This window comes from Colias eurytheme, chromosome 15, assembly GCF_061535395.1.
Source record: "Colias eurytheme isolate Ceu_HAF_F1 chromosome 15, ilColEury1 Martin Lab GWU primary, whole genome shotgun sequence".
NCBI lineage: Eukaryota > Metazoa > Arthropoda > Insecta > Lepidoptera > Pieridae > Colias > Colias eurytheme.
Window position 1 is genome coordinate 3,432,979 of NC_142994.1, and position 288,358 is coordinate 3,721,336.

The 288,358-nt window shown below is 33.9% G+C and overlaps 2 protein-coding genes across 2 annotated transcripts; both read right to left on the reverse strand.

The window, feature by feature from the left end:
* Positions 1–7,682: 7,682 nt before the first annotated feature.
* On the reverse strand, positions 7,683–161,446 carry Tmtc3 (Transmembrane O-mannosyltransferase targeting cadherins 3). The gene is made up of 12 exons (XM_090110446.1): positions 160,783–161,446; positions 38,827–38,963; positions 26,656–26,737; positions 20,517–20,616; positions 15,977–16,092; positions 15,397–15,602; positions 12,833–13,037; positions 12,063–12,326; positions 11,089–11,574; positions 10,429–10,615; positions 9,257–9,537; positions 7,683–8,742 (listed from the first exon to the last, which is right to left on the reverse strand). Exons 1-12 carry the CDS (start codon positions 161,083–161,085, stop codon positions 8,449–8,451), a joined length of 2,661 nt encoding a protein of 886 aa, XP_089966572.1. The 5' UTR covers positions 161,086–161,446; the 3' UTR covers positions 7,683–8,448.
* Positions 161,447–184,999: 23,553 nt separating this feature from the next.
* Positions 185,000–194,344, reverse strand: Tsp2A (tetraspanin 2A). Its single transcript, XM_090110101.1, has 5 exons — positions 194,172–194,344; positions 188,450–188,647; positions 187,908–188,084; positions 185,765–185,950; positions 185,000–185,209 (listed from the first exon to the last, which is right to left on the reverse strand). Exons 1-5 carry the CDS (start codon positions 194,277–194,279, stop codon positions 185,129–185,131), a joined length of 750 nt encoding a protein of 249 aa, XP_089966227.1. The 5' UTR covers positions 194,280–194,344; the 3' UTR covers positions 185,000–185,128.
* Between the last annotated feature and the right edge of the window lie 94,014 nt (positions 194,345–288,358).

The following is a 288,358-nucleotide window of genomic DNA, read 5'->3' on the forward strand; positions in this document are numbered from 1 at the left end:
ATGGAAAATATTTCTATAATAAAATGCACAATTTATGCTTACAGAACAGAACAGAAATTAACAGAAAAATGCTAGATGACAGAAATCTTATCCGCCTTTTTTACAATTATCATCAGAAAATTCTATTTATATTAACACAAGGTTTCCGCCCGCGGCTTCGCCCGCACAGTCAAAGAAAAACCCGCATAGTTCCCGTTCCCGTGGGATTTCCGGGATTGCGTCATTTTCCGAGGATAAAAAGTAGCCTATGTCCTTTCTCGGGCATCAAAATATCTCCATACCAAATTTCATGAAAATTGGTTCAGTAGTTTAGGCGTGATTGAGTAACAGACAGACAGACAGAGTTACTTTCGCATTTATAATATTAGTATGGATTAATCAGAAAAACTCGAACTTTCTCGAACATTGTGTACAGGCCCTAATCTTTTAACTTATTGTTACGACTTACAGCGACTATTAACTATAAAACATGAACATGAGTTCTTGCAAATAAAAAAATGAAATAATCTCTTTTTTTGAGTCGAGTAATTTTATATGACCAAGTCGAAAAGTCGCTATTGAAGGCAATACAAACGGATGTAACATTTATATTAATTTCTTAGATTATTTAACACTTGTTTTATTTTGTTTTATATAAAAAATATAAATCTCTAATAAAAAAAATGTTGAAATTATAGTTTTTATATTATATGTACTATCCATGATACGGATAGGCGTTTACAAACGCGTATATGTAACAAAAATAAAAAATAAAGTGATTTAATGAGCAACGATTTATTTTTGTATTGTTGTTATAATATCTGAATCGCGTAGGGAATTGTAAATGATTTTTTATCACTTAACTGTAAATTCATGACATTTTCACGAGTCGCTTCATGTAAAATAACATTTCATGCAGCCATCTACAAAAGCTGCAATAAATTGATATTTTTATTTATTTTACTTTACTGTAAAGGTTCATTTATATTGATGTTTTTTAATCAAATAAAACAATGTTTTATCTTTTTACAAAGGAATCCTTTTAAAAGGAATTCTAACGTATGAAAAGGAAGTCATATATTGTATACCACATGAGTAATATAACGGAATAGAGACAAGGCTAAGACGTATAACATTTTTATCCCTTGCTAACTATGCAAGCAAAAGAATAGGCTAGGGTACCGCAATCTTCTGTTTCTTTCGAGGGACATTTTTTAACTCTGATGCCTGCACTATTTATAAGCAGGCGTTACTACTACCAGGGGCCGTATTATGACCTCGTATTTACAGAAAAATTACGCTGTGATTTGAACTGACTGGCAAATGCATATTATGATCGCAATAACCAGCCATGGTTAATTATAGTATTATATGAATTTGGAATAAGAGGTCATAATACGGTCCCAGTTGGCCTTAACTCGGACATAATCAAAATAGAAATGTCTTTGAATCTTTGTTTCTGTTCCCTTTCAAATGTGATGTTATAAATCAAATAATGAACTGTATTACAAAACGTAATGATTCAACAGTAAAACAATTTCTTGTTTCATCTAGTTTAAAGTATCGAAGCAGTGTTTCGTCTTAACTTTTAAATTGTTTCAAATATGCGGTTGAATATTATTTTATATGGCTGTTATTTTTGTTGTAACTTTTATTGATTCATCAGTAATTTCTAGTTGAAATTAGTCTTGTTAAGCAATACTGTCTTTGGGCAACATAACGCGACGGTGTTCTCTTTAGTTCAATTATTTAGTGCTAACACAATGTTTTTTTATTATTCGTAATTTAAAAAATATAGGTATATGTCAGTCACAAGATATATCTCGATGGTTGTCTTCAACAAAGACGGGACAATGTAAAAAAAATATTAAAATGTAAGATTTTGAAGTACAAGTAACGTCTCTAAAAAAGTATTAGGCCAAATTTTTTTTTGATAACATTTTTTACCTCTTTCGGTTTTAAAATTACTAATGGACCAATATCCAACTGTTACCAACGCGCGACGTTAAAAAGCATAAATATGGTTGCCTAAAGAACACTCCGCTTGAGTGTTTATACTAATAATTAATACTTATGAAAATGGGTAATAATAAATAAATAAAGCTATAAAATTCAAGAACAATACTTTTTGGCATTCACAAAGAGAATAAATAATACTATATGACAAACTTCTCTGAACCAATCCATTAAGGATTCATATTATTGTCTCAAAGACTGAGGTAACTTTTGTTTAGCATCGTTTAGCAGTAATGCCCATATTGATACTATAACATCTTAAAACACTGTGATAATTACGTATGTTAAATTACATTTAAGGTGCTATGTGTTTATATGGACAGGTTTATATTCTTTCGCATTATATTGCCTTAAGACCTACGCAGCAGTAGCTACTTTAGAGGTTACGAAGATAAGAAGTCATTACTATGTTATTTAAGACGTGTAAGTTAGGTGTAAGCGATAAACGGATAAATATTTTAATACTTATCGAAATTGTAAATAGTAAAATAGTCTGTCTAGTTAAATTATATTTCTGTAAGGTCTTCATAGATTGTTATGTTTTCAGTTTAGTTGTCTTTATAAATGATACTGAAATCTCATCGCTATTTTATATATCCGTCAATGATTAGAACAAATAGATAACAATGTAAATCTACTTGAACAAAGTTCTTTCAATGTATTCGAAAGTTTTTCTATTTTTTCTAATCAAGGGTTACCATAATATCAAGTACCAAAATGTGGTATTGAATATAAAAAATATACTTTTCGTATGGAATGTCTAATGGACTGCAGACGTGATAGTACTTAATAAAAAAAAAAAAACTGTACATACTTTGTCCTACCGTTTTGATCGAATATATACATAAAACATTGCAATGACAATTTTATTTCACCCTTTCCTTCCCTATAATGCTAGTATAGCTATAGAGTAATTTCAAACTCAAACATTAAAACAAACTCAAACATTTATTTATTCAATTAGACTTCTTCTAGAAGCACTTTTGAATGGCCAGAACATATTTTTAACCACAGAACAGTAAAAACATATAGAAGTGCTGTAATGTCTAATTAGTATGAAAACCAGTGTCGCCAAACCCACACATTTAAACCGATAGTTATACAGTACACTACAAGTAAACTATGCCTTTGATTGGACAGCTTAATTTGAGTAAAAACTGACTTAGGTTATAAATTCAGCATTTCAATATGTACCCTAACGCACCATGTTACGGTTTATTTTAGTATAACATCCCTAGGTATATTAGCTGTTTTGTTTCTCATTGCACAGAAATTCCAAATTCGAAAACATTCAGCTACTCCACAACAGAGGGCGTTAGTTTTCGATAGATATAAATTTGAAACGCAACACATAGAGATAAGGTTGAAATTTGTGTCACTCAACATTAATGACATTAACTTGATATTTATCTGATGCTATGCTCTGAGGGATGTCAGCCTTGTTATCGATAATTCACAAATAAATATTTTTTGTGTATTTTTTTTTCTTTCTTTTATATGAGTATAGTATAATGCGTCACATTTTGGAGTATGTTTATTACTACTAAGTACGTCTTTTCATATTATTATTATTAAATAAAAAAAGGACTAGAATAGTATAAATCTATATTTACAAAATACAAACAGAAAATATGCAATATTTTAAATCTTGGAACTGCTGTAGGTTTGATGTATCGGTGGCCTTTGTTAGACCGCTTAGTACTGTTCGGCATCCAGTTAACTCGTCACGTTGCATTTATCCATTTCTCTTTTCAATTAGCCTCTTTGGGAAATCTATAAATAAATTAGACAAATGAAAGCTAAGGAAAAATAAAATAAAATTTAATATTTATAATGTTTGTCTTTTCTAAAGTATCGATACTGTCGATATGCACCACAAGCATCACTAAAGCGACATTCGTTTGTTTATTGCAATAATATTCCAGAAAGTCTTGTTTGCTGTTCAATCTATAATAGTACTAATTTCTTATGGATTAAGGTTCATTTTGACTAGATATTTGTATACAATTTTGACAAATTACGACAAGCGAAGTTATAACATAAAATATAATTAAAATAAATTAAAATAAGACTTACCGACGGTATGAAATGCCTTCATTGCTGATATTATTTCGTCTGCTATCATTTTTGCACTCTTTATACCGAACAACACGTCCTAATTAATAAATAAATATGGAAAAAAGGTTTGACAGCTGACAACCGACTCGAATATTTTTCTGCGCACAACTGAGAGCAAGTTAGGTGATCTAAACTTATCATTGACACGTGGCGTCTTTCCAAACTATACAAGGCCAGTACGCAACGGTGTGAAACTAATCACGTATAGTTTGGAAATAACTTTTTCACAAAGTTCTTCCAATCTATACAACAGCAGTACGCAAGTACTCGCGTATACTTTGTAGTGAAGTAAGTAAGAATAGCGCTCCAAAATATACAGCGCCAGTACGCATGCGGACTAATCGTGTACTAATATGTTTCGGAGTAAGCGCGGCGTCTTTCCATTGCTCGCGCTTATATTATTGTATTGCTGTTTTGAAATCTATTATTAAAATGCATACTGTATTGTGTATGTAATGTTGCGTACTGATCGTATATTTTTTGTATCGAGGATGCTTGTGTCTTCGTTCCCGACTATACTGCACGACTTACAATTGACAATAGTGCTAAAATGTAAGAATCTAATAAGTCCAGAAGAAGACGGTTGCGAGACGACGGCTATTTTTGTGTAGTTAAAAAAACACGAACCTAACCTAACTCATAGGTAACCCTTATATCTGTTACCTATTTATTTTTCTAAGCTCACCTAATAATATTTTTATTCCATATTTTACTGAATCAATCAAGAAGAATAAAAGTAGATAGATATAGCTTTACAAGTCTTTGATTGCCTACGCCTATTTATTATTTCGCTCAAGCGTAACTGGTGTAGTAGTAGGTATATTTAGTTATATTTTGCGTACTGATCGTGTATAGTTTGGAACGAAGAAGCAAGCATCCGCGTTACAAAGTATACACGATCAGTACGCAAACTTCGTGTATATTTTGTAATAACAAATTTAAAAACAGCATTACAAAGTATACACGAGCAGTTTCCTATGGTTGCGTTCTGGCTATGTATAGTTTGTAAATACGCTGACACGTGGGCCACGCCCACATCACACTTCTATCTACTTTACTGTTCTGTGTTTTTAACATTTACCACCGATTCGGAAAGCATCTATGGAGAAGAACTGGCAAGAAACTTCATAGTTGCTATTTTGATTACTTATTAAATTATTTAATATACAAACTAGAAAGAACAGACAATAATATGATACCAATGCACAAAACGCTAGCTGAATATTGGTCTGACAGCTTTCTGATAATAATAAATCTGATAACACAAAGCGAGATTTACACTACCTATTTTTTTTCAAATCACGGACATAAATGTGAAACTTGCCAACCAAGAACCAAGTTAAGAATGAATAAAGCCTTGGACAGAAGACCAAATTTTGACAAAATAGAGTGCCTAACCAATCTTATTTCAACACTGTTAACGTTAAACAATTATCCTGGCTTTGAGACTTTTCAGATTTCGCTTGTCAAAAGGGATGCATGTAATTCTAACAGCGCAATAATGCAATATCGCAGAAATGTTATTTTTATTTGTTCAACTCTACGCTCATATTTTATTGTCATGATTTACGGGAACATTTTTTAAGGCATGATATGATTTTTTGGAACGAAGTTCCTTTCACGCGTTGCGAAAGGGGGCTAGACAATATTAAAGGGGTGACAGACGTACGAGTAAGTACGCGAACTTGTGGCTCGACGACCTTTTTCGCTCGTGTGTCACCCCAAGTACGCGTATTTAAAAACCGTCGAGTAAGTTCGTTGACGATCCAACATGTTTGAAATTTTACTCGTAGCCCGCCTTCGCTCGCACGTCTGTCACTAAGTGCAAAAGTTCAATTAATTTCGTCTTCTTCTTTTAGTTTTATGAAAATAATTTAATATAATTAATATGAATGAATATAATATAATTGAATATTGGTGAAGGTATCTTTGAATCACGCCAAGGAAGTTTCACTCCTGACGCGTGGGCTCGGCGCACACGCTCTTTTTTTGTAAAGTACCCTCAAAATATAATAGTAAAAACGAAAATATGTCCTTCAATTTTTGAACATTTATTTTGTTAGAATGCTATTTACTTAAAAATAAGTGCTGGTTATTAAATTAAAAATGTCTATATTTAATTCCTGAATAACATAAAATTCCCTCTGTTGATGACATAGAGACATTCGATATCGGTGACACGCGAGAAGCTACTGACCAAGCTCTACGTGTGTCACCGACGTCGAGCCGAGTAAGTACGCGAACTTTAAAACCGCGATTTTAAAGTTTGTACGTCTATCAGCCCTTTAAGACCAAAAGTTGTAAGGACACTATTAGCTGTTGCAAGTGTGCGTGCGCGTGTTTCTCTGCCTCTTTCTCTCTCATAGAAAGCGAGCCAGTTATTTAAGTAACTTATTATCTTTGTTCATTCATCATTGCCTTGGTTCTAAAAAGTATGTTCATTAAATACCAATTTCATTTTAATAAGATCGGGCAGGGGTTTATAAAGAAAACAAGCGTTCAATTTGAAACATCATTTATTTTATAAAAATAAATGTTTTGACGACAAATATAATATTCGGGGTCCTTACGAATCCTACTCCCGTCGGAGTTCCCACCGGAAATGTTTCAAGACATTGTAAAAAATTTCAGTTTTTACAAAAGTACTTTGTATCTTAAAACATTAACAACATTACATTTTCACATCTACATATTCTAATAACGGTCGATCACCTTAATTTTACATAACATTGGCGTTTTATGAAAATAACACTATCAAGTATGTTTAAACTTTAAACTATACACAGTCACAATAGGAAGGCCTTTTAGATTTACAAATGTTATGATTGCAATGTTTATTTTTTGGATGCTCCAAATAAAGGGGATGGGTATAAATTGTTATCAAGGAAAAACGTTAAGCGGACTTATTAATAGAATGTTTTCAAGTTTTTTTTTATAATTTTCGCATCATTACTTCATAACCGTTGTAAATTTGCACGAGCAGTCTAGGCCGGTTAATAAAATGTCAAGTTATGTTAGTTCTCATATAAATTTGATTTGGGGTTGAGAATTTTATAAATTTTTAGGTAGTACATAATATTTGTTTTTAAAGTTTGATCATTTTATAAAATGGGGACTAGTTAATATCACACATCAAAGTTAACACTACATTTTAGAAGAAATCTGATCGTAAAAATTTACACAAAAATAAAAAATATATAGTTAGCATGGTGACCGTAAAGTTCAAAGAACTGCATTTACTTTTAAATATATTATTTTGCGGTTGCAAATGAAAGAAAAGTAGTATACATAAACAGCTAAATTTCATCAAATCTTAAAACAGGGTATAAATATAACTTAGAATTAACGTACATTATATTGTCATACTTATGTAGTCAGTACCTATAAATGCATCTTAAATCAGTTAATTGTTCACAAACGGAAGTAATATCTTCTAATGCTTGGTCAAAATAAATATACATATCGTTTAAATAAGGTGCAAGAATGAAAGCTATAAATTATTTTGCTCCATGCACATGTAAGTTAAAAATTTAAAATTAATTTTAATGTTGATTAATTATTTATCCTTACAGAATTTACATTTAACATAACAATCAAATGCACTGAATGTTCTATGCATACGGATAAGCTTTATAAAATAAAATTATACAATTTCTCTCTTGCACCCTATAAAATAATTTAGAACGAAATAATAACAGTCGAATATAAAATAGACAATTTTTAATATTTACCTTGAGGTATCTAGAAACTAACGAAGCTATAAACTATCACCATAATATTTAAAGTAAATTTCGAGTATAAATGGCCAAATAAAGTTGGTGACTAGACAAAATACATTATAATATGATTACATTTTCCATGTTATATACATCGTACCGTATACACTTATACAGGCTAACGAAGAAAGCTCCTTTCAATATCTACATAATATACGATACTATACAAAATCTAAATGCAGAAAAATATCATTAAATGCAAATTATGGAACGTTAGAGATCAAAACATTGTTCCATTTTCAAATGTTTTATTTTTAAATGTCGCCAGCATCAATAAAAAATAACAAGATGGCCGCTCGTACGCCATGAGCGAATAAGTAATCGATAAAGTTCTATCGCTATCTCTTTCGCAACTCAAATAATTTATTGACGCCGGTAATGGTCATTTTGGAACAACGCAGTAATATAAAAAACGCGTAGCTCAGAAAATCAATGCGTATACCCTGATGAAATGCAAATCAGACATCGGCACGAACATTGACATTAGAAACTAGAAACCGCGTTCTATACAAACGTAAATGGCAAAAGAATTCGAATATCAATGTTAGTCGCGAAGGTGCTATGAAGGGTCAGTTTCGTGAGGGTCGGGGGGTTGTTGAGGGATGTAGTTCCATCTCGCTTTCACTTCAGCGGGGGGTGCGGTGGGTTTGGCGTGTGGGAGGGAGACAGCTGCTATTCTGGCGCGTACGACCGCTAGATGGCGCTGTATGTAGTGTTCGTGCGGGGCGAGTGCTGCGGCTCGAGTGAGACACTCTTCGGCTACGGCGAGCTTGCCGCGCTCTACGGCAACTACGCATAGATTGTGGAGCGCTTGCACGTTGTCCGCTTCTAGCTCGAGGATCCGGCGGTAGCACTGTAATGTTAGTTAGTGTTTAGAACATTGAGGTATTATTATAGAGAGGACACCACGAACAAAATCTGTGCGACAAGTGCGGCGGCGCGGGGCGGCTAGTGAGTCATACAATTTTCAAATATTCTGCCTATTATTACTTAAAAATTAAAACCAATGTAACAAATAAATATTGTTTATCGTATTAAAAAAAAAATAAAGTTATCAATTAAAACCAATCAATGTGACAAAAAAATGGTTTGAGACGATTGACTCTAACTAGTGTTAGAAAAAGTGTAGTAGCGATGGCCTCTCTAGTACGTAGTATATATAGTAACTCAATGGTTTTTGGATTCAATTTAAGGATGAAGTCGAATTGGGATCATTTAGATATTTTTGTTAATATATCTGGAAGCATTTATTTTAAGCTAGCGTTTTAACATGGTCTGGATGTAAAAATACTGTCGAAATAGTTGTTTCAAAAATGCTGCGGCCAGTCAGTAGAGCGAGGTTAAATAGCACAGCTAAAAATACTTACACTTTCCGCTGCATCGAGGTCTTTCACCGAGTTAATATAAATGTCTCCCAGTAGAACCAAGGCTTTCACATGATCCGGGTGGTGTCGGACCAATTGCTTCAAAAACGGTGCAGCTTCTAAAGGCCTGCGTCTATCAGCCAGTAGTAAAGCCAGGTTAAATAGCGCAGATCGGAAATCTGGTTTGAGATGTACTGCGGCTCGGAACCATCGTTCCGCACATTCTGCGTCACCTTCGTCCATACAGACCATGCCGAGGTTGAAATGGACGCGCTCGTTTGTTGCTGGAAGGGATAATAATAAATTTACTTGCTCATCCATACTAATATGCGAAAGTAACTCTGTCTGTCTGTCTGTTACTCAATCACGCCTAAACTACTGAACCAATTTGCTTGAAATTTAGTATAGAGATATTTTGATACCCGAGAAAGGACATAGGCTACTTTTTATCCCGGGAAAATGACGCAATCCCGGAAATCCCACGGCAACGGGAACTATGCGGGTTTTTCTTTGACTGCGCGGGCGAAGCCGCGGGCGGAAATCTAGTATTATTATAAATGCGAAATTTTATGATATATTTTGTATATCGAGATAGTTAGGAGGCCACAGTGACATAGGCTACTCTGACCAGGTGGAACATATCATTCCCATGGGAATTTCTTTAGAATACGCGAGTGAAAAGCTAGTAATAAATAAAAATGCTTCGATATTTTTTTATGGAATTATCATTGGACACGTTTAATTTTTGCACCCAAAAATTCAGTATAAAATATAATAGAATTCCGTGAACTCGTTTGTTGCAAGAACGGGTTCGAATAGATGGAAATTAAGTTTTTCAAACTTTCCTCTAAAACTATCCTTGTTGAAAACACAATATTTGCCAGCCCAAGTAAGGATAAAACATTTTGAAAATACAGACTATTATTATGTAAAAAAAAGACGGTTTGCACTCCGGGAGTGCCGGCAGAAGTGAAAACTTGATTATTAACGTTGAGCATGTTTGATATTTTGGAATGGTATCCGTCTTACGCATGGAATATAAGGGCTAAAAAAACATCCGTCTTACGCATTTTCGATCACGCCACGTGTCCAGACGCGAGTTTAAGATTTTATACCCAACGCCGCTAAAGAAGTTTTCACTTCAAAAATCAACAATATTTAAGTCAATGTCTTACCATCCTTATCAAGTAGTTTCAATAATCTCTGTCTAGCCAAATGCCGCAGGTCAGCGGCTCCCAACTCTTGCAACAGTATCGCAGAGTTCAGTAACGCTTGTTCGTGTTCTGGTTCCAGTTCCAGGGCTTTGTCCAGGTACGCTAGGGCTTGGGATGCCTTGCCTTGCTCTAAGAGCACTACGCCCAACTGAAAAGAGATATTGATAAATTAGGAAATTGGTGATAGATACAGGTAAAATCGAATTGAATCGAACTAATTGTGATGTGATGAAATTTTGTTTTTGGTAATTGTTATTTACACTAGTAACTTTTTATAATATTCGCTATACAACACATCTTAATATATATAAATCACGTGTCACAATGTTTGTCCTCAATGGACTCCTAAACCACTTAACCGATTATAATAAAATTCGCACACCATGTGCAGGTCGATCCAACTTGAGAGATAGGATAGTTTAAACATGTAGGTACCACGGGCGAAGCCGGGGCCGCTAGTTAACTTAAAAAAGTTTCAACATCAATTTAAAAATAAGTCTTGTCGCTTATTTCTGAAAGTCTTGAGTCTACACAATCGATGTCGATCGCTATTGTAAAGAGCAAAACATTGGAATTTGAACATTAAAGTCAATGCAATAAATACAAAAGAACAATACTCACATTATAATAAATATCCGGGTTCCCGCTATCATACAATAAAGCTCTCTCGTATACTTCCTGCGCTTCCTTAGTCCTATTCAACTTAATTAAAATATCCCCTCTATTTATGTAGGCTTGTGTGTAATCAGCCCGCATGCTGATCGCTTGTCTATATAACATATCCGCTTCTTCCAATCTCGTGGCATTTTTGGATATTAAATTTGCCAAGTTCAGGAATACGTTCAAATGGTTTGGAGCTATTCTGGCTTGGTAGGATTCTCCTGGTTTTGCTTTTGGAAGGAGGGATTTGGCTTGAACGTAAGCGTCTTCGGCTTCTTGGTATCTTCCTAGATGATTGAATGTTCTGCCCACATTGATGTGAGCTCCGACGTCATCAGGTTGGACGTTAACTGCTGTTTTGAAGAATTCTAACGCTTCTCCATAGCGACCGTCCGCTTCGAGCGCGTGGCCCACGTTGTTATATAGTTTTGCGTTGTTACGGTTAACCTAGAATGACAGAAATAAATATTAATTTCTGTCATATCCAAACTATAATATTATAAATGCGAAAGTAACTCTGTCTGTCTGTTACTCAATCACGCCTAAACTACTGAACCAATTTTCATGAAATTTGGTATGTAGATATTTTGATACCCGAGAAAGGACATAGGCTACTTTTTATCCCGGGAAAATGACGCAATCCCGGAAATCCCACGGGAACGGGAACTATGCGGGTTTTTCTTAGACTGCGCGGGCGAAGCCGCGGGCGGAAACCTAGTAAATTTATAAATAATTGTTTAAACTCCGTCCATTATAGACTCAACTATTCTATTTTTACTATTCATTTTCAGAAGTATAGATCTTTGTTTTGCTTGACCATAAAATTAAACTTAAGAAAAAAAGGATGAACATTCTTAACATACAGGACTTATTAATTATGTATCTCCTAAAAAAAATTGACTTCTGAGAAAAAATAGCAAGAAAATATTAATTACCTTAAGACCCGACGCAAAAATCGAGTATTCAGTCTTCCAATCCCAATTCCTGACATAAGTTTTGGCACTGAAAGCTAGGAGTAGGAATATAAGAGTAGATGCAGCAAGCTTGGCTCTCTTCTTGGCTAGAAGCCTCCATCCATGAGCTACTAACAGGCACCAGCCCATTGAAGGCATGTATAATACTCTCTCTGCTACTACAAAACCCACTGGGAAGAATAGGTTGGACGCTGGTAAGAACGGAAGGACGAGTAAGGCTAGACCCTGAAAGAAAATGGTACAATGAATTAGTATTTGGCTCAAATAAGTTAAGTAAACAAAATAAAAATAAACAAAAGTTCATTTAACGTAACTCATTTTTGGAAAAGCAAGCAAAATGTATAAAGAAACGACCCATAAAAACGTATGTAGTATAATTTTCATGAATGTGTTTTTGATAACAATCAATCATGAAACACAATTAAATTTGCCGTAGGCACGTCACATAATTTTTAGAAAATATCATAATAATCTTAGTATTAACTTAGTGTAGAAGCCTAAATTACAGTTCAGGTATAATAACATGAAGTTATCTTTCCTCTAAACATTAATTATTTATTTATTTATTTATTTATTTACATCACATAGAACTTACTATCATTACAGGATTCTAACATGATTCTAACCTAATTCGTCAGTGTTCTTTTATAAATTAACATGCACGAATATACAACGAAAATACATTAAGATCAATTTGCTACACAATAAAACTATTGCGCAATAAATCTTACCATAGACAGTGCAGATGATCTCGTCCTCAGCGCATGTATAGCTCCCGCTACCAACGAGGTGGCCAGAGCTAAAGTGGCCAAGTTCCTCGGATCTCGCCAGGACCGTAACAGAGCGACTGTGCCCATGGTCCAGTCGCAGCAAAGGGCTTCTGGTAATGTTAGTAGCCAGGCATTTAGAGCTGGTAAGTAGGCGAAGGTTAGGTGTCTGGAAATGAAAACAGGGTTATTTTACCTATATTTGGAAGAAAAGGAATTGCTTAAGGAGTTGGTATGCATAAACTGCAGAATAGTGAATTCACAATTTATATAGTTAGTTCTTTTTAGTAAGAGCGGTGTTGAAATTGAAATTTTTTTGGTTTTATGGCATTCAAATGCTTTTTTGCTTTGCAAAATTTAAATTTATAAGAGCGGTGTTATTAAATGGGAATGTAGGACGAAAAATGTTACCTGACTCTAACGTTACTTATTCAAATTCTTAAACCAAAAATATATTTAAGGAATGTTGTCTAGTGGAATTATATTGAGAGTACGTAAATGCGTAGTTTCATAACAATTAGCGCAAACATCTATTTCCATATAGACAAAACAATCCTAACACCTACACTTGAAAAGGAACACCGTTATTTATTTAGGTATTTTTAAAAGTAAAGTTATTTATAACTAGCTACAGCATTAATCTCGTGCATTGTTACCGTCACAAAGGGTCAGTTCGCCCCAGTTACTAGTTCAAGTAAAAATTAATTCCACTTGTAATGAATAGTCTTAACTTTCAGCTCTTGAACAATCTAGACTTCAATTCACTGGCTATTGAAACAACCTCTATATTTTTACGTGAAAACAAAAGTTAGAAATTTCATTTCAATGCTGTGAATGTTTAACGTTTTTTAGCGCATTTATGAGTATGTAAGCTTGCATGTAAGTTAAAATTAGTAGTTACTTCGTTTTTCCGGGTTTACGTGGATTTTAGTATTCAACTTACGTATTACTTGTATAACAAGATTAGTATAAATCCGTTGAGCCATTTGTTCGTGATATGTGAACAAATTAATAGATAGATTAATAAAAATATTGAGCATCTTGTGTGAAATGTTTGAAAAAATGTAAAGTACTTAGTGACAGAACTTTTTGATTGAGAGGATATCTTATAAATCGTTTGAGGTTTTTGTGAAGTCTGAAATATGGCTTACAATAATCTCCCTGAAAATGGACGCGTGTTTATTACGTGTAGAATGTACTTATATCGGCAAACATCAGTAGCTTTAAGGTAACATTATCGTGAACAATGAAAAGTGTACATTCAATTCGATTTGTTGTACACAGAAATATTATTTGAAAGTTACTTTTTTCCATCGTAGTTTAAAAATAAAAATATGTATTACTAAAACACGCGATGTTATTAATTGTAATACGAAATGGTAAGTATGTTAATGAAAATTCGTGATTTCATTTAAAATGAAAACGAATATTCGTCATTTTTACTGTAACAGATAGGCAGATACTAAGTATACATATTATAATTATTAGTTATTTATAATTTACAACGCTATTAAAAATATTAGTCCATTGAATAAAAAGTTCTAGAGTGCGTGAGTTAGTAACGTAAGATGTTTCTTCGGAAACATGTCAAGAGTCCCTAGGTAATAAACATACTAAAACCCCGGGACACTAGGAGGAGCCCCGGAGTGGGGGGAGGGGGGAAATGGGTTCATTTTTTCATTTTTCACTTAAATCTCAAAAACGGTACATGTTAGAGAAAAACTTTCAAGAAAAAGTTGAAAGGCCATAAAATTATCTACAAGTTGTACCTAAATCATTTTTTCCTATATCCTACCGTTTCTGAGTTATAGGCAGTAAAAAATGATATTGGCTCAAACAATTTCCCCATACTACACATCAATCGATCAAAAAATATTTATTTCTTCCAAAAAACTCAAATGTGCAACTTGTGGCCGGTACTGTTAGATTGCTCTTAATTAGGTCTATAATTGGTAAAATAAACACATTCCTCCATGGAAGCCTTTAGGAGGAATCGATTGTCAAAATGTTATATTAGGGCAGTTTGAGTTACTGAACTTGATATTTTTATTTTTTTCTTCCAAAAAGACTCAAAAGTGCAACTTGTGACCGGTACAGATAGATTGCTCATAATTAGGTCTATCATTGATTAAAATACCAGATTCCTTGGCCTTTCAACTTTTCCTTGAAAGTTTTTCTCTAACATGTACCGTTTTTGAGATTTAAGCGAAAAATGAAAAAATGGACTCATTTCCCCCCTCCCCCCACTCCGGGGCTCCTCCTAGTGTCCCGGGGTTTTAGTATGTTTATTACCTAGGGACTCTTGACATGTTTCCGAAGAAACATCTTACGTTACTAACTCACGCACTCTAGACCCCCCTTGGAGGGACTCATTCAATGGACTATATGATCACAGCTAAGACATAAAAATTGCGTAGTGGCAACCCTACCCCCAGTTTCTATTAGAAAACGAATTATATAAAATCGCTGAACTAAATTTATTACAAACAAAACACAATTTGTGTTTAATATTAGTTTGAGATGCTCACCTAGCGGGCGGAGGCGCTGCCCCAGCAGGGTTGTCAAACCTCGTAAACACGGGTAGTTGAGCGCCCATCACGTGCAGTCTGGCAGCGAGTAAGGCCAGGGTTGCACAACACACGGTGGTGACCCTGCGCGCCGCTTCGCCGCACGCGCAGCCCCACCCGCCCTTACCCCAGATCTCTAGCCAGGAACGACCTGGGGTTAACCGCCGCTGAAAGAAGATACAATAAATATATTCATACCTTAAAACATTTCGCACATCAATCCTGTTTACTTATTTGTTTTGTATGTTTACTGTTTACATGTATGAGGAAATAAGTAGTAACGATTTATTTCACTCTTTAAAAAACAGGGTCATTTATTATGAGCTTTCATGATAATATGTTTATTAGTTTAGTTTTTGTGACGTGATGCTCACAATCAAAGTGTTATTATTTTTTGTATTAAACATATAAAATACATATAAATGTATAATAGATATATGTTCGATATCTGCATTCCAGACCACACAATTATTTCATGATGAATTGATTATTATTATAATCGAAACTTAAAAAATTAGTAAAATTTGCCAATATAACTTACCTTTTGGGCAACAAACAGTTCATATACAACGCACACTGCAGTAACAGTGATGCCTTGCTCCTTGCATAGCATCGCGACTCCCACGCAAACTGTGCAAGCTGCTACATAGCGCCAATCTGAAATAAATCGATTGCTTTTGTAAAAAAAAAAGAATAAACGTTAAAATTTAGAAAAAGTTTATTTAAAAATACATTACACATACAGTTTCTTAATATGTATTTGCATATTCTATATATCTAACATACAAACGTTAAGTCAGTTCGAGTCTGTACTATGTATCTACGCTAATTATTAGGAAGAATAAAATTGTATATTGACATTCAACGTCCTAGGCAAAGGCAAGAAAGATTCTAAAATAACTTAAACATAATTATTTAATTTATGCATAACAATACATTATCCTGTAGAGACTAGAGAGTGGGCTAATTGGGTGATTTACCTACGTAAGTACCATAAATATTATTTCATAGTACTTGAACTGGGCTTGAGTTTGTTTTGATAAATTTGATTCGATTAAAGAAGGATTTATGAGCCTTGGATACCATTTCTATTTTCTCCTTTACAAAAACACCCATAACAATTGATTTAACTAAAGTTCAAAACTGGTTATTCGATATTACATAGCATTTGAAATTCGCTTGACATTTGTATGTAACACCCCGATAATGTCACAGTTAAATGTGTTCTCATAAATCATTTCAGTTTATTCGTACTAATTCAAGTCGCTTTTTCCCTTGAGCCGCGACGCAAAGTGGCATATTGAGTCAGAGAATAAAGAACTTAGTAGCACCTAGGCCGGCCCAGATTCAAATGAATAGAGAAAAACGTAGTCATTAAAACATTTGGAACAATGAGAGTAAAAACAATGAATTTTAATAAAAAAGCATAATTTTACTTTTACGAAAAGATCGAGAAAGCAATGAAGTCATCCTATTTTTGAGGCTATTTTACTAAGAAAGAGAATTGTGAAATTTAACTTAAAATTCTACGACTGAGAATTATGAAAAATATTTCTTCTTATACAATAGAATGTTAATCATTCGTTATTTCTGAAAGTATTGTATTTTAGTATTGCTTTACTTTGTAACAATTATAAGTATCTATTGACTGTATCGATGGCCTATTAACTATTTCATGAAATATATATAATATGTATGTTGTTTCATCAAATCAATATTTTCAACTTGGTATCGGAGTCCAATGAAATGGTAACTAGGCCACATCTGACTTATCGAACAACGGGATGTTTTAATAAAACTAGTTTTATACCGCTGGGGTTTGAAATTCAACATACGCAATAAAAATGATCACAGAATTTCCCCCGAGGATTGCGTTGAAATACTCGCTCTTTAATAAGGGGAGATAAAAAGTAGGTATGGGAACGCCGTTTTGAGTTGGGAAAATGTTTGTATTAAATTGTTTGGATTGGGTAGTTAGAACAAGATTTGATATAAACTTTATCGTTACGTGAACATCATCGCTATCTGAAATACTCTAGCATTTAAGTCCAACATCGTAGATAGGCACAGGTTAATCCAAAACTATCATGTTATACCATAAAACTGTTCGAGCACCTTCTTACATAGCTGACAAAGAATCGAAAAATGTAGGCCAAAGTCGTTTCTTTGAACCTGCGAATAATTTGGTTCAAAGTTCTTAGAGATAGCGCTTATCACCCATTTAACCGCAGGTCATAGTAGCGATGTAGCCAAACGACACAAAACGGGCCTTAGCCTGTACTTTATTTAACGGTAAGCGGGCCACAGGGTACATAAAATACAAGCACAGAGTCGCCTTCCTTTGTGTGAATTTCATTAGGCTGCGCAAAATAACAAATTACTTTAGTAAGTGTTTAATAAATTTTTAACGATTAGAAAGACTGACAAGTACTAAAAATAAAATATTAACCATAATATGGGTATTATACATTTAACTGCAACATCTGGGGATGTTGCAGTTAAATGTTTTTACTAGAAAAATCAAAGTATGTATTTAAAAGCTAGCTGCTAAAATTATTTATTAATGTCTATTCGCATATATAAGTAGGTACTTAATTATATGTATTAGGAAACACATTATTCAGATGGTAGAAATGAAAAATAAATTTCAGATCTAATCAGCACCAATTTAGGAAGTAGAACACCAATTATTCAGGTCTTTTGAACGAATTAAGACAGTAATTAAAGAATTTTATAAAGAAACCTGATACACAGCGGTAGAAACCATGTCGAGTGCGTCATTTAATAAAAAGTGGACATCGTATAAAGCCTAGCTCATTAGGAGATGCAAGTAGTTTGAATTTAAAAAAGAAACAAGGATACCTAATTGGATAGGTACGTAATGCTCAGGACATCTTTAAGGTGGTATACGTATGAAAAAAGTTATATTTCATAAATTTTGCAGAGTAGAGTAATGTAGAGTCATCTACAAGAGCACTACGGCAATCACACCTAATAATCAGAATATGAATTTAAACGATAAGTACTTTTGTTTTTCAAATCTAATTTAAAAATCTATAGAATATAAATTTCGAGATCAATGTTTCATAATACACAAATTATTTAAAGCAATAATTAATACTATTGTATTGTTACGATGTAAATGTTTATGATTTTGTAATACAGTTGAGTTCAGAACGAAGCTCATTCACGCGGCACAAATTAGTTACTTATTTTCGTTCAAACTATTAAAATATAGGTATGTACACTGTTTCTCTTTATGCAGTATAAATATTAATATGCGGTAATACAAGTTTGGCAAAGTAAGTTGACGTTTTCTACGAGATAAGCAACATATATATAGTTTCTTGTCAAGTTTTCAGTGGGATCATATTATATACTCTAAGCTTTTAGCACGAGCCATTTTGATTATGAATAAATAGTTAGTGCGAATGATCCTGTATGAAGACACTTTTGCGCTTAAAGACTTGGTGATGGTGTAAGTGAATATTTAATAAGAGATTATATATGAAAAAGTTATCATAAAAATAAACAAATATGTGTATTTTGGGTTGCTAAGGAAGAATTTATAAAGGCTTTTCTTTATACAGATAGTGGATAAAAACTCAAAAGAATTTTCGGAAATTGATAGAGATATTTTTGGACAAAAATAACTTTACTCGCAGTTGATCAGTGGCCTCGTATTAATCTTCACAATTTTCAGCTTAGAACATTTTTATTCACAAATGGTTGTAAGTATTCTTTTAAAATGTTCCTTTTTAATAATATCGTATTACTTATATTTAGTCATCCTTTTCATTTTATTTTCGGTAAAAACAACCATTTTAAGTTGAAAAACTATATTCTCAGCATGTTTATCAGAGCTCCGTGTGAAATAAATTATGAAGGTTTTTGAACCCGTGAAGTTGATACAAAAAGAGGTTATATTTCAAGCCCCAAAACATTTGCACGTGTAAGCTTAATAAATTAACATGCCTATATAAGCTAGGGTTGCTCAGATTACGCTAATGTTTTAAATGTTATACACCCTCTCGACTAAACACATTATTAACACAACAAAGATAAAAATATTCTTGTCTTGTCTTTTTTTTACTGATTTTAATTCTTACTTATTTGCACTATTTTAGTAGAAGGTAGTAGCTATTTTACACATATTTTAGTATTTTCTTTTCTATCTGAATAGATAGTTTCACTCCAAGTGATTCTCTGATAAACAAACATCCACGCCGTAAACTTTCGCATTTATATGAGTAGTATATTTTGAAATTACATTAACTGGTAACCCTGGTTCAAGCGCCCTTGCCAGTCGCAGAATTTCGTAAAGTTTGCTACTCCACAATCTAGAACTGAATTATTTTCCGAGCACTACCGAGCGAAGTTCCGACATTCATTCATATGTACACTGGATATGTTTAATTCATACATGAGTTATTTGACGTTTCCCTACTTGTTTTAACGGATTTTCCCTACTTGTTTTAACGGATTTTTGCGGTGAGAATGGATGTGCGAGTGGCAATGTTATGACGATTCGTTTGATATACTTACTTGTTTTTGGAATAAAAAAATTATCCTAAGAATAACATGAATTATTGTACTTTTTTTAGATTATAAGCATGATCATAACCTACTTGGCAGGTATATACTATTTATTTAAATTCCACCTTTACCACGAAATAACTTCTCATGAATATGCACGTTTGAATACAGTGTGTTCAGATATCTTTGTTTTAAAAATTACAATAGTGCGATTTATTCCTCGTACTTTGACTGACCGGTTGGCTAAGTTGGTAGTGACCCTGCCTTCCAAGCCAGAGGTCGTGGGATCGATTCCCACCCAGGGCAAACATTTGTGTGATGAACATCGATGTTTGCTTTGTGTCTGGGTGTTAATTATCTATATAAGTATACATTTAAAATTATAGATGTATTATTCAGCCATCAGCCATCTGGTTATCATAACACAAGCGAAAGCTTAATATGGGATCAGATCGTGCCGTGTGTGAAAAATTGTTCTGAAATATTTATTTATTTATGTACAGTTCCACATGTAAACAACTTAATAAAATATTTGTCCACTTTACCTGTATATCGTCGTCTGCTGGCAGCCCTTGCATAGCACAGGAGCGCGCCTAAGAAAAACACCGACGACAACATTTCAGCTCGCCCTACCACACCCGTCACCTGGACAAACAGAAAAAAAAAAATTTATAAATAAAACTTACACAGACAAAACATGATTGTATTTAATCAAGTATAGCATTGTTTATTCGTTTTGCAGTTTAATATGATATTGTATTTATTTTTCGAGTTATGTAAATGTTTCAATTTGTCAAATATATTGAAGATATTTTTATCGTACACTTGACATGCAAATTGAATTGCTTTTGAGTTGATTGAAATTTTGAGTAATTGTTTTTGTAGAGGAAAATTATTTTATTTGTAGGATACGAATAGGAAATAGGGAATATACGAATAGGAAATAGGGAATATAATATATTACGTTAATACAAGACGTAGAAATTCTTGTTTGTCTCGAATAATAATATATACTTTAAACGTATTCCTAGAATAACGAATTCTCTATTCTCGGAATACGAACGTTTTTTGTTTGAGACTAGAAAATGTTGTTATATTTTCCCACTTCGATTAAATACGAGTAATGCTGCAGCATTACTCGTATTTAATTAAATTATTAAAGTTAAATTATTGTAAAAAATAAAAATGTATAGTTTTCATTTTTATTGTATTAATACGCAATGAATGTGTCACAGGTGAAATTTGGTGGTTATTATAATATCACAAACCACATAATATATATCACGATGTTAAAATATCGCAATTTAAATTCAATTTATTATTAATTATATGGCTTTTTAATGAACTACGTATAACGTGACTGTGGTGAAGCGCTAACCGCAATTGTTATGGTGTCAGATACATTATATTTGTGTTGTTTTGAAATAAACGGCTCATATTGATTAAGTAGTCCCGAGTAACTGTATTGTATTTGTATTTAAAATATGGATGAACTATGGGTGCTTTGAAGACGTGGAAGTATTCTTTTCTGTACACTAAAGTCTACGCTATCATCTTATAATAAACACATGACAATACGTAGGTATAAGAAGTTCGTAAGTTCTAGGTTTAAATCACTACATGTTTGCTGAAAAAGAACTTAACATTGATATAAGAATAGTATGCTTCTATTTGATAAATATTAAAAACCATCTTTATAAAATAAGACAATCAGAACAGTTATATTATAATCCAGAACATAACGATCCATAGTTTTAATGATGTTAATTAACGGTCCTTGAATAAAAGTTAAAAGGATATTCCAAGAATAAGCGTAAATAAAAAGCAAACTGCTAAGTTCCTTGTTATAGGAAATAATCGAGAAAATATTGAAAGCGCCGTTCTACTAAGAAAATAAAGGTGACCGCCATTTAATAGTAAGGCTGTGGTCCCTCTGTTAGCGACGGGATCGAAAAAGTGAAATGTAATTGAAACTATTATGGGAAATATTATATTATATTATAATGGAGCTTCGTAAATAGGACCACCTTTGTGCTGTCCGAGACTGTTTATATTTAGAATGAAGCATAATTATCGATACTTAGACTTTATAATAACGTTTTTGCTCTACCTTGTTGATATATTTTGCAATTTTTTATTAATTTAAAAATTGCATGAAGTGAATAACGACTAGATATGCTCGTATATTATCTATGTATTTTAGTATTCGTTTGTTACGTTATATTCGACCACAATGTATACGAATGGTGTAAATCAATTTAATTTATTCCACTTAGTTAATGAGATTAGCTTCAATTTGATGATATAAATAACTTTGCTTTACTGTATCAAAGTTTTCATGTAGCTTTATGTAGATTACGTAGAATGCTTAAAAATAGGCGTAGAACGAGTTTTTCTCACGATATTGATGTTGTGCTGATGTTCATCCTACATCGTGAAATTGAATTTTATTCTCTATAATATACTATGTATAGAAATAATATTTTAAATATGTTACGGTTAATATTAACTTTTCAATTAAAATATGTACATGAGAAATAATTATTTTCTTGTGCTGAAATAAAGAAAAATATATGCTGCATATATTATTTGATTGAAATAATCTATGTCTGATATTTGCAACTGCGAGACAAGTAATTGTTAGCTTGAAGCAAAATATATTGAATATTCATGACAAGAATGAAATCCCAGAACTCCCAGAAGTAATACAGATTCCGAGGTTTCTTGAAAACATTAAAAGTTATATAATAGTTGGAAATATATTTTTCTACTAACATGTAATTTGAACGAACATATATACTGTATCGGGTCTTCATCTGTCTTTAAATTAAACTTTGGGCAATAAAAAGCCCTTTCCTATATTGTGAGCAAATGTATCGACTTTTTAAATCCCTATAAGAAAAGTAAAACTCTATAAGTGCAGCCACACACAGGCTAGTAAGATAGCAAACATAGTTAGTGCCCGGAGTGGCGTCAGAAAGGCCCAGGCATGTCCCACGACTTCATTACAAACAGTTTTGTTGGAACAAGTTACACATTCGACGCCCGGAATTTACTCTAGTATTTGTATCTACAGAGGAAAACATCCCTGGATAAGATCGCTGTTTTTCTTAGCTTTTCATTAACTACCTTCAGTAAACACGGATATTTTCCCGCTTTTCGCAGTCAAAATAAAATGTACATGATTTACGAATTAGTGTTTGTATAGAGATGTTTTACGGCAACATTCAGCGAATTTTGTATGTAATCTAACTTCCACTTTGCATGTTGCCGTTCTAAATAATATTTATACTTTATTTTCGAAAAAACGAAATGGTACGATTTCATACGTTTTCGGTTTTATTTACATTTTTTAAATAAGGTATAAATTGAAAATGTGAATATATTTATTTGTTTTATTTACTTTAAAAGCAGATCAACGCTTTGACGTAACTTTTTAGATTTGTATTGGGAATGAAAATGTAAATACTTATTTCGTTCTGTTGTTCATATAAAGTAGGTACGAGTATATTGATTGTTACAAGAACAATAAATACTGTATTATTCATAGTTCTACAGTTTATAGAACATTTTCAAAGCGAGTATGTTTTTGTTTTGTTAACTTCCAATATATTCCTTGTTCAGTAGCACACAAGCTGTGTGGGAGACTGGCCTTTGTTATTTTAACACTGTTCTGTAGAAACCTTTCATTTTGCTTTAAAACTATATTTAAAAAAGGTAAATCGTTGCCTTTTGAATAGATTAGTAAGAAATCAGTAGGCAAGAAATTAATGAAATAAAGTAAAATGTTTTAAACATAAGTATAATGTTGTCATATTCACATACACACACTACACATCCTAATTTGAATAAAATTCTAGATATGCCTTTATATTTTACAGAAAACCGTAGAAGACAAGAAATCACTTCCAAGTATTTCATTCAATGTGAATTAATCCGTAATTGGTAATTGCATTCATCAAATTACCACAAAGAACTAGCCATAAATAACGTATATTATATAATCAGAATTTCATTACACCCTTAGAACTGGCCACCAAACGATCTAGAAAAAGGAATTCCAAGAACAACATATAATATTGCATTAACCCACAATTGTACTGAATCTTCGCTAGTAAGAACCGGCTATAATTCAATATGGCTGGTGTTAAATCTACATGAAGCCAGGTAAAAGAGTGCTGACGAAGCTAGTTATGCGATTAGGTTTATCTCATTAAACGTGTCATTCGGCTTACCGACGAGATTTGTAGCGTTTCAAAGAGGATTAGAACTTAATTATTATCCTATTAAACGGCCAGAGGCATTTTGTATTCCTACAATATAGAAATATAATGAAAGCTTATATTGACAGATAGAGAAGTGTATTGAAAATATGATTGTAGTAAAATTAACAAAAGTTTTAAAGGTAAAAACGTCTTGCAACTGTTAGTATCTGCTAATATGTGTTAATTGTGTCTATTTAATTGAATATTATACTGAAAACAATTTTCAGGTAGGTAGGTATTTTGATTGAAAAGTTCTTGTTTTATTTTTTTTATACAAGCTGTAGCATGAGTTTGTTAGCGTAAACTGATAAAATGTAGCTTCGTTTCTTTTTATACGTGCGCTTCAGCTTATGTAAGAATTTCTTTTTAATTTGTTTCATTTTTAAGTCTAATATAATGATTTTCACTAGTCACTACACTTCCTTTTAAATGTACCATACGGAACGATACTCAAGTAAATAGTCCTGCAACTAACATTCGCCGAAAGTTCAATGTAATTGTTACTCACGCCCCAGAAAGCAATAGAAGCAAAGAGCATTCGGCCAACAATGTCTCTCTCGGCCTTAATTACTCCCGCTGTAAGTGGAAGACGTCAGCCCCTAATCGGCTAGATCCGTCATAAAAGGCCCAATTAATTAGAAATGTGGGTATCAATACCGGCTGGCACACTTCAAAGGATCTGGACAACATACAGTCGTTAATTACAGCGTAGATTACTGATCTGTCTCCGTCGTTTATAGAAATGGATTAGATGGGTTTCCTTACGGATGAGGCGGTTACAATTACATAAATGGTTAGCGAGCTAATATGAATTAAACATATCATTTCGTCCAATATTTGCGATTGGAACGGTAGATTTGCGTTTCTCGTCCTACTTTGCTTTGATAGTAGAATCTGGAAATTAATTGGATACTAAGTGAATAAACTTACCTAGTCTTTCTGTATTGCACGCCTCATAAGCGAAGCGTTGAGGTGGGTACTACTGTCACTTCGCGCAAAACATCTGATTTTTCAAACTTAAAATGTCTTTATGTATCATACATTGCACTTGTAAGATAATACATACACACACATATTAAGAAAAAACACTATTTTTAACGTTCATGATATTTTTGATGTCATTTTTGTTATTTAGACTAGTTAAAAAACAGTTTAAAAAAGTTCTGTCTTGGACGTCCGTGTGTCTGTATGTGCGAATCCTTTTTCTTGTTAACACGATAGCGACCGAAATACTTTACTAATCGAGTCTTTTTTTTTTCTCTTACGCTTGAGTATGCTCAGGAATAGAACCCTTTCATTTTTCAGGGTCTGATTCGATGTGGTTTAATTGTTATTAAATAAACAAAAATAATAATTAATAAATATTTATTAAAAAAAATTATGAGGCGTGCACTTTTGGATTTTCCAAATTATATTTCAATTTTATTGTAATGAGCAGCAACACATCAACACAGCATGCATTATATGCAGTTTTTACTTATATTTTTGTACTAGATCTATTGAGCGTTATCGTGCGTTACATAAATGAAAAAAAAAAATACCATAGCAAAAACATTCAAATTTAGAATATCACAGATTATATCATGTGATAGAAAGCTCGCGATTTTGCAAACGCCCGCGGGTTTTTTCAATACAGATAAAAAATATGGGCAAAAGCGTATTTTTCAAAGATAAACAATGTTACCAGCCAGTTATAACGTGTCCGAGCTATTACTCAGTTTAAACAGTCATTGGCGGTGACAAACGATTCGCCAAAACGTAAATGACAATGTCGAACAAAATTGGAAGTGAGATAAAAACTCTCCCGGGAATGAGTGTGTTTTATTTGGATATTGTTAAGTATAATTTCATCTACGTAAACAAATTAAATAGCTTTTGTTTGCAGTTATTATTGTTTGTAACTGGCGAAGGGAAATGAGGACTTTTTCATCGTCATTTCATGTCATCTCATTCTATATCTGTTTGTTAAAGTCTTAACGAATTCAATCTAGCTGTTAAGGAGATGAGCCGTGACAAGGGACAAACATGTTTTCTTATAACAGCTGTTAGTTTGTACATACTACAATAACACAAACGTGAAAATTAAAAAAAAACAACACTTTATCTACCTTATTTAAAAGATAGCGAAAAGGAATGGATATAACAGATTTTATCAGCAATTTTGTAAACGTGCCAGACATCTTCCCTATACATTTTATAAAACAACTATCTGTTGTCCCGGGTCCTCCCGGTAAAAATGCATATATACATTTTTATAAGTTTATCATTTTTTTAATCAGTTCAGCCGTTCGTATGTTAAAAGTGGTGTAACTAACACGACATTCTTTTATTTTTATGTATATGTAGGTATTATCATAGCTGATGCTTACACAAGGCGCGACAACTTGCGGCATATAGTTGTAGTAATAATTAAACTTACCGCTTCCGTGTGTATGGGGTGCACTGCGAACAAGATGGCTGCCACGAAACTTGCGAATTCTGGCAGGAACATCGCGCAAACTCTGGAACAAACGCGGCATTAGCTGAATTGGGTCATTGTTTAAGTAATATTGTTGCTTGTTTCAATTCTTTGATCCCTTTTTTAGTTTGGTTGATGAGATTAAATTTATAGAATGTTGTTTATGCGTAAAATGGGGATCAGTGTCTTGTAATTTAGGAGTAAGTCGTGATAATGGTATGAAATAAACATTATGTTTATGTTTAGGAAAGTTATCTATCCAGTTGTAATTTCATTAAAATCTAAAACACAAGTTTAAAAGACATAATATATGTATTTCAATGACTTCAGTTTAGAAAACAATAAGAATATCTTATAAATTAAACATAGGTAAATATGTCTACATGCATAAGGTAAACAGAAAATTGTTTAGCTAAGCAAATGTAAACTGACATTAACCACGACCAAAGGTCGAAGTACTCTACATGGATCGCAGCCTAACATCACCCAACATTCTCTAGACATTCTAATAAAGACCTTTTACATTTGACTGCGCACAGGAATATGTCAGTGACATAGCAACTACGGCTAAAGGAGTGGTTAGGTCAAAGTCATTAGATTGTTAAGCCACTGCTCGGCCGGCGCTCTAATCTTACTACCTAAGCACCTTACAACACCTATGCAATATGCATATCCTACACCTATTTTATGGGTGTTCCTGTCGACCTGCACCTGTCCGTATTGATTGTGCGAACGGTATTTGTTCCTGGCCGTTTGAGATGTTACTGTGTCGTCGAATTGGAATTGTTTTTGATGGATAAACGGATTTTGTGTTTCATGATTGTTTGTGTGATGGATTACGGTTGCAACTTTTAATGCAATAAAAATTTGTTGTTTCTGTTTAAGCATTCAATAGGATAAATAGGTTAAGACAAAAGCTTAACATGATGCTTATTTCATGTTATATTGTAAAATATCATTCAACCTGATTCGAACATTTAACTTAGCAATCATGGGTTCCTTGATAAGCATTGAAATAATTCTGAAATTGTTAAAATAAAACCTCAAAATTGTTATAAACCAAGAAAAATAATAATGTTCAGTGCTTCAAGATTGCCACTTCTCATAAGTCAAAGCAAAAGATAAATCGGCATACATCAGCAACCCGTACTTCAGCCAATATATTTACGAATTCGGAGCCAAAAATCAGTGAACTTTAAATTCTCGGCTTGAATAATACTCCCTCTACACATAAGCGGTACAGCATAATTAGAGCTCACTTACAAAGCGAACAACACATCCGGCAAAGCTTAAATTAAAATCTTTGTGACGTCACAGTTTAACATGACGTACTAGATACTCACTGGAATTTTAATACAACATGCATTATTTCCAACTGAAAATGAAACACATCTATCTAGACAAATTTATTATGTATCTATGTCCAGTGAAGTAGTTACAATAAGCTATTAGCTTAGAAAAGAAGGATAATTATTTAAGCTTTCAAATGATCAGTGCAAAGATTGCATCTACTGTTTAGAATATCCCACATAAAGACTCGAGTTTCAATATTAATCCCTCAATATAAAAATAAATCCCTACAGAAATATTGCTTCCATTAAACAAAAGTCAGCCTTATGATATTTTTACATGAGTACCCAAGTAATGTTTGATAATTTAATTTGGGTTAGAGCCCAACGTTTGATGCTTTAATATGGGTTTAATTAGGAATATACAATATTGACGTAGACCCAAATCGTCCTTACACGCCTTTTTGTATGTTATAATAAAACGGTTGAAAGGCAATTTGAAAGTTTTGCGGGTTTCCTCTTCACGATACCCGGGAGTGCTTTCATTCCGAATAAATACTTTTAATGTGCTTATTAGTTTTATATCTGACCCAGTTTTTAACTTTCAGCGGTCGAAATAGACTAAACTGAAGATTAACTCTGCCATTTAGGGATTGAGAATTGATTGATTGTTTAGAAAATGAAAGGCTGTAGGTTTTCAAATGTTAACGTTCTGTTTATTTAAGTTGGCGAAGTGGCTTTGTAATTAAATCGTGATGAGTTATTAATAGAAATACTAGATTTGTTATTGTGCCCTTTATAGCTGTTATTTAACTAATTAGTTGATATCTTGTTTCTAATGGGTCATGCAATGAAGTCTCCCTGATTCGAACTACTGCCCAATACAATAGTGTCGTTACGGAGCGTCTGCAGACGTGAAGACGTCCGCCCGCCACTCGCGCTAGGAGTCGAGTGACAATAATTGTGTAAGTTTGTACACCTCGCGGCCACAGGTCTGAACACCAACTAATTGAGAGCGCACCGTCCAACTTCGGCCGGAATTAAGGCACTCGTTAGTGACTTTTTGTGTAACTGCCAGAATCTCTATCGGAGTTTGCGAAACATTTATACGTAGGTACTCGTAGTTTGTTTTCGACGGGCTTGTACGTAATGAGTTCCTCGATTGGATACGATCCTCGCTCGGTACGAAGGGATTTCAGCGAAAGTTTTCAAAACGTTCATTGTTTTTTTCGACGAACTTTGTTAATACGTCACTCGGGTACCTGCCTTTATTATATGATGGAAACCTATTAGGGGAGTAAATAACAGGGTACGGACGAGGGGCTAAATTGATACTTTTATGTCGATGGTCAAATTCAGTTTCAGTTGAGTTAGGAATAAAAGCCTTGGAATTGTAATGCTTTTTTATAGATCTTATAGACATAACAAAGATAAAACAACAGTGGCCAGCTAATCCTATAAAGTAATCAACACTTAACAAAATATTTGAAATTATGTAGGTACTTATTGTTATTAATACTACCTATTCAATTATTTTGAAAAGATTTCAAGCTCACATTGAATTTTTTACACTGAAATTTTTTAACCCTAACTCCGCAATACCGCTACACAGCGCTTCTTAATTCCAACCAGTTTTGATACTTTAGCAATAATAATAACAAGTTTTAAAATAACGTCAACAAAAACGATTGCAAGTTCGCAGAGCGCCTTGTTTGATACAATTACGTTAGAAAGTTGGTGGTTTCTGCAGAAAGAACTTAAAAGTGGTTAAAGTTAAATTTTTGCACGTGAATAACGCGGGACACAAGTTGCCTGTCTAGCGTTTTGATAAATAATATTTTGTTAGTGTTACCTCTTGTTTCTTTTTTCAATTTTTTTTATTTGAAAATTGATTTATGGATATTTACTATATGTGAAAAGATTTTAATTTATTGACAACAGCATATGTATCTTTTAAATGCTATCCTTAACTAGTGTATTACAGAACTCTAATAAACATAGAAACTCAGCTATCAGCTGTGCCATATAAAATAAAAATGACGATAATATTATGAATTCATATAAATATTCCCAATAAAGACTCTGGTATGTACGTGAGATATGCACAATATTTATTGGTGTATTATATTTGTCGTGTGTAACGAAGTATGCTTGGTATCTTCCTCTTTGAACCTTAGTATTCTCCCGTTACCATGGCAACCAGATATCGTGATTAATGGGGAGAAAGTACGGTACGCAGTGTATTCGCTTTGTGCCAGTCAAATAAAAGGAATTCAAGTACGCACTTGAGTAAGAAGTACATCACTTGAGATGAAAGAAAATATAGGATATCGTTATCACTTGATTTTAAGGTTAAGATACGATGGGGATATATAATAATTAGGAGATTTTGTTTTATTTTGTATTGCTTTGAACAAAAGGCATTTATACATATATCATATATAATTATTATAGCTTTGCCATGCCGTTTCACTCGCGGACAAAACTCAGGGCAATTTTATTTATTCATTATTTTTAGGCAAATTCTAGTATTTAAAGTTTTATCTAAAACTACAGTCTACAATGGTTTTGGCCATAAAATCATAACAAATAGATTGACGTACAGAATTTTGCATTCGTTATACTTTTGTATACCTACTATATTAGTATGGATTATAAATATTTTCATATGAAAGTTAAGCAATGTTAAATTGCAAATTTTATAACTACGTGGCTCGTTGGTTACATGAATTCGTAGCTTATGAGCTTAAAAGGGATTCACTTTAAAGTAATACTTTTTGAATGAATGAATGAATGAAAAATTCTTTAATGCACACAAAAATACAAGATTACAAAAAAGAATAATACAAATTATAATATTATGTACAGAGGGCGGTCTTATCGCTGTAAGCGATTTCTGCCAGACAACCCGAAAAACCATAAGGATTACATATTTTATGGTGGTGGTGCATTACATTTTGGATACATAGTACCTATGCTTAAAATTGAATAAAATTAATAATAAATAAATATAAATAATTATGTCATAAATAATAAATATATAAATAAATAGATACATAATAACAAATATATACATACATACATACATAATACATATATAAATACGTAAATAAATACATACATTAATATATATTATACTTACACAAATACACATACGAACTTAAAGAAGAACATCAACATACATGTGAAACTATATAAATTATAGGCAAGGAATAAATTCAAATAAATAAAATAGATATCTTATAATATGTTACGAAGCTGGTTGCGATAAATATTGCTTTAATGCATTCTTGAATACATTTATTGACTGAGCACGTCTTATCGATTCTGGAATAGAGTTCCAGAGGTTGATTGCAGACACAGTGAAGGAAGAATGGAAGAAATTGGATCTATGGGAAGGGATGCTTAAGGTGAGTAGATTAGAGGAACGGAGAGTAAGGCTATTTTCACCCAGGAATTTGAAATTTTGTTTAAGGTAAAAAGGGGTTTTGGGATCAAATAGAATTTTGTACAATAAATGCAGAATATGAGCATTCCGGCGGACGCGGATGGGAGGCCACTTGAGCTTGGCTCGGAATTCGGACACATGGTCATATTTGCGCAGTCCAAATACGTAACGTATACATACGTTTTGGAGTCGCTCAAGGGAGTCAAGTTGTTGTTCGGAGAGGTCAGGGTAGGAAATGTCAGCATAATCCAGGATAGGAAGGAGTAAAGTCTCAGCAAGCGTTACTCTTGTAGGAATGGGCAGAAAATTGCGCAATCGACGAATGGAACCTACAGCGCCATACATTTTTTTCCGTAATGTCTCTATTTGCACATTCCAAGACAAGTTCTTATCAAGATGGAGCCCGAGATTTTTGACAGACTCGCTGAACGGAATGTGCGATCCACCAAGAATAAGCTTTGGTAAGCTGTCCCAATCTAGCTTGGCAGTCATTTTACGGCTACCAATAATGATAGCTTGAGTCTTAGACGGGTTAACAGTGAGACCGAAATTGTGGGACCAGGTAGAGATAGTGTCTAAATCAGCATTTGTTTGATGTATAGCTTCTGAAATTCCCGAGATGGCTGTATGTGAGTAAATTTGCAAATCATCTGCATACATATGGTAGGGAGAAGTTAAATTTGAGGAAATTGAGTCAATAAATATTGAGAAAAGGATTGGTGACAACACGCTACCTTGAGGGACACCGACCCTTAAGTCACACCACGACGACAGAACGTCATCAACTTTAATACGTTGCCGGCGTCCCTGAAAAAAGCTACGGAACCATTCAATAGCTGCTGATGAAATGTTAAGAGAAGCAAGCAAACCCAGCATAATATCATGATCGACCGAGTTAAAAGCGTTACTGAAATCTAAAGGAGGAGGATGGATGGAGGTGGTAGAGAAAACGTAAATATGTACCACGGGCGAAGCCGGGGCGGACCGCTAGTCAATAATAAATATTTCGGGACAATTTTTACACACGGCACGATCTGATCCCATACTAAGCTCCCACTTGTGTTATGGAAACCAGATGGCTGATAAACATACATATATCATTTTAAATAAATAATTAGGTATATAGATAATTAACACCCTGACACAGCGCAAACATTCATCACACAAGTTTTCATCACACAGTTCATCACACAAATATTTGCCCCGGGTGGGAATCGAACCCACGACCTCTGGCTTGGAAGGCAGGGCCACTACCAACCAAGCCAACCAGCCAGTCAATATATCAAAATATGCTTTAATTTTATACTTATAAGTTACAATAATATTTAGTTATAATAATATAGAATTCCAACATTGCTAAACAGATCCAATCTCGATGTTTTAATAATTCCTTGCATGTATCACATTTGTGTAGTTCCAGAAATCGAACAGTCCCAATCAAATATGTAACGTTTTTGAATAGAACATGTATTGAATATTTAATAAGTCGTACCACAAATTGCGGCCATATTATGTGATAATATTGTGTGTTCCAATGTCACGGTTGACGGTCCATTCGACCACAACCATCAATCACGTCGATACGCTCTCTTCGTCATTCTAATTATATATTAACTAGCTGAACACCGCGGTTTGGCCCGCAAAACGCAATGGAAATACAATTTAGCTTCCTATATTTCACAGTTTTAAAATAGCGCTAACTATTGGAAACATAACAAACAAAATATTGGATAAAAAAACAAACCACTGCGAAGTGCGAATACTATTTTAATAGACTTTAGTTTTTAAAAGGTAGATCTTGATATTATGACCTTCGAACAACAGCAAAGATACATACTCTGTAACTATTTAAAAGCTATAGAATTTAGACGGAACCGAACATAATACTCATAGTTTCAGTCCTAAACATTATGTACCACATTTTATTTGATCATAACCCGTGTTTGATACCTACATACATACCATTATGCAAATTAAAAGATAATATTATCCATGTATAATAACAAATACATGGATATTTAGATTATAATATTTTATTTATTGCAGATAAATAATATTTAAAGGAATTGTAAGTTTTCGTCTCGATAAATATTGTTTTATTTAAATGTCCTTTGATGAAAGCGTAACGAAATCGTTTTGAAGTTTTATTCAGAAGGAAAAACAACTTGTGTCTGATAATCATTTCATTTATTTAAATACGCAAGAAGTATTAAAAATTAATCACGAAGCCGAATAAAACTATAATCAGAGGATAAATATTCTGTGTTATTGCGGTAAAAAATCGATGTAAGCTGATATCGGATTTATAATGTAAATTTTAATTTAACACAAACGTTGAATGATTTCGAACAATTATAAGCTTCGTTATTATACATAATATTACTGCGTTACACAATTAATTACTGACACACAGTCTAGAAATAAGACAAAGGGTAGGTATAATTAAGAGCGTAATGGCGTCCGAGGCGGTATTTTGAGCAATGAAAAACTAATTCAACTTGGTTAAAACTCTCTTGAAACGCAAATAAATACGCCACGATAAAATAAACTTTATTACGCTCCGGTAAATATCAAATTACATTATGATACCAGTTTTTAGTGGGTCAGGGCAGCCATATTTAGGTAAAATTTAATGCTTGTCAAAAAATTAAAATGCTTTTTTTACCTGTGTAGTCTGTACACATAAAATTGAGGTGTTTGTCTGTGATTTCAAAATATGTAGCCTCAACTAATTATAGATGTAAACAAACCTTTTTAAAATAACTATGTATGTCTTTTTATTTGGAATAATCTCTGAAATGGTTGAAACAGTTTTAAATACTACTCTCCATCTCGTTATTCGCAACAAGCAATTATACAACTAGCGTACATACGTCATATAAATTCAAAACCAATTATAATAGCTCGAAATTCTCAAAACATACATTCGTTCGTCTTCATTTAATCTGTTTACAAAGCTCTCATCCCAGTCTAAGAAACCTTTCAAGTAAGATACACACAATATCCGAATATACGAGTACTAGCTGTTCCCCGCGGTTTTACTGGCATTGCTCCGCTTCTTTTGGTCTTAGTATGATGATAGAGTCTTATAGCCTTCCTCGATGAATGGCCAATCTAATACTGAAATAAATTTTCAAATCAGATCAATAGTTCCTGGGATGAGCAACCAATAAAACAAAAAAAGCTTTAAAATATAAGTAGGTAAGGATTCACATTTAGAACAAATTAATATTTGTTTTATTCCGAGTTGACAGCCCTATCCACAGCAACTGTTACTGCATTGCGCGGTTCTTTTGATTTTTTTCGGTTCATTAAGCTATGAATGATCCACCACTCTCTTGTTTTGGGTAACAAATTTCCTTATTTGCGCAATCTCGAAGATGGAAGAGGTTTTTAAAGCTTTTTTAAGGATAATTTTTGTATAATTCACTTTTCTAACTTGCTCTCCTCCATTTTATTCCTTCTGTGAATAATTTTAATGAAAATCAAGAATCCTTTGAACAGTTCTTTATGATTTTAAATTGCGCTATTGTTATGTTCATTACTTATGGACGTGGAATAGAAAAAGAGAATCGGATTTTTTTAACTTTTAATATCATTCAATGGCTTACAAAAGAAAATTATTTTAAATTTAGTATTGTGTGCTTTCAAAAGTTCCTAATTTAAAAAAGAATAAAGATGATTTCAGGCGAGGCGTTTCAAATCTAGAATTAACGACGGACACGACATGATTTTCAAGTAATTCATTTAAATATTTTTTTCAAACATCGTAATAATATTATCTTACAATGATTTTCATTAAAGCGCAAATACATAGGTAGGCGATACATAAATCTTTAATTTGCCACCGGTTAATATAATTTAACATGTTATCGTTTGAAGCTTATTCCCGGTCTAATTGGCAAGTAATAGAAATGCAATATTCCATAAGGGAATAACGTGAATTGTACAGAGGCCTGTATTCTTAATGGGGATCAGGTAGATGAGGGATTCCACATGCAAGCGGCAGTCATGAATTTAAAAGTAATTCCATTATAACTTTGAAGTTGTGAAAATGTTGCCGGGTTGCAAATAATATGAAGCTAAAAGTTGCGAGTGATACTCTAATGTGATTGGAGTGTTCTAAACATGTTATAACTTTTAAGTGGCGTGTACACATCGCTGGGACAGAGGATATTTTTTAATTTCCTAGGTTAGATGTTTATAATTTCATGTACGTTTTTATTTAAGACTGAACTATAAACTGGATTTGATAATTCGTTCCTTTCCTTGCTATTTTTAGAAGCATTTTAAATTCAGTTTTTTTCTGTAAGTTGTATTGTTGTATAATAATAGTATGGAAGAATTACACATTACAAAAGAAAAAAATAGGCTGCAAACATAGTCCGCCAACCTTTAGACGCGTTATTTCAATTCCCAACAAACATAAACAAACTAAATGCTTTTAATGAAACTAATAAAATTATCCTAATATACTTCAAGAAAATAAATTTTCTAAATCGAATAATAATATACAGTAATATCTACAAACTCTCACTCAACTTTTATTCACGTAAACTTTTACAAGTGCTTATGAATTATTAAGCTATCCAGGTTTCAGAATCACTTTATATTTTATCGAATTATGTACCATAAAAATACAAATTCTGTCCTTTAATATACCTAACTTTTATCGATACATGTACAAAAGTATACAATTATATATTACTGCTATACTATAGTACCTAGTAAATATACTTGTCTTGTTTTCTTGTATAGCTAGTAATGTATAAAATACATTGGACTGAAAGTACGGTGCGGTTAACCGGTAACCAGAGCATTTTGCATATCTAACTCGAAGTGCTATTCCAGTTTCCGTTTCCTTCTAAATAAATACATTTGAAACAAGCCACTACCAAAGACACAAGACTAAAGTTTTGTACGTTATAATTCACTTTGTAAAAATGACTTAAGAATAATGAAAATAATTTATTCTAATATAATTTTCTTTGTTTACTTCTATCGCTGACTGCATTCATAATTTGATGGAAAAGTTTTAAGTCTTCAATTTTCAATAATATCACTAAATGGAAAACCTAGTGAGGTTTCCATATATGTTTATTACTTCATTAGCTTAATTTATTGGTAGATATTTTAATTTGTACACATTATCAATTATTGTGTGGTTAAAACAAATCACAGCTCAATTGAATTGATTTCATTAAATGACTATTGAATATTATTATTCATATTGGCAACTTGTTTATGATGATATGGCAGAGTGGTTAGTATCCTTGTTTATTTATTTTTTAGATTTTAGAAAAGGATTTCGGTTCGATCCCAGTGCGGGTTAAATTGTCTGATCAATTATACGTGTTTATATGTGCAATATGTTTGTCTTCGAAAACAACTTTTTATTTATAACTTTTCAAATTTCAGTTCGTCGTGTCAAATTTTGTTTTTGCATTAACAAAACTCTAGGCCATTTCCCATCCTTAAGTTAGTGTTGTAAGAGTGTTTGTGTCGCTTAAAGAGAAATATCTATAAGCCACGAATATTCCACTATCTTAAAGTTCGCAATGGCGAACCATTATCTTGAAGTTGGCAACCCATTCGGATATCAAAAGTAATAGGTCGAAAATAGCTAAAAGGATTAAGCTGGCAAATTGGATGTTGAGCATAAACTCCGGATAAATTCGTGGTGGACATAGCAAGTATCCGTAATTAGCAGTAACTAAGGGGATCCGGGCGGACGGTCGTCTGATTAAAACTGGCTTAACTCGGCCACTTTGGCGCTTGCAACAAATAGAAGTACGTCTATGCACGCCAATGTACTGTAATTATCCCTCGAACTTTGTAATACGATAGCGATCTATTCATTTACGGGTTTTTATTGCTAATTGCGGCGATTATGCAGCGGCCATGTTTATCGCGCTGATTAAGGACAATAGTTATACTTTATGCGTGGTTCTTGGCACAAAGAGCTGAAGGAAAATTCCTTCTTTCAATAGTCTTTTGAGTTTATGTCCATTCTTTTGTTCTTTTCACAATTTACATTGTAGACGTTTTTCGTTTCTTTATCTAGCCATTATTAAAGAGTATTTCATACTTTAATAATTCCACAAGAAAGTTAATTAAGAATTTTTCTTTTATCCGTGAATACTATTGAGTTAGAGTTAATAACCAATTAATTTTTATAATTGCGAAAGTTACTCAGATGGCTACGGCGTTTCTTAGAGACAAATACTAAAATGTTACGTGCCAATTGAAGGGCAAATTGTTATAAGTTTATTTGAGCAAGTCGTTAAAAGTAATACGGGAATCACAGAAAGCAACCCGGCCAAGGTAGCGTGGGATATAATGCTGAATTATTTAAGAGTTGACTCCAGCCTTCCCGAAACGGGTGGTTTATTGACTCCTAACAATTAAAAGTTTCTCGATTCCATTAACAATTACGGGTTAACGATCCAGCTGTGATTGGACTTTAATATTAATTAATTTCAACTTACGCAAATATGAGAGGCATCTATCGCACAACTTGACGAAATTTCCATTAAATAGTTATTAATTTCAGTTTTGAGGGTCCGCTACGTTTACTTATAAATGTTTGGCTGGATAACTTTCAAAGTAAGTACGCCGAGTGAGAGTAATTAATACAAATAACGATTAATTTTAAATCCAATATATATTATGATACCACGAATATTTTCAGTACTATGAAATGGTTTATATGACGTTTGATAATACGTTAGCATCTGATAAAGACATATAATATCACATAGAGATGCCAGGGCTTTCCATACTAGACATCTTTTGTCTGGGAGACATTCTTTTATATCCTTTAATGTATTATGTCTGACTTTCTCCTTGAGTGTATGTTGGTCTTGTTTTTACTTGACAACGTCAGGTGGTTTTTGAGTTGACGTTTATTTCTATGGTGTAACTTGATTGTTTTTGGATCAACAGATGACGGTAACAGTCGGGGGTCTTTTCTGAGACACCAAAAAACGATAGATAAGAATTAAATAATGAAAGAGCACATTTTGCAGGAAAAACTGCGCTGGTTTTCAGTGACCACTATTATTTTACCATTATTAGAAAATGTTTTATTGTACTAAACAACCATATACAGTTTAAACAAAAACGTATCTAATCACTACATAGTATAAAACAAAGTCGCTTTCTCTGTCCCTATGTCCCTTTGTATGCTTAAATCTTTAAAAATACGCAACAGATTTTGATGCGTTTTTTTAAATAGATAAAGTAATTCAAGAGGAAGGTTTTAGTTTATAATTTATTAGGTTTTAGACAAAGCGGGCGAAGCCGCGGGCGGTAAGCTAGAAATTTTAGAGAGCATAGTTTCCAGTGCATGTGAAATAATAACTAGTTATCTATAAACCTATTATAAACAATTACCTGTAATATAGTAGGGACACCAACGCATGCAGCAGCAGGTTGACGAGGTGGTAGCCAGCGGGCTGCAACCCGTGGATCGCGTAGTTCCATCTGAAGGTCAGCACCGTCAGAGGACGGTAGGATTTGTGAGATTGTTCCTGTAAATAATGGAATGATCAGTTGATTTCTTTTAATTAGGAGGTCGTTGATGTATTATAAAATAATTTTAAATTGAGTTGGTAACTGGCTTTGAAAGGAACGCAGCCATTATGACGTAATCATTATAATATTCATACTCCAAATCAGTTAATGATTTAGAAATATATAGATATTATCGCTTAAAAATAAGCGATTGTAAATTGATTTAAATTTTCTATACTAGATAGTAATACTAAAAAGCCAATCGATTTTCTGTAACCTCAAAAAATCTAATTACAACGCAACAAATCACAAAACAGAAGTATCAATTAAACACTTTCACGCTGAATTTTAATTAAACAAAAGTTTAAAGAGAAAAGCGTTGAGATAAGATTTACATAAGGATCCCATAATAGTCCGGGATACATCGCCCATTTTTGCAAGTGATTACTATCAAGCTAATTTTTCGTGAGTAGCTTTATTTTGATGAGATGCCCAATAATTTCATGTACGAAACTCTCGATTGTGGTAGCTTACAGAGGTAACAAGGATAAAAATTTTTGATTTGACGGTTCTCAAATATTTATTACGCAATTTGTAGGACAATATGTCTGTTGAATTATATAAGTATTAAATAAGTGAAAATAAAAAAATCAGCTGGTTAGTAATCATTTATGATGACTTCGTTATCGATACACATTGGAAAGGGGGACTCTTTGATCAAACCATAGATTTTGTAGGACAAATATTTTTTCGAATAATTTAGATAATTATCTTGAGATTGAACAAAAAAAAACATTCAGTTAGTAATTAATATTTGAGAACCATCAAATCAAAATAGTTTATCCTTGTTTCCTCTGGTAGCTACCACAATCGAGAGTTTTGTACATGAAATTATTGGGCATCTCATCAAAATAAAGCTACTCACGAAAAATTAGCTTGATAGTAATCACTTGTAAAAATGGGCGATGTATCCCGGACTATAATGCAAATAAACGACTAAATGAACGGCGCTCAGGAATTTCAATTGCATGTAATACGCGAAGTATGAACAAATAAATCACCTTTATGGTATAAGTTGAACGTACAAAAATGTCGGTGTCGCATAAAGTTGATTCATGGTGGGACAAAATTAGGTAGCGTTACGCTTCTTTAAATGAAATTCCATGTCAGGTAGGCTGGGGTGGTACCATTTGTCACGGGAATGCTCTAGGATACGTATCTCATGTTTGGTACTGGCCTGAATTCGTGCAATGTGCAAATTCAATGGAAGAATAGCTGTTTGAAGATAAGATAGCGGTATAGACTTCTGTGTTGTAACGTGCTTGTGTGATCTGGTACAAAATGCGAAAAGAAAAGCATCTAAAACATGGAACACACCTTGTAAGGTTACATTTATGGTAAATTTTAGAAAGCTGTGGGATAAAGATTTTGATTGAGTTGCGCATATTTGAGTTGATCAAATAGAAAGCATTTAGTTTTTGAGGTACGTTCTAATCTAATTAGGCTGGTCCCTAAAGACCGTGTTGCTTCGCGTAGAAATTGCCTCTGTCCTCTACCTCTAGTGTCTTTAACATAGATATTTATTTTTGTACAAGAATAAATAGAAATGTAAGTTGGTTATAAAAACGTACCGGACTAGCAATTACATTAGCCATAGACAAATAGTACTTTTCTTTCAGTACTATTTTAAATACCTCAGTATACATAGTATTGGTTACCTAAACCATGTTCAATTTATCTTCCAAAGTTAGAAGCACCCCGTACAGTTCGAAGTTGAAGTTATTTCTAAGATTAGTTTTAAACACAGCTTCAAAATCTTGTTAAAAGTTTCTGTTTTAAATGTTGGAAACCACTGACCAAACTTTCAGATCTTGCTTTGGAACTTTTGGAGTTCTGACTATCACTATTAAACCTGATGTAGAGGTATATTTGAAAAGTCATTCGACTTTTTTACGAACTAGATAAATTCGTAATCTAGTACTTACTCAAAAAGTACTCTAACACTAAGAAAAACATTAATAAAATTAGTAAGCAAAGATTTGGTTACCGAAGTTTACCTGAAACTGCAAATATTTGTTATTAATCAATGCTTCTTTGAATATACTTAACGAATAAATAACCGCTTTATGTCGAAATACAGCATGAGTTTGAACAACACAAGAAATCTAATTTAATTTAATAAAGAAAATGATTCAAAATTGGTAGATAAATGGGATATAATTTCCGGCGCTTAATGAAGCCTCTGAAGTCTGAATTCATTTCGTTATTGCCATATTATTTTTTTATTTTTCGAATAAAACGTTATTTCACCTGATTATGTATATTGTATAACGTTAATGATTGAAAATACCATTACATTTGTAGTACGAACCTAATATTTAAATGACCTAAGTTATTATATTTGAATAAGCTAGATGTGTTTTGACACTACATTCTCAAAATATAATAAAGCATGTGGTATATTCCCGATGATGAACCGCCGTACAGCACAGGTAATTTATAATAGTCTTGTGGGCTGGCGAACTAGGCCATTTGTGTGGCGGCAGGATTTAGCTCTGCCTCATCCACTAAAAAGCTGCGACGTATGTGGTTCTGCGGTCCACTATTCTAATGTATATTACTAAAATTCACGTAATATTTGATGCTAAAATGTTTTGGTTGCGGCTAAAACGTTTGCGACATTCCGAGTTTAACGAGCTTCAGCTGCGACGTAAAATGTTATATTATATTTATGGCGTACTCGGAAAGCGGATATAATCTACATGGAATTAATATTAATGTACCTGTAAAATTTTCTTGATGATAATTTTAATTCGTAATTAAGTTTTACGGTCTAGTAGGATGTGCTTTGAGAACATGTATCTTGGAACAAGGTAAAATCTGAAATGATAACCGACTACCTAATATTACGTAATATGTCGATTTATATTTTCTTAATGATGTTTAGTTGAAGGTTTAGTTTGAGATTAGTGTAAGGACGTATTTTTGAAGGAAACTACTGTTTTTAGATTAAATATTTATACTGGGTAAATCTTATGGTTAGAAATGTATAGCGGAGTTTTGCAGTATGTATCAAAAACTTTCCATTTTAAGTTCCATTTATAAAAGCCAAATCAATTACAAACGCATATTGAACATAATATCTTCCATATAAAAAATTATAACGTCCAGATCAAATCGTGCAATAAAATTTTATGAAATAATTTATTTGTAACATGGTTGAGCTTTATCTAGCGAATACCGTTAAGATAGGCGAGGGTTTAAAATATGATGGTTTATCTAAACGGTCATTTACAGTAGCGTGTGAAAAATGACACGACCTTTTAGCCTGGTCATAAATTGTGAACAATTTTCAACTTGATAGAGTTTTATTTTAGCGTACATTTACGTATTCTATTGCGGGACCCGTGACATATTTATACAGGACTAGCTTTCCGCCCGCGGCTTCGCCCGCATTTTAAAAGATAAACCCGCATAGTTCCCGTTCCCGTGGGATTTCCGGGATAAAACCTATCCTATGTGTTAATCCAAGTTACCCTCTATATGTGTGCTAAAATTCATTGTAATCGGTTCAGTAGTTTTTGCGTGAAAGAGTAACAAACATCCATACAAACTTTCACATTTATAATATTAATAGGATAAAGCCGTCATGATAAACGATTGCCACTATACATTTGTTTAAGTAGCTAGTTATTACGGGGATTATTATTATTGTAGGGTGCGTATAGAAACGTGCGGCAGACGGTCCCAGCTACTTATTTGTTAAACAGATTAATGTCGGTTTCCGCGTAGAACGCGTCTCGATAATTTATAGGCTCTGCGCTACACCCCTTTGCGATATAACGCTTGTAATCATTGTTTTAATAGAAATTGTTGATGATGTTTACAAATGTACTTAGAACACAATTCAACGCTGATGAATTCGCTACGTCTTACTGTTAAATTTGTTTGTGTCTAAATAATATATTCGGCAAATCATTGGTAACGTTTCATTCAATTATCTGCTTTCAGAAATTATTTCTACGAAAAAGTACCTTCTTACATGGAAAATCAATTTTATTGTAGATTGCGGTTGCTATCAAGCACTGGGAAGATTATTTAATTTGAAACAGAATTGTATACTCACTTATAAATAAAAACTTTGTGAGAATTTGCCTTTCGTGGTATGATTTCTTGGAATACCGTAAATAATATTGTTACAGAGATGTTAAATATAAAAATAACACAATAACGTTAGAGACTGAAATTGTTGTGTAATTCGTTGAGGTTGAGGGATAAAGCAAAAGTTACATTTGTTTCTGGCGGGATTTGATGGTAACAGATAATTGAAAAGTATTTTATAGCCAAACCAAACAGAGTACAATTGATAACCATTTTTTATTTTATATAATATGTAACGTGACATATTTATGTAAAGATGTACATAACACAATATATACTTAATAATATTATAAAGCTGAAGAGTTTGTTTGTTTGAACGCGCTTATCTCGGGAACTACTGGTCCGATTTGAAAAATTATTTCAGTGTTAGATAGCCCATTTATCGAGGAAGGCTATAGGCTAAGTATCATCTCGCTAAGACCAACAGGAGCGAAGCACTACGGGTAAAACCGCGGAGTACAGCCAGTATTTAATAAAACCAATCTGAAATACAAAAGTATCATGTCTATTCTAAATTCTAAAACGAGAGGATCAATAGCTCCTTTGCAAGTTTAAATTATAAATACATTATGAAACATTACCGATACTTAATATTCGATTTAAGCTTTGGGTCTGGAAGGTTCGGTTAATTAATGCGTCATTATTACAGATTTTATGTATTACTTAATTACGTTACGTTAAATACGGTTACGTTAATTTAATCAAATTTTACAAAGCGTAGGAATGAAAGAAGCTTTTCATTCCAATAGCCGTCAGTATTTCATATGTTTTGTTCTCAATGTACGGATAAATGTATTTCATTTGTTTTACAACTGTTTATATTCTCACATTAAATGCAGAGCTTTATATTATACTAGCTGCGCCCCGCGGTTTCACCCGCATGGCTCCGCTTCTGTTTTCCTCGATAAATAGGCTATCTAACACCGAAAGAATTTTTCAAATCGGACCCGGAGTAGTTCCTGAGATTAGCGCGTTCAAACAAACCAACATTTAGTATAGATTTTATGTAAATCAAGTTAGTTGATCCTCTCGTATTAAGTAGATATGCTTAATATTATTAGGAGCATACAAAACTACACGTGTGCGATATCAACAAAATGAGTTTTCTGTCTTTTTCACGCTGAATTATCATTTCGTCTGAAAGTCGGATATGTTGTAGCTAGGGAAGGTTGTCATAGATATCAGAATACACGTATAAAATAATAATACAGTTGTCAAAGGTTCGGTCACGTAGTGATGTGTCAGTTTCCGATATTGTCAGCGTCGAAACGATTCAAGGAAAATTGGATCGTTTTATTGATAACAAGGTGAATTGAAAGAAATCCTCGGATGTAGTATGAGCTGGACATTGTGTATTATGTCATGATACTTGTTCTTGTTATGGGACAAATTTAGTTTGATCAACAATTTAAGCGCTCGAGTGTAGGTACGCTTTAGTGTGTCGTACGTGTTATGATATTTTAATTGTAATTCGTGATATTAAGTTATGACGTAATATAACGAATATGAATTTAAAAAGTAATATAAATGTACGTAAATAAAATAACAAAGGTCATCACTTCTGTTCTGAAGGTACGTCGTAAGCATTATTTCATTATGTTTCAGAAATCAAAAACACCTACACTTGCTTCGTCTTACCGTAGTATATAATTTATTTTCGCATAGCAAAAAACTGTCAAATTATCTCATATTCAAAGTGTTTTTTGTACGTTTCTTTGGAAGAAATTACATTAAAAAAGACATTAAAATATTCCCTGTTTGGAGATGAGCGTCCTTTCTGAGGCAAGAAAAATAATTCTTACATCTTATGGACTTTGATGGATGATCTAAATGAATTCAATTTAGGTTTTTACGCAGTTAAATCTTTGGTTTCCAGGAATGTATTATCATTAATGCCGTTGTAAGCATTCGCAAAAAATGCTTTTCGATGATTTTAAATTAGTTCAACGTTAAGTTAATAAGATTTTCAAATTTGCCTCAACAATCTTTTCGGAATTCTAAGAAAATTTAATATCGATGTAAAAGTAATTGTCTTGTATCAATATTTGGGAAATAAGTGCCTTCGTTGGAACATAAGCATCGAATTTTATAAAAGAATCATGAAACACTTTTCCCTGACTTCTTGCTTTGTGCCTATTTTTCGGGCTCAAGGTAAGTACGCACAGTGATGGTTGTCTGTTGTATTTTTCAATTAACTATGTATATCAACAAGCCGACATGTGTTGTATGGAGTCTTTATAATTATAAACTTAACTAATACTTAACTAAGTAATACACGCGAAAATGATTTAAAACGATTAATAACGGCAGATAGAGTAATTTTATTCCCAAATAAAATATTGGAAAAAACATATTGTTAATTTTTTAAAAGCCTAGGTTAGGTTTAGTACCTGGGTATCGACGTATCTCTTGTCATAGAATAATCATCATCATCTCATTATCACTTATCTCGGTGAAATCTAAGTTAGTTAGAGACTAGATAGGGGTGTGCGAAATAGTCTGAGCTATTACTATGTTATAAAAACAATTGATTCGTAGGTACAGTAATAAATAATAATTAATTCTTAGCAATAAAGTTAAGAAATATTACGTTAAGATGGTACCTATTTAAAAAACCATTTCTAAAAATAGAAGCTATTTCAATATTACCTTCCAACAACTCGTATTTTGTACCGTTTTGGATACACGTTACACACTGAATAAATGATGAAAAAAGTTTAAAATTTCATCGCCGCTGCCTCGCCCAAATCCGTGCGTCAGAGACCTCTTCGAAATAAATATCCAGATTGAAAGTTTAAAGCCGGCTATTAATTTTAGTTTATTCTGCCACCGCTCAGGCATCGACAGGGCTGATTGATCGCGTGCTGTTTAGTGATCGACGCGTTTGTTCTTGCGTTTAAAACGCAATCAATAACGGCGCAGCCCTCAACGTACTGATACGTCAGTTAATTGGCGCGAAATTTGCATATGATGAATAGTAGGGGAGGCCAAGAGGGGATTTTGGGATTTACTCGAGCGCGTCAGATTACTATAAGGGACGGTACCTTAGCTATTCATTAGTACTTCTAGTCAATATGAGCAGTTATGGTTGGTGGGTGCGCTCAGGGGCCCCGCTGGAAAATTTGAATAATCCATAATTCCCTAAGGTTGAGCTCGAATCGTCAGATTAGCGAAATGGGGACTTCTTATATTGTAATTAACCCCCCCATATATTAATCTGACGCGCTCGAATAATATTACTTTAATTTTTTACCCTTTCTTCATAGCGATTAAATCGCCACTTAAATCGTCAGATTAACGTATACTTTTTTTCAGTGACGTCCTGGAGCATGCAAAATATCAATATCTAACGCGCTTGAGTATTTCCAAGCCAATTTTTTTCTTTTTTAAATTAAAAAAAATCAAAAAACCCTTCCCCACCGCTAAAAGTGAAAACATTATAGGACCTTTTTTTCTCGCTATGGTCTAATCTACCAATTCTAATAGGTTCCCGTGACGCTCGAGTAAATCCACATTTAGCATCCTGGGCTCCTCTACTAGAACGTTTCGGATGTTTTCAAACACGGCTATCGAGGTTAATTTTTAAAGAGAATATCGTATCGCTTAATTGACGTCTGATAATAATTGTTAGCAATTACGGCCTAGACTGGATTATGTTTGGGGATTTAAATACCAATATGGTAAAGCTAGTATTTGTTAACAGTATATATGCTATAACGAACATAATAATAAATCCAGTGAAAAGTGGTAGATAAAAATGTTGCAGAATGAGGAAAAGAGGAGATAATTTTATGATTAAATTTTATTTGTTGAGATTTGAGGGTGGATGTTGTGTTTTACCATTTTCTAAATTGTTTTATTTTATCGCTTCCTTACCCCAAACAATAGGCAAAATTTATGTTATATAAACACAATTAAACATATACAATAATAAACATTCCAGGAACGTTGATAAGTCCTCAATATTTAACAATGGTACGCATAAAAGCGAATATTAACAGACCCTGTATTAAGATATTAATTACGTAGTAAGTAACATGAATAATTTAGAATACAACGAGCGAATAATAAAACAGATTTGTAAGAAACACAGACAGATAACAAAGAGCTGGCTCAACAAGTCAATAACTGCGTTAAAAACAACCGACTTCAAACTTGCACTTGCAACATTTACAAATACAGACAAAAATGCTCATAAAATAAAAACTACTGGGCCTATCCGAATAAAATTTTTATGGGACCAATTCGACACCATCCCGCATCGAACAAAAAAAGAATCACGTAAATCGGTTCAGAAACCACGGAGTAATCGGTGTACATACATAAAAAAAAAAAAAAAAAAAACATACCGGCCGAATTGATAACCTCCTCCTTTTTTTTGAAGTCGGTTAAAAATGAATTTAATATTAAAATATGCTTATTTCATTGCACGTCGGAAAGCTTAGTTAATTGAAACAGGTTATTAGGAGCCGACCATACCTCATTCTGGAAACAATATATTAGCATATAAATTAAATGCTCGGCAATTTTCTTTTGTTATAGCATTATCGTGATTTTGATTGCGATTAAGTTTTTGCGATAGTGGAAATGGCCGGAAGATTGTAATAGTGAGTTTTATTCGTAATTTGCTATTTATTTTTATATTGTGCCTACCGTAAACTATTACTACGAATTGCTTGTGTCTATCTTGATTCAATTTCAGTCCTGATCGTTTTCATTTATAGTTAGTAAAGAAAAATAAAACAGCTAACGATACATTGATAGTTTTATTTGCCTTGGTCTTTAAATGTTATCAAAATACTAAAGCTAATATGAGAGACTTAACCATAGTGCCTTATTTAAGTAAAATGGAAGTCAAACAAAAGAAAGGACCGTACATTCGTTCATAGTTCATACGTAACTTCGTAAAAGCAGTAAAATCGACAATACACAGTAATAACGGGTGTAAAGTGAGAATGGTGCTTATAATCCCATTAAGCCGATGGTACAGCCATTATACTGAATGACTCAGCAAAAAATGATAAAGCAAATTGATAGATTTAGAGGTAATAGGGATTTGTTAGCTTTCAAGAGGATGTAGGAAACGTCTCATTGTGGTTGAATGTGGAATATAATCTTTCAAGTATATAAATTAAATATAACATAAAAAAATAATATGAATATAAGTAATGACTATATAGCTATATGTGTGTGTGATCATATTAAATAACCTTTTATTTACACAAAGCTCATTTGAATATAGTCTACAGTGGGGATCAAGTGTTTCATTAACCACCAACCTCACAAAAAAGATACCTATAACCTATTCTGTATGATATCTACGTAATAAATATATAATTGTGATACCCTCTACTTCAATTGAAGCTATAAAATACTACTAATGAAGATGTTTATGACTTTTTTATAAGCTACTAGTGGTCCGCCCCGGCTTCGCCCGTGGTACATATTTCGCAATAAAAGGTAGCCTATGTCCTTTCTCGGGTATCAAAATATCTCCATACCAAATTTCATGCAAATTGGTTCAGTAGTTTAGGCGTGATTGAGTAACAGACAGACAGAGTTACTTTCGCATTTATAATATTACTAGAGGTCCGCCCCGGCTTCGCCCGTGGTACATATTTCGCAATAAAAGGTAGCCTATGTCCTTTCTCGGGTATCAAAATATCTCCATACCAAATTTCATGCAAATTGGTTCAGTAGTTTAGGCGTGATTGAGTAACAGACAGACAGACAGAGTTACTTTCGCATTTATAATATTAGTATGGATTAAAGTAATTATAATAAGGTCGAATTATTTAGGCAAAGCCGAGTTACGCAACAAGTTCTACAAGTAAATATGAACAAAGTAACATATGTAGCAGTTATAAATAATTCCAATTGATATACCAACATTTATTATTTCAGGCCTGTAATTATAACCAAGTTAATTATTACTTCAGAAATTAAGTTCCCTTATATTTCTGATATTATGTACCTAAACGTTATTTTAGTAATGTACAATTTAAGTGTAATTATAATTTGATTGTAAAATTAGCACAATCCGTAAAAATTCCTTTGCAAAAAAAAAAAAAACACTTCAAACGTAAATTTCTCTAAATAACTGTTTAAAAGTATTAATAGAATTTTTACTATGAAAGTATTTCTTTATATCTTCCTTATTGAAAGTTGGAAGATGAAAAGCAGCAAAATTTGTAAAAGAATAATTACTGTTTTGCCTTTACAACATGTCTTAATAAGGTTCATGAATTTTTTAAATTATGGCTATTAATCTGAAAGTAACGCTTGCAGAAACAAGAGGAATTAAATTATTCAGAAATATTTTATTATAATTATGCTTTTCAAGATCGAAAACGGTTTGTATAAGTAAATAATTGATTTCAATCGTGACGTACTTTTGTAATAGTCGTTGAAAGGAAATGTAAATTTACATTTTGAGCTCTACTACGGAATTCTTGAAGTTGAATTTTAAATGTACTGTTGTACCTTCTCTAGTTCATTAATTAAATTGATTATTTTATTCAGCATGACTAAATTACATTTCTGTTCCTTGCCTGAAACTGTTAGACCGGGAGATACTGACACAAAATTTCGAGTCATTTGTAACAGGATGGCGGTTCTACAGGGGTCTTAGTACGCAATGATAAAAAGAAAAATGATGGTGTGATCGCTGGTATCGGTGGTTTAGTCGCGTGGGCGTTAGCCGAACTCGTCGGAAAAATAGCGAAAGTCAAACGATTTGTAACACAAAAATTTTAGTATTTACCGATAGCCCATAAAAAAGAAGTAGGCGGTAGTGTCATGCCATACTTTTCCGGTGTGACTTACAGCCCGCCATACCGACGCGAATATGTTGATTTAAATAAAACAATTATTCAACCATTTGTACCAGGCTAACTTTTGCACAGGTAACCATCGTCGTGCAGCCATTTACGAAAATCGCCATGCCATACTTTTCGGACGATTCCAAATGGTCGCCATACCGCCGAAAATCTGCAAAAAAAATTTATTTCGCCAAACTTTTTGTACCAGTATTGCATTTGGATTTTTGGAGAGTATTTGATAAAATGTGACCATTATTATATTTGCCATACTTCTAGTAGGGGGAAAAAGTGCTGTCATACTTGAAAAATTAATTTAGTATGAATTTATATAAGTGAAGATTTCCAACACCTAGATCTTTGAAATTTTGTATTTATATTCTTTGATCCTCAAACTTCCAGGAAAAATAAGTGCCATACTGTTACAAATCGTTTGACTTTCGCTATTTTCCGACGAGTTCGACTAACGCCCACGCGACTAAGCCGCCGGTACCAGCGTTCACACCATCATTTTTCTTTTTGTCATTGCGTACTAAGAACCCTGTAGAACCGCCATCCTGTTACAAATGACTCGAAATTTTGTGTCAGTATCTCCCGGTCTATGTGTAACTTATAAGTATACTTATAGCCTAAATAAATAAAAATGCCGTAGCTTTCTTCTTGTCAAAGACTTTTAGAGCGGTCAAGAAGTTTCTTGCGTCATTGATACAAAGAAATAAATAAAAAAGAGCGTGTATGCCGTGTAGGTACAAGTGTCAGAAGTAAAACTTCTTTGGCAAAATTTAACGATACCAAAATCGTCACCTAAGGCGCGGGACAGACACAAGCGGCGCGGCGCGCATCGGGCGCACTGCCGGCGTGTAAAATGTAGAAGAAGGACGTGGTGCAAAACAGGTTGAAGAGGTGCGCTTATGGCACGCCCGCGCCCGCGCCGCTTGTGTTTGACCCGCGCCTTACGCCTTGACGTGACGGCATTATCATGATGCGATCTTGAAAACTTATGGCCGCCCTAGATGTTTCACTTCAATAAAATCTTTATATATGTACTTTATTACTAGCGGTCCGCCCCGGCTTCGCCCGTGGTACCTACATGTTTTATAGCCTATGTTGCTCAGTGAAGATGCTGCTTTCTAATGGTGAAAGAATTTTTGAAATCGGTCCAGTAGTTCATGCGTGAAAACCATACATACATACATAAAAATATAAAGTACATACCCATAGAAATCTAAATAACAAGACACATAGAAGTGCTCTAATGTCATAATTCGTATGAAAACCGCTGTCGCCAAAATCAACACATTCAAACCGAAAGCTAAACAGTACACACAAGTAAACTATGCCTTTTATTGGACAGCTTGATTTTAGTGAAAACTAACTTATCTATTAAATTAAGCTTTTGAATATGTATCCTAACGCACGAATTTACGGTTTATTTTAGAATAACATCCCTAAGTATATGAGACTTTTTGCTCCAATACGAACAAACGTGATAATAAGAATGGTCGACTGTGTCATTCATTGTTATTTCGATTACTATGGTGACACTCGTAATACTTGTAAATATTCTATAATTTTAAGGAAAAACGGCATTATTTCTAAAAAAATATATTTTCCCATGAAATATTATTCCTTTATAAGTATAATTACAACTTGTGGAAGAATTTCCGCAATGGGAATTGCTGAAACACACCATGTATACACTCATACGTCTCCAGAGCAACTGAACAGTGACGAATGCACTGGTGATGTGCAAATCACCTGAGTGGCGACAAGGTCACGCACGCTTACGACTTCTAGTGTCTTGTTATTTAGATTTCTATGTACATACCTATACATAAAACTACGTAATATCGTAGCAGATATAATAATACGTTGCTACGAAGAACTGAATGTAATAAGAAGTTGCTTCATATAGCGGTTGGTTTCATTGTGGGGATCGAACACAATACACAATTCAATAATACCGATTTCCTTATATGTATGGATTTACATGTGCGTGAAATGGAATAACATAGCCGTATTTTGAAGAATGAAGTTCTTATAATTCATCATGTAATTTCTGAATATATTTTGTGTTGTATTTCTTGTATTCAGCGATATTAATAATAAAGAATATAAAATAAATATGATAAGTAATTCGAAATCATCTTTAACGAGCGCTTGAAGAATTTATTAGTCTTACAAGGTAGACACAATGTTGCTTTTTTAATAGATCATGCTAAGAAGGATAATTATTTTGACGTTGTTTTCTTATGAAACTAAAGAGTTGGGCTTCTATAATATTTTTAACAATCAATGTTAGTTAATAGATTGTATAGAAAAAACCGAGGATTACTTTCATAAATAGTTTACATAAACTATTACAATATACAAGAGAAAGTCTGTAATATCATCCTGAACACGAACCATTTACGACAGAACAAGCGGTCTTGATATTCGTCATATAATGTTTATAATAAAATTTATAGCATGTGCTATATAGTCAACTAGCTTCCGCCCACGACTTTGTACGTACATCCCCGATTTTCCCCGTTCCCGCAAGAATTTCGGGAAATCCTTTCTTAGCGGATGCCTACGTCCTAACATCTACCTGCATGCCAAATTTCAGCCCGATACGTCCAGTAGTTTGGGCTGTGCGTTGATAGATCACTTTAACAGTCACCTTTGAGTTTTATATATATACTAGTGGTCCGCCCCGGCTTCGCCCGTGGTACCTACATGTTTAAACTATCCTATCTCTCAAGTTGGATCGAACTGCACATGGTGTGCGAATTTTATTATAATCGGTTAAGTGGCTTAGGAGTCCATTGAGGACAAACATTGTGACACGAGATTTATATATATTACGATAGATTGTAATTTATATAGCATGCCCGATAATATGAACTATCTACGTCATATAAATATGATATCATATAAATATAGATACGTATCTTGATTTCTAATAGTACTTTCCGTCATAAGTAAACTTAATACATTTCTATCGTTAATCTATATCTGGGTTCCTTCGCCTGCGGGGAGGAGGACTGATACAGGCCCTTCATAAGTTCCGAAGTAGATGTCCTTAAGCGCTACCCATTCTGGATTTTGTTCTACTTCCAACTTACAATTGCTGTTATTCTTATAACTCGAAAGCTGCCATTTTCAATGTTATTTAAATAAGTTACAAAATTGCTTAGAATAGAAATATCTAGAATGATATTATTAATTTTAAATTTTGTTAAAAGCGTAACAACGTTTTACAGCTTTTGCGTCAGTGTTTTAAAATTTCTCTCAGTGTTAAAAAGTTATAAGAGGTTTTAACATTGGCCAGTGATAGACTATTATACTCACTTAAAAGGCTCCGCGCACAAAAACTTGGAAAGCCTTTTCGAAGATTCGGAAAATAAATGAAAAACGAAGCAATTACCGATTCTTGGCCGAGAATAAAGTTTGTTTTACTGGCAAGGAATTAATATTCATTAAAAAATCTTTCTCGGCATCATTCTGTTGAAACTTTGTAATCAGCCCATGTCGGCCGGAGCGAGGCTCTGCGCGACGGTTTTGTCAGCAAATTTCAGAGTTTTGTGACTTTCTAAATGGATTCTTCCTGCTGTTATAATTCGAACAATTTGGGTGAAGGATATTTGCACATTTTCAACCGGTGATTTTGTATGCTATTAGAATATACTTTGACTCTCATGAATATTGGTTAACTTTGAATGGCGACGTTGTTCAAAATTTTGAAAATAGCCAATCTGAAAGATTAATGGAGAAAAGATAGCATGTTTGATATAACAAAGATAAATTCTACAAATAGTTATGATATATTCATTTATTTATTTAAAATTGAATAATGGTAAAACAATAGAGTTATTTCTATAGTAATTTTATCAAACAATTTTACTTCACATTTCCCAAAAATTTTACCTAAAATACGTACAATGAACCATTATTTATAAAGCAGGAATCCCACGTAAAACCAAACAAACATTAGAACATAAACATTTCCCATAATATTTTAAGTAGCTTACGTACGAAACAAAGGTCCGCCGTCCACAGGACGAGGCCGATCAATCGTACATACCATATAATGTACAGAGGCCGGTCGCCCGCTATATTTCTCTGCCATTATCCATGACATAAATATATTAGCTACAACAGAATTTCGTCCGCATCTAGTCTGTAACAATTTATATACACATTTTTAACGAAAACCGTTCCCTTTCGCCAATTCAATTTAGCGTCTACTTCTTGTCGTGTGACGTTTCCTGGAACCCCTTTTGACTTAATCACGTATGGGAAATGCTAATGCGAAATGTAAATAGCTACCCTGTGTGGACGGACAGACTTTTGGTGATTTGTTGTATTTTAAATAGGAACAGCCATGTTTTATTTATACCACCTTATGCATCTACATGCAGTAGGAACTCCGATACATGTCTTATTTGTTTATTATTTTTATCAACTCTAAGATGACGCAAATAACATTTCCAATCGTCACTAGCACATAAGAATGTTACGTAGCAATATGCAAGCTTTTATGTTATCATGTTTACGAGTCAAATCAGGCGAAATCGCAAGTCAGAATAATAAAGTAGTAAATATTGTTTTTGTTAATACAGAGGCGCGTAAGGGCCATGAGGTCAAACGATACGTCCCTAATACGTCACTTCCGCGAACGTCGTGAACACGGAGCGAGCTACTCGCGACCCGAAATAACGTTTTATATTATAGCCTCTGGAAGCCTTGAAGGGTTGAAACATTGACGGTCGGATTCGCAAACAGTACATAAAGATCCGGCAATCTCACGGTTTTTCTGAATTAAGCCGTGAAAGGACATCCCGGCCCGACCCTTCCGAATTTCCCGACTTCCCGGGCCGGCTGGCACCCGCCCGCATTATTAAGTGATTTCGCTGAAACAAATCCACCGGACTGAGGACTCGAAATTACTTTAGAAATATTTTCGCCCACATATTTTTCAAGGGAATTCCTTACGCTCTGGTCATCCGACGGCCAAGCCGCAAATTATAGAGCGATTACGAAACTGAAATTGCGGACAATTTATCCATTTCGAAGCCAGTTGTGTGAAAAATTTTACGCGAGAGTTTCATCTGAATTTAATGTTATTTGCGCGTTAAATTCACGCGATTCTATAATATTAGTCAATAATTATTAAATTTTTTACTAATAATTATTGTGTGTTTAAATTAAAATAGACGTAGATAATATGAGCCAAGCAGAGTTAAACGGTTTATATTACTGTGTTTAAATTAAACGTTTTAAGCGTAATAAAAGATCTAATATTTAGATTTGTATCGTAACTTTTACCTAGGTACGTTTTTAGTAAAAATACCAACTGTTGCTACTAACTTTGAAAGCTATAGAAAGTTCTGTTTGTATTTGTTTATTAACAACGAAGAAAACTCCCCCATAAATCAAAAACAATGCACCGCTTGACTGGAATGATTCCAACGCGGCCCGCGGGGATCCACAAAGACCTTGATGAAAATTTGTGCGTCCCAGAAATTAATTCCTTTTATATTTAATGCCTCGGCTATTAAGTGTAACCTCGTTCTCTTTATGACCCACTTGAATCGCTGTTTAATGAAAAATGTGACATTATAAATTTTCCCCGAGCATTTTAAAGCACTATTTCAGATAAGACTTAATACCGTAAAAACGTTGAATGAAACGCGAATTAACTCATTTAATAACATAATTAATTAGAAGCTGACGCAAAAGCGTAACAACGTTTTACAGCTTTTGCGTCAGTGTTTTAAAATTTCTCCTCTGCTAATTTATTCATTTAGCGTTAGAAAAACCTGCAAAATGTAAGTTTACTTCACAACTATAAGCTTCTAATTAATTATGTTATTAAATGAGTTAATTCGCGTTTCATTCAACGTTTTTACGGTATTAAGTCTTATCTGAAATAGTGCTTTAAAATGCTCGGGGAAAATTTATAATGTCACATTTTTCATTAAACAGCGATTCAAGTGGGTCATAAAGAGAACGAGGTTACACTTAATAGCCGAGGCATTAAATATAAAAGGAATTAATTTCTGGGACGCACAAATTTTCATCAAGGTCTTTGTGGATCCCCGCGGGCCGCGTTGGAATCATTCCAGTCAAGCGGTGCATTGTTTTTGATTTATGGGGGAGTTTTCTTCGTTGTTAATAAACAAATACAAACAGAACTTTCTATAGCTTTCAAAGTTAGTAGCAACAGTTGGTATTTTTACTAAAAACGTACCTAGGTAAAAGTTACGATACAAATCTAAATATTAGATCTTTTATTACGCTTAAAACGTTTAATTTAAACACAGTAATATAAACCGTTTAACTCTGCTTGGCTCATATTATCTACGTCTATTTTAATTTAAACACACAATAATTATTAGTAAAAAATTTAATAATTATTGACTAATATTATAGAATCGCGTGAATTTAACGCGCAAATAACATTAAATTCAGATGAAACTCTCGCGTAAAATTTTTCACACAACTGGCTTCGAAATGGATAAATTGTCCGCAATTTCAGTTTCGTAATCGCTCTATAATTTGCGGCTTGGCCGTCGGATGACCAGAGCGTAAGGAATTCCCTTGAAAAATATGTGGGCGAAAATATTTCTAAAGTAATTTCGAGTCCTCAGTCCGGTGGATTTGTTTCAGCGAAATCACTTAATAATGCGGGCGGGTGCCAGCCGGCCCGGGAAGTCGGGAAATTCGGAAGGGTCGGGCCGGGATGTCCTTTCACGGCTTAATTCAGAAAAACCGTGAGATTGCCGGATCTTTATGTACTGTTTGCGAATCCGACCGTCAATGTTTCAACCCTTCAAGGCTTCCAGAGGCTATAATATAAAACGTTATTTCGGGTCGCGAGTAGCTCGCTCCGTGTTCACGACGTTCGCGGAAGTGACGTATTAGGGACGTATCGTTTGACCTCATGGCCCTTACGCGCCTCTGTATTAACAAAAACAATATTTACTACTTTATTATTCTGACTTGCGATTTCGCCTGATTTGACTCGTAAACATGATAACATAAAAGCTTGCATATTGCTACGTAACATTCTTATGTGCTAGTGACGATTGGAAATGTTATTTGCGTCATCTTAGAGTTGATAAAAATAATAAACAAATAAGACATGTATCGGAGTTCCTACTGCATGTAGATGCATAAGGTGGTATAAATAAAACATGGCTGTTCCTATTTAAAATACAACAAATCACCAAAAGTCTGTCCGTCCACACAGGGTGGCTATTTACATTTCGCATTAGCATTTCCCATACGTGATTAAGTCAAAAGGGGTTCCAGGAAACGTCACACGACAAGAAGTAGACGCTAAATTGAATTGGCGAAAGGGAACGGTTTTCGTTAAAAATGTGTATATAAATTGTTACAGACTAGATGCGGACGAAATTCTGTTGTAGCTAATATATTTATGTCATGGATAATGGCAGAGAAATATAGCGGGCGACCGGCCTCTGTACATTATATGGTATGTACGATTGATCGGCCTCGTCCTGTGGACGGCGGACCTTTGTTTCGTACGTAAGCTACTTAAAATATTATGGGAAATGTTTATGTTCTAATGTTTGTTTGGTTTTACGTGGGATTCCTGCTTTATAAATAATGGTTCATTGTACGTATTTTAGGTAAAATTTTTGGGAAATGTGAAGTAAAATTGTTTGATAAAATTACTATAGAAATAACTCTATTGTTTTACCATTATTCAATTTTAAATAAATAAATGAATATATCATAACTATTTGTAGAATTTATCTTTGTTATATCAAACATGCTATCTTTTCTCCATTAATCTTTCAGATTGGCTATTTTCAAAATTTTGAACAACGTCGCCATTCAAAGTTAACCAATATTCATGAGAGTCAAAGTATATTCTAATAGCATACAAAATCACCGGTTGAAAATGTGCAAATATCCTTCACCCAAATTGTTCGAATTATAACAGCAGGAAGAATCCATTTAGAAAGTCACAAAACTCTGAAATTTGCTGACAAAACCGTCGCGCAGAGCCTCGCTCCGGCCGACATGGGCTGATTACAAAGTTTCAACAGAATGATGCCGAGAAAGATTTTTTAATGAATATTAATTCCTTGCCAGTAAAACAAACTTTATTCTCGGCCAAGAATCGGTAATTGCTTCGTTTTTCATTTATTTTCCGAATCTTCGAAAAGGCTTTCCAAGTTTTTGTGCGCGGAGCCTTTTAAGTGAGTATAATAGTCTATCACTGGCCAATGTTAAAACCTCTTATAACTTTTTAACGCGCTCATTTGAAATTCAGTTTCTTCCAGGTCCCGTTTAATTCAGTTTGTGCGACCAGATTCAATAACTTGGAATATTGTAGGTAGGTAGAGCTACAATATATATTTCAGAAACACAAACTGAATATCCCGCAGTTTCATATTTCAAGCATTCATTCAGTATCTCTGCAGACTTACCGTTGGATCCAGGCTTGATTAAATCAACCTGACATTACGGTTGCAGATAAGATGGCTATTGTGTTAGTATAAAAGCGTTCCATAGTCCGTGACCACAATGGTATGGCACAATGCAGCACCATAACAAAAACAACGGTTATTATACGTCAAATTGCAGTAGGTGGGAGTTGTTCGTAATGAAGTATTAAAGTTAGGTATATTTCGTTTGGTTGAGTGCTTTCGCGTGCTTGCGTATCGTACTCGTGCCCTATATCGTTATTAACGTCATCGTAATTAATGAATGGTGTGGATCCATATAATATTGTAATTGGGAGATAAATAGGCGCTTAATTAGATTTTCGTGTATGTGCTGTAATGTCATTTCAGTGTTATTTGTTTATAAATGATTGGGAAATTTTTAAAACGAAATTGTTTGTGTCAATTCTGGTAACATTTATTTAAGTATACAAATTATATAATATGGAACCTACCTTCACAAAGTTATACATAATAAGTCAAAGTTACTTATGCAAAACTTAACAACAAAATTGTAGGCTTGTTTTTATGTTTGGATTAAAATAACACATTCAATCATAATTGATGGACGCTATAATTATATGGCTTGATTGCTATGATCGGCAAATCTTAAAAAGCAAAAACTTTATCTCTGGTCTAAATATGTTCATCTATCATTTTTATTAAGGATATGTTGAAGACTTAATTCATATAAATTAATGAATACATTCAAAGAATATAAAAATCAAAGCTACACAAAATAAACTCAATAGGAATTATAAAATTGTTATAACTGTGTTAAAAACTAGATTATACCATACCGAGAAGTTGACATAGAAATGAGACAAAAACATGAATAATTAATAAAAATGTAAGAAAAAATTTATATTCCGACTAACTTCAAAATCCCTTAGAATACAACGATCGAAAAATAATGAATTACACTTATCAAATAAAGTACAAAGAACAGAAATTTGTAGATTTGTTTCCACAACAATATTCATTTCTGCCTCGAGCGAAAACAGAATAAAATATTAAAGTTATTCCTAAAATAAGTTATATCAAACTGTGATTCGCAAACGGCAGGCAAGAAACATTTTTGCAATTCAAAGCAGATTCGTATTGTTTTAGTTCCCAAAGCCTTCATTTCGGAATCTGATCGCAAAACACGTTATGCTAAAAAGCTGTGAGCTTAGTGTAGGAATTTTTTGGGCGCAGATGCTTTGAGATCTCCTTATTTATTATATTTTCATTAAATTTGATTACTTTTTTAAGTATTTAAATAAAGCTTTTAGAAGGAAGTTTTGTACTTTGTAGGTTTTATTTAAAGATTTGATTCAAAATATACAGAATTAATGTAATTATAAAGAAAGTTATCTTTGTGTAAGGTTATATAAACATTTAAGTCTACTTACTATATTTTCCATCATATTTTCAGGTATTATTCTTAAAATAAAATCATTCAAGGAGAATATTCTATCTATATACAGATAGATAGAAATACAATAACAGTGTAGTTTGATTTCAATAGAATTTAACTACGCACCATAAAATAAATCGCAAGAACTTTCAATAAAGTTTACTAAGTCATAAAAGTAAAACTACTATCGTCGCAACCCGAAAATGTAGAATAATAAATGTTAACAGAGGCACCCAAACAAAATGGCGCCAAAACTTTATTTCTATAACTTGGTTCACGTTGAAATTTAAAAAATATCGGCAGGTCAGAAATAGGATTTCGACGCTTCTGTCGTGTTTGAAAAAAAAGGCGAACAAAACATTGAACATAGTGGCCGGCTCATAAAAGTTTTAGCGGCCTGTGGCCACACTTGAAATACCGAAAATTCCGCTCCGAAAGCGTCACTATATATTTTTAATTGTGAGGCAAAATATTTAGCATAATGCCGCTTTTACTTGGCAATTTTCAGTGTATTTTGCGAAAATTACTTTCCTCCACGATTGCGATGTCTTTGAAAAATTAATTTTAGTTAAAATTATTGGCTCAAGTCAAAAGAACGACCAGCCACATTCATCCTGTAAAATAGTGTTTATATTCGAAATGAGGAAAATTAAATATATTATTATAATTAAAAATAGAATATGTTTTGCAGACTTATAAAGTTACAAGCTTTGTTCTTATTGTTGTAGTTATTGAAGCACGTATAAGTACACAAGTATATTAAACTTATTTGGATTCGGGATTCAGTAATTTTCGGATTATTTAAATAAGACTACGTTATATTAAATTATAATATTCGTATATTGTACGAGTGAAGATGTTGTTGTTGTATCTTTAAGTATTCAAAATAATTGCCATTGGCACCATTTATGTTTGATATAAATAACTGATTCTATCTACAATCGTACTTTTGCATTTCTAATAGAAAAAGTTATCGCCAATTTAATTTTATTTCTAACCTTTTAATTCAATGCACACTCATCTCTTATTCCGCAGAACATTATTAAGTAAAATTGTACAGAATAAGTACTATGGACAAATCTCGAATAATTCTAATAAAATCCACATAAGTTATACAATACTCACGTAGCTTAATTGAAGCGGAACGGATCCGTGGAAGAGATTTCTATATTCAATAAAATGAGGCTCGAATAAATTATATACGCATCTGAATGAGATACGAGTACCTTTATTTAAACAGTCTTTTGAATTACATGTTAGGAAATTATTGCGAATGTACATATTAGTTCGTGATGAGAAAGTAAGGGAATATTTTTTGTTAGGTTCACTATAATACGATATTTATAATTTAAACACATGATGATATTCGAACACACACACCTGGCTAAAGGTTTACCATAATTTCTGCTATTAAGATAATTTTACGTTATTAAATTTACTACATAATTAATGACTAACAAACTGTTCTCATTATTCGCCAAAACATCGAATAATCAAACGAAACGCTTGTAATTATCCATTTGATGTTCCCATTAAGTCCCCAAGCAAAACGTTCGCTTAGTTTGTAACAAAAATATATCTATTAAACGCTACACAAGCGTATTACGAAATCCACGTTAAAATATGCAAATCCTGTCAAATTACATCACTCTACCCAGTTAGCTCAGGGGAAATCTTCCTCAGGGGAACCGTAAATAGGATATGGACGGTGTAATAAGACGACAGCGGCAATTAACCTCGGGGTCTATCTAAAATATTACCTTTCTAATGTATATGATAATTAGACATCGGATTATATGCACTAACAAAATGCCAAAATATGCATGCAAATATGCACTAAAAAAGGCCGAAATATGCACTAAAAACGACTGATATGCCTAAAATATGCACAATACAAAATCAAAAAACCTTTATTATTTTTATATATTTTAATCAAAAACAGTGAAATTTTCTTGAAATTAAGTATAGTTTTTGTGCCAATATACAATTAAGCATTTTTACCAAATTTTGCGAGCACAAATTTGTGACGTTTGTCACCCGCGAGCCCAGTGTTGCCACCTTAGACCTTTCCGGGCTAAATCTAGCCCTTTTTTGGAATTCAACCCGTGTTTTAAGTTTTTAGCCCCAAAAGGGTAATCTAGCCCTATTTTGAATGGCTCAAAATTTACTTAAAATGGAGCCCATTTTGTAATTTTTTGCCATTTTACCATGCCAAAATAGGGTTTGTTTACTCGCTGAGCGTTCTGATTGGCTAATAAAGGTTAGTCAACCAATCAAAACTCCCGCTGCTTATCGAAATATGCACGATTGGGGAAAAAGGCTAAAATATGCACTAACGCCCTAATTAGAGAGTTTTATGCATTTGCATATGCAAATATGCAAATGCATATAATCCGATGTCTAATGATAATGCTCTGGAAGTTTCCGACCAAATTGGATGGTAACTATTGTATTTTCTACTCTTGCATCTCAGTTTTTGTGTGAGTGAAAAAATATTTCGACGCAATTTTTCTAGCATTTATTTAATCTCAATAAGGTTGTCACAAAAGTATTGAAATGATGGTTAGGGAGCCAGCAGCAGATTTTATGACCAAGTTCCTCTCAAGCGGTAATTTGTAAAATGCATCAAAGTATAGTATTATGAAGCCTCGTGAACGTCAGCTGGAGCTCGGTTGGGGGGATAAGCGGCTGTAGCCTCCCACGCACGTAGGAAAAAAAAATATATTCAGTCATTTCCTCTCAGCTAAAAATTTGTCAAATTGTAGCTAACCCAATATCTCAACGAAAAAAAATAATCAGCTGGTTACAACGTGGTGTATTGTACGTCAGCTGGTGTCTCGAACATGAAAAAAGAACAATTATTTTCCGTGATTTCCTCTCAAACAAAAATTTACCTGATGATAGCTTATATGTAACTGTGGATAAATATATAAGTCAGCTGGCTGTATCTTGGTGGAAAAACCGTCAGCTGATACTTTGAAAGTTATTACATAGGAGTTAGACAGAAGCATCTATTGCCAATTTATATGCATCAGCTGACTAGGTTTTCCTCAACTTATTGCTAGCTGATTTTTTTTATTTATCGCATCAGTATATTAACAATCAGCTCACAAATTTTCATCTGAGAGGAAATGACGTATCTTTAATTATTCGACATTGCGCTTCAATATAAGAGTTAAGTTGAAATAAACATTCAGTATCAATATTTTTGAAACGAATAAGTATGTAATCAAATAATTTTATATATTTAAATAATTAAATAATCAATTAGCAATAAATGAACTAGTTACTCGATAAATAATATTTATTATATAAACTTGATAAAAAATGATAGTGAGAACAATATGATTTATTCGTTTTCGCTCTGGCTTGAGTCACTTTCCTCTCTTTCCGATTCATTATCAGAGTCGTTATATACCAACGATGTAAGTTTTGCAGGACGTCAACATAAAGTCAGATTGAAATAATTTCTCGTAAATGTTAATAAATGTTAAATGAAGAGTTTGTTTGCCATAATATGTACGGATTTAATCGTCTAAAAAAGATCAATGATTAACGTAGTTATTTTTATTTAATACTTTTTAGTGTATTTTTCAACACGAATCCAACGAGCCCAAACTCGATACCTAAAGTTGAGTCAATATATTACCGAGTTCCTATGGCCACCTTCCGATTCCATCATCAAATCAGCTCTATAATATCATGATAATGTTTCATCGCTATCCAATTTACATACGTATACAAAATTTCTGCTCAATCGGTTACCAGGAAGTGAATCAACTTTACTTGCTTCATTTCAATTAAGTCATCGAGATTAGACAAAAATGCTCATAAAATAAAAACTACTGGGCCTATCCGAATAAATCCGAATCCGAATTTTTATGGGACCAATTCGACACCATTCCGCATCAAACAAAAAAAAAAGAATCACGTCAATCGTTTCAGAAACCTCGGAGTAATCGGTGAACATACATAAAAAAAACATACCGGCCGAAATGATAACCTCCTCCTTTTTTTTGAAGTCGGTTAAAAAATCAGCTAGCAATAAGTTGAGGAAAACCTAGTCAGCTGATGCATATAAATTGGCAATAGATGCTTCTGTCTAACTCCTATGTAATAACTTTCAAAGTATCAGCTGACGGTTTTTCCACCAAGATACAGCCAGCTGACTTATATATTTATCCACAGTTACATATAAGCTATCATCAGGTAAATTTTTGTTTGAGAGGAAATCACGGAAAATAATTGTTCTTTTTTCATGTTCGAGACACCAGCTGACGTATAATACACCACGTTGTAACCAGCTGATTATTTTTTTTCGTTGAGATATTGGGTTAGCTACAATTTGACAAATTTTTAGCTGAGAGGAAATGAATGAATGTATTTTTTTTTCCTACGTGCGTGGGAGGCTACAACCGCTCACCCCCCCAGCCGAGCGCCAGCTGACGTTCACGAGGCTTTATAATACTATACTCTGATGCTTCTGACGAATTATCTCTTGAGAGGAAATAATGAACCCAATTTGCACCTGGCTCCCTAACTATGACTAAAAGGAACTGATAAAATATGTAATATCTAACATCAAAAGTATTAAGATAAAACTCATTGAAACATGAAAATATAGAAATGAAGTGGCCTTTTTAACTCAGTAGTAAACGACAAGGTTTTGACGAGAGAGAAAAGTAAACACGGCGGCTCGTAACAGCATAAAATCATAGTATAAAGAGAGAAGTAGGCCAACTCCCGGCGTTTAGGAACGCACCGTACTCGCGAGGCGCAGGGTTATCACTTTTCACATTGATATTTTAAGTTGTATTAACAAACACAGCAATGGCGTGGCCCTCGCGAGAACTGTCCATGAGAAGGAACCGAGCGGCGTTGTGTGCGTACGTCAAGCTTGCGTACGTACATGAACGGGGGGCATGGCCAAGCGCTCCGCGTACGTATACAAACGGCGCGATGTACCTTTGTTCGAAGATAACTTACTTTTCTCTTTATACTATGGTAAAACGTTGTCAAAGCTTTCATACGCACCGACTGTTTTTTACCCGGGAACCTCGTGCCTACATTTTGTCGCCGGGTGCCAAACCGGTCTGAAATACTGCCACATACTCAAATACTTATATAGCGCCTAAATGAAGCAATTTTGACGTTCATTTAAAGATCGTGTATTTCAAGAAGTAATATCTCTTTGTTAGGCAATAAAAAAAAGTGTTGTCAGCGAAAAGGTAGTGGTTAGGGAGCCAGGTGCAAATTTGGTTAATTATTTCCTCTCAAGAGATAATTCGTCAGACGCATCAGAGTATAGTATTATAAAGCCTCGTGAACGTCAGCTGGCGCTCGGTTGGGGGGGTGAGCGGTTGTAGCCTCCCACGCACGTAGGAAAAAAAAATACATTCATTCATTTCCTCTCAGCTAAAAATTTGTCAAATTGTAGCTAACCCAATATCTCAACGAAAAAAAATAATCAGCTGGTTACAGCATGGTGTATTATACGTCAGCTGGTGTCTCGAACATGAAAAAAAAAATATTATTTTCCGTGATTTCCTCTCAAACAAAAATTTACCTGATGATAGCTTATATGTAACTGTGGATAAATATATAAGTCAGCTGGCTGTATCTTGGTGGAAAAACCGTCAGCTGATACTTTGAAAGTTATTACATAGGAGTTAGACAGAAGCATCTATTGCCAATTTATATGCATCAGCTGACTAGGTTTTCCTCAACTTATTGCTAGCTGATTTTTCTTATTTATCGCATCAGTATATTAACAATCAGCTCACAAATTTTCATCTGAGAGGAAATGACGTATCTTTAATTATTCGACATTACGCTTCAATATAAGAGTTGAGTTGAAATAAACATTCAGTATCAATATTTTTGAAACGAATAAGTATGTAATCAAATAATTTTATATATTTAAATAATTAAATAATCAATTAGCAATAAATGAACTAGTTACTCGATAAAAAAAAAATGTGTGCGTGTACTAGAGTACACACGTAAGAAGTGAAACTTCTTTATGTCCTTATTTTTCAAAAAATAATTTACTATATTATACAATATTAAAGAAATACGTTAGTCACACGCTCGTCGCTACCTACTTAAATATTTACACCGGCCGCTGCTGCAACTCGCTCGCTTCGCTCGCTCGGCTCGTGCGGTAGTTCAAAAGTTAACCTAAGATGCTCGTCGCTTCGCTCCTCGCTACCTATTTACATATTTACACCGGCTGCTGCTGCAACTCGCTCGCTTCGCTCGCTCGGCTCGTGCGGTAGTTCAAAAGTTAACCTAAGATGCTCGTCGCTTCGCTCCTCGCTACCTATTTACATATTTACACCGGCTGCTGCTGCAACTCGCTCGCTTCGCTCGCTCGGCTCGTGCGGTAGTTCAAAAGTTAACCTAAGATGCTCGTCGCTTCGCTCCTCGCTACCTATTTTAATATTTACGCCGGCCACTGCTGCAACTCGCTCGCTTCGCTCGCTCGGCTCGTGCGGTAGTTCAAAAGGTAACCTAAGATGCTCGTCGCTTCGCTCCTCGCTACCTATTTAAATATTTACACCGGCCGCTGCTGCAACTCGCTCGCTTCGCTCGCTCGGCTCGTGCGGTAGTTCAAAAGTTAACCTAAGATGCTCGTCGCTTCGCTCCTCGCTACTTATTTGAATATTTACGCCGGCCACTGCCGTTTTCAGCTTATAAAGGATTTCGACTTAGGCGGATTTTGATTGGACAGAGAGTTTGAGGTTTATTCTTATAAATTTTGAATTCATAAAATTATAATTGAACACCTGACACCAATCAAGCAAACACGTGTTTACGTGAGTCATAGATTTATTATCGTATACTCCTAAAATGTTTTCTAAGAAACAATAGTGTACTTACATTGTCGGCACGTTCTTAAAGTCGGTAACTTATTTTTGTTCGAACAATAGAGGTAATAAATTCCTAATGATCAAGTTGTAAAGGTTGTAAAATAAAAAATATTCTATATTAAAACGTATATATATAATATGTGCGTCATTAATTTCTGACTGTTTCGAAATTTGGTGCAAAATAAAATAGTGTGTAAATAAAATTTGTAAAAAATCATTAAAATAAAACAATTGAGTAAAGATCTATAGGCATATTATGTATGTATTTATACAAGATATGTATACCTATTATATATTTATACAGGAAACTTCTCAACGTGTTATCTATGAAATTATACTTTTACTCAATTGTTTAATTTTATTTAGGTACACACTGTTTTATTTTGCACCAAATCTCGAAACAGTCAGAAATTAATGACGCACATAGTACATAATATATACCTACATATTAAGACAGAGGTTAAGCTTAAATAACTTGAAAAATAAATAACATGATCACGCCCACGTGTTGGTGTTTTAAAAAATTCAATCAAAAACTGAGGTTTACTTTAAATACAATTTTAGAAAAATAAATACCACAATCAACATTCAAGTATTAGAAAAAATTGATACCATAATTCCACCCACGTGTTAGTGTATTGAAAAATACAATCAAAAAGTGAGGTTAATCATAAATAACTTAGAAAAATAAATACCATTATTACACCTAAGTATTAGAAAAATAGATATAATTACTTATTTACTTTTTTTAGAAATTCACTGGAATTAGAATTAAAACAAACCCTTTGATTTTGCTGATCACTTTAATATAACATGTAAGTATATAGTCACGAGTACGGCGTAACGCAAAAATGTCACGCGCGCGGCGTAACGGCAAAAATGTCTCACAAAATTTTTGTCCAGCCCCGATAAAGAAGTTTCACTTCAAAAATTCAATCATAAACTGAGAATAACTGTAAATATTTTAGAATTAGAAAAATAAATATGTACCACAATAACATTCAAGTATTAGAAAAAATTTATACATAATTCCACCCACGTGCTAGTGTATCTATACATATTATCTATACATATTACAATAAAATTGAAAAAATTGAAAAATACAATCAAAAAGTGAGGTTAATTTTAAATAACTTAGAAAAATAAATACCATAATTACACCTAAGTATTAGAAAAAGATATGTAATTACTTACTTTTTTTTTAAATTCACTGGAATTAGAATAATTAAAATAAACACTTTGATTGTGCTGATCACTTTAATATAATATTATCACGTCACCATAGAGCGTTGGAAATAAATACGAGTGCAATAGAAAAACGGTCAAGTAAAGTGGTAGGACGTACGTTAAAACGATACGATATCCCTACTCCGCTGGAGAAAGTATACGTCGAATCACGCGTGGTAGGGATAAGAAAAAAAATGTCACGAGTACGGCGTAACGCAAAAATGTAACGCGCGCGGCGTAACGCAAAAAATGTAACGCGCGCGGCGTAACGCAAAAAATGTCTCACAAAATTTTTGTCCACCCCCGATAAAGAAGTTTCACTTCAAAAAACAATATAATAAACTCTGCTCTTTTACGCATATCCAATTGGTTCACTGCTAATAATTTATTATTAAATGCAAAAAAAAACAAATTGTGTAGAATTTATCCTTCCAAATGTAAAAAAGGTGAAAAGGGATATTATTTTAAACGGGGAGGTATTATACCCTGTGGATTTTACTGTTTTTCTTGTGATTGGTTTGACACTAGATGAGAAGCTACAACCGCTGCTAAGCTTAGTTCAGCTGTATATGCAGTTCGAAGAATAAGGCATCTCACCGATGAAGACACGGCTAGATTGGTTTATTTTAGCTACTTTCATAGCATTATGTCCTATGGAATTCTGCTATGGGGCAGGGCTGCAGATATAGAAACTATATTTATATTACAGAAAAGAGCCATACGCTCTATATATAATTTACGTGCTAGGGACTCACTAAGAGATCTCTTTAAGAATACTGGTATCCTCACTGTACCATCACAGTATGGCACACACATATTATTAAATATACACATATATTTAATAATATTTTATATGTACACAAAAACGCAGACTTACACACAAGAGTAGGAGATAGACACCGTTATGGCATGAACCGTTATGGTTAGAATTTGTGAGCTGATTGTTAATATACTGATGCGATAAATAAGAAAAATCAGCTAGCAATAAGTTGAGGAAAACCTAGTCAGCTGATGCATATAAATTGGCAATAGATGCTTCTGTCTAACTCCTATGTAATAACTTTCAAAGTATCAGCTGACGGTTTTTCCACCAAGATACAGCCAGCTGACTTATATATTTATCCACGGTTACATATAAGCTATCATCAGGTAAATTTTTGTTTGAGAGGAAATCACGGAAAATTATATTTTTTTTTTCATGTTCGAGATACCAGCTGACGTATAATACACCATGCTGTAACCAGCTGATTATTTTTTTTCGTTGAGATATTGGGTTAGCTATAATTTGACAAATTTTTAGCTGAGAGGAAATGAATGAATGTACTTTTTTTTCCTACGTGCGTGGGAGGCTACAACCGCTCACCCCCCCAACCGAGCTCCGAGCACGAGGCTTTATAATACTATACTTTGATGCATTTTACTAATTACCGCTTGAGAGGAACTTGGTCATAAAATCTGCTTCTGGCTCCCGGACCATAGTATTCAATTAATTAATTTTGGTAGTTTGTTGTTGATACATAAATATCTTATGTATTTTGTAAAGGTTTTAGCGTAGGATAATTCCTTATAGGAACCTACATATTTTTTTTTTCAAGTGACGTTGAACGATATTCAGTGAATAAAAGTACATATCTTCAATCTTCTTCTAGAGGAACAAGAAAACAACAATCACTACAAACGCTACGATAAATTATTGATACATCCGAGTCGTAAGCAGCAAGTAAGCACGTAATAAGAGCTAATTGTTACGATAGCAATAACAATTAATGAGTTCGGTTGACCGGAGTCTAACCGCTAACCGTCCGGGTATCGAGGCACCATCAACTTTCTAAGATTTACTGCATTCACGGCCATTACCCACTAATTATGTTTCGGGGTTTTTATCCAAACACTCCTTGTTATTTCTACAGGCACGGTAATTGTTGTAATAGAATAATTCGGTTTTCATTACCTTTATTAAGTTGCTCCGGGTTTATGTTTGCCTTTGGAATATTTAATATGCGTAATGAAAGGTTTTGAGATGATTTATTTTGTTTTATTAGACGACCCCAAACTTATTAAAGTTAGTCGCGGCTGTTGATAGAAATATCTTTTGAGAGGATTAGATTATGAGACTTTGATTTTGACCGTAGTAAGAAATTTATTTACAAATTGAATCCTATCAGAAATAATAACTACAGAAGTTTAAGACTCTTAATTATGTCATAAATGCTGCTAAAAATAAAATTATTGTGGTTCCATGTAGCAAATGTGTGGCATACAATAAATTACACACAGCCACCATTTCTAAAAGCAGAAGTAAGTTTTTATTGTCAAATCTTGCGACACTCCTTTGATAGGCGCCTAGGGTGATCGTTATCTAACCACCCTCCATAAACGCGTGTTTGGAAAGTGGATTCTAAATGTACAGAGAAATTAACGAATAAGGTATAAAATCGCTTGCTCTAAATTAAAGGGGCCATTCGAAGTTATATTTACAGGCTCGAGGAAGAAAGCACAGTGCGAGATTAATAATGAAGCCATAAACTCCATTACCTACTCAGTAATTAAGTTAAATGGATAAAATTTACCTAAGCATTTGGAGTCACTTTTTCACGGCACGTTTTCCTGAAGCGTATAGTTAGCTAACTATACGCTTCATAACATGTCTTATATTCTGTTTCGACTTACGCTTCTGTGATGTTGATTTGTTTCTTCCCAATAAATATTATAACGTACCTGGAACAAAAAAGGAAACAATTTAAAAATTAATTCACACAAAAATTTTATTTAAAAAGAATTGTGATTAAATGAATATACTCCTTCAAATGCGTGAATAGCTTTCGTGGTACATTTTGTAAAACGTGAAAGAATAAAAACAACGGTCAAAATTATAACACTCGCAGTTGAAAGGGCAATCCAATAAAAGCACTCCGCAAATCCCACGTAAAAATAAACTCTCGATTTTATGTAAACGATGTTTCGCAACTGTCAGCGGTTAAGCAATAACTTAGTTGGGGGTATTATGAGGTGGGTCCGGGTGCGTGCCCTGGGCCAACACAGATTTATGCCTCACTAACGTGCCCAAAAATAATTGGATCGCGACCGAAAAATAAATTGGCGCCCCAGCCCGGGAACTAGGAATAACCCCGACAATTTGTTATTGAGAATTCTAAAATTACAAAGCGCTAAGTTTCCACTCCGTGCTATTTGATCGCCACATCTTTTATGCGAGCCTGGTACGTGCTTGCCGCTGGCTATTATTAATTGTTGGCCTGTAATTGTTGTTTATATATTATACTAGCTGTTGCCCGCGACTTCGTCCGCGATTCAGTCGTTTTTCGTCATTCGTCGTTTAAAAAAAATACGTGACACTTTATTTTTGAATGTTCTTAATTGTCTCTTATAAAATTTAACTACATTAAAATTGAATACTCTGATAAGAAAATCTTAAAATCATCGAAAATCATAGACATCGAATATCTGAGGAAAACATGAATGAATGTGATTTAAATTCTACATTTCTTAGTAATTAAAATAATAATCTAAATTAAATGTAGATTAACAGTTTGAGCGCACCATTATAGAATATGTACCTAAGTAATAAATTACGTTAGTTTACATAGTAACTTTACTAAAAACACGATGACTTTCTTTCGCGCTCGGCACCACAAACTAAACATGTTTGTGGTACGTGGCCCGCGTCACTTTACCCCCCACGAGTTCCCCTCCGTTGCTATGCGAAAATACATTCGTCGCCCTACTGTAGGAAAAATTGTAATACTGCGGCCTGGGCGTTATAACACGCTCAGGGAATTCCTGAGTGCTGATAGACTTCCGTCTATCGGAATTTATACCAATTTTATATTAATATCACCATCTTGAGGAAAAGCTTCTAATGTCGATTTAAAACGCATATATACGGATTAACCTGATGAATTAACATGTTCTAAAATTGTGAAATGAGTTCAGTTTTAAATTCGAGAAATATTGATTTCTTGCAGTATTCGATTATTCGTCGTAGTCGAATACAAAATATATTTAAAGAAACTTAGGTTGGCCTTCAGGCAAAAGGGATCCTATCAAATGATAAACTTGACCTTGTATCTTAAAAGTAAGAATGAAAGGAGCATCTGATAATTGTTGAGCACCAAAGGATCATTTAAAACGCAATACTATAAGAGCTAATATTGTCTAAGAACTGTTTAGATTGCACATGTTCCTCTAAAATTTAAAAGTAGTGATTTCAAAGGTTCCGGCGTATCTTCAAACGAAAGCCGACTCCTTACTCCACTTTAAAGCATTACAAAAAGAACATACTACGTTAATATCGCCTATACAGAAGATGATCTGTAATCAATTGTGAGGTTATAAGCAAACCCACTTTTATATTATTTTGTCGGACCACACCACCGAATTTGTAGATTGATCTTCTATGTTTACCTCTAAGTCATTAAGACTATGTCGAAATCTGTCTGCAATAAGACGGGCCTCTCGCTATTCGTCCGTTTAAAGAGACCAATAGTTTCAATTCTTAATCTTTCATTAAACAAACTTATTAATCGTTCTTGTCTCAAATAATGGTAATATTCGCGTCCCTACTCTAGTCATTGCTTATGCTCATGTTCATCTTCGAGAGATCGAATAATATTATGGTGCACCCTATTATTTGTCAAACGGTCTTCATATTGAGTAAAAGTTTCAGAATTCTCGAGATAAAATATGACGATCGTGATCAGCTGTGAGACGTAATTCCCTCTCAGTGAGGGTTTCGGTCTCACGGGATAGTACAATATGCCATTTGCGATCAGCTGTGAGACGTTATATATACCCTCAGTGAAGGTTTCGGTCTCACAGGATAGTACATGCCGTTCGCGGTCAGCTGTGAGCCGCAATTCTCGTTGTGAAGCGGTTTCAGGTTCGGCATAACACATGTTGTTTTCGGTCAATAGTAAGCCTCTTATCTCTAACGATCCTTGAGAACTCTTATTTCTCATTTTCTTAACTTTGCTCGAATTTCGATATATAAAGATTTTTTAGGTGGCACTGATGCGGGTGAATAAAAATTAAAACGGACTAAGAGTGTTATAATCTCAATCATCATCATCAATACATATAATAAAATTGTGGAAAAGTGATGTCTGTACAATTAAAATATGTAGAAAAAAATTAGCAGGTGTTATTATTATCGAGAAATCGAGAGAAACCATTTTTTTCTCTTAAAAGCTCCCCCCCCCCTCCCACTTCCCGAACTCCGATTGACCGTAATTTATTTTTCCTTACATTTTTATCATATCCTTTTCTAATGGGTTTCATCCTACTGCGATTTTTTTTTGTTTCAAAAATTATCTACCCTGGTGTATAGGTAAATTTTCCACATAAAATGTCCTTTAAATTATGTCGTATTATATTTTTAACCCCCGACGCAAAAAGACTGGTGTTATGTGTTTGACCGCTATGTATTTCTGTGTGTGTGTGTGTGTCTGTCTATGGCACCGTAGCTGGCTAACAGGTAAACCGAATTAGATGCGGTTTTTTTTGTTAGGCAGAATATTTTCCGACGCTGGTTCTTAGATAAAGTGTATCAAAATTGGTTCATCCACTTATTATACCTACATAGGGGTAAAAGTGGGAATGAAAAAAATGAAAGTTATAATTTATTTTTAAAGATCGTCGGGAAGTTTATGAAATTATTTATTCCTTTTTCTATACACTTTTCTTCGTCTAAACGGTTTAGTTACGTGCTCTCTCTCTCTTCAGCCTTTAGTTACGTGCGTGAGACAGGAAAGATCTAATTTGGATTTGTTTCTGGATTTGATAAAAACTGAGTATCGATTAAGCTGATCAGTGGCTACTGGCTACACCATAGATTATTAAAAACATCCGTTTAAGAAAGGAAGGAAATAGAATTTGCTCCTCTCCCCCCCCCCCCTGGTTCCTAAAAAATAATATGACATAATTTAAAAGAAATTTTACGTAGAATTAGTTAGGCATTACTTTTTTGATTTTCGATATTATATACTAATCATAATTTTTAATTACAATATGTAGTAACTATTTGGTATAGGTTAGGCATTTCATTTCTTGATTTTCTTTAATAATTTGGTACGTAAGTTTTTTAGCTCAGTTTAGTAAGAAATTTTAATAACAATTCTTTTAATTATTTATGGTAGTACAACAGTACAGTATGGTTGTACGTATTTACTCAATAATTGTATGTTAAGTAGTAATTCAGCATGGGCGTAGCCACGGTGGGGCTGGGTGGGGCGCTTACCCTGGCTTTGATCTGGTAGGTACTAATTGTGAAGGGGAGTGGGCGTGGGCGTGGGATTGGGACTGAACGTGGCATATGGCGTGGGAGTGCGAGTGGGCGCGGGAGTGGGAGCATGAAAATAAAAATGATTTTTTATTGTTGCCCCACCCTGAGCCCATGGTCATAGGTCCCATAGTCACTATTCCACGCGAACGAAGTCGCGGGGACAGCTAGTAGACAAATATAATCAGAAAGCTTTGAACTCCTAAGCTCAACCATAAAAGATAGACATTTATGATGTCGGGAGATATTTTTTATATAATATGGAGAACATTTCTTTCATACTTGATTTCTGTGTAGCTTTAACCATTAAGATACACGCATTAAGAACGCACACGCGACGAAAGCTTAAAAATGGAGTTGCTGCTCTGCTCACGAATATGAAAAATAATTGTACCAAGTAGGGATGTAACGATACATGATTTTGCCGATACGATACCGATACCGATATTTGTAGTAATGTATCGGCGATACCGATACCGATACCGATATCGATGGCTTGGTAGAAAAATAAATAGTGAATTATGCATAAAAAGTTACCAACATTTAACAGAGACAACTGTTAATCGTATTCTTTTAAATAAAAATGCCAAATCAAAAAACAACAAAACCATTTATTTTAGTATTATTATTTTACGAAGTCAGTTAAACTTTAAGTAATAGCTACACATACAATTAGTACCTAATAAAAGTTTACTATTCTGCCGTCCTTTAACTAGAAAGCCGTTAAGCCCACGAAGTGAGATTCGAGTAAATGGCAAAAAACACGGAAATCGTTATTTCTTAAAATTATGACACTTACAATAATTATTGTGAGATACATCGATCGACATTTAATTATATATAAATATTAGTTTTTACCCAGAAACTGTTATAATTTATTTTTAAATTCACTTTTTCTCGTTTAGTTCAGCATATAATCTGAAAATTTTAACTATTTACTGGACAAGACGGCCGTTCACATACCATAGCGACTTTTTAGCAAGACTTTTAAGTAATTTAGTATTTTTATTTTCATTTTGTGATTTTTTTTTATTTAGTAATAAAATGCTTACCTAAAACGTCGTTAAGCTACTATAACTACTTTTAAGCTATGACTTTCGTTTTAATTTAAATTTCAAAAACTTTATAATCAGCGTTTAAGGGTTTTTTGGATGCTTTTGTACTATGATTCTATATAGTTGTACTAAATTTTAATCTTACTAATGTTAAAAATTTGCTGCTGTCTGAGGCTTTGCTCTCGGGAATTACATCCTCTAGGTCAACCAATGGAGAGGAAAAGGATCAAGAGCTTTTAGGTTTAAGTATTAAGGATTTAAACACTATCTAAATTAATGGTTTTAGCGTCTTATTGTGAGTAACAAGTATTTTAAACTCTTTTACTAAATGACTCTTTTAAGTTTTCGATAAAATTAACCTTTATTTCTCGTCATGTTCACGTTTATTTCATTACAGTGGCTCATTAAGGGGTTAAGATTGAGATAAATCTTCTCGCTTTTCTTTTTTGGAACCGTAAAAGTATTCATTTAGAATTGCAATTTTAACGTTATTTTATAAATATTCTTCTGCGAAGCCATCATACGAGTCACGGATATGTGAGTACATATAGAACCACAAACAATGTAAACATAAATCGTTTCCTGAAAAAAAAATTAAGACTTGTGCACAAGGTTTTTGAAAAAATACACCCTGGTTTCAATAGGGCTTCAAGCTCTTACATGTGGGATGCTCTTAATAAATAATGTAGAACCGCTTATCAAATGATTAGAAGACTCTTTCATCCACATTCAGAAAATAATATAATATACCAGAATATGTGGAAAATAGCAGAAGGTAGAAAACTTTTTATTTGCTACAATGTAAAAAATACAAATCTTAATAATCTAATACATATAAAGATAAGAAAAAATAGCAATAGTTGCAAAATGGACTCCCCGTCAGCGGGTCAAAGGTAGTGTACTCCTAACAATTTTTGTATCACCATCTCTAGTACATTACTTGACAGTCGATTGCTAATTCCACCCAAGGGGTAAATTACATAATTAATAAATAGTTTTAAAAATTAAATAGTACAGACTGTCTTTCTTCTCTTTCTCGGTTACAGAGACAAATCAGAGTCTAAACAGAGAAGTACGATTGAAAGTTCGCACTGTCGTAACCATTACCTACCAAATTTTCGTAACTTTGACTTGTTATATTATCCGTAATTTAGCTGCTAGATTGTTTAAAACTTAGTAAACCTGATCAGAAACAATACGTCTTGTAAAAGAAAATCAAAAACAATCGGTACTCTGCTTGGGAGCGACATTATTTCATCATCACTCTCATCCCCAAAACTGATGCATCACCAGAATCGGATAACTGCCTTTTAGCTAAAAAATGAGGGTTAGCTGCTTTGTAGCTAAGCAAAAAAGTGTTATTAGAATTTTTCCTAAATAAAATTACTTAAGTAAAAAAGCGTTAAGGGCGAGTAACTGCAAATAAGGTAAGGATTTCCATTGGAATCGTTATATGAAAGCATATCATAAAGCAGTTATAGTCCTTTTGCGTCCCTATAGTCAAGTATAATCTGATAACGTACTTTTAGTTAAGTAAAAAGCTAAAAAATAATTATTAAATCTGGCGGTTAAGGTACTTTAAAGGAAATTTAGCGAAGTAGTGTTGGTTTTTTTTTTTTTTTTTTTTTTTTTTTATCGCTTAAGCAGGCACACGAGCTGGCGGGTCACCTGATGGAAAATGATGCCCGCCGCCCATAAGCATTCGCGATGTTAGGGCCACCGCGAATGTGTTGCCGGCCTTTGAGGTGTAAATATGCCCTTTTTTTGAAGGTCTCCGTGTCGAATCCGTTTGGGAACACTGAGGATGGTAAGTCGTTCCACAAGGTTGTCGTTCTTGGTAGAAAGTGTCGAGAAAAGCGCACTGTGGTGGACCGCCATGCATCCAGATGGTGGGGGTGAAACTTTAATTTGTGGCGAGAGGTGCGATTGTGAAATTCAGCAGCTGGAATGAGTTCAAAAAGTTCCACAGAACAATCCCCGTTATAAATCCGGTAGAACACGCATAGAGATGCAACATCTCTCCGCAGTGAAAGTGGATCCAGCGAATCGGAAAGCTTAGGGTCGTCAATAATTCGGACGGCTCGTCGCTGAACGCGGTCTAATGGTAGGAGCTGGTATTGGGGCGCTCCGGCCCAGAGGTGAGAGCAGTACTCCATGTGGGGCCTGACTTGTGCCTTATATAATTGCAGGCGATGAGCAGGCGTGAAGTACCGTCTTGCCCTGGCGAGCACCCCTAGTTTTTTCGAAGCTAATTTAGCTTTGTCCTCCAAAAAACCGCGAAACTGGACATCAGACGTAATTTCGACCCCAAGGATTCCGATGCTAGGTTTTGCTGTGAGAGGGGTGTTCTGAAAGTTAACGGATACGTCAAAAGGACTTTTCTTGGCGGTAAACGCGCAGACCTGTGTCTTGGCCGGATTGAAATCAACTAAGTTTGATTGGCCCCAAGTCGAGATTTTCTCAAGGGTGGTCTCAATGTTAGACACGAGGTTGTTTCGATACAATTTAGTTTGCTCCAGAGTGGTCTTTGCTTGGCCTGCGTAGTAGGCATCACCAGTACTGTCATCTGCATAACAATGAACGCTGCGTATTTGCAACATGTCATTGAAATGCAGAAGAAACAGCGTAGGGGATAATACACAGCCTTGTGGGACACCAGCATTAATAGGCTTGGGTTTGGAGCAATATCCGTCTACAACGACTTTGATGCTACGTGCCTTTAGAAAACTGGCTGCCCAATTGCACAATCTCTGGGGTAGACCATATGATGGGAGTTTGGAAAGAAGCCCCTTGTGCCACACCCGATCAAAGGCCTTCGCTACATCTAAACTTACAGCCAGCGCTTCCCCCTTACTCTCAACAGCTTTTGCCCATCGGTGAGTCAGGTATGCAAGAAGATCACCAGCTGAGCGACGATGACGGAAACCGTACTGGTGGTCGTTTAGCAGCTGGTGATCCTCTAGATAACGTAAGAGCTGACTGTTAATGATGGACTCCATCACTTTGGAGAGTAAGGAGGTGACTGCGATTGGCCTGTAGTTTGATGGGTCGGAGCGTGTGCCTTTCTTAGGGATCGGATGTACTAAGGAGGTCTTCCATGAGCTAGGGACTATACCGGTGGCGTATGAGTATCGAAACAGGCGCGTCAATACCGGAGCCAACTCTGGAGCACAAGTCTTGAGCACGATTGCAGGAATGCCGTCAGGCCCATTCGACTTGTGAGTGTCAAGAGAGAGAAGGGCTTTACGAACTGCAGATTGCGTAAATTTAACTTCACACATCGTGCTATTGCTGCATAATATGGTAGGTGGTACTTTCCCTTGATCATCTAACGTCGAGTTCGATGCAAAAAGAGTGGCCAGAGTTTCGGCTTTTTCTTTAGCAGTATGGGCCAGGGTGTCATCAGACCTGCGCAGTGGTGGAAACGACGATCGACAAAAGTTCCCCTGGATAGCCTTGGCAAGAGACCAGAATGCGCGTGTGCCCGAAGGGTAGTGAGTCAACTTCTTACCAATTCTATTAATAAACTCTGACTTCGCTTCTGATATTTTCTTCTTGAATGATCTGGAGGCAGAGTTGTACATCTTTTTAAGATGCTTGACGTGGGGATCCCGTGCAGCTCGCGCCTCTGTCCAAGCTTGATAACAATCTTGTTTCGTTCGAGAAGCCTCTCTACAAGATTGCCCAAACCAGGGCTGAGACTTCCCACCGACGGGTACCACAGAGCTAGGTATGAAAAGCTCCATGCCCTGTAGCACCACATCAGCGACGGAGTCGGCGCGGGCATCAGGGTCATCATCCGCGAAGCAAACTTGTCTCCATGGATATGAAGAAAAAAACGTTCGCATGCCATCCCAGTCCGCCGACCTATAGTGCCAGACACGTCGGCTGCTAGCTGGACGACGCCGAGATTGCGATTGACGTGGCACTGAACACCGAATAAGGCAATGGTCGGAAGAACCAAGAGGAGCGACGACGCTGACTTCGTAGTTGTCGGGGGAAGATGTTAAAAAGAGATCCAACAAAGATGGTATGTGGTCTTCTATATCAGGTACTCTCGTAGGTGAGGGTACCAGTTGCGAGAGATCGTAGGCCAAGGCGAAATCATGAAAGGATCGTCCTGCATGATCGGTAGTGCGAGAGCATAGCCAATCAGCGTGATGTGCGTTGAAGTCGCCAAGAACCACTAACTCGACCGATGGGATCCTTTGGAGCAGCGTATCGATCCAAGTTTGAAGATGTTCAATGAGTCGGTCAGTTTCGGTATTTCCGCTGTGTGACCTATATAGACATGTGTAGATGCGGGGAATGTTAGACGCTTTCAAGTTATGGAATCGCTGAAAATTGTGATACTTAACGGCTTACAATATTTTCATATATTTATAACTATTAATGCTAGAGAAATGATTCTTAGACAGAAAGATAGAGAATTCTGAACTCTATCACCCTACATTTAAAACTGAAAATTGACCATTTGAGGGTTAACGGCTTTTTAGTTAAAGGACGGCAGTATTGGTAGAGTTTTTTCAGAAAACAAAGTGCGCACGCGCGGGCGGCCTCCCGCATCGTTCATTGGGCGCGGATTTTTGAATAATTTGATATCAAAAAAATTGGTTGTTTGTTAAGTAGGTTTACGATCGAGATGTTTACGTGATAACATAATGCAGTGGCAGCGCTCGAGATGAAACGGGAGATCGGTCCGTCTCTCTCTCGTTATACCTGCGATCGCGCTCGTGAGGTTTTGGTGTGACACAAGTTTATGAACATGTCACCCGACTAAAACGATTTTAAAAACGTTATCACGTTAAAAATTAAAAAAATTCAAAATCATTTATTTCTTTCCTTTACATAAACAAATTTGTGATTGGAACACTCCTAGTAAGCAAATAAAATGCTTGTGTCAGGAGGTTCCGCTCTTCCTTAACACTATTACAGAAACAGAAATAAAACAATATGAATGAAAAACATAAAAGAAAAGAAATAATTTAATAAAAAAATATCGGTATCGGTTGATTTATTATCGGCGATACCGATATATCGGCTTGCCGATATATCGGCCGATATATCGGTATCAGTATCGGTATCGTTACATCCCTAGTACCAAGTTTCGTTTAAATCCGTCGAGTAGTTTTTGTTTCTATAACGGTTATACAGACAGACAGACGGACAAACATTTTTGACGTCGATGTCGATCTCTAATCACCTCGTGATAGTTATTTAGGAAATATATTTCATGTGCAGAATTGACCTCTACAGATTTAATATAAGTAGGTATACATATATTTAGATACCAATTTCCATGTAACGTTAAATTCGACTATATAATAACTAACAGACAACGCAGGTTACTCTCGTTTCCGTAAGTTGAGGCGGCTACATATTCGGTCCTAATAACATGACTTTTTGTGAACGAAACGACAGCGCGGTTTAATTCGATGGCAACACCATCAGAAAAAAGGAAATATTTTTAACGTTGAAAAAATATTATGATTTACACTATTAATACTATTTTAACATTAACACAAAATATAAGACTGTGAGTGTGTAAAAATAAATCCAGCTAGTTTCACATCACACTTATGTTTATAATTAGGTATACGACATGAAAATATATTAATTACCAAGCAATAATCATACAGATAAATACTGAACAAAAGTATTAACAGTCAAAGTATATTTTTACTAACAACATGTAAATGATGAAGGAATAATAATTATCAACGAACTAACCTTTTTGTATTAGAGTCCCGCCTCGTGATCGAATTATTAAAACACGAAGATTTTTAAAAATGTAACCAATGAACACAATCAATTTTAGATTAACTGTAATGGTGTCTAGTTTGACTTAAAATAATATACATCTACCCTCACTTTTAAAAATGTAGTATATTCACACGAATTATATAAGCGCACCTTATAGGGAAGGGAAGATTTATTATGGGTTAAAGAGTTAAATAAATAAATAACATAATTATATTTAAATTATTAATTTTTAACATTGTGTTCAGTAGTGTTAACATGTAAATTGATTTGATTTTTACGAAATCTCATAGATGGCGCTGAATCAAATTTGTCTTTATAGTACTAAGATTCATTAAACAGTTTCTCTGCCCAAATAACGTAAATGACGTAGTTTTTATAGTGTAAAGCTAGATAATAGCATGGCTTACTCAAAAACAACATTTAAACATGAGTCTTTAGATTGTACGCTGTCGTAGTTCACGGAATACGTAAGAAAAGTAAAGGTTCACAGCTCCTCCCCCGGAGGTGATAGCATGATAATATGTTTAAAAAAACCTCACACGACCTGTTAGTAATATTCATGCAAAATTTGAAGTCAATCTATGCAGTACTTTTCGAGATTAGCTCGGACAAACATACAGACAAACAGACAAACAGACAAACAGACAAACAGACAAAAATTCTAAAAACTATATTTTTGGCTTCTATATCGATTATAGATCATGGATTATGTATTCTTTTAAAAAAATATTCAATGTACAGTTTTGACTTTCCTACGATTTTATTATATGTATAGATGATTTATTAATATAATCAATTGAAAGCCTTGTCTTGTTATTATAAATTGTATTTAAGATAAATATTAAATAGACTTTGACCTTTGGAATATTAATTTATTCTTTAGGTTGGAATAAATTACACCAAAAGCCATCAATTTGGTAGAGGAAATTGAAGATAATCTAAATTATTGATTTATGAATTATAACGACACCAACATTATGAAATTAATCCAAGAAGTTCAAAAATAGTTTAATAAAGTCGTTTTGAACCAGAAAACTACCCAAAACGACATTAACTATCTATAAATAATTTCATGTTTTAAGTATCATAATTGTGTAGAGATGAATAAAACCCAACCCAAACTAATAGAACAACAATATACAAACGTATATTTCGTGTACACAACGTTCATTAAACACGTCTTTGATACAAAACATTAAAACCGCTAGAGCTCGCTCACCAGGGGTTACAAAGAGCAATACTATGTTTGCACTACAATATACCCTGTTATCAAATTGTATAATATTACGACCCAAATTTTGGTCTATATAACCAAAACAATAAGGTCTAATTTGCATTGGTACGCAATTAAAATGAAAGGGTAACAATGTATCGAAAAATAGAGATGCGAACGTCATTACTATGTAAATTGCATGTAAATTTCGTTCAGATTATTATCATATCGTTTTAGTGTAACGTGTTTAGTCGGTGTATAATTATGCTAGTGTTCTGTGTATGTGTCCATAATATTATGTGCTTATGGTTTGTTAAATGTATATCGATTAAAACGTATTACATAATTATATACATAAAGTTTAATGTTCCCCACAGGTAAATGAGGGTACTTTTCTGAACTCGTCTATAAATACGAGTGGGCTTATGATTATTTTCTTTATAAAGACCTCTTTAGAAGTTTAGTTTTATCAATTAAAACGTTGTTAAAGAGAGGAAAAAAACCATCACGACGTGACTTCAATTTGTCTATGTTTTATTATTTTCGTATTTACGAAGCTTTGTTTCAAGAAAACAAAGACACTCCAATCACCAGCTTCACACTGAATATAATTGAATGTATTTTTAATTTGATATTGGTTTTCAACGCTCTGAATAATTCATTAGAGAAATAAAAAGCATGAACCTTTAGAAGGTGTTCCGTCGACCTTCAACACAATCTCGTGTTTCGTGAAATTCATCTCGTTAATTACTTGTGCATTATTAAAATCATCACCTTTGTTTTTACTCTTTGTCGCTTTTGATTTCAAACGAGTTTTTGCTTCCAGTGGAGGTTTGAAATTATTATTTGCTTTTATAATGATCAGTTGCGAGTTGGAGTGTGCTTCAGATTGATTATATAACTTCGCTTTGTGTTCCTAATAATTGTGATTCTAATCATTATACAACATACGAATGAGGTTCTACGAAAAAATATCTAAATAAAATAAAATGTATTCTAAGTTTACCTATTATAAAAATTGAGTAATATATTTTCTCAATATCTAAATAATATTAGGTATACACATTAAATATTTAAGAAATAAAGTGAACTGCGCAAAACTAATTATTTTTAATCCATTAAAAGGCAAGATAACGCTTCATAACCAATAACCATAACTATATCTGATTGGCCACTGCAGATTATTAGTCATAATCGACTCAAATCAAACCGTACAGCACAAAGGGAATGTGCGTATCAATACATTTAGTCCAGCAAACATTTCAACTAAGAGAGCATACAGAACATTAGCATAGCTATGCATCTACGTCCAATACAATTCAATTTGACTAAAAGCAAGCTTGTGCAGTGGAAATGGTAAATTCATATTTATGTTGCCATATCCATTCAATTCATATAACGACTAATTTTGTTTACACATGCGTTGCTTTGTATGACAACGATAGTTCGATTCGAACTATATTTTTCGATAATGGCCTATCGGTGGTTATGTTCGACGATTTAATGGGGGACATATTCAAACAGAAATTAGGAGGAAAATACACGTTACCTTCGGGTTTTATTGACTCATTTGAAAGTTTCATAAAGTTCTTTATTACTCATTAATTATGAGACCGTTTGGTCTATCAATATGAGCGTTCTTTAAATGGATTCTCGAACTACATTCAAATAAAAAAAATCATTCTTTTGCTAACAAAATAGGAGCAAAACTAGTTCAATTCTATTAAGATTCCATGAAGTTATGAAGCACAATATTTCTCAGCAATAATTGTGAAAGAATAATGCGATGTTCGAATAAAAAGGGAGATCTAAAATTGGAGAAGACAGGAAGAAACGGGAAGGATATTTATTGGGTTTTCGTAGACCTGTTTTATTATTAATTCAGAGACATGGGAAATAGAACAGAGATCTCTTGCCAGTATCTATTTCTCGTTGCTCTACATTTCATACTTCGGTTATTGACTTTGCAATGGAATGTGTTTGGAATGAAATATAACCGGGACAACTTTGATCATAGTTTATGTTATATAGTAGGTACTGAAGTTATGCTGTATAGAAACTAGAAAGTCTATTAGAATTATACACTTTATATTTGAAGTCTCTTGCCCAGTCGTAGCTCGGATGGAACATTGAACCCTAGATTATATTTGTATCAAATTTACCATATTCAGTCAGTTTTGTGTGACTGAGTTAGAATTAAGTATGCAAATTATGATATTTTTAATATAAGTAAAATGCTACGTTGCTCTTAGTTGTTGCTGGTAATTACTTTTTTTTTTCAATTTATAAACAATTCAGTAGGTAAGTATTAATATGGACTTGGACATTTAGAATATCATATGTAACTCATTTTATCAATCCCTATACACATGATTGAATAAGAAAACAGGGATAGAACAAGATAAAAAGTATTACGTACATATGTTGGGAAAACTAAAGATTGTTCGATGTATTCACTTTATTTTCTTTATTTCGCAATAGATAGAGGTTGAGATTACTTTAATACAAGTGTTATCCACGTTTCTTATATCCTTCTTAGCCCATTTAAGATGAAATATACAAGAAAACGGCCAATATTGCTTTTCAAAGGTTATTTTATAACATTATATTATCTTGTTTTTATACAATATGGCAGCATCAAGTTAATCCAATATTTCTTCACTCGATTCGATTCAAATATCAAATGGAATTCTATTTCGGGTTAGATCAAATAGATGTTTATATCCTCTAGACATAATTAACCGAAATGTATTCAGAATATGATACAATCTGCTGGCGAACGTTAGCGGAATGTTTCGGAAACCAATTTATAATTTAGAACATTATTTATAGCCTGTTAGTCAAATGTCAATCTTATTAAATCTCTACTATTAATAATATGAATGCGAAAGTAACTCTGTCTGTCTGTTACGCTTTCCCGCTTAAACCTCTCAACCGATTTTGATGAAATTTGGCACAGACAATCTTTAGACCCTGAGAAAGAACATAGGCTACCTTTTATTGCGAAATATGTACCACGGGCGAAGCCGGGGCGGACCGCTAGTTTAAAATAAAGCATTTAAAGTCGGTTGAAATATTTTATGAAAATACAAAAGACCCTTTCGGGTACTTTGTTTCATAGGATTTGATTTCGTCTAAACAAATCAGGCAGTTTCCTTTCGGTTTTCGAGCAGCGTTAAAATTAAGTTGGACATATATGTGACGTTGTGAGTTGTGACAAGGGTCGAAGGTATTGTTGTTGCTTCCTGTAAAATATATATTATAATTATGTACATCACACGAAACTGGTGACATTATAAAGGACTTTGAATAAAGCTGTTATAAGTTACTTGGGAAATTTGATTGTATTTGTTTTGACATTTGTTACACCAAAGCAGTATTTTCAGTTATATTGCTTTTATATGTTAGAATTTTGAATTAAAACTTTAATTGAAAAGCAAAAATTTTTATCTATTAGCATGAGTTTATCGTTGAATATTTTGGTAGAAATATATGTTGTACAATTTTTAAATAAGCTTCGAGAAAGGCGAAATTAACGTTCACAGTTTTGATACGAAATAAATTCACTATGAGACTCCCAGTTTTAAGTAGATAACTCCGCAAAATATAAAACTGGGAAAATATAGGAAAATGGGCCTTATTCATACTATTATGTACCGTTGAAAGGCATCTGATTCAACGTTTGTTAAAACATTTCCATTACACAAAATGTTGCTAGCGATCCTTGAGTAAAAGTAATATATTTTGTGAAGAGCGTTGAGAGACATTTTACGGAGAAAGGCTTAAAAGAAACAGCTGTTCTTCAAAGCGAGTAAATACGTATTTTCGGCAGATGGAACTTGGTCATTTTTATTTAATAAGCTTGTTTTTATATAAATAAATTATTTATTTAATATTTGAGCAATTGCCTTTTTCTTGCTTATTGGGTGTTACTGGAATACCAATAGGAAAGCGTCATCTAAGGCTACTCATACTCACGTCGACTATAAATTTAATATTTACGTCAATACGTTGTTTAACTTTTCGTTTGAAAACAAGCCACACGAAAGCTGGACTAGACTGCACCTTATATAAAATTTTCCAAAATTAGACTAGGTATGTTTTTGTATAATCTGTATTATGAAAAAAAAATTATACCTATAATGTTACGAATAAGACCGTTATAATTAAATTATTCGTATCTTTATTCACATAATTATTCTTTTGAGTTACTTTCGATACTGTCGTATTCAGGAGATGAATAACACAACACAAAGCATTCTTCTTTAATCAAATATTTATTTAAAACCTTACATACCTACATAAAAATCCACAGTCGTATGAATGCAAAACCCTAATTAATTGTGAATGTAATTAAAATGTTAAACGCGAAACCACCGGCGGTAGGGGCTTTTGCAACTGACAACATTAATTAAGAATCCTTAATTTAAAGGTATGTACTACCTAATAGTGCTGTTTTTAATCCATCAGATTTTATGCGAATTTATTCTAGATTTGATTATGTTCTTTAGCTTTTATTTAAAAGACAACGTGTGATCTATTTCTTTAATTAATAGAAACTGAGTATTTTTATTAAATCCTTCATTAACCTTGGCCTAAAATGGACTAGACTTTCCTGGACTATTCTAATTAATGTGGTCTTAGTTCTTACCAGTGTAGGTAGATAAACTTATTTATAACTTTGCGTAGGTATTTGCTTCAATAACAATATTCTAGTCCAACTTTATGGATATTAGATTTATTCAAAAATATATTTTTAACCGAAATGGGATAATTCAACAATCGTAAAACGTAATAAAGCCCTAATGATTACGAGATTAAGCTTGAAATTCACGAAAAGCGACTAAAAATTTTTTAATTCCTTCCGTTCCAAATAATTAGTAATAAATTACCATAATTTAGCCAATTATTACCGACTTACGACTTTCAATTCGCAACCTTAAAGATTTTAAGAGCGGTTTCGCAATCTTCATTTTGGCGCGCATCCAAAGCCTTACTAATGGGGTCACAAGTAAAGCCGAACGAATGACTTACAGGGTTTCTCATACGTTCATCTCTGAACAAGGTAAGGCAGCCAAATGTAGCTGAATTATGTCGCATAATGCTCATTATTGTGCTGAAGCTAGTACAAAGCGGTCGTCGGAAATGTATATAGTTATTATGTATTACATCTTAGTGCTATTATTCAATTTGTAAGGAAAATTAGAATTAAACTTCTTTATTATAGTCTATGTGTCTAGTTTACAGAATTTGACCTTATAAATATTGATATGTAACCCTTTACTTTGATACGAAAAGAGAGTATTTGTTGCCACTCTGTTAATGATTTTTATAATACAAAATTACCTACATTATTATAACGTATAATATTATTGTCTTCTCTATTAGTGATGAAATAAAATTTAAGGTATAAGACTAAAATAGGGGAAACGTTAGACTCATTTCAAAACATGTGTTCTGTAACGGAAGCCATCATCGAACTTGCTAGACCAGAAAAATTTGTTTACTTGAAAAATGTAAAAGAGGCTATTGTGATGAAGTGAAGTACCTACTCATACAATGCACGAATTCATCCGACGTATGCACTCGAAAGTTCTTTGTTGAAAGATAACTCAAGACGCGGATATTTCGGGATTATTCTGCCAAATTCAAACGAGGCCGGCGTGCTCCCTCCGCATAATACGCCTTTGTTGTTGCCTCCCATCGTCCATCTGTGGCGACCGCCACAAAGGGATTCTCAAATGAACCGTATTCGATCATTGCTATTACTGAAATACGCCAAGAAAACGCCCAGAAAATCCGCTTATGTCAATCTATGAGCAATTTTGCTATTCATTGTCCGTAGGCCTTTGTGGCCAGTGCAATTTTGTCTTGTCCTGTCTTAAGACATCACCATAGTGTAAATATTTCGAAATATCTCAGTCACCGAACTACCCAAAATCAATATAAATCTATCCTTATTTATAGCCTAAAGATTAAAGTAAGTTTTAAATGAAACTGATCTAGAAAAAATGTCTCTAAAGGACTATTCCCAGTAGAATACACTATTCAGTAATGCATTTGTTTCAACTAAGTGTTTAAACTCAAGTTTTATAGAGCTATAAAAGCTAAAAGCGGGTATCATTAGTACTAAGTCGCCTCGGACGTTAAAATTCACGCTTAAATATAAATTTTTATCACTAATTTCAGAATTTTAATGTGATTACTGTTACAAAAAGCTCACGTGTACCGTGGTTGCTGTTATTTCGTGTACTTACGCGCTTAATTTTATGAGGTTATACACTATACAGTCTGCTATCGCATCGAAATTAAGTGGTGCCGCGTTTAAAGCCCACTTCGCTGCGGTCGCGCTTAATTTTTATTGCATTTTTACATGGAAAGAAAGAAGCGGTGGCACGATTTGAAACTACAAAAGTATGGGCCGTTACACAAGGATTATGACGATAAACTGCGCACATTATACGCGCGAACGACGGAGTCACACGATTTAGATGAAATATGGAATGTACACTCTGTTCACCTTAGGCTTACCGTAGACGGAAACCTATTTTTGTTTTTACTTTTAATCTCGCGAGTGAACCAAATTAACATCAGATTATTTTAAAAACTTAGTTGTAGTTCAATTATTTACGGAGAGTGGCACATTGCTTTAAATACAAAGAATGGAGAAACAGAGGATATAGATCATTAGGATAGCAGCCCCCCTAGTCAAGTGGCTTTCTGTTAGCGTAGCGTTCAATAGAATAGACTACGAATGTATGAGATTGACGTAAGCTGTAGATACGTTTATCTACAGCCTACGTCAATCTCTGTAGATACGTTTATCTACAGCCTATACGTCAATCTCATACATTCGTAGTCTATTTATTCTATTGAACGCTACGCTAACAGAAAGCCACTTGACTAGGGGGGCAGCTATTGTTAACGAAAAGAAAAAAACAAAACAAAATGACGCAAGTTGTCAAAAAAGGAACGTAAATTGGGTTCTGTCATGTATAATCCTCTTTCGTGGCTGTCGTGTTGCTAGCCGCGTTCCCGCCAAAAATAATTTTACAAGTTTTCATTTTCCGGACAAAGATGCCGTGATGGATGAATATGTCATCCCTTAATATTACTTTTGTTGTACGAAGAAAAGTGCCGCAATATTGCTTGTCTAATTTTTACCCAACAACGATCAAGGAAAAGTAATTAATTAGTTGTATACAAAGCTTATATTGTTATAAATGAGTTAATTATTTATATGATTACGATTAGTTTAGTAGATTATGATTAGTTCATTATTCTCGTTTTGACTATTTAAATCTTCTATTTTCGCTGCATGTACTAATCCCAATCGCCCCCTCTTTAAGCTACTTAAAATATGAACATGGTATGTTAGTACGGTTTTAGACGGAAAATATATCAGTCGGACTAGAACATTCATCTTCAGGACGGCCAACCTTCAAACGATTTACGAGGGAACGGACGCATGCTCGCGCTAAACACTTAAACTATGTTCCCACTGAATATTATTAAGGAAATACAAATTGAGGTCCTTTTTCATGTGTGTGAGGAGACTAGACTTTATGGATAGTATTTTTGAAGTAAGGAACGTGGTTGAACATACATGTTATTAATAATAATAATTCTGTCATTTTTATAATACCTTTAACATGTTTAAAAAACTTAAATAAAAAGAAATCTAATGATAGAAATCCCGATTGTGTTTCAATGGATTGTTCTTACGTCACGATTTGGTGTTTGCGAGATGAACATAATAGTTGCTACAGCTTTCAGATTTTCTAATTGTTATCCAATATGTGATAATCCAGAGGCGCTTGTAAATATATGCTGAGTTGAGTTTCATTTGGTACCAAAACAATCACAGCTGTTTTTCACTTAATTATTATTTTAATTCAATTCCGATTCGCATTATGGCGTAGAATGTCACAGTCGCTGTTAACAACAGTTGATAATAAGTTTGGCCTTAAGCGTATTCAGACTGAGAGCAATAATATTTTTCTTTTCTCAGATAATAATTGAATATCGGCCATTACAAAGAAGCGGTTATTCTTGATAAAAGCCAATACGTTCAACATCGGTGTCAGAAGAATAATCTTCGAGGCGAAAATTTAATTTCTTCAATTCGAAACTCATTTCTTTGCGAATACTTTGTCGTCGATACCCTTTATGTGCTTCAAGTTGAAGTCTATATTGTGTAGCATTTGTACAAAATGACTAGCGCATCTGCAGTGTCTGAGCCATTTCCAGAGATATGAAACGAAATTGTTGAGGTGAATCGTACAATATTGTGTTCTATTTTTCCGTTCACGTCACGGCTACAGCCTACGGGCTTCGATAAAAGTTCCTGAAGCAAATAGTCTGTACAATCCAATAGCGATAGCATCCTAAATGTTGTCTACGATATTGAATTATGGAACACAGAGGAGACCTAAAGCGTTGTAATGTTCAGAGCTGATGCGAAATTGCGCATATTTTTGGAATAAGATAATGTGAAATATCTGCAATATAAATCTTGAAAGGAGGACTATATACATTTTATTATCCTGAAAATAGTGTTCTAGAATTCTTTTAAAATAAAGAACCTACATCGTTATTAGATTCAGCCTTTTCGTTACAAATAAATGATGAGGTGACTCTCATAAACTACCATTAGTACTAACACGGTACTAACACATGTTTTCGTCGAAGCTACTTATAAAAAGGCTCACGTGTTCACTAAGTACTGAACTATGACAGAATTTCGACACGTACAGGGAAAATTTCGGGAAACACATTAAAGCGACGAGGCGTTAGTCACCGCCGCTTTAAGTAATGTAGATAAAACATTAATATGTATGAGCTTAGCTTGTTTGTGGTTAGGGCTTAGATTTCAGACAGCCCCACGATGAATAAAGAACAAGCAGGCAGGCACTCGAGTTACTTAAGCATTGCGTGACGTAACTGCGATGTTATCAGTCCAATATCCTAGCCCTCAGCTTGTTATCACTGAACTAGCTTCGAGCCAGGAAATAAAGCGTTCTAGCCAGTAGTAATTGTTGGTGAATAATTTAATACGATAATAGGTGTAAGTGGTGGCTTTTGTAGGCACGAAGCTCTATTTCAAAGTTATCGCTCGACGTCGAGGAAAACAAGATTGCGTTTACAGTTTTCTTATAAATGTTCGTTTAAGATTAAAAAGTAGTACAGTAGACACATTTTGATTATAAAACATTTCACGTAGGGGAATTGACTACATTGCAAATAAAGAACAATATTTACGAAGCATAAAACATAATTTGTTTTGCAAAAATTAGAAGTGCGTGTTAATGTCTCACTATATTTCCGCATTTCAGGAACTTTATGACTTAGTTTAAATGGGAAATAGCAAATTGACACGCGAGGAAGACATGTGTTCATAATACATCGTAAATTGGAATTTGCTGTTTATGAATATGATGGCTTGTATTCGACTAAAAGTAATTAAAATTTAAGTAATTAATTGCATGCAAATATAATAAAATTATACAAGCTATAATTTTCTAGGAGTAACCTTCCAATCATCTAAAATAAGGGTATCAGAAAAACTGAATTCCAAAAAACATTTGTGGTAAAATTTTACCAACTTATTAAACTCGAAATATCCTATACTTCACTGCGAGTCAAGCTACGAGTAAACTCCCGCTGACATGCATACCTAAATGTAACAATTTTAAGAAAACCAACCCAAAAGATTTTTTGCCGCTGCGTACCTAATTTCACAATAGAATCCAATTTGTTTCTTCCATTTTTAACTGGCTGTTTAGTAAGTACCCCGCCATGGGAATACGACACCAAATGAGGCCTAACGTCCATTTTGACGGTAAATTGAATCCGAATAGCAGAGAATCTCGTTTAAACCCTCTGTAAATAGCAACTTGTAAATAGGTAGGGACGTGGAAAACAATTAGACTCAATCCACCCTTTTGCCTTTTCTGCAAATTAAATGAGAATATAGTTAAGCATGCGACCAGTTAGTTTGTTGCCAATTTATATCAATTGAAATGAAAATCTATAGATCCACTGCGTGAAAGACAGGAAGATTTGAGTTAAAGAAATGATTGTGAACGAGTCTCAGCTAAGCTTTTTACAAATGTATTGGGCCATAATATTTTGTACTCAGCACGAATTGAAACGCGAGATGTCAGCGTCCGCTCTTTTACGTTTTCAATGCGGACGTTGAATCGGCTTTTAAATTTATTGAATTTTAGTAGAACGTATTCCGAGTGTTTTTATCGAATTTCCGTTTTTTCGCGACATAAAATATCTATGTTTTTACCGATCAAATGTTATGCCAGCCCGGATCTAAACTGGGTTAGGTCATCTATTCATGCGTCTATTTCTAACTGTTATAGATATTTTGTTGATTACTTTAGTGTTAATACCTTTTATATTTTAGTTTTACTATAAAATGAGGATTCAATAAGTTACAATTAGTGTAAAGCTTATGAAATGAGGTTAACTGCGTTGACTGAATTTTTATCCTCTCAAGTAACAAATAAAATAGTCCCAGAAATAAGCATGCAAATGAAAGAAACTTAATTAAACACTTAAAGATTTAAAACAAATTACATTTCATTTAAACTTATTTGTGAACGGGATTGCGCTTCGAAATGTAATAGTCGTCACAGTAAAAGCAAAAGGGCTTAAAACTAAGATGCCTACAATTTTACTTGTCGAATAGTTAGTGCTAGACTGGAATTGATCGCATTGGTAGTTGGTACCATAAAATCTTTACTTGTTTTTTATTAATAAAACTCACTCCGGAGCACGACTCTCTTTTATGGAGCCGTTTTTAGATTTTCTATTTTGTGACTTTTAAATTGGAGCCGTGTTGGAGCAAAATGTGCGGGTTCCATTGTTATTGGTGTTAGTTACAATCGGGAATTTATTCTGCTGGAATTATTGGGATTTTTTATATTCAGACTCAACTGACAGGTTCAATAAATTTAGTAAAATTTGGAAGTTTCTTAATATTCAAAGTGAGTTATAAGTTATGACTTCAATTTAATTGGTAAGTGAAATTTTAAATGAAATATCTTGTGATAAGATTTCCACTAATCGATTCTAAATTTAAAAGGTCTATCTAGTCTTGATATCAGTTCAAACCTTAGTCAAATCCATCCGTTTTCATTTGTAAACTACACATTTGTACGAATTCAACATTCCTCTTATATAATTGCACTAGCATGTAATTTAAGCAATCTAAAAGAAATCGTAGTCGCTTGCACTGTTTGCAGACACGACTTTTTACAGTGCAGTATGAAACCATGTATTAAATAGGGATTGGACAAAAAACATAAATTGCTGTGCACTGTGAACTCTGGTGCAATAAATCGTGTACATATCCGATGCCATGTCATGTTAAATTAGTTTTGTTGGACTCGCGGGTTTTAGACATGATCTATGCGAAGTGTAACAAAAACCATTCATCAACTTCGTTTGATATGAATTGCGAAATATGAACTTAATTGTTACATTTTATAACTATTTAGAAGTATGGAATTACGTCCTAACTCCTAAGCTTAGTTGGACTTACATAAATACCTACTTCACCTACTGTTTCATAACAATCTATACTAATATTATAAAGCTGAAGAGTTTGTTTGTTTAAACGCGCTAATCTCAAGAACTCTGGTCCGATTTGAAAAATTCTTTCGGTGTCGGATAGCCCATTTGTCGAGGAAGGCTATAGGTTTAATATATCATCACGCCAAGATCAATAGAAGCGGAGCCACGCGGGTGAAACCACGGAGCGCAGCTAGTTGATTATATTGTAGTAAATTATTTCACGAAATTTGTGTTGAATTGTGGGTTGTATATCAAATTTAAACGTTTGACCACTACAATTGGCAAATAAAGTTTATAATTAAACTGTTAACGTTGAAATATATGCAAGTGTCAAACCAGCAAATAAGCGGGTAACCGAAGCAGCTTCACCGGCGTGTAAATAACGATTTTGAAACATTGTTAACTTATAATTAAATTTATACAGGCAGTATCACTCGCACAGTTCACAGAGTTATGCCCTATAAGGAAAAGTAATACTTCCGAACTAGGCGACAAAGGCCGAACACCATTCGACTAACTTCTATATAACAAACAAAGTTGTCCCCGTATCGTTTACTACACCTAAAATTAACGTCCAACACTATAGCTTATAATTAAAATATAGTTGCATTATAGTTGCATTGGTACCTACAAAAGCATGTAAATAGTCGTATTTTGCTGCCTATGCCATATAAGACTATCGTTCTCTAATAAACCTAATGGTTTGCCTTTGTTGAAGAAAATTATCTTTCGAAATATTTAAACGTGAAATTTCACATATACACATTTATTAGATAGGTACACTACTGTGCCTGTACGCGCTGTCTTATAAATACTGTTTTTCAATACAAATTAACACGTAGGTACCAATCGTTTTCAAAATAACATTATATTAACATAAAGACAGCACTACACTTTTACTCAACGACACTAACAATCTCATATTACAAATACAGTGAGAACTGAGAACAAAAGCAAAATGCGGAGATATGCAAACAATCGCGTGCCAAGTCTTTTTCGTTGCTATCGGGTTCAAGTGACGCTGCCGGTGACGTTTGACCATCGCATACCCTTAGCCGCAGTGCATTATAAATGCATGTTTGCCGCCGTTTTATTTAGAGGTTTTCGTTTTACGTACTTCGTGCTGTTGTCACGAGTTTGTAAAGGGAATATGTTCGAACTTTCGAACGTTTTCGTATAGTACGGAAAACTATTCTTGCGCTCATAATCATAATTTTATGAAGGACTAGATTTCCGCCCGCGGCTTCGCCCGCGTTTGCAAAAGAAAACCCGCATAGTTCCCGTTCCCGTGGGATTTCCGGGATAAAAACTATCCTATGTGTTAATCCAAGTTACCCTCTATATGTGTGCTAAATTTCATTGTAATCGGTTCTGTAGTTTTAACGTGAAAGAGTAACAAACATCCATACATCCTTACAAACTTTCGCCTTTATAATATTTTATGTAGGATTGTATGGTTGTCATGTTTTCAAGTATTCCATCGTATATACCTATATAAAAATATCTTTCATGACGATGAAAATTATCATGATGATCATAATTTTCTACACCAAACCTTTCTATAGGGTTTAAACTTCTGTTTTCAGGTGTTCTTTGTTTAATAAATTGCTGCATTCACGGATTCCTATACAATTTCAAACACATTTAGATCGAACTAGCCAATTTTCAAGTTAACGTCTATCTATAACTATATCTAGTGTCTCAAGTCTACCAGCCAAGTAAAGCTATAGATAATTACCGGTGACAATCAGGCGGTAGTTCGCAAACAAGCGCGCCAAAGCAAACACCGCGGCTTCGGTCAATTACCGACAGACTTAGGGACTGCCTGGGGACAAGGCATCGCAACGTTTGATGTTCTAGAATAATCTTTGACAAATATCGTATGAACACTGAACTGTCCAAGGGTTTCTTTTTATTTTTTAGAAACATATTTTAATGACTTAAAAATCCTGGAAGAATATTTACCTAATATGCACTTTGGTTATGGCATGGTTTGATTATTTTTTTCTGCATTTATATGCTACTAAGCATGTAACGTAAATGTATATGTGATGCATTTCGTATTCAAAATAGATACTTTTAATCAATAGGAAAACACTAACACAGCTGATGCAAACGTTATAAAATGGATATTTTGCGAGACTCACCTGATACCAGAAAACAACGGTACTAAAATTTTCAGCTTCATGAAAGAAGAAAAGCGATCAACTCGATCAAGATAGCGAAAGAGTAAGATTTAAAAGTTGTTTAAAATGGAATTAGGTCGAACATAGCTTTTAGTTGCAGTTACTTTCAAAGTGTATTAAGGTTAATTTTATCTTAGCATTTAAAGTTGAAAATTGTGGACTCCGTTCATAAACAACTTCAAAAACGTTTTCTTTTCTAATGAAGATAACGATGAATGCAATAATATTTTTATTCCTTAAAGCAAGCTACCGTCGCTGAAATAAATATCCTTAGCAAACAGATTTACTATCGGATTAGGTCAGCACGTTCGTAATACCTCGCATTCAAATGGTTGAATCCGTGGTTCCTACAATATAATTGTATACGAAAATTCTAGAAATAAAATTTCCAAGTGTAGTGTAGTACGTGCGGCTTGTGAGACCGGATTTCTCGTTCTATGCTGGGGCGATAAAATAAAATGCAATCGGTTAGTTTATTCGTCTGCACGCTTTATGCATGTTAGTGTCCGGCAACTGTTTTATCGCTGGAGCTATTTAAACCGATAAAGGCTTTAGAGGACTACAACCGGCTCGCTATGTGATTGTTTGTTTTTAACGCATAGAAATATGTATTGGAAATGCGTGGTGTGATTCTTTGACGTTTTTTTAAGGTCTGTAAAAATATTTAGTGTAGCTATCATATGAAAGCGCCGAATATCTGATTCAACTTGAACTACGTATTTTCTAAAATTAATCAAAAGTTTTGCACGAAAAGAAATAACTGCAAGAAAATGCACTTGTGAAATGTCAGCAGTGAAATTTTTATTCAAAAAGTAGGCACAAGAATATGTTCTCGGCTTTAAAAAATAAATCTTTTTATGTTGAAAGTATATTCTTGGTCAGAAGTAATCTTGACCTCTCTCAAGTTAGCTGCGGAAAGTTGATATAAATAGACTTGTTATGATCTTGATGCTTTCTGAACAGCCTATACACATACGTCTTACAATGCTCTGGACGTTGTAGAGCAGTTAAACAGGTCTTTAGGTTCCATTTTGTTAAATGCGCAATGTTTTTACTGTATGCTTCGAATACTTTTTCCAACTCTGATGAATAAACCAACAAGCAGAAAAAAACTGAGGAATAGAATAAATAACTTGATATTGTTTATTTTTTTATGCAGACAAACTTTGTAGTATTAATAGATTTAAAACATAATTTAAAAATATTGATAGTTATTGAAAATAATAATGAATGAATATAAAAAAAAAATTCGACAAATTAGTATATTAAGGATACATACATCACATCAGATTAAAGAGAAAATGCACGCTATTGGGACCCTAAGTACAGGGGTTGTGCCCGTAAGTACATGACTGTTATCTACGTACTATTTCCGCCCGCGCCTTTGCCCGTGTTTCAAACGAAATTCCCATGAGATTGAGATGTAGCCTATCTCGAGACACATGAATCATAACATTTAATCAATCCTATGATAATCAAAGACAAACAAACAAATAAACATAGTTTTACATAAATATTAAATAAGATAGAGTACTTAGTTCAGAATTATTCGTATTACAATATATTTCTAGAAATTCGTTATTAAGTACAAACGTATTTTACACTGTTCTCTCCGCGTATCGCAATGGTAAAATACCTTTGTTTCCATATTACAATACAAATGCGTCGATTGTAATGTTTCAACGTAATATGTTCAGACTTTCAGAGGACTGCACGTGGGTTTGTTATAATGAGAAGATTTTAGACCACTGGGCAATCGTATTTTGAATTGAAATAAGTTTAGTTTGTTTAGTTGTAGGTATAGCATAATGTGCAATGTGTTTGAAAATCTCTAAAGAATAAAAATATAAGTGGTTTTGTAACCCGCTTCTTTTGTCTGACTACGATTAGAAACACGTTCCAGTAAGTAGTACGTATAGGTACTACTGGAAAAATGATAAATAATTTTGTGGCCGTTATAACTTTAAAATTATATTACATACCTATATCACGACTTATTTTCGTTGAATTTTCAACTTGGTTCAAGAGACGAAATATATACGAATAATATGAGCCAGAAACGTATCAAAGAACCCAATTGACTTCGATATAAATATCCTAAGTTTATATGAAATGTAGGATTTCATGTTTTTTAGGCCTTTTCTGTATAATATGTCAAGAGCCTCTCAGTTACTTTATACGAGTGTATGATTTATGTGGATTTACAATATTCTTTCTTCAACCGATATATTTTCTATACCATACCATTCAACATGCAGGGCGAAATCGCGGAGATCATATAAAATTGAAAACTAAACACGTAATTAATCGTGAAAACGATGGAACCGATAATCTCAAGCTTCAAATTCGTGTTAGTTGAACCCTTTATTTCTTCAAATAGTCGCCGAATACAAACTAGAAAGGAAAACTCCCGGCGGGAGGTCCTTAAGTTTAATACAAAAGATAATTCTTGTAAATAGGGGCAGATCTCTGGGCCAGGGGTCATATCCAGTTTCGGACAAGCTCGCTCAATGAGAATTAGTACAATTTGAATAAAATTATACTCGTACTTGCAGAGTTAACTGAAATATTTAGTTAAGAGTCTTCTCTTTTAGTGATTAACGCTTTATTTGAATAATGTTTACGGGGAGTTCTGTTTTAGGAAGATTTTAAACCGTTTACAAAACTGCTTCTAGGAAATTTGTATAACATCTACGTTTAACTTCAAAGCTTTTTATTTTCATTTACAAAGGGTTCTCGTAATAGTCATGAAGTTATTTATAAATAGTAAAGAGAACAGCGTTAGTATATGAAAATAAGTTCAACTAAAACCATGGTTTAATTTAACCCAAGACGATAAATAATTTGGTGGCCGTTATAACTATTGGCGAATGAAATTCTTTAGCAAGTAATAGGCATCGATCAAACTACAGAGTTATTCGAAAACCTTCCGCGAATTATCTAACGTGCTGGCCACGGACAATTCGCTATAGCGAAAATTCGCGCGGCGCGACTAGCGGCGCGTCTTGCGAATGAATCAAATGTATGGAAATGTACTGGGCATGCCACGCGCAGTGGCGACCAGCGAGACGACCGGCGAATTTCCCCGAGCGAATCGCGCGGCACGACTAGCGATCGAAACAAATGTATGAGTTATTACGGCGCAGGCCACGGAGTCGAGCGGCAGACGCGGCGACTACTCCCGGAGCGAACTTAATTTAAAATAGTTTGTTTTTTTTTTCGCGAAAATGGAGACGGAAGCTTTTATTGCAGAAATTCTAGCTAGACCAGCTATTTGGAAGTCTAGCCACCGGCAACATAATTTTTCATCATGCCTATATTTTTCATATTTTTGCTGGAATTCTCCGTCTGTAACACGATTTCTATTTAATTCGTGTACTCCACTATATCTTCCAAACATTAAATCTTGAGCAAAAAAGCTGCTACTCTCCAAACAACGTCGAGCTCACTTTGATAAAGCTATCTCGTCTCCTCGTCTACACTGGTCGCGGCGGCGAACGCAACTGCCCGTGGCGTGCTTACCGCGCCGCGCGACTTGCCGCGTCGCCCGTCGCGCCGTCGGTCGCGCCGCCGGTGTCCGTGGCCAAGGTGAAAACTTCGCCGTTTCGCTCCGTTTTGGTTTTCTCATAATATTACTCGGCAGAAAAGTTACGGTCAATTTGCAAAGTCGCATCTCGACGTTTTTATATCTTCAAGTTAAATGAACGGGAAGTAGTTTGTCAAGGGATTCTTTACTGGTGTATTAAGATGATCTGTATTTAAATTAGATACTAAAATTATGTAAGAGTTAAGACTGATTGAAGGCCGCTACATACTTCTAAGTTAAAAAACTACTAAGTAACATGTGTCAAAAATAGTGTGAAAATGGTATTAGTATTCTTTATTTTAACGACGAGAAAATATAATATATTTAATTTATCCCAATTTATTTATATAAAATATCTGCCACGATGAGTGACAATAAGGTCACAATCGCTCTTCATTAATAAGAGTCTAGTAATCTATTAATAAATTTAATTACTAAGCTGCGCCTAACAAAAATTTAATCCCTATACAGATTACAGAATATTTATAAGATCCACAAGAATGAAATACACATCACAAAAAACTTTTCCTAGAATAATCAGTTACAAAGCATATTATACGTATAATTATGTAAAAAGTATGTAAATTAAACTATTATTTGTCTTACAAACTTAAATACGCCGACTATAATTGGGGAAAAAACTTTTCACAAAATATGTCCAAAATTCCGGCCAGTTCAGTTTAGTTGGAATCAATAGTTAAGAAGTTACATAATAAGCGGTTACACAATTAATGTTCGGGTTGGAACGTTCCACACTTTTGGTCCTAAATAAATGGTTTCCCTTGACGTCCGTCCATTTACATTGAATAACGTAACGTAGTCGTTTATTTCGGGCCTAAGTTGGAGTGCCAGGAATACCGCTGCGTTTCAGCGAATTTTTAGGTTATGCCGTCATAAGGCGTTCGAGCTAAGTGAATCAGAAATAAGCTCGGCTTTTGCCTTTAAAATATCTTACCTTTGAATTTATGGATGGATTTTATTAGAATTTTCAATATATGAACGTAATTTGAGGACGTAACTTTGGGATGGAAAATTTTCCCCTTCGGCCAATAATTTGTAATTTTATTTGGTGTGAATTTGAATGGAACGTTCGTATTGGCTTATAAGGCGTATAAATTTGCACCGCTTCCGTGTTATTGCTTCGACGCGACGGCGTGCATCATAAAATTCTGCATTTAATTCCTTAAACTCGATTGCTTTTCAATTTTATATTTATTATAGGTAGGTATGTGTAAGGTGAGTTACAATAAGTCCTAAGTACTACATATCAAAATTTACATATTAAAATCACTAGTGTACACCAACGAACCCTTTCCATAGGAGGCTTGCAGTCGCAGATAGGTAAACAAAACAATCAATCAATTAGTTAACTCGTAATTGAATCAACGCATTGTAACGGAACGTAACAAACAAAACAAACCCATACAATCGTATGGAAACATTCAATTACGCTAACAAGCTAGCATTTCTCCGAGTAATGCTTGCCCTTAAGAATAATGAATAAAGGGCATGAGCACAACACTAACCCTTAATGAAGGTACGGTTCTAAGGAGCCTAATGGTGACGATGATTACTATATAAAATCTAATAGAAGCCTTCCATTCGTATATTTTAGGGCGGGTTCGCATGAATTAGTGACGTATAGAGAGCGGGGATAATTCATGCGACCATAATATAGGGGTCGAATCATAACGCCTCTTGCGTTTAAATGGACCCTTATTTATAAGGTTATCTTGTAGGATACATAGCGCTATGGGAATACCAAAGGTCACCTTGGCGTTAGTGCGGGCTTAATATAACATTACGGTTTTAGCGTCATCTATAATTCGGTGCTATTCATTGAGACCTGAATGTGAAATATGGCGTGGTAATTGTTAATACACGCAATAGGTTGAAATTAACTATTACACTACAGTAAAAAAGGTCTTTTGTGAAGCTAAATCATGTTAAATTGTATATATCAGCGGCAATAACAACAACCTACATCTGGCGGAATTTAAACGAAACAAGTGAGACAGGCACACATAGCAAATAAAAAAAATGTACAAAAAAAGGCTCCAAAATCCAATCTATAAATATAAGCACCCTGTAAACAAGTATTTACTTTAAATACTTGTTTACAGGGTACGTGAAAAAGTTTAATTCATAGAAAATGCACAATTCGAAGCAGGAAAACTAGCATCAGGAGGAGAATTAAATTAAAATGTTTAGAAAAAGGACCCCGGGCGCGTTCTTGTTGGCAGCTTCTGTTGGCAAAGTTTAATGAGAGAGCACCTTATTGTCGTCTTGAGGATACTGCAGGACCCCTGTAATCTAATTACGGCAGCAAGTGCACGGTCTCCTATTGCATAAAAATATAACTTAATATTTACAGGGTGTTAACACAGAGTTTAATATTGCTTTAGCTTTTAAGGTTCGAAAGAGATTCTTTAGCATTTTTAGTTAAAGTAACAAAGACGTGAATACTTTTCAATTAAATTTTTTTTTAATATTTTTATTCCTGTTTGAAAGAATTCAATCGAATGAAAACACCTTATTTGTCGAAAACCGCAATGATGATATTGTTATTATCATAACGATCTCATAATCCCCATTCAAATATCGAGTTTCGTCATCAAAATGCGAGTTCGTTGACCGTAGAGCTAACCACAAGCGAAACTGAATAGACGAGCCAACAATGACTATGTGAATATAATTTGCATGATCAAAAATAGTCTGGGGATGCGCTTCGCTCATGCTTTAGCAAAATTGTCGCTATAAATTTTCTGCGCCGTTGATAGAAAAACTTTCCGGCATAGACAGCCGGTCGCTTGCCAAGACGGCCAGACGATGTTTTGTATAAACATGTAAGCTGGCACATAGCAGGCTAAAGTACAACGGATTAGGTGGAACGATATTCACTGGTAATTCTATACATTTTAACCACAGAGTATTGGTTACAGTTAAAGTTTTCATAGCTATATACATTAGGTTATGAATTAGGTTTATTTTTGTATTCAAACGTTTTATAGATATTTTGTATTTAATTTAGTAGGTACAAAACAAATTACATTAAATATACGATGAAAACTCCATTTATGCAGGCCATTATGTAGGGACACGCATATCAAATTTCAAAATACAAATTTTCACTTGTACCTACAATTGGCAACTATTCGTATTTCGTAGCACATACACAGTAGGCACTTAATTTTTAAGAGCCGCTCAGTTAAACTATTTACATATAACTTCAACTGTTCTGTACTCTGGACCTACTTAAAAAGTAAAGCCCAGCAAGATTGCAGAGGAACTTTCTTCAGGTGTTTCTTCAAACAGTTTAAATTTCCTCCGTCCTAACATGATATGATTATGTCAATAAATATATTTTTTATTTATTTATTTCAATGCAGTAATCTTGCCCCAAAGAAACATTTAAATCAACGTATCTCTGAATAAAAAATCAGAAAAACAGCACCCATTTTTAAACATTCTGTTTAACAGGTGATAAAAAAGGGAATGCTAAATAGCATATATTATGTCAAAGGAATAAAGTCCAAATTAGCATAAATTACCTAGTATCTATTCAGTGTTGGCTCCAGTCATACAGTCTGTTTATCCTGACATGTGTAACTTCATTTATCATTGTGTCAAGTTATGTAAACTGTATGTATTTATCCGTGTGTCTTCTGAACTAATTAGATCCTCCCGTATCTCACACGTCAGGGAATAATGAACTTATCTAACTGTACAATACGACACGATCTTGTTTGTAACTATATTTAAGTATTAAATTGGTTTATGAATAAGTCTGTGCTGTGTTTATATCATAGAGTTGTATTGCGGTAAAAGCCAAGCGTATAAAATTTTCACCGAATTAAAATAACATGTGTAAAAATATTATTTCTTGGGCCTCACATTTATCCCATGATTATCATTCTACCATTTTTCTCTATAAAATATTTATTTATTCATAAAATTTAACGTTTCTATTCCAATTTCGTATTGAGTACCTATTGATACGTTGTTGATAATGATTAATTAGGTCAGTGAATAGCTTCAGGATCTGTGCAAAAACAAAAATAATTTAAGTAGAGCATACAAGTACTTAATTTCAACTGCTACGGTATTTGTTGTCGACAAATAAGCTTTCACAAGGAATAATATACGTTTCATTGAAAACGTCGAATTCGTACGCGCCGTTATTGCCTTAAAAACTTTCCCGAAAGCGAACACAAACAGAAAATGACACTTTATTTCAGTTGTTTATTAAAAGGCTGCGATAAATACATTGCGAGGAAAATTGTATCAGTTCTATCTCGTTCCAACCCTAAAGCATTGAATCACCATTGTTAAGGGGAGGCAGAAAGAATTTTTATTTATCTACTTCGCTTAAGGAGAATTTGATGGTTCAGTGATAAATTTCCAGTTGAGTTTCGTCTTATTCCCCCAACAAATAGCCAAGTTTCGAAAGGCATCCGAGAATTTCTTGACGATGAGTTAAATCCTGCAAACGAAACACGAGGACATCAATCAAGTGAAACAAAGGACGGTCGCACTGAAGGAACGTGACCGACATAACATTTGTTGTATATATATGAGAATTAACTTGTGTCGTTACTTTTTTATGGGGCGCGGAGGCGAAAGTGCAAATCCATACGGACAAAGTGTTAACCCATTGTTCTAGTGATGGGCTTTTGTCAGATGTCAATTGTTGTCAACTTTTGGGTATAGGCATACAATTGTACAATACGAGCTAGATGGTTTAACGTAAGCTTGAAATACTAAAAATACTGTGTAACAATCTAAAGTGAATTGTGTTTAGATATATAAAACAATTGGTATTGTTTTATCGTCATATCATTTTCTATCAAGTTTAATCTGATACAGCTGAATAATTTAATAATGAAGTAATACCGCACGACACTGTACACATAACACAATATTAATTCTGCTCAATTCGCCTTCAAATATATCCAAGAAATAGTTCATATTTGAAGAGCTTAACTATGCAAATTTAGACACGACATCCCGTATATTCCGCTCATACACAAATAGCAATAAATCGATGCGCGAACTTGTCGAAAATAGGGCACTTAAAGACAGTGACAGGGGTATCTCGGATTCTCGAGACGTCTGAAATTCGGCTAAGTATGAAGGATTCGATGTCATGTCAATATTGTCGACGCAGGCACTGGCTTAGCATCCATCAATCATTGGTGACAAAAAAGCTGTGATGAGTGCGGCAATGTGGGGGATTATATTATATATTAAGCCGCGACACTTATAGTATATTCTTCCCGCGCTTTCATACAAAAGAATGTATTGTACTACACACATTGACGAGTAACAACATTCGTATGCGTGGGTTAAAATGTGTATACTTTATTTAAGTGTTTATTATTGCTCTCACTCTCTCAAACAATGTCCTCCCTAAGAAATGAACGTATTCATTAGCGATGTGGCGTCATAACAATGTTTAAGCTAAGTATCAAATATTGAAATAAGCCTGTAATAGTTAGCTTTTCTTAACATAACAATAAATTTTACCTTTGGATACCACGATATTAAATTTGATAGTATACCTACACATATAAATATATGCAAAATATGCACATTTACGTAACCCCTAGAAACATTTCTCATATATCATTGCAATTTGTTTAGTAAACTTGTTTATACAGCTTTCCCCGGGTTGCTATAACCGAGGGCAGTGAGTTATTTGATCATATCGGGAGTTGAATAGGAATTTCATCTTCCTGAGAGACTCAAGTATGCGTTTGTATATTATATATCATGACCTGTTTAAAAACAATGAAATAGCGTGAAGGTAATACAGTTAGTACCTAGTCGTTGTTGAGTGTAGTTTTTATCCATTTATCTACTGAATTATTTAAATATTATAAATCCTACTTAAGCACCAGAATGTTCTTCTTCTTCGTCATATTATCACTCTTATCGGAACGGTCGTGGTCATCATAAAGTTAAACCAGAATAATGTAAAAATATTTCAATATTCAATATTCAATAATAAAATTTGTCTAACGTGACAAGCTTCATAATCTGTGTTCATAATATAATATATAATGATATCGAAGATTCCATACCGTAGGTACCTATAATTCTATCAAAAATTCGTTTCAAACTTGACACATTTACAAAGGACCACAAGAACCGGGTAAGGTGTAATTGAAAAGTTTGATATCACGAAACTTTTCAAACCACACCATGAATATAAAGGGGACTGAAGAAACAACGGAGATGAAAATGGCTCGGATTATAACACTTTACCGCGAGCGCTGTATCAATTTTTGGTAAATTGAAAACTCGATAGAGGTAGGTATCTATGCGGTTTTTGTGAGTGAGAATTTTGTCAGCTTTTAACTCGCTTTTAATTAGTTTATGTTTCCATCGGTTTTAAATTTAATAACGCTTAAGGTATGAAACATCTTTCAAAATAAAAACGATATTAAATTTCTTTCAGAAGATCAAAAACCATTGTGAATAATTTCTTGAATAGTTGACCTGTGTGTTACTTGTTACAAAAGTTAAGAATTTACAACTCATTTTTAGTCTTCTTTTTCGAAATGAAAATTCTTATGTTCAGAAAAATAATGAGAGCGTAAAGACGTAATCATGAAAAAGGTTCTTTTGTAAGCAATATTTAATACCAACACATACCATACTATTCATACCCTTTATCTATGGGATCCTTAGATCATTAAGTAATGGATAACACTCGCAGGCGTTTCCCCTTTTGCCGAGGTATAAGATTATTTTCATCGAAAAATCTTATCCTTTCATAAAAACTACTTGCGTAATCGATTACAAGCACTCTGCGTATTCGTAAAACGTCGAACGGACGTCTGCGAGTGCTCCGCTAAAAATGCCGTTTTGTACTGTCAAGTCTTGCAGAAGCAATTCAAACATGTCGAATATTAAAAAAGATGGAATAACCTTTCATTTGTGTATATTTTTTTATTTTTTTAACGTACATTTCTAATAAAATGCAATTTCTAATAATCGTCGATGTATCGTTTAGCGATATGATCAAGAAAAATAATCGAGTCATGTTTACTCGATCATTGATGCGGCCCCACGAGACTATCATGGAAAGAAAATATACAAATTTAATCTTTATGAACTAGGAGATAAAGTTGAATTTAGAACGCCTTAATGAACCGCATTCCTTACGAGACTATCTTGTAAAGAAATACAAATTTAATCTTTATGACCTAAGTGATAAAGTTGAATTTAGAACGCGATACTGAACCCCACTCCACATGACTATCTTGGAATGAAATACAAATTTAATCTTTATTATCTTAGTGATAGAGTTGAATTTAAAAACTCGTCGCTTAAAAGGTCGTAAATTTTTACGACTTTCGTTGACACAAATTATTTTTGTGAATGTGTGATTATGTTTCATTGTGTTTCATCAGTGTGAGTTACCCTCCCCGCACCAAAATCAGCAGAAAGTTTAGTTAGAACATTTGCCAGCGTACTCCATCCATTACTTAATGATCTAAGATGGGATCTGATATTGAGAGGAATTTCATCTCCCTGAAAGGTTCGAGCGGCCCATGATTTATTTTCATTCGCATAAATGTTAGCAATTTATTGAGAATATCCCTCAATGTTTATTTTTTCAAACGTAAATAAACTGTAGGTTGTTAATGAAGTAAGTCATTAATTGCAATAGAAAATTCCACCACAATCTGAGAGAAAATTCAAACAGCGAAGCATAAACAAGTCGTTAATTAAATAACATAAACATGAAATAAAACAATGCACTGTTTACATCTCGAGGTATAGACGGCGTCAATATTTTCTCAAACAAAAACACAGAGCAAGGAAAGAGCAAGTGAAAAAGCAACGGTCGGATTAATATTTAAAACGGGCTACGAATCCGTGGCGAGAGGCCAAAGGTTGTGAAGTCAGGAAATTATGTAGGGACGTCAAAGCTGAAACCTCGGCTAGGTAAATATTTGCATGTGCCACAAACAGCTTGGGTTTAGACAAAGAGGATGTTGTTCTCGCAAGAAACAAAAGACAAAACGTCGGGAATGGAAACGGCACACGTCTGCGGTGCCTACCGCCTCGTGAGCACCCTCGTTTCATTGTGCATTTCATATATTTCGACTGTTCATTGTTAAATAGATGTTCGGTGCATGCTTTTCTGAAACCTTGCAGTCGGAGCCCTACGCTTCAATATTATGTACCTAATTCGTGAGATATAAGTAACGTTAAATTAAATTAGCTCAGCAGTTTATTCAAACTATTTCCACTGTAGGTACCTACGCGTATTTGTAAATAAAAAAGGTTAATTAATAAAATATCCATTTACATACCTTCTATGAAAAATTTTTAAAGGGAATTTTTGAACACTGTTTATTTTTGCGATTAACATAGTAGGTACCTACCTACCTGTAGAGAACATAATATAACGAAGAACCTTTTTGTTAGCGATGTTAATATCTTCAGCGCTCGTTATTATGTAAATAATTCGAGATTTTTAGAAGCCCCGGCAATTTCTAAAGGACTAATCATAAGATTTTATATTACGTCATTTCTTGTTAAATATTATAACGTAGGATTGTTTTAACTTAATTTATATTAATGAAGTTAAAGTAATTCCAGAAATGTATGTAGGGAGTATATTGTATCTCATTTATTATTCATTCTCAATTTGGTTATCTATATATACATCGCGTAGAAAATTACAGTTATAGAATTACACATTATAGAATACGCCAATGCTTTTATAAATGCTAGAAAAGTTTGCATACAAACGTTATCGTCAATAGACCAGGTATGAAATAGTTATTTTCTACGTTATTTACGTTACATCGTGCGATAAAAGCAAATGGGATCTTATTTTACCGTCGATATAATGCATGCACTTAGTAAATAGAATGGTAATGCAATGCAAAGCAAACACTAAAATATTCTGTTATTATTCGATTTCCAATTCATCCACTTGAACAGTTAATTGCTTTTCAGTTTTGCTCTTACATAATTCTATTAATGAGAACGAACAACCACGCTCCTTCAAAGTAATGCCGAGTAGAATTCCCAAGATAATGCCACATATTCTCTTGCCATTAAACTCGAATAGTTTTTGTGTAACCATTGACTGTAGACGGCGGTCTTTGTTCCCGAGAATAAATTTACATCTTAACAAATGTGCTCGCGGTTGAGAGCTTTTTGTTATACAGCAACTCTTAATACGTCCTTAATGGGAAAATGGAGGTTTTAAACAATTACGTCGCGCCGAAATCGCAGAGAGTAATTCATCTTCCTTTTTTAGTTATCATACAGTATAATGAACGCTCTATTTCAATTTGCCCGAGATTGTTTATGATTCGCCCGTGGCAAATGATGTTTTGTTTTTGGCGTCAGTTTTATTCGTAACAAAATTAATTACTGGCTACGTTCCCCGAATGAAACATTTACTATTCCTTGGCAGTAATTCTTTTTATAATAGGGTTGAAGTAATAACGCAAAAACGTTATATGGTCGTCTCTTGTATATTTCAAAATCAATTCTAATTAATTCACTTACATATAAGTTTTAATAGTCAATTACGTTGCTTTAATATGACGAAATAATTAAAAAGTATGGATGGGCCATTGTTTCTCTGAAAGAGTCGTTAACAGCACTTTGAATGCAAACGGTCTGTTTAAGTTGTCGAAGAAATGTTGCGTTGAAACGGTTGCCATAACATTCAGGTCACATCGCACGGTAAGAGTATCACATAATACAGAATTCACGTCAACAATCTCATTATTCAAAGGAAGTGGGGAAAATTCAACGTTCCGCCAATTCTTTTATTACCTACTCGATTTCCATCGATCTGTTCACAAATGCACATCGGTCGCGATCGGGAACGCGTCCCGTTTTATGGCAGTGGAATTTATTCAATGCACTAAGAATGTAGATACAGCGGTGAATAATCCCGCTTAATATTATTGTTTGAAGAATTTTTAAAGGGTTCCGCGAAATTTTTAATAATGATGTTATTTGTGAAAAATCTTAAGTTACGAATGTAGTTATTCTTTGCTTTCATGAAATTATAAGGACACCATCTACTTAACCAATTTCGAATTACCTAATAAATTTTCTTCTATAACAATACCACGTACATAAAGAACATTATTTCATTTACATTTATGATTGATTTATGGGCCTCTGTATAGGTATTACAAATTCCATAATTGCATATTAATGTTTCTTTACCAAGAATTAGCTAAACCTATACGATGTCACATTAAGTCATTAACACGGAACCGAATTAGATTCATCAAACAATCGCGAAGTGCTATATATGGGGAGACATCACAACTAAGACAACATTTGCACAGCAAACACGGGCCCGTCAAGAGCTCTTCGGTTGCTGTAATCTTGATAATTATAATATTGCTTTGGATTATATTCCCAAACATGAGATCAACTCGCATTAATGTAATGAAATGAACTTCGAACATAGTTAAGCTTATTAATACCTGAAATACAAGTTTACTAGTTTCACTGGTTTATTTTTAGTTCATGACGGTATTTGGACAATTTACCTGATAATTGATTTTAACAGCACGGAAGTAGATGTCGTATGTGGGATGTAGTACAAAATTAGATTAGTGTGGGATGATTACATGTTGGAATGTTTATAGGAATCAAAAAGGAAACAAATAAACTAGTACTAATTGAAAACACGCAAGATATTCTAACTAGTAAAAGCAATTTGTTTATAAAGAAAACCGCAAGAAAATCTGCCAAAAAATACGTTCCCAAATGAATTATCATAACACGCTCCCATAATACCTACGAATCTAGCCCTACCCTCGCTCAAAGATAATCAATTGTCTGCACGACAAGCGAAATGGTCATTGAAATAGATGTGATAATAGTAGCGACCCTCCTTAACCCATTTCTGGAAAAAGACAATCGCCTCGAAAACGTTTTATTTTCAACGTCTTGATGCCAAGGGACATTACTTATTCAGTTTATAAATGCGCCTTTGTGTATAAAATGTAGGCTCACTAATGTTTCGAAGTTTGCGAGAATGGAAAATCACATAGAAGGTTATGTTGATTTGTTGAGGGTTAAGCAAATATACCCTTCATTTTCGCAAGTGAATAATATAACGATACTGCTGATTCTCTGAATTGATTTGAATGGTGGAGTTAGTTTTATACATAATAAATCCAATACAGTGAATAGTGTTAAATAATATAGATTAACCTTTAGCTTTTCAAGAAATTTTAATTCACAATCTAATTTTAGCTATCTAAGGCCAGCGAAAAATGTAAAATCAAACAGGGTATTAATTGATTGTAATCTTGTAAAAAAGTCCATCAGCCATCTAAGTCAGGTTTCAGCTGCGAAGCGCGAAAGAAGTGCCTCTCATAAATATTCATGTCAATTTGGGGCCCAAAAGTCACCGTTGAGGCTGTTTCCGATAAAGCGCCGAAGTACTTTCTCCAACCTTTAATGGTGATTTCATTTTAGCCCACCTTTATACTCCATCCACGATGAAAAATAATTTTAAATTAGGAAGTTAAATTGGACAGCTTGACGTTAAATCTAAAAGATTGAGGAAATCTAAATTGGCGCTGTGTTCGAGGGAAATTTGTTTTACGCTTAATATAAACCTAATATGCCTCTTTCTTTTTAAGTCTCAGGAGGAGAAGAGTGTCAACTAAAGAACAATGAAGTCTAAGAGCATCGTCATTATCGCCTATTCTGAACGGCGCTCTCAATCGACGATGAAATTAAATTTCAATTTTAGCTTGACGTTGATCTTCATTAATATTTTATAGATTCTGATTATACTCCTGTTTATACCATGCTATTGTAATCACGATATAGAGCTCATAAAATATAATGAATGTCGTCTGTTTTCAATTAAAATTTCATTTGTCTTATTTATAGGATGTTTTTATTTCTGCTGCAAAATGTATTTTATTCAAAGCAGTTAAACGACTACGTAGTCGAGATATTCAAATAAACTTACTTTTGAATATAATGATATTACGATATCAATATATTATATCAAGCACATTTTATTTTCTAAGAATCAGTTTTCTTTCAAAGTGCATTTTGAATTATTTTCGTATAATGTAGGTACTCCCATTTGTGCACCTTTCTTTGAAATTCAAATGTATCTCTTATTCGTATTTCATTGAATACTCATTGTAACTAAAATACTCTAAAGACCTGTGTGTATCTCTTAAAACTTATACACAAGTTTTAATGCTGAGTGAGGAGTCCCAAACATTAATTGAGGTGTTAAATTTTAACTCGAGCTTCCAACTTCCCTATTATTTCCTAGTCTCTCGACAATATACAATGCATGGATCCATCTTCAAACTTGGACCATATCACATAATAACTTGTTCAGTGTTAGGTAACATGGTTTTATTGATTTTGACTCGAGAGGTCTGACGCGTTCCCAGTGGGCCAAAACCTTTAATTTGGGCATGTAGAACGTAGTCAGGTAGAAGGGTCTGACAACGGTTGTCACTAAGATATAATTAATTAATTTTCTTTGTTAATTTTATGTATATTTAGATTACTACATAGGTACTTTTACTGCTACTATGCTGTTTCTTTCCGGCCCTTTTCTGTAGTAACAGCATTCCGAACTGGTGGTACCTAAATGGTAATTATTAATTTATGTTATGGCGATTCGAGAGTGCTTCTAGAAGAAGAATGAATACATAAATGTTTGAGTAGATGGTTTTATTTGTTTTGTTATAATTGCGTATTTTTATACCTGACCTTCCAAAAAGTTCGCAGGTTTCAATTCGAAGCGTATTTTTATTTTAGACCAAAGCTGCACGATCGTCCTTTCACATTAATGTTAAAACTATATTCGCTTCTAACCAAAAGGTAATATAGGTTCATTTTGATTCTATTCTGTAGTCTACCTGGATTATGTACGGAGCACTCGTGATTACTCCTGGCTTAGAAGCGAGGTCATAGATCCAGGTCAACAGGAGGGGTGGCGGTAATTGGCACGGCTTTCTAGACTTTCGATTTCCTGAATATTTGAATGTTTTATACGTGACATAACGATCAACATTTCATACTGTATATATCCAGACACAGATTATCGATTGGATTCGCAGAAATTATTCTTAACGGACGTTCCTAAAAATGAGACAGAACCTTTTATCCACTTAATACAGAAACAGGTAATTAATAATTTATGTAACGCAACTAAAATATGGTTGTAGGGTCGTTTAAAATTAGATTCACTGAATTTATAAAAAATATTATTATGTACTTGTGAGGCTATGTGCCATTAAATAAACGTTTTCTTTATTTCTTTCTTTCTTTAAATAATATTTAACTTTCTTGAACATATAATACACAATGCATTAGAAAAGTTCATTATTGAATATATTGAGAGAAATTCGCCGAAACGTATCGCACAAAAAATCTGTAACAAAAAGATAACAGTATACGAATGTCGCTGTCGGTTCCAATATACCCTATTACCCACATGTCAATACTCGAGCGTTTCCATCGCATATTATTTTCAAATCGGCGGCATTTGATAAGAACTCCGCAACAATGATGCCGCTAATGGCTGCATTAGGAACATAAAAGGCCGCTCTTACGTCTAAAAGCAATACTTTTTACACGCAACGAACAAAACAATGGCATTATTATTGCCGTTAAGGATTTTGATTAGATCAATCATGTATAATTTATTGATAGGTTCTCCTTATTCCACCATATCAGTTTACTCTTTATTTTCTTTTGAAGAAATTCTCTGTAGAACGACTCCACGTTCGGTTCTTAAAGACCTATAAATGCAGTTTAGATTATTATTTTTTGCTGGTTTCCCGGAGTTATATTAATATATTCTCATATTTGTGAGTATTTCAAGGAAATAGCTTGTTTTAAAGAACCATGTTTTTATTTGTTTAGCAGATTATTTAATGAAAACTCTTTCAGAGACAGTATATTCATACCTTGTCGGTCATTTTTCATGCGAATTTTCACTTTCAAGCGTGTTTAGAATTCATTTAGGCTAGTCCTAACAGCGACACTGTAGAGCTTCGTAAAGGATTTTATCGTATGAACTTAAAACCAAGTAGATATTAGTATCTGAAATTATTTTATATAAAATTGTATTAGCGACATTACAGACTTTCTTGTAGTAATTTTTCTGTAGAAACTACTTTCCGAACCAGTGGTGAATATTAAATTATGAAACTTGACGATTCAAAAGCGCTTCTAAAATCTAGTCGAATGAATAAATTTTTGAGTTATTATGATAATTATTTTTGAATAAGATTCGTTCAAACTAAAGCAGTACTTTACTACGTTTATTAGCTCTTCATAAACATATCTGTTTATGTGCGTTTGCTGTTAACATAAACATTATTTCTACGTCTATAACTATCACAAATTACCCTTTAGTGTAGCGGTCCAACTTGAATATAGCCTGCGGTGTTGATTCCGATCCTCGAGTTGAGCGACACTCCTACGGGAAATAGCCCATCATTGTTATGATATGTTACATAACTATACTATTAATGTTTAACCCAATTTGCACTTTGTTAAAAAGCAATAAAGTTCATTAATCAATAACAAGAACCTTACCGTTCCTCAGAACAAAGTTTATTTTCATTTAAATATCAAAGTCGTAAAACACCTCTCGTTACTGCGACGCCTCATAAATGACTTTAATTAATATAATTGAATTTTCATTAGCTTTTGAAATCAGAGAGGATGAAACAGAAGCGAATTACTTTTCAATAATAACTTGAGATTCAATCTTGTAATTAATTAAATTCGTAATTTTCGTATTAATTCCGACTGTGATTATACGTTCTGAAGTATTTTTAGCGATGTTTTATTCTGATAATTACCATAAAGTATTACGGTATTACGTTCATTCGAGAATCTGGAATGATAAAGGTAAAAGCCATTATTCCTTTCAATCTCAAATATTAATTAAGTAATGTAATGATTACTTTTATAATATGAACTGACGTTAAGTTTTCAGGCACACTTGTTTGTAAATTAAAAATGTTGTGCTTCTGCATAATGCATATTATTATAATCTTGGACACTAATTACTAACATGTCGTAGTCTGTACATAGTCTAATCTGCTTCTAATATATTATGATTAATTACACGGTCAATTAAATATTTGTCACGATCCAACGCACAATCAGCGTATAATAATATGTGAAATCACGGCACAGACCTTCCCATTTCTAAACGACTCAAACCCACTCAATTTTGATGTTTGTTCTGTTTCCATTGAGTTTACATGAAAAATGGACATAAAATTTCGTTCCATTTTACGAAATCCGGCATTAACCGGTTATGAAAGAGGAGTTAGAATGTAGCCCGCATTTCAATTGGCATTTCGGATCATTTGCATGTAGTATATTACTTACTCGCTTAAATAAATTGCATTTTGAATGCTACCGTCGATGCTCGGTTCGAATAAATTATCGTTGATTTACATTTATCAACATACGCACGTATATCCTATGGAGCAAGTGATTAATTTCCGGACATAACGTACACCGAAAGCTTTTTCTTACTTCACGACTATTCGTACTACAACTTTAGTCTAATCATTGAGGTATTATTACTAGAGAGGGCGCACCACGAACAAAATCTGTGCGACAAGCGCGGCAGCGCGGGGCGGCTAGTGAGTCATACACTTTGTACTTTGTAGATATTCTGCCTCTTATTACTTATAAATTAAAACCAATCAATGTAACAAAAAAAATGAGTTTGAGACGATTGACTCTAACTCGTGTTAAAAAAAGTGTAGTAGCGATGTCCTCTCTAGTACATAGTACATGTAACTCAATGAGTCTAATAAGATAAATTATTATACACTGAAAGGCGCTTATTGTATTCATATTTTTTAGTTCCGTGAATTATGTGGTCGAGTAAGCATGACATGTTTTAGTTGAATGTTAATATTATGATGAATTAATTAAACATATATTATGTACTTAATTATGCTCTACATGGAAAACAATAACATTTAACATTGCAATACTAGAACATGCTTTACAAGAGAATCTGTTTAACGAGTGTCGCCTAGTTTACAGTCACAATATTATGTTCAACGCAAGGCAATTACATTTACAGCATGTTTGATGTACATGCACGGTACGGTAATACTAGTTAATTAAATGTAAGAATTACGAGGGTATTTTGAACTGCATTTGCTATGGGAACGACAAATGTTTGATCAATTGTTCTAATTATATAGAACAGTAATAATTTGAGTATAGATATTCCGAAGTGATACGCATTTCATATACCTAATTAATAACATTTGTTATTCAATAGTTATCTAATGGTATATTGTCAATAACGATTTTATGGAAGGTTCTTATAGTTTTCGTCATGAAGTTCTCTATTCATTGTTAACGTATATGGAGATAACCCTAACAGTATTTCTTAACTGCACTTATATCTTTGTTCACATCTTCGGGAATAGCATAACAATGCTAACGGGTAATTATAAAGCGTCCTCATACGTTAAGGTAATTAATAACTACGTGCTTCGCAACTATAGAAGTATAGGGTGCCTTTCCACCAGTGAATTGCGAGGAAGCGTTGCGAGGGATTTGTAAAGAACCAATAGTATCGCTTCCACCAGAGCTGTGCTGACCGAGGCGAGGCAAACGCAGCCTAAGGATGCTTTTCCACCAATAGTGTGTGAGGATGTGTAGCGAGGAATGTGTTTGTTAATATAACCAATCATATCGCTTCATTTAGTTTGAAGTTTGAAGCGTTTAGCGTTTGAAGCGATACAATTGGTTGTTTAAAACACATCTTTCACTATGCATCCTCGCACATCGCTAGTGGAAACGCAGCCTAATAGGAGCTACGGTCACATACTATGTATCGGTTCTGAGTGATTACACAGTACGTATGTAACAAAGCCGTGTTAATCGCTCCTGCCCATTAGTGCAAATCTCGTATCGACTGGACAATGAGTTGTTTGCCCGAAGTCCGATTCGCTTTACGATGTTTGACTTTTGCGGGAAAACCTGAAAACTGGTAATGAAAGTCAAACAACGATTCGATCAGTGATAAGGTAATACTTACATGGACTTTATAATGAAGCGAAATATATTGAATGGTGGAGATAAGTATATTTTACATTTATTTATTTTGTTTTAAAATATACTCTGTTAACTTTAATTTGTTATTCAAGATAAAAAAACAAGACGTTGTCGCAAACAAGAAGATAAAAGACATAATAAATGGAAACTTTAATTTTATTTTGTTGTTATTGTATAGGAATTCTATATTTTCTATTACGAAGTTAAAGCTCAAAAAGCTTTGATATTTATTATTAACAAGTTATCGCCAGGGATATTCGTGCAGCTGCTAATTAGCTGATATAAGACAAAGCGTAAAGTCCTAACATTGTTTATAGAAATAGATGCATTGTTCAAATGCTTGTTATTTTTTTGTGTAAATTTAAACTTCATACATTTTTTTTTGTAAGAAACACGTGTACACTATACACGTGGAAGCTTTCTTAATCTTTAATTGTGTCAGTTTATTTTTATACTAGATTTCCGCCCGCGGCTTCGCCCGCGTTTTCAAAGGAAAACCCGCATGGTTCCCGTTCCCGTGGGATTTCCGGGATAAAACCTATCCTATGTGTTAATCCAAGTTACCCTCTATATGTGTGCTAAATTTCATTGTAATCGGTTCAGTAGTTTTTACGTGAAAGAGTAACAAACATCCATACATCCATACATCCATACATCCATACATCCTTACAAACTTTCGCCTTTATAATAGTATTAAGAAGATTAAGATTAAGATTTTAATAAAGCTCGCATAAAATACATCTTATTTCCTTGTATTATCAACTGTATTCTGTGACTGTATTCAATACGATAAGATAGAGATGATGATATTTTTAGATTTTTGTCTGATATCCAATAATGCTTCTGATTCCTTAAAATATACCTATAGACTATTGTTGATTTATACATATCCTTTATGTTATGAAGTGTTTCATTTGATTTCATTCCTCACTTATATTTGGTTTCCTGTCATATAAACGAATAAACGAATATGACATGACGTCATTACAATTCAATTGTTCACAAATTAGTTTAATAAAATTACTATGTTACGTGTCTATGAATAGTAGTTACAAATAAAATTCAAATTTATATTGTTAGAGCACTGCATTTAATTTTGTTTACAATACTAATGCAATAAATCATTGTTTCAATAAACACGTGTTGGATTCAATTTAGTATATTAACGTAATTACGAGTGAGCAATATTTGTTGTTTATTATTAGTTGAAAGCGGTAATGAGAAAACAAACGTTAACATAATGTTTGGTTTAAATTGTTTTATTATGAATTACGGTATCATTTAGGCTAAATTAGGTCAGATCGAGGTTGTCTAGGCTAGATAATTATATTATACCAATAATTAATTAACATCTGATTAGATTTTTGTTGTTTTAGTTTGTTGGGTTTTATGTTAGATAATTCCGTGATTTTATACTATGTTGATTATTTGTTATTGCCTTATTTGTTGAATATTATTATTTGATAATTATTGTTACAGAAAAGTGCTTCTTGTTTTAATATAATTTGAAATTTCATTTACAATCAATCAGTGATGATGTTTTTAAAACATATTATTATGTGCTTTTACAATCATATTTTTTTATATACTGGATGAATAATTTTATATAGATAATCCAACAATATACCTAAATGGTGACTGCATTTTGATAATTTACAAGTGATATTGATAGCATTGAGCTGCTTGGTATATAAGGTTTCATAATTAATTAATGGTACCTGCACTGTTGAAGTACAGCTTCAATTAGCAGAAAGCCATGGTAGATATATTCGCCCATTCATTGCTTTGATATAGCAGTTATCTTGTAGTCTTAAGAAACTGATAAATATTGGCGAATAAAAAAATGCTGTACATTTAATAAGTTTTAACTGTTATTCATGCCATGATGCGGGATTTCTACATGTCTTTAAATAATCTATTTGGTTAACCCAGATAAGCCTACTGTCCGTATTTAGGACAGTAGAAATAAAAAAAAATATCAGAATACCCTCTTTATCTATATTTTACCTTATAAGTGTGTAATAAAAGTGCGTTGCAGACATGGCAAATGACAGGTATGTATAAAAAGTTATATTTTACTCGTGAGTTGTTTTTTTCTGTGTTAATATCTAGCTGATAACATTAACTTTTGTACTAAATAAATATTCTAGCAAAATAATATAAATAAATTACGTATAACTTGTAACAAATACTAGCGTACTATATATAGGACAGTAGGATAATATACATGATTTTAGTACAATAATACAACTTTTTCTTTACAGACCGTTAGCTGCACATGAAATTTTAGATGGTTTAGAAAATGTTTCTGATAATGAAGAAGATTATAGAGAACGACTGATATGTATTCTACCTCCTCCTGTTGATCCTGACTGTCTCACTGACGAAGATTCGGGTGAAGAAGATAATGTAACTTTGAATAATTTGCCACGAAACATTCTGCTTCAACCGGCTGAAGTAATGATTCAAGGGCAGATTATGGTGAGTGATACAGAAGAAGAACCTTCTGATTCTACAGGTCGAACTAAACGTAGGCGTACCTACGCATGGAGAAAACGGGACTTGGCAAAAAATCCCGTGAATTGGCCAGATGTTCAAGGCGCTTGCCAAGATAAGCGCCCAATTGAGTGGTTTGAAAACTTCTTAGATGAAGATGTTATTTCGTTGTTGGTGTCAGAGAGCAATAAATATGCTGTCAAAAAGAATTTGCCTGGAGACATAACCACTGAAGATATGAAATGTTTCATCGGCATATTGTTGGTTAGTGGTTATTCATGCCTCCCCCGTAGAAGAATGTATTGGGAAAACTCCCCTGATACAAAGAATGAATTGATCAGCTCGGCTATGACTAGGGATAGATTTGACTTTATTTTTCGCCACCTTCATGTCAATGATAATCTGGATTTGCAAGGCAAATACACAAAAGTACGCCCCCTAGTTACACTTCTAAATAAAAAGTTCTTAGAGTTTTCTCCTCTTGAAGAGCATTACAGTGTAGATGAGGCCATGATCCCCTACTATTGTAGACATGGCTGCAAACAGCACATAAAAGGTAAACCTATTAGGTACGGGTTCAAAGCTTGGGTTGGTGCTACACGGTTAGGGTATGTTTTATGGATGGAACCATACCAAGGTGCTACAACTATGTGCAATCCAATATGTGTCAAGTGTTTTGAAACATATCATTCATAAATAGTGTTAATCTAGTAAATTACATTATAACAATGGGTAATATAATCAATAGTTATCTAATAAACTACACTTTTTGATTACATTCTGTTTTGTCATAAATGGTCTTTTATTTCCTCTTATTATCCTACTGTCCTACATAAAGGACGGCTGTTTCCCTGAAAGCCTTACACTTAATTTTTTTTTCATAATTTTTTTTATGTTGCATAAGATCTAATAAACTAAATAACGTAACTTTTTTCAAAATTTTCAGAAAATTTTAGTTTCAGGCTTATCTGGGTTAATGACATGATTATTTTACTGATTGAAAAATAATAGAAATTGATTATTTGATAAAGATGAGCGAATGTTTGTTTTATATTGCACCTATATTTAAATGAAACAGAAATCCCTATTTTTAGATAAAATGTCAAACCCTTTTCTAAATTTGCATGTTTGGAAATCCCTTCTAAACTTTTTAATTACGTAAATGGAACTGAAATCCCGTCTGATAGCTTTATGCACTTTAAGAGGAACAGATGGTATACGAAATTTTAGGGCCATCAAGTTGTTATTTATTCTAAGAAAAGTGCTTGATGATATATTTTTTATCTTACCTATCTAAGCTTTTTGTGACCTATCATTAGAATAACGTGGAATTTATGAATACTTTAACAAATTCTTCAGTTCTCAGATACTAGGTATATAATATATAGTAAGTGCTAAGTAGGTTCATGAGAACTTATAAAAATGCCACGTGTGTTCAATGTTTTCAGTATGTAGTTATGCACTCATTAATCGAGTCTTTATAGTACAACTGAGTTTCATTTAAAATTCGTTGCGTTGCTAAAAATAGATTGGATATTTAATGAGAATCTATTAGCTCCTGTGCTGTCGTATTTTAGGCGTGTCTAAAGTTATTGAACGTTAATCTAATGCACACGCAATTCCAGACCCGTTTGACGTAAATTACAATTTACCTACCCTCATACTAATTGATGTTCACGAAATTAAACCAATTTAACTTCATTATAGTGTCATTGTATTTCACTATTCATTAATAGGATATCGCGTAATTATAGCGGGGAATGAGCAATATACATACGGTGGATAAACGATGTGGTTTCGAACATTACTGACCAATATAAGGCGTTTAGCTTCGAATTAAATGGAGTTTTTATTGTATTTACCAGATTATTCTATTTTAATAGGTATGTATTTTAGTTTTAGTACTGCTCAATACATTCTGATGCAAATTACATGTTAACAGCTTCTATCTACGCCATCTATCATGTAATTGTTACACCTTTTTAATTAGTGGGACACATGGGATTGTAAACATAATTTTTTTAAACATTTTCCAAGTCAAGTATTAAAAAATATACTCCTCGCTGTTTCACATAGTGACAATTGTTATAGCATTAAGTTACACCTACGTATTGCATACCTATTTATATTATTAATGTAATTACATATTAATTTTTATTATCTTTCATACAATAATATGAAGTTGTTTATAATAAATTAAATTCAAAGCTAAGAACATTACTTCTCACACGAACAAGCTTTGTAAGTTTCATGAACTAATAAAGCTTTGGGGATATTAACTATTCCTTGTAGAAATCTTGAAATTACATATATACCAACCTATATAGTTACCTATGTTCTTATTTTCTACTTGTTAAGATGTATAAATGTAACTATAGGTATTATGAACAAGAAAACGGACATTCGTTAAATTGTGTATAGCATGGAAGAGCTCAATCAGTTTGATCAGATTTATTCCCTAGGGCAAAGAAGATTTAGATTGAAATCTAGGTTACCTCGTTAGGTATAGCGGCATTTCAACAAAGGGCACGTAAAGTTGCCTCTGAGTTCTGACCTATGTAATGAATAGTTGTACTAAATATAAACGGTATTTACGTGGACTGTTTAAGGTTAGGAAATATTAAATTGAATTACAAATTAAGTTGTAAAGGAAACTATTAAAACATTAATAGAGTGGCGATTGATGATTATTATTTACTTCATTTTGACTGTCTTATATTATGATTACGATGTATTGATATTTACGACAGATTGATTTTGCAAAAAAATGTTTGATTTCTAGAGTTGTTTCAACAGCTACACTACAATTCTATTACCAATTCATTTGTAAATAGGAATATTTATTAGAAAAACTTATTGTTTTACTATTGCATAATCATAGTAGGTATATTATAACAAATATTACCAGCCTATCGATGTTGCCTGACATGAATATGAAATTATACATCCGATATTAGGCAGCAATAATCTGGATGTCAAAGCCATCTCTGTTTAGCTAAAACTCATTAATCGCCACTTAAATCCCATATAACTATTCGAGTATTTGCTGTGTAATACAGATCAATGCGAATCGGCCGTTTGGCTCTGCGAAATCATTTAAATAACACAAGCCCGCACATTATTGCCAATTAAACGTCGAATAAATCGAGACACATTTTATTGTATCTTTTTTGAAAGCTTAAATCATGTGAAAGGGAACAAGGCGGATAAAAAAGGGAATTGGAATATTCTATCGGATTACAGTGGAGTTTGATTAAGGTTGATGTTCCGACCGTCCCTCCATACATTTTTGATTACCTCTAAACACTTAACACAGACACTATTTCTTTAAAACTAATCATTTTATCACTTCTCTATAATGAAATGTGTGCGCGTTCGACCTTTTTAATCAATAATTTACAATATTTACTTAGAAAAACAACAGTAAAATACCGGAAAAATTTGACACTTCTACAGTAGTGTGCGTGACTTTTGCCAAGCGAAACACGACATAAAGCACGACATCTAGCGCATAGACTATATACTTATTACAGATCTAGCGCGTCAATGTCTAAACGAAAGGCGATGTTTAGACATTGACGCGCTAGATGTCGTGCATTCGCGTTCGTTATCTTATGCATAATGAGCATAATTCTAATAAATCAAAGTTCTGTGTAAAAATTGAGTAATTTCATTTCCAATCGTTCAAAGAAAATAACAATAAAATAAAATAAAACTAATGACCTTAGAAACTATGTTTTTTTTTATTTATTACTCATTATTGTTCGTCCGTCGTAGGTCTGTAAACTGTATTGTACACTGAAGGTAAATGGTACTGTAGGTACTTTAGTTCGGCGTCGTCGCTCGTCGGCTTGATATAAAATTACATTCTTGATTTCATTGACACGCGCTATGATTTGCGCGCGGAATTTCTTGTGTTGTGAATTTATTTTTGTATGCTATGCATTTTAATTGATTCAAATTGCAATGTTTCTCTAGTATGCATTTGAGACTATATTGTAAATTGTAATAATTGATCGTGGGTATAGTAATTAATTATTCTAATAACGCAATTAGTAATATATGTATTTTCGGTGGGATTCAAAACAAAAAATTGGCCCGTGATTTTTATGAAATTTCACCACATTGCAAATCACATCAATCATAGTTCATACACATGTATGACGAAAGTGATTAGTATTGTGGCTAACATTGACTCATCAGTTCATCACTGAAACCAGTGATAAATCAGTACCTATATCATATTGTGTTTGAATATTTTTAAACAATGATATAAGTATACAATTATTATAAATCGGTAAACTATCAAAGTAATCACAAACTTGCAAACATTGGTAAAATGTCCAGTAGTTTATGAGCCTATTCATTACAATTTACAATCAAACAAACAAACAAAGTTTTCCTCTTTATAATATTAGTGTAGACAAACACTATGAATACGATCACTAATGCAAATTCGGGGATTTTCTAATTATTGCTAAATAATAATTGAATTCGTTTTGAAATACTCTATAATTTTTAGTGTATAAATAGACATTTATAATGTGGTGCTCATTTTTTTTGTACTGCTAACGCTATTGTAGGTACCTATTTTCGTTGTTTTATTTCAAGTGAACACGGCCATACAATTTTGTCACGAGCCGCCTATGATTGTAGGTACTTTTGTTAGGCTCCTTCGTCGTCCGCGTCGGCTCGAAAGTTCTTGATTTCATTGTCACGCGCTATGATTTGCGCGCGGATTTTCTTGTGTTGTGAATTTATTTTTGTATTATTATTATTTTTTATTTATTTTTTTATTTTATTGATTCAAATAAAATATTTCACTAGTATGCATTTGAGACTATATTGTATTATGTATAATTTATCGTAGGTATAGTTATTCTTATAACGCAGTTATATTTTCGGTGGGACAATTTGACCCGTGATTTTTCTGAAATATCACCACGTTGCAAATCACATCAATCATACACACGTATGACGAAAGTATAGTGGCTATAATTGACTCATCAGTTCATCACTGAAACCAGTGATAAATCAGTACATATATCATATTTTATTGTGTTTGAATATTTTTTAAACAACGATATAGGTATACAATATTATTATAAATCGGTAAACTACCAAAGTACTTCCGAATTTTCAGACAGACAAACAAGTAGTTTGAACACGCAGTTTTCTTATACTAGTAGCAAAAATCAAAACCATAATATTATGTTTCCCTACTATATTTTACTAAAAGTCGAGTGCGTCGAAATCGTAAATAATAATATGTTTTTCACCTTCCTGGTTATTTTCCCATAGTAAATAGTGTTTTAGGTTTGTTGTTGTAGGTAGGAATAATAATAATTATTCTTACATGTTGGTTATGAAATGTATATTGAAATAATTTACTTTTACAAATCATTAGTGATATAAGTTTTGAGTGAAAATGCTTGGATCAGCATAATATTATATGGTACTTCAAATACATGTTTTGATAAAAAAAACAATAGTGTAATAAAATAAAACTGCGTTTTATTGTAATCAATGTTGACAATTTTAAATTCCAAAATTATTGATCAATAAAATAGTTTACACCAACAAATATAACTTTTATTTTTATAACAATCGTTCATAATATAAACCGTAGCAGGTGGCGTTTTGAAGTTCTGTCTACTCATACAGAAAAATGGAAAACTTGTTTTTTTTGTAAACAATTTATTACTCATGTTGTTTGGCAACTCGAAGCGTGGTCGTCCGTCGTAGGTACTTTTGTTCGGCGTCGCGTCGTCGTCCGCGTCGGCTTGATATAAAACATTCTTGATTTCATTGACACGCGCTATGATTTGCGCGCGGAATTTCTTGTGTTGTGAATTTATTTTTGTATGCTATGCATTTTAATTGAATCAAATTGCAATATTTCTCTAGTATGCATTTGAGACTATATTGTAATAATTGATCGTGGGTAGGTATAGTAATTAATTATTCTAATAACGCAATTATATTTTCGGTGGGATTCAAAACAAAAAATTGGCCCGTGATTTTTATGAAATTTCACCACATTGCAAATTATATATTATACAATTACAATTACAATTATTATAAATCGGTAAACTATCAAAGTAATTACAAACTTGCAAAATATGCTTTTCCGAATTTTCAGACAGACACACAATTTTATTAGTTTGTTTTAGCAAAGTAGGTACCTATACCTATACGCTTACGTCGCGCGTCGCGTCGTCGAAAACGGTGCGCCCAGAAACAAACATACCTAATTCAGTTACAATCCTTTTTTTGTTCCGTAATTTATTGTATTTATTCTAATACGATTTTTTTTATTCGTCGGCCAGTTCTACTAGGTATAAAAAGATAAAATTGAAATATAATTATTGTAGCGACAGCCATATTATGTTACTATGTTTTCGTAAATATGTTTTTCACCTTCCTGGTTATTTTCACATAATCTTATCTTATATATAAAAATGAATCGCAAAATGTGTTGGTAAGCGCATAACTCGAGAACGGCTGAACCGATTTCGATCATTCTTTTTTTATTATATTCCTTGAAGTACGAGGATGGTTTTTATGTAGAGAAAACGTAAATATTATGTACCACGGGCGAAGCCGGGGCGGACCGCTAGTCTTCTTATATATAAAAATGAATCGCAAAATGTGTTGGTAAGCGCATAACTCGAGAACGGCTGAACCGATTTCGATCATTCTTTTTTTATTATATTCCTTGAAGTACGAGGATGGTTTTTATGTAGAGAAAACGTAAATATTATGTACCACGGGCGAAGCCGGGGCGGACCGCTAGTATATATATATATAAATGAATCGCAAAATGTGTTGGTAAGCGCATAACTCGAGAACGGCTGAACCGATTTCGATAATTCTTTTTTTATTATATTCCTTGAAGTACGAGGATGGTTCTTATGTAGAGAAAACGTAAACATGTACCACGGGCGAAGCCGGGGCGGACCGCTAGTCTTCTTATATATAAAAATGAATCGCAAAATGTGTTGGTAAGCGCATAACTCGAGAACGGCTGAACCGATTTCGATAATTCTTTTTTTATTATATCCCTTGAAGTACGAGGATGGTTCTTATAGCTAGAGAGCTAGTTAGTTTAGTTTTAGTGCAGTGGCAGTGTAAATGTTGTTGTTGAGGTTATGTAAATTTAACACTTTAGTTAACTACCAAGATATAAAGAAATGAGGATAGGACACAATAACTATTGGTTGAGGTATTTATAAACTCATAATATACTTTTAAAAAAATCACGTTTTAATAAATTTCTAGAATTAAATTAGAACAGCTGATTCAAAATAGCCTAAAAAATCTTAATAATAATAATTACGCTTCACAGCAAGAAGAAATGTACCATATGTACCCGCACAAAGTCGATATTGTGTTGCCTACCGTTCGACTCAATGGCTAGGGTTGTAACTACCTTTAATAATTATTACCAAACTAATAAACCGAGTGATGCGAAATAACCATAATTCTTTTAGAGTTTGATAAAATGATCAGGCAGGTATTTTCTTTAATCCTCTGAATTCTCGGTTACTAAATTGTATCGTTGAAATTATTCTTAATCGCGTAAATTTAATAAATAATCATATGGAAAACACTTTTCATTTGTTTTTTTACTTTCACGCCCAACTACTATACAATAATTACGTTGTTTCGGTATTTTGACGAGAAAACGCAGGAAACATCCGTTGTATCATTTTAGATAGATTGTATATTTTGTATCTGTAGAATTGAAATCAAAGCTATGTATATGTTGTCTCCATTCTTTTCTTATCGGATTGTTGATCCCAATGCGAATGCGTCACTTAAATTTTATAAAAGACAATTAAGAACATCAAAAATAAAGTGATACGTAAATATTTCACAGTGCAATATATTATATAATTAATAATAATTATATATTTATGAAAAAACTAGCTGTGCCCGCGACTTCGTCCGCGTGGAATAGTGACTGCATAGTAGTTACTACTTAACTTTTATTGAATAAACATACCATAAATAATGAAAAGAACTGTTAGTAAAATTTATTACTAAACTGAGCTAAGAAATAAAAAAATAAATACCTAATTAATTTTCTACGTAAAATTTATTTTAAATTATGTCATATTATTTTTAGGCACCATGGGGGAAGGGAGCAAATTTATTTTTCTTCCTTCCTTGTATGGATGTTTTTGACAATATATCGTGCAGCAACTGAGCGCTGAGATAAACGTCAAAACGCAAAGGAATAGAATCCGCTATCGATACTAATTGACATAAGCGACGACGACGACCACGAACAAAATTTTCATCCAGTCGCAATTTAACAAAATTGTGCAAAACACAATTAGAATAAAATATTAAAATTTCCTGTCGTTCTGGTCCTTGGAATTTTTTTTTTGAGATCAGTGAATGAAAAAATAGATTTTTCGTAGCGCTCAGATTCCTCAGCGCTCAGATCTTTCCTGTCTCACGCCTGTAGTAAATAAACCGTTTAGACCAATTGCAATAAAAATTAAATTAAAAAAAAACCCTGCAGCGCAACGAAGAAAAGTGCATAGAAAAAGGAATAAATAATTTTACAAACTTCCCGAAGATCTTTAAAAAATAAATACCATTTTAAATATTAATAAAAATAAAAAAAACAAAGTCGTCGGGGCTGCCATACCATCATTATCATACTTAAAGTTATCATAAATGATAGATTATATTTTTTTTTATAATGGTAGATACTTAATTTTAAAGATCGTCGGGAAGTTTGTGAAATTATTATTTATTCCTTTTCCTTCGTTGCGTTGGGTTTTTTTTTATTCTTAAATTTTTAACTTCGGTTTCTTATTTTCATGTAATATTTTCAAGTGAGCGAGATCTACCTCTACCTCCATATTACATTCCTACATCCTATTGATATCTATAAGTTTGTTGCTCCTTGACAATATCTTTTAAGTTGGGCCGTAACCGTGCACAAATTGTAAGTAATGGACCACAGTGGCAAAAGAAGTTGGCAATTTTTTTTCCTAAAGATATCTTTAGGAAAAAAAATTGCCAAGGGCCAACCTATGTGGCTTTGAGTAGAGTTCAAAATTTCCAGGGTGTGGCTATCCTCTCGCTCCTATATCCCCCTCTTCTTTCACAGACTTTCAACCCTTCCCTTTCCACCCCTAGTAAATGGCAGAACCGATTTTGATGTAAACCATATTATCTAATTGTACCTATATCTACACGTCATATCCTGTCGTTTGATGCTCCATTTCCTAAAGTGCCCTATATGTAATAAACGGATGAACCGATTTCGATAAAACATTACTAATTGTAATTCACACGTTGTTCTTTCATATTTTGATATGCCGCTTGAGTTATTTGAGCATATTCGATTATTGTTCATTCCCACTTTTACCGCTGTAAGCTAATAAATGAATAAACCGAATTGGATAAAAATATAACTAATATTTTTTTCCACATTCCCACTTTTACCTCTATATACCTAGGTATGATAAATGGATGAACCGATTTTGATACACTTTATCTAAGAACCAGCGTCGGAAAATATGCTGCCTAACAACAAAACCGCATCTAATTCGGATTACCTGTTAGCAAGCTACGGTGGTACAAACAGACACACACACACACACACACAGGCACACATAGCGGTCAAACACTTATCACCCATCTTTTTGCGTCGGGGGTTAAAATATAATACGACATATATAGTAAGCATAATTCTAATTTGACCCCTCCCCCCTACTACATCAGCTTACCCCCTCACCCTTGGGGACTTTCAATATGATCACCTGGACGTTTATAAGGAATAACTGTAGCCTATAACAGATAACTTACGTTTTATCGTACACTGTATAATAGTGTACCATAGAATGCCTTAGCAAATGTTCGCCGTGAATACTTAAATGGTCATAACTTTTTTATTTACGAACCGATTAACATGAAATAAACACTAAATGTTAAATGAAGATTACCTCAATATATTAGTGAAAACACCATCGTAATTGGATAAGCCGTTTCTGAGATTAGCATGCACAAAAATACAGACAAACAGACAAAAAAAAATTTAACTACAGTTTTGGGTTTGGGATCGATTTTATAAAAACCCCTGCTAAATTTTTTTTTCATATTTTCATTGTACAGACATCACTTTTCTAGAATTTTATTATATGTATTGATGATGATTGACCACGCGCAAGGTTACTAATTTCCACTACATCCTCAGGCAAATCGTCAATTTTTATGAACATTGAATCTGTAAATAAAAAAAATCAAAAGATGACTGTACCTAACTTTATTAAAAAGCTAATAAAGTTTTATCAATAACTACAGTGACCTTCTTTGGGCGTTTAATATAGTCTTGTAAAAATTATAACTACATACAAATAAAATTTCATCATTTTCTTATTTTGTCATAACTTTAACTAATTAAAAACATGAGTCTAACACGATCACTGTTATCTACTATTACCTATATTAACTGTAATGGTGTCTTGTTTGACATCAAATAATAAACATCTACCCTCACTTATAAAAATTTAGTATATTCACATGAAATATAAGCGCACTCGCTACTCTGGGAAGATATGAATTATTTATCTAACTTTAAAAAAAACAACCTCACCAACATCATAATAAGTAATATTTAAATTATGAATTTCCAAGAAGCGTTAATATAATGTAAATTGATTTGATTTTAATGAAATCTCATAGATGGCGCTGTTTTAAATTTGTCTTTATACTACTAAGATTCATTATACATAATTATTATTCACATGAAATATAAGCACACCTGAAATGGACTCTGGGAAGATATGAATTATTTATTTAACTTTAAAAAAAACAACCTCACCAACATCATAATAATATTTAAATTATAAATTTCCAAGAAGCGTTAATATTATGTAAATTGATTTGATTTTAATGAAATCTCATAGATGGCGCCGTTTTAAATTTGTCTTTATACTACTAAGATTCATTATACTGTTTCTCTGCTAAAATTACTTAAATGACGTAGTTTTTATAGTGTAAAGGTAGACAATAGCATGGCTTACTCAAAAACAACATTTAAACATGAGTCTTAAGATTGTACGCTATCGTAGTACAGAGAATACGTAAGAAAAATAAAGGTTCACAGCTCCTCCCCCGCAGGTGATAGCTTGATTATATGTAGCCTATAGCCTGACCCGACCAGTTAGTAATATTCATGCAAAATTTGAAGTCAATCTATGCAGTACTTTTCGAGATTAGCCCGGACAACCATACAGACAAACAGACAAACAGACAAACAGACAAAAATTCTAAAAACTATGTTTTCGGGTTCTGTATCGATTATAGATCATGGATTATGTATTCTTTTAAAAAAATATTCAATGTACAGTTTTGACTTTCCTACGATTTTATTATATGTATAGATAATTACATCAGATTTAATAATAGCAATTGTTTTGAATGTACATAATATGAATAAATGATTACATCATAATAGTAATAATTACAATTGTTTTATTTCCCATTTGTTGCAACCCTAGCATATCTTCATGTAGCAGCAGAAGTACCTACACTGGCGGCGCGGCGGCATCGTGCGACATCAAAGGCATTGCCTTACTAGGTAAGTTTATAATGACTCATTTCTTTTATTATATAATTTACGTTTTACTTTTACAGAATCCGATTCAATGGATTATGAAGACGAGTCACACAACGCCATACGATAGTGATGATGAATGAACATTTCAATAAATGCATGCGTGTTTTTTTATGTTGTTTTGTAATTGTTAATTGTTTCTTAAATAAAGAAATAAACTAAATATTTAAATGATGATTTGTTATTTGCAACACAACTTTATATTTGAGATTCTTTACAAATGTATATTTAGTTTTGTATCATCAAATTTATAAATTTTATTCCATAGTTTTCAAAATTAAATGTAAATGACCATAAAAACATTAATAAAGTAAATCATTGATGTAAGGTCAGGGAACGTAATACATATATACATCTGACCATGTAGAAGCTAAGTCTTGTTGACTGCTGAAGTCTGTAAAGTTTTGTTGTCTGCTGAAGTCTGTACGCAATGAAAATGTCTGCCGTTTCGAAAATAAGTTTTTAAGACCCTAATAAATAAAATATATGTATATATAATGGCAGATCTGGTCAAATACTTTCAAAATTGTATTTTTTTCAGCACTTTCATAAGTGTCTGCCAGAATGTTATCCGCGTGATAATGGTCTGCCATTGTTATTTTCCGATAGTAATAATAATCTATTTTCAAATATCAAAATGGCAGACGTGGTCAAATGGTTTCAAAGTTCGCCAAAAATTTCCACCTGTCTTACCTAAGCGCGCGCCCCGTCCACCACTCTGGGCTTAGTGACTCCTCATCTCATGTATAGTAGGTATAGGGGAATCAACACACAAAAATCCAGGTCTGGTCAAATACATACAGGTAGCTTTGCGCTAGCTCTCTAGCTATTACTTCTTATGGAGAGAAAACGTAAACATGTACCACGGGCGAAGCCGGGGCGGACCGCTAGTAAATAATAAAATAATAAATAGTGTATTAGATTTGTTATTGTATCTTGTATACCTACGAATAATTATTCTTACGTCTTGTTGGGAAATGTTCAAATACCTACCTATTGAAATAATTTACTGTTACAAATCATTAGTGTTATTAGTTTTGAGTGAATAGGCATGGATCAGAAATTCAGAATATAATATGCTACTAACTACTCAAATACATACATGTTTACACAACAAACACCACTGACCTCTATAACTATAAGTTATAGAGGTCAGTGACCGTCAGTGACAAACACTATGGATACCTACGCTCGCGAATGCAAATTCGGTGATTTACTAATTATTGATACCTAGTCATTGAATTCGTTTTGAAATAGCCTGTACTTTGTAATTTTTAGTGTTATAGACATTTATAAAATGTGGTGCTCATTTTTTTGTAATAAATCATCCCGAACGCTATTGTATTTTCGTTGTTTTATTTCAAGTGAACACCTAGGTATACAATTTTGTCACGAGCCGCCTCTGGCCTCTGGGTGAAATAAACAAGTCAAATGATTTTTGTTCTAATTGTATTTTGGTAGTAGTTTGTTTAGAATTTACATTACCATTGTTTAATTTTTATTTTGTATTTGCAGTAAAATAAAAAGATGAAAAACTTCATTAGGTATATTGTACGACACCTCACTCTGAATCGCGCTAGCGAAATTTTTTCGTTACAGAGCACATATACAACTTTCGGACAATCTTCATTGAGGCCGGCCGGCAAATCGAGTATGTCGAGAAACTTCACTTATTCGATGGAGGTATTCTACCTTCCTTCCTCCACAGTTGTGGGACCCCGACGTGCATTGAACACGCAGCTTTCTGATACTAGTAGCTAAAATCAAAACCACAGATATGTCTGTGATCAAAACCATAATAATATTTTTACCTATTATTTTACTAAAAGTCGAGTGCATCGAAATCGTAAATATGTTTTTCACCTTCCTGGTTTTTTTTCCATAGTAAATAGTGTTTTTGATTTGTTGTTGTATGAATAATTATTCTTACTTGTTGGTTATGAAATGTATTTTGAAATAATTTACTTTTACAAATCATTACTGATATTAGTTTTGAGTGAAAATGCTTGGATCAGCATAATATCATATTTGCTACTTCAAATACATGTTTTGATTAAAAAAAAACAATAGTGTAATGTAGGTAATAAAATAAAACTGCGTTTTATTGTAGGTAATCAATTTTGACATTATTTATTTCCCAAAATTACAATAAAATAGTTTACGCCAACAAATATAACTTTTATTTTTATAACAATCCTACTTCCTACTAATGCGAAAGTTCATACATGTTTCAAAAGAAAAACTTTTACTTTTACTATTATTTCAATTTATCCGGTTTAATTAAGACTTAATATTGATACATATGATCATTATAAATACAAATAGGAATTAACAATATAACGAATACGTGGCACAACTAAAATTTTACCGATACCACCCGTGGTCATTCTCCTTTGTGGGTCATTTGTAACAGGATGGCGGTTCTACAGCGAAAAAAGAAAAATGATGGTCAGAACGCTGATACCGGATACCTTAAGATACTGTAATATAAAATATTACTAGATTAGATAAAATATTATAGGTAGTATCTTCACCGTGTGTGACGCGCTTTACATTCACGCCATCTAGAGTTAAATCTTTATCATTTTTGTATACGTCTGTGTGTGTAAACGACCCTGTATGCAATGACAGATGTTAAAACGCATAATTTTACCGAATTGGGTGGATTTTAAGGCAATGATATAACATATTTCAATAAAATATAATATTCAGTAACCGCCATGACTATTCCTAGGTTTGATGACTATTCCAATTACGCAAAAACTCAAATAAACTAGAAATGTAGAATTCAGCGCCATCTAGCGGGATATTGGCTGGGAACAGATCGTTGCAATCACCTTAATGCGTGCTATTTCTGCGGATTTCACGGCTACGTCTGGTTTGAAAGGCGGAACAACCACTCTCTAGTTTACTTTACACGCAAAGATAATGGACCTTTTTTAACAAAAACAATCCTCGCCTCCGACTTTGTTCCGTGCATGTTATCTGACGTTTTGAGCATTGAAAACTTTTCTCTTCTTCAGATAGAATTGAAATAATAGAAGAGGCGGAAATTAAAAACAGTTTTATGATATAATATTAAATCGTTATGAAATTTTACACTTCGTTTCAATAACACAGCCATAATAGCATTGGCAAAAATATGTGGATATAAAAAGAAATAAACAATTCCCACGTCGCAATTGAAATACAACGAATATAATTTCGGTTGCCGTTAGTTGAAAATTAGGCGAATACTCGTTACATTTGCAAATGAATGGTACCAGCATCGCGCACAAAATTATATATGTATTACAAATAAATTTGTGAAACGAGGCATATAATTTCAATAGCTTCATTATACATTCAGGGCTTACGTTAAATTTGTTTCTGGAACAAACGACTGAGATTATACGTATCTTGGCTCCTAACCGCTGAAATCTCGCGCTATCAATAAGGCTTTTGGGCTGGAGTAATAGAGTTTGTCGCCAAACACTCAATCTTTAGGATTACAAACCGAGGCTGAACCGTGCGGTCTCTAAGATTTAGATTCCGATCTTTAGTCTAATCGTCATGTAATGGTAATCCGAAACTACAAACGATGGGAAAATCTGCCCTATAGAATCGATATTCCTTAGGTTATAGGTACAATGTTTGTGTTGTCTACAACGTTGTGTTTATTGCTTTATATTTATAGTCTCTCGATTGTTGAGATAGGTATTAAATTAATTCTATGGCTCTTAAAATGAACTTCGCAGAAAAATCTTCAAGTATTAACAAGGGAAATATAAAACAAAGTTTTTATGTTCTTTTATTTTTACAAGAGCATAAAAATGTATTTATTATTATTTATTATAAACACTTAAACTTTCAAACATTTCAGAATACGCTGAAATGAATAATGAAGATAGTTTAAACGATATTCTTGATTATAGTGAGAACTATATTGCCTAAATCTAACCGTTAGGAATCATCTATGAACATTATGGAGTATTTATATAGTTTATAATCCTGTATTAAGTGTGCAATAAAGTATTTTTCATTTCATTTTATTTCATTTCATTATTTATAATATGTCGACGAAAACAAGGAACACAATTCTAAATTCAAAGTTTCATTGTATTTGTATATGAGTTTAGAGCCAGTATTAGGCACGACGATATTAAAAATATATTAGCCAAAACGTATGAACCCAAGCAGTGTATTCACCTAGGATAAACCGTTTTTAATGATGCATCTAAGCTATTGTGTTCGACATTATTAAGCAGGATTTTCTAGAGCTTGGTCTCAAAGATATTAAAGGACGATGGGACTTGTATTAATTTCGGTATACCTACTAAACATTTATTACGTAGGTATATGATTTCTTTAGGGATTATAAGAGGCTTTTGTCAAAGGAGATCTAGTTAGTTCATGTTATAAATCTCATCATTATGATATAAAAACAATATTTAGAATCCTATTTTTTGGCATTGTTTGATTCGCGGTTTTTCCTTTAAACCTTTAAAACATTTTTATTCATCACTTAACAACTCGCTTTCATGAAAGCTTCTTTCAAGCATCTCATTGTTATAACGTCAATAATAATTAAAACGAGAAACAGTGAATATTTAAAACAATTTTCGAGTAACAGTGAATACTTATCTTAGACAATACGAAACGCTTCTTCGTTCTAACAAATATAAGTGCAAAACTTTATTCTGCTGAAAATTCCGTTGAATAAAATACACGAGCAAGTTTCTTCCATAGTTTCCATCAGATTCTAGAAGTTAGCCACTAGAGCTTAGTACCGGGAGTGCAGCATAGTGCAGGTCCCAAATGCGATTTATATTTGTGAAGGCATTTCGTTCTGGGGCCACAATAAACACATTTGGTCTATTCCGTTAGACGGGCGGCTGATAAACTTTGTTGACAAGGACTGATGTGCCAACTGCCATCTCTGCGGTAAACTTTCTTGATGTTCATAAAAATTGGAACTGTGCTTTCTAGTTAATGAATCTATCATACAGCTCTATTTTGATAGTATTAGTTATTATGTTTTAAATATAAAAGGTCAAAGTTCACAAAAGTTAGATCTTCTAAAAGCTTACCAGTACCATCTTGTATATTTGTAATTTGATCTCTGAATGAACGTACCTGGAAAAATAAAAATATATTATACAAAATTGAAAATACAAGAATAAATTTAGAAAGATATTAAGAAAACTTTATTAAATCTTTATAAAAATGTTCGCTATAAATTCTGTCTTCAAAGAACTGCAATTTAAATACAAGCTCTGGCATTTGATTATTGCGTAATTATGCAAAGAAACAGTTTTACTTGAGATATTATTTTGACTTAAGTTTAAGTAAAATTTTTAGTGAAAATACTATTTTGTAGATATAAAACTTTATAAAGATCAAAGATTAGGTGTCTTTGATACAACAAAGGGTTTGTCTCATAAGCCCTATAGAGCAGGCTCCAAGGAGATATTCGTTTGCAAAAATAGCGGACCTAAATCTGATTTCTGATATATATTGTATAGATCCCAGACATCCTATAGACAGATGTTGCCAACCAGTTTTGTGGTCCCTCTCCCCCCACCCCGGTAATTAAATATGGCATACAAAGAAAAAAATAAAAATTTCCAAAACATGCCGCGTGGGGTATCAAATGAAAGAGCTTATTGAGTAGATCACGAATATATAGCATAATATAACATTTCTTACACTTTCTCCAAGATTTTTTAGAAAATTTACGAAAATGGTCCATTTTTGAGTTAACTTTAAACCACTATAGATTGAAAACTCATGAATATATTTTTTAAATTTTTATTTTAAATAATTAACAATAGTTTATTGTTTATGATTCAATAGTTCGTACAGTGAAAAAGTTGCATGGGGGAGTGGGGGGAGCATTCAAAGATGGCGAGTATATTTTCAAGTTTAGAAGAGGCTGATGAAGTTAAGAGGCAGATTCAAGAATGTTCTGCCATATTTTTCATTCTGTCAAACACAACGACAGTGCAGAGATAATTATTCTAAGCCCTGACACCGATATTTTTGTATTAGGCCTTTATTTCTGGCATAAACTTGAAAATATACTCGCCATCTTTGAATGCTCCCCCCACTCCCCCATGCAACTATTTCACTGTCCGAACTATTGAATCGTAAACAATGGACTATTGTTAATTATTTAAAATAATAATTTAAAAAATATATCCATGAGTTTTCAATCTATAGTGGTTTAAAGTTAACTCAAAAATGGAGCAATTTCGTAAATTTTCTAAAAAATCTTAGAGAAAGTGTAAGAAATGTTATAGTATGCTATATATTCGTAATCTGCTCAATAAGCTCTTTCATTTTATACCCCACACGGCATGTTTTGGAAATTTTTATTTTTTCCTTTGTATGCCATATTTAATTACCGGGGTGGGGGGAGGGGGACCACAAAACTGGTTGGCAACATCTGTCTTTTGGATGTCTGGGATCTATACAATATATATCAGAAGTCAGATTTAGGTCCGCTATTTTTGCAAACGAAACTCCACTGAGAGTCCGGTCTACTATTACTACTTTGTGCTTTGTTTTCGGTAAGTGATTTAAAGGGACATAAAGCTTCTGAATAATATGTTTCCAATTTCATTTGAAAAAATTTCAATGCTTATTAACCCATTGAGCCCCGAACGGCCCGATCGGTCCACGACACAATAGATTTTCTATTGTGACTGTGGTTCCGGGGCCTGAGTTATTAAAATAATATTTTTTTACGATTAAAAGTAAAGTTATGTACAATTTATAATTCAGATTTGTGTATTGATAAGCGAAAAGGTTAGATAATGTTGGATCTATGCAAAACATATAATTCACCCTTACCCATAGCGTGATATTTGATCATAATAAAATTTCAATAAAATGCTATAACGATTAACCCTTATATTGTTAAACATAATAATTATTTTGGAATACGATAACAGAAATTAAATTATGTTTACTTATCAAGTATTAAATTTTAAATGTTTCGGGTGTAGGTTATTAAAGGATTTTTCGTACTATTTTCTGACCTTAAACAATATTAGTAAATTTCAGCTTGCTTGTATAATGGTTCTCTTAATAATAAATCAGTCGTGCGTTCATGCATACGGTAGATATTGGCTTAAAGTTACGAATTAATGGCTTCCGCTGTTAGGAAGTGTTAAGAGGATTCAATAAGATTAAGTTCTTGCTAACAGTTCATACTACACAATGCAACCTGCTGATAAGGATTGTTTACAAAACAAATATCCAACATGCACAAAATTTTCAATTAAAAAAGGAATAACCATAAGACGTTAGTTTTTTTTCGTACACGACTCAATATTATTTAAACATTACCACGCGATACGTATGCATGTCACTTTCATTCGATTTAAAACACGAACCGTCATCACAGCATGTATAAAATCCACACACCAAACGAAAGATTCGATCCTTTCGTCACTGAATAGTAGGTCGCTATTTGTCGAAATAACTCCAAGGAGTAGACACGACGCAGGGACGCGGAAACTATCTTGGCACGCCGCCGCAGCCATGCTGCCTTCTATTAAGTGCCAACAACTGCAGCGTTTACCCTGTCGGTTATAGAACCCGGCTTATACCAGACGATTTTATGATCTTTAGAAAATACAGGCTCCCGTTTACTGGCGAACGATTTAACTTATAGCGGCTACATAAATATTGCGCTGTAGTTATAAAGTCGCTGTGAAATATGTGCTGAATGGAAAATACGTTATATGTATACCAATTGTGCACGACAAACCGTAAAGTACCTAATTTATTGTAAATATAACGTTAGAATCCTGAAGGCTTACGCCTGAAGGCTTATAAAATAATTAGTATGAAAATTAATACCTATTTGTTCTAGTTATATTGAAAAGTTTATGTTTTGTAAAGCAAACTATCTAACTAGTCTAGTAAAGTAAAATAAGTGTTCAGTATAAAATCCTGAAGGCTTATGCCTGAAGGATTATCTGTATAGTAAAGTATAAGGAACAGTTCGTACGTAAAGTTATTCGTGTTCACTATTGCATTAAGATTTATGAAGGCTTATGCCTGAAAGGTTATTATTGTGTTAAAAATGTTTAGTAGAATAGTAAATGTTTATATTTTGTTTTAATATTGTAGATGTTTAATTGTAGATGTTTAATTGTAGATTGAAAATGTTTTATGATATTAGTGAATATTTATGTCTTTCGTATATTAGTGAATGTTTATGTTTTTCTTTATGTTTTATGAATATTTTAATTGTTTAAAGTGTGATATTAGGATTTAATTGTGTATTTCGTCATGCGACAGCGTCACGTCCGCGACTGAGCGCACGCGCCGTCCCCCGCAGTATATTTATACACCTGAAGCGGGGGACGGGGTAGTATAAAAGAAAATTTGTAAAGAATTGTGCGCGCAGTCTAAACGGGGCGCTGGCGGAGTATGTTATGGATGTAATATTAGAATAATATGTTATAATGATTGTAATAAAAACAATAAAACTGTAAATTTATGTATAAGTAAATATTTGAGAAATAAAGAGTGAGGTAAGGGGCGTGGCCAGCCGGAGTGGAGGGGATAACGCGTAAAGTATAAATATGGACGCAAAACCGGTTGCGTCACGGCATTCCAGTTCCACCCGCGCTTCAGAAAAGCAAGAAGAATAACTCCGCTCCGGCTCGGCACCCTGGCCCTCTACGTATGAAGAAATAATTGTTTGTATTATTTACAAACCCCCACACCACTACAGTCCACTAAGAGAGGGCCTTCAGCCGACATTAACATTGGTCAGCTTCGAGCCGGATAAGAAGAAAAATGAACACGAGAAGCCGGAGCGGAAGAGGAACAACACCATCAGCATCAGAAGCGACCGCCACCGCCACAGGAACGTCGTCTACGAATACGTCGGGAGAAACGAGCTACACTACGGGGACATCGGAGACCTGCACGACCGCGACGAGAACGACGAGGACAGAGGAGAAGAGCAGCTCGACGCCAGCTACGCCGAGCACCATGCCCGTCGACAAGTTGCAGCCAGCACCGTCACCCGTCGTGGGATACACAAACGCCGCTTTCGCGGCGCCAGCCGACAACACCGACGCGCCGACGACCGCCGCCTCCGCGGCGCCGACGAGCAACGTACACTTGAATACAAACGCCGCTCTCGCGGCGCCATCGAACGTCGCCGCCGGGTCGCCAGCACGCCGCTCGAAGACGCTCCGCCAGGCATCAGAGGTGCGGTCGCGGCGCTCCGTAGCCTCCCGCAAGAGACTCCTCGCGGAGTTGGAGGTGAAAGAGCGCCTAGCCGAACTGAAGCTGGAACAAGCGAAGGCCGCAGCAGAACTGGAAAAGGCGCGGCTAGAAAGAATACGCGCTGAAGAGGAATCAACAACGGAAGAGGAAGAAGAGGACTACGAACCGGAACGACGGGTCGAGTCGTGGTTGGAACAACATTTAAGCCAGCCACTGCCACCCGCCGCCAACCCGACTCGCCAGCTCTCACCGCCACGCTACACAGCGAAGAACGCCGACAACAGGGAAGATCGAGGATGGGGGGCCCGCCAGGAACAGGACGACGGGCCACGGGAACCGAAGAAATACCCGCCCACGCGGTCACCAGAAGTTGCGGCAATTGTAACCGCCTTCAATGAAGTCGCAAGAAGCCAAAGAAAAGTAATAAGATACGGCGGTGAACTGCCAACGTTCACCGGCTCCAGTCACGAGTGGCTATCATTCAAGGCATCGTATGAAGAAACTGAAGAAGGATTCACCGACGGGGAAAACGTCGCACGATTGAGAAAGGCGCTGAAAGGAGCAGCCCTAGAAGCCGTCACCGCCCTACTCATATCTCACACCGGACCCGAGAAAATCATTGAAGCCCTGCAGAGGAGGTTCGGCCGCCCAGACGCGCTGGTTCTGGGCGAAATGGAGAAAATCAAGTCGCTGCCGCGAGTAACGGACAACCCGCGGGACATCTGCATATTCGCAAATAAAATATCGAATATCGTCGCCACCGTCGAAGTGTTAAGAAAACAAGAATACCTGCACAGCCCGGAAATGCTGCGGCAGGTACTGGAAAAGCTGACGCCGATCATGAAGAATAAATGGTACGACTTCGCTGCCGACGAACGCGACAAGACACCGCTACTGAAAAAGCTCGCAGAATTCCTGAATAAAGAAGCAGACAAGTGCTCCAGCTACGCTCCATTAGATACAGAAACAAGGAAAAGGACGGAGCGAGCCTACGCAACGAACGACGCGAGCGAGCGAGAAACAAGATGCCCGATGTGCGAGCGAGAGCACAAACTCGTCGAGTGTCGACAATTTACGAACAGCGACGTAAATACACGATGGGAAATAGCGAAGAAATATCGAGTGTGCTTCCGCTGTCTTCGAAGCAAACATCAACGAGCAACATGCCGCGCTCGTCCTTGCGGCCTCAACGGGTGCACCATGAAGCACCACAAGATGCTCCACCATACCAAGACAGCGGAAAAGAAAATTGAAGAGACAGCGCAACCGCAAGCCAGTGAAGAGAAAGTCCTAGTATCAGCAATTAACATCAACAGCGCTACGTCAGAGCAACCTACGCGCCGCCGCGCGTATCTGAAGATCGCTCCCATCACCATCATGGGACCGAAAGGAAAATGCGACACGTACGCGCTGCTCGACGAAGGAAGCACGGTGACCATCATTGAAACGGCGCTTGCAGAACGGCTGGGCCTCGACGGGCCACGCGAGTCCATCACAATTCAAGGCGTGAATGGGCACGAGAATGATCACGAATACAGCAAGAGAGTGAAGGCACGAGTACGAGGACGACATGAAGAAAAAGAATACGCATTAGACAACGCCCGCACCGTGCACCAGCTCCACGCATTCACGCAGTCCATCCGCGAGAGTGACATCGCCCGTTGCAACCATCTGCACGACCTGCAAGAGGACCTACTGTATGAAAATGCGACACCGAAGCTGCTGATAGGGCAAGACAACTGGGAGCTCATTATAACGCGAAAACTACGGCACGGCAAGAGGAATCAGCCCGTCGCTTCGAAGACATTATTAGGATGGGTCCTGCACGGCTGCCGCTCCTCGAACCAGCACCCAGTTTTGTTCTGTTCTCATCTCTCGGAAGCGGAGAAGTCACCTGACACACTCGAAAATATGATGAAGAAATACTTCGAATTAGAATCCATCGGCATCGAACCCAAGCGACAGCGCAGCGACCCGGAGCAGCAGGCACTCAGCATATTGGAAAAGAAAAGTCAACGCCTGCCGTCCGGCCGATATGAGACCGGACTCCTATGGAGAGACGAGTCCGCAGATACACCGAACAACTACGGCGACACATTGAAAAGATTGAAGACATTAGAAAAGAAATTGGACAAAGACGGAGAGCTGAAAAAACAATATGAAGAAAGGATAGAAAATCTACTCTCGTCCGGCTACGCAGAGAGGGCGCAGACTCCGCCCACCGGCGGGAGAGTGTGGTACCTCCCGCACTTTCCAGTGATCAACCCGGACAAAGCAAAGATTCGTCTGGTGCACGACGCGGCCGCTAAGTCTCACGGCCGCTCTCTCAACGACATGCTGCTGCCCGGGCCCGACCTGCTACAATCTCTGCCTGCCGTCATCATGAAGTTCCGTCAACATCCAATCGCCGTGTCCGCCGACATCAAGGAAATGTTCATGCAGATAAAAATTATAGAAGAAGACCGTGACGCGCTACGCTTCCTCTGGCGTGGCGATCGACGCGACGACGGGCCGCCCGATGAATATCGTATGACATCGCTCATCTTCGGCGCCTCTTCATCACCGTGCACCGCACTCTACATCAAGAATAGAAACGCGCAAGAACACGCGAACGAGAGTCCGGCAGCCGCACGCGCGATACAAGAAAATCATTACATGGACGATTATATACATAGCTACGCGTCCGAAGATGAAGCAAGAGAGATAACGGCGCACGTCGATCGCATACATCGATACGCCGGCTTCGAGCTGCGTGGGTGGGCATCGAACAATGAAAACGCGATAAGAAACTTTACGAACACCGGGGCGACCACCGTCGAGATCGGCGGGAGCGAGACAGAGCGAACATTGGGACTACTCTGGCACGTGAAACAAGACTACATCGGTTTTCGCGTAAACACAAAACGTGTGCCACAGGAAATAATCGAAAATAAGCGAACACCTACGAAGAGAGAAGCCCTCAGTCTCATCATGTCGGTCTTCGACCCACTCGGCCTCATCGCGCCCATCCTCACACCGGCGAAAAGAATAATGCAAGATACGTGGAAGTACAACACCGGCTGGGACGACCCCATTCCCGGCGCGCTACAACATCGCTGGGAAAACTGGGTGGCGAATATTCAGCATCTCGACGCGCTCCGCATCCCACGCTGCTATGACTACGAACCCGCGGCTGAGAGAGAGATACACACATTCGTGGACGCCAGCGAAGAAGCATACGCAGCAGTCGTGTACATCAGAGCGACGCGCGCCGACGGATCGATAAACATCGCGATCGCCGCCGCGAAAAGCAGGGTCACGCCCACGAAACCGATATCGATCCCACGTCTAGAGCTGCAAGCCGCCCTGCTCGGAGCACGCCTCACACGAACAGTCGAGGAAGGTCACGACTTCGCCTTCAAAAGAAAAGTGTATTGGAGCGACTCAAGAACAGCGCTTGCATGGATACGCAGCGAGCCACGTACATATAAAACATTCGTGGCGCACCGGCTAGCCGAAATAGAAGACCTCACGAAAAAGGATGAATGGCGCTGGGTCCCTACGGCGCACAATACGGCGGACGACGCTACACGCAACACCCCCGCTGACTTCGACCCGCAACACCGTTGGTTCACCGGTCCAGACTTCCTCCGCTACGAAGAATGCGACTGGCCGGTTGAGAAGAAGGAAAACATCATCACCGACACGGGCGAAGAAAAAGAAAAATGCGGCGCGCTGAACACGTCGGACCCCGCCCCCGCGTTCATCGACATCGAGCGCTTCTCAACATGGACACGGCTAGTGCGCACAACGGCCCGCGTACTGCAATTCATCGAACTCTGTCGTCGCCCCAAACAACTCGTCAATGCAACACGTCGAAAACGTACAAGAAAAAACGAAGAAAAAGACGCGACGTGGAAAAGAAATGTGAAAAAGAACAATGAAAAAATCGTCTCCCGTCCGAACAACGAAGAAAGAAAATATAGAATATTAAGTGCGCGCCACCTACGCGCCGCGGAAAACACACTTGTGAAATTAACACAGAAAGCAACGTACGGGAAAGAGATAGCGATACTACAGCAAGGACACCCGCTCACTGAAAAATATCAAGGTCCGCTAGCGGGATTAAGTGTCGCCTTAGACGAAAACGGAATACTGAAACTACGAGGAAGAGTGAATGAAGCCAGCGCGATCGAGGCAGAGGCCGCAAACCCGACAGTGCTCGACGGAAAACACAAGTATACGCAGCTCTATATACAACACGTACATGAAAAACTGCATCACGGCGGCGTCGAAATTGTAGTAAACGAACTAAGACAAAGACTGTGGATAACAAGAATACGACCCGCGACAAAGGAGGTGTTAAAGAGCTGCCCGCGCTGCCGCCTGCTGCGCGCCAAACCCGCGCGCCCATCCACCGGCGACCTGCCTGCCGCACGCCTCGCGCATCACGCGCGCCCATTCACATTCACCGGACTCGACTACTTCGGCCCGCAAGAGGTAACCGTCGGCCGCCATCGAGAGAAGCGCTACGTGGCCCTCTTCACGTGCTTAACATCGCGAGCCATACATCTGGAGGTCGTCGTGTCACTCAGCACCGATTCAGCGATCAACGCGCTGCGCCGCTTCATAGCGCGGCGCGGCTGCCCGGCCGAGATATGGAGTGACAACGCAACGTGCTTCCGCGCGGCCAACAGAGAGCTCACGGACGCGTGGGCCGCACTCGAAGAAGAAGCAGCAGCCCGCCGCATCAGCTGGCGCTTCCTTCCGCCGGCCGCCCCATTCATGGCCGGCGCGTGGGAGCGCATGGTACGCACCGTGAAAGAAGCCCTACGCCACACGCTTCACGAGCAGCGCCCGAGTGACGAGACGCTCGCCACACTCCTCGCCGAAGTAGAAGCCACCGTAAACTCACGCCCACTCACTCATGTGGCCGTGACCCCCGACGTGCCGCCCGCCATCACACCGAATATGATCCTGCTGGGCTCCAACTGCTACGTGCCGCCACCCTGCACCATCGAGGAAGACCAAACAACAGCGCGCACACACTGGAAGCGCGCGCAGCAGCTCGCCGACACCTTCTGGCGACGCTGGGTGCGAGAGTACCTGCCCGTACTCCAACAGCGGCGGGAGCCCCACGCAAGCGGCGCGGCCCCCAAGATCGGCGACCTGGTCATCGTGTGCGACTCCAATCAACCAAGGAACACGTGGCCCCGAGGACGAGTCGTCGCTACGTATCCCGGCAAGGACGGCGAGGTACGAGTGGTCGACGTGGAGACCAGCGGCGGCAGAATCCTCCGGCGGCCCACCAAGAAGATCGTCGTGCTACCAGTTCAAATCGCAGAGTGCGACGGCGGGAGAAATGTGCACGACAAACCGTAAAGTACCTAATTTATTGTAAATATAACGTTAGAATCCTGAAGGCTTACGCCTGAAGGCTTATAAAATAATTAGTATGAAAATTAATACCTATTTGTTCTAGTTATATTGAAAAGTTTATGTTTTGTAAAGCAAACTATCTAACTAGTCTAGTAAAGTAAAATAAGTGTTCAGTATAAAATCCTGAAGGCTTATGCCTGAAGGATTATCTGTATAGTAAAGTATAAGGAACAGTTCGTACGTAAAGTTATTCGTGTTCACTATTGCATTAAGATTTATGAAGGCTTATGCCTGAAAGGTTATTATTGTGTTAAAAATGTTTAGTAGAATAGTAAATGTTTATATTTTGTTTTAATATTGTAGATGTTTAATTGTAGATGTTTAATTGTAGATTGAAAATGTTTTATGATATTAGTGAATATTTATGTCTTTCGTATATTAGTGAATGTTTATGTTTTTCTTTATGTTTTATGAATATTTTAATTGTTTAAAGTGTGATATTAGGATTTAATTGTGTATTTCGTCATGCGACAGCGTCACGTCCGCGACTGAGCGCACGCGCCGTCCCCCGCAGTATATTTATACACCTGAAGCGGGGGACGGGGTAGTATAAAAGAAAATTTGTAAAGAATTGTGCGCGCAGTCTAAACGGGGCGCTGGCGGAGTATGTTATGGATGTAATATTAGAATAATATGTTATAATGATTGTAATAAAAACAATAAAACTGTAAATTTATGTATAAGTAAATATTTGAGAAATAAAGAGTGAGGTAAGGGGCGTGGCCAGCCGGAGTGGAGGGGATAACGCGTAAAGTATAAATATGGACGCAAAACCGGTTGCGTCACGGCATTCCAGTTCCACCCGCGCTTCAGAAAAGCAAGAAGAATAACTCCGCTCCGGCTCGGCACCCTGGCCCTCTACGTATGAAGAAATAATTGTTTGTATTATTTACAAACCCCCACACCACTACAGTCCACTAAGAGAGGGCCTTCAGCCGACATTAACACCAATATTCACTAGATTTCCGGGTTGTTAGATTTTCATTCCATTAAACTAGGAGATTGGTTTTACACCCTTGTCCTGTCTACTCCCTATCAGCCGTCACGAATTTATATCCTGCGTATTTGGTTAGGCTACGATAAGATCACTTTTAGAAAGTTCACACATGTGAATATTAGAACAAAGGATTCCTGATATTAAAAATAAAATGACTATAGTAGAGCCATTTTAATAGGCAACATTTGACAGTTCAACAAAATTCAAAAACGTAACCTAGTATCGACGACATAGAATAACATGATATTTCGTTTTGTTGTAACTGCACATTTGCTTAACTTTTTTCAATTACGATTACATATTTATAATAATAATGACCGATGCAACTAATTTTAGGATTTGATTTTACTGATAAACCATTCTAAACATAATAAACATTTTCTTATTTAAAGAACTGACGTCGCTACAATTTTGTGTCAATAAACCTTTTTTCTTTTTAAATATGTACCAGAGACGTTACTCTAAAAATCGAAATCTGACATCTAGAATCGAATGCATTGATTACTTGGGAATAAAAATCATCATAAATTATTGACATGTGTTTCAAGTTCGATTGACAAATGTTTCAAGTCCGTATCGATTAATTCGCTTTAATCGATGTTTTTAAGCAGGTTACCACCCTATGAAGATAAAATTGATAGACGTCAAATGTTGCCTATTAAATTGGCTCAACTATAGATAGAATTGTTTGTATATCGCTCAATGTCCCCACACAACATCAAACTTTAGTTTGATTTATGCAATACCCTAACAGCGTAGCTGTAGCATAGTTTAAAATAAACCTTTCTGCCTTAAATATTTACACTACTGTTACAGAAAAGCCACGTTTTCATCGTTTATTTACATTTATATTTCCACTATGAAGCGGGGAAGTGAAAAGTATTTCTCCTATATCGTATTTATCCCGTTCGCTATAAATCGTCGGGGAAGGTAAACAAAGTCGGCTGCAATAAAACCTGTGCAGTGGCTTAAACAATAACCAGTAGGAGCAAACACAGCGGGCCAATGATTGAACATTGAACAATAGTTGAACATGTTTGAACAAAGCGAATTAATACCCATGTCAGTTTCACCGTGTGTTTTACAATCCCAACAAAAACATAAATGTAAAAATTGGAGCCAAGTTCAACCGTCGACTTGCCGAAAAAAGAATTGAGATCTAAATGTGTGCCAAGTTCTGTAGACAGTCCAGAAATTTATTTACTAAGATGTATAAAATTCTTAGGTGAACTGAAAACTCAATTGTTTTATTTTCCCTTATAGAACAATGTTTATTCAAAATATGATTTTTTTTAATTTTAATAAAAGAATTATTTACACATAGCAAACAACTAATGACCTACTGAACCTCATAATTTAACCAGGCTAGTTTTTAGGTACTGTTTATCTATATAATATCTTCTCAAATTGCTGATATTGAACGTTATTATTTTAGAAACTTGTAAAAACTAGCCAAGTCAAATTATGAGGTTCAGTAGGTCATTAGTTGTTTGCTATGTGTAAATAATTCTTTTATTAAAATTAAAAAAAAAATCATATTTTGAATAAACATTGTTCTTTAAGGGAAAATAAAACAATTGAGTTTTCAGTTCACCTAAGAATTTTATACATCTTAGTAAATAAATTTCTGGACTGTCTACAGAACTTGGCACACATTTAGATCTCAATTCTTTTTTCGGCAAGTCGACGGTTGAACTTGGCTCCAATTTTTACATTTATGTTTTTGTTGGGATATCATTACTTTTTGTACAGAAAATTACTTTGCAAATTTGATTTAATTTATGTATTTAATGCTTTTTATAAACGATTTTTTTTTATTTTTTCTTGCGTAATTTAAGAAATGACATGATTTTCTAAACAGCCAGTGTGAATTTAACGCCTTTGATTAATATAATCAAAGTTTAACGCATACTTCTTTAAGCCGCGAGTGCCGCGTAACTAGGTACGCGGCGAGCGGCGAGTTCCATATTTAAAATTTAAAATGTGTGTAAATCAAAGCGCGTCAAAATCTATCCCAGGAGTTAAGAGAAACAAAGATGTTTTTTTGTGAATTATTTATTAAAAATCCACAAACATAAGCAATCAATAAACATTTATTAATTAGTAATATATTAATAATAATACACTAATTGTTAATAATTATATTGCATTAATTAATCTTACACACGTCAAGATGAAGAATAGGTATTAATTAACAATAAAAATATATTATTTAAAAACTTTTGTATAACTGTTCAGGCTATTGCCTAAGTTTAGTATCTAGATTCTTACTTGGTTACATCTACTATCTTTCAGTGCAAGTCCTATCAAAATCGGTCCAGCCGTTCCAGATAAAAAGGGCAAAGTTTGAAAAAAGCGTGTGTGCCGAGCACACGTGTCAGAAGTAAAACTTCTTTGGCAAGATGCAAAGATCGTCGTAGAAGAATCGTCGCCTTACTCCATGACGTGACGGAAGAAATCATGCAATCGAAGTAATCTGCCCTAGCGATACTAGCGCGAGTGAGTGTGATGTCAGAGGCGCATCGAATCCACAGATGTTTCGCGCTAAAATATGTAAACTTCAATAATCTATATCTCAGTCATTTATTGATGGATTTCAATTTTTTTTTCTGCCACTGATTAGTTTTGATCTATATTTTAACACTATTATGGTGAATATAATATTTTCTATTTTTATAAACTTTTCCATTTTTCCATACAAACAAAATTAATGTCATTGAAAAAAAAATTAAATACAGATAAATTCAGTATTTTCTGATTTTTTCCTTTGTACACTCACTATAACCTAGTTGATTACAAAATTTGAACTTTCTAGGTCATCTGGAAGTGGGTTAGGTTTTGTATATGTCTATAAGTCAGTCAGTCTTAAAAATTGCGATTTTTGGACATTAATATCTACGCAACTGTTTAATCTATATTTATGAAATTTAAGGTTCTTGTTTATCTTGAGGTCCTCTTGATATGTACCAAATTTGGTTTATTTAACTTAAATAGTTTTCGAGTTGTAAGGGGGTGAAAAGTGGCTCGAAATGGTTCGTGTAAATATACACACGGCCGCTGCTCGCCAGTTCTCTTCGCTTGAACTTATTATTACATTCGTTAGTTCAACGTGGTATTTATTGAAGAGCTGAATAGTGAGGTCTCGCTAGCAATTAATCGGGTTATCTGTAACGTACTAGCAAATAGGCAAATAGATATAGCCTCAATTACCTTTACTGGGAAACCTAGCTACGTGGAAAATATGTGAAGTAGGAAATTTTATTACTATGCGATGAAACTTTAGTTACCTACTTTTATATTATACAGACGTGTTTGTTCATGTTTATATTGTAGCAAGACACCGTCAGTCATATGTAGGATACTAATAAGTGATGGTCTTTTCAACAGCAAATTATAAATAAAATTATTTTTCAAATGATCATAATATATTAATGTTATTGATCGATTTGGATAAAATATATAAACTACTTGACGTCTAGTACTTAATTGTTCTAAGACAATAAACAAAGTAGGTAATAAGAAGAGTAGAATTTCAAACGCAAACTTTATAAGCACTTTAACCTATAATTTATGAAATAGGATTAAGATATCTTTATATACATTTACCTACATAGTTTAGTTAATATAAAATCACCTAACGATAAAATAATTTAAAAAATTGAAATCTATACGAATAAAAACTTACAAGAAACCACGAATACGCCAACAAATACATCAATCCTAAACATTTAACCGGGAGCAATCTGATAAGCAAGGACTTGGCATGTCACATGTAGGGAATCCAATCCCGCAAACGCGGGATCCCGCTAATGCGGGATCCCGCACCTTTTTTGCAGGATCAAAAATGCGGGATTCCTCATGCGGGATCCCGCACGTTTGCGGGATTGAAAAAAAGTAAGAAAAATAGGCTCAGACGATGATCGGAACTATTATCGGACGGAACGGAACGTAATCAATGTCAGTTCCAGTACTCTTTGACTGGGGATTCCCCTACGGCGTACGGGGATTTAACTTTGCGTGTACTGAATGGGTGGCAGAGTCTAGAGCTGCTGTGCGTGTACCCACTCGAGATAATTCAACTGATTTGATATTGACACTTTTTGAATGTGGAGGGAATAGGGGGAAGTATTTAGAAGCTGTTTATACATATGTAAAGTCAATTCCGCCTACAAGTGTGGAAGCTGAGCTTGCTTTTTCCGCCGCTGGCTATTTATGCAACAAGATAAGATCAAATCTAAAAGATGAAACGTTAGATACTTTATCATTTCTTCGAAAGTATTTTCAAAAAAAAATAAGCTGATTTTAAATACCTCTAAAACCAATGAATATGTTCTATTACAAATAAAAATCTAAATATGAAACGTGAAATATTGTGAATATTGTATTGTCTTAAACATCATTATATTTAATTTATAATATAAATGATAACTTTGCTTAGATGTTGGAATAATTAAAAATATTTGTGTGTATTTTCTTTCTTTAAATTACATGAAACAAAAATAATAATAATTAAAATCAATCCCGCAAATCCCGCGGGATCCGCGGGATTGCTGATCTTAATCCCGCAGGCTTGCGGGATCGCGATTTTGATGCGGGATTGGATTCTCTAGTCACATGCAAGTAAAATACTAAAACGCCTAGTAATCGAAAAAGCTTTAGTTACATACCTACGTTGTTACATTGTTAGGCATGAAGTCAATACATAAAGCCGTTGCACACACGCTCAGTTTATATCTTATAATCTCTGGTACGTCTGAACAGAAGCATTCGCAAATCCAGATTAATTTATACATTCCGCCGAAGCAACAGCCCCATTCGTTACTATACAATTTCCCGCACGAGTCGCGAGCAAACTACGTTTCCGTAAACAGCAATTTGCCCGTTAATTTGCAGTGTGCATTAGGAACGTTATCTGGCGGGTGTCCGGGTTGTCCCGGGACTTCGCAGTCGTCTCCGGGACAAACAAACTGAGACATAAATCAACGTCAGCATACCACTTTATCTCGCCTTCGAGCTTTGCCTCCGGACGCGGAGCGATCCTTTAATGTGTTTGTTCTGTGTTGGAAAAACTTTTGATGTAGATAACAGGAATATTAGCGCGCTTGGACAATTTTCGCTGGGTGCGAATAAATTATGCTGTAAAGTTGTGGCTGAAAATAATAAGGGGTGGAACGTTTGTTGTTTTGATAAGGCTGTATCTTATTTTAATTTCAAGCATCTGTAACCAAGCATATTAAATGTACACATCTTGATAAGTACTCAAAAATCAAAAATAAATGAAAAAAAAAAAGAATTTCTTATCAGACATCGTAATATTGTAATAGTAGGTAGGAATAACTACTGAAACAATGCGCACCTAAATAGGTGGTTTCTAAATAGAAATAACTTCTGATTTAAAACATCACTCTTATTTACCAAAATATACACAAAACGCCGCTCTTCTATAAATTGGATTTAATCAGTCCCATACAACACGTGACACGGCAATACAAAGTAGGTACATTAAATACCGCAGAGCATTTAAAATGTGTCTGTTAAATATTTACAAAAGTTAAATGATTGCCGTGTTGCACGCGGTAGGCAATTTGTTGTTGACAATAATTACATTGACGACACGTTGAGTTGAGCACGAAATTGTGGGTAAACTCTTCGGGAAGTTCATAAATTATTACCAATGATGTGGCTAAACGGCCTGTTGTATTTCTTTTTAAATGGATTGCCCCCGATTCACTCCCGTTTATTTAAATGGATTTGATCTATGAAATTTTTAGAGTGGTAAGTTGTTTATGCTGGTCTAGTTACAAGTCTACGTTTAAAATACTGAAATACTTCTTATAGTATACATGATATACCCTTCATATAACAGCTGTAGATACTAGACAGTGGTGAATAGAAGAGATAAATCAATATAAAGTTACGTAATTAAGAGTAATAATTTTATATCAAACAGAGAATCAGATTACTTATTGGAAAGAAAATATTCCTTGACCATGGAATAAAAAGATTTAGTAAGGCTCAATTTCATACTAGGCGACCGCGACGATAATACCTAAGGTTGCTGTTAAAAACATCAATACCGTGGTAAGACCTACTCGAATATAAAGATAACACCAATTTATATCATTAAAAGCGGATCGTTGAGTCTCTTATAATGTTGATAATAATTTAAGCTTTTATACTGGACTTAACAGAGTAAATTTTATACGAGCATTAAATAAACCCTGTGGGCATTGAAAATAGCAACATTAATTAATTAAACTTGAGCAAGCAGTAAGAAGGTGCATTGTACGTTTAATTGCGGCTACTTTTATAATATTAAGTTTCATACAAATAGCGTTTAATTAAAAACGCATGAGCAACATAGTATGCACAGAGCGGTAAATAACTTGTATATTATACGTAAACACCCACCCCGTAGAGGTCGTTGCCCTCCGAGAAGTAGATTACAGTTTAACAATTTAATACATCAAAATGAAAGGGTGTAATTCTCCAATAATAACAATAAATAAACATAGCTATTTCGAGGAAGGTAACAGCGTCCACACGAGCTCATAAAATATAACTTGCGTACAAATGAATTTCTTGAAAAGGTCGTGAACAATATTAGTTCGCGTCTGTTCTGTCACGCGATACCCGAAATGTCTGGTTATTACGAAATTATTAAATAATATGTCCTGTATGAGTTGATAACTAGACAGTTAGTGAGAATTCTGTTCTTCCAATAATGCGCCTGAATATGATTGATTTTTGTAAAAAGATTATGATGTTTTGAGTAAGCAGTTTGTGTTTAAATTAAAATAATTTAACTCACTATGTATTATAGTCCTTATAGCAGAAATAGAAGTAAGAAGTGAATTATTGTCGGTATTAACTTTATATCAGTTACATCTCTCTGCTCCCGTTTTTAAACATGGATACACCTTTTCACGATTTGATCCAGAGAGTCTTTGCTTAGGTACTTTATTTACATCTAAGTAAAATTTAAATCTTACTCTTGAAAATAAACAAGAAATTCTGAGATGAGATTGGAGAGAAATAAAGGCAAAATGAAATGAGGGAGGCACCCTAGGCACTGAATGGAGATGTCAGTCAAGGATGTAATCAATACTTTCAACAAAGCTTTGCACTTAGACGTACGTAGGGGAGCTTACATTTGTTAATTTTTCCACGTTTTCATCTAGTTGGAATATGTTGGGGGACTAACATTGTTTGGCATTCTCAGCTGAATATTATTGGATAATGTCATAAAAGGATCTGTGGAATAGGGTTGTGGTAAATAGGTTCAAAGCGTGGGACAGGGACGTGTGTATGCTACCTCTACATTTCTACGCATAACGCTAACCATAGCACTATTTTGTCCAGGGGCGAGATGCTGGCATTGATTTTATATCCACGTCGCGACTCATGAATATTTGTAACCGACAAAGAATATTGCATTTCAAACAAGATCTGGCTTTAATTTATAAAACTATATTGGGATTCGAGCATGCTGCGGTTTGAATTGGGTCATGACTCATGCACCGCATCGCACCGGAATGATTGTAAAACTGACAAAGGATTGGCGTGAAAATTACAACACATTTATTCCAATATACTATAGTAACAGTCAGTATTTTGACCAGTGAAGATATTGTGATGTGTTTTTAATTAAAATTCATTCCATTCAGGTCTCATATAAATTTCATATACCAATTGTACAATCCGAATCGTATATCGGTCTGTAAAAATTGACAGGAACACGAAAATCCAGCGACGATTAACATTTTATACGTACGAAACGTGTGACCAGTGGTTACATGACGCGGTTCCCGTAAAATTGGGAATTTGAGTGGATGTAATTGTGTAGCGAAATGTTCATTTCGTGCCGATATTTCATGCAATTCTGTGGACCTGAATATTTATTGGCCATTGTCACTTGACGTGAATGGATAACATTAACAGCGGAAAAATGTTCTCTCGAAAAGTAATTTGGAATAAGGTTGCGACTATGCACTGCATAAATTAAAAGTAACATGCATAAATTGCATCATGCAACAATAATTGGATGCCTTTATGGATGACCAAATAAGCAGAAACAAATATGGTTCGTGATGTAAAGTTACACCCATATTTATTTGCAAAGGTGTTCACAAGCAAAAGGCTTAAAATAGCAATAGTTAGGTATGATGATATTATATACTGTATAGTGTAAGTACATATATATGTAAATGAATATGTACCGTTTCTCTCGAAAGGAAATGTAGGTAAAAATATAAGTAGGTATACCTATACATAGAATATATGCACATATTTTTACTCTTAATGCCCATTATTTAACGTTACCTACCCAGATTTATTGACACATAAATTAGGTAGAGAAGGGAATAGCACCCCTTTTCGCACAGTCATATAAAATACGTGAAACCTGTTCTTTTTCGGTGGATTTTCTGGATTTAAAAACGTGTGTGTCTACTGTTTTCACTAGTCCAATAAGCGCAGAGGGAACTACAGACCTGAAGTACAAGGTTTATTTAACGGCGCTGGGAAATAAAAATTTGCACAGCTGCACGAGCGAGCCGAGAGTTTTCTTTATTTACATAAGCAAAAACCGATGTATGAAAAGGTAAATGCTTGTTGCATATTGAAATTTCCAACAAAAATAGCGAACTGACGTCTGAACAAGAATGCAACGAAAAACAGTTGACAGTGATGGATGCCGTTGGCAAACTTGCTAACACTAACTGGATTTTTGAGCACATGGCAAATTGGATAACCTTTGTGCTATTATGCAAGCAAAAGAGCGCTAAAAGTTTAACGGTTAAAGAAAAAACATCATATTTTTTGGAACACGAACTGACAGAAATTTATTTGGAAACAAATACAAGTTGTAGTTTGGAAATGTTACAGAAAAGTTTTGTGGTCTGTTACATCATACTTTTAAAGAAAATTTCAATGTTCTACATTTCACATTACCTTGTTGTATTATTATATAAATATTGTGTACCTACGTAAACAAGTCACCGTTCCAAAATAGAGTTTTAAAATGCGTTTAAAAAATATAATGAGTATCTATTACAAAAAATTAAAACTGCAGTTAGTGTGTAACATAACCAATGTTTAAACCAGATCTTGTTTAGTACACAATATTATTAAACTTGCGTCTATATATTCTATAGTATGTACATACATTAAGGGACAAATTGTACTGACACCCAATAACTGGTCATGTGAATAAAATATGAATCCCAATTGACTGAGCCGACATGTAAGCCGACGTTAATCTTTTATCTAAATACTTAGTGCCCTGCCATTGTGTGACACAAAGCGGATTAAAATCATTGCATTTATAATAGCTGTGTGTGTGTATTTTGCTAAATATATGTATATTTTGAAGGTGAATGTTAAAATTTTATTTTTCTAAGAACAGAACATGATTCGTTTAAATCTTAATAATAATATTGGGTAGAATTTTCATTGAAACAATGTTTAAAAATTATCTTACAATAAAATTATGTGGCACTTTTAACCTGGTCATTTGGAATTTTCTTATGATGTAGGAATTTATATTGTCATTTTTAGGTCTTCAGTGCTTGAGAAAATATCTATTACTTTTCTAGAGACATTCCAGACAGGCTTCATCGGGTTAATCTTTTATTCGTAGAATCTAAAAATTCAGGTTATAAATAACTCTTCCCCATTTCATATATTTTCTTTACGCGAAACAAAGCAATATGGATTATATAATTTTTTCTAGCTCGCAGTTCATTGACCTATGATACAAATTAAAAATACTTGCCTTGTAACTGGGGAAAAATGTTTCGAAATTGCTTAAATAATCAGTCATTTATTTATGTAGTGTGTATTTATAAATAGGTATACCTAAAGAACACAAAAACATGACCAAACCACTTTATCCTTGCAACTTTGTGATGGTGTCACCTTATTATCTTAATTTTATTTCAAGCATTTAAAACCCTGTTCTAAAATTCGGCAGTTTATAAATTAGGTACCCTAATCAAGAACAACACGATAAAAATGAAACTTTATTAACACCTTCATAAAATATGCTAATCGCATAACCTTAGGCAATGTCACGATCCAATATAAATGCTTAATTATAATCTCAAAGAGACGATTCAATCTTTTCATCTTATGAGAACACACGTGTGAACGGCATACTTTTTGTATTATGTATTTTATTTAAAATGTCTCTAAATTATCATTTTTATTTTTAAGACTTTTTTTTTATTTTATTGTATGATGAAATAGTGCTCTCTAAAAAATTGTTTCAGATGGCCAGTAGTTCCGTTTCTATACTTAGAATTTAACTTTCTATACTTATTGAATGAAAATTGATAAGAGGCTACTGCCTATTATCAATTTTCATTCAATAAGTAGATACATACCTACTAGCAATTATACATGGATTCAGTATATTCTATAGTCTATACTTTCATACGGTGAGGGTAAAATTATAATTTTCTATCCTATGAAACCGCAGTGAAGCGAGCACTTCTTTACAAGTGTGTTTAGTCAAAAGACACATGAAAGGAATTTTCCAAGATCTGCGCTCAATAAACCCTTAAAATTTGTCTTATTTTTGGGATCATTATTTTTTGCTAGTATAAAACCACATCAAACAAGAGACGGCAAAGTAATTTGTGAACTCCACCTACCCACCCCCGGCGCTCATTCGGCGCTCGAGGCACAACACATTTAAATGAAAGAAGAAACGATTATTTTGATTATACTTTTGATCACAAAACACGAAATTGCCAAAACAAGGGCATGGAATGCTGCTGTTTCTGTGTATCGTGGAAAAGTTTGTTCGCAATATTGAATGAGAAATGTGCTTACATTTGAACGACTTCGACACGCGTCGAATTTAGACTCCCTTCACACACTATGAAGACAGTATAAACTCAGCACATGTTTTTTTTTGGAACTTCAAATAGGTAGGTATCTGTGAAATATGGATTTTTATCGGTAATTTGTTTGGAAAATAACTCTAACAGGTCACATTTAAATTTCGCAGCAGTATTAAATTAGGTAACTTTTGACGTGACAACGTCTTATAATTCGATAGAGCCGGCTGCACGCACGAAAAAACATGACTCATGCGGCGTTACCTCGCTCTGAGGCGTTCCATGTAATGCGGCGATTACACCTAACGAGTACAGTGGCGAGTCAGTGTCCTCGGCCGAGTGCTCGGTTGGTATAAACACTTCAACGAGTGCTCGGCCGAGTACTCGGCCGAGAAGAGCGGCGAGACAGTCACTAGAATCCCAATTTGTTTACTCGGCCGAGTACCCACTCGCTATCCCGCTCGGCAGGTATAAACACGCACTCGTCGCGTCACTCGGCCACTCGCCACTCGTTCGTTTCGTCATTGTATTTTTTCAAAGAATTATTATTTTTATTTATTATTTCTAATAAATCCCACAATTCGTTAATAAAATCTGGTAACAGCCGATTTAAAACCCGTTTAAATTCTTTTTTTTTTTCGATCCATTGCAGACGTCCGCGTCGTGATCAAAACTGAACTGACTCGCCACTAGTGAAATACATGTAAACACCCACTCGGTTCGGCAACTGTCTCGGCCGAGAGCGTATTTACTGACTCGCCACTGTACTCGTTAGGTGTAATCAGCGCATTAGGTTTGAAGTGCAAGCGAGAGCGCGGAACGAGCGACAAAGAAGCACAATCGGACGTTGTCACGTTCAACTATAGTCAGTAAACCGACTTTACAGACAATCAATTTTTTTTTTAGTCAGACGAAGATGAAGTGTTCATAATTTAATTTTAATATCTATTCCGTGCTAAGAAATTCAAATAAAAATGTATTAGATAGGTACCTACTATGTACAAATAAATGGAGCGTAAAAAGAAAAAACCTTCGAGTAACCACCGCTTATTTATTTACCAACTAAATAAATAAGCTTAAGAGAATTATTAAATAAAATTAGGTATAAATTATCTGTGATAAAAATTTAATTTTCTATAAATAGTAGTTCTGCAATGAAAACAACTAGTGGTAATTCAAATAACGTGTACTCTTATTTCAGAACTGCAATATCCCTTACGAGTTTCGAATAATGTTCTAGAAAATTACATTCGTATATCCCAAGAAACTACTTACTAAAACATAAAATAGCGTGTTTCCGAGCAACGTTCTGTAAGATACAAATTCCGAACTAGCCATGTATGGAAGTTGAAGGATTTCGTAGTCCGTGGATCCCGAGAAATTTAGAGGATCTTAATAATTTATGCGACGTTTTACGAATACTCGTACCATGTGCGCTATAAATATATTCATAGCGATGTCTAGCAAATGATCCCTTATTTGGGAGGTATGTATCTGCTATGTAATATGTGTTTTTGGGTGTGCCGTAACGGGACATATTATATTCGTCTAATTATTGTTTATTATGAAATTAATCTCCCATCTACCTTTTTGGAAGAAGTTTTCTATTATTTAATCAGTTTATACAAAAAGAGGTCAAATATAAACTCATGAAATAACACAAAACGACTTCCTACTACTACTTTTTTCTCATTAGAAATTCTTTCTCATCTGAAATTAATGTTAAATATATAGGTAATAAAATTTATATTTTGCCCGCTTACTATCTTTCTTTCTATACATATAGGTACCTATGTAAAATGAAAAAAATATATGTATTTGTAAGCTCAATTAACTTCATGACGCATGTCATATACCTAGCCACTTATAAGTTATAACACTTTTAAATGTTTCAGTTTATTTTTTTTTATGAAACCTGATAGGAATTTCAAGTGTACCTACATCTATATGGGATAGTATTGACGAGTGTTTAAGGTTAAGAATAAAGAAATATAAGTACTTATGTAATAGGTACTATGTATTATTTTTCTTTTTTCGCATCTTCTAGAGAATATAAAATTATTTCTTTTTATATTATAAAACATAAAACTGCTTCGAAGAGATAATTTTTAATGTAAGAAGTTATTTATCATATTTATATGTGGGCAGTAATCGAGAAATAAATCCTTGAAGAAATAATTAATTAAGAGAATCATTCTTCATGAGCATTTTAGAATTTTCGTCTATCAATATTCAATTTTACCAATTAACTGGTATAGGAAATCCTATATCACCATAACTTATCAATTTTGCGTAACAGTTGCTATCTAGGCAGGTAGTTAGGTAGGTACCATTTTTAACTGCAGTTTAGATTACCTATAAGAAAATAAATTCTTTCGATAACCTAAATTTATTCAATACGATACTACAACTAACAATTATTAATACCTACACGATAGGTACAGGTTAGAATTTCAGAACATTTAATATTTATTTTTTCTGCACTGCGCGAAGTTTGACGGACGGACGGTGTCTTTGACCCCGTTTAGCGCTTAATCCTAGAAATGAACCGTGTTTTTCTAGAGTTGTTGACTCTCCCATCCATATTTCCACATGAAAATGTAAAAACATTTTTGTTTAGTGCCATAATTGTCGACCTTTGCCCTTTTCATACGTTTCAAGTCACGTATTCGGTCTTTCCTGAATGTGAGATAAATCTAATTAATGACGTGCCGTATTGTTTTGTTCGATACAGTAAAATCATCGCCCGGGTTATATTAACAAGCATCAATTCAATTTACTCGTTGCACTATGAACTGTTTCAGAATATCACGGCTACAACCTAGATCCGCTGATATTTATACAGCGTAATCAATCTTGATTTTGCTGTCGTTGCATTTATTCAGATCGATGGGGAATCCGGTTTGATTACTTCATTTCTTTTATTGTGCGATTTATTATTTGTTGAATCAATGTTCGTGACTTCCGATAAAATTTTAATAAAATACCTAAATTGTTACCTATTTCATTTTGTTTTGGTAAGGAGGTTGTTTCGGTATTTTAATGTTACCTAACTTTTCGTTTTATTTTTTTGTCGTTATGTCTTTATATTTTGTGTCCTTTAATTTTTTTGTTTCAATCTTAAAAAGTGCAAAATAATACGTTACCTACCTACGTCGAATATTACCTATTTAGCACTTTTATACACTTAGTTATGAGTAAGTAAATAGGCCTGGCCTACCTAAGCAATTTTCTGTAAAAAATATTCTTAAGATCTGGAAGTAGATAATATAACGCAGATGTGTTTCATAAATATTATATTTTAATTAAAACTAGGGCAGAGGAGACTTGTAGGTCAGAGATGAAACTTATAGCTGTTTTGTAGGAATTTCTCGAGGAGATTCAAACAACTGTGAAGACGGTAATATATTTTAAAATAAACATGTAAATATTCCAAGCATGTTTTTTTAAATAAAAGTATGATAATTAAATATTTGACATTACCTTATGAATAGGTGTTCCCCAGAAGTCGTTGAGGAATATATTCGATATTGGTGTTTGTGGTCTCAAGTCTCTGTTCTCTTTAATGGCACTTATATCATCAAAAACGAACCCACAATAAAGGCAATTGTGATAAACAAGTACGCAAGCTAATACGAGGATGGCTCCCAGGCCTCTCCTGGGTGGCTCCGGCAGGTCTTCCACTACGGGCGGGGAGACCGTCGACCGCCGTTTACTACGACCGGTCCTTGGCTTTACCGCCGATACTACGCCGCCGAATCTACATACTCCACTTACGCGGTCCATCTTGAATTAAAATCCCATTCTACAAAAATTACTAAGTACACAACACTATCCAAATCCTTATAATCCTAGTGGACCCCATTGATTCTAGCGGGACGTATCACCTGGAATAACATCAAAACGAACCACGTTTACGAGGTGAAACGTATTCTAAGTTTTGCCACACGAATTCGAGTGTAATGGCTCTCTAAATACGATTTAAACACTACCGATCTCCGAAACGTGATGCTATTGTGTTTGTTTACGTCACTACTAACCACATGTCACTTTTTTATAACGGAATCGTTTAATTTGACATCTATATTTGTTTTTGACGTCAGCAACGCGGACACACCCGCTCAACGTGCGGATTCGCCGACAACTGCCGAAGAGCGACGAGCGAATGCCGCGTTGAGTCACGTGACCAGTCATTTTACTGCGGGTCGTTTTGAGATCGCGCATGCGTCTACTTTACTGGCGGCAAAATAAATATTAGGAACAGTTTTAGATTGCCATAAATTTTGGAAACAAATAAGGTAACTTGTATCAACCTTTTATAATTTATTGATGAATGAATTATATTAAATAGATAATTAATAACAATTTAAACTGTCAATATCGTATAAATTATTTTAGGTTCTATTTTTAAATTTTCGTTCATTTTTTCTAAATTTAAATTTGTTTCCTTTTTTTGTTGAACCATAAATAATTATAGAAGAATAAACGGAGGTTCAAAACCATATTCAAAACAAAATATTATATTTGTTACATCTTGACCTCGCATGACACATGCCGGCGCGGCGCATGCCTGTGTGAATGAGTAGCGGGGGATGTTGATGACGACATTTAAGCTGCGTTTGGGGTTGAGGGATGAAAAAGATGAACGAATAGGGACCGCGTCATTCTTTTCTATTACCTAAATTATCGACACGTTTTTTGTATGATTTTTTTTTGTTCGTTGTTCCGTTTATGCATGGTGTGTTATAAAATTCTTTGTAATGGGTAAAGTTGTTTGTTAGTTAATTAATTAATTATTATTAGTGAGTAGTTATGATAATATTACGTTGTTGTTTACTTGTTCTTTTCAAAGTTTAGGATTTGGAATATATTTAAAAATAAGGACCTAGACTTAGATTAAGGATTGGTAACCACGCGCGCGCTACGACCGCGCGCGTGGAGACCAATCCTTAATCTAAGGACCTAGACCTACTTCAATTAATTTGTCTTTAAAAAGATTTTAGCTTTCATGGTGGTACTGTAAAAAGTTATAGTTAATTATTAATACAAGACTACCTACTAAAAATGATAAAAAAGTGTGAAATATGAAGATTGATTTTCTTCATGTTACGTTTTATACCTATTTTAAAAATAGAATAAGTAATAATATAAGAATAAAACGACAAGGAAAATCGAACTTATAGGGATCACTTACAAATTACAATGTAGGTAGGACCTATCTACTAATCAAATAAATTAGTCCGGTTTTGACGTAACTTGATCAAACTTATAAGTTCATTGAACTCATAAAATAGACAAAATATTATATTTTTTTTTAATATTGAACTTTATTTTTATAGCAATTCGTCTCATTAATATTTTTAATAGATACTTTTATCTAAAATAAGTAATACTAGATTTCCGCCCGCGACTTCGCCCGCGTTTTCAAAGGAAAACCCACATAGTTCCCGTTCCCGTGGGATTTCCGGGACAAAACCTATCCTATGTGTTAATCCAAGTTACCCTCTATATGTGTGCTAAATTTCATTGTAATCGGTTCAGTAGTTTTTACGTGAAAGAGTAACAAACATCCATACATCCATACATCCATACTTACAAACTTTCGCCGTATTATATTACTTACATATAACTATATTATTAAAGATAAAAGTTTGCTTGAATCTTCCTTTATTAATATGATGTTCAAAATATTTCATAAGTTCCTACTTACTTACTTTGTAAGAAATCTCAGACATAATAGAAATTATTTTTAGTTTCCAGATTCTAGCCCACGCGGTTCGCGCAGCATCCATATAGTAAAGAATAATTTGGAAAATCCAAAAGTGCACGCCTCATATTTTTTTTTTAATAAATATTTATTAATTATTATTTTTGTTTATTTAATAACAATTAAACCACATCGAATCAGACCCTGAAAAATGAAAGGGTTCTATTCCTGAGCATACTCAAGCGTAAGAGAAAAAAAAAGACTCGTTTAGTAAAGTATTTCGGTCGCTATCGTGTTAACAAGAAAAAGGATCCGCACATACAGACACACGGACGTCCAAGACAGAACTTTTTCAAACTGTTTTTTAACTAGTTTAAATAACAAAAATGACATCAAAAATATCATGAACGTTAAAAATAGTGTTTTTTCTTAATATGTGTGTGTATGTATTATCTTACAAGTGCAATGTATGATACATAAAGACATTTTAAGTTTGATAAATCAGATGTTTTGCGCGAAGTGACAGTAGTACCCACCTCAACGCTTCGCTTATGAGGCGTGCAATACGTATAAGGATCGTATTAATATAAAAAATAATAAGGAATGTAAACAACGATTTCCAACGACTTCATAATAAATGTGAAAGGTTAGGTTAGCTTATTCATAAATGCTTTATTCTTTTCGCAGTTATTTCTCACTGAGTCCAAAATTTGTTGGTAAAATTGTAATTTGCACAATAATTGAGAAGGTCAACTTAATTATTAAATATTTATAGACACATATAAATCACAGTAGAATTTTATTTGGACATTTCTTTTTGTATGAATTAGTAACTATCCAATTTTTGTAGCTATTGAAATAAAACAAATGATATTGTAGATAACCATGTAGGTAAACGGATCATGATTTAACTTTATAGCCATCTTTATAGTTTAAATAACAATAAGTACGAATTAATTTGAAAACGATATTACCAATCATTATAAAAATAACTACATTCATAACAATAAACATTTGATACAAGATCTGTACTTTTATATTATTAGTAGGTATTAGGTAATGGATACTATGTCAAGTAAACGAAACTAATTATGTTTTTATTGTATTTATTTTTCACATAAATAGACGAGTTTTAAGTTACCAATAAATAACATCTATAATATTCAACATCAATAATGGTATTACGTTTGATATTGTGAATCTTATGATAATACTAGCTTATTCCGGCGGCTTCGCTCGCGTTACGAAGTATTATTAAAAATGAGGTATTTTTTTTTATTTTATACCCTTGGGGCACAGATTAGAGAATAGTTACTTCTTGGGGGTAGAATTGGTCAAAATCCTTTCTTAGCGCTGTGCGTTGAATAACACTTTACTATAACGCGTATTCTTAACACCATAAATAAAACAATGTGTCGATTCCCAACACTTAAAATATAAATAGTGAAGGAACTTCCAATTCCCTTTAATTGCTAGCGAATGTACTAAAAAGCGGAATGAGAACACAAAACAAGGATAGGCATTCGAATCCCTGTAGCCGGGATCTAACAGGAGTTTTTTAGTGAGATACATCACTTGCAGGACCTTCGGGAACGGTAGCCTAAAAACGGTCCGTGATTGATGAATCGGCTTAGCACAATGCCTTTGTACCGTTATCTGAATGTTAGGCTTATTACGTGTGATCGAGATTTAATTGGGACAATGTGGTGTTGAAGTTATAGAGTTAATAGTTGTCTCACAAAGTTATTACCTTTATAGGTGAGGTGATTGTGATAATACACGCTATTGGGTTAATCATTTGTGTCATATGGATCTTCGTCAAAGTTATCGTACTATAAGAAGGAACTACTAAAAATGTTTGTAATGTTAGAAGAGAACTTTTAGTAGGTAAGTTTTTTTTTTAATTCGGGTCGGTATTGTTAGTTTGTAGGTTTCTTTGATATAAGCAAGTTGATGAAGTTTGTTAATAAAATAATTAAGGATTTTATTGGCATAAGTTATAATCCGTCTAAGATGCTGTAAAATAAAAAGCAAACATTCCGCTTGTCCCTGTACGGATCGATAACTTTTATAACGGAAAGCTCCAGAAAGTTGAGTTATAACTCGACATCTTCACCTACGCAGGTATCATTACGGTTCCCAGTTATTTCTCACCGTGTTCTGAACCCGTCGGGTCGATAAGCCACAATCTGGCCAGCGTAAGAAGACCTCCCCCACTTCCCGGATATCTTTTATACAATGATAGCAGTGAGGAAATCGAATGTAAACTCAGAAGTCAATTTACACTGGATCATACTAATTCAACGGTAGAGCAATTTGCTTGTGGGTTCGCAGACTTGGACTACAAATCTAGCAGTGTTGATATTTACGGGTATTCCTATTTTTAGTTAATCTGCTCAATCTGGGACATATTTATTCTCGTTTACAGATAGCATCAGATAGTGTATACTGTCTAAGGCTTTTGATAAACTATTTCTATTCATTTCGGCGATATGCATTTAAATTTTTTAGTCTTTCAAATAAAGTTAAGTACCTACAGGTAGACTTATTGTATTGAAATATTGATTTTGAAAAAGTATGTTTGTAATCGGTTTTGTAAGGAATTTATTTTAATTATTGTTGTATGAAATGTTGGTTGCTGGTTTATTGCTTCTCAATACATAAGTATACAATATACTTTGGCTAAGGTTATTATTGTCAGTATTCAAAATCAATCTAAGTAATATAATTCAAATTTAAACTGAAGTAATAATATGTAAAGTACGAATTCTTTTGATAAAGCTCTCAAACTGATAAGTTTCAGAAGTCTTTAACGAAGTTGTAACTATCCAGAGTAAAACTTGAAGGTGGTAAATCAAAACTTTACCATTACACCGTGAGACTGCGACATTTCAGGATCACCCTAACTTCACTTCTTCACTCAACTTTATTGTCTTCAAAGTTTTATTACTCTAACCCACACTTGTTCTTGCACGTGATCCTGATATCAAATCGCACCCGAATCCACCAACCAACGAATTATTATTGACCACGTTATTTTTAACACTGGATTTAGTTTACACACAACAATTAAAACGGTTTAATTTCAATGACTTGTAAACGTTCTTACGAAACAAGTGTCTGAAATTGCTTCAAGTTTGATGTATTTGCGCTCGCTCCTCTAGAGATAAATTTGTTCGAAACTTGGTGAATGTGAAAACTTTGAAGCGCACTTCAATCCATTACACGAGTGAAATATTTCTTTGTTTTCTGACTTCACTGTGGGAAGACGCGACCTTACAAATCACAAGTTTATCATTAGTCGGGCGTTGGTTGGTGTCGCTACTCGCTACAGGGCTTCGAACTTTCTGGAATTCTTCAAGAATACATCTTTGTAATAAAGCAATCGATTCAAATGCGACGACCGGGTTTGCGGTAAAACAAATAGGATGTAATCGCTTTTCAATATAGCGAGCGAATCAAAGGCCCGCTTCCTATATGAATACGAGCCGATCAATCTTGTCTGTTTAATAGAAAATGATATGTTTGAAACGTAATTTTGCTGCGGTTTATTTAATATACCGTCCATCAATCACAGTGGCGGTGTACGATATTCGGTTTGTTGGTGACATATCGCTGAGGAACCTTAATATCAGACAGATTTGGTTTCATACCACATTTCATACTTTTTAATAATGTAACAGTTGTTAGGGATAGACTATAGAATCGAATTTATATTTACGAAACGAACAATGACATTTCAATCATTAGGTAGGTATATTGTATAAATATTAATTCATTATTTAAGCAAAGGAGCCGTCGAATCCAGACCTTTCTATGCCAACAATAATGACACAAATACCGTTTCTTTTCTTTGGAAACCATTCCCAGTGAGGGTTTACAAACAATATATTAGGCCTTAATTAAAAATAAATGATAAAGTAATTAATCAAAAGGCAAGAAAAATGATAAATTAAACCAAATAACAGAACTTAATAATATTATGGATGCAACATTGGCCGGGCGACGTCTACTGTGAATAATTATCTTATTTATCTTTGAACACAACTTTTCCTGAGTTAAGAGTGTGTGCACAAATTATATTTGTTTTTAAGCATTATTTATTGTGAGTTGCCTTTCGAATTTTGAAGTTTTGGAAAAGTCTACGATAAATCATATGAAATGTAGTTAGGTGAGAAAAAAATCCTCAAACAGCATTCTTAATTAAAGTACGTTCCTACCTGCATTAAATATTGTTCTGATAAAATTTAATAGAGTAACAATAATAGATAGGTAGGACCTATTGCTAATTCTCAGATTGCATTGCTTTCTATAGATGATATAAATATCCTCCAAGAGCTCAATACATTTCAGCTTGGAAAATCTGAATGAAGATGCACAGAGTTAACTTCCTTAAAATAGATGTATTTTCATTAACAGGCCAACTCAGATATTCAGACCTTGAATGGCAACTCCCGATCTGACATATTCTACCAATATCGTTTTGTTCGAAGCTATAATATAGACGCTAATAATATTGACGTAAGATATGAAGTGATATCCGACAGCCCCGTTATAGTATACCGCCATACTGGGTATTAATTGACGGGACCTTGCGAGTGATAAGACATAAATAGGCCCCTTTGCTGTCAATTGCAGAATCGTTGTCATTATTTCCTTACCAATGGGGTGAAACATTTTATTAACAGTCCAGTGCTGTGACATGTTCATAGAGAAAGCATTATAGCATGAACTTGTGATGAACTAAGTTTGCGAATCGTAATAATATGGTCTAAGTAATTAAGTATTTTGTTTATTTGTGAATTTATCGTTAGTCATATGTAATTTGATAAAATTAGGTAAATATGTAGATAGACAAAAGTGAATAATATAAAGTATAAAGTTAAGTCACTTGCAATAGATTTCCACTGATTTTCCGCCGTTAAAATTTGACCGCCATTTACCGTCATATGTATGTTGTATAATTTAGACATAACGATTTAGTTATGTGTTCATAGGTATTACTATTAATCTGCACTGCACTATATATATATCTATAGGAAACAATAAAACGCAATTTTTCTTTATTTTATTTCAATTGCACAGGGAAGAAGACTCAATTTTTTCTCGAATTCCATACGAGAGTGAGCAGCCTTTAAAACTTTTCTCAATTCAATATTCATGTCCGATTCCAATATATCACATTTAAATATTTCTCGAGTAGAACATAAAACATATTACACATTTTAATTAAAGACCTGCGAAGATATCCACTCTGTGGCTCTCTTTACAAGCATTTTGCTGGTGTCTAATTAATATACGTTCCTTCATTTTGAATAGCGGCGAGATTAAACCAGCCATAGATTGTTGTTACATTAATTAAATATTTATTAAGAAATTAATCCTTTTCAGCGGTTTTCACATTCCAATATAGAATTGCGATTTTATTCCCGATAGTTCATCTTATTTAATGAAAATAAATCAGTAGAGGTATTCACAATTTTTATTATTCTGAGATAAAAATATTTTGAATCATCAAATATACGTCATAGGTCGTTTTGAACAACATTGACTTTAATAATACAATTAAAATGCAACATCATTTATTTGCAGTAAAAACGTTATCTCGGCCAGTGGATGCGCAATGCTGAATAGTGTTAATGCGAACAATCACCTGCATTGCTTTCAATAGCCAACATTCCCAAAATTCAGCCAAAATAATCGAAGAGCGACCTCGTAGCGGTAAAGTTTTGATTTAGAGCTTATAGCTGTCCCCAGCCTGAGAGTCCTCTTTAAAGTTTTAGTCGTGTAATAGAATAAAACTGTTCGAACAATGCTTGCGCTGAAGCATTCATATTCAGTAAGGCGTTATAGAAATGTTTTAATGTTGGCAATGTTGCCAACATCCGACCTAATGTAATTCGAACGTATGAATATTCTAAAACATTTCGTTGTGCTGACCACGTGGCACTGTCCCATTAGGGGATTGCAGTTAGAATTTTTGGTTCTATTTGCGTGATTTATTTGCTGACGCTGCTGTTGGATACCTTCTTGTTCTAGGATATGTTAGTATGTATACAGAAAAAATAGTTATTACTTGACTATTCCTTATTTTAAATACGTTAAATATTTCGTGCAGACCTTAAGACATTTGTGTATTAATTTAAAAGCGATGTAGAGCCCGTTGTTATTTTTAGTTTGTATCCAGTGTAATATTACTATTTTTTGATAATAAAAAATTACAAATATCCGATAACATGAACAAATTAGAGTACCTGTAATTGGGTAAATTAAGCGAGTTCCAATCGTTGCCGTAAATTAGTACTTAACAGCATTATAGAAGAAAATAAAACAAAACAACACCGCTCAAATCTCGCCAGTTAAATGCAAGTCTCAAGAAATAATGTAATGGAATAAATTGTGTAAATAGATTACAAAAGACTTCGCAAGAACAAACGGGATCAACTTGAAAAATGTGTAACAATAACAAAATGGGGGAATTTGAAAGTGACATCGCACCATTAAGCAAGTCTCGGTGCGCTGCTTGCCAGGACCAATGAATCAAAACTTTTCAACACAGCAAATGGAATTTCTTTAAAGGTTACAAATAGTCTGCTATAAGTTTTGGTTAAAACATTTCTCTAATACAATTTTCTTGCGCTTTGCCGCGCTCCGGTGGAGCCTTGTTATCGATTATTAGGTATTAGCTGAATAACATTCATGATTTACCTAGTTGTGCGTATCGTATAAAGGAATGGATCATCTTTTCGTGTATTTAAGTCAATTAAAAATAAAAAGTACGGCGTCGACGACAAAAGACAAAGTGCTATCGAAAATAAAATAATCTATATAGAACTTAATAAGCTTATAATATTTTTAACGATGTTTGTTTACGCAGGATAATAAAAACAAAGCGTAATAGAAAACAGTTTAGTAATAAGTATAACAGCTATAACTCATTATATTTGTTATTATATCTCTCGGATATCATTATTTCGGGGCGATATCTACAGAAACATAAACATGGTTACCTACGCAATTAAATCATTATATGTATTTATAAAAATCATAATGAGTTGAAATAATTGTATCCCATCGAATATAATAATGGCATTCCATTATTGTGAATAAAATATCTACTCATATCACTATTTCAATAATAAGCTAATAAACTACAAGGTTTTATACATTACTTGTTAATAATCCAAACAGAACATTGACATTATTTGGAAGACGAAACATAGACTACAACTCGTTCTGTAAACATCTTAATTAGTCTCAAAATTGGAGATAAATAATAAATATTTGCAGTTTCTTTTTCGTCTGAAAAGTTGGGATACTAAGCTGCGAAGTGTAAGTTTTAACGAGGTACTATTGACTTGACGCGTGTCGTCGAGTTACGTATACTTGTTAATCTTGTATTGGAACAAGTTTTCAGCTCATTTTACTTTATATGAAAATGTCGTAGGTATGTAGGATTGTGATGGGCGGTGAGTAGTAGCGGTTATTTTCGGCAAATATAAGATCACTAGATATATTATGTTAATCATATAAAATATGATTCAGAAAATATTAGGGTTGACAATTTTTATAAAATAATATTTATTACGTAATTAACGTTTGTATCCTAAAGCTACATTCTTGTTTAATATCAACAAAGTCTAAAAGAATATGTCATATTCCCGTGTTATTTTACCCCGCAAATATAATTTATTATTCTTTAAATTTTAACTTCGTGAGAGGTTACATAAACATTGAATAAATACCACAATCGGACAAAAGCTAATAGAAATAAAAATTTAATCACTTAAATTTACACATTGTTTTATTTGGCTGAGAGACAGGTTAATCCGCACGTGACCTGCCTCAATGTAATGTGTTTGAAACCGAGGGATAAATAAAATTATAAATAAGTCAAACTAAAAAATACTCAAGTTCAAACATTTATTTATTCAATTAGACTTCTTCTAGAAGCACTTTTGGATCGTCATTACATATTTTGCACGCCTCATAAGCGAAGCGTTGAGGTGGGTACTACTGTCACTTCGCGCAAAACATCTGATTTTTCAAACTTAAAATGTCTTTATGTATCATACATTGCACTTGTAAGATAATACATACACACACATATTAAGAAAAAACACTATTTTTAACGTTCATGATATTTTTGATGTCATTTTTGTTATTTAAACTAGTTAAAAAACAGTTTAAAAAAGTTCTGTCTTGGACGTCCGTGTGTCTGTATGTGCGGATCCTTTTTCTTGTTAACACGATAGCGACCGAAATACTTTACTAATCGAGTCTTTTTTTAGGGTTCCGTAGCCAAAATGGCAAAAACGGAACCCTTATAGTTTCGTCATGTCCGTCTGTCCGTCTGTCCGTCTGTCCGTCTGTCACAGCCGATTTACTCGGAAACTATAAGTACTACAGTGATGAAATTTGATGGGAATATGTGTTGTATGAACCGCTACAAAAATATGACACTAAATAGTAAAAAAAAGAATTGGGGGTGGGGCCCCCCATACATGTAACTGAGGGATGAAATTTTTTTTTTCGATGTACATACCCGTGTGGGGTATCAATGGAAAGGTCTTTTAAAATGATATAAAGTTTTCTAAAAAACATTTTTCTTAAAGTGAACGGTTTTTGAGATATCAGCTCTCAAAGTCGTAAAAAGTATGTCCCCCCCCCTCTATTTTTATAACTACGGGGTATAAAATTCTAAAAAAAATAGAGGTGATGCATGCTAATTAACTCTTTCAACGATTTTTGGTTTGATCAAAGTATCTCTTATAGTTTTTGAGATAGGTTGATTTAACTGTAATTTATTATATTTGCTGCTACGGAACCCTTTGTGCGCGAGCCCGACTCGCACTTGGCCGGTTTTTTTCTCTTACGCTTGAGTATGCTCAGGAATAGAACCCTTTCATTTTTCAGGGTCTGATTCGATGTGGTTTAATTGTTATTAAATAAACAAAAATAATAATTAATAAATATTTATTAAAAAAAAATTATGAGGCGTGCACTTTTGGATTTTCCAAATTATTTAACATTTACCACTGATTCGGAAAGCATAGCTATCAATGGAGAAGAACCGACAAGGAACTCCATATATATCCGGATTTTTGCCATTAATTTCCTAATAAAACTCTCGTGTTAAATTAATACGAGGAATATAATATATTAGTACTAGGAATATAGTGTTCACCGTTTTATTACTTAACTAGCGGTCCGCTCCGGCTTCGCCCGTGGTACATATTTACGTTTTCTCTACATAAGAACCATCCTCGTACTTCAAGGAATATAATAAAAAAAGAATTATCGAAATAGGTTCAGCCGTTCTCGAGTTATGCGCTTACCAACACATTTTGCGATTCATTTTTATATATAAGAAGAAGATATACTTATTCAACCTTTAATAAAGTAATTGTAGTAATTTGAGTGTTTTTAAACATAAAAAAATGAGCATGTATGTATAAATAACGAAAAGTAATTTATATAGATAGGTATTGTATTTCATTGGAAATATGAGCATGAATTCTAAATGATTTAGTACAATTTATCAATGTAGAAATATTTTTTTATATCTTTGTCTCATTGAATGTCATGTCAGGTCTCATGTCCAATTAGATTAAAGCTCAGCCATGTAGACTTTCTAAATAAAGAAGTTAATAAGTACGTAGATGAGAAAGGCTTTTTCACGAGAAAGTTAAAGCCTAATAATATAAATTTTATCTGAGAACTTAGTGTGAGCAGTAAGAATATTTCTCGAGAAATATCCGATGCGCAAATAAGACTCGTAATATGGCAATAGATCATAAAGCCCATTACAGACAGTTGGTAACGGTATCTCACAGTATAAGCTAATAGTATCGATATGGACTTAGCCTTAATAGTCTGAAAGCCATTACGGATAAACGTGGACATTACAGCGTAGTTTAGTGAATACAGGTTGAATTTAATTCAATCAGTGGAGCGGGGAAAAATATATATGAGTTTTATTAAGTAGCAGAACTATCATACACTTAGTACTATAACTAATATCTTACTTTTACTGCTTTAAACTTTTGTATACAATTGGTAAGAAAATTTAGGTTGAATACAACGCAAGGATAAATTTATTCAACCCAAAAAAGGTCGGCCGATTATTAAGATGCAAGTCATCGTTAAAACTATATACAATGACTTCCCATGTTCAATATCAATTTGTACAAACCTTATGCACAATATTTCCGTATGCTCATAAGGTGAAAATTTAATTTGTTAAAATTCCAATACGCGCCGTCGCGTCGTGCCTCCACGTGACCCTTACCTGTGAAAACAATCTAATCACCACGCAATTTGGAAACATTAATTAAATTCTTCAGCTCTTTTAGTTACGTGCGAGATATAATAACACATTATAAAACAGTTCGGGTCATACATAAAGAGGGTTGAAAGGGCCAGTGACTTAATTAAATACGACGTTGAACAATTTTACTCGCCATTTCAATGTTAATAAAATCGTTCGACGGGTAACACGGTATTTTATGATGTACTCCGTGATTTAACTTTGCGAGCACGTATTTAAACGTACACCAGACTCCCACTTTTAATTTGAAAGCTTAACGTTGTTCAATTTTCATATTTTCTTGCGAAGGTTGGTATTTGGATGCCCCGTTTGCAATACACATTCCTTTGATTTTTTGAACCGGGTTTTTCAATGTTTTTGATCGATTACTAGAGTTCCTTTGATACTTTCTTTTTGGATAGGAAATACGTGTTCATTTTATCATGTTATCTTCTCCTACTGAAAAGGTTTTTCAAATCCTACCAATTTTTTCCCTTCCTTTGCAATCCCACTACTGCATCATTGATAAACATCGCAAGGATGTTCGGACCACATCAATACTGTCACCCTTCAGGTAGGGGTCGATTTTTCACGTCTTGTAAGACTTACGAACACCTTCAGGGCTCTATGAAAATGTTTTCTAACAGGCATAATTTTTTTAATTCATTTATTTTCTATTTAATTAACTAAAGTACTTTTCATATATCCTACACCGTCATAAATTATGAATCTGCTTCAATAAGTACGAAATCGACAGATTTTTATCGTAGCTAACTCAGTATATATACTGTATTGGATAATATTATGATATTCTTGTAATAGAATCAATATACACGCGTCGACAAGATTTCACATAAACACACGCACCCCTGTTCAATATACGCAAAGTTGACAAAAAGATAACAATATAGACGAGGAGTATTGGCAGTAAAATATGGTATTACGAAGACGAAAATATTTTGTTAAGCTGGGAATAGGCGGCTGAGTAAACCTCTAAAGTCCCATTTATTATGCTTATAACAATGTAGAAACAAACAACGTGACGAATTGGTGCTTATTCCACGTGTCGCCTACGCGCTACGTAGTTACGCACTCTCTAACAAATTTAATAATTTAAAACAGCAGTACTTAAATACTAAAATGTAAAAGCAGAATATTTTAGGAATTATTAATCGAATCGAATCGAATTAGTTATCGAAGAAATAAGTAAATATTTTTTGATGGGATAAGGAAAAAAATCGTAGTAATCTTGTTATTTTGATTGCTTTTACCCAAGAATACTGCAACGCTTCGTACCTTTCATTCTTAATTTTAATATAACTTCTTGAAGCATTGTATAAAACTTAAAATAACAATCTATTCAAGAAACTAGATGGTAACTCTAGAGGTAAACACTCTGGCTCTATTTATATTCGAGTTACTCGACTTTATCACTGAATAATTGTTTGTGTTTGGTGGAAAATTATTTGTGTTAGCCGAGTCCCTTTGAAGGAAATTGTAAAAGTACGCTGTGGAGAGTAAAAGAGATTTAACTTGATTACAATGAGATTTTAAATAAATATGACGTGAATAATGTAATGGAAAAGTAGAAATGTATTAAATGTTCAGATTTGAAAGAAAATGTACTTGTTTAAGATAGAATCTACTCATTTTAACTATTGCGTTTTAGATTTGAACTGGACACAAATTTGTCAGAATTTAGTGTTGTTTTTGATGCGATTTAATTAGTTTTTGTTTTGATATTATAATAATAAAATAAATAAGTAGGGTTATGATTCAGTGCAAATTGTGAAGCTCAACGTGAGCTTGAGCTTTGTTTATGTTAAAAAAAACACCTAAACAGAACATAGTAAGAATAAGATTAGGTACTGGTTTATTTAATAAATGACTATTCATTAGAAAGTCGATCGAAACAACAAAATCTATTATAGTAGTATTTTTAATTTGGCCTTTCTTGAAATTGTATAGTTGGATTTGCATAAATTTTTGGGGATATATTATTATGTGAGGTTTGTGTTATTTGATGCTGTTTGTGTATAGATAATGTCATAAAGGTGTAAAACATTTGTTGTTTCCTTAGTTATTATTTTAACACTAATTGAATACGTGTATGAATGTTGTTTCTCTCCCAACAACATTACTCTACCAATTCACGAAAATTCTTTACATTATTTAGTAGCTATCGAAAAACATTAATTCTAATAATCCTTTTTTATAAAAGGTTAGAGAGAATGGTCGCTCTTAAACGATACATTGAACTTTTATTTATCGTTCACATTTATAGGCTACAAGTGCAATACAACTTCATTAGTTTGAAAGGACGACGACATAAATTTCAATTACTGCCACTTTCAATATACTTTAGATTTAACATTGGACGGGAATAAATTTTAATTTTGCACGACAGTCTGATTAAGTTTTAAAATAAACTTTATTGATGCAATTATTCTTTACAACGTAATTTCTTGAAACTAAGCTGTAAAATCCGTTAAAAAGTCTTTAAGTTTTCAATTTATTGGGAAATATTTTTATGAATACAATTTTAATATTATTTGATTTTACGATATTTTCAAAATATTCAGTAGTTCATAAAATTGTACAAAATATTCGACATTCCCACTTTGATTACGCAATTTATGTGTCTACAATGATTCGCTACGATTTTCCGATAACGAAGCAAAAATTTAACTAGCGTGAAGTTTCACGCTACAGTTCTTTAATTCAATTTAGGTATCCTACATTCCAGATTGACATTTGAGTCACCAGTATAAATAGAAATAAAATAAAATTAAATAGTTGTTTAAAATTAAAAACTAAACAACCCTTGACAACCTGGTTCACGATAATAACTATATAGTATAATACATAGTCGCTTTCTCTGACCCTATGTCCCAATGTATGCTTAAATCTTTAAAACTACGCAACAGATTTGATGCAGCGGTTGTTTTGAATTGAGTATTAATCGATAATCTGAATAAATAATATTGCTACCAAAGTCCATATAACTCATATACCAGCATAGGGAATATAATATCGTACAAATCAAAGCACACAAGTTGTTTGCATACATACGTCTTACAACACCCAACAACTAAACAACTCAGTCTAACTTTCCTGTTGCGAATGCTATCGATATTTCTAGAAATCACGTTAATTCTAACTACGAGTAACTTGAAGTAATAGTTAGCCATACATACATACGAAGGTACAATGCGTAAAGTGGCAAGTTTATTTTTGAAGAGAAACTTCTTTAGGCGCGTTGAGAGTAAAATTTTCTAAAAACTTCTAAAAAATCAAGGTCGCGTCAAGGTAATACCGTCACGTCATGGAGAAAGATGACGATTTTGGTATTTTTGAATCTTGCCAAAGAAGTTTCACTTCTGACACGTGTGCTCGGCACAGACGCTCTTTTTTATTAGTTCCTCTATCGATACCGCCGATAAATTTTATTTGAACCCGGCAACTTTGTAAATTAATGTGGCCAAGTGGTGGACCTAACTGAAACTTACGTTTACGAAGTTAGCGAGTTCGCATTCGAACTGTTACGTCTTGATCTAATGAAATAAAGAGGACATAATGCCCCTTTAAATTGATAGTTGTGACTTTTTCACGCATTGGATGTTTCAATAAAATAGGTATTTTTATTGAAATGTAATTTGTTAGCAGATGAAAAATACATTTATCACTATAATAGCTATGAAACCTCACCTTACAATTGAAGTGTTTAAAATATTTCGTTAAATTTAAATGTAAATAAGTGTTTTATGTAACGTGTTATTGTGTTATGTTCATAAATAAATATCACAGAGCTTTAAATATCTCAATTAATGTGTTCAATTAAATAATTCCAGTCTTCAATACTTCAGTGTAAAATAATTATATTTATAACTAGCGGTCCGCCCCGGCTTCGCCCGTGGTACCTACATGTTTACGTTTTTTTTTCATAAGAACCATCCAGTACTTCAAGGAATTTTTTTCCGCAGCGCACGCGATGCCAGAATTTTTATTAAGGAATTTTTTACACCTTGGGTTACATTATTGCATTTTTGGTAAGGATCTCAATTTTTTTTGAAAATGCAATATAGCCTATGTTGCTCAGTGAAGATGCAGCTTTTAATGGTGAAAGAATTTTTGAAACGGTCCAGTAGTTTATGCGTGAAAACCATACATACATAGGTACATACATACATACATAATTACCAACCTTTCCTATTTATAATATTAGTATTATATTTATAATTAACACAGAAAAAATAATACATATAAATTCATAACCAATTTATAAGTTTATAATCAAGGGTTAATTATTAACCTCATTAAAATTAACGTCACCCAATCCTTGTCACGCTCAATTTGTAACAAATCAGCATTTGTCGTAATCCAGCGTTACCGACTTTTGATTTGCGATGTTCCTATAAATATAGCGGGAAACAATTAACGTTATCATCCATCTTAACACAATTACAGGTTAATAAGTTTAGCACACGACTCAGCCAAGTCGGTGAGTTCACAAAGTTGTAATTACTGGAACTAGGGCGTCACTATTGCAGTGTCTTAGCGTCTGCGAAACAGCTGGAATGTACTTAAATTTACTCATTATAAACTAAATGCACGTAACTCACGTACTAGACGCAATTAACATGTGCTATTAAAGGTTATTTCTCTTCCTATAATGCTAGCACGGGTAGTTTCAGTGTTTACACTTGTTTCATTTACTTATTTTGTTGGGTATTTAGATCTGATACATAACGAATTTACGACTCATAGGATACAATAAGAAATAACTAGAATAAAATAAAATAAAATAAATAAAATAAAATAAAACCATAAAGCCCGTATATTATAATCTGTAAAAAAGCATTAAGACCCCAGCTTTTACGTAGCACGTAGAGATTAATGATTTCTATACTTTTTGGAAACTCTGAAACAGCTGCACTTAGGCTATATTAGACGATATACATTATGCGAACAAAAAACAAAATTAACGCACTTACGAGTATAATCTAACATTAATGTAAACTTATCATCAATCCATTGCCGTAATAAAATATGTACTCCCAGCTCAGCAGAAGTTTACAATTTACACATAATGTGTACGTACGACCCATGTTACATATTGTGGCATAATGACGGGCCATTGTATTACCGTCTATCAAGCGAATTTACCATTACGTGCGGCATAGTAAAAAGAGAGAAGTACGCCAACTCCCGGCGTTTACCACGGTACATAAACTCACCGCTCACAGCAATGGCGCGGCGCGGCCCACACGAGACCGGTATCAGAGTGGGAACCGAGTGGCGTTGTGTGCACGTACGTACGTACATGAACGGGAGGTGTAGACAAGCGCTCCGCGTACATACAAACGGCGCGATGTCGTTTTGTTCGAAGATAACATACTTCTCTATTTTTACTATGGTTGCGGTAAGCCTACCGCTACACAGGTTCAATTTCCTCGATTCAACATAATTGCTGAGTGCAAATGTGAGGTGCACTTTGCGTCAACACGTCTTGAATACGAAAAGTTGGACGTCTATCAAGCGTAGGCAAGTGAAATGCTTTGAAATTGAAGTAAAATTAGAGATTTACTAGTTTAATTGTACTGAATATGAACGAAGAGATTAAGATTTGAGTCGTTTATTGATAAAATGTTCAAGCTCTTTATAAGCGTGTTCCTACTGATTCAAATGCTTTTAACGTTAAATAATGCGTTTGTATATTATGTAATTATGTAATAAATTTGTGACCTTGAAAGGTTACTTGCTTAAGTTACAATTAGTAGATAAATCACATCCTTATATAAGAAAAACTAATATAATATTGTGTTTTACTTTAATTTGCAAAAAATACCATTAAAAACATTTTCATATCACAGCTGTTGTATACAGATAAAAAATATCCAGCATCTCACAAGAAATATAAGGTGAATGTAGAACTTAATACCACCATTTAAAATACATCAAGCTGTTACAATCTCCTTACCGCTGGCGACGATCACATCAAGTGGATTTATTGCAAGCGTTTACTTGCTACATTGTGGACTCTATGAGGTAAACAGTAATTACGTTCATTGTTGAGGAATTTCAGTAATCAGCAACAATGATGGCAAATCAGCTTGGATAATTCAATTATTGGAATTATTGTGCGTGCATAGTCACATGGGAAAGATTTCTTTAGTGGAGCAGATGACTGTAGAGTGTTGTTCAAATACAATTAAATAAAATTCCAATATTTTTTAATAATATAATGTTGGTGGAAATATAAGGAGTGAATCGTGATTTTTGATTTGGTGATAATAGAGCTCTCCGAAGTGTGCGATATAAATGATTATGTACAAGTTGAACAAATAAAATATTATTTTTGTTAATCGTCGAAATAAGTTTTACTCTATAGCATAGAAATATCGTACAGAAAATTCTTTTAGGTCAAAGGAAATGGAATGTTCGGGTATTTTCTTCGTAGAACAAATTTGGGAAATGGTTTATTATATAAATTTAATACTAATTGTAGCAACTCCCTAAAAGATATCGAGTATTAGATTCCAGTTCAATTTTGAAGCCTTTCAACGAATTTGATAAAACTTCTTCTTTGCAAGCTTAAGTCTATGAATAAGGATTGAGTCTAGCAATTACTTTATTCTAGACTTATTTTTGAGAGAACGTTTTGCGATCTGAAATGAGTAATTATAATTAACGTTAAATAGATTTAAATTAGAAACTAGATATTACATTGAAATTTATTACTGAAATAGAAGTAACTAAAGGAGATTGTTATATCTTAATAGGTTTAGAATACTATTCTTATTTCTAACTTCTGTTCTAATTCTTAATTCTTAAATGAGTGGCAAGCTAATAAAACGAGCGTAAAAAGCCATAAACCTGTCTGCAAAAACTAATATTACGCAAAAATTCTAAGGCAGATATTCCATGTTTTGTACACTTCTGTAAATGTATACCTATATCAAATAAGGTAACTTCCAATCCGTTCAGGGTAAATGAGAGAAAATTCACATTTGCTTAATAGGTACGTAACCATCCGAGTCGGCGAATCTAATTCCGAGTGTTTTCCATTAGTCTAGGCCTAGTCGAAGATAATTAGAAACTTGTGTGTGCTTAATTTAGCACGTGAACGCGTTCTAATTGTTTGTGAACTTGATTACATGTTTTTTGTGTGATTTTTAGAATGGAGAAATCTACATAAAGTGATTTTATAAAGCTGAAGAGTTTGTATGTTCGCGCTAAACTCAGAAACCACGGGTCTTATTTGAGTTATGAACTTGATTCGAAGAAATGGTTAATTTTTTGGAAACTGTAAATGTATAAATTACACCGACTAAGTAAGACATTTGCTTGAGTTTTAATACAGTGCACAATTTATTTTATAAAATTTTAAGACTAAATAAGTCAAGCGTCAGACAGAATATTACCGACCTATTATCCTAATTTAATAGACCTATCCTCTAGACTTGTAGAGTCCTGATATATCAACTTTCTGAGACAGTGATAGAGTTAAGTTTTAGGTTAGTAATATAGATAAATTTTCACGTATATTGAATTTCTGGTATAGCTCAAAAATAATTGAATATAAAATGATTTATAGATTTTATATGCAATAAATAAAGCCGATTTTGTGACGTGCACAGGATATTTGGTTTTGATGCGCTCCACGAGCAATAAAATATGGCTACAATGATTTAAACATGTCGATAAATGAACAGACTCCAGTAAATTATCTTCGCACTCGAGTTAATCCTGAACTTTTGTCATATTCAAACGAATCGTTGAATGTTTCATGATGAAATTGCATTTAAAAGTGTTTAATTTTTCGATTACTTTGGGTTATGTTGTTTATTGGATAAGATTAACAGTTCGATTATTATTTATCCAATATATAAACGCGAAAATAATTATGTCTGTTTGTCTGTCTGTTCCGCTTTCAAAACCTAGACACAAAAATGTGTTTAGAAATAGAAATATACTTTGAAAGAGAAATTAAACAAAACGCTGAGAATTATTTTGGAAGGAAGACCTTGAAATGAAGACTTTTTCAGTATTTTGTTTTGACATTTGGAATCGGTGGAAAAAGGGATTCCTTTTTCAATATGATTATATTGCTTGAAATATAATCAGGTTATTAAATTACGTCAGACGAGTTTTTCCAAAGGAATTTGATGGCTCTACATTTTATTTTGTAAGATCCGTGTTCTAAATTGTTTTTTTTTTGCTTTTTGAAATAAAATTTTAAACATTTTTCCGATTATTTATCCACTTATATTACGGCTTATGATATAATATAATAATTACTTATCATAAAAGTGCATTGCAATTTGCAACTATTTGTAAAAGCAATATATTTTCTATACCTGAAATGGGAAATAGAGTTACCAATCTAACCTCCACAAAATATCCAATTTATCAACTAATATTTCACCGTACTTTAATTCGACTTCAAAAGCCTCAAAGCAATGTCTTTTTTCATCAAGTAATTCTCTAATATTTTATCGTTTTCCCTAAGGAAAGTACCGGCAGTAACAAAGTTGGTGGGCAGCAAACAATTAGAGGAAGTTAGGATCGGGGCTATGGATTTGTTTGCTCTAAGTCGTTGTTTGTTGCCTATAAACATTCCTACACAGGATATTAGCCCTTGTCCGGATGTACCGTTCTGTCGACTTTAGCTTCATGCAATCTTTGCGCTTTTTGTTGATTCGTAGATTGTGCAACAAGAATGCTCGTATAGTACTCGGTATGGAAATGTAGTACTACCATATTATACCTACAGACTGTACGTAATTCTAATTGACTAGATATTGATGTGTAGGTAATTGATTTTTGAAAATTTATCAGAGACATGAATACTTTAAAATAAATGAGTATATAATATAATAGAGCTCTTTAGATTTATTTTTTTTTCAAAAACAATAAAATCAAATAATTATATTTCGAATAATTGTATGATCTGTATGCATATCGCATAACCACGAAAAACTATTGCAGAATAATGTTTGATGCCATTCGTAAATGGAGAATTATAGTAATAAATACTAGTAAAATATATTTTAATCGAACAAAGTAGCAGCGTACACTAGTTTGTCATCTAGTTTCTAAGTAAAGCTATTCTTAATTTCAAGACATTTTCTAGGAAATTTAGAAGTTAAGTATACTCAGGTAATACAAATATTTGTAGCTAAGGTTTTTTGGACATTGTTTTACTTCAAGGTTTCATCTGAAATGTTTGAAAAGAAAACTGTATCTTTGAAATATTTTATTTACACATTTCTAGTTACGTGTTTTTTATTTACCTAAATAAATTATTTTCAAAATATGTTGTTATAAAAGTTTATATATTCACTTAAATATACCCACAATTTCACATATTCAATTTCAAATAGCTTATTTGTAAAATCATTCAGTATTTCAATATAAAATGAAACTCAATTTAGATATCAAATAAATGTATGCATTTCCTTTAATAAAAATCCATCTATCGCTGCAGGATCACAACTTATTACAGTAGCAAATGAACCGATAACAGACTTTCATGTTTCTCCACTGATCCAGCCAGTATAAGTTGATCCCTTGATATGCGTGGATGTAATTACAGTAAAGCTCTTATGCAGTATGTAAAAGAGTTGAATGTTTTGTGTCAGTTTTATCGTCGTGTGAGTTATGAGGGATCTTGATAAATTGGCGGAGGTGCATCTGTATAAATTCATACAAGCAACGGGCGCCTTCCGTCGCGACGCGGTTGTTATGTCAAGGAAATGGACCCGCTGTGTCGAATGGAGTCAAAGTGAAGAATCAGTGTTTCACCGTTAACATTGTTTTCATTATTTACTACTGATTCCAATTGGTATGTGATATACTGTGACTGCCTTCGGATATCATTTTATAGAGAACAAACTAAGGGGATAAATTTAATGTAAAACTGTGTTAAAAACCCTAGCATGAAGGGTATAATATACTACTTACTTTTGTATGAAATTCATATTCTTAATAATAATATGAACTCTGTTTAAAATCTATCAATTTAGAGCGTATACGCACTATGCGGGTAGCCGCATTGCGGGTAGCCCCGCAGACCGCACAGTGCGCATAGAAATGAATATTCCGTACATAATTGTGCTTGCGGTCAGCCGGACGGCTACCCGCAATGCGGCTACCCGCATAGTGCGTATACGCTCTTATATATTTACAATATGGTGCATGTAGAAAGGTAAATTTCAAGATTGCAGTCTGAAGCTAATTAATTTTTCTTTTAAGATATTTAAAGATATTAAATGTTGAAAAATATATCTTAGACGTAAACAAGTGAATCGCTAATGTTAGAAGGTTCAATTACCGATTTATTTTCAGACTTTGTTGCAGACTCTACTCTTCAAAATTAATATTGTATTTTAATTTAGTATAAATTATTCAGATTAATTACAATAAAGATTTATTTATGCAACAGAACTTGATTAAAAAACTTCTGATACCAATTAAGGCGAAACTCTATCTTCCAATTTTCTGAAAGCATCTATATAATTATCGTTCTTTGCGAACACATAATGTTTGGGTTAATGTATTTGTTCTGTTTGTGTAAACCGATCTGACGTTGTGTACCCAGTGTCATTTCATTTGTTTTGCGAACGATAAACTAATGTGTTTGGACGAACATTGTTTTGGTATAGGATGGTGAGTCAGCTCCTACATTTTATGACAGTCATTGGAAATTATATTCTTGCTGCGTGTAATTTCGTCCAATAATGGTCATGTAAAATTGACACTCATTTAAAACGGAGGGCCGTTAATTGTACGGTCAGCAACTAATATTGCTTATCATTACTGTAACCCGAACTATTCATTAAACGATGCTAATTATAGCCAATTAAGTAATTGTTAAGCTTACGCTATTTATTTGACCAATTCTATATTTTACAATGTGGCAACACTCATTGAATTAAATTTACAAAAATATTACATCTGAATGGAATTTTTAATGTAATCCCTAGTCTAATATGCAAGAGCATTATTTATTCGTTTGATAAAATCGTATAAAATAAAACAGTATTTACAGTTCATTTGCAATCATTCAATTTGTATTCAATTCATTCCTTGCCCACATTTCATTATATTTCATTCCTGCCTTATTCATAACGTTAGTTTCAATTACTCAATGAAAATTGATAACCGTATTCAGTTCGCTCTAACTACGGTAAGCGTTTCATATGCGACATTGTTGTCGTAATTTGCATGAAAATGGTCAAATATTCCATTTTCATTAAATGGAAATGTGTATTGATTATTTGTTACCTAACCTATTCTAATTTATATCTATATATTATATTTGGATGCAGTATCTATTTTGTTTTGAAATGTACATCTGCTTCTATGTAGATATAAGTTCTGACTTTCTCTACGAGAAGGTCCTGTTCTTTAGATATAGTTTGAACATTGAAAATAAGTAATGCTTAAAATGTTATATTTTATTTCGAAGTTAATTAGAAATAGAATAGACATGCCACTTGCTTAATACTCTATTGTTCTTGATAGATAGCGGAAGGTTTCCTCATAGGTTATTCAGGGATTTGTAATAAACTAATGTTTAAGTTAAGACGCCATAGTCTAAGATGTTTTTTAAGCCGGCTCAAGGTTTTTACTAATTCTAATATTTATTATGAAATAAAACAACATTTTCTTTTGTACGTATATTTAATTTCAAATGTTACATATAAATGGAACTTAATTAAAAACGGTGGTTATTAAAAATGTTTGTCAATAAAATAATATGAAAATTTCATAAAACACTAAAATAGTTCTTATGCTAATGTATCGAATTAATTCTTATATGATATAGATTCCTCTTCTTCCTTCTTCACTGCTTGGATAAGGACGAGAGACATTACGGCGTTTATAACCTGTAATTATATTAAATCATCATTAACAGCCTATGTTTGTCCACTGCTGGACATAGGCCTCAGTCATGGCACGCCATTGAGCCCGGTCATTCGCTCGTTGACGCCAGTTATGCCCAGCAACCAAAAATTCAAAAATTATATTAAATGTTTGAATAAAATTCAGATAAGACAATGAAAGTAAAAAGTAAAAACCTGCAAGAAGTTCATTTAATATTCCTAGTTCCTAATATACTAATTTTTAATTTATTGTTGATGAAAATATAAAAAAACATGCATATGAAGTCATTTTGTATCTATGTAATGTATTTTGCTGCGAATCGTTTTGTTTTTAATGAAATAGCAATTTTATGCTTAAAATTGCTATGTAAATTAAGTATAAGTGTTTTATTTTTGTTAATGCGTCCACATCAAACATTTTAAAAGTGAAACCATCGTCAGCTGCATAAAGATCTTTTGCTCATCTAAATTTCAAACACAAATATTATAAAGCCTCTTCTATCAGCAGCCTCTATGAATCCTACTTTATCTTTCTTTCCTATTACTATTTTTACTTACATTAATCATACAAGACGCGAGGACGATACCAGCCAGCCAGCCCGTCTTGCCCTCGAGAAACCACGTAAGCTCATCCACGCAGCCATGGAAGTATGCATTACCAGTCACTGAGTCGCGGCACTCTGAGGGCAGAGGCTTGTTCAGGTTTATGAAGTCCATGGGGCCGTCTGCGCCGCAACAGCCGATCTGTAACATATAATGAAAAATGTGCTAATACTAAAGGGAAGCTTATCTCTGTTATATTTTTATGGGAATAGATTTAGATGGTGATTTGTATAGTGACACTAGTATTGATTAAGTTATTTATATGAAAATTGTTTTAGATTGTGAGTTTGTAATGTATTGTAGACCTACAACACTACATAATAGGTTGTGATTTTCTCGAGTTAAGCTCCTAATTCGTAAGCTAACTAATTCGTATTTTTTTTATATAATTACTAGATTTCCGCCCGCGGCTTCGCCCGCAATTTCAAAGGAAAACCCGCATAGTTCCCGTTCCCGTGGGATTTCCGGGATAAAACCTATCCTATGTGTTAATCCAGTTACCCTCTATATGTGTGCTAAATTTCATTGTAATCGGTTCAGTAGTTTTTACGTGAAAGAGTAACAAACATCCATATATTCATACATCCATACATCCATACTTACAAACTTTCGCCTTTATAATAGTATTAAGATAATATGAAATGAGTTATTGAATTAAAAAAAATAGATACTACATTTAACAATGTCTGATTAGTTATTTATCTTCATGGGTAAAACAGAAAGATTATTTTACATTAATTTTTATAGAATTCAATATTAACTATACAAAATAAGTACTTTTTATAACTTAATTACGTTCTAAGAAGTAACAATAATAATAGAGTGTTATAATAAGTGTGAACTATCTTACATAGCGTAATGCCGTAATAAGTTCAAGTCTTTGCGACACTTTCAAGGGAGGTTAAGTTAAATTGGTTAAGTAAACTCTAGCAAGGAGATCCGCTGCGACTGATATGATAAAAGAAAGGAACCAAGTTTAAGTGTTTTATATACTAATTCAATCCGATTACCGTAATTGAAAATGTCTTTTCAAGTATTCTAGTGAAAGGACATTAATTTAAATTTCAAGTTTCCGATTTTTTATTTTTCAGTAGGTATGTTTGATGCGAATTAATAATTTTAGAAATAGTTAGGACAAGAAATGATTAATTTTTTTAAAGGTTTTTTCTGTTTTTATCCACGCTTCCATACTCTATGACGTTATTGTCAAGCAGTCACTACACATGATAAAACGGACGTTTCAATTCAATCAGAACAAAACGAAGTCAATTTCATTAGTTCAGTTCTAAACGGGGTCTCTTTAGACCCAACGTCAACATACATAAGATGATTTATTTAAATAAATAAATAATTACAACTTTATGAACCATTTTATTACTACTGACACTTCAAATATATCCTGACATCCACCGTTCCATGCTCGTTATTGTCAAGCAGCATAAGATAAAATGGATGTTCCAATTCAATCAGAACAAAACGCAGGCAATTTCATTAGCATCGTTGTTCCAAGCGGGGTCCCGTTAGGCCCCACGTCGACGTTCCAATGCTTTCGGTTTGATTTCGCTCGTCTTTTTGTCAATATACCGGATTGCCCTCTTCACCTGCTAGTTTCACTGATTGGACAATCACGATGATTTGTTTGGGAGGGAGAAATTGTTTCGTTTTCCAGTAATTAATGAACTTTTTTTTACATTGCATGTAGGTACTGTTCTGTCTGATTATTGTTATACATTTATAATTCGTCGGATGTTAAAGTATGAAAAGTAATACATTAGAAAAGGGATAGTTTTTTTTTTTACTAAAACGAAAACAGTATTTACCCCATTTCTAATACTGATTAGAAATGGGGTAAATACTGTTTTCGTTTTAGTACATACTGATGTACGAGGTGTTCTATTTATATGTTTAATTTTATATTTTATATCTACAAACCAAATAAACATGAAATCTTATTTTCTATGTGTAATTATTTATCACTGGAATTTTATACCTATTTGTAAAATGTGTATTTAAGTTGCTTCTGATAAGATAAGATCCCGCGATATAAGGGAGTTTAGTAAAAAGCTACCAAATAAAAAATAATAATTATTATACTTACACCTTCCTGTACCATCCTTAAGATTTCCCGGCTACCTTCATGTTGTGGGTTATTGATAAGTCTGACGATCACTTCCTTGATAAGAGGCTGGATACTTGAATCATACGTAGAGAAGTCCAGCACCACGCAGGCTCCCACCAGACCGAAGACGAATAGAGCTATTTGGGATGCTATGAACTGAAAATTGAATTAGAAAATGACTGAATGAGTACTCTTAATTGTACGTACATAGAAAGAAAGCTGTTGTTACGCGGTTCAGTACTTATATTAAAAATGTACAACCCAAACTTTGTGACGAAGAGACATGCATGAATTAAAGAAATATAATTAATAACTATTAATAACACAGTTTTTGGTATATTGTTATTACGTATGCAGTTGTTTCAAATTGTAACAACGAAAAATATTTCAAATTCTAAACGTTGGGTTATAACACTCAATCATTGAAAATATATGTATATGAAAGTAAGCTAAATATAAAGCAATTAAATCATTAAAAACCAAACAATTATCATCCCAATACACCACAGTTTTATCCTTACCGCGTATAAAAGCTTAACATTTTCCATCAGAGCCGATCCGCAACCGAGGAAAGCGACCACCATGATTCCGAGGGACGCTATCAGGATTATGTAAATGCCGATGAAGTATTTCTGTAGCTCCAGTATCCTCATCCACTCGTTGAACCCTGGCTCTATGCATATCCACAGACATAGAGCGAATATGGAGAGCCCGAAGAGCTGAAGACAACATAAGCTTGAATATTTTAAATATGATGATGCGCTTTTAGCGGGTGCACGTGTGCGTAGCGCGGAACGTAAAATTGTAGAGTACGGTGGTATATTAGTCTCTACAAAATTGGCTTTGTAGAGATAACTATTGTTTTATGATTGTGAGTACTGAATGCATGAGTTTAAGTTTAAAATGTCCATTATATTATGAATTTTCATTAATTATTATTAGGTTTTAAAGAACATATTGTCAAATGGGTCAAGAAACGAAATATTCCTAAATAATTATATTATTATTATATATATTTGTTGCTGCCTGAAACTATAGAGATAATGTAGAACATAGATGAGTTCGTAGTACAAAATAAATAAAACCATAAACGACGCACGAGTTACTAACTTTTATGGAAAAAGTTGTGAATAATTCTCGATAAATTGACTGCGTTGCAACTTCGCTAGTTTAGCTGATCTGTGATGAAGATAAAACTATAAGGTAAAAACACCAATAGAGATATGTTGGATCTAAAAGTTTTATAATCTCATTAATGCTACGAACGCCGTCAACTTTTATTTGGAAACATGAGGCTAGGTAACAATGTATTTTATTGGAAACATAAATATTTCAATACAATATATTTCAATATTTTTTAAGGATTACAGTTTATTTACCACATTGGACTTTGTAACTTAATAATAAATAGTTATAGCTATTCTATTTAAGTCATACAAAATCTTTACTACATATCTGAATTGGATAGGATTACATTATAATAGTTACCCCATAACATAATTCGCATATATTCATTTGTAACCATCAAATACAAATAGGCCAATGTGTGTGTAGCGTTATGAATTATACATGTTCACGTCATAATCCCAAAAGACCGATCGCCGTCTTTGAGTAATCAAGGCGGATAGAAATTAGGTCGCGGCCCGCTCCTATCGCCGCTGCCGGCTGCGTTATCTTCGGAACAAAAAAGAGCCGTATCTACGCATCATTATACTTTGTCTGCAAAAACCTTTGTCGAGACAACAACTCTGTTCGCAATCCATTAGGGCCATGCCAAATGACGCGGAAAGTTGACTCATACGTTTGCGCGGTTTGTTGCTGGAAAAATCATATAATGCTCGTGTTTGTACCGCCATTAATGCTCGAATACACTCGCTGATACACGCTTTCACGATGATAAATGGTGCAATCTGTGAACGAAGCCGGACTAACTAATAAATTTGAAATAAAGAAAAATTGGAGCTATCAAAATTGGCTGAACTGCAACGTGTATCGTACGCGCGTTAATTCGTTTCGAGATAATAATATTTCACAAAGATATTGCTGTGAGATGTGTCAGCGTGGAGTCTAATCTATTAAATGACCATACAAGAGTGATATTAAAGAAAAGTCAAATCAATTCTCCACGTAATTTAAGTGTTGTTCGCCGTTTAACGTTTTGCATTATTCAAAAAGAGCATTACAATATGGCTAATAAATATTCCTATCGCAAGTCTCTTACGTACTTCATTTTGCTCTTTTCGAGGGCCAAAAGACAGACTTTTTTGTGATGTTAAAAATTTATAGCGTCGTAAAAAGTCGCACAGAGCTCGTCTACTACGCCAGCGGCGTCTCTTAAGCGCGAATATGACATTACAATGTAGATACGTGAATATTTTCAACGTTAAATTTTATAACAGAGCGTATATCAGGAAGTTGGGGATTGTTGTAAAATGCTAGTTATTCTCGAACTATTTATTGTGTTCGTTTTGTGGAGATTTAAGCATTAAGTGGTTGTATTCGTTTAGCAGAGAGGCGTCAGCCCCGTTTACCTTCCTCAAGAGACACCTGCAAAGCCGGAATAATAAAGAGTTTTACAACGTTTCAAAATGGGACTTTTTCTCGCAATTCAACCGCAACGTGCACTTAAGGGATTTGAATATCTTATGTGGGAGATTTTATCTATGCCACGCAACACTCGGGAACCTGTACGTGCCGAATTTAAGATTTAAAACAATCATTTATGCCTTACAATATTTTTATGCTCATAAATATTGAAAGACATGGTGTTTAAAAGTGGCTTTTTGAAGCGAGCTGCAAACTAATCGAGTTCTGAATATAACTGTAAGTATGTGCTATTTAATTTGGAAATGTGTAACTGATTTTTATTAGAAAATTGAAAATTGCTTTCATTATTTATTTTAATGAGAATAATTAATATCTGTTTCCTAATTAAATAAATCAGAAGTTTAAAATTATAAGTATTTGCTCACATATATTTTGAGACCTATCACTTTACGTAGGTAAAAAAAAAGTTGCTATATAATAAAAAAATACACCCAATTAACAAATTTATACAAAAATATACGTAATCAATGATATTCATGTTCTAACTGGTTAACATACCTAATACAGGTGTACCTAAAAATGATCACACACATATATTCACACATTAAACAAAGGCTTACCATAATATAATATGCACTAGCGTAAAGCGCCATTCGTCTTGGCGCAAATCCAAAAGTCAATTATTGAAACCGACCTCGGGATACAAGTTCAACGATTATTTCATTTGTGCACCTTAACGAGTGCAAGACTGAATGACAGTTGACGTTTAGGGTTTTTGGCGTCGACTCCAGTTTCCAATTTACTGTGAACGGGCGGCAGAGCGATTAATATTCGCGCCAGCTTGAATAAATAAATATATCAGCCGCTTTTAGGTCTAGAACATCGCTGCAGCGCTTTTCGATTGGGAAAGTAAAAATAGTGTGATGCTATAGGTTTGGTATATAACCTACATTGTTTATGTCCATAAATTTAGTATACATATAAAGAACGTGTAATCCCAGCACACTTGTCAGAAATGAAACTTCTTTGGCAAGATTCAAATTTCAAAGATCAAAATCATTAACTTACTCCATGATGTGACGTTATTGCTATGACACGACCTTGAAATTTTAAAAAGTTTCACTTCAATTATATAAATAATTAATATTAATATGTTTAAATAATAATTGAAGTTGAATTTAAAACAAAAAGAAACAGTAAAGGAACTGTTTTATTATGAAGTAATTCATATCTTTCGGTACAATAGCAGATGCATTCAAGACTTATTAAATGGAATTGTGTATTTATAATTTTGTTTTAATTCTGAAAAGCAATTAACTTTTGAAGTTCCTTTTTAATTTGGATGTTGATTGAACTGTTATCATTTGTTGTATAATATTACATTTTATCCTGAAAATAGAATGGAAGCAAACAAACGTACCTAGTAAGTTACGAATGATGGAACGTGTAATTAAGAATCATATCACTTAACTTCCTTAAAATTATCCCAAAATTGTGATAACCAAACCAACTATATACCTAGATACCTTACCTTCATTTATGGGTGTCCCTGGCATATATAACAATACAATTAAAACTAATAAATATATCATTTCACAACAAGTCATAACAATAACACAATTATATCAAAACAATACGTAACGTAATGTTGTGATGTTTAATTTTGCTAATTAACCCGGCTTAATAACCGCTGTATCGGGCGGCAAGTTATGTGGAGTGCGAGGATTTAGTGCGGCGACACGTGTTCCTAATGCCTTAGAATGAAAACATACGGGCTGGAAATGGGAGCGGAATCGTAGCGTTAAGCGCGTCACACACGGTGAAGATACTATAATATTTTATCTTAAGATACTGTTATATTTTATATTACAGTATCTTAACGCATCCGGTATCAGCGTTCGGACCATCATTTTTCTTTTTGTCATTGCGTACTAAGACCCCTGTAGAACCGCCATCCTGTTACAAATGACCCACAAAATTTCGCGTCATACTATAATATTTTATCTTAACAGTATCTTAAGATAAAATATTATAGTATCTTCACCGTGTGTGACGCGCTTTACTCTGTTGAGATGTAATGTTGTTTGTGAGTTTTTCCTTCTTTTATCTTCTATGAAACAATGCTTTAAAAGTTATCACTGTGATAGATGAATGCTTAAACTTAACATAGCAAAGTAATGTTTTTAGTATGGCGCAATCACTACTAATAAACTTTAAACATTTAACTAGAAATGTGTCATTAAAGGCTGGATGAGAATCATTACAGACTAGCTTTTTCTAATTATGTATTTTTTTATAAGTTTATAATGATAACGTTTTATATTCTTTTTCTATAAACAAAACAAATACAGATTTTACTGCAGGGACTAAAGTTTTATTAGCTAAATGGAATTGTGTTACTTGTTTTCCACCGCGTACGCGAAAGGAAAAACATACAAATGGATGATTTACTCATGCGAATGAATGTGATTAGCAGCGAATTGAGATAGATAAACACATGAAGAATATTGCTGTTTGCTAATTTCTAAGATTCAATAATGTTTCTTTTGATTTTATAATAAAATGAATAGTTCGTGTTGCATAGTGCAAAATGAAATTTAGTGACGTAAAGACAGTCATACTAATCATAGGTATACATTTTTATTATAATCAGCGTTTAATAATTAAAAATGCTTTTCTTATGAAGAATTTAAACTTCAATCTGCACATTTTTTGTAATACGTTTGTAATAATAATGATTTATAAATAAAAATAATGTTTTTCTTTTTATAATTATCAATATTAATCGTTGACTATTTCAGCGGACATGTATCAAATGCATTTCTGTACATTCGAAACTTCAGATAACTTAGGTTACCCTTCTGTGTACAAAATTACTGAAAGCGACCATAATTCGCTTGTCCATCTAAAATTGTGCGAAACATCTGTTTTTTGTTGCTCTTTCCCTAAAGTTGGGTTCTTAATTTATAATTTACGAGACGGGGACTTTATGCACAAACACAATATTTTTTTTCATATTTTTCATTAAAATCTAGACTGGTAGTATAGACTTATATTAAACAGCATTGTTTATTGATGTAGTTCTTGTTCTTGTTATTGGTATCCAAATTGTTTATTGCACAAATATGAATGAAAAACGAAAGGAAACACTTGATGATATCATAGCTATGTTATTTGTAGTACCCATGAGTCAAACAGTGAATATGTTGTACTTGGAAAACGGGACCAGGCTTATCTAGATGATAAGGAATTCTTTATACGCTTTATTTTCAGTAATTTGATTCTCGGTGAATGAAGAGAGATAGCGAATATTTACAGTGATACGCGAAAAAGAGATGCAATATTGCTCTACAAATTACTGATAATCTTTGATAAACTAAAATAATTATTATACTGAGGTTTATAGTAGGTTAAATGACTTTTAAGTTCTAAGAATATGTGAATGTTTATGTGTATGTTTGTACATATGCATTTCTAACACACTAAAGTGATTGCTAATAATTTGCAGAAACAAAAGATAAAACAATGAACTGATAAACAAGTACCACATTAGAGTCAAGTTTATTGAACAGCCAGTTAGAGATACCTCAAACTGTATACAATTTTCCGATTCGTTTCTGCTGAAGAGGCTAAGAGGGAGCGAGTGAGCCGTGAACGTGTCTGTAATTCAAAGTAAACAGCCTCGAAACTACTGACCCACAATACAACGTTGAAGCAGAACAGGGTGTACTTGATGCAGTATATTTGGGATTCCAGTTTACCCACGCCCGGCCCTTGGCCGTCGCCTCTTCCTAGACCAGCCATCACTTTTCACTGCACTATAACTTGACCACACTCACACACACCAGAATGGTAACTGTGTTATCAGCGATAACGTGAGCTAGGCTATCTGTGTTTGCTGAGATAACGGTGTGATACGAGGACGTAGTTGCCACACCTGCTTTGTTTTGCACTCGCTCGTTTTGTCTATGCTTTTTGTTTTAATGATGGTTAATGATGGATTTAGTATATAGTTTAGTTTGTTTGTTTTGCGTGGAGAATCTTCGCTTGAGAAAGGTTGGAGTAAATTTTATTTCAAAGTTGATAACGGGGTGGTTATTTATACTCCAGTTAAGTAGTATAAAATAAAGGAAATATATATAAACTCAAATTAGCTTAAAATAGTGGGTTCAAAAAAGTGGGAACAATCTAAGTAATAAGAGTATCCTTTTCAATGAATTGGTAAAAGGACTGTATTTTAAACAATTCACAATTAACTTTTTAAGGTCGATAAGTTTTTATTCAATTAAAACTCTTCCAATCAATGGAAATAAAAATAATTGAAACAGTTCTGGCAGTGCCACGGCATATAAATTCAAGTCGTTGGCCTATATTCGTGGCCTTGTCACCTCTACTGTAAAATTGATGAACGTTTTATAGTATCGCTCCGGTTCAAGTGAGACTGTATTTTCACTATTACCTTTCAACCTAGTTTGTACGACAATTTTAGTTATTTATTTTGTATACAATAGAGATGGAACAAATGGAGGTTATATTTTATCTAGCGACTATAATATCTATTGATCGTTCAAATTCTAGGTTTGATTTGTACTCATGTTGTTATTCCACTATCGTATTGGGAAACTGTAATGTTAGTGTGTGTTTTTTGAATAAATAAATAAATGTTAAATAAATTATATTTTGGTGTAGTTTATTTTAGCAATTTATGATTATATGGTTGAAGTAATATAACAATAACTTTTTGAAGACTTTGAAAACTTTTATATTAAGATTTCAGGACGCTAAGCTTAGTTTATGAATAAGGTCGTAGTATTACTTATAGTGCATTAATCTGTAGAATAAAGGCAATTCCCCATGTTGTGATTTCTTTTCCTATACTACTATCTAGATTCTAGACTTTCAATGCGGCCAGCCTAGCTGCTAATGTACCTACTAGGGCTTTTACACAAAATATGACGCATTTGATATTAACAATGGATGAATGGATTATAATGTTTTAACTTCCCTATAAAAATTATTATCACTACATGAGAATTGTATAAAACCCGCTGAACTATTACAACAGTGTCAAATAAATCTCTCTGCTATATGAGCATTATTTACCAATAAACAACCGCCCTACGAATTTTCCGCAGTAAATCTTGCAAGCATGCTCCCAGCCCTTATATATCAAGCCAATCGATGGTATATCCGATAAAACGTGTAGGAAATCCAATACGCGGATTCAAAGTACACAGGAATAGCTGCGGTCCGCAAGCTGTAAACATAAATAAGGAAGATGGACGACGTTTTAGAATAACCCCACGCACGAACGTTACTCGTAAATTCCATGCGTGATATAACATCACTTTGAAAATTCCTAACGGGTATTTATTTCAGGAAAGTTATGGCGGTAAATGTATTGTAATGGTTTATAATGCATCGGTGGCTGGATGCCGATCATTCTGCCTAGTTTATTGAATGTAAGTAGGGGTTATCTGGTAACTGTGTTGTAAGGAAGTTAAATTGTATCAAATTATATGCAGGTCATAGATTTCATGTGTACGAGTAATATCTTAAAACAAGTGGAACATTAATTCTTATTTTTAGCAAGACATGCGAAGAAAGTAGGTGTCATTTTGAAAATATTAACACCTACTGACTACGTCATCTATGTATATCGATAATGGAATTAATTTCACAATTTCAATTGGAAATGATTTGAATAATGGATTATAAAGGAATAGCTTAAATGTTATGCAATATATATTTATGAGCTAACAAAACGCTCGGTTGATTCATTTCGACATTTATGCATATTATGCAATATTATATTACCGAATTTTAAATCAAAATTAATTTTAAATGTAATCACTTCTCATAATAAGGTTAATCAAAAAGTTATTAACGCTACATGCCCGTAGAAATGATGTACGAAAGATAACATCGTTATTAAAATTAATAACGTCAAATTCAAAAATATTCCATTAAATTTCGTTTTAAAATTTATCATGCGCGCTGAATTTTGCTGACGCTGCTTCAAATTATAACCGGAGTCGATCGATTATTCGCTGACCGGAAAATGTGACACCTGCACCTTTCTCGATTAACAATAACGTAACTAGTCGACTCCCTAATGGCAAACATAATTAAATTATACGTCAATATCGAAAGGGGCATGTTTTGTGACCTGGAAATATTTGTGTGGGAATCGAACTCTAGTTATTCGGTTTGACTTTGAGTTTTTAGGAATTTGTGTAAGTTGAATTTGTGTGTAATAGTCTCTAATAAAGAATTAAATGTAGAGCTAATAAAAACACAATAATCAGTATAATTTTTATACTGGAAGAGTTCGCACCCTAGCAATAAGATCGCCATTTGTAGGTACATAGTTTAATTTATTTGCCATCTATCTTTCAAAATACCAGAAAAATTCAACCAAATGCTTTGTTACAACATAAATTATATTGCAAGCAAAGAATATAAATTAATAAAATATAATAGAAGTGTCTCACTTAAACGCTGTTTCTTCTTCCGTACTTTTCAAGTGATGAAAACGCTGTGAAATGGAAAAATGGTGAAACACGAGGCTGTTTAATTTTACTTACAATTTATCTATACTAATATTATAAAGAGGAAAAGTTTGTAAGTATGTATGTATGTATGTATGTATGGTTTTCACGCAAAAACTACTGGACCGATTTCAAAAATTCTTTCACCATTAGAAAGCTGCATCTTTACTGAGCAACATAGGCTATATTGCATTTTCAAAAAAATTAGAGATCCTTACCAAAAATGCAATAATGTAACCCAAGGTGTAAAAAAATCCTCAATAAAACTTCTGTCATCGCGTGCGCTGCGGAATCTATTGAAGATAGAACAAAAAAATGTTCTACGGTATTATAGAATGGATCAATATCTACAAGAAAGTCCGCGATACCATATGTCCATCTTCAGTAGTTATGTTACTACAACAACTTTTTTACGTTTTCAAAGTAAATAGAAGTGCCGACAGTAATCAAACCATGTTATCCATACACATATATTAATCCTTATCCCATTAAATGATGTTTTATTATAGACTGTTTCAATACCAGCAAAATACTTTTCAAATGAAAAGAATTGGATATTCCATTCAAAAGATATAACGAATTTTTAAAAGTGTCAATCTACAGAAAATAGTAGGTATTAATAAGATATTAAATAAAGACTTTTAATGAATTAATAGCTTTTAATATATCCAAACGGAATGTCGCGTCACACTGCTTTCTTCCCGCGCAATAGACTGACATCTGCCAGCATTAGGGAGGGGACGTGGCCGCGACTAGTGATGTGCGTTCTTGATTTCATCTAACAGCTCGGCCATCCTGCAACCCTTCGGTCCCCGAAGGAAGCTCACCCGGCCGGCCACAGGAACTCACTCATTCCCGCGGACACGACGATTCTTGCTTCTCGAACGGACAGCTTCGGCAGCTCTTCAGCTAAGGCCCTTGAGGCAAGCCATCTCTGCGAGGCCCCTAAGGCAATGCAGGATTCGTTGATATTGCTAAGGCCCCTGAGGCAAGCCATCTCTGCGAGGCCCCTAAGGCAATGCAGGATTTATTGATATTGCCAAGGCCCCTGAGGCAAGCCAACTCTGCGAGGCCCCTGAGGCAAACGCAGGCTTCGGTGATAGTGCTAAGGCCCCTGAGGCAAGCAACCGAGTCGTTGTCAATGCTGAGGCCCTTAAGGCAAGCAAAAGGATATTAGTTAATGCTGAGGCCCCTCACGGCAAACAAGACATTGGCTCACTATGCTAAGGCCCCTAAGGCAAGCGTACAACACGACAATGATGCTTTGGCCCCTCAGGCAACATAAGTTATTTCAGTGTGAACAGGCTCCGAAAACAAATGTTAACAAATACACTAGGCCCCAGAGGCAAGTATTGTATCAGATACTCGGAGGTAACCACTGCGGACAGTGACAGGCCCCGGAGGCATAATTCTTACATAAAAATCAAATGTATAAGGCCCCATAGGCAAACTACTTTAATTGGCACAATATATGCAACGCAGTAACCAATCAAAACACGAAACTGCTCATTGATAATAATTTTATACACCATTAGGTAGCGCTATCATCAGATGATGACTCACATCGAGCTCGCCATAACTTCAGTTTGTCACGTGCCACTATGTTTTTATAGGCTTTTTTGCCCTTAGCAGCTGACGTGACTTCGTAACGATCGTTAGGCAAAACTGCAGTAACCTTATATGGTCCCGCGTATTTAGGGATCAACTTGCCACTGGACAACCCTGGTCGCATAATTTTTCGCTCAACCATCACTAAGCTACCAACTGCAATTGGTAAACTAGCACGACGACCCTTGTCATACCGCAGTTTCATTCGTGCGGCGTTATCAATAATTTTGCGGGAGGCTTCCTCTCTGTTCGGGGCTATCTCTGATGGCGCATATGACGCTCCCAGTATATCCCCGGCTAAACGGGGTCTCAAGCCACATAATAGCTCCAACGGCGATTTGCCAGTCCCTTGACTCACGGTCGAGTTGATGCCTAGCTGTACTTTAGGCAGATATTTGTCCCATCCTTTTTGCTCTTCGCCCATATGAGCGGATAATGAATTCAAAATAGTGCGGTTTAGGCGCTCAACCTGCCCATTCGCACGTGGAGTTGCCACGGCATTCAAAACATGTTTTATATCAAACTCGCTGCAGTACTCTTTAAATTCACGTCCGGTGAAAGCCGTGCCTCTGTCGCTCACTATTCTTGTGGGATAACCAAAAACTTGACTTATCCTATTTAGGGCAGTAATAGCTCCTTTTGCATTGGCGCTAGCAACAGCTTCTAGCCACACAAATTTTGTAAACCCATCTATGAGCGCAAAAATATAAGTTTTCCCATTACTTTTACAAAACGGCCCTAAATGATCGACATGTAGGGTGTCGAAAGGCACAGGAGCTCTTGAAATCGGGTGTAAGAGTCCAGGCTGTTTACCAGTCGGTTTCTTGGCGAACTGACAACCAATGCAGCTTGACACATACCGCTCTACACTTTTCCTCATTTTAGGAAACCAATATTTGGCTTGAATAGCCTCCATACACTTTTCTACACCTAAATGACCATTGTTGTCGTGATAGGTCTTCATGATATGCCATCTCGCGCTTTTAGGCACAACAGGCTTAGCAGAACCATCCACAATACGGCACAACAATTCGTTTACAATTTTGTAGTCCTTAGATAACCCCTCTTTTTTGTGTTTATTAGCGTCTAACTCCAAGTGTAAATTCGTAATAGTTGACTGAATATCCTCATCAGCATCTTGTAAGGCGTTAATAAAATCCTTCTCTTCGATATGCTTAATTGTAATAGGATTTCGACTGAGCGCGTCCACGTGTACCATAGATGTCCCAGGTCGATGCTCCACGTCAAAATCATATTCTTGCAGATCAAGCCACCAACGCGCTATGCGAGGTGACAAGTCTCTTTTTGACCATGCCAGTCGCAGAGCTGAACAATCTGTCACAACTCGAAATTTGATGCCCGTTACGTACACTTTGAATTTTTGAATGCTAAAGACGACAGCTAACGCCTCAAGTTCGAAACTATGGTAGTGTACCTCAGTAGCTGTGGTCTGTCTGCTCGCGTAAGCAACAGCTTTCCAGTCGCCATTTTCTTGTCGCTGTAGTAGCACTCCACCCAGACCCAACTTCGAAGCATCAGTATGGATCTGTGTTTCACGATTCGGATTATAAATTGCAAGGACTGGATCAGAAGTAAGTACCCTCTTTAATGTTTCCATAGCTTCAGTCTGTTCGGTACCCCAGCTCCACTCAGCAGTCTTCTTGGTCAACATTGTAAGTGGTTTCGCAATTGTAGCAAACCCTTTAATAAACTTGCGAAAGTAGCTCGCCAACCCTAAGAATTGACGAAGCTCGTGGACATTACTGGGAGCCCTGAAGTCCGCAACAGCTGTTATTTTGTGAGAAGATGGTCGTATCTCTCCTCCATGAATCTCATGTCCAAGATATTCTACAGTTTTGGTAAGAAATGAGCACTTACTCCGCTTCAATTTGACACCAGCAGCATCAATCAACTCTAAAACTTTCCTGAGATTGTCCAGACAACTAGAGACGTCATTACCCCAAATAATGACGTCATCAATGTATACCTCCGCACACTCATGAATAACAGGAGCAAGTATTTCATTCATGGCCCGCTGAAATACGGCGGGAGCGTTACAAAGCCCAAAACTCATCATCCGGTATTGAAAATGACCATCAGATGTGACGAAACCCGTGTAAGGTCTCGAGTCTGCTGCTATTTTAATCTGGTGATAGCCATTCGCCAGGTCCAAACAACAGAACATTGTCTTATCAACAAGTCTGTCCAGTAGATCTTGAATAACAGGTAGGGGATATCTTTCTTTTTCGGTAATTTTGTTCAATGCTCGATAGTCAACGCACATGCGATAGCCCCCATCCCTCTTCTTCACTAGCAGTACAGGGCTTGCATAAGGCGAAGTTGATTTCTCCACTATACGAGCTTCAAGTAACTCTGCCACAATATTTCTTACCACTTCTCTCTCATGAAAGGACATCCGGTATGGCTTGTAATTAATTACCTTGTTTTCTGTCAATTTTATGTTCATTTCAATGTTACAGTTCCCTAACTCCATGCCGTTGCTGGCAAAACACCCGCTATAGTGCTTGAGAAGCGAGTTTAAAGCTTCCTGTTCCTCATCAGTCAAGTGATCACCCAATTTAGGTACATTCACCGGTTCTTTGACCATGTTCTTTAATTCAGCTCGAGCTACACATTCTTCACTTTTTAGTTCAATCTGTCCATGTGTCCTATTTATAAGTTTTATAACGACTGATCCATCTTCACTCTCTACTTCCCCACTCAGTATGTCCTTTTCATGCATTGGCAGTCTCTGTTCACTGGGCTTCACATCCATGATACCCCTAGCCAATGGTTCAGTTCTGACTGTTACTTTATTCAAGCCTGGATTTAACACAACATCAACATAAGGGTAGAGACGCACCTTTTCAATGTCTTCACACAGCTCTGCGAGTTCCAAAGCCATATCCCTTTTGAAGACGCTAAGTTGAGAAGCAGTCTTAACCACCACCACATTTTCCGCTTCAGTAAATGGCTGTCCCACTAAAATATCAAAATCTTGAACTTGATCTGGTACAACATAAAACTTAGTCTTCAACTCAAGTCCATCCACCGTCAACACAGCTGTAGTCAAACCAAGAGGTAGAGTAAGAGCATCGCCATAACCCTTTATAACCATGTCATTATTAGTTGTGCATTCCAATTTTTGTTGCTCACAAAAACTATGCTTCATAGTATTGCAAGAACTACCAAAATCAACAAAAGCTTCAGCAGGGTTCCCATTAATCAGTACAGTTTTAAAATACTTTTTGTCCGAGACATCATTGCATACTGTCTGAACTTTTCGGACCAGTTTGTTTTGAGGACTCGCTCTGGACCGTTTCCTACATTCATCAAGAGTGTGGCCCTTAATATCACAGAAATTGCAATGTTTCTGGATTCGTTTCTTGAAACAGTCAGCTTCAACATGACCAACCCGATCACAAAATGAACATCTTTTGTCAGTTTTATTTTTGTTCTGAATTTGAGTTGTCTTCTTAGTACTCCTATAGCACCTGCTAGCCTTATGGCCAATTTTGCCACATGAAAAACATTTTGTTGTTTTATTTAATTTTTGGTCACTAGGTCTGGAGGTGCTTGGCTGACCATTATCATTGCCCAAATCTGCAGAATTAATGCTAGCTAAGTATTGCAAAAGAGAACCACTATCACGGCACCCGGCTGACTTAGCACCAACTTCCCACAGCTTGTTACCAAGTGTCCCAATGACAGCTTCAGTTATTACTTCATCACTCAGATGGCAAGACATTCCAATACCCAGCTTTGTGTAGAAAAATTCAATTGGGTCCTCATCTAGCAACCTCACCCTATTGACGAGTTCCCTAATCTGAGAAAGTTTATTCTTGGTGAAAGGAAATGCCTTTATTAACTTTTCCTTCCACTCGTCCCAATTAATCTCATATGAAGCTTGTTGTTCATACCACGCTTTAGCGTACCCACTCAATTTTGAGGTGCAATTGCATACTAGGGTACGTTCATCCCACCCATGCATCTTGGCTGTGCTCTCTAAGTTCCGAATCCAATGTTCAATCGATACTGATGTTGTTTGGGGGTTAAATTCTGGTACAAAGTCGTTACGCCCTACATAACGCACAACAGGTCGCATATCCTTATCAAAACTAGTACTCGAATTAGATATGGGCGGTGTCCCACTCCTAGCGGGCATATTCTTCTTTCTTAACTGTCTGACTAATTCTTTCAAATCCTTGATCCTCCTTTCCTTCTTCCTTATCCTACTTTTCAGCTTTTTCCCACCTTCCCCAGAAGAAGAAGATGAAGAACTTGAGCTACTATGAGCCCGTTTCCTATCCTTGGAGCGGCCCATATTACTCTTATTTATTTAATTACAATCTACTTAAAATTAGGTTTATAACAAATTGTTCTATATCAAGAATCTAATTAGACTTAGGTTTTTATTAAATTGTTCTGATTCACACATATACACCTCTATGTTATTCTATAGTAATTGTCCAATATATATAACGCACACAAGAAATAAAATAGAAATTAAGTTTTTAAAATTATCTTCTATAAATTCAAAATATTATAATTTATTATTATAATAGTCCACACACTTAGAATGTTTTAATATTCACTAGTTATTGTTTATTTAATGTTCTAGTAATCCAAACAGAATTAAGACAATATGAAAAAAAAACAATATGGATGGAGCTCACCAAGGTCTCTTGCACAATATACCACACCAACTTTTTATTTCAAACTTGTCACCACGTGTACCGCGAGCAAGGTCACACAATAAGATTTATCATTAAGAAAGCAACAATTGTCCATAAAACACAACAAAAGCCCACACCAAAGTTAGTTTAAGCGTTTAACAGTGAAAAGCATCCATTATTGCAAAATTAAAGTTCAACAAGTAAGTTTTCCGTCACCAATTAGTTAGGTTAGTAAAACTTCAACACACTTTTGTTAACGAATTAATCATGCCAAAAATCACATATATCGTTTGTGCTCGTGAGAAACATACCACTTCTGAATCTAATAAGATATTAAATAAAGACTTTTAATGAATTAATAGCTTTTAATATATCCAAACGGAATGTCGCGTCACACTGCTTTCTTCCCGCGCAATAGACTGACATCTGCCAGCATTAGGGAGGGGACGTGGCCGCGACTAGTGATGTGCGTTCTTGATTTCATCTAACAGTATACTGTTCGAGCAGGCCGTAGTGCGGGGGTCACGGAGGAATTCAGCTACCAATATGCGTCTTGACGGAACACAGTGGGGTTTTGGTCGGTAGGAATCCGACATAACCCACGGCCCCTCCCCCGGAGGCCGTGGGTATCTATGAAAGATTTCCCCACTAAAACAAAAAAAAAAGGCCGTAGTACGGGACGGGGTAAAGGTGATTTTCATGTGATTAAAAATTAAACCTATAGTCCGACCTATAAATAGTAGACTTTTCACTGTAACGATATCGCTATGTATGCGGGTGAAACCGCAGGGCATTGCTAGTTAAATATATAAGTGACCTTTGTTTTATGTTGTTTTGTAAACGAATGAATACCAACACTTCTAATTTTTTTTATGAGTCGTTAATAGTGCGACTTAATATAGCTTTTTATAGCCACTTACATAAAATTTATACACGCGGTTTCAATGCTAAATTTAGTCTGTCACCTGAAATATTTAAAAAAGTACCGTATTAAAAACATCAATCAAGCAAACAAAATGGTAGCTGCAATGAAAATTAGTCATCTTGGCTGGAACAAATCGCAGAATTTAATTTCGCCCAAGTAAAACAAAAGGCGTTGACAACGCTGTAATTTGACGGGGGCAATAAAGAGAGGCACAAAGAACACACCGGTGGCCTCAATACAGGCTGACGTTGCACTCTCACTCAAAATTAATCTGCAAGAAGCCATTGCGGTGAGACGACGACTATTTACAAAAGCCTCGGGAGCATATTCCCCTCCTCATTTCCACGGAAAGGTGCAGGGCTGTCAGCTACTACATTATTTAGATTTATACGAGTGCAGCGTCGTGTTATTTACTGGCGATATTTTTCGTTCTGTCAAGTCAGTCGACACAGTTTTAAATATTGCAATGTTATTAAACTTTTGAATGTAAAGTATTTTCAAGTTGTATAAAATTTGTATGTTCTTCAAGGTTTTTGATAAAAACGTGCATTTGTGACGTATAACATAAGGTTCTAATTAAATATCTGCCGAATATGCTAAGTTACCAAATATGAAGTGTTTAAAAAATAATATTGATAATTAAATGCATCCTGCAGGCTTGACACTTATCATTGCGTCAAATAAAATTGCAAGAGCAGAGTTGCATATCTAAAATTTTTTGTGGAAAAAACAAAAAGCACACCCCTAAAAGTATTTTTGCGGGGACTCGTAGACATGAGTAAATAATTTCCCTGATTACCGTGCTACGTCTTCTCGTGCGACGGGAGTGTACCTCGACAAAAATATTAAATCCTTCTCCGTACCTTCCTTCCTCCTCGAGACATCTTCATATTGCTTTGGCAAATTGATTTTCTGTACGTATTTCGTGATGCACTTGTTAATGGCACTATACACTGTCATGCTGCATGACACGCTTTTTATCTCAAGCACCATGTAATGTAGTTCTTTTCGTTGTTGATTACAGTTTGTGAATCTAAGAATATTGCATATTATGGAATATGAATTACTACATAGTATAAAACAAAGTTGCTTTCTCTGTCCTTATGTCCCTATATTGTATGCTTAAATCTTTAAAACTACACAACGGAATTTAATGCGGTTTTTTTTAATAGGAACGTTGTAGTATATAATTTATTAGGTTTAAAGTAAAGTGAATCTACGGGTGGAAAGCTCATGTTCCAATAAAAGCTTGTCATGCTGCATGAAGGTATGCGGCTCCTTTAAATTGAGGATTTTAACTGCTTGTCGTCTCGACACTGGGAGACGTCTTAGTCTTAATGCTTGTTGGTGCGATTCTAGTTTAAGTTAAATTCAATTGGATTTTCATTCTTTGTAAGAATAAATATTTATAAAACGTCGTCATCTTGCGCGAGGGTTGTTATAAATTATTCCCTGCTTGCATTTACGAAGTAATTGAATTCTTTTCTTGTAAGTGAATAAACTGTGTTCGCAATTGTTTGCGTAGTTTACAAGTTATGTTTATCGTTGGTTATTTTTATAAAGCTTAAGAGTGTTGTCGTACTGTAAGTCGATTATAATAATTTGCTTCAAAACACGCAACGAAAACGTAGCGTATTTGTATTTTACGTATTTTCACTCATAAAAAGTTTCTACTCAGCCTGCTGGTAAATCCGCCTCTGTAAAGCTATAATATTAATATTATTTATATCAAAATTAAAATAACTTGACTGTCCAACTTTGAGTATTATTATAGTTTTAATCAACCAAAAATATAAATACATTACTTTTGTAAATTCAAACATAGAAATCTAACTAAGTCTGCTTCAAAATTCAGGTCTGATTGGAATCGAGAGCTAAAAATCAAATAATTGTTTAGAATAATTGCATGCAAGAGTTTCAAGTGAAACACAATAGTTGGTAGTTGGTGAAAGACTTCTCCGAACAGTACCTACTACCAACCAATTATAAGTCGAATATCAACCAAATAGCCAAGCCATATACTGTATATCGAATATCGATACAGTGGCTTGGATATTTGGTTGATATTCGACTTATAATTGGTTGGTAGTACTGTTCGGAGAAGTCTATCACCAACCAAGTCTTTTTTAACTTTGGGATCAACAATTTTAAGGGTTTGTAATTTAATTTGAATTACCATTTATTAGTGCAAATTTTTATGATAATATATCACTGTAGTGGTTAGGTTATCTACAAATCTGGTGTGAAGAACCATTAATTTTGTTTTCATTGATTTCGATGTAGAGTAGTGTTATGTATCAAAGATAGGTTTATAAAACGTATTATCTCTCTCATTTTAACTCTTCTCTCATTAAAAAAAATATATATAGATATAAATAAACTTATTAGATAGATGTCAGCATCTATCTTATAAGTTTATTTTTATATTTTCAATGATTTTTTGGTGTTCATTTAGAACACCAAAAAATTCTAATCTATCATTTTTAAATTTCCTTATTTAAGGCCAAGAGTGATCAAATATTTTACCTATTTGTAATTTGAAAATTTAAAATATCCTGTGTTGATATCAACTAAGAAGAATTGCCGATTGTATTTATAGATCCAAAGAGGCTTATTTATAAATAGTAGATTCAACTTGTAATGAAAATATAACAATATAAATAATTCAATTAATATTAAAGATACAGAACATAATTATCTACAAGCTGCTCAAGCCGGCTTTACTTTGACAACATTTTAAAAGTAGTTTAACCAACATTCTAAAAATCATGAAAATCCATCCATTCAGAGATTACTTTCTTTTATATAAGATAGATAAAACACTCTACCCATTAAAGGTTATAATGAACCTTTTATATTCAGTATTTAATCGGATGAAACGTTAAGTCAAGGCATTTATAGCGATACACCAAACACTCGCGAGTGCAAGCTCAGCCTCAGGTGTTTGCTCAACACTTCGTTCGGAACTATTGAGAGAAATACAATTATGTTCAATTTGTATTGACTTTGTATATTTTATATACAGTAGGTTTATAAAGGAATTATTGAGGTTTCTGTTTATAAATTTGTATTGATTGAAGTAAGTGTAAGCGTAAATATTACTTAATAAACTACAAGTCGGTTCTGATCGAGATGTTGTAAAAAATACGCATATTAAATTATTTAGTACCAATATTTTATTTTTATTTTTCAATATACATTTCTCAATTAAGTATAGTACGAGGCAGATATACACAACAATGAATGGTAGTTTCACTATGATAATAAGGAAAAAAAAGGGCCATAGAATTTGAAATGTCATTCAAATTATATTCTTGTAAAAAAATAGCTCTCTAAAAGGCGGTAAAAGACTAAGTGCTCCGTAGTAATTAAAAAGAAGGCTTAGTTAACAATTGCTCATTGTCAGGGGTCGGCTTTATATTCTTTATTTCTAGTCTACTTATTATTGTAGTAACAAATTCTAGTCACTTGAATCCTTGTCAAATTAATTCTTCTGAATAGAAATGTTTTTATTCGTTGAATTTTCAATTTATGAGCATTTAAATTCCCTAGAGTTCAATGATATCTACCAACCCACACTTGACCTGCGGAAGAAATATAGGCTGACGATGAAGTATCTATTATTATTAGTAATTTAATAATTGAAGAAGTCAACAAGAAAAAAGTCTTTTGAAATTCAAGAACAAAAAAAAACTTCATTGCGTTTCAATGATCGTCTAGAATCTAGATAACTATTTCTAAACGATATCACAATGTGTAACCTCAGTCCTTACAAACTCATATTACAAGTTTTGATATTACCACGATATTAAATTACATAAATTCAGTAGACAGAAGAAATTGTTGCCGTAATACAATCAAGGTTGTTCGTGGGAGATGAGGGAGGAAAAACGAATACGTTTTAGAAGTAGTGGTCAGCCACGCGTGAAGCTTACGTCGCGAGATACAGCGTTTAAACTCGGATTTAAACACTATTTTTAAAAGCCGATTCAAGCAATTTGTTGCGGTAATTTCGACTTAAAGTAAGAATATAGTTTATTGTTCTTTGGTATATTACGATAATATATGATGTTTCATATTATTATGTATTTTGTAAAATTAAATTGTAAAACTGACATGATTAAAAAAAGCAACTATGGAGTCTCTTGCGGGTTCTTCTGCGTAGATACTGCTTTCCGAATCGGTGGTAAATGTTAAAAATATGTAATGACGTTTCAAAAGTGCTTCTAGAAGAAGTCTAATTGAATAAATAAATGTTTGAGTTTGAGTTTGAGTTTTTATTTGTGGTTATGTAGAGCCCTTTAGTTTATTATAAGCTGCTTTATGTGCCAAGTGTAATACTTATACACTTATGTGTCGACTGTATGCTCATATGTTTGTTAATACCAATTTATTAGTTATATAATATTAAATCTCTGAGAACTTTAGTTTTTTTGTATTGTGTAGGTACCGTGAAAAGCTGCGATGTATATATCTATAAATAGCGCTACGTTGATGCTACGAGACGTAGAGACGTTTATTTTGAGAACATAAAACATAGTTAATTTGTACACTCAAAAATTATCGGAAAGCATTTTATTTAATATGTTGATGATTTATAAAGATTTATTAACTCAGGCCCCGGAACCACAGACACAATAGAAAATCTATTGTGTCTCGGACCGTTCGGGCCGCTTGGGGCTCAATGGGTTATAATGCTTATCGATAGTTAACAATAGATGGAATTCCACATTGCTGAATTATGACCGTCCTAATTTGAAATAACATTAATATAAATAACTTCAAATGCACCATTTAACTTAACCAAAGGTTTGATTTGGTCTCAATACGCCACAAGCGATTCCGCTAGAACTACGACCACGTGGTAATCTCAAAATATTTGGTCGGAGGCAACTCGTTTATTACATTTCCTCGGACGTACCTGCACAATTTAATTGCGCTCTCCTGAACTCAAATTCCCTTATGCTCGTACAAAAACAGCCATCTTGTAACCCATGCCTTTATTACTTTACGTGGCGTCATTTCTCTGGCATGCAATTTTTCATTACATTACCGGCGAATTACAACTGCCTAGACGTTTGGGATGCATTATTTCCTAAATTAATTAACAAATTAGTTTTATGAAATTAAACAAATATATACCTATAATTAAGTTAAATTTGAATTTAAAAGTTGCCCAAAAATTAAAAAAAATATATAATATTTAGATTAAAATTAGACTCGGTCTATCTAATAGATTTGCTTTTTTGTAACATATTTTCATAACAAACTTATACAAACCCAGACAAAATACATTAAGTAATTTGAAGCATAATAATATTATATTCCAGAACCTCACGCTACCAAAGTGTTAACATCAGAGAAACTCTCTTTAATATTACTACACTACCTTCTATAAGTAAGAGGTATGCTAAAAGCAACAGCCGTTATGCTTTCCTAGAAATTTAACAAATTAGTTATTAAATTAAATTAAATTATACATTTAATACTTGAAAATAAGGAATTAATTTATTTTATAGCATCTAATTTAGTTTATAAACATTAAAAGGAAAATAATTTCCGTGAGATTTTGTTTTTGAGCGTAGCCGTAGCGTACTTTATTTAATAACGTAGGTATAGATTGAAGGTAAAAATAATATAGGTATGTATACGCTAATCGCTATATTATAATATCATACTATGAGCTATTCATGAAATGGGAAGCAGATATCATTTTTATATCCATATATTCTCGATAAAATAAAACATTTTCGTAATATAATATTAATCCAGAAACTTGGCAAAAATAGTACAACACAGTAAGTACAATGTAGCTTTTCTCTGTAATTTTAACAGTAAGTCCTAGTAAGTAAACTATAAAGTAAGATTCAGACTGTAGAAATGTATTGCCTTCCAGGAAAACGATAAGTAGGAAGTGACAATGCAATCATATATGGAAACGTTCAGGTACAATAACAATTCTCTCACATTCTAAACTTATAATAATAAGTGGTTATACGTGAGCAGTGAGGCATCAGCCGGCTTAAAGTGCTTGCCAATATTACGTAGGGTAAAACCCCATACACTACACAAAGGTTCCAAGATTGTTTAGTATGAATCGGATAGAACTCGTCCCCTAGAGACCATAGTTTGATTTGAAATACGATGTTTCCCCTCAAACGACAATTGTCTGATGAGTGGGTACATTAAGCACAATGTTACAATCATTTTCATACAAAGTATTGTTACTTACCTACAATGTTGTTATTATATAGTAGGTAGTTGAGGTATATGATAGTCAATCGTTATTATTATATTGTCGAAATATATTATTTAACTCTCCTATGATAACAATAACACACGCAGCAGGAACAAGCAGTCATTTTTACTTCCATTTTTAAGTAAAGTAATCAAGATATAAACGTAAATTAGTTAAAAACACAAAATTTCCTCGTTACAAAACAGGAAAATTATACCCCAATTTCACCATCAGACTTCAACTTATCCATTAGTCTCATCGGTATTTCGAAACAAATCAGACTGGTGTTGATAAAGGAAGTTTTTCATTAATATTCTATTCATATTCAAATCAGAATCGACAGGCGTTATAGTGGCGTCAGTTATTCGGATCACGCCTTCGGAGCCTCTCTTCCAAACCACAACACGAATGAGAGACAGTGAAACTCGTGATTGCGTATTATCAATGTTAAATATTATTTATGTATGCCGTGTATGGCGTGAGTTCATGGACTGTAATCTTGTTTTCAGCGTATTTGAGTTCGTGTATTTGATAAGATGATTTAATTAGTTATAGACCCTATTTTAATTAGTGATAACGCTGAATATATATTAATTGCGTGATGTGACACGAGTGGTATTGAATATGAATATTTATTAAATTTATTATTCTATTACCTACTCCTAATTTAATTACGCCTACCAAAATATTCTAACTATGTATTTTAATGCTCATGTATTGTCGTTTTGTGTCAGGCGTTACATATCTATGCATTGTTTGCTTTCCATTATTGATGGAGAAGATGATGTTAAAATAGACCCTTTGTGAGATGGTACGATTTACGTTTTTCGGAAGTCTCATTCAACACGAAATAAATGATCAACCACTTAAACAAATAGTCAGTATAAACCATCTTTATTACGTATCAAAACAGTAATAAAACCGTCCAATTATTACACGAACAGCACCACATTACAATTCAAGCCACCTGAATATCCCTAATAAACAGTGAGCACTACATTTTCAAGGCATTTCACAACAGTCATGCATTTCAATACGTTAATTAAACTGAACGCGAACATTTTCGCGCGAACGTGATGTCGACTAACTAATGAAGGGATTGAAATAAAATTTTCACTCCAACTTGCCCGAACTCATGATAAATGTACACCCCGGAGACTGAGATATGAAATAAATGCTTAGTTTTCATTTCGCCTTATTTATGCACTGAGTTGCTTGTCTGAATGTTAATGGTTTGTGATACATGTTTAGATTTCTAGTTTGTTTAAAACTTGTGCCGCGTTTGTTTGCGAATTTCATGTTAATATCGTGGTAATTAATATAGAAAACAACCGACAGATAAATAAGTATACATGTTCATCAAAGCTTTAGCTAGTCGTTACTTTTGTTTTTGTTCCTTTGATCAAATAATCGCTGGTAACAGAACGAATTACATTCATCAATAGGAAATTAATTAGTTTCTAAGTAGTGGTCCTTGGTTTATAGAGTCCTCATCTATACTAATATTATAAAGCTGAAGAGTTTGATTTGTTTGTTTGTTTGTTTGATTGAACGCGCTAATCTCAGGTCCGCTTTGACCTATCTTTGAAAATTCTTTCGGTGTTAGATAGCCCATTTATCGAGGAAGGCTTAGGCTATTATATATCATTACGTTAAGACCATGACCAGACAGGAACGGAGCATTGCGGGTGAAACCGCGGAACACAGTTAGTTATGAATATAATCTATAATACAAATGTTAACGATCGATTTAATTAATCGTCTTGATTGTTCTGCATATTTCAAATGGTACATAGAACAGTCAAGGTTTCACAATGTCAGTCAAGACTATAAATAGAAAATAAGGGGCACTTTGTACGTTTTTGAACTACAAAAAACAAATATACCGGCCAGAACCTCCTTCCTTTTTGAAGCCGGTTAAAATAGCAGTTCATTAAGTCTGCCATTGAAAACATCTCCAAACATGACAGCGTTTAAGGAAAACCTACTTTACGAAGACATTTTTTCAAACCTTACGTTAAAATTTACTATACAAGTAAGTATCTCAAATTTTGTGAAGAAACATTAAGTTACTACATTTTTGTATTTCATACGAACATATTGACAATTAAACTACGTACTGTTTATTCTGCCTTATTACCCGCCAATTTCCAAAGTTATTTACGTCAAGAAACAAAACAAGAGCAATAATCATAAATCAATAACGACGTCTAACAACTAACAAGGTTGTATCTCATGATGTTGCAGCGACCTCTGGATATTCTTCCTGCATTATTAAAGCTCATATAATATTATATAACCCGACAAAGGGAAAACAAATCCGTAAGTCTTTGTTCCTTCTATTTGTGGCCGTTAAACATGAAATAGTACGACGTATTTTGTATGCGAGTCGCGTCTTAGGGGATCGTTTATCAATATCCTTCGACAGATCTATGCGACTTATAGAAAAACAAGTTGTGTGTATAGCTGCGCTGTATCTAACTTAATAGTGCCTTGAGGATAATGCAATGTTCTAGTCGTACGTCGTATGTATCTTTTCGGTTGTCTGGAAGAAATCGCTCATGAGCGATAAGACCGCCTACTGTACCTTAACCTCTTGTGCTGATTCTTATTGCCTTTCTGTCAACTTCATCTGTGTGTACCTACAATAAACTGTTTTTATTTATTTATTATGTAAAAATTAAATAAGTTTTTTTGTGAAAACAAGTAGTATTTCTGTAACGGTCTATGAAGATAAGACCTTATACTTCATCTTTACGTAGCCAACTTTATGTTGCTGTATAAAAATAAGCATCTCAAAAGTTACTGGTAAAAAACCAGCTCAAAAATGGACATGGATTTTTTTTGATAATCCACGCCAAATGATTTCTCATTGCAACAAAGTAAAGGTTTTACATTTTATTTTTTTATCCTATCGAAATAAAAGAATAAATTGTGAAATGGGATTTAACCCGCGTCTTACAAACATTTCAATATTTACAATATTGTATCGTTGGCACGCGGCCCACGTTTGTTATTATATTATTTTTAAAATATTTAGATTAAATTTTATTTACAGAAACAGAAAAACATTATAGTTATAACATCTTTTACATTACATTTATCGGGACTTAATAAGTTATTCAACTTAAGTCTAAAAATTTCTGCTAGTTACTAAAAAAAAAAACGAATTGAAACGGAAAAATCTTTTTCACAGAAACTCTGTTTATGCAAAATGAAAAATATTATTATGCATTTTCTAACAATAGATTAACATTATTCGAAACAACATCAATTATACAGTGCTACAAAATTGCCTTTCATCACTGATAAATAATTTCGTTACACAGTGTTCGTGTGCAGAACATATCAAATATAGAGACAGAAATGGGAACAAAACTGGGCTTTATCTAGATCTCATTTTCTAGCTAGCTAGCTCTTTTGAACGAACCACAATATGGGGGAACTCGTTTCTCATATACACGAATTATATTGTTGTTTGTCTGTTGGCTGCTTGCTGTCTGTGCTTGTTTCGTACGCCCTTATCTATTCAGGTGATGGCTGAATTAATTATGTAAAATAATGTTTTTTTGGTACATGTTGTTACAATGCATAATTACAATGCACATGTAATAGTTATACATATTATGATAAGCACGAGGCATGTATGTATATTTTCAAGTTGAAGAAGTAGAATGTTTGAAATTATTCGTAGGCTGGAGATGACATCTTCATGCTAATTTTACGATACAAGAAAGTACGAATTAGATATGACTTATCCAGTCTTATATAATTTGAATAAGCGTATATCATTCCAAGATGTTTCCAAGTCCTAGAATTCCTAACGAGCCGTTATGAAAATACAAGCACTTACCGCTTCATATAATGTTTCATAACTTTGTTAATTTCGACGAAATGTTTTTGAACATTCGTCGTGCGGTGCGAATTAAATTCAACTATTTTCCAAGTTGTGAAAAGTATTAATAATATCTTGTATTAAGTTGGCAACGTCTGGTTTCATTAATCCCGTATTGTCGACGCCAGACAATTCGTAATGATTCAACTTATAGTCTGCCCTGCAAAATAAGACGTAGATATTAGAATAAATAATTGTTGTTTACATTCTGCGAGTGAGATGTTATTATAACTTTATCCATTAACTTTTGATGTATTTTGAACGGTGAAATTAATCTACGAACATTAGTTCACGCATGTTTAAACTTTAAGCGTTCATTAAATTTTTAATGATGCATCGTTATTGTATTCAAAATGTGATGGGAATACTTATTAATTATTATTTATCAAATATTTTACTGGTAATTTTTTAACACTTGTTTATTATAAATAATATAAAATTAATTACTTACTTCAGATGTAATATTTCAAAATATTCTTAAAATAAACTGATTTATAACGATTTGTTGGGAGGAATGAGAAGCTTCCCAATGGTATAAGTATATAGCATAGAAATCTAAATAACAAGACACTAGAAGTCGTAAGCGCGCATGACCTTGTCGCCACTCAGGTGACTTTCACAACACCAGCGTGTTCGTCACTGTTCAGTTGCTCTGGAGACGTATGTGTATAAACATGGTGTGTTTCAGCATATCCCATTGCGGAAATTCTTCCACAAGTTGTAATTATACTAATAAAGGAATAATATTTCATCGGTAAATATATCTTTTTTAGAAATAATGCCGTTTTTCCTTAAAATTATAGAATATTTATACAAGTACTAGCGGTCCGCCCCGGCTTCGCCCGTGGTACATATTTACGTTTTCTCTACATAAAAACCATCCTCGTACTTCAAGGAATATAATAAAAAAAGAATTATCGAAATCGGTTCAGCCGTTCTCGAGTTATGCGCTTACCAACACATTTTGCGATTCATTTTTATATATAAGATTACGAGTGTCACCATAGTAATCGAAATAACAATGAATGACACAGTCTACCATTCTTATTATCACGTTTAACACAAATTTCAACCTTATTTCTATGAGTTTATGTTCAAAGTTATATCTATTGTAAATTGACAACTTCTGTTGTAGAATAGCCGAATTTTTTCGTATTGGAACAAAAAGAAACAAAACGTCTCATATACTGTACGGATGTTATTCTAAAATAAACCGTAAATTCGTGCGTTAGGATACATATTAAAAAGCTTAATTTAATATTTAAGTTAGTTTTCACTAAAATCAATCTGTCCAATAAAAGGCATAGTTTACTTGTGTGTACTGTTTAGCTATCGGTTTAAATGTGTTGATTTTGGCGACAGCGGTTTTCATATGAATTATGACATTATAGCACTTCTATGTGTCTTGTTATTTAGATTTCTATGGTATATAGTATTAATCGTATAGAACGATCATTCATCTAGTCCCGTGATAATAGATAGAATAAATCGCCTATTAAGTTGTTACTTAGTGCCGAACCTCCACACAATATTTTTCTAGATTACCAGCTACAATATTGCGAATTTATTACAAATACAAAAGTAAATTATTGTTAAACGATCCGCGTCGAAGTTAGTTCGGGAAATTGGTATTGCAAAACACAATACTTCCAATTACAATGTTGGCTGTAAGCTTCCAAGTTGAAGCTGTAATTTCACCGTGAGCTCGCAGATGCGGCTTTAAAGGTACGAACTAGTTAATCCGATAATGTAGCGAGGTATCTTCGCAATAACATTTTAGTTTCGACTTTACAGTCCCATAGGAATTGTACGTGTGGGATAAAACGTTTTAACGACCTCATTTTCAGATAGCATACCTGTAAGACAGCCAGCGCAAGCTCGGGAGTACATTCATTAGTTTTATTGATAAACTCGATCGGAATTCCGCTCGTAGAAAGGTGTAAGTTCTTTGGGTACGAAACGTTTTTATACCGAATAGAGATGAGAACACGGTATTGGAAAATAGATTGAAACAGCTTTGAAATAAAAAGTTTCAACATTCAAATCAGATAAACCTTTTTAGAAGTAATGTTTTCAGAAAAAAGGCACTTAATCACCATTGAAATAATTCCGTAGTAATTCAAGAGTAATGGGTATCGTTTTAAAATTTGCCCCGTATCCGTCACGAAATACACACGAGAGCATCCATTTGAAAATTGCAGCCGCCCCAGCTATTCCGTGACACGTTTTCTTCAAAAATATAAAAGAGCGGGCGCGATGTGTCAACGCAAAAACACCCACAAGTTTGTGCTTACATAAAGGATCTTCTTAGTGAAGCGATCCACTGAAACGAACAAAGGGCGCCGTGATTGATGAAAAATCTGTTTGTATTATTTACAATGAAAATATGTTATTGCGGGATCCGCCTGTATAAGTTATAATAGCTCTCTATTGTGTAGTTTGATCTGATTTAAAAGAGGTTTCATTCTTTCGTTAAACCAATAAGTTGGTGTATTTCTGTATGGATTTTGAGAATATTATATTCAGAAATTGTTTAGGTTATTGTATGTGATGCGATATTTATTTCTGCTAGACTGTACAAACGTTACAGATATTAATCAATGTAAGGTTATTTTTGTGAGGGTTGAGGGATTTTCACGAGAATGTTATTGTGGATAATATAAGTATCGAATGGAATGAAATATAAAATTGAAATGCGATATGAACTGTGAAAGATGTTTTCTTTTAAGTTTATAATAGTATTTTCCTAAATAAATTCCTTTACTTTAGCGTAAATAAAGTCCTTATACATTAGCATAACATAATATGAGGGTTATTACGTATTTTACTTGAAGATATAATTGAAAGACACATAACACAATAGGAACCATCTTAAAATAGAATCATCACGTATCGTGTGTGCTAAATAAATATATTATTCATTAACCAACGTTTAAACAAGAAGAAAATCTTGTTCCTTTGTATAAACGGTGCTCTGAGAAAATTTTTTCCCGTATACAAAGAAAGTTCATTTAGCTAATTATTCGTATCTTAGTTCGGGATCTGTTCATCCAATTTCATTACACTTTGGGATGGTTAATGTCACGGTAGACATGTTGACTTGTCTTGTGTCGTGTGTAATCGCATTAGTATTGTGTATGTATAAAAATAGTCGTATTTTTATCTTTTTGAATGTTTGTAATGAATAATCTCAAATAACCGATTTAGAAAGCTTGGTTATTCATAGTGTTATATATCAAACTAGCGCACCATCCCGGCTTCGCACGTCTAACGCACGCAAATTTCTAGATATTTTAAGTGTTTTTGAATAATATTTCAAACACACATGGAAACAAAAGGGTTAATAAAAACAAGCAGTAATAAAAAGGACTAAAATAAACTTAAGACTTAACTGAAGCTGAATCTAGCAAAACGTACTACGTAGCGGCATCGAATTTTACAGTCATAAAAATATAATTTAAAGCTCAATTTTTAATGCCTTCTTCCCGCAACCGAAAGTCTAAACATCGGCATTAAGTTCTCCCATTACCTACGCAGTTAAAAATAATTGACGATACTTAAAATTTGCGTATCGTCCGAAATAAAATCCTTTCAACTACAAACACTATAAATCAACCGTAAGATGTTATCTGGGCAAGGTGGAACAGTAATAAATACACGTTGGCTCTTAGCTGACAGAGCCACGGCTGCCGGCGGGTTACGTAATGCAGAAAATCCCGAAAACACAATACTGAGATTTCGTTGTAAAATTGAAGCCAAAGCAGTGACATCGATGAGATTTGCGCTCGAAAATTGTGGCGCGCTCTGAGAATTAAATCTCGAAGGTACTGGTTTTGGGGTTTGAATGATTTTTAGAAAATAATTTTTAGGGGGTTTTGACTTGTTTGTTATTGGGCTGCAGATCAGGGCATCCTACGTATCTCGAGATAGGCCATTAGAAAATAGGCTTTAAAAAAACTGAATGGTAGAGACAAACATTCAGTTGTAGATATATAGGTAATTTTAGCATTGTGTAAAGTACCTCGAAATTTCTTACATTTACATTATTCTTGTATTATTTATATTTTATGCCTATTTTATGTTCTACATTAGAACATCATGTAATTAAATTGATGTCAAAATATATTGTTTTCGTACCTATTATTTAAATTTATTTGATGAAGAAGGCACCTTCAATGAAAATAAAAAGAATACAACTGCGTTTCATATTATTGCTGATTGAGGAAAATGTGCCATTAAAATAAATTTTCCTTGTTTAGATTGTTTGTATCAGATTTTGTTTCTTTCCAGTTTCAGAACGCAAATTAATACATGGTCTGAATATAGATGTAGGAAGTGGGACGTGTCCTCTGTTATCAATTATTATAATAATTTTCTAAATACCTTTTATTATAATTCAAAATAGCTATTACATTTTTTATATAACACGCAGACAAACGAAATTAAGTAACTGTTTAGGTAATAAAATCAGGTAATGAAATGTGAAAACACATAGTTTACCGCATATAAATGAAATATAGTTTTGAGGAATTTTTAATTAGTTACCTATTGTACTAAATACCAAGGAGGTAGTTATACTGAAAATGGTTCACCTCTATAATACGCGTAATTATAATCTACTATATAAAAATAAGTCGGGTTTTCCTTCCTGACGCTAAGTTAAAATAACTCCAGAACGCACGAACCGATTTCCACGGTTTTGCATTCGTTGGAAAGGTCTCGGGCTCCGTGAGGTTTATTGCTATAAACCTCACGGAGCCCGAGACCTTTCCAAGAAAAGGTGTCTCTGGTGGCGAAACGGAGTTCGCCGGGTTTGCTAGTGCATCAAAAATATATTATACCTTCATTTTAGTCACGTTGTTCACCATCAATCAAACCAAGCGCAAAGGTAAAATTATTCAAGAAAGCGGTTGATTAGCTTTTTGAAGTTAAAACGGTAAGTCTTATAAAAATTGGCCCAGCCCTTGTTTTGTTTCCTATTACGCAGCTCAGGGAATAAATTCAGTGTTTTATAGCAGGGCGCGTTTGTCAGTTGTAGTTTTTATGAGTATTACCCAGAAGGGGCGTTATCTAGTTGTTTATTGAGATAGGAACAAGAAGGAATTCTGTAAATCGCTCGTATTATGAGGCAAGTGTGAAAACAATAAAGTCTGTATGTACGTGGTGTTGTGAGGTTATATGACATGAGTTTGCTGAGGTTGCGAGATTTTATAGGTTTCTAAAAATATTTGACTTCTCTATTTTCAATTCTATATGTACTTGGAACCCACTACGTAAACGCGCTTGTAAATCTGGTTACTTAAATTGTATTTTCAAAGTTTAATATATTTTTCAAAGTAAGACCTAGAACGAGTGGTTTTCATGCCAATTTCATGCATTACAATGAATTAAATAATATTATAATATTCATAGAATCATCCTACACGTAATGTTCGTTTATTGCGTAAAATTAAGTACATGTTAATTAACTTTGTAGCATACTCTACTCTACTCTACACTATACTCTACATCAAATATCCACTGCTATATACTCTATAATCAAACTCAAAAGCTCAACGTATATATTAAGGAACTCGCAGTAAATCTTATTTCACTTCGTCGTTCTGGAACCTCATTAATTCCCAGGTGATTTGAATGAAACACTTTCTTCAATGTATTTCCTTAAATAACAGCATCTATTAATTATCGACGCAACCATTACCTTTGAAAGGCTGCTTCGAATTGATTTATAGGTAACACTGCATCGTGTACTCCTTCGTTAATGACTGTTCTTGAGATCGTAAGGAACTTGCGGAAGTGGAACTTTCTTGACTTTTCCTTCGAGTTATTGATATAATGGTAAAATTGTAAGGAAAGGAAAATAGCGTGATATTTAACTCTACTGAGTCACAATGTTTAATTATTTACTTTGTTTAATAATTTAAACTTATATAGCACTTTTTCATTTAATACAAAATTATTGAAAACCTCTGTTATATTTGGAAAATCGTTTTATTTTAATTATAGCGTTAAAAACGATCTCAAATCGAAAAAAGCAAGTGTTTAGAAAAGGCTCAGTTCTTTTGGTTGGTTTTCATTGATCAGTTATTGAAATAATTTTATAGCATTCCTTGTATAATAAAACACGTTAAAATTTCAATCAGAACCCTTCTGACACTGAGATTATCCAGAAATTACAACAAAACCCAAAAACAGGGTAATATAATAATTCAATTTGCATAGAATGGTCAATATTGTTCGTCGGACTTTGCAAAGAGAAACTTCAATGCCTTCATCATGATAAAGTCTAAAAGCCGTCGTTGACAATAGAAATTTTGCCGAGTTTGCTTTTAGATCGTATTTGCGGACTTTGAAGCGATTTGTGGTATCCCAGGGGAGGGGATTTAATTTGCAGTCAACGAAGCGGGCTCCGGTGTTAGTTTTAATATCTTTTCTTTGAGACATTCATCCGCACTTTATTAGACTAATGGATATTTTTAAAGCGACAAAGTAGTCTTAATATTGTGGGATGCTTCTAAGTGCTGTTTAGATTCGATAGAATATATTTATTAGTACCATGTCTATTTTGAATTCTTAATTTTGACTCACAAATAAAGCTGTCGTCAGTTATAGGTATAATATGTAGATAGTATAGAAGATTTGTTTTTTCTTTATTTTATTTAAAAATAATAGAGTCAATTGATTTTTTACATTTTTGGATTAGGAGAATATTATGTTATTTTTTTCATGGATCACACATTGCAAATAAAACGATTTAATCTCTTTCTCTTTCATTAATTTTGAAGACAATAGCAAATAGATATATTTAACTATTAATGATTTATATTTATTATAACAATTTATCATGAAACCACAAAGCTTCGCAATACGCGCCAAGTGTCGGCTGTACAGATATTATTGTTACTGACGGGTTTACTATTTCCTTGGTATTTATTTGTTTACTAATAAAATTAATTGTTTATTAAGCTAAAATGTACCAGATGTTTATAATTAAATATATTTTTGTCCGCGTATTTATTATACAGCCGCGCGTCTGGGCATTATCACCTCTTCTATTTTGATATTTTAAAAATGTTAATAAAATATGCCCGCAGCTTCACCTGCGTGGAAAAGATAAATTTTTATGGTAAAAACTTTCATCCCTATTTTATCTACCTGCATGCCAAATTTCAGCCCGATCCGTTCAGTGATTTGGGTTGTGTTGAGTTTTATATATTTAAATATTTAATTTATAATATTATCTGTCGACCACGCTCAACCAACATTAATTTAATTGGGTGTATCTAGGTGTAAATGAGGCTGGAGTAATCCTCCAACATGAATCGGGTCAAGTCTGACCAAGTACCCACACCTCTATCAGAGAAATAACTAATTATTATTTAAATATAATATTTTTATGTTTAATTATTTTTTTATAACGAATTACGATGTGTGTTTCTTTTAGCTAGCTTATCATTTCATGAATATTTTTTTAAATTATTCTACTGGTTTCTGGTTTATTAGTCTACTGGTTTGGTATTTTTCGGTAAATTTATAAATATTTACGTCAATTAAATATCATGCAACTGTCCACTAAAATTCGGTCGGTATTTGAAGTTTAATTAAATAATTATAATTTAATATAGAATCCTTTGAACCCGTCGGACGGCCAAAAATGAGCAAACAAAAAGGTAATTTTGTTTATTTTTATATATTTGTTAAATACATCCTTCTTTATGTTTGAACATTTCCCGGATAAGCCTCAGGCAAATTTTGCCTGAAAAGCTACAATATAAGATCGTTATTTCATAAAAGGAAAAGGTTATAGGTATAATGAAAAAATATAATGGTTTTCATAATTGTACATACTTATTTCTGTTTTGCTATACATCGGAACGTTTTGAAGTTACTTTCATGTTTTATATTTATACGAACAATTTAATTATTTTATTGGAATGAAGTTCCATATCGCGCGTTGTGAAAGGGGGCTAGACGGAAAAAATTCTTATGTTTTCCTTACGAAAAGTTGTCACGACACTTTGCTAGAGTTGTGCGGCGTGCGGCGTGCGCGTGGTTCTCTGTCTGTCTCTCTCTAACTTAACACTTCGTTCCATCCGGATGTCCCTTGACATCGCTCAAGTTTTTTTTACTTTGTATTATTTACTGTTACTGTAATTCTACTCTATCTTTGAAATCAACAAGCAAAATATTATCAAGCGCCTGGTTCCGATATTTAGAGGTACTTTATTATGATTAGATAGATGACGGCCGAGGGATATAACACAACTTTATTAGGGGAAATCCAAGATTGGAGGGATTGTAGAGTAAACAAAAAGTGCATACTTGAGAGGGGTGCAACCTATCAGCAGCTTATTTTGATAAATATGGAGAATAATAATTTAAATTAGCACTAAAACATTCATAGCACTGATGTAGGTTCAATTGTAGTTCCGGATTGTTATATCAAAACAAATAACAATTTTACTTTTTTTCGTCATCTAAATACTTTAGTTACTTAAATTAAAAAAGAATAACAATTAAGTGCACATTTTATTATGAAACGTTGGCGAAAATATTTTAAAGGTCATTAAAAAAATAAAGCTTAAAAATCATATCAAAAGCTGTGTTTTATATTTATTGTAAAATGGCCGCAGCCAATACGAAATAATGAAATCAGTAAAATTTACAACCGCACTGTACTGGAGAGCTCAACGTTACGTCTCCGTTGGGTATTCAATGGGATTCGGTTTCATCATTTTATTGTTAGTGTTTATTCATAGCTTTCTATTTGTACATTATTGAGTAAATTATTACTTCTTGTACAATATTGTGTAAAGAGCAACTATGGAGTTTCTTGCCGGTTTTTCTCCATAGATACTGCTTTCCGAATCGGTGGTAAATGTTAAAAATATGTAATGACGATTCGAAAGTACTTCTAAAAGAAGTCTAATTGAATAAATAAATGTTTGAGTATTGAGTTTGAGTACATTGGAAGTGTTTTATTTATATTTATTCATAATTTAATACACAAGTTGTATGTAAAGTAAGGTAGAAAACAGGAATTGTAAGATGATCTCTGTAAGATTAAGTAGTTTTTAAGATTAAACTAGAGTCATGCACTACGTACTAGAAGTACTAATTTTACCTACTCAAAGAAATAATTGATAGTTGCACAAATTTCAGTTTGAGTTAGGAATATCAGGAAACTCGAATGCAAAAGATTAACGTGTTCTATTACTTTTTAATTAATAATATTTTTGGACGTATTACAGTCTTATAAAATAAGTCAAAGGGAAAAAGATATGTCTCTACAATACTTAAGGTTGTGTTCTACCTTACAAGACACGTGCTTGCACTGGTGTGGATTATGTTTGCGTATATTTTACGAAGCTTTTTGTATGAATCATGAAATCGTAGTCTAGTAAAGAAGTCCAATTACATATTTAGTATTATCTATTTATAAAGACTCAATTCCTCAAGTTTTCGAGAAGGCCATGTGCAATCGGGTATATGACTTTCTTGAAAAATTTAACGTCTTGGATGAATGCCAAAATGGATTTAGGAAGTCGAGATCAACAACATTAGCCGTATACAAATATGTCCAGGGAGCACTCCAACACCTAAACGACAAGGAGCGTGTGTTGGGATTGCTGCTGGACATGACGAAAGCGTACGATAAAGTACAGTATCGTATCCTTCTCAACAAACTGTACGGCTCGGGAATTAGAGGACCAGCTCACTCGTGGTTCCAATCATATTTATATCGTCGAACACAAATTGTTCAGATACAATATAGTGACGAAGGGAATAATACAATACAATCTATCAGATCATCCGCTAGGGAGTTAACATGTTCTATTCCCCAAGGAAGTGTATTGGGCTGCGTCCTCTTTCTGATCTACATTAATGATCTTCCGAAAATACTCGATCGAAATGAAACTATGCCCATACTTTTTGCGGACGATATGTCCGTATTAATAAAATGCAAAAGTCCCGATAATCCAAATCCAGTAATCGAATCTACACTCCATACAATAACAAATTGGCTAAAAGACCACAACTTAGAAATAAACCTTAATAAAACTAAAATAATTCAATTCAAAACGTATAAAAGTCCATCTCTTGCCATAAATATAAAATATCAAAATACACCATTAGAAGAAGTAGACACGTTTAACTTGCTTGGCATAAACATAGATACACATATAAATTGGAAAACACATATTGAATATTTAAAATCTAAGTTGTCGAAATTTACCTATGCCCTATTCCAGATAAAACATAGCACAAATATACACACCGCTTTATCTGCATATTACGGGTACGCTTACTCATGGCTAAGATATGTGATGTTATGGGGAAACAGCGTCGATGCTAATGATGTATTTAAAATGCAGAAGAAGTGCGTGAGAATCTTAGCTCAAATAAAAAACACAGAAAGTTGTAAACCACATTTTAGAAAATATAACATATTAACATTACCATCGATATATATACATGAAATTTGCACATTTGTCTATAAAAATATTAATACATTTTCACGAGTCGAGGAACACCACGAAGTAAATACGCGCTTTAAAAATAGATTACACCTACCATTCTCAAGAATCAAAATGTTAAGTCAAAGCCCCTATCACATGGCTATAAAAATTTATAAGAAACTGCCTGACCAAATTAAAAACCAAAAAACTATTTATTCTTTTAACAAACAACTAAAGCTCCTTTTAATCCAAAAATGCTTTTATTCAATAAATGAATATTTCGAAGCTAAACTACGCCAAACTTGAATTTTCGTGTTATTAAGTTCTTCCTATCTCAAATTATTATATGTAACTGAAACTAACAAAAATAAATTATACTTACCTAACTATCTAAACCTACTGAATCAATCACTCTATCTATTAAGAAATCGCATCGAAGTCCGTTGCGTGGCTCTAAAGTATTAAGCATACATAGGTACATAGAAGGCGACTTTGTTTTATACTATGTAGTGAAGCTTCATTCCTAGAGTTTTTAAAAATAATAGAATAAATATATAATATTGTTTTGTCGTCTTACAGTATGCGCATGTCTTAAGATTTTAATTTCGTTCTTTTTATATTGTCTAATTATTAAGTGCGCGTAGGTTCAAACTGCAAATCTTTATATGTATTATGTATTAGTATTGAATTTAAAAAGGCCAGAAAACTTAACTTTAATATAATATGACCTATTGTATTGCAATATCTGTATAAGATTGCTAATATGTATGTATAAATGTATTGGTATGCAATAAATGATTTGAATTTTTGAATTCCTAAAAATACTACGTTGTTTATAAGACTATAATTGCTTATTAGAGTGGGATTACGATCGATTTATTTATATTTACCTAAAAAGTAGGTATCTAAAAATTATTCTTAAAAAATACTGTCAATATAACTGCCGTTAGCTACGAATAGCAGTTTAAAGTCAGAGATTTTAGAAAAAAGCGGGAAAATGTAAAGTAATGTAGGTTTTTCCAACATTTCCACTGAACGCATGCGATAAGGGTGAACGATTTATAAGCGATTACGATCTATCGCTCCTCTGGGACGCGACTCAAATAATCCATAAAATGCTTTTTAACTGCTACGAAAATTTCCTTTAAATTCTAGTTTGTCTGTAGCAAGACGGAGTATCTTGGAAGAGGGGGATGTGACGTCAAAACCGAGTTAGAAAATGTAACACGAATGAATAGTAATGTAATACGTATAGAAATACTGAACAATGGACTCAGAACGTGATTTAGGTATTCATTATTAACTCAGTTTATTTAGTTCGCTGTATAGTTTTAGTGCGTAGGGTTATTTGCGTTGAAAGTTCAATGTAAGGTTACTAAATTAACTAAATTATTACCTACTTAAAATATAGATTTTACAATTAACTAAAGGGTATTAAATGATGTATATTTTTACATGAAAATACAAAATATACCTGTGTTGTAATTCTAAAAAATTTTATGAAAACTCTTCGTACTCATTTTCATTTTCAGCTCATCTGTACCGTAAGACAGAAACTTTGTTTACTCGCCACTGGTTCTTTCAAAGTAAATTCTACAAACGTATCTTTGCATTTTTATATATTTTCTGGACTCTTGTTTACAGTTCTTAATACGCTGGAACCTCTAGCTTATCATTAATGCTTATGAATAACATGTATTTCTAGACAAATAAAAGCATTACCTCTTTGTTTTTATAATGATTGCTCAGCTGTTTTTCTCGAATATGGTTTTGCAGTTCGATGTATTTTAATGTAGTTGTTTTGCTAGGGGAAAGCTTTTCTATTGAATTAATGTCTAATTTTTGTCTTTTTCCCTCCAGATAATGTTGAAGTTTGTACGTTTATTATTGAAAAGGTATGTAGCGATAATTTTTCACCGATAAAACGTAAATTTAGTTATTAATGTTTGAATGCGCCGCAATCAACCGCGGGCGACACAATTGCTCGTTTGGGACAACTGTCTTCCGCTATTCAATTAAAGTAAATGGATTTGCCGAAAACCGATTAAAGTTTGCAATCAGAATAAACAGTTATTCTGATTGCGATTTCGAACTTTGTTAATAAATAAACTTTTATTTGTTTGTCGGTAGGGATACAATCTATATTCTGAATAGCGGTAATGGGTTAGGGGTCCTATTGAAAGGTTTAAGATTCCGAGAAGCTCCTGAATTACGCGTTTGTATAGCAGACATTGATTTGATTATTTCAAGGACTTACATGAATAAGCAGATAGCGATAATCTAATTGAAATTAATTATTTTAGACTTACCTAGCTGTTATGACTACAGACTTGGAAAATAATTTCAATAATAGAATGATTTATAGGTATTTTTATAAATGTTTTCATTGGAATATTTATTTGATTACGTAAATACGTTAAGGAATAAGTATATCTTCCGATTCAAATTAATTATTAAAACATTTGAGAACATATAAATGGAATCTAATTTCAAGTTAATTCGTGCACCAAGTTTAAAAAAGGGTTCTTACGTTTTTCATTTCGAAGGATTTGTAGAGAACATTTTTCTTATATTCTTTCATCAAAAACATCTATACTGAATAACTATATACTATTAATTATGCTACAGTGTAAACCACTCTATAGATTAGAGAGGATGAGCCTACGATTCAAGTTTATTCATGCATGAAATTGGAACCTACTTCGATGAATCCTCACGATTTGTTTGTCGATCTTTTCACAGATGAAATCTCTTGAAGATATTCCTAAACGTAGACGAACACTTAAATGTTCGCTCAATAAATAATTTCCAATAGTTTATGATTCGATAGTGTAGACATTTGTTATTGAGGGCCAGTTAGAAAAGCAAAGATGCTTTATAATAAAATTATTGTAATGTATTTAGATTCTTTTGTTAAATCTAATTCAGATAATGGACTGACTTTCGATGTAAAATTCATGGGTGCTAAAACACTCTTTTTGGAGTGGGCACCTTTCAAGAAAATAACAGACATTTGAAGACAAAGGGCCGCTCTTATTTTTTGCCTTTCAATAGAGCGAGCGTATTCTCTAGGCCCAGTAAATGGTTAGGAGTAGAATGCCTTTCCAATCTGAACCTCCGAAGAATAGAATAAACAATAGCGCCTTTGGGAAACCGAAACTTTTCTTATTATTTAAGAGCCCTTAAATGTTTAATGCATGAGGCGATTTATTCGAGAGAGTGAAATACGCGGTATAATTTCGATGATGGTACGTCTGCCATGTTTTGATTTGTTTTAAAATGAAGAAGTATATATCTACTGAAGGGGGAGGCTTTTTATTTAAATTCGATACTATTTTTTCACAAAATAAAGGGACAATTTTTATTTTTTTTATATATAATTTTGTCCGACAAAACACATATATAACCAATCAAGGTTTAGTTGGTCTCTGTTATTGTATAATACTTATAATAAGATTTACCAAACATAACCTATATAGCTAACAAATAACATAAATAAAAGTAATCTATCGCAGAAGTCAATTTGTAACGAGTTTCATGATTTTGCTACATAACTCTCACCTCAATCCTCTTTCCCTTAGATGAAATTGTACATTTCAATAAATATCCTTCCACAAAGTGATTTGTCCTTGGGCACAATAAATTAGGCTTGTTAGTGCTGTGTAACAAAAGGTCTGGCTAGCGAGAACTAATAATATATCACGTGTCGACGATAAGTGTAGCTTGTAAGATTAATATCCGTCATTATTCATCTGATATTGAGGTTTACGGACTTGATTTTACGAACTATTTTCGCTTGTTAGATTTCAGCATAAAAGATATAAAAAAATCAATTTAACATTATAGTGATGGTTGGCTTATAGTCTAAATTTGATGCCAGAAATGGTTAGGCCTTCGATATTTCAGGTACCCAAAAATATGATTCAAAGGTGGAAAAGCTGCGGGTAGAGTCAGATGTGAAATATTACGAGGTGAAAATTGAAGTTATTATTTTCACTTTCTATATTAGATATTACCGTACCTACATTTATATTTAATTAATAATATGTAACAGTACATTACATTTATTTTTAATTGATAATATGTAACAGTAATCACTGCTATATTGCTATTAACATTTGCTACATATTTTAGAACTTGGTGCATTGTATCGGAATCTTTTATTTTTTTCCAAGAGTTTATAAAATTTTATCGATGACATCAATAATTGGCATAAGAAAAACCTGAAAAAAAAAAACCATGAGAAAAATAATGTGGATTATAATATCTATTCTTCAATGATAGACAATAATATAAAATCTGCTATTCAAAATATAAAACTGCCATTATTAAAGGTTCCATTTTTACAACAATTTGGTTTCACATTAGCACTATAGACTGGGGTAGAAGCCTTTGATAATAATGAAAAGATAAAAAAAATCGCAGTCGGATGAAACCCATTAGAGAAGGAGGGGAATATGATAAAAATGTAAGGAAAAATAAATTACGGTCAATCCGAGTTCGGGAAGCGGGAGGGGGGAGCTTTTAAGAGAAAAAAATGGTTTCTCTCGATTTCCGACAAAACTACAAGTCCTATAGAAAAAAGTTCAATGGCACAGTTGTAGGTAATTAAAAGTTCTACAACTTTTGTATTCACAATTTTTTCACATAACCTAAAAATTTAGGTGAAAAATTCAAAAAACCAAGTTTTTTGTCTTTTATTTCTATCTACTTCAAAATTTATTTTTTTTCTACGAAATTTGGTGGAAACTTACTTTATTATGTCCCAAATACACTGTAATTTATTTGATTGAAAATAATTATTTTTTCGCCTTATTTTGAATTAATACCAAAAAACAACCTAATTTTCAATCGAAAAGTCACCCGTCAAAATATCAGCTTTTTTCAAAAACTTTGGGTGCCTTTTATTCATTGAAATCTCTACTTTCATATGGTGTAAAAAAAATAAACACCACCATAGTAAATGTTCTCAGGAAATGCATACAAACAGTCTGAAAATTAGCTTTTACTAAATCAGGCACAATTCTTGAACTCTATATCTTCTCTTGTATCGGCTTTTCGGTAATATTTCAAAAGAAAAATAATTATCTGTTCTAAGTTTAATATTTTACAGCATATTCAAAAGCAAAATGATGTCGATAAAAACATTTCAGGTAGTTCGAGAAGTGTGCCTGATTTAGTAAAAGCTAATTTTCAGACTGTTTGTATGCATTTCCTGAGAACATTTACTATGGTGGTGTTTATTTTCATTTCTAACGATAGGTAAAGCAGACTATAAACTGTTAAACTTCTCGATATTAAACTTTAAGACTACACAATTGTGATAGAAATAAAATGGAAGGAAGTTCATGTACATATTGATCTTATGTATTTGAACGAAATATTTAGTATAGATCTGTAGCATAAACAAAATATTAAAAAAGAAACTGATCGTCTTCAATATTTAGGTTCCGAAGGTTTAATTTGCCTGTATATTAAAACCGCATTTCGTAATTTAACCCATATTTCAAGCACTTTACACTGTTGAAATATAAAGTACTCATGTTATATGCATGATTTATACTCTATAAAACTCAGTGAACCAAAGCAGGCGAGGTTTGATTCCTACATACGTTTCCTCTTATTATGCTATTAAATACAATGTTCTGAACGAACACTTCGGTTTCGATTGCTTCTTGGCAATGATATAGGATAATGCAATACGATACATTACCCGTAATGTATTGTGAAACGGTCTGCAAAATCGTGAACATCATGTACCGGGATTTAGTGGTTGGTTCGAAATATGACAGGAGTGGACAGGTGGTAATAGCATCGTGGAAACTGGCATGCAGTAGGAGTAATAAAATTGTAAACTTATGACTCTGGCATTTTCTGTTATCGTGTATTATAAAATATTTTAAGGAATCGTAGGTGTTCAAGAATTTGATGGAATATGTTTTGGCTTCGTTTTTGGTAAATTTAAAATATTAACAAATGGGAAAATACAAATCATATTAACTGTTATAATTATATTATGATAAAAATCAGCGCGTTACTAAACATATTACATATGACAATTATTTAAAATTATTCGCACTTTTTATGTGTTTAATTAATTAAGCATATTATATAACATAACAGAGTAGTTGCTGGTAAATTGTAAACATATTCCGATATTCTTCTAGCGATCTTAAATAATCATCAAATCAACAAGGAATAATAATTACGCACTCCAAATAATTAAGATTAGAAATCTTTTGTAAATATTTTGTCTTTGACGCAAAACATTCAACACAACGTTCTCTGATTTGAAAAATTCTTTGCAGAAAAAGAAATAACGGAATACAGCGGAGATTACATTTTACCTGCGACATATAGACAATGAGATGAGATATTTGAATAGGCCCTTATAAAATTATCTCCCAAACCCTCCTTTGACTGAATTGAAACAATACAAAGTCTTTAACGAGACTTGTTAAAGGAAAAATCATTTATAGCGATTGAATAGACGCCATTATAAAGATTTTGCTTGAGTGCACACAAATTTAGAGTCGAATGAAATATAACCATATTAACCATACGCAGTTGATTGCTAAAATAATTGTACAATTTTTCACCTAAATGATGAGAGAGAGACTCTAGGTATTATTAACACTTTCTATTTTGCCAAAACCTGCATATTATGCGCTACTGTATTCATAGTTTATTAATATTTCTCTTTTCTACACCGAATATTTTCATAACTCATAAACGACCACTTTAAAAGCAATACCAAAACATAATTTAGCAAAAAGGGCAAACAATCTGTTAAGTAAACTAAGGGTCACCGTCTTATCACTCTCATAAATTTTTGTTAACATTTTATTAACATATCCAAAGCCCACGCACGCTATTTAGGGCCGTTGACGAATGGGGCGAACCACACAACTTTAATTAAAAATAGTCACGCGATTTTATTTACAAGTTAAGCCTAGTTTACACAATGCTGCTACGATTTTAACCTACTTCGATCCCTTTGTTCGCTGAAACCATGTTTCATAAGCGTTTAACGACAGTTAAGTCAAACAGTAATTAAACAGTAGTTTAATGTGTTTTTATAAAGCGAAGGAAGATTGGAATTTGCACTACGGTACGTTTGTTAAAAACATATTGCCTTCAGAATAGAACGAATATTTGTACTAAAAATATTACATTCAACTCCATTTCTTGAAATCATAGCTTTCCTTTTCCCTTTATATTACAAATAATGGTTTTATTATAACTTTTTTCGAATGTATGAAGTTATTTATAAGTTTTCCGTCATTATTTTAATTGTGTTTCCTCAAGGACTTTTGGAATTGGTTTTAGATATTATACGAAATTAACGGTAATCATTGTTGAAAACTACTATAATTATGTACTATTTCCTAAAACTTAATATAATTTTCTTGTATTACGAAAGAAAATACGACTGTATTTTAATAACAATTCCAAAATGTCGTCAGCTTTATTTATATGAAATCTCAGGCATTCCTGGATTTGTACACGAAATTACCTACGGGGTGGTTTTCCATAACAATATTCCATGGTGTCTCATCTTTATTCTATGGGAGGGAAACTTCATTTTGCGAATTATTTACGTATACAACGGTTATCCCGCCGTAATAGATGCCTCTGATGAATGACTTTCATCTTTTATGAAAACAAGGCTTATCTCGGCGGCTTCAGTCTCATGAATTTTTGTTGAAACTGTTTAAGGGAAAGCTGTCCAATGAGGTACGATATTTATGCATATCGCATTAATTTTAATATGAGTTATGGAGGTGATTTCTTGTGGCTAAGGTGCAGATGGATTTAGGGATTTTATCGGAGAAGTCCTGTGACACTTGATATAAATTGTAGAATAAATTTATAATTTGTAGCATAGAATTTAAGATGGCTCTTAACTAAAAGAAAATCTATTGGTACACAGCAATTTAGTTTGAAGCTGTAAGAACAGAACACTAATTCTTTAAATAAAACGATACCTATTGTTTCTTTTATCTAACTATTAGGATCGCTTTGAAATGTTTACAAGTTTTCTATTTCTTTTCAGGATTATACCGACGCGCGACGCGGTGATGGCGGCCGGTGGTGCTACGATCAGAACTTTACATTTATAATAATTTATAAGCGATGGATAGGATTGTATGAGCCCTGAAAAATAAAACATAATATTATTGGTAAATATAGATGAACAAACACACATCATATATAACATGGTCACATATAATATAATGGCAAAAATTTAAATATGTGAACTCAAAATACAATTTATTTTAATTTCTTTTTAGTGCTGTCGTTACAATTTTATAAATCACACACCTAGAACTGAATCTTGGAATCAATTCAAACAAGGACATTATCAGTAAATCAAATATACGGGAATAACTATTTCGCATAATCGTAAATCACGGGTGTGGATAACGTAGTCGGCTATTCTCTTGCGTTTTTATGTGAAACACAAGGATATGAGAAATGGTTTATTTATGTATTCATGCTGCCTTTATTTTATCGTGAAAATCCTGGGATGGACACGTCTTCACTTGGCAGTCGTACACTGAAAGTATTATAAGCTTTTGTTTCTCTTGAACGGGCTTGTGGTGTAAATTTGCACTGGAATATAACATTTTAGTTTGTGGAAATAAAATTCACGAGCAGCCTTGAAGGTGGTTTTGTTTTTTAAAACATACGGTAAAAATATACCTGTACGTTATGTATAATAATGTGATAGAAATAATGAAAAATATTTGTCACGGAATATAGTTTTTTTGAGACTTGTTTTTATCACTGAATATAGCTTTTTTTTAGATTAGTTTTTTTTTTAGTTTTCTTAGTATTTATACTTTTTCCATTAATCATTAGTTTATTTCAGATAATTCCTCTATCTAATTGAATATAAATTTCGTGAAGGTCATCTGTATACCGTGTTTCTAAGAAATATTTCAATACACTTAGTTTGGCATTCTCGGAAAATACTTAAAAAAATACTAGCACTCGAAAGGCAAACCAAGTAAACGTATACCAACATTCTTAATGTGGGCCTCAAGATGTAAGGCAAGAGTAATGACTATGGAAACCAATCGAGCAAGAAAGTCAAGAGAGCTCCCGTTAATTGGATCGCCCTTATTCATCCTTCGAAGGAAAAATAAACACTCTTCCAATCCACACAAAGCACATTTTCCCGTACGCAAAATTACCAACGCTTATAAGTGTTTACGTAGAATTATTTTTCCTGGACTAATATGGGCTTTCGAGAGTGAAGAATTAATTGGGAAAAATTATACCATGAATAGGTACGTGGGAATAAAATCATCGTACCTATTTGTATTGGAAAATATTATTTTTTATTTATGACTTATTTGCTACTCACGTTGAGATATTAATCAGATGAGTTCTATTGAACTATTTTTATATTCATTCGGAAAAATAATTCATATTTTACATTCAATCATGAACCTTCCTTTCCTGACGTAAATAAAAAAAAAAATATTATTTACTATTATTAGCTGTCCGATTTCAGTTTATGTAATTTAGAAATCGAACCAAGTATTCCATACAATAACCATTAAAAAAATGAGCAATTCCACAATAAAAATGAGCTCAAATATAGCAGTAATAGGCATTTAGTATTGCCATCTCACAAAAGCCCGATATGTATAATGTAAATGGTGGGTTAAGACGCTACAGTTTCCCATCCCGTAAACAGTCATCAGCCTCCGAAGCTCACGACAAATTCTTTGATCTTGTTTAAGGGTAAATCTTTTCGATTTATATGTTAATTTTTAAATTTGAATCTTTTTCGGATACCGTGTGTGGCTTGATAATTTTGTGATGATATGATGGCAAATAATATTTTGATTTCAGACTATTCTTGGCATGAAACTTATATTATTACTATAGGTATCTTTATGTTAGGCTACTTTAATTGAAACAAAAAGAATTTTAAACGTATACTTAATTTAACCAAAAATAGTAAATAATTTATTCTAGTCGATATTGAATACTTAGTCAAAATACACAGAATTCCAATATCTGTACTTGTAATTAAATTTTGTTTGTTAATTAAAATCATTTTAATTTATAAATAAGATTAATAAATAGTTTACTTTTGTTGAATTAAACAAACTTGAACGGGATGAAAGCCGAAAACGCTTTCCTCTCTACGTAAAGAGATCACAAGTGAAGTCGCGGGCAAGAGTAAGTGATAACAGTGGATAAAAACAAAGCTGTTCAACTGTCAATGCGTATAAAATATTTAGAGGGAAGCTATTCATCTATTCGCACGTAAATTATTGTCGTTACGTGCGCCTTGGTTCATGTCTTATGCAAAAGGAGGCACTGTCGCAGCTGCGGTTTCTCAGGCTGCGGTTTTTCATCCTAATGTGCTTAACTGTACCCCTTAACAATTTAGGAGATCTTTAGAACACTTTGTTCGTAAGGTTGAGTGCCAAAAATAGACGCCTCGCTCTTTAATAATTCATTACGTTCGTGGTATTGGTTATTTTATTATTCAAGGTAAGAAATTTACCATTACGTTTCATATAGATAGATTTGTACATCTATATTTTTGTCTGTCTACGCTGATAAAATTTGTTTTAATAAATTGTATTAAATAAAATTTCGTACAGATGTATTTTATGTTTTTGCTTAGTATTATGATTCAATGCCAGCTGAGTATTACTGCTCTTTGAAACAAATATTGATTTTACAAAGTTAATAAAGTTTCTTTCACATACAGAGCTTTATTGAAATTCTCAGCTGTTCAACATAATCTTGATAAAATATCCAAAACAAACTTCTAATAAGATGTGTATACGAACCGAACGTGCCCTAACCAAATTTGATACGAAAAAGTCCATCCACCACGCTAAAACGCTTTGTGAAAACAACGGAGGCAATAAAGGGTCTTATTGTTATCCTTTGAATTTATATCCAGATATTATCGCTCACATAAATTGCTAACACGTACTGTTCCAAATCGGATACTCAAAAAGTGGTCGAGATAACCCTCCCATTTTATGTAGGTGGGATACGCAAGCCGAGTTAATACATCCGGGTACACCCTCTTAACCGAATAAAAAAGCTCATAAAAGTATTTAATTAGCGGACGAAAGCGGGGGCCAAATAAAAAGCATTAATTCGCAATTGGGACGACGTGGCATCTGTTTTCTAATTGAGACATTAACGGCGAGATCGCTCGAACGGGTCTCCTTTAATAACACGCATACATAACGGATGGAGGACGAAATGTACGACATTACAAGAGCGGCGCCCGCCCGGCTAAATGATGGCCATTGCCCGCAATCGTCGCCGGGAAAACTCCCGGATAATTGACACGAATGTTACGATACGACCGCTGAAATACGTTCCGTCGGGGGCGGGTCTTGTGTCCATCTAGAGCGATGAACTTGAATTGTCCAGCGGTGCGGTCCGGGAAATATGCGACGCCGAGAATACGTCGAATATTCTCAAGACAGTTATTTATATTGTCTGTCTTGATTACTCACAGTCGATGCTTACAGTCCATAGGTACTAATATTGTAATTGTGAGAGCCATTCCGTTAATCTGATACACTTTGAATAGATTAGAGACTTAATGTAGCAATCTAAAATCTCGGAGGTACACTTTACACTGTCTTGGATAGGTACTCATGTCTATAGTACAACACAATCTTTCAACAAGCTTTCAACATTACAGGTATAGTAACTTTTCACTTAAAAAATTTGTTACCTATAACTACATTTTTTTATTTTTAAATAATTTTTGCATAACACATGCCATCATGATTTTAAGCAAATTCTTTTAAGGTGATGAATTAATTTTTCTAACATTTACGGCCCTTTTTAAACCTTCGTAATTTTTATATTATTAAAGTTGTCGTGATGAAAATTCTTGACAAGAAAGTTCAATAGTAACACAATACGTCTACCGTTTTAGAAACATGATTCCATGATATTTTCTCGATAGAAAAAAAATACAAAGTTCTCATTGTTATTTTTTTATAATCTCTGGCATCTTCAAAATAACAAACGTAAAGTTACGACTTTTTGGATATTAACTATAAAATATACAACCTATACGTCTACCGATTTAGAATTTTGAAATATGCGATGGTTTTGAAATAAACAAGAAATACTTGAAATTAGCGCGCGACCAGCCAATATAGCGAGAGCCGCCCTGTACCTTCCTACCCCGATCGCTGCACGAGTCATTCCCGCTACGGCCGTCACACGGGGAACTTGTGTCGCTCGCGCAATCGTATCATAGGGTGACAACACGATAAGACAAAATGAGACAAATGGGGACAATAAAGAAAATAAGAAGAAGAAACATAAAGGTTGGAGGAAAACGAATGCTTACAATTGGAACAAATTAATGAAGTAAGTTGGTTTTATTTTAAATTTGATGATAATTGTATTATAGACGATGTTTGATATGTACCCCTGTTTTAAGTACATAACGAATGTGTAAGATTTTTTCATTTATAGCATAGATAATCTTTTCAGAAATCCGGAATCCAGAAGGAAAATAAACCCACTGATTGTTCACAATGTGAACCCACTCCTTCGTAAGTACCTTTATTCAGTCAAAAATGTATGTTATCAACGTTCTACTGGTTTTATCGCAAGATTCCATTTTTAGCAAAAAGCAACAAAGTGCAAAGAAATAAAAAATCATGGTGAACTTAGTGGAAGTATGGCGGACATAATATGGAACAGGAGCTCATTGGAGTAGTATTATATTTAAAAAAAATACGAAATAATTTCAAGAATTACATTTCTTAGAAGGTGGTAGATAAGTATGTTGTATAAAGAATTTGATGTTGATATTTATTTCATTTATACTTACTACACCTGTGCGGGAAATTGCTTAGTAATAAAACAGGTTTATATTCATATTTACATAGTAATGTGAGTTTTCATTTCGAAAAATTTTGTGTAAGTATATTAAATTGAGTTCCTGGGTGATCTGGAAACACAATTGGGCCCGGAAGATGGCGCTGCAGTCACTCCTCCTAATGACATGAACCGATTTGGATGAATATTTGTGTGCACATTTCATTTTTGTGGGATGATTGGTTGATTCGCTTTCACATTAGCTAATATTATGTATTTTTGTTGTTAGAAAGTAAACTTAATTTAATGTTTATAATACATTATTATTGGTATAAATAAGCCAGTGTTCGTCTCACATTGCTGTACCTGCCTACCTAGTACCTACCCTACCAGGGCCTAACTTTGTTCTGGCTATTTTATTTTGATTATTTGTAATGAATAATTACAATTATAATAGAGTGCAAAAAATAAATACATGCGTCAATATATTTTGTGTTTTTTTTTAAACAATTTTTTTATTTAAAAAAATATCATTCCGACCGCGGCTTTGCCCGCGTGGAATTAGGTTATATCGTGAATCCTGTTTTATCCCACAGAAGTGTTCAGTTCGGATAAAAAGTATCCTATGTGTAAATCTAGGCAATTAGCTATATTTTATCAAAATTGGTAATGTAGTCTTGACGTGATTAAGTAACAACTAACAAAAAAATATACAAATTAACATCCAAAGTTTCGCATCAGTTTTACTGTATTAGTGATATCTTCCACTCTTGACTTTGACTGAGAAGAATTAGGGTTTATAACTTCTTTCAGAAATAGTACCTACCTTTCATTTCTGGGCATGATGTAATATCTACGTCAGCATCAAATTCTATCTAAATCAATTCAGTAGTCCGCGTTATTGAGTACCATTTCATTTTTTCAGAGTAACAATATTTTTTGTTATTTTTAGGGCCGATTTTTCAATCCCGAGATAAACAGTCTAATAACAACCAGTCGAATAGATTTATTCAATTATTTATCTAACTCATAACGGCTCGCCTATTTTTCAATCGTGATTTACTTGATGAATAACTATCTGACCAAATATTTCCATATTGGCAGCTCTGCTCTCGGAGTGGCGAAACAAACATATTAAATTAGTCAGGTTAGAGCGGGATAGAGTCAACTCTTGCAATTTGTCAACAACCGTCATTATGACTCACGTCAGGAGTGCATTTTAAGTTTGTCTTGTATTGCTCTTGTCTTCTATGAATGTTGATTGTTGTTTTGATTCGAGTAAAGAGTTTGGTTAAATTTGTGTTTCAATTTATATAGGTATTTTACGATGGAAACGACATACTTAAAGGCAGCGTTCGGCAAATTTTCAATGGCATGGTCATCAGTGCTATCAAAAACATCAATTTCAATATGATTTTAATTGATAATAATTTTATAGAAAGAGGTTTAATTGTTAATAATTCTACGCTCTATGTTATGACATACAAATATCCCAAATTTGACGCGTCAGTTGTCAACTCAAACGCCTAACCGTCGAATAGCGCGCTATCTGGCCGTTGGAGTGGCAAATAGATTTATTCTTCAAATAACGTAGTTATTCGATAGATAAGTCCTATTCGTCTATTGAAAAATTGAATATTTTGTTAACTGAAGAATAAAGTCTATCTAGCTGTTTATCTGGGCATTGAAAAATCGGCCCTAAAGATTATTTATAACCTGTATTATTTTGTAATAAAGTAAACATTACGAAATAATAATAATTATTAATAATGTCTAAGTAGTTGTTGGAAAGAAGATTATTTGTTTATAAGCAAGAAAATAAAACCAATAAATCAACAATTGAATAAATGTATAACAATATTATAACTGTATGACGACTCCATACATGTTTGTCCCGAGTCGGCCAGCGGCAGCGCGGCGAGTTTGCAAGAATGACTTCGCGCACACCGGCGTTCGCGATAGCGAGCTATTAGACTCCGCCCGCCAAGCAGTGGATTTTTTTTTGTGTATCGTCTTAAGCATAATATCATGAGTACAGCAACTTTGAAGACATATTTATAGCGTTTAGACCTTCCCAAAGAATAAAATATTATACCGTTGTATTTCTTAATGTATCTAGGTAATAATAAATAAAAGCGACACAAAAACATTTGCTTACTTTGATAAAGCGAACATCGGTTTCATGTGTATCTTTTTGCAGTGTTAGACCGTTTCGGACGTTTTTGCCGCTCACTACTTGGGTCCTGGCGCCAAAGTGATTTATCATAAGGCAACACGCTGTGGTTGAGACGAAAAATAAAGTGTAATTCCTTTGTATTTGCCGAGGAGGGCGGTCGCCTTGAGTCGTATTCGGTGAATTCGTGAATAATGTACTGTAATGTAACTTGTTTATAAGATTCGGTTTGTATGTTTGCTTATATTATTTGCATGGTATTTCTGCCGCTGGGACTGTGTGTGGCGGTTTGAGTGTCGCTTATGATTAAAATGACAAGATTTTCATTTTAACGGTATCATGTTTTACAGAATTCAAAGTTCAAATACATTGTTCAAGCGTAAAAACGTGTGTTCTTTTCTTAGATCATTAAGTAATGATCTAAGGTTCTTTTCGATGGTAAATTTGTAATTCTGAAAACTCGTATCTCATATGCAAATTTTAATTACAGAAAGGGAATTTGCATCAAGCTTTTATCATTATTTGGAACGTACCTTAAAAAAAACAATATTTTGAAAGTAATAAAATTCTTTTATACCTTCTGTGTCCATGAAAAAGACATAACGCTGCGTTGAATTTATTGTACCGAGGACCCAGATGGCTTTCCTCATAAAATACTAGGAGTGGCTGTTGGTAGCTACGTTATACTAAGATAATCAGAATTTACGGGAGCCTTTCGCCAAATTTCGGGTTGCCCTTTAGACGTGCAAGCAATTACTGCTCCTCTAATGATGTACAGCCTTTCGACGTGTCTTCAGCTTACGTTAATGGCCTTCTGGGGGATTTTTATTGCGCGTCGACTTACATTTAATTCGATATAATTACTTATGAGGTCCTTGCGTAATTATATAAGGTTAGCGGGGAATTATCTCGTTCGCACTAATTAATTACACATGTATTTATTACGAGGCTTTGGAAAATAAAGTGATTTATCACAATTAGGCGCTTGGTTTGCAAATCCACATATTATTTAGACACAAAATGAAGAAGCACTCACGCTTTTTTAATTTTATAGGTATACACCTATAAAATTAAAAAAGCGTGAGTGAGTCAACTATGGCAGAATGTTCTGCCATGGGAACCACGTCATAGGAACTAATAATCATCTAACTGTAGATAATTAATAGTAAGTACCCAAATTCTATTATCTTTGTGGTCATATTTATAAAAAAATGACCCGTTTTATAGAGCTACTAAAGTCAGAATAAATGCATTTTTTAACGATATTATCTGAAAATGTGCATTTATATTCTTTAACATAAGCAAGAAAGCTCCAACTATTTTGTACAACAAAAGCTAGCAACCCTATTTTCTTTACAAAGAAACCGAAACGTATTATCTTCATAAACGCTAGCTTGCGATTTGCGAGCATTGAATTACACGACAAACATTTTTACATGAAGCAAGAAAAGTACAAGGTCCGCTCGTAAAATTACGAGTTGGCGCGAAACCCACCAGCGCTCAATACCTCTCGAGAAGTATTATTCGTATTATGAGGGGTCACAAAGTGAGGACGGCGATATTGGCAGCCCTTACTGGGCGACGTAAGAAGGTGAGGAAACTTCTCATAAAACCTAAGGAGGCAGGTGCATTCCATTTCTTCGGCACCGAAATGTGCGCGTATTTTACGCTTCACGCGTCATTACAGCTCCTTACTACGAATACTGCGCGGTGTTTCAGCAAAAAGGGAAAGAATAACAATAAAAATCTTACGGCGGGGAGGTGAATAAAGTAAAAGCTTGTGTTATGCGTACGAGGTGACACATTGTCTGGGCATTATAACCGTCTGACACCACCACAACATCGCAATAAAGAGGCAATTTAAGTAAATTAATCACTTTGTTTTGATAAACAGTTCTGACACAAAAATATCGTAAAGGCATGGAAATAAGTTCAAGTAACACAAACTTATTAAAAAAAAAATTATAATCTAGTGTATAATGAAAAAGCAAAAGTGTATATTTTAAATTAAATTACGTTTCATTATTCGTTATAATAAACAACTAACTCAGCTACGTGTCAATGAGTTTAATTAAAAATGTAACTCATGTTCACAACGCGGAATATTCCTTTATAACGCGGCGTATATTAAAAAAAGAATCTGTAATAAAAAGCAAAGGAGGCATTGAAAATGGCACAAGCGCGGTATCGCGTATTATGAATCACAGTAGATAAGGTACAAAACGCGCCCTCATTTAAAAGGAATTTCTGAATGTTAAAAAACAGAGTGAGAGCCGTTTTCATTTGTCAACTGCCTCGCATGTACCGCGCACATCAGCTGAAGAGTGGCCGACTTTCATTCACCCACTGTTACTATACTTATTTATATACTTTTACTAGGTTCCTACGCGGTACGCCACATTAATATCTTCAAATGAAAACTCACTTAGATAACATTTTTATTGCGTTTGGCGCGATGCCTTGTTACGAGCGTGATAAGTAAAAAGTAATCGTCATAAATATGTTTATGTACTTGACGACGCCGTTCATTTTTTATCATCGACGGTGTACAGATTTTTATGGATGTTTACAAACTTGAAGGATGTATACGATGTTCTCATTATTCTCGGATTTTATAGTAGAAGCGATAAGAGGTGAAGTTTTTACAATTACACGTTATTGAAAATACTCTACGGAGGAATCATTGCAATTAAAATTATAAGTCTACAATAATTATGATGCGTATACTGGATAAACTCAGCAGCTTATAAAATAATGTAGCACAATTAAAACGTTGATATTGTTTGTTATAACGGGTTGGAGTATATTTTATAATTATGAACATTTATCCTGCTTTTTTAACTTGGATCTACTTCACTATTCTTTATTTAATCTTTCTTGCAATCATATTATGTATAAATATAATTTTCTTGTTATTAAACTGTTATTTATTATTTCTATACATAATGACTTAAATTAGAACAATAAATTTCAAGATAATGAACGAGTGCAGGGTAACAAGAACAGCTTTCAAAGTTTAAAACGTCACGCGCACACAATTTGGCCCGTTAACTATAGTCCTCGGGGAAAACATCGAATGAAACCAATTTTATTGCTCCGTCCTTTTCATAAATACATTAAGAGTATGAAAGCAAAATGAAAGCAACTAGCTGCTACCTACTAGAATTGACACTTCAATTAACCGAGTGTCCCTATAAACGTTTTCTGTTTCCCATTACCGCGCCCCTGTTTTGAAATGGCGATATTATAGTTTGCTGTTGGCGGTTGATTAAACACGATTTTTAATTAACTTATAATAACTGTTTGGTTTTTTCGAAGTTTCGATTTCAATTCATTGGATGGGAGTGCTTTAACGGCTGATGATGGATTGCATGAGTTTTTTACTCTCAGGTTGTATTCTACAAGGGTTTTTTTTCTCTCACCTTTTGAAATATAAATAAAATTATTTAAATAATTTCTATCTATATATATAGAATAATTTAAATAATTTCTATCCATATTTAAATAATTTCTAGACTAGAATATACACATGAAAATGGTACACTGTTTAATAGATGCATTTTTTTGCATACAAATAAATGTGTTTTATTCTGTATGATAGTGATCATAAGCTAAAGAAATCTTTTCTTGTATTATTATTCGGCACAGGTGTATAAAAATTGGACAACTTCATTATGTGTGACTTCGCTGATATTATAATGGTTTAGGATCGCGTCAATAATTTATAATTAATGTGTAATTGAAACATAATATTTACTAGGATCAAAATTATAGTAATATCGCTGCTATTTTGTGCTTCATAATTTTTATATGAAAATCTTGGAAGAAATTTTGTCACAATATTTTTCTGTATTTAAAATAAATATTCAATAGTTCTCTTTTTTCAACGTTTCAATTTGTGTTTGTAAACGTTTAGAAGTGAAAGATGTGTCTGCTTGGTTAATTACGCAGTTCAAATATTTAAATATGTACTGTTATTTTTATTTTATACCGCAAAATTATCAAGTTAGAATTATAATGTGTTTAGATTTTCTTCACAATTTTGATACTATTTTTCACCGCTTTCAATAAAGCTAAAATATATACAGTTCCATTTATATTTATCTAACCACGATGACGAAGATTTAGACTCACCCGAAGCTTTTAACATATCATTCGAAAACAAACTTTATGTGCATAAATATAAGGCTTAAAATGACGTTGGAAAAAGTAATGTCTTAAGTTGGGTGACCTGAATACTAGCATACAACACGCAATATGGCATTCTCATAATTCAGTGTCATAATTGGCTGCTACGTTAATTAGTTGCACACTGTAGGAAGGTCGGTATTCAAGCCAGAGTTTTGGGTTATTCATCGCATTAAAAAGCAAGGTAATTAATTACTTCACCCAATGTTAAATAGTAATTAATAATTTTATGACTAACCAAAGTCAAATGAAAAATTAAAAAGAAAGTGAATTTACTCACCAAATATCTTCCTTTCAGTAAAATTAAGCACGCAAAATGTGTATTAGACGTCCATTCAACTTTTTACAATGTTAAATTTTGGCTACATTCCACTTTACAGGCGTAAAGCCTTAAAAAGAAATTCAGTGGCGCAATCTCTTGTTTTTAAAAGCGTCGGGACCGATTTAGAAAAAGCCTTTGTTTCTCTTTAGCATACCGACGGGCCCTCGTTGATTTAAGTACACAATAGAGCCTCTCTCACGTCTACACAATACCCGATAGCTTAGAAAGAACTCACAATAAAAATGTACAAAACAATGAAATCGAATGAAAATGAAGATACCAATTGCTTCTGACGTTTTTAATATTCCTTTGTCCTGTCAATACTATGTCGACATCGACAGTCGGTTTCGATTCCGTTATATTGCCGTTTCTTATTAAAAGCTCATATTTCATGTGCAGTTTGTAGGCAGTAAACATGATGTTTACGGCGCTTGTAACAGTTGCTGGTCGTCGTCAATATAATTTATGTGTCGGTAAGGAAGATTCATTTAGCTTATTAATTTTCCGCGAGGTGTGGCCCCGGGCTCTGGGCTGGAGCGAATGAAGCGCTTTAATCACGTGGGGGCTTCGAAAAAGTCGTTATTATTCTGCCCCGTTAATACCTATCGATCTTTGTCCCATTTCGGTTTACCTCGAGATTACTTTTGACTCCTTCATATCTAATATCAGATTGGAAAAGTCAATTTGTTTTAATCCTTTTATTTTCATTTGAGTGCTTTTTGAGCTTTACTCTTATAGTGTCACAAATTTTTATTTTGCATGTAGAATGGAATCCGAGAATCACTATTTTAATGCAAGTTCTCCTGTGTCTTATATACTTCTTCGAACTGTATTATTAATTCGTGAAGTTATTTATTTCTGGAAATACATAATAACATATTCTCCTAATAGTAGTAGACTCGATCAGGATAATACTGTACAAACTTCACGTCTTATATTCAGAATAAACAAGGAAAATAGATAAGGATTGTGCTTAGAATCATAAAAACTTCTTAACCTAATTCGTTTCTTTATGCTATCGGAATCCGGGAGGAGTGAGTACAACAAAATGTTAATAGAAAATGGTTGCCTTTTATTTCCTGATCGTTACTTTGTGGCGATTTTACGGAGAAAATAAAACGTTACTCAAAATGAGAGGGCATTTTATTCATGTGATACCATAAATAACAAGGGCATGCTGGTTGCGTCGTAAACTTTTAATTGGTAGTATTTGGTTTATTTTAGCGTCGGTCACGATAGCCCTCACGCGATGTTAGCTCCCTTTGTTCGGACCTCATTGTTTTACCCTAAACATCTTAGATAATGTCTTAATGAATAGGTGCACGCTATTCGGAACTACGACATTTAATTACCCCGTATATATTGCGCTTTCATTAGCGAAGGCGAGCTTATAAAATAATAAAAATCCTACATGAAAGTTACAGTTGAAATATTAAACTTTTATAACAAAATGTCAACAACTGCGACGTTAAAAAACATAAAATGAAACTCCATATACAAAATTGTTGAATGGAATTTACAGCAAACTCCAAACAATTTTCTCTCTGAATCTAAGCGACAACTTTTGGATAGGTGCGCTGCCAGCCAAGGGTGTTTGTTACTGCACAATATTGCGCCGGTGAAAAATGAATATAAGAATTATTCAATGCATACATATAGAACGAGCCACTCGACATTGTCCTCGTTGTTAAAATCCCGCGCTTCAGTGAGAAACAAAGCTTTTGAACGCTTTCAAAATGTAATGTGTCGTGACACGCAACGCCCTTTAAATAACGCGCCGCATGTTATAACAAAATAAATCAGTTTGGATCATTTCCTGGCTCCACGTAAACGTTCTGAGACCACGTTAAGCTCAGAGACTTGGCCTTTAAATGTGTCTAAATAAATCGTCTTCACAATGAAGTTAAGATGTAAGAAAACGACGAACCATGTACCTGAGCAAGGCCTTTATAATTTTGTAAATTCTCATTCAAATTTTGCGCTTTTACAAATTACGTTTCTTTAATCTTTTTATGGATTGAAGATCGGCGTAATATGGTTAAAGTACTTTATCGTGTTTTGTACGGGGACTGAAGGGGCCAAAGATTCCCACCCTCTCGAGAGCAGGATATCCTATAATTCTAACCATATCTGAAATTACATTTTGGTTGGCAAGATATTTGCAACGTGTAGATGTGAATTTTAGTTGAATTTAAAATGCTGAAGCACTTGAATATTTCCGGCATAAGTATCAAAATAAGTTCTTTAATTTATCACTATCACTATACAATATAAATAAAAGCAAACAATTCAAACAAACAAAAATGCTTATATCTTTGTGCACTTTCGAGTGAAGTGCTCGCGATAAAGTTTATGACGTTTGTCGTAGCACTCCGCTGCGGTCGTAGCTGAGTCATTTGCTACGAAATTGTGCTACACTCCCACCTTGGCTTAGCTTAAACTTTGTTTATATTTGACTATCTACTTTCTATGATTTTATTTCCGTTTTGTGATATTGACGATAAAAATACAGTGTTGGTGTTTTGAAAATATCGCTGAAATGCTAAGGTACATAGTAACATTTTAATATGTCAGGTTTACGCTGCAAATTGTAAATAGTAAGAATAGTATGTTCATACAATTGGATGCAAATAGTTTCTTTATTGACTAAAATAAAGATAGCATGATGAATGTAATTTAATTTACTGCATGTTATATTATGTATAAAATATGCATGTAGAATATATTATGAACGCAACCGTAAGCGCTGTCGCGCGTATAGTCATTAAAACTGACTATTCCAATATTTACTTCAATTTGTCCTTTCCCCGTTCGTTCATACAAAAACTATCCAATCCCTACGCTACTATAGAAAACCTATTTAAAAAAGCGCTCATTATCCTTAAACATCCACGATCAAAGCCAACGCAATCAAGTGTCACACAATGTAACACTACACAAGGCCATTTCCACGTAATACTCCGTCAACATTGTAGATTGCATCTGGTTATTTACAACAAACAGCGAAACCCAATGGCATTTATAGACACGTCCCTATATTTATGTTGTTTTAATGGCCCTTCGCATTACCCGTTTCGCGGCGATAGGAGGAAGAAAAACATGACAATTCATGTTATTTATTGCTTCTTACACCCGGCCGTATTTATCTGCAAATGTAGTTTATTTTGTATCGCTAAATATAGGTGTTGTATTTTTGGTAGGAAAAATAACATTAAGTATGTTTGTAGGCGTCGTACGTTCACTGTGTTTCGTTATTCGGTTTTCAGTTGATAGATACGCAGAAGAATAATTCTGAATCACTTTGTGAAATTTCATCTGAATCCAAATTATAATAATGGTATATGATTTGCCTGGCATATAAATAGAAATTCTTGATAGAGGATGATAATTGTATTATATACGAGTTAATTCAAATCATTTCAAATCATTTATTTATTTCTCCTCACAATTCCCAATCACATAAATTAATCTACATGCATACAAAATTATCAAACAATAAGCTGGAGTTGGAGGAGCTGGTGTCTGAAATGGGTTTTAACCGGTATCACAGATCACCAGGTCCCCGCCCTCGGAACCAAAAAACAATTACAAAAATATGTTTCACATAATTCATAAGTTTGTGGTTAGGCAGTGAGAACGACATAAGTTTATTGTTATTTAAAATTTACAAAAATAAAAATTAAAAATATACCTACATATGTGTTTGTGTGTGTGTGTGTGTGTGTGTTGTGTGTGTATGTTTGTGTGTTGTGAGTGTGTGTGTGTGTGTGTGCGCGCGTTTATGTTAGTGTGTCATACATATGTTAAAATTCATCCATTTGTTGATTTATATTTTAAATAAAAATAATTTACACTGAAAGCAATTTTATCATTTTACCTACTGTAATAAATAATCTATTATAAGATATTATTAATATTAATGTCATATTTACTAACATCACAAATTTCACAATTTAAAGCAAGTTTTCTGTAGCAGCATAATCCAATTTTTGAATCCATTCCTTTACCACACGTTTACACTTGTCAGTTGTTAGTGAAAAAATTGAGAGAATTTCGTTTAATTTATTGTAGATATTAGGGCCCTGGTAACAAAAAAAGCGATGTGAAAATTTTGTACTAAACTTATTTGTTTCACAAATTTTGCCCCTTCTGCGTGACGCGTTAGCCCGCTCAAGGCTGAAGGTAGTAAGAGAATGTTGGCGTACAGCTGTGTGAAGAATAAATAATTGTCGTACAGTTAGTACCCTGGTTTTTTTTTTTTTTTTTTTTTTTTTATGCAATAGGGGGCAACAGAGCAGACGCGTCACCTGGTGGTAAGTGCTCCACGTCGCCCATATGTACGCACAGTGTCAGAGACATTGTGAGTATGTTGCCGGCCTTTCAAGTAGGAATATGCTCTTTTCTTGAAGGTCCCCAGTTCATAGCCGTTTGGAAAAGCCGCATGAGGGAGTTTGTTCCAGATTTCTGTAGTGCGCGGGAAGAAAGATCTTTTAAAGCGCACAGTTGTAGATTGCCAACAGTCAAGGTGGTGAGGGTGGTATTGTTGACGATGTCGTGCTGTACGGTGATGGAACTCGGCGGCGGGTAATGTTCCAAACAACTCTTCAGAGCACTCCCCATAGTAAATGCGATAGAGAACGCATAAGGAAGCGACATCTCTTCGCAGCGCCAAAGTATCAAGCCGATCGGTGAGACTTGGCTCGTTAACAAGTCGTACAGCTCTCCTTTGAATACGGTCAAATGGAAGGAGGTATTGTTGGGGTGCCCCGGCCCAGATGTGGGAGCAGTATTCCATGTGCGGCCTTACTTGCGCCTTATATAACTTGAGGCGATGGTGCGACGTGAAATACTGCCCCGCTCTACAGAGCACACCAAGTTTTTGTGAAGCCAACTTGGCTTTTCCTTCCAAGTGACAAGAAAACTGTACGTTACTCGAGATTTCGAGACCAAGGATTCCGATACTGGCTGCGGCTGAGAGAGGAGTACCCTGAAAAGTAGGAGCTATGACGAAGGGGAGCTTTTTAGCGGTAAAGGCGCATACCTGTGTCTTTTTGGGGTTAAATTGGACTAGGTTTAGTCGGCCCCATTCTGAAACCTCTTGTAAAGAAGTTTCAATCTCAGACACGAGGTTGTTCCGGCACTCGATGATGCGCTCCTGAGAAATATTGCTGCGGCCGGTATATACTGCATCACCAGTACTGTCATCTGCATAGCAATGAATGCTGCCGTTGAGCAGCATATCATTGATATGCAGAAGGAACAGAGTGGGAGACAAGACACAGCCTTGTGGGACACCAGCATTCACAAGCTTAGGATCAGAGCAGGAACCGTCGACTACGACACTCATGCTACGCTCTGTGAGGAAACTGGCGACCCACTGGCAAAGTTTCTCAGGAAGCCCATAGGAAGGAAGCTTCGCAAGAAGCGCTTTGTGCCATACCCGGTCAAAGGCTTTCGCTATGTCCAAGCTGACTGCTAAGCCTTCACCCTTGCTCTCGATCGCCGTTGCCCATCGATGAGTTAAATATACAAGAAGATCACCAGCTGAGCGACCGCGACGGAAACCGTACTGTCGGTCACTGATCAGCTGGTGCTCCTCCAGATAATTCAACAGCTGGCGATTGATAACGGTTTCCATTATCTTGGAGAGCAAGGAAGTGATGGCTATGGGTCGATAGTTGGACGGATCCGAGCGATCGCCCTTTTTCGGGATGGGATGCACTAGTGCTTTCTTCCATGAATTCGGGAAAACGCATGTGGAGTAGGAGTGCCGGAAAAGGCGCACGAGGACCGGTGCCAACTCTGGTGCACACATCTTCAGCACAATTGGAGGAATACCGTCGGGGCCACTCGACTTGTGGACATCTAGAGCGAACAGTGCCTTACGCACAGCACTCTGGGTAAATCGGATGTCCGGCATAGAGCCCTCAAGCCGTGGGATGATAGGTGGTGAGTTCCCCATGTCATCTAAAGTCGAGTTTGCGGCGAAGAGGGAGCTAAGGAGATCAGCTTTCTCTTTTGCCGTGTGGGCCAACTGGTCATTCTCCATGCGCAGAGATGGTAGGGACGGCTGACAGAAGTTCCCTTGCACAGCTTTGGCGAGTGCCCAAAAAGCTCGTGTTCCCGAAGGAAGTCGGGCAAGTTTCTCACCAAGCTTAGCAATATGCTCTGACTTTGCTTTCGCTATTGCTCTTTTGAGAGACCTAGAGGCTGAGTTTAGTTCTCTCTTGAGTGTACAGGCGTTTAGATCACTAGACACGAGCGCATTGGCCCAGGCCTGGTAACAGTCTTGTTTTCGGCGCGACGCCGTTTTACAAGAGCTACCAAACCAAGGCTGGGACTTGCCACCGACGGGCACAACAGAGTTTGGAATAAAAAGCTCCATCCCCTGAAGTATCACATCAGCAACAGAGTCTGCACAAGTGCTAGGATCATCTGCCGAGAAGCAAACACGGCCCCAGGGATAGGATGAAAAGAATGTACGCATCCCATCCCAGTCTGCTGACTTGTAGTGCCAAACGCGACGGCGGCCATTACACTGAGGTCGTGGATATCGCAGGATTGGCACCACACTCCGTATTAGGCAGTGGTCAGATGAACCTAAAGGAGCATCAACATTGACCTGATAGCCATCCGGATGAGAAGTCAGCAGAAGGTCCAACAGTGAAGGCGTATGATCCTCTACATCTGGAATTCGCGTGGGCGATGCTACCAGTTGAGTAAGACCATATGCAAGAGCAAAGTCGTGGACAGACTTACCCGCATGATCAGTGGTACGAGACTGGAGCCATTCAACATGATGAGCGTTGAAATCACCAAGGACCACAATTTCAGCGGAAGGAATCTGTAGGAGCATGGTATCAGCAGCGGATTGTATATGTTCAAAGAGTCGGTCGGTTTCGTCATTACCGCTGTGGGATCTGTAGAGGCACGCATAGACGCGGGGGTGGTCATCGCAATCTACGCGTAACCAAAGGATGGATAGATCCCTACCTTCAAGATAACCGAGGCGCCGAAAGCAGATATCGTTCCGGATGAATGCGCAAACACCAGCGCGGGGTATAAAATTGTGCTCCAGGTTGTATCCTGGGTAATTGAGATATGATGTATTAGAAGGGGAAGATATCTGCGTTTCGGTTAAAAAGAGCATGGCCGGTTTCGCCGTCTCAAGATGGTGATGGACGGCGTTGATGTTAGAGTGTAAGCCCCTTACATTACAGAAATTCACGCAGTGCGTGTAAAGGGGTGCAGCGGTCTTTTTTCTCTTGTTGCCCCGGGTATGAGTAACGAGCGGGATTTTGCCCTCCCCAGAATACGCAGGGCAGCCTGAACGTGAGTGCTCAGGGAGGGATTCTCCAGCACTAAAAGTGTTGGTACCCTCCTGGGGTAGTAATATTTGTAATTCCGCTGCCATATTAGAAAAGGGGATGGGGGGAAGTGGGCTTCCGGTATGTCTCACTCACCAATGCGAAACGCTAGACGCTTTACGCCGGTTTTCTGTGAGATAGTGGTATCGCGCCGGACGGACTACAGCCCATTCGTGCTACATACAAAAGAGGACTATTATTGTACTATTATTATATGTAGCTGTAGTCCTACCACTCTACCTGGTAATCACATAAACGTCCTTTGTAGGGTGAAAGAAAGGCAGAAATTTTATAACTTTTAAGACAGCTCGTTGTGCTCTTTCTATCTTAATAAAATAAGTTTTAGGAGCACCACCCCAAGATGTTATGCAATAGGTCAACAGTGACTGGCATAGGGCTTTATATACTGTTATAATGAGTTCTTCATCAGCAACATGTCTTAAATTTTTGAAAATTGAGATAAGCTTACGGGTGCGAGTGGCTATTAAGTTAATGTGTGATTGAAAATTCAATTTATCGTCTATAATAACGCCCAGGTATTTTATTGATTCAGTACTATTTATTCTAGGACATGTGCAATTGTTAGTTATGTCAGTGTAAATATTTTAAATTAAATTAAATTTTAATAATTCGTTTTGTTAGATATCCATTTAAATAAAATTTAATAGATAGAGAGACCATATACAATAGTTCTAATTGGATAAAATATTGACATTAAATTTTATAAAATAATAATTAATCGTATAATTCGATTCTGCTACTGCTCATTATCCTAATATCTAAAACTTCATAATATAATACAAAAATAAATAATAAACAATATTACACATCCAATATTATATAATTTTATCATAATTTTGCGCCGTGACGGTTTGTCACTTGAATAATAAAACATATTCTTGTTAGAGCATGGCGCGTGTGTTCTAAATAAAAGTTTGCTCCGTGCTCCAACTTGATAATGAATATTTATGACGCTCTTGTCGCGTAATTCCGCACCCCTATCAAGGAATAGGCCTACAACATATTTGTTCCTTTACTGTGGCGCGTGAATAACACTTTCGTCTAGATGAAAGTGGGGACTTTGATGCATTAATATTATAAAGTAAACATAACATGTTATGAACTTAAATGTAGTGAATATTTAAGATGACATATACCACATGATTTTAAGCTAGTACCTATGTTCAAGATAATATTCCTTTATTACGTTTATAATTCTGTACTCTCTTTTATTCTTTTATCCACGAAAAATTATTTAGACTATGGATCATACCATTAAACCGGCCTAAAGATCAAACGATAACATCAAACATAAGCTCAGCTTAATCAAGTTAAGTAGCTATAAAATTCACCTAAAACAACTCATGCTAGTGAAGCCAAGCGCAAAATATCGTCAGACATGTTGCCCAATTAATGACGGTACAATCCAAGATATCTGAGGGCCTGTATTAGACCTTTACAATCTAGTGCGAACATAAATTCTGATAGAGGCGTTCAGGGGCTTGTTTAATTTCACGACTGAATAAATCCAAATGTTATGCCACAGATAGCCCCCGCGTTGTGACGTTTTCCTCGTCCCCTCTATAAAATTTCAGTGGTCGCACTAAAATCACGAGTTATGATCCACTTACGTTATTTCTATCCAATATTTTCAAAGCTGTTATCGGACGTAAATGCTATTTTAGTGTGAAACGTGACAATTAATTTCGGAGCGATTTTTTGGAATATCACCCAAACATAATAAACAACGCAAGTTAACGATGCTTTCAGGCAGTTACGATGTTGGTATTTAATTGAAGTAGTGGAATTATTTCTCATTTCGATAAATATTCATAAAAACACGTATGTTACGTACTGTGAATAGTTAAAATAAAGATAATTTGACGAACTCTTCTTTTATATCTTTATTCTATTTCCAATCCATCTAAATTAGTGTTTTAAACGGGTACATATAATATTTCAATATACTCTAGCAGATAGGTACAATCTAAAAGCTTTTAAGCCTCCAACGTAAACGTAGCAAATAATCAACAAAATTACTTTCAGACTATACGTAACTTTATCTTACGCAAGTAATCCGAGCCTAAACGAAGCAATGTCAGAATTAATTTGTGTCGCAATTATTCGTTATCAACGCTACGATGGACTGAGATTTTACCTCCAAATTACAGTTACGTGGATAAATGGATCCAACATTTATTATTATCGTCGGAGGAACAATCGCTCCGAAGGAAATAAATCAGGGATTGTTTAGATAAGTAGAATATATGTGGACAGATAGGAATTGTTACATTAATTGCTTATTCGTTGGAAAAATATTAATGGACCGTTACAGGACAGTGTAATGGGGAAGATTAATTTGACTGGCCTACAAAATGTTTCTTATTGACGTTGAGGCGCCTGAAAGGAGACATCAGTGACAACAAATCGAGAAGGATACATACCTTATATATTTTAATGTATTAGGGGACCATAAAAGGACGCCTAACGAATAACAGACATTATAAATGTGAGCATAAAGACAAATTATGGCCTTTTAATTTCATCTTGACTGGTGCGTTGCTGTGTATTAAGTCATTATATTTTTAGTATGTTTTTATTGAGGTTAACATGGAAGGTAGGTAAAACTTCTCTATTAATAACAGTTACTGTAAACAACAGATATAAAGATAATAATCGTTATAAATAAGTATAGACTCCCTATTTTGAATACTATCGAAAGTACAGGGTTAGTTTTATGCTCTAATACATAGGAGACTGCAAACAGGATAGCGGGAAACTCAAACGATACTATTTGATCCCACTTTCAATACCAAAAACAATATCACTATATTGCTCGGAACAAACTCAAACTCAATACAATGCGTGTAGGGTGGGCACACGTTTGAATTTTGTTGGAAAATCAGAACTAAAATTTGACATTGCAATTTATTATTTGAACTGTTATCAGACATATATCTCACAGAAGAACTTTACTCAATTCAGTTGGAATTATAGGAAAATGGTAGTAACATAAAAAGTTAATCTATTAATGGAATATTTCTAATATAAAAATGTGAAAGTTTGTATTGATGATATGATGAAATGATGGACGGCTGATAGTAATCTCACGGAAAAATGACTAATTGATCGGAATATTATAATCTTGAATACTATTTAGGTACATGGGCAACCGGATATAACACGACTGAAGCCGCGGGTTAACACTAGTGTTCCTCTAATATTGTTGAGAATTTTGAAAAACATGCAACATTTACATTTGTAAAATTTATTCTCATTTGTTTACTATTAATGGTTACTCTACAAACCTCTTATTGAATATTTATTCTTGTACAATTCGCTTCTAGTTTATATTTCAGACCATTATTAAAGCTTTGCATTGGCAAAAGCAATACTGGTTTCATAGATAAATTTATGTCACTGTTATTACTAAATAATTCCCTTATATTTCTATAATTATCAGGTGGTTTGATCATTATAATTACGGTTTTATTAGGTCATTGCTTTATAATAATGACTTCACTGTTTTAATTATTTCTGTTCGGTATTAGAAATATCTTATTAATTGTGTCTAGATATTACATCATAAACTGCACTTTTAGCATTATGTTCTATGCGAAATATTAAAAAATATGCAATATAAGAAAACATATTAAAATTCCCTATGGATATTGCAGAACGTAAAACCACTCTCATAATATAATAGTACTTTACAAACAGTATTAGCATAATACGCACGGATACTTAATGCAATTACATCAACATGCAGCTAAGAATCATCGAACCAGCTTTTTATTTGATAAATTATTAATATGATTAAAAATGTATAATACAGATTTATTACAGCGCCATCTAGTTTAAAACTTGGAACTATGAGAAAAATGCTCGTGTAAGATATTGTTGGGCGTTTAATCCTGGAAAATAAATGTGTTATAAATTCTTAGTAATTTGCTATACTTATGTGATGTTGGTGGTTTATATTATTATTGGTTATATTATCATAATGCTGGTTGGGCGATGCTATAATATATCAAAAGTAGGATGGTATAAAATAATATAGATAGTACCTAGTTAAATGGAGAAAAGCGTGTACGGTCATAATAATATATAGATACCTAATACTTCTAATACAATAATTGCGCAAATTTTGGTAACTTATTATAATTAATTCACATTTGTACAATTAGTTCCATAATATTTTTAATAGATTGTATACATTCCATTTATTTGAAATTAAATTTAAGGTCTATATTTCGACATACAAATTTTGTGTCATTAACTGAAGCTGTTTCCAAAATAATATTTACCATATTACGGTATTTATATTTCTACCAAATACATTTTAATTTTTGCCTTCAAAATATAAACCTCAAATATGAAGTGACAATCCTTGCCTATTATTGCCGGTAATTGATTTTTAACACTCGCATGTTATGGTTAGGGAGCCAGGTGCAAATTTGGTTAACTATTTCCTCTCAAGAGATAATTCGTCAGACGCATGAGAGTATAGTATTATAAAGCCTCGTGAACGTCAGCTGGCGCTCGGTTGGGGGGGTGAGCGGTTGTAGCCTCCCACGCACATAGGAAAAAAAATACATTCATTCATTCATTTCCTCTCAGCTAAAAATTTGTCAAATTGTAGCTAACCCAATATCTCAACGAAAAAAAATAGTCAGCTGGTTACAACATGGTGTATTATACGTCAGCTGGTGTCTCGAACATGAAAGTTAAATTTAAAGAAAAATTTATTTTCCTTTATTTCCTCTCAAACAAAAATTTACCTGATGATAGCTTATATGTAACTGTGGATAAATATATATGTCAGCTGGCTGTATCTTGGTGGAAAAACCGTCAGCTGATACGGGAGGCTACAACCGCTCTTCCCCCCAACCGAGCTCCAGCTGACGTTCACGAGGCTTCATAATACTATACTTTGATGCATTTTACTAATTATCGCTTGAGAGGAACTTGGTCATAAAATCTGCTGCTGGCTCCCGGACCATTATTTTAGTAAATACATTATATCTCATATTTTAATTTAAAGGTCATTATGTTGATAGAAACAAAAGATTCCTACTTCCGATTGTATTCTTTCAACAACGAGTTGGTAATAGCCACAAAGATGATAAAAAATACAGTTCTTAAGCTTGGAATATAACCACGGATCACAAAATGCATGAACTGTAACAATTGGCGTTAATTGTGAAAAACTATTGGCTAGCGTGCAGTAGTCTTGCAATTATGCTAATCTTATTAGTCAATCCACTCCCCTGCAGTTTAATGTAATGCACAAGCTACATGACTTGCTTATACTACGTTTTTTAAATAGCGTGAGTTCAGGCTTTTCAAATATTTTAATTTATAGTACAGCAGAATGATGCATGAGTAACTTGAAATTAGAAAAAGTTTAAAATACTTTTTGTTTATGGTTAGATGTCACGACCGTCTTTGAATTATGTTCTTGTTCTTTTTTGAAAACGGGTAGTTGTGAATTTCTAACCTTGTAAGTAATATTGACTTTTATTAACAAAATACAAACATTTTAGGTACTTATAAGTACCTAAAATGTTTGTATTTTGTTGTATTTCTATAAAATACTTACAATTTCTATAAAATATTTGTAATTGTAAGTATTTCAATAAAATACTTACAATTTACATCCAATATAAATGTTGAAACCGACCATACCAAGTTAAAATTCCAGTAACGCAGGTAGATAATACTTAATTTCATTCATAACGCTTTTAATATAAACACAATTTTGAATAATAAATAAACATGAGAATATTTTGTCTCATTTTAAGCCGGAATCAAGAAGTTTAAGATTTTTTTCAATCCCGCAACTTTTACGACGCAGGGAATAAGTACGGATTTACAGGAAAAGCCGTCTTTCTTCAGGAAATTTCACTTAAGAAACAAAAGTACTCCAATAAAAGAAGAACAATCATAAAATGAGACGTAGGCGATTTTCTAAAAAGTGGAAGATACGGGGAACTCGTATTTTGTAACGAAGCTATTCGAACAGACTTAAAAGTTTCAGTACTCAATAAAAACTACTTCATTCGGAGCAGTCACAGTTCCGATCAGTTTTCCGCTTATCCATTTTTCTATACTGCTTGTAACACTATGTAACAAAGATGTTTTCTATTTGTTTGGACTATTATTATTGGGTTATAGCTAACTTTGAATCCTTTGTATCTATGATAGTATTAACTACTCAATTTGATAGACATAAATATAAGATATATACCTTTTTGAAAAATATGAAATAAAGAATATCGCAGAACAGCACACGCCTTTTATAAATACTACCACGTGTAGAACTGTCACCCATTAATAAATATTATTTAATTTGCTTATGAGTTTAACATAAAAAGGAATAAAATATGTCTTTCTAGTCACCAGTCAAATCTACTAAATGCTGAATAATATAATAATGCACCTCAAAGTCTTACGCCAAACGTTCGTGAACTGTACAACTGTGACTCAATGCAACTTCCTCATACACTATGTATAATAATATCAACATTGCTTTGACTGGAACATATTCCATCACAAACTTTCGAAATTAATGTAATTTAATATCTATCGAGAATATTGATATCTTAGATCAACTTTGGACCAAGTTGTTAGTGCATACCGAAAGTGGAAAGCAGTAACTAAGCCAGCTGTTGACAGGGCCTGGTTGAAAGCTAGTAATTAATTCGAAGCAATAAGCTAGGAGAACATTTTGTAGGTTATGCTGTGTAGGGTATGTGTGGCTGACACCTCGACGAGATAATGGACAGGGCGAACAATAGACTTCATGACAAACAGCCTGTAATGGCGGGTAAATCGAATGTTGCATCGATTAATTGCTATTACCTATTATATTATTGTATATTTGAATGTATGTAGAATGCATTGTGCATTATATTTTGCTGTCATGGATGGATGGCGTCCAAGGCGTCGTTTCTATAGGATATGAAACAACTGCAGTAGTGGTATTAACACAATGTAATTCAAATAAAATGAAAGATATATAGTACATTTATTCGCTGTTGTTTGACCCTTGCCTACTCTACCATGAAAAAGAAAAATCATGAACAAACCATCGAGCTTACCTCAGTAGATAAATCATATATCAAATTAATCAAAACTTCATTCACACATGCATCATATTGTTCATATATAAGATAAATAAGATCAGGAGCCGGATTTATAGACATTTTATGCCATGAATTGAACTGATGGGCAAATTCATATCATTGAAATAACCATGGCTGGTTGTTGCTATCATAATATGAACTTGCCAGTCAGTTCAATTCACGGCGTAAACTGTCTGGAAATAAGATGTCATAATACAGCCCCTATTGTAATATTCTGTGACGACAAAAATATATATTACTTACCTCTTTAAAATAATAAAAGTAAAGTAACAAAACATGTTATTCTACTATAACACAAGTAAAACTTATAACGTTACTTAAAACTATATTTAGAACTAAACATTAGGTAACATAAACATTTTATGAACCATTCTAAATAAAACCTACGATTCGCCTACGTGCATTTTTCCATCGCATTATGCGATATAAAAACTAAAACTCGGTTTATTGGCTGCAAATACAGGCACGAATAAAAACAATACGATAAAACGTTCTAGAAAATTAAATATACAAAACAAATTCCACACGAATGAATATTGCATCGCAGGTTTTATTAAAGAATTCAATTTGCTCGCCATCTCAGCTGCTATGGATAATTCTATCTTTAATCCCGCTATCAACACTACCTTCACTGATTACGGAAAATTATGCTCCGCCTGGTTCGTGCAAAATATTTTCCAATTAGCTTTGTTTACGTTCAAGTATGAAATTGTGCTGTTCGTTTTTTTATTGTCAATTGTTAAGCGTATTAAGGTGTTATAGATGTGGGGTACGTGTTTTAATAACCTCTTGTTTAATGGTAAATGGTATAATATTTTTATGACTTAAAGCTCTACATGTAAACTGGTAGCGTTGATGCTTGGTAAGTATGGTTAGTTGTTATGATTTAATAAGGTACTTTTCGGGTCTTTTCCTTAGGTTATAAATCCTACTAATATTATAAATGCGAAAATTAAACAACAGAAACAGCAAACACAGCGGTATAAATGACGTACATACGGGCAGCTCCAAGGCCCAATCCTCTTATTCCATTTGTCACCGAGCGATTCGCGGACATCGCTGACAATGCACAATCCGTCAGCACACGTGGGATCAAGAAACTGGATTAGACAAGTTATTAGATTTATTATTTAATGTGTATATTGTGTTATTTGAATAAATGATTTTAAATTAAATTGTAATATCACCGACAAGTGCCCTTTATTTACAAATATTAAACGGTTGTCATCAATTTTTGTTGTTATTTCAGAAAATGCATCTATCTATTACTAGTATCTCGATGATGTGTATGTCTCTTACTGACTTCATTTTCATAAAAATATATTAACAAGGTAACAGCAGCACTGCATGACACTTTAGATAAAATAAAATCTTATGTGATACGTTTGTACCTTTAAAAACAGACAATTATATAACAAACGTTTACTCAGTTTTTATAAGTCTCTTAACAGATAGTTTATCCAGAGCTTTATATCCACAAGGAAGATCATTGCCGAAGGCAGGCTTACGTCGCCTTTTTTCAGCTTTCGAGTCATGAAACAGATTTTGTAAGCCCTGAATGAAGTTTGTAATCTTTATCCCGTATTGATAGACACCGGTTGAAATAAAAAGTACTGTTGGCTCAGGCCCAATGTACTAACCGGTTTTTTATTTTATTTCGCTTTACGAAGATTATTGTCGGCTATTTCTATTCTGGATTTGGTATTGAAAAGTTGTATACAATTTAGCTGAAAACCTTCAGGTGTTTGCGAATTTGAAGTTGTTCGAACTGTTTGTGTGTTAAATTGATAGATTGAGATTAAATTGATCGGAAATAAAATGAAGCAATTTTAAAATATACAAGAACTCAATGCATGTTTTTTTAATTTAAGGAAAAATATTATTATTAAATATGCTTGAAATGCTCTGAAGGATAACAATTAAGAGTACCAGGAATTACGTCCTATTACGATTGAAAATGTAACTTTAAAAGTTCAAAGTATTAACTTACCTTTATTTGTCATCTGGGATAGATATAATAGTTTATATAACCAATATAAATGTCTGTTAAAACTAAAGAATTGCGATAAACTATTTGGACCTTGCTCAGCTGTCAGTCAGTCCCCGGGTGCGGACTTGTCCTGTCCGTCAGTGGAGCGCTTAGTTAAACTGAGGTAATTTGGTGTAACGTGGGAATTTTAAATTCTTCCTTTTGGTACGGCAGTAATGTTTAAGTACGTTAGTTGATGGTCTTGGTTCAAAGTACGATGTATTGAGAACTTCCGTTGATTAAATATATTTTGATGACGGAAATTCATTATTTTGTAAAAGAAATAAAGAATTGATGAGTGAAACAATGATAATGTATATCATTATTTTTAATATTTACTTTATAACTCATTTACGAAGTATACATAATAGGAATTTGAGATTTGAATAAAGGTATAATATATAAGTGTATTTATATAAGTACTCTTTTAACAAGTTACCTAACCGAGCTCTCTGCCCCCCTAGTCAAGTGGCTTTCTGTTAGCGTAGCGTTCAATAGAATATACGTCAATCTCATACATTCGTAGTCTATTCTATTGAACGCTACGCTAACAGAAAGCCACTTGACTAGGGGGGCTGTTCTACAAGTAATTTATTTATCAGATAAAAATACCACAAGACTAATTCAACAGTACATTATCTCCAAGAAAACAATATTGTGTACTGTCAAGCAATTCGGGGGGTAACTAGTAAATTGTGAATGTTATTCTTGGGCGTATTGTCGTGAATAATCTGAAGGTGGCAGGGCGGCTCAAATTTGCTTTAATCCCAGCTCTAAAACGTTCCAACTTAACGGTATTCCGATTTAATTACTGTTACATGCATGGCTTACTGAGATTTATTATTTCGAATTATATTTAAACATTTTAATTACTACATTACGCGCGAATATCTTGTCTGTGATGTTTTTTTTTTAGAAAATACCTCATAAACTCTAAATTTTAAATATTGACTTGACATTTTTTACCGTTTATTAGATTAGAAAATAAGTACTTTGATTTTTTCAAACATTTTTATTTTATTACCTATAAAATATTAAAGCAATATTTCAACCGCTACAACATTATCAAGTACCTTAATTAACATGTTATTTTACAACAGTCGTTATATTATTATGCCCTAATTTTCTTAACTAATTGTTTCTACCGAGTGCGCGTTTATTAAAGCCCATAGATTTCTCGGGCCGCCCGGACGAAATTACAGCGGCATTATCCCTAAATTATTGCTGTTAATATGTCGGTGAGATTCGTTCTAGAACCTTCGAATAAAAATCGGATTTCAATTTAATCAGATTGTTTATGATATAATAAATTCTGTAAGAAAATGTCTTTAGAAATAAGCGAAAAAATCCGTGAAACATGGAAAGGTTTATCATACTGAAATATCTATTATTTCAAGCCTTTATCTTATACAGAATCAATTAGAAAAAAACATCTCTATTCGAAAGGGCAACTATTCATTTTGCTTTCAAAATAAATAAATATATCTTTATTCCCAATTTTATTCATCTTCTATTGAAATGTAAGTACCTAGGTACTCCTTGTTGTTATGAACCTACTAAACTATTAAAGTATTGTATATTTTCAAACATACAAGCATATTTGTACGGAATCGTACCTACAATAAACAAAAGTTTAATATCAGTCAAAGCGAGCTACGTCAATAAAACATTCCCATGGTCGAAACATGTGTAAATAAAGTTAAATAATAAATTCTTGATACACCACATTATACAATGTCGGTTTTGGCTCAGAGAAGTTAAAGTGCTGATTCCTGTAGCGGCGTGTGGTCAGAACTCGCGCAAACTTCTAATCCTCGGTTTTAATCTTTCAGTTTAACAATACGTTTGTCGTCGATAATTGACGAGTTTTCTCTAGGGATTTTTTGCGGTTTTTGTTATTCAGACAATCATTGAAGAACCAATGAGACTGTGATATTGTAGATTTTAGTAGAAGTAGATTAGATATTAAAAAAGGCAAACACAATTTTTTCCTGAACAGCTAGTTTGTTGTAGAGACTCGGTTCATAATAAATAATTAAAATTGATTTTTCATTCATTTATAATTGAATCTGTATTGTTTTATACACTTTGTAAATATGTTAGGTTTGAGTTGAATTTTTCATATCAATTAACAATTTGAATAAGCAAATAAGTTCAGTTAGTTTGAAGTTGAAGTGCCTATAGCAGTATCATCGCGGTTAAAACTAAAGTTTCGACAACTGTACATTTGTACGAAGCTTGTTAGTTGGAAACAATACTATTTTGTATCCTTATTATATTTATGTGGGTTACTCAAACTCAAACTCAAACTCAAACATTTATTTATTCAATTAGACTACTTTTAGTAGCACTTTCGAATCGTCATTACATAAGTATTTTTAACATTTACCACCGATTCGGAAAGCAGTATCTATGGAGAAGAACGAAACAGTATCTATGGAGAAGAAAGAAGGTTAAATAATTTTAATAAATTACGTAAAATTAAACCAATTTTTTTTCCTCTATTTTTTCATTTGTTTAATTTTATATTTAATATTTAATAAGATAAATTACGATAGGTAATTAAATCGGTTAATCTGTTTTACCTTGACAGAAAATCTTACAGAGCCATTTTGTTAACGTACTTATTTCGTAATCTTTGTGTAATATCCTATGAATATGTATTAGTATCTACATGAACACAAATAATAAATTCCTCATAACGTCATACTAAGCCTCCTAACATATTACATAACAAAAAAAATCCTCATAACGTCATACTTATCATAAAATCTAGGGCTAACTAAACTTCCAGCTTAAGACATTAAACTGTACCTCTTTAAAATCTCCGTGACTTGCAAACAAAGAGAAAATACTCTAATTTACGGTTTTAGTTAAGGGATAGGAAAGCAATTAAGATCCCATTAACGAAGTGTTTCTGGAGCCACTGCAGACACCTGGTGGACTATTCCTACTGATTTAATGCCACAGTTTCGCCCATAACTTGTAGTGTTTTGTAAACTCTTCGCGTTAAATAACCACGGAAGTGCTGTAGTTTTTCTTATGGATGCTTGATGTAAAATGGGAAAAAAGTTTAGTCTTTTAAAACTTGTAACGTATGGTCATATGAACTTTAATTATACAACGATGGCTCATGTAGTAAGGGCCCAACAAACGTCCCATCCCTAGTTTCGTGAATAGATGAACTACTTTTTTGCGTGTGTTCATTTTGCGATTTGAACTCGGTAGTTTTTGTTCGATGTTTACGTGCTCTTTAGAAATATTTAAAAGATTTACAATCAATGTACAATTTCTTTTAAAGAAGATGTTATTATAATCCATAACAATTTGGTTTTGTTGCGTAACTTTCCTTTAGTGCCAATTAAAAGCAAAAGCTTTTTATCTAAGCTTTTCATATTGCATTTATTTATATGCGCTAAAGTTTTCATGTGACCTTGTTATTCAGAAAAGCTATAACACCTTTTGATAAATGGAAAATTGTGTTAGTATTTATTATATTATAATAGATATAATTGCAATTTATATTTCACTGCAATAGTGACTTGTTCATAAATAGTTTAAAACACACAATATCAATAAAAATATAAATAGAATTTAGTAGATAGTATTCATTTATGTGATAGGGTTTTAATTACTAGCTACACAATATAGAATTTGGGAAATACGTGTAATATATGAATTAAAATTCATTTTACAACCTGACTCATGTTCAACAAAGAGGTTTAAAACCTTTGTCAAAATGTACAGCGTTGCTTCACAAAAGGATTATATTTAATTACACTCGCATACATTGCCCGTGATTATTTATAATTAATCTTATAATATTTTGTTCATAGCTGGGCAGATGAATAAATACCGAAGTATTTCACAGAATTAATATTTCGAGAAAAACTTCAAGTATTTTGTGGTAGTAATATAAACACAATTTTTTGCGCCAAAGACAATTCAAAAACTGTGATACATGGCTCTTAGGTACCAATAACTATTAAATGAACAAAAAAAAAAACAGATATGATTCCCTCGTCACCGAAATAGAATTCTTGCGAATGCATAGCAAAACAATAAAATAATTCAATTAAATATCGTTGTCGTAGAAACTGCGGAAGTAAACACTTTGATAATCTCAAGCAATTAAACAAGGAAAAGCTCTTAAGAAGTTAATCATAAGGCTACGCAGTCCAGATTTTCACAACTAAAAATAGAGTGAATTAATTGCAAGATATTAAATATCCAAGTAATAAAGCAGTATAAATTCTACAAAAATAGGACCACTAAAGGTTTTCCTCATACTGAGTATACAAGTATAGAAGATACGGGTCGACAATATGAGACAAATTAATGCCTATGTGGTAGGAAATGCCGAAAACTCCCACCCAGCTTGTCTCAATTACAGTGATGTAAGATGCGTAATAAAGGGCAATTTGGCTGATTTATTGGAACATTCATTATAAGCATTCGCTAAAGGTTAATTGTAGGTTTACAGTAACGGGAATCAAGGCCTGGCTCGCTGCTTGGAAATAAATTGCGCTATTAAATGGTCTCCAGAGATTCCGCCGTACTTTAAATTTCTAATTAATATTTTAATTGCTAATGCTTTGATTGTGGTTGAAGTCAATTAACATGCAGATTTTTTTTCGCTAGTATTTTTATATACTTTTTTACCATTATATATATATATGTATTCAAACCTTTGTAGCATTTAATACAGCGCCATCTAGTTTCAGAGCACGGAAATCTTTTTCATGAAAATTGCAGCTTACATTAAGTGGTATAAAATAAGAAGATTCATATCTTTTCCTATTAAAGGGGTTTAATAAAATAAATTTTGAATACTTATTTGAATATTTTTTTCCTGCGTATTTAGAGTTATTGATTCTAATTATTCCAGAAAAATATGAAGCAAAATCTGATAAAACAAAATGTTTATAAGAAAAAATAAAATAAAATTCGATGAGGCTTAGAATATGAAACTATAAAGTACTTAACACATAGATTAATAATAATTTAATACTAACTTTTAAACGAATGTTTGATGTGTAATTTATTGCCGGAGCGTTTACTTTTCGCCTCTATAATTTCTAAATTAATTCTGCACATACAACGTCCATACACAGTACGTTTATGTGAAATCGGGTCATAAATTCGCAAACGGAACGAGCTTAAAATGGTGACATTCAGCATATTCTCCTGAGTGCCGGCTCAAATAAACTTTACTGGCTCTAAAACTTCCGTCCCAACTAAATAAGTACCTATTCTGGGAGAATTATGATTTGTCGGCCCCCAAAGAACGGAGCTGAATAAATTTTATTAAATCCGAAAGTTTACGAGCCGCCACGTCAGCGTCCCATCCGCAGCTATACGTTGGGGTTTTTAATAAAATAAATCACTGCTAGCTCAGCTTCACAAGAATACTGATTAATTTATTTTATGACAGACACTATCTGCCGATGTAATTTGTGTTCTTTGATCTCCCAGCAAGCAGCGTTTCAGAAATTTCTAGTTGATTGATATGAAAATATTGACGTCAGGATAAGGCCAATTATATTACTTATCGTGAGTTTGCTTTTATGTTATCCCGGTAAGATTGGTAATACGGCTCATATTAAAGAATATTGGTCTTTGATGAAAATGTCAAACATATAATATTATACCCAACATTTATATTATGGTTCTTATATCGGTCTTTATATGACCGTAAAAGGTTGATGAATATTTTTAACTTGACCTTAGAAACGGGGCTATGAATTTTGTATGTATGTAATTTATGATCAGAGTGTAGACGTAGGTAATAGATTATTATTACCATTCCATGACCTTAAAAATATCTATGTAATTGCGTTTAAACTTTTGAGGTATTACTTCTACTGGTCTTTTATTAAGAGCTGGAACAAATTGTTATAAATTTTAAACATTACTAGCAGATATAAATTCTAATTAGGGTTTTGGCACGACATTCGCGTTAGCTTTACAGAATCAGCGGGCAGCGGTGGTCTGATCCCCGCTTGCCGCAATTTGCCTGTGATTTCACATTTTGCGTATTTTCCAGCATTATTTTTAAATTACCAACACCGGCTTGATGGCGATTTTATTTCCTGCCGTCGGTGCAGGAAATGAGGGAAACAAGACACCGCGGACGCAGATTTGGATTACAGCTCGGAATTTTTTGCTAAAAAACACGTAACATTCCTTGATTGCTCTTTCTGAGTAGCGTATTCAAAGATTACGAGCATATTCTGTGGAGAATAGAACACAAAGACACTGGGATTGGATTTCTTATAACGAACCTAATCTTAATGCCGAGTTTCATTTATTTTTCCTTGGAGGTACGTCTTTTCTTGTACCTTTATGCTATTTGGAACAATGTGCAATTAGTTTTTATTAGGTATTAAAAAGGAACTTTTGAATATTTTCTTAAATAAATGGTTATTTTCCTTATTTGTAAGCATAATTATTGATATCTTTGAAACAGAACCAGTAAAGTAGATTTTAATTAAAATATATACCTATAGGTAGGTGAGTACGTAGTTAAGAATTAAATACCGACATCAAAATCGTTTTCGTGGTAAAAGTAATGGAAAATTCTCGGAATAGTGTATTGAATACAGCTTTTCACTTATAAATTCTCAGAAACGGATTTGTCTTTATTGATCATATTGTAACTTATTTCAATCATATTATGTTCAATTTTTAAATTTTCAAATTGGGTTCAATCAAAAATGGGTTGTCCCCATTTAACTATTTTGTACGTAAGTTGTAAAGTGAAATGCATTTTCAAAAGCACAATAACATCTTGCTGATCTTATCCCGAATAGATATAACTGTATAATACCAAAAACCAATAAACAATCTATTATCTAACCCTCGCCAGTGAACGCTGCCAGTAATCGGGAAAAATATGAATGTTTTGAAAGTGTAATAAATTTATAACTCTTCCGCAAACTTCGTAGACGCTTAGTTGAGGAGATTTATGTCATTAATATTTCTCGAAGGTAAGATGCAGCTTGCTGACCAAGCGATGCTCCGTTCCAGCCGTAATTGACAAGGGAAGTTCAACGTCACGTTGAGCTAGAAGTTTCACAGTCTCAGTTGTTAGTTTTTGTCGTCGCAAGTTTTATAACTTCGATAGTTTGCTGAAGACATAATGGGGATTATCTTACAAAGTATGGTTAGTTGATTTATTGAGAGGGAGGCGTAAAGCTGTTAATGATAGCGCAGTATAGGTAGTTGCAGATCTTTTTGAAATTATATTTTGCACTGCACTCGGAAATCTTTGAGTTTTGTACTGCATGATAAAAATATTGAATAATTGGAATGTATGTATTAACAATAATTACAACAAAAGTTACAAATAAATTGGTATATAGAATCATGCACTAGGTACTGCTGTCCAGGTTGCCATTAGAGAAAAGGAAAAAAAATGTATTTGTCACGCGGTAGTGTAGTTGTGTTTGAGGTCTAAGCCCAGACAAACATACCTACTACAAAATATTCCTCTTTATAATATTAGTTTATGCAAGAAAAACATTGCAGAATGCTCGCTGATCCTTTTGGTCGTGGTTGATGACCCTTAATATTATAGTGATGTAGGGTGCGAGTTTGGTGTGGGTACTTTTCGAAAATATATTCATAAAATTGTGTTTTTCTAGCGTAAATAAATTGTAAGTTTGTGTTTGCTTTGACGTATTTAAGTCGCAAAGTAATAATACATAATGTGCTTTAAATTGTTTGCATAGTAAAAGATGTTACTACTTACATATACATAAGTATATTTTGATAGGGCTTTACTCATCGTTATTTCAGCCAACGTTTCTTAATAATGAACAGACAAGAGAATAGAATTAATGTTATTTCTGTCTTACCTCGATTAAGAGAATATCCTATAATCTAAAGACGTTCAATCAAAACCGTAGGAACAATGGAGTAATCAGAAATAATACAATTTTCGTCTTCATTATAACCATCGAGGTAAGACGGAATTACTCATGGCTCACTGCAAATGAAAGATCACAATCGCTATCTAATATCGGGCTGATGATTCGGTTATTCTCCAGTAAAAACTCCATCTTATTTTTCCCTTAATACATATCGGAGACCGGCAATAATGCGGTGTAACTTTTATGTGACTTGATAGAATTTTATGAGAAAGCAATAACTTAAAAATACAATAAAAATACTTCTGATCGGGCAACAAATATTAAGTGAACATGACGGGTAAGTATTATTTATAGTATATGAAAGCCCGCGGCTGTTTTTACAAGTCGCGCCGTAAAAAGGACGATGAAAGTTATGAGGGCAGGGGAAACTCTCGTAAATAGCAAAAAGGGAGAATGGGGATAAAGGAATAATATATCAATACGAATCTTTAATATTCGCACGCCGGTACCATAAATCATAACGAATGAGACCCGAACGTAAATCAAGTGGTTTTTGCGTATTTTCATAACACTTATTGGAGTCGAGTATGTCAGGTGATATACGTGAATTTGGCTATGAGGTCGTTGTAGTGATTAATTGGAAGTATCAATTAATTACATTCGAAAACATATTTGTAATATGTCATTAGTTTGTTATTATATTGTTTTTATATAAAACTAGCGGTCCGCCCCGGCTTCGCCACTTCGCAACTTTCGCGTACATATTTACGTTTTCTCTACATAAAAACCATCCTCGTACTTCAAGGAATATAATAAAAAAAGAATTATCGAAATCGGTTCAGCCGTTCTCGAGTTATGCGCTTACCAACACATTTTGCGATTCATTTTTATATATAAGAAGAAGATATATTTCTGATGCTTACATAAAAGTAATAAAAAGTAATTATTTAAAAATGCATGTACGTTTTAGTAACACGTTAATAGGCAAACCGCTCACCTAATACCTTCTTGATAGCGTGCCATGCAATCTGTTGATAAAAACAAAATGTAAACTATCACGTCACCCGTGTCCAAAGTTTAAATAGAATTTCATAAAATAACCCAGCTAAAAATTATTTCATACAAAACTGAACGTGAGCAAAAGTTACCTGAAACTCTTCAAATTTCAAACTAGTAACTTTAGGATTTTGAATGCCGTTATTACATAGAAAGTTGTTTAAACAATATGTTAATTAATGCCAAACCAAAGTATAAAATATTTTTTTTAAATATTCTATTAAAATAATATATTTCGTTTGTAATTAGAACAAGTAATACTTTATCATGAAATTGATATTTTTGGTTTTATGGCATTCAAATGCTTTATAAATATAAATTTTATAAAGAATAGAAAAAATTCGATCGCTCTGGCGGGTCACGAGTGGCTAATATGGTCAGGTATCCGCCCCGGAATGGCGCGAAAGGATGCGGGTTCCAGTCCCGCCTCGTGATCGAATTTTTTCTATTCTTTATAAAATTTATAATACTTTATCATTTCAGAAGTTCTGATTTAATATATTATAATTTATAACGTTTCAATTACGTACTTTGTATTCTATTTAATACCGAGTTGAAACCGTGCATCCTACTTTAGCAGAATTAAGTTCTAAGCTCGTTCCTTAATTTAGTGGTTTTAATATAAGATTACTTATGCAACTTCTGCATTTTCTACTAAACACTGCACCTGTTTAGCTCCAAGAATTTGTCTCACAAATTCGCTCAGTTCACGTGAGGAAATTTTAAATTAAGGTAATTTTGCAAAGCACTCGCCTTTATATGCTTTTTATGTTTTTCGCAATATGTGCTCTGTGTGGGTACTTTAAATTTTATATGGTCATAATAATATTATTTGAATTTAAATTTATGTATATTTTTTATGTTTTATGTTAAACCTATTAAAGTATTCACATTTTATGTTGATTATAGAAATAAAATAATATAGTGATACGACGTCATTACTTATTTTACACAGTACCTACTTACTTCTACGACATCAATAATGTATTTTTTTAAAAGTATTTACATTATTACATTACTAATATTTTTAACATAATCAATGAATAACGTTATTAACTTTCGTAATTATTGCATGACATATTGGAAATATGATTGATATCAGTTTTAAAACATAATTTCACACAAATTTATGTTGAAGTTAGATATCATAAAAAGTTTATTTAGTAAGGCTTAATTTGATATTTATGACATTTCCAAAGCATATTTCTGCTGATGAATTGTTTATGTCCAGATCAAGGGTAATGGAAAAGCTTTTAACCGCTTCAACTTTTCAGACTATCTTTTGTTTACAGATCTCATTACGAAATACTAATTTATCAACGTTCGCTTGTCAGCCTTCGCCCCAATGCCATTTCGATAACTCAAGTCGATTTCCCCAATAAATTCCCTTCAATCTCACCGAAGGTTCTGGAATAGTCGACAAAGAATAAATTTCCACTTTGAATATTAGATAAGTTTTACAATAGCTCCCTGTTACAAACTCGAGTTTCAAATGTCATTATTCAAAATTCTGTCTTTGATAAGAAATTGAATAGGTAGATAGATACCTACTCGGGATGTTTCTAACTTTAATTGTAGCATTCGGAATTGTAGTTGATAATTGAATATGTTATGAAAAGCAATAAAGTTTTGATTTACTTACACGTATCTTTTATAAAACTTTGTAAGTCGGTGTCGGAACTCGTGAACTCGGGCGTCGTAACAGAGATGTATTCAGTTGGGTATTAATGTAAATTTATTAATATTAACGCCACGGTGTAAATCCTATACATACCTACCATATTATAATTACATTATAATTACACAGTGGCGATGATAAACAAACTGTCTTACAATTTGGCAGGATTTAAAAAATATACTCATAGATATAATGCTTGGTCAAGTAAAAAATAAATTTATACACTAACGTGATTATAATTTGCTACTACGTAATTATGGGTTTAACAATTTGTCTTTCTACTAGTATACCTTAAAGCACGTCAATTAAAGCACGATACAAGATAAATATCATAGACACAAAGTACTGTCTACTTATGAATGTACAATGTAAAACATAAGTTGCATTTTTTTTTTCATTTAATTTATGACAAAATTGATATACAATGAGTAATAGAGTCAACTCTCTGCATGAAACAACCTGGAGTAATTTAAAAAAGTACAAAGCTTCAAACAAGTAAATGTACGTTACTATGATGTTCAAATTTAGTTGAATATTCATCAGAAGAGCAGTCAAAATGTCAGTAAATGCCAGCAAACAAAAGCCCTTTGTACGACATAGGTAACAAAACACTTTTGCACATGCGAAGTGAGCATTCTACGTTAAATTTAATTTGCGTCTGTGAACAAAAATATGACGTGTATTATTTATATGTTTCGTTAAAATTTTAGCCATATGAATTAATGAGTGTTAATAATTAATAAATAATTTGTATTTTCAAGTAAATATGTAGTTAGTTAAATTTGATGGTTTTATAACGTGGACAACAACTATTTTGACGATCAATATTTTCACTCTAAAATCTATTATATAAACCTACTTGTTAGTGTCATAAACTTCCTTTAAAATCTGTTCGGTGCATTTCTGATGATAGAGTGAAGAATTATAAAAAAATTTACTTACCTATGTTAAAAAAAATTCACAATCTAGACTTTACCACAGAAGCAGTCACTTCGACTTTTGCTTTAAAAATATTAATTAATAAGAAATTTTACTTTCAACACTACATTTTAATCAATCCGTTAGATACAAAGATTTTTTCAAACCAGATTCACATAGAAGAAGCGTTCAATAGCGAACTTGCTCTATGTTTTGATGCTAAAAGTCTCGTATTCAAATTCCCTACAATTTAAGAGAAATTCGGAAAAAAGCCTGCACGACGACTATGAACTGCATACAAATTTTGACAAAACTTACACTCTGCATGGACAGAACACATGGGTGTTGAATGGATTTTTTCGAAAAATCCAGTCAAATAAAAGGAAAGGTTTCGGCGAGAACAGTATTTCCAACTCCAATATTCTTTTCTGGCAAGCGTTGGCTAAATAGTCTTGCAACTAGCGTTACAATTATATAATAATAATGTAAGTTAAGTTACAATAATTAGTAGTTGTGTTCAAGTTTGTGTCCAACTAAATTAAGCCTGAAATGTATACATAGACTCTTTTTCCTTTCTAATTCTCTTAAATCTTTTATATCAAAATGTATTACAATTAATTATTAATGGCCGAGAAGGCTAGGTTTTGAAACATAAGCATTAAGCAATGTCTTATTCAGACATGACACAGAAGATTGATTGATAACTTACAGATGCAAATCAATAAAAATGCGAAAAAAAGAATATCCGTTACAAGAAAAAAGACACACAATGTAAAAACTTCGCACAATTTATTACGAAAGTTTATTTTGTAAATGTCGAAACTTAAAAACAGTGTTATTGCCCTTTTCAAAGGGACGGTCCTAGATCCCAGCGCCCCAGGAGATTGGAAACGCATCTCCAAATTGAAATGGAAAAGGCCAACACGAAAACGTAATAACTATAAGTTCTCGGGACTATGTCGCTGCCAAAAAGTTGGAAAATTGCGTACGAAAGTGCTATGAAATATTTAGAAAATGATGCAAAGAATTCATATTACTTTCATGTACGTTTTTACGCAAAACATTTCTAGTACAGCGATGTACATTTATAAAATACCTGCTCATATCTGGATGAATTTTTGCCGTTGCTTTTTTAAATCATAAAATGCTCACGGATAAAACGAACAGAAAGTTTTAACTTCGAATCAGAAATATACAATTATTTCAGCTTTAACAATATTCTGTGAATATTACGTAAATGTTACTATCAGTATTGCCAGACAATAATGGTTACCATTTCAATTTACAAGAACACAGAGAAATACAATAAAAATATAATTACAGAAACGGGGATTGCATTCTGTGGCGCCTGGCAATCATTGAGAAAAAATATGAAACAACGCGATGTTGCGCCAATTTTGTAGCAGGCATTACGTTGGCTACGTTAAAATGTGAAGATTGCATCGCCATTTCACATATAATATAATTATCTTGCTACCGGTATATTTACAATTCTGCAATGGTGAAATTACCGTTCGTTTTTTATTTTAATTGCGAGTGCTGCGAGTTATAAATTTTCTATAATTGCACGACGGACGTAATTTAGCATTTTGTCTCTGATTATACCGTAGACTGTAGTGGCTGAAGTTTCACTTGTATAACACAAGGACAGTATTTTTCGAGTAGCCATATTTTGACTAGAGAAAAATAAAATAAGAGTAAAATATGAAAAATCTGAATATGAAAAATGACTTGTAATCGTCACCAGCATGTCTAAGCTATGGTATAAATCGAATATTGATTATAATTTTCAAAGAATCTTCATTTGGAAGGACTGGACGTTGCACCTACAAGACTTTCTAGCCTATAGTGTTCTTTTGTTTCATTTTGTCATTGGCCCGTCCCAGTGGCCGTAGTCGGTCTCGATATGAGCAAAAATCAATTTTGTCCGTTCGCGCCCCAATGCGTCTTTTGTGCGACATTGAAAGGTTATCGTTGTACGTTTTCACGGCTCACTAGGGCGGCAGCTCGTCGAGGGGATGATTTCGTACTAACAAGCTTGGCCTGCTATTTCCGTGTCGCAATTGTTGTTTTATCCATTCATCGAGTCTACAGTTTTTTTAGGATGCGATTATTGTGGTATGATCAAAGTCATACGGGTTGTGCTTTGCGCGCGCTCCCTGTTTCAGTTGCAGATTTTTAACAAGTTGTCTTTTTAAATTCTTCAAATTGCAATGTTTTTCGAAGTATAATAGGGAAAAATTCACTGATTCAGTATGCTCTAATTTAAATGATACATATTAGAAAATATGAAATAAGGCATTTATTTTTAAATCGCCAAGTCAAGTAAGCCAATAAAGTAATAAAACTTCATGTATATTATTCAAAAGCCAAATATACCTACTAATGATAGTTCATTATTTTTCAGTCAGCAATTCATCAATTATGAAAGAAAACTTTACCCCTTACCTTATAAAGTCAAATTAATAGGTACTCCGTAAAAGCTTTAATATTCAATAAAGTTTCGAAGATTAAATTTCTCAGAACCCCACATTTGATATAATGACGGCTGTTAGGAACTAATTCCTGACCTTTTTGTTAAGCTATGACACAAAGAGAAGTTATTCCCTCAGTGGACCCTTAAAGCCGTTTCAATGGTGCACATGTGCTCTATGACTTTTGAGAGTTATTGCCTCGCATTATGACGAACGAGTGTGAATAGAATTGAGTAGTCGATACTGTATCTATGTATGAAGATATATCTATCCTTTCTTTTGTGTAGGTAGTTCCCTGTTCCGTTCCTGACGACAGGCTTTGAACGAGTATGTATTGAACTGGATGTAGGTATATTATCGTCATTCACGTACAATAATTAAGTAAAAATGAAATCAGGAGTAATATTAATCTGATTCTTACATTTGAACACTTTACAGAGACTGTTTAAAAATGTTATCATTAAAAATAATAACGCAAATAGAAGCGGTTGCTACATGTTTGTAGCAACTGTTGTTTTTGGAACTTGACACAAAAACCATTACACATAGTATGGAACTGCAAAACTAAATGAAATAACCTCTCCAGAATTTCACCTTCCTTCCCATTACATGACTATTACGCCCAACGTAAAGAGATTACTACGAAGCAAATTGCATTTTTCGCGTCTGAATCACAGCGCCTACTTTGCCGGAAACTAAAAATGTTATACGCAGTAAAAACTGAAATATGAGGATTAACTTTGGTTTGAAATTTTAGCGAAATATCTAAATGGGATAGATATGATGCGAGCGGATTTCGAAGACTTGGATACAATTTGTGGTTAAAAATGTATATTTTTTATAATTAAAAAATTGTTTTACGCTAGCAGCTTGTTAGCACCAAACGTCAACAGAGTTTAATAATTAATTGAGTAGATATGTTATATAATATGTATCATAGACATTATAGAGTAGAAATAAGCATCGACAATCAAACCAATAAAATCATACATAAGTACTTATTTATTTAATTTTTTTACAAAATTTCTCAAGACTTTACTACGCACCTCAACTATTGACCAATTATGAGCTTAATAATTTATCTGTCTCAAAGTCTTAAAAATATGGCGTTCAGATCACTGAAAGCTTCAATAGTATCATGCTACGAATCTGACGAATGTAACAAGAAAAGCTATAATATCCTCACGAGTGAAACAAAACAAATTAAATCAAAGTTATATTAAGACTTCATTTCTTACTGGGTTTCATAAGATGCTCTTTGAGAGAGCACATATTTTTCGTTGTTAAAATTAAATGTGAAGGAAGAAAAGTTGCAGAAATATTTTACGTAGTGAAGTGTTTTCACCTATTTTTCACTCGACGCGGTCGGGAAGATAGGTTGACAGGAAACAGTATCAATTTTTAGTAATATTTGTAACTTTTTAAATATCGCCACGTCACATTGGCGTTCGGATGTTGTTCGGATGAAATTGAAATGTGACACACATGTGTGAGGAAATGTGTATGATGTTATTTCAAGGGAAACCAGACTTACGTTACGGTATTTAATAGTCGTAAGAAAATGTAATCATGAATTTGTTATTATTCTTAAAATTACTTCATAGACTTCACAAAGGGTTATGATATACCTACATTTATTGACTGGATTTGTGTAAAAAAAAAAACATTTCTACATATTATAAGAGAAAAGGAGGTACACTTACAGGCATCTCATCAGTAATCATCTTTAGTATCCCGGGTTAATCTGTTGCGGGGATTGTGACATTGTTATAAAAATTTGTACATTTATTTATCATCAAATCAATACTCTTAATCACATTTAAACTTCATGTGATAATCACATAACACTATATTATTATATTTATCATGATATTATGAAACATGGATTAAATGGCTCAAATAAAATAAATCCAAAAGCAAGAAAATATTTATTATGTTGATTCGTTGCGGCTGCACTGCAGCTCACGCGTAAATCCGACGTATAAAATTTAAGTCTCTGAAATTCGAATAAAGGTCCATATCGCATAAACTTTGCCGCTTGAAAAATTTCCCATTTATCTTACTCAAGAGGTGTAATTTTAAACTGGGTTAGTGCTAGTTTAGAGTGAATAATAGTGTACTTTATATGACACGAAGGAATTTGGAAACTTACGTGAATATTGTCTGTACCTTGTCTAATGCAAAGCCGTTCGTAAGCCGACATTGTCCACCGCAAGGCGTTCATCCCCAGAGAAAGGACTCAGGATAAAATACAGCCCCTCGAAATGTTCCTGACAGGGGCCGCTACTTATTATAGCAAACAATTGTTGTGCCCGTACAGAATGAAATTCCTTCCTTGATTATATTGCATAGTTTTAAGAAATATTTTTATGTAATAAACTCACCTACACATTTCTTATTTCTTGTTGAATGTACGACTAATAAAAAAAATCTTCATCACATTTTTTTACAATTGTTTGACTAATGTATTTACAATGATAGTTGTGAATATATTAACGCCGTTCACTATAAATTTGATCTATATTCTTTACCAATCAATTTACTACCCATTCAAATACATAATCATAAATTTCCTTTAAACATCGATTGATGTATATTTTTACTTTTCTTTCAAATTGCTTTTCAAAATTTACCCCGTGATTAACTCCATATTTTTGTTAATTACAAACACAATCCAAATACAACATCAAAAAAACCGCAATTGGGGGTGTTCAACTCCACACGTTTTCAGGCAGTCGCACCTTTACACTGCAATAAAAATAATCTTCTTTGTCCAGTCGTTTGTTTGAACACACAGACGTACGAACAATAAAACCGCTCGTGCCACGTTATTTCAATCCGAAACTGACGCTTCAATTTTATTAAGTTTTATTACAATTTTATATCTTTACGAATAAAAATTCCGAATGAATTGAAGAAAATGATTATGTTATTCATTCATTAGTATAAGCTATAAAGTATCATTCATTTAAAAAATAATTCACATAAAAATATTTTACGTATGAACACGTACACATGTTTACTTCTCGCGTGAAAAGCCAATATCATGTTTCCAAATATGTATAGTAGATATTAATATGGACCAATACTATAACGAGCAATTCGGCGAAACTGAAATCCTACTACTATTATAAAGGCGAAAGTTTGTAAGTATGGATGTATGGATGTTTGTTACTCTTTCACGTAAAAACTACTGAATGGATTTGAATGAAACTTAACAATATAGCTTATACATCAGAATAATACCTAGGATAGGTTTTATCCCGGAAATCCCACGGGAACGGGAACTATGCGGGTTTTCCTTTGAAAACGCGGGCGAAGCCGCGGGCGGAAATCTAGTATAATATAGTGCTCTATCTTTACTACCTATACATTAAAAATAAATTAAAGTAAATAAAACTCAAACTCAAACTCAAACTCAAACATTTATTCATTCAATTAGACTTCTTATAGAAGCACTTTTGAAACGTCATTACATATTTTAAAATTTACCACCGATTCGGAAAGCAGTATCTACGGAGAAGAACCGGCAAGAAACTCCATAGTTGCTCTTTTAAATCATGTCAGTTTTACAATTTTACAAAATACATATGTAACATCATATATTATAATAACATGCCAAAGAACTGTCCTGTGGTTTTTTCGCGACAACCCTCCATGGGTTTTTATCGTCCATATATTCCTGAATACTGTAGTACGCTCTCTGAACTAGTACATTTTTTATATAAGTTTTAAATTTAGAACTACTAAACTCTTTAATATTATGAGGAATTCTATTGTAAAAGCGTATACCTTGACCCATAAATGAATTTTTAACTTTAGCTAATCGGAAAAATGGCATTTCCATTCTATTTCTGTTCCTTGTGCCATAACAGTGTCTATCTCCTAATCTTGTGTGTAAGTCGGCGTTTTTGTGTACATGCAAAATATTATTAAATATATACTGTGATGGTACAGTAAGGATACCAGTATTCTTAAAGAGATCTCTTAGTGAGTCCCGAGCACGTAAATTATATATAGAACGAATGGCTCTTTTCTGTAAGATAAATATAGTTTCTATATCTGCTGCCCTGCCCCATAGTAGAATTCCATAGGACATAATACTATGAAAGTAGCTGAAATAAACCAATCTAGCTGTATCTTCATCGGTGAGTTGCCTTACCTTTCGGACTGCATATGCTGCTGAACTGAGCTTACCTGCAGCGGTGTTGACATGGGCTCCCCACTGTAGTTTCTCGTCCAATGTTAACCCAAGAAAGACAGTCGATTCTGTAGGGTGTAATACCTCCCCGTTCAAGGTAATATTTCTGCTTAACTTTTTAACGTTTGGTAGTAAAAATTCAACACAAGTTGTTTTTTTGGCATTTAATAATAAATTATTAGCAGTAAACCAGTCGGATATGTGTAAAAGAGCACTGTTCACTTCGTCAACATTTGGGTCATGCCTATCCACATTAAATATTAATGAGGTATCATCTGCAAACAGAACTATTTCACACCTATCCTGTAAATAATAAGGTAGATCATTGATATATACCAAGAACAAGAAGGGTCCTAAAATAGATCCCTGTGGAACACCAATGTTAATTGACGCACCGCTAGAACGTTCTCCATTAACAACTACAGTTTGTATCCTATCATGCAGGTATGAGGCTATGAGGTTCTGAGCTTGTCCTTTAATCCCATAGTGACTTAGTTTACGCAATAAAGTACAATGTTCAACGCAGTCAAGGTCACAAAATATCCCCAAAGCATTTTTTGAGTTTTCCAAATGAAACAAAATGAGGATGTAAATAAAATACTTATTTCTGTTAAATACGATTACAAAATTTAATTATGAAACTACCTATGAAACTACCTACTGTTAAAAGTAATTAAAACGGTACTTTGATAATTTTCTGTTTTCTGTGTGGAGGAAGGAAGGTGGAATTCCTCCATCGAAAAAAGGAGGATCCTCGACCAGTCTACTCGACTGGCCGGCCGTTAAGGCTCCGATGGATGATGTCGGTAAGAATTGAAGAGGTGTGCTTATGGAACGCCCGCGTCCGCGCCGATTGTGTTTGACCCGCGCCTAATATGCTCTGTAGCGAAAACATTTCGCTTGCGCGATTCAGAGCGAGGTGTCGCTACATTCTGCACTTACACGCAGTATAGCGTGTACTTTCTTTTTCAGTATAGTTAAGTATTTGGACATGCACGTCTGAAAATCAAAGCAAGGAACTGCTTTAGCAAACTACTTCTACCTACCTCAATCTACCTACGTTGCTATATAGGTGTATGGACACCATTTTGCACCACATGAGAAGGGATTTATTTACCCACTCACTCGCAGGCAGAATTAAAAATATGGAGTGATACATAATTTTTATAAACATTTAAATGGACCGAAACATTTAAATGAGTAACAAATATAATTGAAACAATTTAGACACAGCTCGACATACGGCAACTTTGAACAAAAATTGCGTCTATACTGTAACAGCATTCATGAAAATATTGAACGTAAATATATCTCAATGGCAACGTAACACCGCGCTCCATTAATTGGAAAGGGTAGAAAAATATTCGTTTCTATTCCACTTTTATATTTAAAACGCAATTCTCGATACTGTGTTCTCGGCCATTGCGAGCGTGCAATCTAGTGGACACATAAACCTTAGGAATTGTGGCTGTGAAATGTAATTCAAACTTCAAAAAATATTGTATGTTTGAGGGTAGTTGTGAGGAATTCATTCCTCGCTGTTTGTTGAGGAACTCATATAAATATTATGTGGGTTTATTTCATGAACAAACAAAATTCATGTACCACTTGTCAAGGGCGATATAAAATAACATTAAACCAAAATGTTTACAAAACTTATGAGTCTACAAGATTGTAAATGATTTAATTTAGTTACGCTTCAGAATTAGTTACACAAAGTTAAATAAGACCATTATAGGAGAAACTTATACGCCACAACTTTGCTTCATTAAAACTCTGTATAATATTATCCTTAAAGTATCTATATCCAAAGAATAACGTGTAAGGAGTTACAGACATCGTTCACTGAACTTTCCTTATCGGCATCTTATCAGGTTTAAATACTTACCTGCAGTTTGCATCGTTATAGCATTGTAAAATGTAGAGCCCCTAAGTGCAACAGGGCCCCTGAATTGTTTCAATTAATACAATAGGAAGACAATAGGATACTTATCTTTCAATTCACTTAATAAAATATTTTGTTTTACTTTTAAATTGATTTGAACTTCGTTGCGTTTAAATATTTATAAAGACAAATTAAAATTAAATATTGAAAGAAATTCATATATTCTTAGTCATCTCAAAAAAAACCGGTTACCAGCTTAATTTCATTCACTGTGCTAACCTATAAAATGGCTTTATGGAACATAAACAATTTTCAGCTAGCGTGACAAGTCAAACCCCTCACCTTAAAACTACGGTTAATTTATAAAGTGAGCAAAGAATTTGATTTAAAATCGGAGCCCTAAAATAATAAAGCCTCATTTGCATGCATGCCGACCCTGCATTGGAATAGCAATTAATAAAGAAAGCCTGGTTCGCTTGTTAGCATGCAAATGCCGCAAACCTCGGAAGATTCTCAGCCAATATTCAACCCATTAATGTTTTTCAAAGTGTAGACAATAAATAAAAATGGTTTTAATAGAAATTGAATATTTATCGGACTTCTGGTTTGTTTTGATTGGGGTTTTCTTTTAAATAAACGTTTGAATGTTTTTGTATGAAACCATGAAAACATTTAGTAGTTTTTACGTTTCTAAACATAAATTGCTACCTGGAACCCGAAGCCTTACTCGCGTAGTACCTATTTAAAAAGGAGTATGTGTGCTAATCATTAATTTATATTAGTAAAAATATTACTTTAAAAGCCGAAGCAATTTAATTTGGCAAACAGTTTGATTAACAATTTCGAAGTGCCCAAATTGATTACTTTATTAGGAGTTAAAGTAAATTTGTTTTGTCTATGTAACCCTTTTACCACTCAATTCATTTCATTATATTTCCTCTGTTTATTTCTTCCAATAGGAATGGCTTTCAGTTATTCTCGATTCAATTTTCTTATTAAAACGAGATAAACAAGGCAATTTACTATTGTTATTCTATATTAATTTGATTAAATTCATCTAAATTCAAATTAAAAAGCCTGTCTGTAGTGAGCAACCTTGGCGGTTCTGAAACAAGCTGCTTTTGGATTGTTTTTGGATTTGTTAGAGTTACATAAAATACTTCAATTAGGTATATGTTTTAAAACACAACCTCTACTAATATTATAAATGCGAAAATAACTGTCTGTCTGGCAGTCTACATGTCTGTCTCTTCTTCACGCCCACACCACAAAATGAAATTGAATGAAATTTTGATTTTGATCATAGAGACGTGAGAAAGGACAAAGGAAATATTTTATTTTGGAATTGCCACGGGAAATTGTAACACTGTAATTGGGGTTAATGAGTCAGCTTTAGGTTAGATTTAGTTTTCACATAGACTTCATATCGGCCATAATATCTGAGTAGATGTGAAAAGAAATCTTAATTCTACGAACGCTTGTTTTTTTTTTTAATTTTTATTTTATTAAAAAATTGTTCAAAGTTTCAGTTAAGATAAAATGTGTAGCCAACTAATCCAACAAGTCCATAGTTCACGTATTTCGGTATGGATAAATATTATTTTGAAATAATTGAAATACTTCGGTGCCATAAATCAAAGCTACTTTTGACATTTGCCTAATGATTCATGATGAAATGTGCCAAGCTATTATTCGATCGGGAAACAAAACTGATATATCACACGTTGGAATAAAGGCATTATCTGACAACAGTTATTTGAGTGGAAATGGTCTGGAAATAGACCGCGCAATGCTGATTATTTTCGATCAAAGTTTCAAGAATTTTAGCTTATTGAAGACTCCTATAAGTATCTACAGGATATTGGCAAAATTGTGGCAACGCAGTTCCACCATGAAATGATGCAAATATTGAATTGTATTGGCTCTCAATAAGGCATATTTACATTTATTATAATTTGTTTTAAAAATATTGATAAGTTTGGATGAAGTGTATCTAGGTACGTTATCTTTAATTGAAATAAAGTGAACTCAAACCTAATAAATAGATTGTATACATAATGTGAACCTTTTCATAAGAATGACTACACACATTTTTCAATGAAATTTATAGATTAACTCGATAGAACTATTAAATTTTATGTTCGGTCAACGACAGTCTACAGCATATAATGAAATGAAATTTAAAATTCTTCTACGTACTTTACCAATAAGACTTATTTTTTATACGTGCAATAAGGCCGTCTAGACCCAGACAGAATAAATCCAGATTTATAAAGATAGAGAACTTTTTTAAGTATCGTCTTAAACGACTCCATAAAAATGGACTAGAGGATATCTAGATGTAATTCTAGAAAGATAATAATCCGATTTAGAGAAGTTTACTTTGATTTGCTTATGAATAAATGCAAAATATAAACGTTATCTTAATGTGACACTCACAAACCCGTTTCGAATGACCAGAGTCCAGAACTTTGTTTCAATTGGATCGATAGGAATATAAAATCTAATCGAAGGACAATGTTCCACTCCAATTTTCCTTTAACTATGCACCGTTTTGCCGCGTTATGTTCACGCCTCTCCTGGGAACTCGGTCCGTAAATGGTCAATGGAAGACTCAAAGAGTATCTGAATATGTACGAGTACGAGTACGGAATTATAATTAGTGTAATATCTGCTGTATGAGGCTAGAATACTATTAGGGTATTTATATAGAGTATTTACGTTAGAATGCATAACACTTTACACTGCTAATCATCTATCTGGATTGAATAATATAAATATTTTATTTTTAGTCGTCAATTTTTTGTTTTCGTCATTATAAACTATCGACTACCTACAACAGGAACTCGTAACAAAAGATTTATGCATAATATAATATAAGTATAAGTACTCAATTTACATTCTTGGTCTATGATTGACAACTCTACCTTAGTATTATCGTTGTTTAACCACATGATTCTAATTCTGTCTATCTCATTGAACGTTTCTCTATTCATGTTCATTCGTAAAAAGCAGGTAACACGTCTGTGTATGAAATCTTTGGCTTAATACACTAAACAGTAGCATTCAGACGGTGCTCACTGCTCACCGTTGATATCATTGCATTATGCCGTCGGCTGAGCAAATGCCACTGTACGACTAAATTGGAACGTCAGTCTGCTAACAACCAAATATGGGAAGACGTGCATTGTTTCTCTTAGAATTAGCAGTATAATAGAAGTGTTTCGTGGAATTCGATGAGTTAAGACTCATACGTCTTGTCTTAAAGAGGACGTATATAATAATACTAAATGTGTAGGTGTGAGACTTGGAAGGCCTATGGAAATAGCGAAATATCTCTACAAGCGGTACGCACTCGTATTCCCTTTCATTATCAGTCTACCCTTCAAGAATCAATAATAAATCAGATTAAGAATACCTATTACTTTTGTTTTTCATAAACCATAATTTCTCAAACTTATACGTTTGGTTCATTACATACCTATGGAACTGTAGAGCTAAGAACGAACTAAACAGAAGTTTTAACAATGTTTATAAATAGATATGCAGTGACGTTGCTTATTTTTCTGACCCTTTTCTTATAGAAGGGTATAAAACGATAACCAGCGATGTACACAACATTTTGCGACACACTATATCACACAGCACTTCAAAACCACGATTACTAAACTATCGCACAGCGTTACCTGATCTATCCCATTTAACCGGCAGATGGTGAAAACGATGATATTATGTAGGGACGTAGTTGAATACTCAATACGCTATTTGCGTAAAAGGGTTCATCGATTGTAGGAAATTCGATAATGCTGAAGCGTAACGGGAATTCATACGCGCAGGTAAACATCGGCGTGTTTGTCAAACGCGATTCTGTTAACCTTTGGTTGAATTATCTGTGATGCGCTTCGCTGTAATATTATATTGTCACTAGATTTAATATGCATTATGTTATATTAATTTTACGAGAAATGCATCTACTAGAAGTAGATGTGCTTTGTCTGTAGAATTATTGAGCTTCGATGTCGTAATATTCATGATAGAGTTTCAATATTTTACTGTAAAGTTTAGTACGTAAACTTATTCATATATAGGTAACATTTGGTAAGGTTACTATCGTCATTGTGCGTAGCGGGAATAAACCTCTTAATGGGGTAAATATACGTATTAACTATTTAGTAATCTGTAGTATTATGATAGTGTAAACTAGTAAGAATTAATAAAATACATTGAAAGGCAAAGTCACGGTATCAAATGGAAATTTATTTGTATACCTATCAGTTATTAAGTCCTTATCAATTTCACGCTTTTTGCGTAGGCCAGTTCAAATGTTCGCAAATTGCCAATAAAATTAAAATATTATCATATTGATTATTATCTATGTATAAAATCGAAATTAAGCTAACGACTTGCGAATGTAAATGCAACTATTACGATTTTTGTAAATAAATCCGTGGGCTGAATAGATAATTAAGCCAAATTATATTGAGATATTCTATTTTTATATCGGAGTTCTTGTTTCAACATAAAATTAAGTTATATACTCCGCATGATACAAAAAATATTTTATTAAAAATTGTTACTAATTTTATTCATTCCTAAATCGCCGGTACATATTATGGTTTATAGCATTTAAACCGTATAAGAATTTATATATGACATCCATTGTTTTAGTTTAAGGATATCTGATTTATACCTAAGTATTTATATATAGTTATCACGATTTACGATGCCAGCGAGTTCTTGAAGTTTCCGTAATGGTCCGGGAGCCAGCAGCAGATTTTATGACCAAGTTCCTCTCAAGCGGTAATTAGTAAAATGCATCAAAGTATAGTATTATGAAGCCTCGTGAACGTCAGCTGGAGCTCGGTTGGGGGGAAGAGCGGTTGTAGCCTCCCGTATCAGCTGACGGTTTTTCCACCAAGATACAGCCAGCTGACATATATATTTATCCACAGTTACATATAAGCTATCATCAGGTAAATTTTTGTTTGAGAGGAAATAACGGAAAATAAATTTTTCTTTAAATTTAACTTTCATGTTCGAGACACCAGCTGACGTATAATACACCATGTTGTAACCAGCTGACTATTTTTTTTCGTTGAGATATTGGGTTAGCTACAATTTGACAAATTTTTAGCTGAGAGGAAATGAATGAATGAATGTATTTTTTTTTCCTATGTGCGTGGGAGGCTACAACCGCTCACCCCCCCAACCGAGCGCCAGCTGACGTTCACGAGGCTTTATAATACTATACTCTCATGCGTCTGACGAATTATCTCTTGAGAGGAAATAGTTAACCAAATTTGCACCTGGCTCCCTAACCATAAATTTCAGGATATCTGGTACATGTAAGAAGTACAGATATGCGCATATTATGTTATTAAAAATACAACACAGTATGTATTCACTATATTGACGAGTGAAATAACGACAATATTTCACTGACTGGACACTCAATCGTGACCGAGTTATAGGAACGACAGTTTGAATTAACATGTTCCTGTTTCATTGCTTGTCACGATTGCTGATAATATTATTTTAGACATGTAAGCAGCAATGTATTTACGAGAAAAATATGGGCGTAACATTAGTAATTGTCTGTACATTAGTCGCACAGAAATCGTGATTTTGTTTATTGATCAGGAACTGGACTGTCACTATTGACTGCTATTGTATTCAAATTAGATATTTTAACATTATACTTAACGCTTTAAATAAGATATTACATTGATTTATGATATAATTACATGTTGTTATTGTGTATTGTAAGGCATTTTATCGAATTCTTTAAATCTCTACGCGAAAAATTGTATCCTATGTGTTCAAACTATTGCCTTACTTTTTTCCTATTATTTTATGTTTACTGCATTTAGAAAGATACTCGTATATATTTGAGTAGATAATATAAGAGCCCACGACGGCCAGACTTTCCTTTCTTTCGGAAAGTTGAAAGTTTCTCTGTATATGTCTGTATCGGACAGATAAGAACGACTAGCGATTATCAAGTCTGGGTTGTGGTTACTTTGGCAGGAAACAGGTAGTAAGGGTGTATAAAATTGTACCTAACTTTCATTATAGTTTAAAAGCTAAATTTTATATATGTTACTTGGGGACCTATAAAAAGACATTATCTTAAGAGCCAGACAGTTTTCATGGTTCTTACATCTAGCCAGACACATTTAAAAAATAACTAACATATCATCAAATTCACATAACTACCTAAAAGCGTAACAAATATGAAATAACCCACTAAAAACATTAGTTAACTATAATTATTAAAAAAATAAAAGTATAATATATAAGTAATAAAGTTATTACTTATCTTTTACTTAGACTTATGTTGATGGAATTTCACGTATCCCGATGACTTTTTTATTGTGTCATCGAGATACGTGAAATTTCATCAACATAAACCCCCGTAAAAGATAAGTAATAACTTTATTACTTATATATTATACTTTTATTTTTTTAATAATTATAGTTAACTAATGTTTTAGTGGGTTATTTCATATTTGTTACGCTTTTAGGTATTTATGTGAATTTGATGATATGTTAGTTATTTTTTAAATGTGTCTGGCTAGATGTAAGAACCATGAAAACTGTCTGGCTCTTAAGGTAATGTCTTTTTATAGGTCCCCAAGTAACATATATAAAATTTAGCTTTTAAACTATAATGAAAGTTAGGTACTATTTTATACACCTTCACTACCTGTTTCCTGCCAAAGTAACCACAACCCAAACTTGATAGTCGCTGGTCGTTCTTATCTGTATAGGAGACATATACAGAGAAACTTTCAACTTTCCGAAAGAAAGGAAAGTCTGGCCGTCGTGGGCTCTTGATCTAAGATGTCAATCTATACAAATATAATTAATTATCTTTATATTTTTACAAAATTTCTTAGTCGTCGGTCGGACGTATTATATTAGTTGACAAGGACATTATTTCAAATTATAATCATGTTAAAACACACATAAAATCAACTCATAGGTAGTAAAATGAGTAACCATTGAACCATAACAATTTGAAATAGAATCTTCTAGATAAAGCGAACATAATGTATGGAGCAATATAGTTTATTAGAAAGCAAAACCGGGCTGTGCGCCCGACAGGCGGGTCGTTTTTTAAATTCGCTACGTAAATCTTTATTACCCTGGACTTTCGGGTGATTTGTGAACAGTAATAAATTGGTATTATTGGAATTAGATTTTTTATTGCATTGTTATTTGCTTAGGTGTTAGGGTTCATTTGAATCGAATAGATGCGTTTGTTTACTCTATTTACTCAAAGAGGATTACGAATATTGGCGACTATACAAGGAAAAAACAAAATTGTCATCCGTATAAAATTAAATGGTTTGGAAGGAAGATAATAGAAGATTA

What these genes read in the sequence shown, in the direction of transcription:
- Tmtc3 (XM_090110446.1), bottom strand. Translation starts at nt 161,085, where the DNA reads ATGGACCGCGTAAGTGGAGTATGTAGATTCGGCGGCGTAGTATCGGCG. An exon ending in GTGTCCCTACTATATTACAG is followed by an intron (nt 26,738 to 38,826) that starts GTAATTGTTTAT and finishes CGTTTGTTCCAG; the next exon opens with AGTTTGCGCGATGTTCCTGC. An exon ending in CAGCAGACGACGATATACAG is followed by an intron (nt 16,093 to 20,516) that starts GTAAAGTGGACA and finishes GATTTATTTCAG; the next exon opens with ATTGGCGCTATGTAGCAGCT.
- Tsp2A (XM_090110101.1), bottom strand. Translation starts at nt 194,279, where the DNA reads ATGGCTGGTCTAGGAAGAGGCGACGGCCAAGGGCCGGGCGTGGGTAAA. An exon ending in ATGTTAAGCTTTTATACGCG is followed by an intron (nt 188,085 to 188,449) that starts GTAAGGATAAAA and finishes TTCAATTTTCAG; the next exon opens with TTCATAGCATCCCAAATAGC. An exon ending in TCGCGTCTTGTATGATTAAT is followed by an intron (nt 185,210 to 185,764) that starts GTAAGTAAAAAT and finishes ATATAATTACAG; the next exon opens with GTTATAAACGCCGTAATGTC.